This window comes from Pseudoliparis swirei, chromosome 2, assembly GCF_029220125.1.
Source record: "Pseudoliparis swirei isolate HS2019 ecotype Mariana Trench chromosome 2, NWPU_hadal_v1, whole genome shotgun sequence".
Classification (NCBI taxonomy): Eukaryota; Metazoa; Chordata; class Actinopteri; order Perciformes; family Liparidae; genus Pseudoliparis; species Pseudoliparis swirei.
Window position 1 is genome coordinate 5154252 of NC_079389.1, and position 259424 is coordinate 5413675.

Here is a 259424-nt window from a genome sequence, read left to right on the forward strand (position 1 = left end):
CTTATGTACATGTTATGTTTTCGTTCTTTATTTTTAACAGATTTGCACAAATTTGCAAAAAACAGTTTTCACTTTGTCATTATGGGTTTTTGTGTGTAGAATGTTGAGGAAAATAATGAATTTAATCCATTTTGGAATAAGGCTGTAACATAACAAAATGTGGAAAAAGTGAAGCGCTGTGAATACTTTCCGGATGCACTGTATGTATATACACACATACATACTTAAATACATAAATGAAAGCAAAAGACTCGATCCTTGATTTCTAAACTATCCAGTCATTCTATATGTGATGTGCAGACGTTTCTCACGTTGTATAAGCAGATGAACTTTGACACACATGTAGTGTGACTTTATGAACGGTGGCAAAATTAAACTTTTATAAGAACAAAGTGCATAATTTCTTCAAACAATGCATAATAATCCATCTCATATTTAACACTACAGCTTGTGGCTGCATTCTTAAAGTAAGGAACCCATCTGGAAGCCCTGAGTCGGCGTCTGAAGGGGAAGGTCACACCTCGGCATGTTTCGGTTCCCGTCTCTCTCGTGCTCCCCCCCCCCCCTTCCCCTCTCGGCACGGGGGGCCTCGTCGTGACCTTTGAACCTTGGCGGTCAATCTGGGTCATCCTATACATCCTTATTGAGTCCAACGCTGCTTATCTGTCACTTATATTGACGTTATGAGCTGGGAGTGTTAAAAAAAAAAGAACAGCCAAGTCTGATTCCTCGTGGTGAACTTCACTTTCTCTGAATAAAAAGGGCCGGCTGTAAATCCCTTGGGGGTCTAGTTAGAGTCTTGGACCTTTGTGACAGGTCGACATCCTCCTTTGCATTTTAATTGAATCAGATTCAAGAATATCGATCAATTTCTGCATCTTAACTGCTACATTTTATTTGATTTATGCTCTTTTTTTTCACCGTTTTCGAACGTTTCAATGTTTATTAACTGTTTTTTCAACCTTTTCTTTTTGCCGTATGTCTTTTTTTTGTGTGATCAAATCTTTTATTAGTTTTCGAGATATGCACATGCAAAGATGTACATATTGTACGTATACAAAGATACAAAGAAAAGAAGAAAAAAATCATAAATAAATAAAAATGAATATATATATTAATACGGGTAGAAATGCAAAAACCTGCAGACATATTAACATATATATGCACATACCTGCATACCCTAATACATACACACACATACATATTGTTAATTTACCCCCCACCCCCCTCATACATCTCCAGATATTACACAAGGGAATGTACTATATTATGTTACAATTATATATATTGTTGAATGTTGCTTAAAGCCGTGGGCCAGGAGAAGAGAGTTATGTCTGTAGCTCCATGTATTCTGAGGACTCTTCCTGTGTGTGAGGGCAGGAAGTCACATCCTCCTGTGGAAGTGGGTCATCACATGTCCTGGAGTCGCCATCGTCAAGCAGAGACGAGCTACACAGTAGGGGTTAAATTACTTCAACCCCCCCAAATATCTTTCATTGGCAAACCACTGACACCGACTCCCTCCACCAGAAGGCCTCGGTATAACCGGGGAAACGTCTGACCTGGCTCTGCTCAACTGTTAAAAAATATATACTTAAAAAATAAACTATAGCTCAGTTTTATTGTTTCTTTATTATGTCAGAAACAACACGTTGTGGTTTCACACTGGACTATTTCTTGGCCCGGTGGACTGATTCCTCAGAGTCCTGTCAGGTGTCCCGGTGAACACGGTGAACATGCACGTGGTAAAGATGCACAGCACGTGTTCGGACTTGAATTGAGCAACGTCGGAGCGGGTAAATACCTGACCCCCGCCCCCCCCCCCCCACTATCGGCAGCGGTATCTGTTTCATATTGTTTCTGATGTCACCTTCGACCTGACACGTTCTCGACGGGAGATCCTCGTCAAACATGCACATCTTTTGTTATTTATTTATTGAGAGAGAAAGAGAGAGAATCTTCTTCTTTTTTTTGCTGAGTGCTCATTATTTCAGAATATTTGGAGAGATCTTGCATGTAGAGAGGAAGTATGTGTTCACGGTGCTCTCACTTATCTAAAGTCCCAGTTCCTATGTGTGGACGTTGAACCCTCGCTGCAGTCAGCTGCCCTTTGTGTTTTTCTCTCTCTCGCATCAGCGTTTTTCCCCCCCAAGTCATTCCTGTTGAATCCTCGACCCAAAACTGTTCATTGTCAAATTCTGTTATTGAAACAGCGAATATATTTAGTCTAGAGCAGCGGCAACAAGAAGTGCATGTTATTCCTCAGAGCAGATTATGCTCAAGTAGAGTCTGAATCGATCAATATATGCATTTTGATTTTCTTTGTTTAAATCATCTCATCCAGAGAGCATCCAATATATATATATAAATATATATATACTGTATATATATATATATATATTATCTACATATATATTTATATATACATAAATAAATATATATATATTTGTATATATATATATAATATATATAAATTTATTAGAGAACTTCAACACATTTCCATATATAATTATATTTTTATACATATAAATATATATATAAATATATAAATAAATAAATATATATTTATTAGAGAACTTCAACACATTTCCATATATAAATATATATATATAAATAAATGTATTTATATATGTAAATGTGTTGTAGTTTTGGAAATGATGTCTGATGCTGGAACATGTGTTCAGATACTCAAACAGCCCTATTGTACTTCTTAGCGGTCCTGCTGATTAGCATTGCGTTGGCATTCGGTGGAACTTAAACCTCTTACAAGTGGATATGCTCGCAGATTTATTAAAATATTGAAATAACACAGATTTGAAATGAAAAAACACAAAAATGCCCCAAAAAAGTCACGTCCCTGGCCGCTGAGCACTTCCTGTCACGCAAAACAAAAAACAACCAGGCCCCTCGTTTGTCTTTTCAGCCGGCGTGCGAGCCCGGGTCATCCGGTTCAGCTTGAAAGTCAGTCAGTTTAACGCTGCCTGTCTGGAAGAAAGGGATTCTGGGAAGGAAATTAGCAATAGTGTGGTATGTGACCGCACACAGCTGCAGCCAAGCCCCGAGACTGAGGCCGAGAAACCCTCGACTTAATACACTGGACACACTCTTTATTTAGGAGACCTCATGCAATACAAGGAGTACCAATTCAGTGGAGTGCAATTATGACATGTACATAGTAAGTAAGTAATTTATTTTCCATAGATACATACATAACGTGTACATACTGACAGACATTAACAACAACAAAAATGTACGAATGGAGGACCGTCCAAAGACCGAGGTCTGGAGGCTCCTCTGAGATGGGGAGTTGGACGGCCCCGCCCCGAACCCTTGAACCCCCCACTACTACTACAGGCACACAGACAGTACACACACACATGGATCAAAACACAAAATGTCATACAAGCAACAACAACAACAACAAAAAACATGATTTCTTTACGATTGAATGCTTTTCGTCTATTGTACTACAATAACACCGGTATATGTATATATATATATACAGAGAGGAATATATTTATGTAGAGCCAGATTCAAAGCAGTATGATACAGAAATAATAAGAAGCGATTGCTTTTATACACAAATTTGTTCAAAGGTAATTTAACACAAAATCTTAACACTAGGTGTAAAACATGTAGAAAAAGTGGAAAAGTCAACATTTCTAGACCAACAGCACAACAACAACCAAACACACAATATATATATATATAATTGTTTTTGTTGCATTTTCAAATTGTGTATTGAAGTAAGTATATATTGACTGACCGCTGTTGTTTACATGAAAAAAAGACAGTTATTGCGATGTCCGATTGTTCCTGAATCAGCAGACCGAGCATTGTAAGAGCTGGTTGTTCCCAGACTGAGTTTGAGGTTTACGTTGGACCCCGGCTCCACCGCCGCTGAGTGCGTTGGCACCTCGTGGCACACCTGCATATTATATCCTGACTCAGCATGTGCTGCTGAAAAGTGGCCTTCTGTTCTCCTGCACCTCGGTTTCCAACCTAAATATATTTCTTACCCCCCAAAAAACTGTCTAGACTTCTTCACGGCCGCCGCAGCCACACGTGTTGTGCGTTTCACAGCCGTCGAGGCTCGTCGACAACGAAGGCAACAGAGGTGGAAAAGGAACGAGTGGCAGCGACATGAGTTACTGTGCTGGTCCCATCACTCCTCCTTCAGGTGGGAGCTACCGGGTGTGATAGGACCAGGAGCTTATGGTGGATCATGTTAGAAAAAACGTTTGACATTTAGCATTTATCGTAAAATTGTGTCAACGGTGAAGTAAAAAGCTACTTTCCAAATGTCGATGATTCTCAGAATGTTTATTTTTTTTTGCATGGAAAATAATATTTTTCTTACAAAAAGCGTGCAAAAAGAAGAAGAAAATCCACAAACTTCCATGAGATGCTATTGAAATATAAAATGCTGCTCGACTAGAAAGCAAAAGATGTCAACGTGTCAGAACTTTGACCCCCCACCCAACCCCCCCACAGAGAAGTGATTGAAGTACGATCACACGCATGTCTGCGGGAGAGTCGGGACCGGCTTGTGCAAAGATCAAATTGATCAAATGCCCGATCGCACCGCGTTCGCCGTAACGACAGACGGCAATCACTCAAAGTGCCGGTGTACCAACAGTCAGGATGTTCTTGTTTGTTTTTTTAAAAGAAGAAAAAGAGAGAAGAGAACACCCCCCCCCCCCCCCAAAAAAAAGGTGCCGAAAAATGACACGTGATGATGTAAAAAACCATCAGAAAAAAACCTAGTTGAAGTACAATCGCAGAGCGGGTGAACACGTCTCCAGGTATATTTCCGTCAGCTGATGTACAAATATATATGTGGAACGCTTCGGACAGACACCTGGTTTCCCTCACTTCTTTTTTATGCCACAGGTGGACTTCTGACTTTGGTAACAGAGCGGTATCGACAAGACTGCATAGGAATTTCTCTTTTCTGTCTTATGGAATACAATACTGATGATACAAATTTTTTTTTTTTAAAGCACTGCATTTCCTGAATACATACAGTCAACTGCATAATCCTGATAACTGTGTATTAAAAAAGAGACGAGACCCAGTTGTGTGTTTGGTTAAATAAAGAGCACCTCCCCCCCCCCCCCTCCTACATCTCTGGAGGAAGACATCCGCAACTAGCGCATCCTACGTGTGCAGGCTCGGCCAATCAGAGAGCAGCAAGCGCTCTGATTCTGTCCGTTAGTTAGCTGAAGCCCCTTGACTGAAACTCTGAAGCTCTGCAGATGGATCCAGGCTGCGGGGCGGAGGAGACGTGACGGGGTCCTCGTTTGACCCCACCCCGCAGATGAGGCCGAGGCTATCAACTCACCCCCCCCCCCCCCCCCGACTTAAAAAAAAGCAACGTTTGAGGACCCTCACTCTTCACTTTTACTGTGCATTATTTTTCTATGACTCCAAGCGTTCTACTGCCCTCCTTGCTGAATGCTGGGGCTACAGTCTGCATAGCTATGTTAAGTTACCTTTCCCTGGCTCACGTTAGCTTCAGCATCCTGACAGCAACAAGCAACGGTGTTAGTTAAGATAAGATGCAAAGGGGGTTTCGGGGTACGGCTTGAGAAATATGTACCTCGGACGGAGTCTCTTTAAAACAAAAAAAAGCAGGGCGGGTCGGTTTAGGCGACGGTCGGAAGTGAGAGGCCGTCTGCCGGCTCCAGCTTCTGCTCCGGCGAGCAGCAGTGGAAGAGGCGACTGCCCAGGCTCTTGAAGGCAAATCCAAAGTACATGATGTGACCCATGGCCACGAAGGACACGGAGATGATGACCAGCAGGCCGAAGGCCTCCGGGTTGGGGGCCAGAATCACCATGATGAAGTGCAGCAGGTCCAGGAGGTAGTTCATGGAGTTCTGGACCCCGTTGATCACGCCTCGCTCCGACTCGATCACGTTCTCCTGGATGAGCTGGGTCACCGTCAGGTCAAAGGACCACAGGCCTGCAGGGGGCAGAGGTCAACAGTCGGTATTTTTTTACAGCCGCATTATGAAATCGTTTCGAACGCCTCGGTAGCTGCCGCGGATGATTATCAGAGCGATAGCATCGGAATCAAAGGTCGCGAATATTGCTCCGACGTCTCGGGTGGAAGTCCGGCTCAACCTGCGGACCGAGTCCCTTTTTAGGAAGTCGGAATTTTGGGAAACGGCCTTTTTGCAATCTCATGAATGGAAATGCCGACACAGCACGGACACTATCACACTTATACGCTCTCATTTCCTTTCAAATAAAGCAGTAAGACAGACTGGCTGCTGATGAGACGTCGCACTTTGGAGCTGCTGCTCCGAAACATGATGAAATACAATAACATACCAAATCAAGGGGCCGTGTTCCACTCACCGATTCTAGCGGCGATCACTCCGGCGAACAGCAGACTGACGGACATGTAGGACGGCAGCGGCGGCAGCTCTTCGGCGGGCGAAGGCGTGGTGGCGTTGCCGCCGGCGAACAGCCCGGTGAGGTGCTCGGCCTCCGGCAGCGCCTTCTCTCCCATCAGGTGCGTGTAAATGTCCTGGAAGGGCGAGACGCTGAGGTCGAAGGGGCTCCCGGGGGCGAAGACGGACACCACGCACAGCATGAGGCACGCCAGCTGGGCGGCGCCGGAGAAGAAGCCCGTGCGGATCAGGCCGCACCGCTTGCGGACCCACGTGAAGGCGACGGTGCCGCAGATGCCCGCCACCGCCGACGCCCCCATCAGCAGGCTCAGCACCGAGCCGTTGAGGCCCTGCGTGTAGGCGTAGCCCGTGGTGATGCAGTCGAAGCCCAGCACCGTCATGTAGAGGAACGACAGCGACATGCCGGCCAGGAAGATGTTCTGGTTGTAGTACGCCACCCAGCCGGCCTTCAGGGTGCGCAGCGGCTCGCTCGCCTGGTAGCAGCAGCCGCGGCTCTTGGGCGAGTCGGCCGCCGCCGCCGCCGAGGTCTCGTTCATCAGCGGCTGGGACGAGTCCTCGGGACTCTGGCCGCTCTCCGAGTCTGAGAGAAAGGAAGCGGGAGAGACACGGAGCGGTTCAGGATCGGTCCGAACGCCACGGGCGAGGACGGCGAGCCGGCGGCTCTCCTCCGGCGGCTGACCTTTGGGCGAGCCGAGCCGTTTGAGCTCCTGCTGCGGCTGCTTGACGCCGGCTTTGGAGGCCAGCGCCGGCGTCTTCTGGTAGACCTTCCACAGCAGCGCGTACTCCACGCACATGGAGCACAGGTTCCAGCCGGAGATGAAGCCGCAGCCGATGAACGGGGAGCCGAACGCCATGATCTGACCCACCAGCATGGGGGCCAGGATGTTGGTCAGCTGGTCGATGATCCGCACCGTGGCGTTCATGTCTGGTTGAGACGAGAGGGGGGAAGGGCGTGAGTGCATATGGGTTATTTACACCCGAGTCACACGGACGGAGAACCAGAACCAGAATCACCTTTTATTTAGGAATGTGTCATGGCGGGCGGTGAGACAATAACATGAACAACAATCAACGGCAATCAACACGAGAATTACGAATATAAATATAAGATAAAGTGCACAGAGGGGCGAGTTTCAGAACTTTAACCAGTGTAAGCCAGTTTAAAGTGACACATAAGAGTTATGTGTATTTAAAGAGAAGAGTTATGTGTATTTAAGTGTATTTTAAGTGAAGGGTTACCTGTATTTAAAGAGAAGAGTTATTTGTATTTAAGTGTATTTAAGTGTATTTAAAGTAAAGACGTATGTGTATTTAAGTGTATTTTAAGTGAAGAGTTACCTGTATTTAAAGAGAAGAGTTATGTGTATTTAAAGAGAAGAGTTATGTGTATTTAAGTGTATTTTAAGTGAAGAGTTATGTGTATTTAAGTGTATTTTAAGTAGTGCTGTGAAAAATAACGCGTTAACTCAGTTAATTCAATTACAGGTTTAACTAGTTATTTTTTTAAACGCATTTAACGCATGCGCAGAATGAGCTTCCAATCTGTCTGTTGTTGGTCGTCGGGACGAAAAAAAAGTCACTTGCAAAATGAGCTTCCAATCCACCACTTCAATCTGAACTCTGTCCGCTCTCATGCAGACATCATCGGTAATGATCCTTCCGCAGGTTCACCTCCGGAAACCTTGTTACGACTTCTACTTCCTGTAGATCAGGGTCTCAACACGTCGATCGCGACCTGCCAGTCGATCGCGGCGTAGTGTCGGTAGATCGCATGACATTAAAAAGATTGGCCCGCCCCCTGACATGTTCTCTAGAGCACGTCTTTGTTCTTTTATTAAACTAAACGTCTGTTGTTGATCGTATCTCCACAGCAGCATGTCATCTCTGTCTCTACGCGTTGCGTTAACACTTATCGATCTCCGTCTGGCGCGCCACAGAGCTCCGTGCGCGCATCGGGACCGAGCAAAAAAAAAGTCACTTGTCAATCTGTCCACCTTTAGATTGTATCATGGTGGAGTTAATGGTTGACAAACAAGAGAACAATGTTCTGTTTAACCCTCCTGTTACCTTTACATTTACTAACATATTTTACCCTCGGGGTCAATTTGACCCCAGCAATTAAAACCTCCAGAAAATTATTAGAATTAATATTGCTTCCCAAGTTTAAGTGTGAGGTACTTTATGTTTGTTTGTTGAATACCTAAATAGCCCTTTAAATAAATAAAAAAGTTGATATTTCTGATATGTTTGACACAGTGAAAAACAGCCTGGGGTCAAATTGACCCCAAAGAACACCGACATTAAACATTGAATGGGGTCAAATTGACCCGAAAGGTAACAGGAGGGTTAAACATTCTGTTTAGGATGAAGATGTATTAATGTTCCATATGGAAGAAAACTGCTAAATAACTGCTGAGTTGCAGCACCATTGTATAGAAGAATGTATAAATGTATATATCCGTCTTTTGTCATAAATCTCTATGTTCTCACAAAATATACCGAGAATATCGGTAATATGTGATTAATCATGATTAATCCACAAAAACCTGTGATTAATCCGATTAAAATTTTTAATCGTTTCACAGCCCTAATTTTAAGTGAAGACTTACATGTATTTACATTTATTTAAAGAGAAGACTTATGTGTATTTAAGTGTATTTTAAGTGAAGGGTTACCTGTATTTAAAGAGAAGAGTTATTTGTATTTAAGTGTATTTAAAGTAAAGACTTATGTGTATTTAAGTGTATTTTAAATGAAGAGTTACCTGTATTTAAAGAGAAGAGTTATTTGTATTTGAGTGTATTTAAAGTAAAGACTTATGTGTATTTAAGTGTATTTAAAGTGAAGAGTTACCTGTATTTAAGTGAATAATTAAGTGGTGTGCAGTTGTCATGTGCAGAGTCAAAGGAAATGTTGACGTAATTTCAGTTCTTTCCTTCTTATTTCTTTACACTCATACGATTATCATGTGGATATAACTGAGAGGAACGTAAAATCATCAAGTTCATCAAGATCATTGAGTTCCCGAGTGTTTCCACCACGTGAGGCAAATCGATTAAATAGTTTATAACAATCTGGGGCGCATAAAAGTAAAAAAACGAGAGTGAGTCAGCACTAAGGGTGCAAAGTCCGCCACGCCGAGGAGACGTGACACAACGAGGCCGGCGTTGGGCGACCGCCATGGACACTGACCTGCCAGCGAGCTGCTGTCCCGGCCGGCCACCACCACCACCCAGTCCCTCTGGATGGAGATGGCCGTCGCCGTACTGGCCAGGTTGGCGATGTTGGCGATGGTGATCACCAGAATGTAGCAGGTGGTCTGAAAAAACAAAATAAGGGATATTGTTTTCACATTTGCATGTTATATTTAAACAATATTAATTAAAAGGATGAAGCTAAAACCAACAAAGACTTGATGTGATTGATAACTATTGCCTGTACAGATAAAGCTTGATATAACATGGATTTCCAGGACTTTAAACCAAATTTCTATTTTGTGAAATCTTGATAAATGACACCAAATTAATGACATTTTGATTAAAAGAATAAATATGTATAGAAATGTTTATTCTTTTTAATCAAACTGTGAATATAACAAATTTCCACGACTTTTCAAAAACTTTTGGGACTACATGTAACGTAATTATAACACACACACTTTAGTTGGTTTTGAATCATTCCCTCCCGCCCCGAAATACGGCTCAAGCTGTAGTCCGTGACCTTTTGGGCTTAAATAACCAGTTAAACCAGTTAAAGTGTTTTTGCCTGAGGCCTTTTTAGAGGCTTTTCACAGGCAAAAGTATCCTGAAAAATCAGAAAAAAAACATAATTTTTGCAAAACTGGAGTATAGTGTGTAATATTGTGTGGTTTAGTTAAAGCTAAATGTAGTCTGCACCAATGGTCGTATGGACTGCTTCAGGAACATGTAAACTACAGAAATCAATAACTACCTGTGGGGGGGGGGGGGGGGTCAATGAAATTAATTCTGTGAAAAAATAACAAGCGCAACAGCTAATATATAACGCTCAACATCTGACCTCCACTGAGTGATGAGGAACCCACACGTTTCTTCTAGAAATGTCTCATTTAAAAAATATTTAAAACGCTGGCCGATCGCTCGTTTTTTTTCTTCTTCTTTCTTTCTCTGAGTTCAAATCGTAGAGAAGCAAAAAAAAAAAAAGCTTCAACGGGCCAAGCCACATTTCTCCCTCCGTCATGTGGCTGTCCTTGAGGAACCTGCTGATTACACCAGAGCTAGCTCTCTCTCTCTCTCTCTCTCTCTCTCTCTCTCTCTCTCTCTCTCTCTCTCTCTCTCTCTCTCTCTCTCTCTCTCTCTCTCTCTCTCTCTCTCTCTCTCTCTCTCTCTCTCTCTCTCTCTCTCTCTCTCTCTCTCTCTCTCTCTCTCTCTCTCTCTCTCTCTCTCTCTCTCTCTCTCTCTCTCTCTCTCTCTCTCTCTCTCTCTCTCTCTCTCTCTCTCTCTCTCTCTCTGCAGCAGAATTAGGTCTGAACCCTTTGTGGGTTTTTCTCTGCCGCATAGCTCAACAAGTGCAAACAAGCCGCGTTGCAAAACAACCAAAACAAATAGAAGACTGTGTAAACTAGAGAGGAACACCTGATGGGTTACGATTACGACCCGGGGAGCTTCATCGACAAAATACGAACGTCGAGTTCACGATTTATCACGAGCGGCGTGAAAGAAGAAAACAAATGAAAGAAAATGAGCGACTAAAGTACTCTGACGGTTTATGTTAAGTCGGTCAAAGGTCTTCTGGAAGTGGTCATAAATGATAATGAAGCAGGATCCGTATCAGTGAGGAGCAACTTTCAATCTCGGGGTCAGAGTGTTGAACTCGAGGAAAGAACCGAGTCAAAACCCCAATCGGATCACGTTGAAACGGCGAGTGTGTTAGCACAGAAAGGGGGGAAGGGGGGAGTGTGCGTGCGTGTGTGTGTGTGGGGGGGGAGATCTTACCAGAATCCATCCATTGTAAAGCTCCACAAGCTGTTCTTTGAACTGGAAAATAACCATCAGTAGGATCCCACACAGGATGACGCAACTGTTCTGGACGAGCAGCGAAGTCTGGGCCACTGTGGGAACACCGCGGTGGACGTTAGGGACCGAAATACCACCGGAGACAACACAACCGATACCCGGCTCCTCTGGGCTTCGTCGGGAGGCTTTCGGGTATCTCATCTAATAATGTCTTTGCCGAATACCTGCGGATAACCATTCCACCAGGGGCGCACTTAACTGTGAACATGAGTGTAAAAACAGCCCATGTGGTACAACACCATCACTTGTGTAACAGATATACACTTTCGATGTGTGCCCCCCCCCCCCCCCCCACCTTTGAGTCTGGGGTTCTTGTCCACCCAGTCCCCGATGATGGCCCCCAGCAGCAGCACGGAGCCGGCCACCACCAGCCCGTACACGGCCGAGAGCAGCAGGCTGTTCCCGTACAGCTCCACCAGGAAAACCGCCACGGCAAAGTTCCACATTCGGTCGCCCTGGAAGAAAAAAGAAAAACACACACACACACACAACGTTTTGGGTTATTCAGGAGGACGACGGTGCCAAGAGGAAACTGAGAGGAGACGTGGCTTGAATTAACAATAAGAGCCCCCAAGACAACGCCTCTCTTCAGCTGGATTGATTATTTTTCCTGGAGGTATTCGTGAAGACAATATGTCATGTTGTATCGTAGCAATACACTCAAATTGTATTTACACTCATTATGACGGTAAACAGATGATGGGCTGTCATTCAAATAAGACAATAAAGGGTGCAACATCTTTTACGGCTATACGCTGAATAAAAACAGATTAGCACTTCAGTGGCACTTGTGTTATTACTCATGGTATTACTTATGTTATTACTTGTTATTACTTATGGTATTACTTATGTTATTACTTATGTTATTACTTGTTATTACTTATGTTATTACTTATGTTAGTACTTGTGTTATTACTTATGGTATTACTTATGTTAATAATCATGGTATTACTTGTGGTATTAATCATTGTATTACTTATGGTATTACTTGTGTTATTAATCATGGTATTACGTATGTTATTACTTATGGTTTTAATCATGGTACTACTTATGTTATTACTCATAGTATAACTAATGTTATTTCTTATGTATTACTTATGGTATTACTTGTGTTAGTATTGTGTTATTACTTATGGTATTACTTATGGTATTACTTGTGTTATTACTTATGTTAGTACTTGTGTTATTACTTATGGTATTACTTATGTTATTACTTATGTTATTACTCATGGTATTACTTATGTTATTATTGTGTTATTACTAGTGCTGTGAAAAATAACGCGTTAACGCGTTATAATTAAATTACAGGATTGATTAGTTAATTTGTGATTAACCTGATTAAAAATTGTAATCGTTTCACAGCCCTAGTTATTACTTTTGTTATTACTTATGGTATTACTTGTGTTATTATTGTGTTATTACTTATGTTATTACTCATGTTATTACTTATGTTATTATTGTGTTATTACTTATGTTATTACTTATGGTATTACTTGTGTTATTACTCATGGTATTACTTATGTTATTATTGTGTTATTACTTATGTTATTACTTATGGTATTACTTATGTTATTATTGTGTTATTACTTATGTTATTACTTATGGTATTACTTATGGTATTACTTGTGTTATTACTTATGTTATTACTCATGGTATTACTTGTGTTATTACTTATGTTAGTAGCCTACTTGTTATTACTTATGGTATTACTTATGTTATTATTGTGCTATTACTGATAGTATTTTTATAGTTTGGCTTTCTTAAAGAAATTACTTTCTTGATTCTTGTTGTTCTGAGTTTGTACTCATGTTGAATTCAGTTATAGTAAGTCACTTTGGATAAAACCGTCTGCTATATGACATGTAATGTAACGTAATGTAAAGTAACGTAACATGGTGGTTCACTCACCCATGTTGACATGGCGTGTCCCATGTAAATGAGGAATTTAGCCGAGGTGAAGAAGTCTCGGACGGACTCTGTGGAGGAAACATTCAAGGGTCAGACTCAAGGCGAGCGGACGGTGCAGCTGGGGGTGACGGTGGGGGTGGTGGTGCCTCCAGCCTTCTCCATCGATGTCATTATGTCGCGTGCAGCGTGAAAACAACCTACCACAGCACGTCTTCTTCGGTCCAGAGGTATCCATTGTTACGCTGTCCAAAAACTACCCCAGTGAATATTCCCTTTTCTATTTTATGCTCTACTTGTTGTTGTTGTATTTACGCTGTCTCCTCTTTTGTGCCCCAAAAGGGGGGTTGAGGTGTGTGTGTGTGTGTGGGGGGGAGGGTCCACCCCGGACCACCGCAGCTGCTTACTGTAGGTAACGACGGCAACAACAACACCCGCAAAAAAAAAAAAGATACGGCGTCTCTCCTCTTTTCTCCTTCCCAAACTTAGCTATCACTGTAGCTGAAGTCGGAAAGCAATGGCTGTCTGAGCCCGTACGGGAGGGAAGAAGCACCAACGGCTCGGAGCTGCTGCTCGCTGGACGCTCGGCTCTGTTCTGCTGCTCTCTGTTTACGTCCCGCCTCGAAATATACTCGGGCTGTGACGTCACGCACCATTATTTACATTGTGTCAGAGAAAAAAAAATGGTGGTCTTCCCCCACGCGAAAAAAATTAATCACACAGGCAGAATACAAGTGTCATTGTTATAGCTATTGTGGTTAGAGCCCTAATCTATGATTTCATAAATATTAGTATTTTTATATATCAATTATGTTAAAAATATTAGTATTTTTAAAAAGGTGCTATATATATATATATATATATATATATATAAATACATATATCTTATATATCTTAACTTAAGCAGAAATTAGTAATAATATACATATATATAGCACCTGTTTAAAAATAGGTTAAAAATAGCACATGTTTAAATATAATAATATATATATATATATATATCTGGCATGCCTATTTTCTTCCACCACACCATTCACATCTCTATACCTTTCGTCAATGAATACAATAAAATAAAATGAACTATGAATTAACACAATGTAAAACTACTGGTAGTCCTTCATCCAAAATTGTAACTTAAGCAGAAATTAGTAGTAATATATATAATATATATATATATACATGTATATATATGTATACAGGACTGTCTCAGAAAATTAGAATATTGTGATAAAGTTCTTTATTTTCTGTAATGCAATTAAAAAAACAAAAATGTCATGCATTCTGGATTCATTACAAATCAACTGAAATATTGCAAGCCTTTTATTCTTTTAATATTGCTGATTATGGCTTACAGCTTAAGAAAACTCTAAAATCCTATCTCATAAAATTTTAATATTTCCTCAGACCAAGTAAAAAAAAAGATTTATAACAGCTGAGTGTTTGTCAAGGCTCAGGAAACCCTTGCAGGTGTTTCGAGTTAATTAGACAATTCAAGTGATTTGTTTAATACCCTACTAGTATACTTTTTCATGATATTCTAATATTTAGAGATAGGATATTTGAGTTTTCTTAAGCTGTAAGCCATAATCAGCAATATTAAAAGAATAAAAGGCTTGCAATATTTCAGTTGATTTGTAATGAATCCAGAATGCATGACATTTTTGTTTTTTTAATTGCATTACAGAAAATAAAGAACTTCATCACAATATTCTAATTTTCTGAGACAGTCCTGTATATAGCACCTGTTTAAAAATAATAATATTTATACATAATATATATATATATGTATATATATACATATATAAATAAATAAAAAATATATAGCACCTGTTAAAAAAAAAATATATATATGTATATCGTAAACAATGCAAATAGCGCACAAAAAACACTCTAATGAATATACATAGACTAGATGAGTATGCATGGTTGGTTCAGGTCACATTGGGTCAGATGTTCACCAAACTGTGTCACTAGCTCAACTCTGGCCAAAATCAGTAGAGCTGCAGCTGAATTGTTAAAAAAGCAATAAAACAGTAAACTGAGGTAAACGTTTGAGACGTTTTCACAGATCCATCTCCACCAAATGCAATAATATCACATACCTTTACATCCTGCACTTTCTTTTTATATGGCAAATGAATCAAGTAAGAAAGCAAAGACATTGCAAAAGTTAATGATCAAATCACCTTGCCTGTGCATTTAATGCCAAACAACACACAATTAAAGTTGCCCAATTTGAACATTTTGGTAACAGATGCTGTCATTAGTGCCTTGACCTGGCGAAGCTGTTTACTAAACGGCTGTTGTAATAGAGCATGGCAGTAAACAACGTAAAAACTATGTGCCAATAACTTATTTGGATGACTTGCATTTGTCTATGTCAACAGAACAGAATCACAGCGATAAGTACAGGCTGCATGCATGAGGGATACTTGGCCCGTATCCATAAAAGTGTTTTTTTCAAACACTGACACATGGCTCATTTGCTTCTTCACTGTACAGCTGGATGCACAATTTACTTTAAATAGGCTGCCATCAGCCGAGTGGGACCCCCAGTGACCTTATGTGCTGAATTCTCACGTCAAATGGGATGTGTTTCGATCCGTTCCTTGGACAGGAGGACAGGAAACAGATAAAACCGCTAGTCCAAAGATAACAAAATCCACGGAACGACACGTCTAAAACTCATAAAGTAATGTGGTGTATGAAGTTTGTTTAAGATCTTTTAATAACAGCTGTTTTTTAAAACAAAATGTCATCACCATGAGTTTGACACTGTTAATATTAATCTGAATTATTGAAAGGACTGTCGTGTCCAGGTCCCTGCAAACTTCAGAAGAAACAGCACGTAACAGCTGAAGCATGTGCCTGATAAGAAATATTGTGTCTGCCTCTCAAAGATTAGCTACTGCGCATCACACAAACGCAACACACACACACACACACACACACACACACACACACACACACACACACACACACACACACACACACACACACACACACACACACACACACACACACACACACACACACACACACACACACACACACACACACACACACCGTGTTGTTACAATGAGAGAAGGGGACGAGGGCCCCCCTCCTGAGAGAAAGGGGGGTGCAGATGGAGCAGACGAGCAGATCCGAGGTCAGGACGACGTCACGGAACGTGGCTGCTTGGAGAGCCGGACTTGTTTTGGGAAAGGCAGAGTCGTTTTGGGGTTTTCAACATGTGTTGACCGGAGAGGACTCCCGCTGTGATTGCGATCGCATCGAACTTGTATTTTACGTATGATCAGAGAATAAATTCTCCTGTTGGAAAGGAGAGAACGAGAGAAAGTCGTTGGCTGAATAATTACTATACCAGACATCCAATTTTAAGCAACGCTAACAATTTGGTGACCCCGATGTGATTGGTTGATCTGGTTTAAGATAAAGAGTTACCAGGCATCCCATTTTGAGTGACGCTAACAACACCGAGCGGAGCGGAAGTTATTGTTGGATAAGAAATGATCTGGTTCATGACATTTTTACACTCCAGTTTTGTACGGATTAAACAAATAAACAAACAATAACGAGTTAATTTGAATGTTTTAAAGGGGCTATTTCTACTCGTTATGCTAAGCTAAGCTAACCATCTCCTGGAGCCTTTCATATTTATTAGACATCAATCTCGTCAAAATGTCATCATCAAAAGCTACTAATGCCGTGTTCCCATTGCGAGTGACAGAGCTGAGTCAGCTGCTTTGTCCACTCCCTTGTGTCACGTCCCTGGCCTCTATTGACCGTGACTTGTTGCCTGTCTGTTGCTTGGTGGTGTGATTAGTTATTACTTAACCCTTGTGTTGCCTTAGGGTCATTTTGACCCGAATCAATATTACACCCTCCCCCCGCCTCTGGGTCATTTTGACCCGATTCAATGTTTCACCCTCCTGTTACCTTTATATTTACTAACATATTTTACCCTTTGGGTTCAATTTGACGCCAGCAATTAAAACCTCCAGAAAATTATTAGAATTAATATTGTTTTCCAAGTTTAAGTGTGAGGCACTTTATGTTTGTTTGTTGACTACCGAAAGAACACCGACATTAAACATTGAATGGAGTCAAATTAATCCTAAAGCGGGGGGAGGGTGTAATATTGATTCGGGTCAAAATGACCCGAAGGCAACACAAGGGTTAATGAATCCACAATGCACAGATTGGGAGAAACAGCCAACCGGCACTTGTTGTCTTTAGTCACGATCAACATAATCACAATACTTTAGGCCCTGGTATGTGAACTCACATATGGCTGCCGGGCTACCAACACATGTCCTTCTTATTGTTTTTGCACGTATCGATTAGCACCAGTTCCCCTTCGGCACAGAGCAACGCGTAGGCCTAATCGTACCAGGGAGCATAATTGACACTTACAAAAGGGACATAAGCACATATTTTGAGCCGAGCGATGACAATAGGCACTTCTATCCCTTTGTGATCTATTCAGGGATCACAGAGGGCCTTCAGCCATTTGAAAGTCTGCACGCATTGAGCTGGTACAAACAGATTACCGCCCGCACTATTAGTGGGCCGGTGTGTCAGCCGGGCTCAGGTGCCTCTCATCAGCGGTCAGACGGCCGCTGTGTCATTTTGTGGTCATGTGACCTGCAGGTATGCCTTCCCCCCCCATGACCGGGATCCCTTTTCAGCCAACAACAAGCTATGTTTACGTCGGCTATATTTGTGCTTCCAGGACCAAAATATGAGGATGACTTGCCACCTGTGGCCTTGAGTTGCCCGACGCTCCTAAGCCAGAGCTAAAGGAGGGATCGAGGTGAAGGCCGGGTGAGAAGGAGGTGGACTGTGTACGTGAGGCTGGATCCCGATTATTCATCTATTCTTCACGCCGAGCTTCTGTTCACTCTTTGTAATGAATTGTTGCGATGGAGCTGAAAGGGAACACAGCTCGGCGATATTTAGAATAACTGAAGCTGCAGCTCTTGAGGTCTCCCGAAAAATCTCATGATACTGCTGGACACCAGTGAGATTACCAACCGTCTCAGTGACCATAGAACACCATGCAACGGTGATGATAATGATTACCATTACCCATTTTTGGAACACAACAGTGTTGTGGTCTTATTGTTTCTGTGGGTTTTTTTCGACCGCTGGCTGGGGCCTAAGACTTTGTGTTCCACCGGAGAATAAAAATCAACATCAAAGGTCACCCGTCTGGCTGCGATGACCTGGACACCGGTCCCAAAATGCCCTCGATTCCAGGGAATGAAACGGTAAACATCTGACAGGCTGCGTCAGATCAATACGACGTTGCGGCTCAGTTTCCTCCAAAATATATATTTAGTGTAATTGTACCACATGGGGATGGAAGGTTTCAGGTTTGAACCCCCGTGCATGCTTATTGAATGAGTTGCTCTCCCCTCCCCCAACCACCCGCTGCCCCTGCCAACAGGACAACATATATATATTTTACTCTTTTTAGTTCATTCCTACGCACCATTGTGATACTCAATCCACAGGGTTCATTTCCTTATTTCACATCATCGTCTGCGTAAATGTAAAACAACAACATAGGGCCGAGATTTATAGGACTGGCAAACATGACCACAACCCGTAAGTTTGATTTACTCGCTCCCTCAAAGCCAGGAGGGAGTTTGTATGTCCACCTAATGACATGCGTGGAATGCTTGCGTCTAGATATAAAGGTTAATTTTCATACACACTCATGTCCTGAGCATCTAAGCAGCAACTACAACGTAGTATAATATAAATATAAACATTATTGTGCTTTTAACCAGAAGAAAACACAGCTCTCCTATTAACTTGTATTTGTTTACTGGCCTGTCTGGCCCGCTCCAACTTGGTACACATCTAGAAATGAATTGTAAACCTGATCTAGAAGAATGTGTGACATCTGGTGAACACAGTGGGGCATCGAGCAGCAGAGACAGATTATACCCTCAGAAGTATAAAAACCAAACACAGAGTTAAAAAAATAAATAATAATACTTATAATATTGGATTTACAGTCATCAAGTGGACACAAATACTTTTTAAATGTGCTTTTGCTCAGTTGGAATATCCCCTTCAAGATGTTGAGATGCTCAAGCAACAGAGCACTCAACCTTGACCCTGGTGACAGCTCTGGAAATAGTTTATCTTTCTAAAAATAAAAAAGGGGATGATGCTCCTCTAAAAAGGGTAAGTGGTTTGTGCAAATGTTAGGTTAGAGTGTAAAGCGCTTGTTTTAATTGATGTGTAGCAAATATGCTGTGTGTTATTTAAAATGCTCTAAACTGCTACAAAATATTACAAAGTTATGGAAGTGGATTGGGGACAAATTAAGTCGGAATTTCGAAATCAGAACTCAAATATATATATTCTTTTACATGTAGCCCTAATCCTTTTCTGTTCAAAGTATCACAACATGACATATGAGAAAATAAATCTCTGTTGAAGAGTGGCACTGTGTACAATATTTTATATGTATTGCATTTAAATTGTGCATTAATTTGCTGAAGTGTTATGTCCTGTGCTCTTTTTAATATAAACTTATAGTAATCTAGTTTTTATTTTACATCTAGAATATTTATCATGAAAAAAGAAAAATACTGTATGTGTCACCCGCCCACCTCTAGGGGGCAGTGCAGTCACAACTGGACCGGCAACCGCAACCGGAAACGTTCTCAAAGCTGCTGCGCATGCGCGTACACTGAAGTCGTACAGCTTCAACCACGTTCATGTGAAATAACTTATACCAACATGTCTTCGAAACTTCGCGATAACGAGGATAGTTTTGAAGGACCGTCCGCTCTCAAGGAGGAATTGAACAAGAAGGTACATAAACACGAGCTGGTAAACGTGTAACGTTAGCATGACATACGTGAAGGCTGCCATGTTTACTCCTATCTGGGTGTATCTAAGTTATACGTAAAAAAAAACCGACTTGAGAATTTTAATGTGTTGCCATTTTATCATTTCTGTACATTAATTCGTGTTTGATAACTTCCAGATAAAGGAGCAGAAGATTGTCGTGGATGAGCTCTCCAAGCTGACGAAAAACAGGGTGAGCGGAGGTTTGCTCAGAAAAAAGCCTGGAATTTTCTTCTTTTTTAAAATGTGGTTATGCCTTCAATCTATGGATATTAACTCTCTTATTTAAACCTGTTTATATGAGTTGTTAGATGCAACTTTGAAAGAAAATTGATGAGCAATCTTTGACATTATTTTCTCTGGAGCATGCATTTTGTTGTGTGTATTAATGTACATCTTATGGATACTTTCCCCCTCCAGAAAGTCTACGTCCAGCAGAGGAACAGTAACATATTCTTCCGAGCAGACCGAGATCAGACGCTGGGTTCATGTAAAAGTAAGTCATTTAAATAGAGGAACAAGCTGCTGTGCGTCTTATCTCACTGAATACATACATGATCATAAACGGTATTTCCTTTTCTCCAGAGGAACTCGATGACATGAAAAAGGATCTGCAGGACATGTGAGACGGACCTTCATCGCAACAATGTGCGGCATTTTTTGCGCGCTGAGTTTGTCGCCCGCTCGCTGCGTGCGGAGCGAAGCGGTTCGCGAGCATTTGAAGAGAAGAGGGCCCGACTTGAGCCGGGAGGTCACAGTCGGAGGCGCAAATTCCTGCTATCGGTGTTTGTTCTCCGCCCACGTTCTCCACATGAGAGGTCTTCTCACCCCTCAGCCGGTTCAAGACGACGCCGGGAATGTTCTGCTGTGGAACGGGGAGATTTTCGGAGGTCTCCCGGTGACGCCGGAGGAAAACGACACGGCCGTCGTCTCTCGGCGCCTCTCGTCCTGCGTCGGCCCTTCGGAGATCCTGGCCGTCCTGTCCGCTTTACGGGGACCGTGGGCGTTCGTTTACTACCAAAAGGCCGGAGACCACCTCTGGTTCGGCAGAGACTTCCTCGGAAGGCGGAGTTTGCTGTGGACGTTTGACGCGGAGGTCGTCGCCTTGACCCTGACGTCCGTGGCGGCCCGTGAAGCTGGACCGGCGGCGTCTTCTTGGCAGGAAGTCCCAGCGGTCGGCGTGTACAAGATCGACCTGAAGGCCGTCGCGGAAGCCGGCCGCGTGACGTTTGAGGTTTACCCCTGGGCTCACGGGGGACGTGATCTCGTCTCCAGCTCCAGTCCGGCTGCGTTGGGGTCGGCACCCGGCGGCTGCACCGCCGTGATGAACCGGTCGGGCCTCGCACTCACCTCGCCCGTGTGCCCTCTTAACACATCCATCCCCAAGTTGTCGGATGAAGAGGAAATTCATCCGAATTCGCATCCGCGCGTGACGGATCTGGAGCAGCTGCTCGCAAGCAGAGAGAACAACGCCGAAGTGAGCCGTCTCACGGATGTTCTCAGCGAGGCGGTGAGGCGGCGTGTTCAGTCTCTGCCGTTCAAGGCGCGAGACGATTCCCCTCCGTCTGATGAACTCGCTGGTGTGGCCATACTCTTTTCGGGAGGGCTGGATTCGATGATCCTGGCCGCCTTAGCTGACCGTCACATCCCTGCTCACCAACCAATAGACCTCCTGAATGTAGCGTTTGAACTACAGGTGCCAAAGAAGCCGAAAGAGTCGGCGAGGAAACCCGGAAAGCACAAAAACAAGCCGGCGGATTGTAAGAACGCCGGAGCCGATCCCCAAACGTCCGGCCCCTTCGACGTTCCGGACAGGATCACCGGGAAAGCCGGCCTCGGGGAGCTGCGAGGCTTGAACCCTGAGCGGAGGTGGAATTTTGTTGAGATCGACGTAACGAAGGAGGAGCTGCAGGAAATGCGCCGCGAGCGCGTTTGCCATTTGGTGCATCCGCTGGATACGGTGCTCGATGACAGCATCGGCTGTGCCGTGTGGTTCGCAGCGAGAGGAGCCGGCTTCGTCGCCGCGGGGGACGGCGACCAGAGGCCCTTCACGTCGTCGGCAAAGGTGAGCGAGACATTCCTGGAACTAAAGCTTCTGAGCTCTATTAAACTTTGTTTTTAAATTACATTTTTTTTTTAAAGTGTAGAAACTCAGTTTTACAGAATCAACTGTTGATTAAATAAATAAATTGATTAGTCGACATCGACGCATCATATCTTAACTCGACAAAAACATTTCTTTGGAGTCGAGATATGTTTCCCAATCCTCAAACGACACACATCGACCTGCTCGTCCTACGCCGCCTCTCCGTGACCGCAGGTCGTCTTGACGGGGATCGGGGCGGACGAGCAGCTCGCCGGTTACTCCAGACACAGAGTCCGGTTCACAGCGTCGGGACACGAGGGGCTGATCCAGGAACTGGAGATGGAGCTGGGAAGGATCCCGTCCAGGAATTTGGGCAGAGATGACCGAGTGATCGGGGACCATGGGAAAGAGGCCAGGTACGTGTTGTAACGACTGTGTTGTGCGCATCACCAGAGCCGACCGTAGTGCAGACTATTTGAAGTATGAGACAGGCTTTTAGGACGTTAATCTAACGGAACAGGAAGTGGTGTTTGTGGCGGTGCAGCAAAAGTCAGCTTCCAGGAATCGACTTTTTCTAAATCACAATTCTAACCGCCTTCAGGTTTCCCTACCTGGACGAGGACGTGGTGAGCCACTTGAACGCTCTGCCCGTGTGGGAGAAGGCAGACCTGTCGCTGCCTCGCGGCGTCGGGGAGAAACTCCTCCTGAGGCTCACGGCGAAGCGGCTGGGCCTCGGCCAATCGGCCGTCCTGCCCAAGAGAGCCATGCAGTTTGGATCCCGCATCGCAAAGATGGAGGCCCACCGCGAAAAGGCCTCGGACAAATGCACAAGACTCCTCACCGAGTAGACGAATCATTGGTTTTAATGCAAAAAGTAAATGGAAAATGTTCATTATAAAATCCCTTGGAGTACAATTCATATTTAAAGTCTTATTTACAGTTCCAATTCTTGAATTTGTCCATTTGATTAGTTATCAGTGCATAAATATGGTGTTTTTGTCCAGTTCCTACACCATGTAAGACTCAACATCTTGAAGTTTTTCCCTGAAGTAAAGGTCACATTCGATATAGGAAGGCAAGTTTCCAACATCGAAACGCCCAGAAATCTGATGGATGTATACTGGCTCTCTGAAAGGAAAAAAAATATTATTTTTATGTATTCGTTTGAGCGAATATACACATTTAAAAAAAATACTATTTTATTTAAGTATTTTTACAGAAATACAACCTTCCAAAGTAAGAATGCATAATAATAAAACATAAAAAGTATGTAAAAATTAACCATGCATCTGGCCAAAAAGGGAACCCCAAAAATATTATTATTAAAGCAGGAAAATAATTATAAATAAGGAAACAAAAAAAATCTAAACAACCATGCAACACTTCACCAACGTAAAATATATTCAAAGAGTTCTATTCACAGGGTGTCTATAACTTAGTTTTAAACTTATATATATATATGGGTTGCATCTTGGTGAAGCATGGTGCTTTTACATCATTTCTTGTGTGTATGGAAAGTTTGAAGAAAAAAAAGAGGACCGACTGGTCGCCACAAAGTGGATTTACTAATTTGGGATAATGATGCGGATCGCTGACTCAGCAGTAATTACCTTGGAATGAGCCAGGAGACAAAGTTCCCCGGGGCATCTTTCTCATCAATGGGAGCCTCCTATGGAAACAAAAGTTGAGTATAATAAGTAAATAATAAATGAAACGATTAAACATCACAAGTCGTACTTTTTGATTTTTAAATGTACCGGTACCTTCTTTTCCTCCAGAAAGGTATCCAACAGAGGAAGACTTGTCTTTGAAAACACGTAGAAACATGGGCACTGGAAAACAAATGCAAGTTATCGTCTCCAAAGATACGCAGTGTAGATGTAAACTTCACATGTCAATGTATCACTAACACGTCATCTATTAATTGGAGTTATCGCACTGGACAGAATGATAGATTTTATATTGCTATATGAATTTGAACGACGTCTTTTTTTGTGCTCATGTATTTCACTGGTTGCCAAGTGTCTGCGAGCCTGAAACGTTAGCCAATCACTGCAGAGAAGAGATCAAATAAGACTTTAAAAAAGCGTTCACTCCCCACCACGTTGGACGTGGACGTGGAGCTCCTCGGATCGGAGCTGAGCGACCGGCGTCGTCAGAGGGAACTCACTGCTCTCCTGGACGTCGTCTCGGAGGGAAGAGGCTTCTCCTTCATGCAGAGGACGCGGAGATCGCCGTCGACTTCCAGGATCCCGTATTTCCGAGTTTCTGACAAAGACACACAGGTCACATGTTGATGGGTCTCCAGGACGTCTGTATTTCTATTGTAGGAGTTAAAATAGATGTAAGAATGGTCAAATCATTTATGCTTTTCAGGATTATTTATAAAACAATTTTTTAGGGTTATAAGTGTGATTGAAACGTATGTATATGGAAGATGTATGTGGATATATATGTATGTATATAATATACATACATATATATATACATATATATACATACATATATATACATATGTATTTTTTCATACATATACATAAATATATTTTTATTTTCTTTATTATTATTATTTTTCTTTATTTTATATTAAATTAATTTTCTGATTTATTTGATGATAATAATTTAGGATAGGAATACATAAGCATTTTTTGTTTCGACCTATACCTTTTCAGTCTTTCTGTTTTGTTTATTATATAGAATAATATTGTATTGTATTGCAATGATTGACTGAATAAAATATACAACAAAAAATAAACTTTAAACCAAATTTCCACGACCAAACATTTTGTGAAATCTGTCTACATGAAAAAGTGTGAAAATGTCGTATTTAAACTAACAAGGAGAATTCCAAAGCACATACATATATTACCTTAAATGACTCAAATGAATGAGAGACAATAGTGTGATTAAAAGAATACACATTTATATAAATAAATTATAGAATAGCGTATGCCTGCTTATATTTTGAGCGTCTTTCTTTTAAAAACACTAATTATTTCAAACTCAGCGTAAATAAACATGTGAATAGAACACTTTTTCCAGGACTTTTAGGATTACATTTTTTTCCAAAGACTTTTCCAGGTCTGGAAATAACCATTCTTTAGAATTCCAGGCATGTTTGAGACTTCAGGGTGAGACTTCCTGTACTCACCCTGCTCGCTGCACTCGTACGAGAGCACCAGGCAGCTGTCCTCGCACTTTGATTGGAGGTCAGAAAACCTCTCTTTTACTTTGCAGAGGCTAAAATCTTCCTTGAAGAGGGTGTCACTGTAATGGATGGAAAGGGACATGCGTTTGCACGTGTGACAACTCTTGAGTGGTGTTGATAGTGTCAACTCAGGGGGGGGGGACTTACCCCCCGATTACGAGGACATGGTCTTCTACGGCGAAGTGCTTTACTGCAAGTTGCAGGCAGGCGACGGCACCGAGACGCCCCTTGGAGGAATAACAAGAGTCAGAGGTATTTAAAGAAAGGGCACTTTCAAAAGGCCGAAACAAGTCGCGAACAATATGGTGAAAACGTGCGTTTACATCGTTGCTCGTCGTCCGATCGCTGAGGATCTCGACATTTGTGAAATGCGACGCCCACTCTTCGAAAGCGGCGAGGTAGACGGCGTTAGTCTGTGGAGAGAAGTGTTGGATCACAGTGGGTCGTTCATTCTGAGGCCACGTTTAGACCTGCATATTAAGGGATGGACACCAGGACATCAGCCCTGGTCCTTAACGAAAACAAGTCTGCATTGGCTTCACAGATACATTGGTATGATTACGCAAAAAAGTACTTATTATGCAGAATGGCTTCTTTTAGACTCTGCATTTTAGTCATCACATATGATTTTATTATTGGCTTAATCAAATACATTGGTATGATTATGCAACATTTTATGAAAATAGTAATAATTAGTATTATAATATGGAATAAAGTACTCATGCAGAATGGCTCCTTTTTAGACTATACATTTTTTTAATGGCTTAACAAATACATTGTTATGATTATGCAAAATGTAAACATTTTTTAAATAATAATTATTATTATTAAATGGAAAAAGTACTCATTATGGAGAATGGCTCCTTTTTAGACATTACATCCGAGTCAATACATATTATTTCAGTATTTGCTGAACAAATACATTGAAATTGTTATGAGAAATGAAATAAGAATAGTAATAATAATTATTATTAAATGGAAGAAGTACTCATTATGCAGAATGGCTCATTTTTATATCTTACATTTTGAGTCATTACATATTACTTTTTTATTTGCTTAACAAATACATTGGAATTATTACGCACAATGTAATAAAAATAGTAATAATTATTATTATTAAATGGAAGAAGTACTCATTATGCAGAATGCCTTCTTTTAGACAACATGATTTTATTATTGGTGCATTATTAGATGATAATGTACGTTGTCACGGTTCTAATTTCAACTACTTTAATACAGTATCAGGTAGTTTATTTTTTAACCATGAATCATATTTTTATAATCCTACGTATGTCTGTAAACCTAACTCAAAGTGACCGACGACACTCTGCTACTCACAACGACGTAAATGCGGTCCACGCAGTCGGATGCGGTGAGCGCGCGCACCCAGTGGGATATCAAGGCGCACCGTCCCACCGGCAGCAGCGGCTTGGCGGTCCCGGCCAGGTGAGCGAACCTGCCGCTTCCGTCGGCCGCCACGTCCCTCTGGAGCCTGGTCCCGTAGCCGGCGGCAAGAATCACCGCTTTCATCTTATCCTCGGAACCGGGAGAAATGCCGGTCTGTTACCTGGAAATTCACTTCTTTAGCAGGCAGAATAGGGGGGAAAGAAGTATTGGGAAACAGTTACAGACGGAACTAAAATCGCACTCTTCTCTCGCGATAATCAAGTCTGGCTTCGAGAGACGAGATTTGAAGCACGTCCGGTTGCAGTTTTGTTTTCAAAATAAAATATAGCTTTCTCACAGAATAATTATTTTTAAGGGTCAGTGGTAAAATATTAATATCGAAAGACAATTAGATCAGTTAGTTCGCCGGTCGGTTTTCACCGTTAGCTGGTAATTAACTTCCTTAGCAGGCAAAATGGGCACGACGTCCGGTTGAAATTTGTTTTTTCAAAATAAAATATATTCTCCGGAGATTTCACAGAATAAATAAAAAAGTCATTTAACCACAGTGGTAAAATGTTAATATCGAAAGACAATTAAATCAGTTAGCACGAGGATTGTGTGGAAGAAAACAAATGTTGGTGTGTCATCGTCAAAATGTGAGGCTATTCTGTTATTTGAAGTTAAGTTGAGTTAAATGCACGTGTACAACTTTACTCTATAAAATATGCCTTTATAACATTTAAATACACATCCATATATTGCAGGTTTTCAGTATTTTCTTCTGGCACTTACAAAAAAAGAAAAGACATCCATTAAATGTAGTGCGTACATACTGCCGACTACTCATCACTAGGGATGGGTATCGTTTGGGTTTTTTCCGATACCGGTGCTAAACCGGTACTTTTAAAACGATACCGGTGCCTAAACGGTGCCTGAACCGATATATTTTTTTTAAACGCACAATGAGGACATTAAAAACCTCTTTGGCCATATTCCCTGTAGAAGCCGTTATCATGGAGCACTGACACACAACGGATATCAGACTGTTAACATACACAATATATGTTCTCCATTATATGATGTGATATGTATTGTCATGTGCAGACTTTATAGGGTTAATCCTGTCACTGTGTTGATGGGCAAAGAGAACAACCAATCAGAGGGACTGAAGATGACACGTGACAAATAAAGTTTTGCTTCTGACAGCGAGAGTTCCACTGAAACAAAGTGACGCCCCACGGTCTTTATTCCTCCGTCATTATATTCCCGGTAACACCGGGTATACAGCCGGGACCGCTGTACATCAACATATCTGCTAGCAGACTTTCACGCTCGTAGCTCGTGCTAGCTACGAGCAGTGTTGGGCAAGTTACTGAAAATTAGTAATTAGTTATAGTTACTTCTTTTAAAAGTAATTGAATTACTTTACTAGTTACTGTATATCAAAAGTAATTAGTTACTAGGGAAAGTAACTTTTAAGTTACTTTTATGTCTGCTTTTTTAATGTCATGAACAGTACTGAACAGTCAAACACAATAAACATATGTTGTAGACCTATTTATTGCAATCAACAGGGCAACAGGCCTTCAAATCAAGCAGGAGTACAAAAGTCCCTTTTTTAGTTAACTTAATACAAAATAACTGTCTCAGTGATTTAACAGTGTTTTTTTTTTACCACATTAGGCCCAATGAAATAAAAGTGATTGGCCTACAGTATTAACACTAATTAAAAGAGAAAACAAAGGTGCCTTGAGGTGCTGCATATAATTGAGGGGGGGGTGCTAGTGAGGCGTGTACGTGCTGATCTGGAGTCAGTTTGGTAGGATTTGGGTATAAATTAATTATTTCATTTAAAATATGGATTTTTATTTAAAGATATTCATGTAATTTGCATGCAAAATAGGTCTACCCGGACCAGCGGACACAAAATTCAACCAGCGGCAAAAACCGCGGACCTGGCAACACTGGAAGTGGCTGTCAATCACAGTGTGGCACCGTGCATGCTGGTCGAGGGGGCGTGCCTGTGATTGGCGGAGTAGAGGGGAGGCGTGCCTGTGATTGGCGGAGTAGAGGGGAGGCGGGGTTAACCTGTCGGAAAACGGAAGTTACGGGTGGTTGACGGGAACCGTTGTTGTTGATGTTCGCGCTGCTGAGCCGAGAGGAGCACGCTGTCTGTGTTGGTGAATGCCCAATAAAGGGAGGATTAATAACGTCGTCCCGTCTCCGTGTCATCAGTCCATAACGTCCGAGACGTTACAATATCATTGCGCCACCAAGGTCCTGCGATGTCAGATCAGAAGCAGCTAAAGTAGCCTAGCTTGTCTTCTTGTCTGCAAGTGTTCATTTTTCACAAAAGAGAGTAACGCGAGTAACGAACTCATTTAAATTTCAGTAACTGTAACTGCGTTAGTTGATTAAAAAAATACTTCGTTACACGCTCGTTACCGCAAAAAGTAGTGGAATTACAGTAACGCGTTACTCCCAACACTGGCTACGAACTAGCTTAAACATGGTTATAATGGCTAATTTATTATTTCTTGGCCTACTTTTATGAATGCAAGACTTGCAGTCAACGTTACGGTACTAATCTAAGTTCAGGCTGCTCGTCATGATCGGTCTCCACGTGTTCAGGGGGACCGGTGACGGTCTCCCCATCGCGCCCAGCCTGACGCTGGTGTGCTCGACACGGGCTCACGTAGTCACACGGCCAGGGTTGCCAGGTCTGTGTGACAAAACCAGCCCAAAAACCAGCCCAATATCAGAACTCATAATATGCCCGTGCCAAACCATATACACTGCTTTTAAAGTCCATGTCCAGTACCGCTGCTACCCATGTTGGTGTCCTAAGCATAACTCCTTCATGGGGGGGGGGGGGGGGCGCAGGCGCCGGCGCCGGCACCGGAGCTCTGCGGCGCGCGCGAGACGGAGATCGGAGTCGTGTTAACGCGACACGTAGAGACAGAATGACATGCTGCTGTAGAGACGACCAACAACAGACGTATTGGAAGCTCATTCTGCACATGCGTTAAATGCGTTAAAAAAATTAACTAATTAATCCTGTAATTTAATCATAACGCGTTAACGCGTTATTTTTCACAGCACTAATATATATATATATATGGTTCTTTGAAATAAGTTTTTTTGAGAAATCATAGGTTAGGGCACTTATAAGCTAGATAGCTTCAGCCTCGACCTTTTCGGTCAGCCACTTTCTTCTTTTGTTGAATTCTGATTGTTGTATATTTTGCTGATCGAAATAAACTAAACTAAAATAAAATAAACTAAACTAAGGGGTTAAAAGGGCCCCATTTGTGAATCCCACAGAACCAAACCCACCCCGGGATGGGGTGTAGGAGTAATCACACGAGGTGATTCTCGCCAAACCGTCCCACCCCGTTGGGGAGGTCGGCGATTCATAACCATACTCGCCTATGAATCTCCTCCCGTGTAGGCGATTCTGAACCGAGTATCGCCCACCGCTCCTGTGAGATTCACAAATCCCTGCTGCTTTGCTGGAAATCACTTCTACTTACAGACTCTGGTTCGGGGCTCCGTGACGTCACTAGCACCAAAGTGCTTAGATGTCACGTGACAATGTTTCCATGGTGACGGACAAGGTCGCGGAGATCGAAGGCACTGCGCGGATGTGTCGGCGTGTACGTGCTGATCTGGAGTCAGTTTGGTAGGATTTGGGTATAAATAAATTATTTCATTTAAAATATGGATTTTTATTTGAAGATATTCATGTAATTTGCATGCAAAATAGGTCTACCCGAACCAGCGGACAAAAAATTCAACCCGCGGCAACACTTCAAAAGTAGCCCAATTCCGCGGGAAAACCGCGGACCTGGCAACACTACACACGGCGCAGCCTCCGCTGTCAAAGTTAAATGATAGGCTATCGTAACCTGCTGACAGGGCGGAGTCACCAGAGAAGTTCACAACAATAGTTTTTTTCAATTTTAATCGGCTCAGGCACCGGAAAGAAGCACCGAAATGTGCGTTGCGTTTCGGTCCGGGTAATACCGGTACCATATTGGCACCGGGTTTCGGTACCCAACCCTACTCATCACAGCTGAAAGTATTTACAAATAAAACGTCTATTCATTGTGTTTGAGCCGTCTTTAACATATTCATGCTGAACCATCGGGATGTACTGGAGTAAAGAGAATTGAAGCAGACAGTAAACCAGCATTTTGTATATTTATTTGCCAACTTATCACAAATGAATATTTTTCCAAGTTATCTTGATCCCACCCTCCCCTCCCTCAAAATCTGTTTTCTACACAAACAAAAAGAACAAAAAGCATTTTTTTGGACAAGAAATCTTGAAAAATCTGCAGGAGGTTCCCAAAGGAGAGAATTGCGTACAGTGCATTTATTTTCAGCAGTCATTCTACATCCTCGCCACCGCTTCCAGTCTCAGGTTCTTTGACGCCAGCTTCCACATTTTCTACAGGCTCCTGGAGGTCTGAGGGGTCAGGCTGAGACTCCTCCATCAGTTCCTCAGCCGGCTCCGGTTGAGAGGATTGTGGCTCCTCTGCTCTTGTCAACTCCTCCTAGAGATAACCAAAAATCAGCTTACAGGCCAAAATGTGTATTATTCAACCATTGATTACAAAAAACAACAACACGTTTTTATTAAACAATCTAATAAATTTGGGGCAGCATAGAGTAGTGTTTTGTTGATTATGGTGCATGTAAAAATAAAAAAAACACTATATATTTTTCCAGTTTCAACGGCAATCAATAAAATATATTTATATTATAATCGTCTGCACCCTCATTATGCATTAATGCAAATACCGTTTGTGTCTCTTTGAAGCAGTGTAAGCTTTCAGATGCTTAATAGCCACTAAACCAAACACATTTAACATTGATGGAAAGGTCTGATTGGTCTAATTAATACAACTACAAACAGGGTCTATTTGAACTTGCCTTGGAAACAGTATCAACAGTTTCCTCCTGCATCACTGGAGCGGGCTGCTCGTGCTCCATTGGTTCTTCCTCCTCTCTCACGGCAGCTGGTTGCGGCTGCTCTGGCGTCTCTGGCCCTTCCAGTGTCACAGTGGGAGCCTTATCTTCAACTGGGGCGGGAACCGGGTCCATCTGTGTGGAAACGGGAAGAAGGACACAACCACAACTCATGAATAATAACCAAAAAGGGATTGATTGACTTATTGGATTGGATTCAATCTATTGTCATTGCACAGAGTACAGGTGCTGAGGCAACGAAATGTATTCTCTGCATTTAACCCATCTTAAGTTAGTAAGGAGCAGTGAGCTGCAGTGAAGCGCCCGGGGAGCAACTAGGGGTTCAGTGCCTTGCTCATGGACACTTCGACTTGCAACTAACGGAGAGAGCGGGGATCGAACCGACGACCTTGGGGTTGCAGGTCGACCCCCTTACCCCACTGAGCTACTGCCGCATGTATGTATACAACACATTAGGTAACAAACGGCTGAACAGATGACATGGAATGACCAGCAATGTTGGAAAGACATTCATTTCTGTCAACTCTAGTTCATCATAATGGATGAATGTTCATCCATGCCTACTACCAACTATTAATACACTGTCATACTCATTGAATGTGTTGTAACTCTGTAATGATTCATCCTGGTCACATGACATCTATTCTTCTGTCCATCCTGGAGAGGGATCCTCCTCTGTTGCTCTCCTGAAGGGTTCTTCACGATGCGAGGTCAAAGGTCAGGGATGTCACATGTGTACAGATTGTAAAGCGCTCTGAGGCAAATTTGTGATTTGTGATAATAGACTATACAAAATAAACTGAATTTAATTTAATAATATCTACGTCGCTGAAGGACGTTAACAATTTATAACAGGCTTTATGAGTTGTGTTACCTCTTTCTCCACGACGGGCTCTACAGGTTTTGGTTCCGGCTTCTTGTGTGCTTCCAGGACCACCATGAGGGAGGCAGGTATGTGAGCTTGCTGTTGCACAGAAAAACAGAGAGAGAGAGAGAGAGGTACATGAAGAAATCCCAAGAGAAGTACAATTCCAGTTAACAACGTATTTGCTCACGAGGGTCAGTGTCGGAGTGGATTCTCACCTGATGAAGCGTGAAGGAGAGGACGTGCTGCAGAAGAGGCTCCCTCATCTCCGGGCAGCGCTCGAACACGCTCGCCAGCTGAGCGGGCGGCAGCTGCAGCAGCACGCTGAAGGACTGAGGCTTCGTCCTCTGGCAGCACTTCACAAACCCCTCCCACACCTTGGGATACTTCCACACCTACAGGAAGAAAACAAACCAATGTATGACCATATTGGACGAGTTAATAGCGAGGGACACTTCCGGGACTTTAATCGGGGTTCGTACGGTCATGGAAAACGTGGGAAAGTGATGGCATTTTTAAATGTTTATTTCTAGTTCCCGGTCAAATGACCGAAAGTGAGGACTTTGAACGATTATTCATCTGCGGATCCTGCTATGGTTGGGGGGAAATAATGTTTTGAATAGTCATGTTTTGACCTGGAAAAGTAATTACAAAAAAAAAAAGTAATTGAAAAGTAATTGAAAATAAAATAATAAAAAATACATTTTTTGTAAGGTAATTGAAAAAAGGTCATGTAAAAAAAAGAAGACATTATTTTCCCCCCCAAAAATGATTAATGACTGAAGAAACCATGAATACGTGTCTGGAGTTTGGTGGCGACCTGCTTGGCGATGAGGCGGGACAGGATGTTCATGACGAAGCCGCCCAGTCGAGGGTACATGGTGAGGGACTGGATGACGGTGCGCATGAGCAGTATGGGGAGGGGGCTCTGCTCCATCAGCTGCTGCATCACCACCGCCAACACCTCGGACGTGTACACGTTTTTCTCCCCAAAGCACAGGTTGGTGGCTGCAGTGGAGACACAGACAATGCAACAGAAAGTGATCAATTAACCACTAAAAATATATATAACAGACAACTTATGATGTGGTTGCACTATTATCCTGTCTGAGTGCATTACACATCTCAAAAAGCTTTAATGGCTGACCTGAGTACAGTGCAATTATTTGGTTGTTATTTTTTACAGTCACACTCTAAAACCTGGCAGTGATGGTATGAATGCATGGCAACATTAATTAAATATAAAAGTGATATACTGGGGGCAACATTGTCAAGTTTAGAGGAACAACAGATTGAAGCAACTGCTGTTCAGGGACAAGAAAAACAAACTAAACTAGAATGGGCACTCGGTAGAGCGCATACCTTCACATATCACAAGATTGGGCATTGGATTATGAACATGTTGGCATTAGTTGCATGCCAATTGGATAAAAATTGGCCGCGCTATGGTAAAAAGAAGATGTTGACCTTTTCGTGACCTTGACCGTTGACCCGATCGATCCCAAAATCTAATCAAATGGTCCCCGGATAATATTTCATCCCACCAAATTTCATGCGATTCAAGAAGATTTTGACCTTTTTATGACCTTGACCTTTGGCCCGATTGATTCCAAAATCGAATTCAATGGTCCCCGGATAATAACCAATCATCCCACCAAATTTCATGCGATTCGATTTAACTTTTTGAGTTATGCGAGGAACACGCATACAAATAAATAAATACACGGCGATCAAAACATAACCTTCCGTATTTTCAATGCGAAGGTAATAAACATAGCTTGAAGGTTTAATCAGTGAGCACAACACTGACCTTTTATGATGGACTTCATATCACACTTGGTGGAGTCTATGTTGTGTAAGGCGATCAGCAGGTCTCCAGGGGTGAGAGGGGACACGGAGGAACTTCCCTCACCTGAGGGACAACACAGTTAGAAGACATCTTTGTTCTTAGTTTCACAATGTTGTACGACGCAAACTGTGAAAGAATATGAAGGCCGTGGGTGGGTGGGGTGGGTCCGTGGGAGGGTGTTTCATTATTCATTGTTATAATAATTTGTTATTTTGTTTTGCCTTTGTTATTTTTATTTATTGATTTTTCCTGTTTTCCTCTTTACAATTGTAATCTGGTTGAAACATGTTATTGTTATTTGATTAAGTATATCATATTGTGCATTATCTTTAAAGTATATACATTATTTATTAAAAATACATTTGAACAACATGTATAAAAAACTACTTGCTCAAAGTGGTAAAAGACATGTTTTTTTGTTGCTTGAACTATATTACGACGTGAACGTCGGCACAACGTAACACAGGGTAAATTTTAGAGGGCAATTTTTGCCCCACTGACTGAACTCCAGGGGCAATTAAAAATAAATCGTAGGCACTTTTTGAAACTTGTGAAATAACATTTAACCTTTGTTTAAAAGTAATTGCTATACTTATTTAGGCTTACAGGATAGGAGCAATTTTCATAAAAAGGGCAACAATAAGACTATTAGGCAGTAGTCTATGATTATAACAGAAAACATAAATCAGACAATCATATTCAGTTTTGCCCTTTGCCCTGGTGTGTTTCTGACATTGGTAATACGTATAGAATAATAACACCACCGGCGTTTACATTGGTCCCCCGTTAACCTCGCTCTTGCTACGCAATTTGGCCACCGGGTAACGATTATTTCGGGAAAATTAGCACATTTTTACAGCACGAAGGAAGCGTTTCAACCAAAACACAGAGAGGGTAGCCTTCTGTTTGTCCCCAGTCACCCACGAGTATCAATGGAAGTCATTTGAATCAGTCGCTCGTCCCAGAGTGACAGAAAGCGGTTGCCTAAAGTCGTCTAGTTGCCACTCACTGTGCTGAGTGCCCAAGAGGCGGTTGAACACCTCCTTCACCACGATGGGGTTCAGTTTGATCAGCTTGGGGAGAGCCTGGATCACTTCGTTCTACACGGGGAAAAGAAATGACAAAAAAATGGTAAGTGACAGAATTCATTATGATTGGGACACCCAGGATGCTCTGATGTCATTTGCCGATATTTGAATGTGTTGACGTGTGCTGATGATGAAGATTAGATTCAAATTCAGTTTATTTTTTATTGCCCAATATCACACATTTGGGGCTTTACCATCTGTGGACATTACGACACCCCTGTCCCGGAACCTCACATGATGTATGCAATCAACTTTACATTAAAGCCAGATCAGGTCGCTCGACTACCGGGATGAGTTGGAGCCGCTCACCTTTTCAAGGCCATTGATGACGGGAATGAGGAAGCGAACGTCTGGAACTCGTTTGTGGTAAAGGTCTCGCACTCTCTCCACCAGCTCTGGAGATGGAGGCACTGGACGGGACAAAGGAAGACTCGTTTCACGCAGCAACACAACTTATTTACTGGACTTTCTTATCATGTGCCATTGTAAGGCCGCATTTTGTGTCGATTTAATTTTTTTACCTTTATCTGTCAATATGTGCAGACAGCGGGTAACTAAAGTCTCCGCCCCTTTAGGACAGTTTTCAACCAAGAGCAGCAGCTCAGGTGAGTTCATCCCCATTCCACGGATCTAGAACAGAGGCGACACCTCGTCAATACCATTCAAACAACTTACATGGAGCACCGCTTGATTTGGTGAGAGTTGCTCATAATCACACATATTAATGAACAGAGCGGACGGTCTCCATTACAATACCGTTCAAATGTTTGTGGTCACTTAGAAATGTCCGTAGCACTGTTTTCTTCAATGGAAATAACATTAAATTAATCATAAATACACTCTGTACATAGTTAATGTGGTGAATGACTATTCTCTGGTGTTTAATGAAGTCTCTACATAGAGGCCCATCTCCAGTGCTCTAATGGTACATTGTGTTATCGCCTTAGAAGACTAACGGAGGGGTAGAAAACCCTTTTTATGTGAGCGCAGCTGAAAACAGTTATGCTGCTGAGAGAACCTATAAAACCGGCCTTCCTTTGAGCCACAAGTTTGAAGAACAACATTAATATTTAAATTTAAAATCATTATTTCTAACCTGTCTTGACTATATTTTGTATTCATTCGATGAATAAAAGTGTGAGTTTTTATGGAAAACACAACATTGTGTGGGTGACCCCAAACTTTTGAACGGTAGTGTATACAAAAACCCTTTTTCTTCTTCTTCAAACATCCCTCAAAAGACACATGTATGACAGAGCGAGGGAACGCCAAACAGCGACTTACGGGCTGCTCTATCGCTCGAAGCACGCTGCGCTTGATGTCGGCGATGGCCTCGGTGTAGACTGACGCCAGCTCGTGGACCATGCGGTGGTTCAGCGGCAGCAGGGACAGGTAGAGGAACAGACACTGTCTCACCGTCTCTTCAGTCCATGGGGCGGCCACCTCTGTCCAAACACACACACACACGTTACAGTGGAGGACTCACACGCCCCATGGAAAAAGAAATGTAATAGTGGCGGTTTCACTGTCATTCATTTAAAACCATTTCTACTCTTTGGATGTCCTCGTGTACAAGCTTCTGGGTGGTTCCTGAGTGCATTGCTCTCACCTGTATCTTTGTCGGCCCCAAAGAGCAGAGATGGAGGGTTGGGGTGGACCAGAAGCTGCATGTAGTTCAGGGCAAACTTCTCAATGTAGTCCCTGAGATGGTCTTTCTCATACATGCGCTTGAGGAAGGCCAAGGCAGTGGTCCGCACCTGAAATATATAAAAGACACAACCACAGAAGAGACAAACGTTCGGTAAGATGAGCGCGTGAGTGACACACGAATAGGATCCAGACGACTTCTGTTCTTCCCACCTTCTCTTTTTCATGGGAGCTGAGATCCAGGAGCACATGCAGATACTGGAACTGCCTGGAGGGCCGCTTGACGATGAGCTCCTTCAGAGTCGTCATGCCCAGATACACTCGAGACTGAAACGACAGAAAGGTCACAAACGAACAGTCGAGAGGACGTGCGGCGGAATCGTCTCTCAGCGCCTCGCCGAGTCTCCTCCGCCACGTACCTCGTCCTCGCAGTAGCGCCGGATTACATCCAATGCCGACTCCGTTATCAGGGGAGCCTCCAGGACCAGCTTGGTGAACAGTCTGGAAGAGACAGGACGGGGAGACAAAATGTGGCTCAGCGATGGTCGAAAAGAACTAAAGAAAGGGCGCTGCAAACGTGTGCGTTTTGACGTTGTCGACTCACCCGTCCCTCTGCTCGGGTTTCTCCTGCAGGCCCGACAGCAGCGTGTACAGACAGTGGTCGTAGCTGTCCAGCCGCCCGGTCGGCAGGTGGCTGAGGTAAGTGTTGTACTCCTGGTAGAGCAGAGAAAAGGCCAGGTCGCTCCTCGCCCTGATGTCCTCCAGAATGAACTCCAGCACGTCTTCTTTCATCATCCCTTCGAACTGCGTCACGAGCTTGGAGAGCAGCTTCACTCGGATCTGCCAGACAGACGGACCCCGCCGTGGTTATGCTCTGAAACAGGCGCTCGTTTCGTGCAACTCGGGTCATTAAAACGATGGGAAATGAGCGATTGTCCCGCGCGGCGATCACGTACGTGGGCCATGCCGCTTTGAGCAATCGTCTTCTCCGCATGCAGAATGCGTCGGATGGCTTTGGAGGTGAGCTTTTCGATCTCGGCCTCTGAGAAAGGCTGGACCACGTCGGACAACCGGAACACTTTTTTTCTCCCGCTCGGCCCGGCCATTCTGGAAGGGAACAAAATAATAAATAAATAAATACGTCAGACTTGACCAAAAAGGCGCCCCTGCCGTCTTTGTTTTGGCACCAGAACTCACTTGGTCTGTCCCGTGGGAACGATGGGCTCGGGGAGCCTCTTGACCACTGGGGCGGGAGCCTCTGGGGGCGGAGTCTTCTCTTTTTCGTAACCGCCCAGCACAGAAATGGCTTGTCCCACCATCGCAGCTTTGCGCTTGATGAACGGGTCTTTGGCAACAGAGTCCTCGTCGTTGCCTTCGTCCTTCATCGCATCGTCTTCTCTGGCTTTGCACTGCTCAAGTCCTAAAATATCACGTTTTTAATTAGAGCCCAGAGATTAAACTGTCGGATAGCAAAAATTAAACCAAGTTTTTTTTTTTTTTTTTTACAATTTTCTTTTTATTCAACAATAAGAACACAAATACAACAAGTCATCAACAACATCGACAACCAGAATTAAAAATAAAATATAAAAAAACAAAACAAAAGGGGGTAAAAGAACAGAAAAACCTGCTGTCATGTCAATTCTGTGTCAACTGCCATAGGGTCCACTTCCTCCATTTACTGTCCATCTGTGGTCCTGTCAGCCGTCGCCTGTGTGTCAGTCTTTCCATCATATGCATTTCCCCCACTGTGTCCACCCAATGGGTCTGAGTGGGTAAGTCCTCAGGACCTCCCATTTCCTTGTAATTACCTTTTTACCTGCAACCATGAGTATCTTGAATAGATACGAATCCCCATCATGCACAATATTCTCTGAGTAAATATACAGATACATCAGCTCATGTTTCATAGGAAATTCGTATCCCAGAATCTCTTGTGTTATCCTATGGACCATTTCCCAAAACTCTGTTATTCTGTGGCAATTCCAGAATATATGTGCATGGTTAGCATCAGATGACCCACAGTTCCTCCAACATGACTTTCTTGTTTCAGAATAGTTATTTGATATTTTGGGTGTGATAAAGAACCGTATCAGATTTTTCCAAGAAAACTCTCCAGGCTCGTGAACAGGTTGTTGTCTTATGTTTTTCCCACATCTTATCCCATTCGTCTTCAGGTATTTCCATGCCAAATTCTCTTTCCCATTTTTCTTTTATATACCCTGTTGTGCTTTTGTCAGCCATCAATGCCTTATATAATGTAGTTATAGTCCTGACCCGCTTCCCTTTATATGTATCGATCATTACTTGTACTACCATGTTCATTTCTAGAGAGAGCTCCTGTCCAATCCGTTTCCCATAATAATCCCGTATCTGTAGATATTTGTAAAATTCCCGCCAATCCAGGCCATATGCCGTTTTCAAGTCTTGAAAGCTCATTATCTTCCCCTTATTCACCAGCGTGCACCATGCTGTAACGCCCTTATCCGCCCACTGTCCGAGTCCCCCACGGTGCCCAGCTGATTTAAAACTGTTATCAAAAGCCACCCATTTTTATATTTTTGCGTCCTTCTCCGCCTTATTATGTCTAAGTAATTTGAACCATAATTCCAAGGTAAATTTTGTGATCGAATCCATTTGATTTCTAACCTTCTTAAATGTTCCCCTATCTCCTATAATACCCTGTATCGGACACATTCCAAATGATTTTTCCATTTCTTTCCATTTTGCTTCGTAGTCCAGTTTGCACCAACAGTGTACGTATCTCAGCTGGGCCGCGTGGTAGTACTCTTTCAGGTTCGGCAGACTCAGGCCCCCCTTCTCCCTCTTCAGCTGGAGAGTTTTGAACCTCACTCTTGGCCTCTTCCCCCCCCATATAAATCTGGATATCATCCTGTCCCATGTTATGAATTGTGTTTGAGGTATCTCTATTGGTAATGCTTGGAACAAATATAAAAGTCTGGGTAATACATTCATTCTTGTTAATTCTATCCTTGAGCTAAAATCCAATGTTAGGGTGGTCCATCTATGTAGATCTTTTAGTAGTTCTTGGTTAATTTGATCATAATTTGCCCGATATAGTCCTGATATGTTTCTAGTCACTTCTACCCCTAAATAATTAATTTTCTTTAGATTCCAATTTAAATTGAATTTTTCTCTGATCTCCTTGGGTGGTGTATAATTGATGGTGAGTACTTGGGTTTTAGTGATATTTATCTTGTATCCTGATAGTTTTCCATATGTGTTCAAGAGATCTAGCAAATCTGGCAACGACTCACCAGGCCGTTCAAGGTATGCAATGACGTAATCTGCGAAGAGGCCAACCTTATGTTCTACCCCGCACACTGTCACTCCTTGGATTCGTCTATTTTCGCGTATGGCTTGGGCCAATGGTTCAATAAAGTATGCGAACAGGGTTGGTGACAAATAGCATCCCTGTCTGGTTGATCTCTGTAGATCGAACTTGTTAGATAGGCTCCCGTTTATTTTGATTCTAGCTGTAGGTCGTTGATATAGGGTCCGAATAATCTGTATTGATTTATCATTGAATCCGAATTTCTCTAGCACTGTGAAAAGGAAAGTCCAATTTACCCTGTCAAACGCCTTTTCGGCATCTACACTAACCAGTATCGTGTCTCTTTTCTGTTTGTTTGCCTGATCTATAATGTGCAGTGTCCTCCTAATGTTACCGTGCGTCTGTCGCCCGTTCACAAATCCCGTTTGATCCTCGTCGATCAAATCCCGTGTAAAGGCCTGCATTCGTCGAGCAATAATAGATGTATATAACTTGTAATCCAAATTTAGTAGCGATATTGGTCGATTATTTCCGCATATTTCCCTATCTTTCCCCGGTTTAGGTATGACCGTTATTATTGCTTCTGTCCATGTTGGTGGTAATTTGCCTTTTTGTAATGTCCAATTGAAAGATTTAACTAACAGCGGAGCCAGTTCGTCCTTGAATGTCTTATATCATTCGCCCGGGTAGCCGTCACTCCCCGCCGCTTTCGCATTTTTTAATCTGTTTATTGCCTCCACCACCTCCTCTATTGAAATATCCCTCGTTAGGGTATCGTTCTGTGTCTGTCCTATCTTTGGTAGGTCTAGTGTGTCTAAAAAAGACTTTATCGCCTCTCTTGGTGCAGACTCTGGCTGTGTATATAATTCCTCATAATATCTTTGGAATATTCTTTCTATCTCCTCTGGCTCTGTTATCAATTGGTTCGTAAGGGGGTCCCTAATTTTATGTATTTGACTTGTTGCGAGTTGCTTACGGGTCCGTCTCGCAAGTAATTTAGTGGCTCTCGGGCCTATCTCATAATAACTTTGCTTATAGAAGAGAATCTCCTCTGTTAGATGTTTCTCTATCTCTAATTTTACGAGCTTAATTTTCTTTTGTGTGTCCAAGTCAGCTGAATTCTGGTAATCTCTTTCCAATGCTCTCAGTGTTTCTATATTTTCCAAATACGTTTTTAATTTCTTTTTTTGCGTAGGTCGCTTCCGAAATGTATCTCCCTCTCATAACTGCCTTCAAGGCGTCCCAAACCATCGTTGGCTCCACCATCTGTCATTTTCCTTAACATATTTCTGTATTTCCAATTTGATTTTGTCCTTCCTTTGTTCATTATTCAGTAGACCCACATTCAATCTCCAATTGGTTATTCTTTTCCGGTTACTGATGCCTATGTCAAGGTACAGCGAGTTATGATCGGACACATCTGCCCCTCCTATATGACATTCATTAACCCTGTGGACATTTCCTGAATCCACAAACAAATAATCTATTCTCGAGTGTACTTTATGCACCGCCGAATAATGCGTGAAGTCCTTCTCTAGTGGATGTAGATTCCTCCATATATCGACCAATCCCATCTCCTCCAATAATGTATTTACGTATCTTGATATTTGTATTTTTGATTTTTTAAGGCTTGTTGTGTCCATGTTATAATTTAAAACTACATTCATATCCCCCCCACAAATTAAAATACCCTCTGTTTCCGCTGCGATAACATCAAATAGCAGTCTAAAGAAGTGTTTGTCAGTCTGGAGGCGCATACACATTCACCAGAGTAACCATCACATTGTCGAGCATCCCTTTCACAATAATATATCTTCCCTCCCCATCTCTTATCTCTTTTTCGTATTCGAATTGTACCTGGTTTGATATCATAATCGTCACACCTCTTCTGGGACCTCCCTTAAACGAACTACTGTACACATTTCTAAAACCGTACCTCTTTAGCTTGTCATGTTCTACTTTGTTAAGGTGAGTCTCCTGCAGATATATAATTTGGGCTCCATCCTTCTTTAGTTTAGTCATAACCCTGTCCCTTTTCTTGGGGGTATTCAAGCCATTAACATTAAGTGACACCAGTCTAACAGTCGTACCCATCTATTCCTAGATCAATAGCCCTATTAAGCGACCTGAACAGCAGTAGGTTGAATACATAAGGAACATTCAACATTGCATAACGTGAAATAAAACATAACATGAAATTATAAAATGCAATAAAACAAAACACAAACTTGTTTCCGAAGAAGGGGAAGGGGATGTCGTCTCCCCCAGGTCCCGTTGGTAGGTTGAGGGGGTATCCTCTCTCTCAGAAAGGGCCCCTCTCTAGAACCGAAAACAAACCCATTCCGTAGGGTTCCCCTCCGTCTAGTTATGTCCAACTCTCTCATTTTAGTCTCTCTCAATCGGCGTCAGTTGCGTTGGATTTATTAGAGGTCCGTTAACATGCCTGTCAGCCGACAAACTGGGTTCCATAATCCTTAGCACGTCCATTCAGGCCAGCGAGCCAGACTCATTTCCCCCGTTGAAACCCCCTCAGCTTCTCCTTGGCAGCAGCCGCTGCCGTCCTCCCAGTCTTGCTTCGGGTCGTCTGTTGCCATTCTGCCGGGTCTCGTGTCTTCTCCCTCCCTGCGGTCGCGGTGCCTTCTCCCGGGAGATCCACCCCGTAACCTCTCTTCTCCATGTCCCTCGCCACGTCCTCTGCACTGTCGTAAGTTTTGACGCCGCTTCCCCAGTGTATGCGCATCCTAGCTAGCGGGGTCTGGAAACGGATCTGTTCTTCCTTTAGAATTTTCTTAATGGGTCCGTATGCTTTTCTTTTCTGGACCACTTCAGTTGCATAGTCATGGTCGAAAAAAATCCTCTTCCCTCCTACGTGGATTTTCCTCTTCCATGCGTGACTGAGCACCATTTCCTGGGTCTCGAATTGTAGGAAGTTCACTCCCACTGATCTGGGGGGTGCGTTCGGAGGTGGCTTCTGTGCCAGGGCTCTGTGTGCTCGCTGTAGCTGGAGTGGGGTGTCGCTAGGCAATTCGAGTTCGGTGGTTAGGAAGCGCTCCAGATACTTGCTTGTCGAATTCTCCTCCGTGCCCTCCGGTATGCCAAAGATGCGAATATTATTCCTCCTCGACCTGCCCTCGTGGTCCGTCAGTTTCTCCTGCATCCTTTGGGTCCGTGTCGTAATAGTTCGCATCTCACTCTTAGCTTCCAGCTGCCGTTCCTCCAGGACAGCTCTGCGTGTTTGGGCTTCCTCCATTCCTCACGCTGCGTTTTCATGTCGGCATTAATCCCTTCGAATTTGCTTTCAGTTTCTTTCCGGAATCCGTCGAATTCTTCCTTTACCTCTCTCCTGACATCGCTTATCCCTTGTTTGACTTCTTTAACCTCCTTTTTCACCTCCTCCAGTTGTTTGCCGATGGGTGCTAGCAAGTCCGTCAGTTGTTTTAGGCTAGCTGGTTCTGCACCTGCCCCGTTCTTCTCACCTCGCTTTCCGTTTTCAGAATTTGAATCCATTTTCTTCCGTTTCTATCTTCACTCACTTGATTTTCTTTGTATATTCGGCCTCTTTACCGGTTCCCTCTTATATTATATTGAATGTATTTGTTTAAATTATAATTTGAGGGTTTATTGTCGCCGAGTTGAGAGAGCTCAAAATTACGTGACTGTTCACTCCAACATCCTACCGGAACCCAAACCAAGTTACTTTTAAACTGTAAAATTAACTTAAAATCACATAAAAAACTAGGGCTGTGAAACGATTACAATTTTTAATCGGGTTAATCACAGGTTTTTGTGGATCAATCATGATTAATCACATATTACCGATATTCTCGGTATATTTTGTGAGAACATAGAGATTTATGACAAAAGACGGATATATACATTTATACATTCTTCTATACAATGGTGCTGCAACTCAGCAGTTATTTAGCAGTTTTCTTCCATATGGAACATTAATACATCTTCATCCTAAACAGAATGTTTAACCCTCCTGTTACCTTTCGGGTCAATTTGACCCCATTCAATGTTTAATGTCGGTGTTCTTTGGGGTCAATTTGACCCCAGGCTGTTTTTCACTGTCAAACATATAAGAAATATCAACTTTTTTATTTATTCAAAGGGCTATTTAGGTAGTCAACAAACAAACATAAAGTACCTCACACTTAAACTTGGGAAGCAATATTAATTCTAATAATTTTCTGGAGGTTTTAATTGCTGGGGTCAAATTGACCCCGAGGGTAAAATATGTTAGTAAATGTAAAAGTAACAGGAGGGTTAAACAGAACATGTTTCTCTTGTTTGTCAACCATTAACTCCACCATGACACAATCTAAAGGCCTCTAGTCTTCCTCTAGCAGCTGCTGAGGCAAACTGACTGTGGGTTTTCTTCATGAACTGGGCCGTGATGAAAGGGACGGCGGGACACCGCTGCAAAGCTGAAACCTCACCGCCCGGACAGGTGGACAGATTGACAAGTGACTTTTTTTTGCTCGGTCCGATGCGCGCACGGAGCTCTGTGGCGCGAGACGGAGATCGATAAGTGTTAACGCAACGCGAAGAGACAGAAATGACATGCTGCTGTGGAGATACGATCAACAACAGACGTTTAGTTTAATAAAAGAACAAAGACGTGCTCTAGAGAACATGTCAGGGGCGGGCCAATCTCTTTAATGTCATGCGATCTACCGACACTACGCCGCGATCGACTGGCAGGTCGCGATCGACGTGTTGAGACCCTGATCTACAGGAAGTAAAAGACAAGGTTTCCGTAGGTGAACCTGCGGAAGGATCATTACCGATGAACAGACCGTCTGCATGAGAGCGGACAGAGTTCAGATTGAAGTGGTGTATTGGAAGCTCATTTTGCAAGTGACTTTTTTTTCGTCCCGACGACCAACAACAGACGGATTGGAAGCTCATTCTGCGCATGCGTTAAATGCGTTAAAAAAAAAAAAACTAGTTAAACCTGTAATTGAATTAACTGAGTTAACGCGTTATTTTTCACAGCACTATAAAAAATACATTTGAATTGTGAATAAATTAAAAGATAAAACATTTATTGTTTGTAGTTTCTGCTTTATACTCTATACTAATGAAACATCAGGAAGTCACTGAACCAGACCAAGAAATAGCCCGACACATGATCCTTTTTAAACCACACATATTTTTCACATTGAATAGACGTTTTATTCACCGACCTGGACCGATCCCCGCTGCAGTCATCTGCGTGGCCATCAACCGGGCCAGATGTTTAATTTGGGCATCAGTGCCAGCTGACTCGACCGGTGTGTATGTGGCCTGGAAGGATGCCGGCATAACATCGGGTAGATACACCATGCTGATGAGCACCTAAAACAACCAGATAGAAGCTGTCAAACTGTCACAGAGTCGGGCTTAAAAGGAGAGAAATTAAACAAAAAGAAAAGGACACGTCCGCTCACCAGGTTGGCCACGTTGTCAGGGGAGAGCAGTGGGTGCAGGAACTCCGCCGTGAGGTCGATGGACGACTGCGCTACAGGAACAGCAGCCGGTTTAGGGACCAGGAGCAGGGCGGGCTCCTCCTTGTCCTCGTCGTCCTCATTCAGGGCCGGCTCTGAGCAAACACAAACAAACATGAATAATACTCATCTTCACAATTAAGCTGCAGGTGTTTGTGTCCAACACTATAGATCAAGTCCATCGGGCTCGGTCGACTCGATTTAAATAAACGGTATAATTTAAAGTAGTAAACTACTCTTTCTTTTTTAACGGCCTTTCATTTTTGTCATCGACTCACCCATCTTGACCTTTTTCCCTTCGGTGTATTCTTCATGCCGAGGCCTTTTGCGCTGCTCCCGCGGCGCAGGAGTCGAGCGCGTGATCTCACTCTGGGCCATGCCCAGGTCCAGCAGCAGGGTGCCGATCTGACCCTGGAACTCCAGGCTGCAGGGATGCTTGAGGACCGCCACCAAGTGCAGCTTCAGATTCTTTCGCACGCTGCTGACCTGAGACTTGGCCAGAGTGGGTGGCAGGTTTGCTAAAAAAAGGTAAAGAAAAAAGAAACCCTTTCATACAAAGATGTGCAACAACAAAAGCAAAACACAAAACGGTATTTGCCTGAAAATAGGGGTCAAAGGTGTTGTGGGATTGTGAACATGACACATGAGAAGCACTGACCATGCAACGTCTCATAGGCCTGCACCACCTCGGACATGAACATGGGCCTCTGACGGGCGATGGTGGCCAGGGAGCCCAGTGTTGTGGTGAGGTTGATGCTGGTAATGGCCGGATGGACCATGAACTTCAGCAGCTTCTCCAGTGCTGCTTTACCCTCCTCACACAAGACATCTGTTGAATCCAACGGCATCAAGATATATCAGTTCTAAAAAAATGAAAGACTTTAATGGACTGGACTAAAAAGAAGAAACAAAAACGTGTTAATTCAGGATTCTAACATACTGTAGCGAATGTACGAGTGATCTCGGGGAACTTTGTCCAGGCTGATGTCGCTCTCCTGTCGCTTGGGAACGTCAGAGTCCGACGTCCGCGGGGACAGAGTGACGATTAGCGACTCCGTGAACTTGATGGCGTGAGTGCGCACGCCGTCGTTTTCAGAGTCCAGCAAGGCCAGGACATCCCCTTTCATCTGCGTGACCAGATCCCAGCATGCCTCTTGCCTCTCCGATACGGCTTTAGAGCGCACCAACCACTGGCGAGGAGGAGACGGGAGCGGAGGGTTTGAAAAGGGAACAGATATCGGTTGTAGTTACGTTATTTTATTGTGTATTTCTATGTAGAAGAAAAAACAGACTACATCACGTCTACAATATTTACTCTTTGGGCTAAAATCATGGCTGTGTAATGGAAAACAAATACTGCACTGGTTTGAATATCATATATTATGAACCTTTAGGGGCCCCTATTCCGTGAAACTCCTCAGCACACTCATTTAACTTCCTGAGAAATCGCATTAGTTATGGCTATCCCCCTATTAACACATTCCTGTCTCACATTCCCCCCCCCCTCTCCCCTCCGCTTCCTTGCCGATAAGTTACACCTCTCTCTTATCTGTCTGTTATAACCTTCAACTCATGAATAGGCCTTTGAAGATCCCATTAGCTCGTCCCCTCGCTAAGGCGACACTCTCTCTCCCCAATTGTCATAATACAATGAAGTCACCTCTCCCTCCGCCCTGACACTCACTACCTGTGCGTACCCCACCCATTGGAAGGAAGAGTATATAACTCGATCATTATTTTAAACATCTCATCCGAAAGCTTGTGAGTAGAGTTACAAATAATTCCGCCACCACACATTCAAAATCTGCGAGTGAGAATATTTCACAAATGATGTATTTACCTGCAGAGAAACTTTGTACATTTGTGTGAGTGTGAGGATGGCTTTCTTCACCACGTTCACGCTGTCATCCTTCAGCAGCATGTTCAGATTGGCGATCAGTCTGAGAAGGAGCTCATTGTCCCGTTTACTGGGGAAAAAAACATTGAAAAGAAAAACTGAGATACTGAAAACAAGAGATTTAGAGCCACGAGAAGACGACTCGTCGGTGTAGACACTCACCACGCTTCCTCTATGAAGCCAATGACGAATTTTCTCACTTCGATCGACTTGTCAGTCTGAAAGGCGATCAACTCCTACACGATGAACATGAGGATGCAAAAAACTATTATTATTAAGATTTGAGTTTAGTACCATGATTCACAATGTGCCACTTTGTACTGTGTACCCCTCTGCACACGACACACGTGTGGTCAAATTACAAAAAAGCAAGCCTAGTTTTTGGGTTGTTTTTTACTTGTGATTTTGTGTGTATTTTATTATATTTTAATGTTTTGTACTATCTGGACCTTGAGTCTGTAATAACAGTTTGATTGATTGAATACAGCTTGTGCATTTAAATAGCTAAACAACAGTTACACAGCCGCATACAGATGTACTTACATCCAAGAAATTGTCGAGAAGAGAGGGATCCTTGTTAATGATGAGCTCCTGGACCTGAAAAATATATTAGCAATTTAATCGACTTTCCACTTCATTAAGGCCGAGAAATGGTTGGGGAAAAAAAGGTAATTTGCAGAGATGTGCGACCAATTTTGCGTTAGTGTTGCAGAGCTTTAGCTATAGAAAGATCTGACTCCACACATTATCAATGGTACCCTTACAAGATAGATAGAGGATAAGGGAGGAGAAGGCGTGTTGAAATAGGCAGCCAATGGCAGGCTTATACACACAATGTGTATCCGGGGAGTCAGACTAGTTTTCATTGAGATAAAACCACATTATTATGAAGCTTAAGAAAAAAACTAATCTATATTTACTTTTGGATATCACAAAAGAGAAAGTCCCAAAACAAAAGAACAATAGAAAAACCAGCAAACAATCAAGTAAGCAACAAAACTAAATCAGAAGACAATTAACAGTCGATAAACGGACTACAAACCTGTTTGAGTACAGTTAACTTTTCATCTGTGGGTATCAGGGCGGCCTGGTTCAGCAGATCCACCACCTGGAACCGGACAAGAAAACTGAATCAACTTTTATCAACTTTATTTGTATACATGGAAAAACACAACATTACTACACGCAACATGAAAATGGATGGCTAGTTGCACCGTAACCAAAATCATAGACATTTCTACTAAAAACTATATTTATTAACCATATATAACAATCAAAAAAGTATGTAATCATCTTCAAAACCAACCTTTAACACAGTATTTCAAAGTTGGCTCTGCTGATGTGCAACACAACTACAAGGTAGGAACAACCGGGCCACATTTAAATAGAAATTAAAGGGACATTAACCGAGAACAGTGAGTTTTTGTCACACTTGTTATTGTCCAATGACCTTATATAGACCATATAAACTACATGAGGTTCACCAGCAGCTCCAAACATCACCTCCGGAGAGACTGCAGCCTGATGCATGAGCAATGTTGCCGACAACACTATTTTGAGGACACACTGAGGTAATTTCCTTTTAAAATGGAGTGTGTTGCTAATTTAACTCACTAATGCATCATCAGAACACCTTACCCTTTCACTGGTGGTCATGTCGACGACACGGGGTTGAGTTCCCTCATCCTCTGAATCCATGACGCTGCTCTGCTTCTCCCACTATGTGGACATCACGGTCTTCAAAATGCAACCTGTGTGACACACAACCGCAGTGAATAGGAAAACGTTATTTGATGCCGTTTTATAACCCGCGCCGAGATCACAATAACATTTAAACTGTGAGGCGAAGGATCGCGTGCTTCACATAATGATCAAACAAACTGGTCTTGCGCTAGTTGCGTGATATATGTGCCACATTAAATACACAGATGCATCGTAGCTACAAGCCATTAATAACAAGGCCTTATGTCGGAGTGCCACAAACCCCAAAATGTTTCGCTTAGCTGGCGCGCGAGCCCCGTGCTAACCGTATTGTTAAGCGTATTGCTGTTTTTAACAACTCGACGTTATACTTACTCTCCGATTAACAGACTCGTTACTTCTGTCGCAGCGACGGTAATTTAAACGTGACCAGTGTGACGGACTAAATAGTGTCGCAGGTTGTGTATATAGCCAGTGAGTTCAACAACTCTGCACTATTAGGGAAGCCGCCATGTTTAATTGAAAAAGCCGTGCTGCTCTTCTTCTACTCTTTCTATACTGTTGTTGAAAGCGCAGCAGAAAATACAGCGCCACCTGCCGGACAAATCGTTGCTGTTGCAGAATAACAACTTCGTGACTTTTTTAGAAAGGTTATGTTCTAATTAAATAATTATTTAAATGCTTTGGGCATTGGAAAATGGCACGTATATTATTACTATAAATAATAAGGTGAACATGTTTAATTTAGTATTGTATTAATTATTAAATGAAAAGGATTCAATTTGAGATTTTTTATATAAAATATGATTTAAAGCATGTTTTCTAAATACTTAAACTAGATATACTGTGATTTCTATGGTGTCTACTTTCTAGCAAATGGTTTTTATTACCTAAACTTAATACAGTACATGTTTCAACATAAGGTTTCGGCTGCCAGAAGATTTGGACCACTTCTATACACAATAATTTAGCATCCAATGTGAGAGGTTAGTTTTTTTATATCACAATTATCTCATTCATGATCAAATAGGTACTGTCTGTCACCGACGGAGCAATGAAGCTCACAAGGTGAATTAAAACTCCATGTCCCAGAAACCCCAGCAGCACATAAGTGATGTCACCTGATAACGAGGAGGGGAGGGCGCGCGCTAATGTTTACAACCGCTGGGCTGTCAATAATTCCATCGTAAAAAACTGGGATTTCTGTCGATATTTCTGCAGCGAACGTAACGACCGATATAAAATGGTGCAAACTAAATGACCTCTTCTCGCATTCAGGTAAAAAAACGACTTTATTTAATCAATTTACCACTTAATCAAGCTTGTTAGCGCTTAGCTCGTCAACGTTGATATTAATAAACAAGTGAACGCAGCACAGCGAGTATTTGCTAATGTTAACGTCTCAAAACTAGCAGCACTTTTAACCAACTTCCGGTCAGGCCAACCGTTGGTAACGGAACGCCCCGGCACGCGACCAACGGTTGACTTCCAGCCTGTAACGATTTAATAGCTGGTGAAACTCGTTAGCTAGGAAGCTGTTGCGCTAGCTTTCGTTTGAAGAAGCGGCTCATCCGACCCGAGAGTGGGTTCACACACGTAGTTACATTAACGTTAAATAACTACTTATACCTCTTATTTAAACACGGGGACGGAGAGATGGGCGTATATTTGTGAGGATTGAATTTGAGTCATCTGAACATATTTAACGTTAAGTGTGTTTTTTTAAATTTATAGTTATTTGACAGCTGCTCTGCTATTATACTATTAATTTAGCTTTAAATACTTTCCCACACTTTTTCAATTGGCTCTGAATGTGCTGTCACTTTTAATTAAGTGATTAATAGGTTATTTAGACTATACATTTGAAGAAAATAGCCCATCACAGTCCCCCCTTTCTAACCGTCCAGAAAACAAAGATCTTAAAAGTTACAATGATCCTTACATGTAAGAAGCTGTTTGTTATCTGTGCTTGATTATCAAAATAGTTGCAGTTAAATTATAAATTATACAGTTGTAAAGTCAATGTTTAGTTTGTTTTGGTAACGTTGGTGTACTAGTTCCACTTGGGCTCGCAGAAGCTGGACAGTTTAACTGTTTCGCCAATAATAATTAATTTAAATTGCTTATCCATTCACTTTAGCTCATTTAATTGGTTTATTCATTACTTCTAGCTCATTTCAATGGTTTATCCATCTATTTGTAACTGTTTTAACAATTCATCCATTGATCTAAGTGAATTCAACCACTTATGTGACTAATAGCTTCCTATTTGTCTCAACATCTTCATTCAAACATAAAATGCTCAGGTTAAGACTTAATGTGACTCAGATTCAGTCACAAATTCATTCATTTAAACTCTCACCGTGCAGGCACAGACATACTAATATTGCTCTACTGATTTGCTTTCATGGGGGAAAAACAACACGAACGATTTGTCAAATGCATCGGGGCAGTTTCTGAATATCTACGCTTCCTTGTGTGTCTCAGTGTCCTGATGGAGTGGGTGTTCATCATGAACCGGATGAGCTCTCAGGGCAGCTCTGCAGCCCAGCGAAGGCGGATGGCCCTGGGGGTGGCGATTCTCCTGCTGGTGGATGTCATCTGGGTGGCCTCATCTGAGCTAACCTCCGTAAGGACTTTGTCACATTCGAATCAAGTTTTTTCCACACCTGCCGCTGCATTGTGGGTCTCAGACTATCCAAGATGACACCACTGTGGATAAATGAGAGAAGGGGTGCGGATGTACTCGGTCACTAGAGTGCATTGAGATTATTCTGGAATCGGAAGTCAATAATGTGCACTTGATGTATTTTTGTTTGTGTTTTATTGTGTTGTGCACCAATGTATGATACAACTTTGCTCTTCTCTCCCCCAATAAGGGGTTAATAAAGTACTCCAATCATTTATTAGTACATATCAATATGTTATAATCGGATATATATTATATTCTCACTCCAATTTTAGAAGTAAAGTGCCAAGTACATTTTGAAAAAAGTGCAACGATTCCATCTGTAATGTAGTGCAGGGAGAGTGTCCCGTTGTATTCAGTAAATATAATCTGTTACATCCTCTGCTCTCACGGGGGAACTGTGTTTAACTTGAAAGAAAAACAGGAGTAACTGAGAGGGAAAGCTGTCCAGCTCGCAACATCTTGGTTAACCCATAAAAGCTGTTATCCTTCTAACCGCTTCCTCCCGTTGATTCCTCCCGCAGTACTTCTTCAAGCGCCAGGAGTACAACAAACCCTTCTTCAGCACATTCACCAAAACCTCCATGTTTGTCCTGTACTTGCTGGGTTTCCTGCTGTGGCGGCCCTGGAGGCAGCAGTGCACCGGCTCTCTGAAACGGCGGCACTCTGCGTTCGTAAGTAGTGATGGCGCACTCTCACCACGAGGGGGCAGTGTGTTGGGCAGTGTGTTGGATGGCCTTTCAGTTACTACATCTGCAGTTAGTCAGGAAGTTGATGGTTTTACCTGCTTCTCTCTGCAGTTTGCTGATGCCGAGGCCTACTTTGCACCCTGCACCACAGACACCTCCGCGAACAACTGTTTGGTACGTAGTTTAATCTGTTGGAGAAGTTTTCTATGTTTTTGGGAGAAGAGATTAAGTTTTTAATCAATATGAAAAACAAACAGAGTTCTGAACGGAAAACAAAGTTGTCTTTGTGTTTATTTGCTTGCAAGCGTAAAGAAAGTTCCTCAGCCACGTATCTGAGTGAGCTGGGGAAGGATCTTTAACATACATTGTGCCCCAACCGTGATTTATACATGCTAGAACGGCCCTGAGTCGTGGCCCACAGGTGACCCCAGGGGAGTGTGTATCTGCGTTCACGCCACAGAAGGAAATATAAACACAAGTCGCCCCTACGCTATAGACGATGACAGAGAAGACATGTTTCGGTCTGGTTCACACCCCAAAACCAGCAGAGAGTTGCATCACAGGAAGACAAGGAACCGAATACGGTCATGTTTCCATCCTCTGTCTCTCTCCGTCTCCACAGTCCCGTGTCTCTGTTCCTCAAATCAATTCACAGGCAAACATATATTTTTACCATTACAAATCTTAAATCTAATGCTGTCTCGTCACTCCTGTGCAGAGCGAACCGCTGTATGTTCCGGTGAAGTTCCAGGACCTACCCGCCGAGCACTCCCATTGTCTGATGGGAGACTGTGAATCTGGTGAGTGCACGTTGATGTAGTCGGTGTAAATAAATAATCATAATAACATGGAGCATATCATTGTTTCCCCACCATGAATGAACAAAGGCAAAGATGAATTTGGTCTCATTCATGAAAAGTACCAGCAGGGGGCAGTGGTGAGCTATGGACATGGATCAGATGATTGTTTAAAGCCAATATAAAAAAGATGTAAGATATTTATTGAGAGAAAGCTCATTGGGTGACCCTCTGACTCAGTTCTATCCTTTCTCTGTTCTCTCTTCTTTCACATGCCATCCTAATGAGAACACTAGTTTGAACATAAGGATTTCATTTGTCGTGGTTGTGTCTTTTGGCTCGTTCATACTTTTTAGTGATTCAGTTCAGACGAGCTTTAATTGACCTCAATTTCTTTATCCAAAGAGTCCAAAGCCGCTCAGTAAAGGTTCTGAGAAAGTCTATTGTGTTTGTATTTCAAGCGTTCACATGGCAACTGTTCTGAGAAAATGACTTGTACTTATTCCAGTCAGGCGTCGGCACCTGACGTGTCATATTTTGTATCGGGGAATAAAATAGTCTAAAAATGATATTATATGTTTGGACATTTATCAGGGTTCGTACGGTCATGGCAAACCTAGAAAAGTCAGGACATTTAAAAAAATTGTTATTTCCAGGCCTAAAAGTCCCAAAAGTTTTGGAAAAGTCATAACAATTTGTTTTATTCACATGTTCGTTCATGCTGAGTTTGGAATAATTCATATGTTTTTAAAAGAAAGACGCTCAAAATATAAACAGGCACACACACTCTCATACTCGCAGCGCAATTATATCTTTTGATTTTTATGAATCAAACTATTGTTTAAAAAGAATACACATTGAACCCTGAAGTCTCAAACATGCCTCGTGCTCGCAATCAGTTCTGTATCATGTGTGTCAGAGTTCGTAGGGTCATGGAAAACCTGGAAAAGTCATGGACTTTTTTTAAATGGTTATTTCCAGGCCTGAAAAAGTCCTTGAAAAATTAAATCCTAAAACTCCTGGAAAATGTGTTCTATTCACATGTTTATTTACCCTGAGTTTGAAATAATTCATGTGTTTTTAAAAGAAAGACGCTCATAATATAAGCAGGCATACGCTATTCTATATTTTTTTATTTATATAAATGTGTATTCTTTTACTCACACTATTGTCTCTCATTCATTTGTGTCATTTAAGGTGATGTATATGTATGCTTTGGAATTCTCCTTGTTTGTCTAAATACGACATTTTATCACTTTCATGTATACACACCGACATTTGGTTTGAAGTTCTGGACACCCATTGGTCCACATGGGTATGAAGCCTGATAAAACTGACCTGTTAAATATGAAAATTCCCAAACTAAATGATGGTTTTTTAAATACGTTTTTATAGATTTACGGAAAAAAACCTCTCTGGAGACTTGTGTGTGTGTATATATATATTTTTTTGTTGTTGTTGATATTTTTAAATAAATACCTCTCCGTTCGTGCCTCCCCAGCGGCTTCCAAAAAGCAGCGAGTGCGTTTCAGTAACATCATGGAGGTGCGTCGGCTGCCCTCGACTCAAGCCCTGGAGGCCAAACTGTCCCGCATGTCCTACCCAGCTGCCAAGGACCACGAGGCCATGCTGCGCACAGTGGGCAAGCTGACCATCACCGACGTGGCCAAGATCAGCTTCTTCTTCTGCTTCGTGGTGCGTAAAAGCTTTTTGTTTTACACGACGCGCGGGGTAACGATGTGTAATTATTGTCCCTCGCTTTGATTTTAAAAAGCTTTCAACAACCAAAAAAAATTTGATGATGCAATCCAACAGCTCAGAAATAAAAGGGCTGGGTTTGTTTTTGTGCCACTGGGTCAGAGAGGTGTTACATTCTACATGTTAAAGCTTTGTGTTATTGAATTTCAAGATGTTCCTGTTTAGTCACGCTTCTATAAATAGGTCTGCAGTATTTGTGACTAATCTGTGGAAATTATGTTAGGTTTTCTCTTTTTTTATGTTATTATTATACATATTTTAGCTTTTTGAGACATTATTTGATGGTGATATGACAGGAAACGGGTGCACTACAAAAGTTTAATCCGTTTTAACCCCGAAGCCAAGGGGTCCAAGGTCACACGGCGAGCTTGTAATTGAGGGTCTTCAATTCGTCGTCATTTTCCCACTCCATAACCGCCCGGAGACAGAGGGGTCGCCCTCTACAACGGGGGTGTCAACATCACGGCTACCCTCAAAGGATTGTAACTGAGACATATAAACGTATAAACTACTCCCCAACATAGTGTTAAATATCTCTCTTTGCATTTGATTATTGTTTATTTGAGTGTAGAAATATTGTACATAAGAAATGTTCTCTAATATTATCACATAAATCCATTTAATTTGAAACCTTCAAAATAAAAGCACAGGATATTTTTCTTACATTTCTTTAAGAAAAGGTGATGAATATGTTTTTCAAGTTGTCAGGGGCCACATAAAATGATGTGGCGGGCTGGATTTGGCCCACGGGCCTTGTGTTTGACACCTGTGCTCTACAAGATCTGTCCCCCCGATGACCCGGCCCGTTTCTCGTGCTTTCATTGGCTGTAACGCCCCGACAGGTCCAGATATATATAGATATCTTGGGTTCACACGTGGAGTTTGAGCACAGGCGTGCGAGGCTGTGTCAGGTGCGCTAGATGGTTGTTTACCACAGGGCTGTTGGACACCGGTGTAACACATATTACTGCTTCTGCTCCTCTTCCAGTGGTTCCTGGCTAACCTGTCCTATCAGGAAGCCCTGTCCAACACGCAGGTTGCCATCGTCAACATCCTGTCATCCACCTCAGGTGACTCAGGTTCTATGATACAATGGCAACGGAAAGTATTCAGACCCCTTTAAAATGTTTCACTTTGTTTCATTGCAGCCATTTGCTAAAATCAAAAAAGTTAATTTTATTTCTCATGAATGTTCACTCAGCATCTCATCTTGACAGGAAAACACAGAAATGTAGAAATGTTTGCATATTTATTAAAAAAAGAAAAACTGAAATATCAGTTCTGAAATATATATTTGAAATATTCTGTTATATTTCCCTCTCGCTTTCTCTCTCTCTCTCTCTCTCTTCAGGCCTGTTCACGCTCATCTTGGCAGCCATATTTCCCAGCAACAGCAGCGACCGTTTCACCTTGTCCAAACTGTTGGCCGTGTCTCTGAGGTAAGGGCTGAGGCAAGGTATGACTGTAGGTTTATTATTTTATGTGTTCTGTATCTGCCTCATGCGTCTCCATAGTGATTAAAAATATATATATATATTCTAAAATGCCATCGATCCACTTTGAGGCAAAGAAGTAGTTGAGACCAGATAGCTTGCCACACCAAAATCCAGATTCTGCATATGAATTGCATCTCTCTTGTTCAGCATGGGAGGCGTCGCCCTCGTGAGTTTCTCCAGCATGGACAACCCCGATGAGAACGGCGTCGCAGGTAACGGGCGGAGACGGCGAGCACCTGGCACTCAATTCACGGCGAATTCTTCCATCGGTCTCCAATTGCCTAAAATCAATCAATCAAACTTTTTATTTCAGACTCAAGGTCCAGATAGTACAAAACATTAAAATAGAATAAAATGCTTGCATAATCACAAGATACTAAGAACTACAAATAGAAAGCTGTACTGATGTCTCCAAAGCTGGTAGCGTGTACTGAACTTTATGTTTGATAACACCAGGATGATTTCATTTTCAGAGTCATCAACCCGGCAGATTATTATTATTATTATTATTATTGCAAAGTACAACATTTAAAATTTAAGAAAACATACCATTTAAAAGTAAGTATTAAAAACCATTAAAAGTAAGTAATACACACTGTCAAAACTAAGTAATAAAAAGCATTAAAGGTAAGTAATACGAGCCATAATAATTTAGCTCAATGAGTAAAGCGCTGACCAGCTTTCAACTGATTTTTTTTTTAGACTAGATACATTTGTACGTAATATTTCGATTGAGTCTTGCAGCCACAAACTACCGGCACTACTCCACCTCGGTCCGCTAATAGTTTGGAATTTATATAACTTGAAACATTCTCTCCAAATGTATTTTATTTTGAAGGTTCTTTGTGGTCGCTGGCGGGGGCGGTGCTGTACGCCGTCTACATCGTAATGATCAAGAGACGAGTGGACCGGGAGGATAAGCTCGACATCCCCATGTTCTTCGGTAAGAACGTGCTCCGTGTGCTCTCTTCAAACTGGTTTTTGTCCGCACTTCAGTCATGAACTAAGCCGGGGGGACATTTACGTACTTTTTTAGGGGGCGATTGTTGCCCCCCACTGACTGAAGTCCAGAGGTATTTTAAAAAGAATTTGAGGCCCTTTTTGAAACTTGTGAAATAACATTTAACCTTTGTTCAAAAATAATAAATATACTTATTTAGGCTTACAGTTTATGAGCAATTCTCATAAAAATGGCAATAATAAGACTATTAGGCAATAATTAGACTATTAGGCAGTAGTCTACAGATTCAAATTGTTTTCTCAGATATTTTTGAAGAAAAAACAAACAGAAAACATAAATCAGACAATCATAAATTGTATTCTTATTTATTTGTGGTTATTTATTGTTAATATATATTTTTTAACAATTATAACTGAATTTCTTTTTTTTATGTAATAAAAAAAATTCTATTTATTGTTTTTTTGTGTGTGTGTACCAAGTAGAGGCAATACAGATAGGACACAAAGAACAAAAACAAAACTCTATTAAATTATCTTCATTATGGGGGCATTTGTTGCCCCTCCCCTCGTGATCTCAGGGTCAAAATGATATTCCTTCGGGCCAGTTTTGCCCTTTGCCCTGGTGTGTTTCCCACGCTGAACTAAGCCATGTCTGCTCGGTCTGATCTGTGTGTGTGCGTCTCAGGGTTTGTGGGTCTGTTCAACCTGCTGCTGCTGTGGCCCGGCTTCCTCCTGCTGCACTACACGGGCTTCGAGGCCTTTGAGCTCCCCAGCCAGCTGGTGTGGACGTACATCCTCATCAACGGCCTCATCGGAACCGTTCTCTCCGAGTTCCTCTGGCTCTGGTGAGCACCCGGCTCGTTATTTATCCAGCTCCCAAAATTCTGGCACCAAACCGTCACGATAAGTATTTAGACGATTTTCAGTCATCCGCTTGGAGCGTGTTGTTCCAAAGGAAGAATCTAACTAGTGACCATTTACTGACCGGTACATGTGGTCGGGGCTGTGTAAATTCACATTTACACAAAGATGGATAGACCAGTAAGCTTGTTTCCTCTTTATTTTGAGGAGTTAAAAGTGATTTGTGATTTTGGTATCGTCTGTGTTAAGCGATGTTAACTGACCCCCCCCACACACACGCACACACACACACACACACACACACACACACACACACACACACAGGGGCTGTTTCCTCACGTCGTCTCTGATCGGGACGCTGGCGTTGAGCCTCACCATCCCGCTCTCTATCATGGCAGACATCTTCATGCAGAAGGTACGTTTCCCTTTGCGGGAACTTTACAGTCAGAGTTTGATATAAGAGTCGAGAAGAAAATGTTTAAACCAAATCCGAGGCGGGGTCAGGTCAGATTGCAAAGAGTCTGGTTAATGTGCTCAAGTTATTGTGAGTTCGTATCTATTCAACAGGCCCGATTCTCGTGGCTGTTTTTCGCCGGCGCGGTGCCCGTCTTCCTCTCCTTCTTCATCGCCACGCTCCTGTGCCACTACAACAACTGGGATCCGGTCCTGGTGGGGCTGAGGAGGGTGTACGTCTTCGTTTGCAGGAAGCATCGCAGTCAGAGGTATAATCGATGTTTTGGATATCCTGGTTGCGTGACATCGTTGCATGACATTAGCAACAACTAAACTCTTGCGATACACGATACGTTACTTACAGCACAACACAAGGTCACCTTGATATCAACCCCTTGGTCAAAAACTTCCCATCCACCCACCTGTTCTCATTAGCAGGCCCTCGCCTATATGCCTTTTAATGGTACTGTGCCCCCCTGTGGTCAAATATAGGAACTGCATGTCCCAATTCACCTGGTGTTTCCCTCCAAAGATAGAAGAAAGCGATAAAACTACATTTTGTCGCGACACTTTACTGTTCATCATTTTCCTATCGCACAGTTATTTAAATGTTTTTATTTTTTATTTCTTGCCCTTCAGGCAAGTCCCTGTTTCAGTTTTATAAAAAACCACTTGCAGAGATTTAATACCTGCGTTGCCTTTTTGGCAAGTTTTTCACAATCAAGGACCAGAACGTTGTGTTTTGGTCATTTCTGAAGGACAACGGATTTTTGATTTTGTTGCCCAAAAGCCGTACGAGTTGTCAATAAATCAACACTGAGGAGTGAACAAAACACGTCTTTTTAAAAGGTGATGAAATACGGTTCAATAAATACCATTTGGGGCTCAGCTGTGCGCTCCACTCATCACAACTGACTGGACATCTACATCACAGGTGGAGAATCTTTCCTTTTTAATGGGTGGAAAACTTGGTAAGAGCACATCAAAATCATTTCAATCCACACACACACACACACACACACACACACACACACACACACACACACATCTGGGATACAGGACCAAGTTAATTTGCATGTGTTCTGTAGGTGTGCGACAAAAAACAAAAAAAATCCACACTATGGTTTCCCGTCCAGTGAAGCATCTTCACGTTTAAAAAAAAAATTTACTGGTGTGTTGTTCATCCATTGTCTTGTGGTGTGTGACCAATTTCCAAGGACAATAGGCTCCGTTTGTCGCGCTCAGCCTCGCTAAGTTAACTCCGTAATCAGATGCTCACGCTTCACCGGCTGCTCTCTGCTCTCTCCGTTCGTCTGTGAATGCTCGTTCCTATTTGGGCGAGGGATGGCGACACGATTTATAATGATGCCGGTTGTCGAGGTGACGGCCGTGACGACGAGTGACGGCCCGGCTCCCTCTTCCCTTCACAGATTGCCAGAAGACGGCGAGCAGTGTGAAAGCCTGATCCCTCTGCACCCCGTCGGCCCCAAAGAAGCCAGCTTCTGTTCGTGAAGCAGCAACGCAAAGTAAAGCACCCGTGTGTTCCTTTTTATTGTGTGTTTTTAGATTGTAAACGTAGATAAATCGGGGTTCGTACCTGGGAAAAGTCATGGAATTTTAAAATGGTTATTTCCAGGCCTGGAAAAATCCTTGAAAAAAAAATGTTTTTATCCCAAAAGTTTTGGAAAAATCATGGAAATGTGTTATGTTCATTTACGCAGTTTGATTAAAAGAATAAACATGTTCACACATGTATGAACCTGATAAAACCTCCAAGGTTAAATATGAAAATTCCCAAACTAAATGATGGTTTTTTAAATTAGTTTTTGTAGATTTATGGAAAAAAACCTCTGGAGACTCGTGTGTGTATATATATATATATATATACAGCAAGGTTGTACATGGTCATTTTGCTCTAATTTATATCACAATATATATATATTGTGATATAAATTAGGGCAAAATGACCATGTACAACCTTCTGCTTTTCATATTTGTCAAGAGGCAAGAAACTACAAATGGATGCTGATGTTGCTTTGATGTCTGGTAAAAAAAACTTAAATGAATTTATTGCAGCTTGAATGACGACATGTTGGTAGATTAGCTTCCTAAACAACTGTCTCATTATTATTATTATTGAGCAGCTCCAGATCTCTGCTGTCTGCCTCCCTGCTCTCACTCGCTTGTTTCTCTCTGAACATCTGGCGGGTCTTTGTCCGACGCCCTCTGTGTTTACACATGTTGGCGAGTGAGAGGGACGGAAGGCCAGCGGGACAGGAACGTCTTCAAGTAAATATTTTAGATGTGAGATTGGCCACCCACTTCACAAACGTCTGTATCTTAGTGAGGCCGCTCGCCTGTTCACCAGCTCTCGCTCTATGTCGCTCTCTCTCTCTGTCGCTCTGTCTCTATGTCTCTCTCTCTCTGTCGCTCTGTCTCTCTCTCGCTCTCTGTCTCTATGTCTCTCTCTGTCTCTCTGTCTCTATGTCTCTCTCTGTCTCTCTGTCTATGTCTCTCTCTCTCTCTGTCTCTATGTGTCGCTCTGTCTCTCTCTGTCTCTCTGTCTCTGTCTCTCTCTGTCTCTATGTCTCTCAATGTCTCTCTCTCTGTCTCTCTATGTCTCTCTCTCTGTCTCTCTGTCTCTATGTCTCTCTATGTCTCTCTCTGTTTCTCTGTCTCTCTCTGTCTCTCTCTCTCTGTCTCTATGTCTCTCTCTCTGTCTCTATGTCTCTGTCTCTCTCTCTCTCTCTCTCTGTCGCTCTGTCTCAATGTCTCTCTCTCTCTCTCTGTCTCCTGTCTCTCTCGCTGTCTCTATGTCTCTCTCTCTGTCGCTCTGTCTCTATTATACGAAGTTTCTACAAGTTACACATTACCAGACAACAAAAAACAACAACAAATAAACAAAATACATAACAGCATAACAACCAACTGTACGAACAACCAGACGAGGACAGAAAAACACCAACAATAATAATGTCTGTGCTTTAACCTGTCGTATCGATGCTTCTTGGCTCACTCTTGTTGTTGTTGTTGTCATCTTTCTGTCCCAAGGTGCTGAACGTGAATCTCGTTGAGCAGACAATCTGGAAAGCCTTCAGAGACATTGATCTACCCCAGTGCCTTCTATTGAATCTATTTATTTTCTACAGCGTTGAGACGACGCGTACATTTCTCCAACCTCCTTTTCTTTGTTCCTCACATTCCAGTCATCAGACTGATATTCAGTTTTATTTTGTTCTCAATTATTTCTGTTTAAAAAAAAAAGGTTCTCAAGGTGCTAGACATTCTCAGTGATTACTATAATGTCATGTGACCAAATGAAACGGTACAATCGTAACACTAGCGGAGGCGAGTCAGCTGTGTGTGTGTTTCTTTAAAAACAAAAAAACAAAATCTGAAATCAGTGTTCAGAGTTCAAAATATGTTTTTTTCCCGGAGGAACTTTTTAGTTTCCGTTGTGGACGTCGTCCTGTTGGCCGACGGGCCTTTTTGAAGCCGTGCTGCTTGTTTGTAGAAACGACGAGGACAATCTGTAGAAAGCTTTTCTTCGATGCCTTTGAAGGAGAACGCCTTCTCTTCATACGTCATGCGACGCACCTCGTGCGACGAGCCGCGTTGTTGTCGGGCAGAAACGCAGCACATCGATGAGTTCATGTGACCTCCAGACTGACCTCTGTGTGTCTCGTGAGAAATTCATAACACTGTCCTGACGACAGGATTCAACACTTTAAAAAACAAAACAAAAAATCCCACTTTTTTAAAACCTTTTCTTTTTTCCGTCTTCTTTTTCTTTCTCGGACATGAAGAAGAGAGAAATCACTGAACAAGAGAGCCGCCCCCTCCCTTCAGCAGCTTTCTGAAAACAATACTCTGATAGAAACATAACCTCTGTGAGCTGATTGTACCCCCCCCCCCTCTGCAATAAGCTACAAACGGCCTCGCTGCAATAACAGGTTCCTTTTTTTTCAGAACATGCGTAAATACTTTTATCACAGTGCAGCATCAACAAGAGTATTGATGTGTTATTGTTTTAAATTCAGATGACCACTACAGATTTGTGTCTTAATATTGTGTGTAAAAGTTTGTATATGTTCTTGTATCAATGTGAATGATTTTAGGGGGGAGGGAGTTTGCATAACAGCAAGTACTTGCAACTGAGATCATAATCAAATCGATTGGACTCTCGTGTGTGTTTATGTGTGTGTATATAAAAATCTGTCTTTTTTTCCTCAGAAAAAATAACTTATTGACTGTGATTTGGGAATTCATGACCAAAAAACCCCAAAACATTTCATTAGCTGTCGCGTCGGTCGTGTCCTAATCCCACACGAAGGGGGGATGTCGATGTGATTCCACTTCCTGTGGAGTGTGTGTTGCACTCTGCATGGACTGAACACATGAAGTGGTAACTGAGTAACGGGTGGAGCACTTTAAGTGACGTATTTAAACTGGTTCGTGTTCATTGTCCTTCCTGTCGGTCCCTCGGTTCACAGTTGCAAGTATAAAAGCTTTTTAAATGATTTTCTTGAGGATTAGTTTCTCCGTGTTCTCTCTTTAGACTTCAAGGGTGTTTGTGGATTTATTTTTCTTTCTCGGGTTCTTTGTCTTAAAAATATATATATATATATTTTTCTTCCTGAGTAATTTCTCTTTTAAGTGTCATTAATGAAGATGTTGTAAGATCTAAAAAAAGAAGGCTGTTAATACTAACCTTTTCCTATATCAACCTCGGCTCTTGATTCATGCTTTTTATTTTATTTTTGCGAGTTTTTTTTTTTCATACTTACACTGCACTATTAAAAATATATCTTTTTCAATCTGCGTGGTAACTTGGTGTACTGAACACACTGAAGACACTGGTGAGGACTGAGGAGGATAACATTTTAAAAATGTATTTTATTTTTTATTTCTTTCTTTTAAATATATATTTTTATTTTATTACACAAATAAAGCATAAAGGCACTTGGAAATATAAAATAGAGATCTCAGTGGCATGGTTAGTTGTTGGGCATTATTATTAATAATAATGAAAATAACTATATATAGCACCTTTAAAAACAAAGTTTATAAAGTGCTCTACAGAGAGTCAAGGCAAAACAAATAGAATAGTAAGTATATATAAAATAATATTTAAAAAAAAGACAAACTAAATTAGGAGAACCAAATAACTGCATAAAAGGACAACATCACTTAAAAGTGATTTAAAAGAAGTTACTGATTCTACTGATACTGACTTTTTCAGCAGTAACTAAAATTAAAATAACAGTATATCACCCCCCCCCCCCCCAAATAAAACACTCCCACATTCCTAGATGTGACCAATGAGAGAAGAAAGAGGAAATCAAAAAAATAAAATAAAAAGATGTGTGGGGGGTTACAGAACGTTTCAACATTTAACTTGGACATAACATACATACATTGGTAAGAACATTAAAACAAACTTGTTAATGTGTCATAGAAGTTAAAATGTGGCACTTTAAATCATGGGATGTTTACAGGAAGTGCTTTTTGGTTCCATCGTGACATTATTTTGACACCTGTGTGTCGTGAATATATGAACACTCTATGCAGGGAAACACACACAGAATGATTATGAACACAGCTCTTGTTTTTTATTGTCACAAATTAATATTATTTTTATTCACTGTAAAAGAAATATGAAAAATGTGCTTGTGAGCGTAGCGTGAGGGCTCTGCATCCATATCAGATCAAAGAACACCAGAATACATCATCACATTTAAGAGAGATCTATATATATATATATATATATATATATTTCCCTCTCAAGGAGACCTGGTGTCCAGTGAATACGTCTTTTCCCTCGGCATCCTTCCATTTCCGAAAAACTTTCCCCATCTCTGCAAAACGCACGACCGGTTGTGAAAAGTTTAATTAGGAATTAGTTTCGCCCGTCTCGTGTTTGTCCACCACTTTATTCAAGCTTATTTCATTTTTCTTTTTTTACGTCTCACGGATGATTTCTAGCACGCGGTGGCTTAACGATGTGTTTAATCCCAAAGTCACAAAGACCGTTTTATGCAATCTGAACACTCGAGCACCTCGTTATTGAGTTATATAAAAGAAATCCTCGAGCTCTATGTAATTACACACACACACACACAACGGTGGATATTCAAACGTTATCTGAGGCTCCGGTGTCATAACATTCAACCTTGATTTAACTTTCTTTCCACTTGGCGGTGAACATCTGGCTGACGGTTTGATTGATGTTAGCGGGCAATCAGAGTGAGAGGGTTCGGTGTGTGTGTGTGTGTGTGTGTAAAAGTTGATGAAAACGCTCTTATTTCCAAAGATGGAAAACAATTATGCTTTAAACTCATGGTTGTTTTTTCAGTGATGTTCCCCCTAGAGGGCCTTCACATACCCCATAGAGGGCCTTCACGTACCCCCTGAAGGCCTTCACGTACCCCCTAGAAGGCCTTCACGTACCCCCTAGAGGGCCTTCACGTACCCCCTAGAAGGCCTTCACGTACCCCCATTTGCTTTAAGTATTAATATATCCATGTGTTCTTCTCTGCATTTAAAAGCAACAACAAAAAGAAACAGTAATTAAATGTCTTTGAAACTCAATAATGTTGTCAGCCATGTTAACACCCAACCATAATTATGTTTCTGTTTGAGTTCACATCGCAAGAAAAAACAAACCCCTCTGAACTCTGTGGAGCCTCGTCTGTCTCAGCCCGGTTCCCTGCAGTAGAGTTTATTTTTTTCCAACTTTTGACTTCGCTATGCAACAAAAGTTTTTGCTCATTTCACTTCTTCTCTATATTTAACATTATCTCCAAACTAAACTACACTAGATTGTTAATTTCAACCCATTTAAAAAGTCAGGAATGTTTTTTTTTCTTTCAGTTTTCTCGGCGCTTCACTAAGTATAACTCTGAGTAAAGCAAAGCGTGGGAGGCACGTACGTACCGGTGATAAGAAATGAAAGCAGGACCTCGGCACTCACGCTGCCTGGCCTGGTGTTTAATGTTTAACTGCCCTGCCCTTGTTGGTGGGAGGAGGCAATGTGTGTGAGGGGAGCGTTGGCGAACACACACACTCCGCTCCGAATGAGGTGAAACCAAAACGACTCCGGACTAGAACCTGAGACGACCGTCATCGGGACTCGGGAGATGTACAGGAGACTCCTCGTATTTTCCGAGTTTACACGGTCATGAAATTATCCACCTGCTGTGATTTGGAGTTTACCTTCGACGTGGATACGCTCCGGGGGAAAGAGAAGTCTTCAGTGTCGGTTTGTTATCTTGGAAAAAAACGTGTCCTTCTTGGTCCTCGCCTCTAACCCGCGGAGACTTCGCCCCGGCCTGACAAGCTAACGGAGAAAATCAATAAGTTGGAGAATCAGAGCTCAGCGCTCCGTAAACCATGAGTGAGGAAATGGAGATAGCGGAGGAGAAAGATTGGAGTGAGCTCGAACCCAACTACCCCGTCAAAATCCTCCTGACCGTCTTCTACAGCGTCGTCCTGGTGACGGGCATCGTGGGTAACTCGGTCACCATCCGAGTCACGCAGGTGCTGCAGCGCAATGGCTACCTGCAGAAAAACGTCACCGACCACATGGTTAGCTTGGCGTGCTCGGACTTGTTGGTGCTCCTCATCGGCATGCCGGTGGAGCTCTACAGCGCCATTTGGTTTCCCTTCTCGTCGGCGGGAGGCAACGCGTCCTGCAAGATCTACAACTTCCTGTTCGAGGCCTGCAGCTACGCCACCATCCTCAACGTGGCCACGCTTAGCTTCGAGCGCTACGTGGCTATCTGCCACCCGTTTCGCTTCAAAGCCTGGCGTGGGAAACGCACCTCGGCCCTCATCGCCTTCGCCTGGCTGGTGTCCGTGCTCGTGGCGTTGCCGTTGCTGCTGGCGACGGGAACGCAGGGACACATTCCCTTTCTGGCAAACACCCCCGTCCAGAATCTGACCTTCTGCACCAACCTGAGGGAGCGCTGGGTGATGTACCGGGTCAGCATCTTCGCGTCTTTCATCGTCTACATGATGGTGTTGATCTGCGTCGCCTTCATGTGCTGGGCCATGGTCCTCGTCCTTCAGAGGCCTTTAGGATTAGAGGACGGCGCCATCAACGGAACTCAAAGGGCGCCCAAGCACGAAAGTTCAAGGATCAAGACGGCCAGGAAGCAGACCATCATTTTCCTTGGTAGGTCGTTAGTTTACTTTCCCCCTTGGGTCCAATCAAACAAATGATTTTAGAGCTCTCTGTGTCCCAGTTCTTTGGAACTAAAGTGTCCATATTTGCCCGTTGGTGGTGTGTGTATCTCGGCGATGTTCATATTTTACCACAGTGACTCGGGTTGTTTGGACGTGTCGGACAGCCTCTCCATCAGCTCTGAAAACACCACATTGTGTCTGTGTGCCTGGGGTGGAAGTGAGAAAGGCTATTTTCAATGTTATGACCATTTACGTGATTGATTTTAGACACACACACACACGCATGCACACGCACACTGCTTTTGTCAAAGGATGAGAGAAGTGAAGACAAATCTTGCGTTAGCAACCGCTGCACGTTGTCTAGTCATAATGTGGTGATGCAGGACTAGTCACTACATATTTTACAGCATTATTGTAGTCGTGAAGGCAGTTAGAAAACGCTCCCACAAAGATTAGTACCAAATAGAACAAATACAACTCTACCCTGAAAGAAGTCGAGCAAGAGAAACCGCACAAAAGACCTCTCACAGCAGGTTGAGTGCCAAAACTGCCAATAGGTCGTTCAACCCAGAGAACATTTTGATCATGTCCACGATAAACAGAATGTGAGCACTGACGTGGACATCCTGAGCCCATCGGCACCACCTCGGTCCAATGGACATCCGCTCTGTGGCATGGGACATGATAAGGGATGGACTCAGGAGATGTTGACGTCTGTGTTCCACACTGATGTGCACAAGAGATAGGACAGACGCACTCCCTCAGCCCGGAGTCAACGACCACGTGCACACACTGACGGGAAGCAGGACACACAGGAATCCCTCACTTCCTCACACTGGTGAGGTAAAGCTGTTGATGGTGAACTCGTTCCTTAAATGTACAAATGCACAGTCAAAAACAGTCTCTGATTCAAAGGATTAAGAAAGGGAATACATGTCCTTGTTTCACCAACAATATACAGGAATATATGCAGGGATTTAAACTTTTAGATTCACAGTTTTCTCCACCGCACCTTTTCCTCTGCTCTCATCAACTTGTTTTTTTTATAGCAGCAGGCATCTGTTGTCTGATGTCGTGCTACCTGCTCGGTATTAACTCCACGCAGACAATGTGGTGCACTTCGCAGCTAAAAAAGCCAGGGAGGTTTTTTCTCTGTGTGGTTACCGGAGACCGGACGAGAGCAAAGGTGAAGGGAGAGTAAATATTTGATTTAGATTTGTTCGGTGGCCAGAAGCACAACGTTAAATGATTGCTAATGCTGAGCCTTGTCTGCCTGATGTCTAAATAGGCTGTCGTTAGCCAACGCTTTGTCACTTGGTTTGCTGCATCACCAAGTGACCCAAATATATATATATATAGATATATATATATCTATATATATCTTTACTGTGTATATATATCTATAAATATATATCCTGTGTATAAATATAATATATATATATATTTATATATGTCAATATATATATACTGTGTGTTTATGTATGTATATATATTATATACTGTATATAAATAAATATATATATTTATTCGATTATATATACTGTATATAAATAAATATATATATATTTATTTATTGATATATACTGTATATAAATTCACTTGTTTTGGTGCAAAGGTACCGGCTTCCCAGACAGAACATGCCAATGTTTATACTTTGGGAACACGCATTGGTTCATCTGTGCTGACATATCACTGCATTCCTGGGAGATCCATCACCCCACATCCTGTGTGTGTATTGACACACACGCATACACACACACACACACACACACACACACACACACACACACACACACACACACACACACACACTGCATGATGTCATGTTCGTGACATTGAGCTTACTTCCTCCAGATACTCAGAGCTGCTCTGCGGTTTCTGATCACGGCGTTGGAATTCATTGTGTACTTTTACAATCTCACATAATTCAGGGTTTTGATTTCCTGCCGATGGCCAATGAGTCACGCGGTTGTTTGTGACTGCTACGAGAAAAAATGACGTAAATTAATAGGTCATTATTATTATTATTTTATATATATATATGTTGAAATTCTCTAAACATCTCAACAGCAATCTGACCAAAAACAGAATCTGCTTCATGTTGTTGTCGTAAGAGACCATTCAATAATGTATTATTATTCCCCAAATAAATCCCCAAAGCTGGAGCTTATAGCGCTGTTCATTGTGTGTATTCGTGTTGGCTTCTCCAATGTCACAGTGGGCTAGGAGAGTATTCAGACCCCTTTCAAATGTTCACTCTTTATTCCATTGCAGCCATTTGCTAAAATCAAAAAAGTTCATTTAATTTCTCATTAAACAAAAAAAATCTTCGAACTTACTTTTACTGTAACGTAGAGTTTTAATACAGGACTTTTAATACTTTTTATTATTTATTAAACGTCACGTTTTCATTTATGAAGACCACATAATGAGTCTGAGAGGTATTCACAGAGCGTCTTCATCTCTTCAAGAAGTCCGCGATGCTAAAATATGACCACATGAATCATCCTTTATGGAAAATGGAAAATGAAAAAGAATGAATCATCCGTTCTTTAAAATGAAGCTGCCCCTATAGACTCATACTGTGCTGATGATATTCCTGCATTATGTAATCGGTTCACTGTGAAACGTTAACGCCGCTCAGGCTGGAGAGTTTTCATGAACTCCAGACTTTGCTGTCGCCCATTAAGCCACAAGACAGTTTAAAAAAAATGTCCCACGTTATTCTGTTTTCCTCAGCTTTAATTCTGTTAAACTAATTAAAAAACACATTACCTTCCGTTACTTCTGTGAATCTATCCATTTCATCAAACTACCCTCATCTTCATCAACCCAAAGCGACATCACAGCGGTGTCAGCTTGTAGGTTGTCTCTCATAACTGTGATGATTGAATTCTCAGACTAAAAAGTCAGATTTTCCAGTACATTCACAAGAGATGATGAAAAAAAAAAGGATAACTTTATAGGAGGGCATTAAAAGGAGCTGTATTTTTTTTTTTTTTTTAAAGACAGACGCTGGTGGTCAAAAGAGATGCGGCACAGGTCGAGATGTCCCGGTGCATATTATGAGTCAAACTCCAAAAAAAATGTCAGATCCTATACTTCCCATAATGCAAATGTGCCTGAAACAGATAGGCCTACCATGTGTTCTGTTAATGAGGCCCATCATACTTTTTAAGACTCTAGGAACCACAAGTAGCTCTGCATTCAGTGAGCGCACCGGACTGGTAACATGGATGTTGTTTTATCTTGAGTTCTATGAGCTGTTTTATGTCATGATTTGACATTCAAAATGGTGCTTGATGGCTCAAATTTAAGGCTTCACAAGGTTACATTTTTAGTCCGTTTCCCAGCAATCAAGAGTTGGATCATAAATGACAAAAATCTCGAGGCTTTTCCAACATTATGAGTGAGACGGGAGTCATTTTTCCATTAATTCAAACAGTTTTCTGTTTCCAGTCGAGTAATATTAACACCAACAGTTATGTGAAGAGCTTTGTAGCGGTCAGACCGGCCGTACTGTCAACACTGTACTGTAATATATATATATATTTGTATGTATATATAGTTATATTACACATGTAATTGCAAACAATTCGGTCTAAAAGAAAAAGACAGCACTATAGTTCAACGTTAAAGTTTAATTAAAATATTAAGTTATGAATCTTAACCCTCAGTCAAACTGATGTAACGTTATCTGTGAATAAATAAAAAACTCTTTGTGCTCGTTAGATCCTCCAGACCAAATTATATCTCATGTTTAACCGCTCCGGAGACGTCAGAGCCAGTGGAGCATTTAAAAAAGTCCTGCCGAGATCAGGCTGCTGTCGGCGGCCACACAGCGCGCTGACCGCCCGGCGCTGTGGAGTAGAGCCTCAAATCTACGGCGCAGATCTTTATTGGGCTGAATCATAACAAACCGACCACAGATTTGATTTTTAAACTACTAACTTCTCGCCTGAAAACATCCTAAAATTACATTCCGTGACTCAACAGTATAGTATTTATAAAAAGTCATCAAGTCTCCTCTGATGCATCCTTCGGAAAGTGGGAGGATCAAGTCACATCCGGGCATTTTGACCGTGCTTTGCGAGAAGCGAACTTTGAATGTGAACATGTACCCGGGCTGAGACTGATGACGTTACACAAGTCCACGAGGACACTAGTAGAGGAAAGTACGCACAAGAACGCATATTGAGAAACGCCGACCTTCTGTCTCTACTTATTAGAGCAGCCTGATTATAAAGAGTTGCAGTTTTCTAAATCCTGACTGAAACTCCTCAAATGAACTAATATGATGTCGAAAGTCACACAACTGGTGTGAGACCACTTCCTCAAGGACCTTAGAGAGGAAGGGGGGTTAGAGGTCTGAAATGAGCCAACACCTCTGGATGTGTGTTTTCTTTGTATTTGCCGGCAGCTAGCAGCCGGGTTATCTGGAGTGACAGCAGATTAACGCACAAAGACATTTTATTTCTCTTTTGAAGTTTTAGGTCCTAAAACCGTGTGGATGATGGCACGGTTCAGGAGTGTTCGTCCGAGTCTGCATCCTCGTGTAACAGCGGCAGGACGTCCCGGGGAACAGCGTAGTCGGCCATGTTGGGGAGCCCGGACACCACGCAGCAGCTCAGGGCACTGCGGGAAATGTCCATGTCACAAGCCTCCGTCCACTCAGCGGTCAGCTCGTCGTAGCTCTCCACGTTGCAGCAGGTGGTGTTGCCGTTGTAGCCCCCGACAACAAAGAGACGATCGTCCAGCACTTCGATGCCAAAGTTGCTGCGGGGCGTCGCCATGGGCGTCACTTCCTGCCAGCTGTTGTTCACGGGGTCGTACGCCTCTGCAGTGTTCAGACGGTTGTTGCCATCAAAGCCGCCAACCTTTGGGACAGCAAGTGACATATATGGTGAAAGAAAAGAAACTCACACTCAACTCCTTCTGATTCATCTGTTGACTGAACGTCACACGAGTTTCAAGTGAACTTACTGCATACACGAGACCTGCATATGCAGCGGTGCCAGGTCCGCTGCGCGGGATGCTCATGGGGGCGATCATCGTCCACTGGTCGGCCCCCGGGAGGTAGCATTCAGCCGTCTGCAGGCACTCCGTCCCATTGAAGCCCCCGCAGATGTAAAGCTGGGGAGAACAGGAGGGGTTCAGTAAAGAATCACTTCTTCTGGCTTCAACTCCTTATAAATTATACCGAGATCTTTCTACTCTAGCAGGATGATTCCCATCGCCCAACTATTGGTGTCGGTCTCTAATATCTAATACGTTGCATCATCTTCGTCAAGTTTCTTTAAATCATGATTACAAACCTGAGACAAGCTATAAACAAACTGTCTAAAAAAGAAAGGGCATTCTTGTTTATGTCAGTGCCGTCCAGATAATAAGTGTTTACATGTTTTCTTTCCACTTGACCATCCACATACAAATTAACCACAGTGTAGTGACACACACACACACTAACTCACACATGCACCTCTTTTCACTTCCATGCACAGAACATCACACATTCTCTAGAGAGCCCATAGGTCTCTGAAGACCTTCAGTCTGACACACTTCCCTCTGGCCAATTACTCAATGCACCTCAAGACATCTGCATCAGGTCCCATGGAAACAAGGTAACCAACAGGTACACATTTACTCTGTTGCCCTTAAATAACTCCCAGACACTTTCCCCCACCACCTTGTTGTGCAGCGTCGTGCTGCTGGCGTCGCTCCGGCGCTCTCGCATCGGCGCGATGAGACTCCACTGGTTGGCCTCGGGCCTGTAGCGCTCGGCGCTGCAGAGCCGCGAGTTCCCGTCGAAGCCTCCCATGGCGTAGACGCATCCGTCCAGCGCGGTGACGCTCACGTAGCAGCGGCGGTGGCACATGGGGGAGGCCTCGTGCCAGACGCGCGTCCTCAGGTCGAACCTGCGCACGCTGTTAAAATGCTCCGCCCGGTCGAAGCCGCCGACGCAGTAGAGGCTCCCGTTGAGGACGGCGGTGCCGTGGTAGGCGCGGAGACGCTCGCAATTGTTTGTTATGTTCATCCAGTGGTCGGCGCGGAAGTCGTACGCCTCGATGCCGTTGGTTGGATTGCCGCCGCTCCAGCCTCCGATGGCCAACAGGACGGCGTTCGGGAGGCGAGGGCGGAGGAGAGGGTTGCTGAGCTGAGCAACAGAGGGCCTGCTGGTCCTGATGTGACCGATGGCCTCGAGGACACCCCGGGCCATTGACAGGCACTCAGTGCTGGTGCTCACCAGCTCATTGGACAGAACCTTGAGCCGCATGTAGTTCAAACTCGTCAAGGCCAGTCGCACCTACGCAGAGAGAAAGGGACAGGAGTGTCGAATCGAATCTGGTAAACGCCATCAGCCAAATGCTGAAGGTGCAAGTCCAAACATAGTGACCGAAGGTTATCATACCTTTGGAAAGAGCACCGCCACGTGTGCTTTCCGTGTTTCGGGCGCGTGGTCGATCCAGCGAAGGACGGCCTCGAAGGCAACGCTCTCGTTCCTCACGTTGAGGTCGTCTCTTTCGAGGATGTCGATGAGCTGCTGCAGGGACAGCTGCAGGAACTCTTCGTGGCGAGCCACCTCCTCGAAGTGCTCCACCACGTAGCTGTAGGCCCTGCGCTGCAGCTCGGGGCAGAAGACGATGTCGGTGAACTCAAAGATGCCGATGCAGTTGTCCGCTCTGAGCCGCTCCCCGAGGAAGTCGCAGCAAGTCTGCACGACGCCCATCACGTTGAGATGGTCAGCCGCCAGCAGCAGCTCCCGCACGTTTTCTGCAGTCACTGAAACGGAGCCGGTGTACGCAAACTCAATGATGAGCCGCATGGCGTCGGGAGACACTCCCGGTATGACGAAGACCTTCTTGTCTGCTGGGCAACAGCGTACGAAGAGATCACTGAGGGCGAAACATAGAAGCAAAGAGTTGGAAACAGACTTCAGATCTTTGAATTTTTTATTTTATTTTATTTTAAATTTATTTAACCAGGAAATGCCTCATTGAGATTAAAAATCTCCTTTACAAGAGTGTCCTGGCAAAGACAGCAGCAGCAGCACGTCACACAAAGTTCCATACAATACAACATGAAACAGTGACAGACAATATAAAAAAAACCGAAAAACAAAATCACAGCATGAATAAAACCAAAACTAAGACTCAAGTCAACACAACCCAGCTCACACAGGAGCACATACCTCCGTCATATAAAACATCTACAGCTAGATGAATTTCCCTCCAATAAAATCGACACACGACCCCGTTTAGTATGAAAGGGGAATTATACAACACGTTCACCACCGGACATCAGAGTGTAACTTGCAGTAAGAATGTCTCAAATATTTCATGTTACATTTTGTATTTAATTTTGTTTTGTGATCTCAATTCATCTCCGTGTTGTGCAGCTTCTCCGTTGTGCGTTGAGTCGAGCATCTCAAGTTGCATTAAAGTAATCTGGTCACTTTTCTGAACACACAAAATCCTCAATGCTACTGTGTTGATCTGCAAATCTAGTTGCTATGGAACTGAGGGAGCACTGTAGCATTCAAATAATAATAATACAACAATAATCATAAATAACTGCACTCTGCAATCAATGTAGCATACAACACTTCATGGAAGTTAATAATTATTGTTGATTAGACGTTCACAAGCTTCAGATACAACTCACATGAAGTATTCGCTGCATTTACACAGGATGACCCTGTGGACGTCGAACGCCACGTTCTCCACGTTGATGACCGCGTCGCAAAACTGTCCCTCCAGACGGAGGTCGTTGAACACGGAGCGCCTGGGCGAAGGTTCGGCCTGGTCGCTCATCTCGAGTTCCTGGAGTACGAGAGTTTCTTGAAGGTCGACTGGTCTCTTGGGTCCCGAGAGGTGTTTTGAGTCCATGGAGATAATGTGAAGGAGCAAGAATTCTAGAATGGATTCATATCTCACCGACCAACTGACGTCGTCCAATTCAACCGGTAGACTGGAGAACACTTTACTCATTTAAATATTGAAGCCACAGGGGGCGCACGGGAGAACATGTTGGGACGCGCGTTGAATACAATTGCAAAACATAACACACAACACAGGATCCTGTCGACCACGTCAACACGGCCACGGTCCAAAGCGGTCGGCCTCCCATCCACACCTGTTCTCATCAGAGAAATTACCTGAAGGCCTTTTTAATGTTACCGTGTCATCCTGTGTTCAAATGTAGGAACTTCATGTCCCAGTTCACCCGGTGTTTCCCTCAAAGATAGCAGAAAACAACAGAACTACCTTTAGGCTCCAACACACCGGCCCCCGAATGTTAATGTCAGGAGGGCAAAAACAATTCAATACATACAGGTAGACCCCTAGTGGTGCTCAAGCTCCTCCCCTTTCCCCCTGGATGAGGACAGTGCCCTTTCTGCTGGAGACACATTGTTTCTTCATTAATAAGTATTTAAGAATAAAAGTTACTCTCTCTGTCATCAATTCCCGCCAAATGTGTTTTGATATCTGACGGGGAATTTATTTGAGTTCTTGTGGGAATATCGACCGACATGCTCCGCGGCGCTCACAAGCCCAACACCCAAGGATAGGAAGTTGCGTATGTGTCCGCTTCTTATAGAAGACGTTTGCTCACTGCTCTGCCCAGCGTGATAGACTTAGTTTGCACATGTGCAGATCGCACCAGTCCTTCCAGAAAGGTCTTGAGGACTCTTCCTAGTAACCAGGAACTTTGTGACGCTGGAGCATTTACAACAAGTCCAATGTCTCCATGAACGAGACTTTCTTTCCATCCTCCACCTTTACCGCTCCTTTAGCAAAGGCAAGTATTCTTTTAGCCAGAGCTTCCAGAAGAGGTTGTCCTGAACTTGTTTCCATCTTCTTTTGAAATTGAGACCTCTCAAACAGTCCAGTGTTTTTACTGTTAACCCTGGTGGCAGTAGCGGCGGGTAGTCTCTCCCACACAGCGGGCGTTCACCAACACACTCCAACAGCATCAGGCGGGATGGCTGATAATCGGAGGGAAGCATATCAGTCATTTGGTTTTTAAATTGAATGTATTATTGGATTATTTTTTACTAAACACACTAAACACTCACACGAAAACAGTCCTGTGGTCCACATGCTCTACAATTTAAAGTCAAAATAATGTTTCAATTGTAAAATGTTTATTTAACTCTAAATAAGTAGGAAATCACAAAAAAATAAGAAGTTAAAATACACTATGTTCTATCAGTTCCCAGGAGTGTATATATATATATATATATGTATATATATACATATATGTGTATATATGTATGCATATATATATATACATATACAGTATATATGTATGCAAATATATACATATATATGTATGCATTTATTATTATATACATATATATATATGCAGGCACGTGCACAGATAGAGCCCTAGTGGTGCTCAAGCACCAGCCCTTTTGCCCTGGATGAGAAAAGTGCCCTTTTTGCTGGAGACACTTTTTTTTCATTCATCAGTATTTAAGAATAAAAGTTACTCTCTCTGTCTTAAACTCCCCCCAAATGTGATTTGATATCCGACGGGGCATTTATTTGAGTTCTTGTGAGAATTTCGCCCCGACATGCTCCGCGGCGCTCACGAGCCCCCCCCCCCCCCCCCGCCGCGCCCCTCCCTCCTCCTCCTCCTCCTCCTCCTCCTCCACTTAACCCTCTTGTCGCCTTCGGGTCAATTTGACCCGATTCAATATTTAACCCTCCTGTCGCCTTCGGGTCAATTTGACCCGATTCAATGTTTAATGTCGGTGTTCTTCCGGGAGTCAACAAACAAACATAAAGTACCTCACACTTAAACTTGGAAAACAATATTAATTCTAATAATTTTCTGGAGATTTTAATAGCTGGGGTCATATTGACCTCAAGGGTAAAATATGTTAGTAAATATAAAGGTAAGAGGAGGGTTAAACATTGAATCGGGTCAAATTGACCCGAAGGCAACACAAGGGTTAAGGGCTCGATCACACCAGACGCGCCACTCAAAAACGCGTAGCCCGCAAAACCATTGATTCCCTATCATCATGGTACGGCGCGACTTTCAGACGCGCCTTTTAAACGCCACGCGGCGCTGTTTTTTTGCGTTTTTCAGGGGCGGTTAAAAGTTAAAATATTCTGAACTTTAAGCGCGAGGCGCGGAAGCGCGCCGCTCATCAATGTCACACTCGGCCAGGTTTTTGACAAGGCGTTTTTGGTGCGGCTGCGTTTTTTAGAGTCGCGTCTGGTGTGATCGAGCCCTAAGGGCTCGCGCAGGTTTCCTCGCGCCACTAAACTGGTGCACCTCCTTCTCCTCTGACCGCAGCACCAGACACACAGGTCCTGACGGTGTTTGTCCCCTGACGTTGTTTTGTGATAAATCAACCACAACATTAGCGCTGCTGAAAACATGACGTCACAACTGGTCGACGTTTCCTAAAAAAATAAACAAACAAAAACTCAGAAATCCATGATTTCAAAGCCTTGCAGCTTTACTGACGTCATGTTTGAGTGAGAGAGAGAGAGAGAATCTTTTTTGTGTTGTATGAATGCTGTTTAGACATATTTGAAAGTATGTTTATAAATGTCACGAGAATTCACAGCCAGAAAATAGGAGCTAAACTATGCTAGCTCTCGGTGTCATGCTATCCTTGTATCTCTTTGTTTTGTCTGTTCCAGTCTTACAACGATCAATCTTATAGAAAACGAACAACACAGCTCAGCTAAAATAGTTTTATTTAACAGTAAAGTAACAACACAAGTGATCCAAACTATAGTTTCTCCTCTTCATCACTTTCAAAAACACATTTTCGCTGCTTCTGAATTTCTTCTTGGCTGTTGATGACGATCAATATCGCTCATTTTGAAAATGAGGTCAGAGGGAAATACGGATCTGTATCAGACCAGCAAGGAGGGCAATACGTGGCTGGCATGACGACCCATTATCCAATCAGAACGCTTGTACTGTTGCTATATAATAATTCATCTTTATTCATAAAGAAAATGTAAGTTAGCGGTCTAATCCTGCCCAGAGGAAACGCAGGTCGAGGACAGCATCATTGGTGTTATGCTTCAACTTTGTCAGAATTTTTTTTTGGCAATGGGTGCCCTTTTTTTTAGGTTTGAGCACCTGCCCCCCAAAATGTCTGTGCACGTGCCTCTGTACACCTCACAGGCACTTTATCACTTCTATCACAACTACTTCAAAATTCATAACCACTCAGTCCTCATGAACAACAACGCCAAGCAGCAATAAACCGGCAACTGGCCTCCACAGGCGTCATTATGGAATATTACATTTGACTGGATATGACTGGGGGGGGGGGGGGTGACGACACAGTCTGCTGGCGTCGACAGTATTTCACTCCCTCCCTCATTGGCTGCTGGTTTTTTCTCTGCATCATAAATAATCTACATTTGAATATTAATCGTTATTGCAGTTTGCAGGGAGAAAAGATCTGACGCCCGCACTCAGTGGCGTTGATGTCGCTTGTGTCCGCGCTTTTCGGCCGCTGCTCCGCTTTACCTTGAAATAACTTTTAATCCTGGTTGGGCTCGCTGACTTTTCAGACTAATTAAAAGCAGAGAACATCTCTGCTAAGTTGCCCACTCATCACATCGGGGACAGAAAGTTAATTGCTTTAGCTCGTTTTTTTGTTTTTAGAATCATCGGGAGCCGGCATTTGTGAATTGAATATTAATTCTGTTTTGCTGCCTCTGACCTTTGACCTTTGACGGGCTATTTGTGATTGGATCTCTCTCGCTTGAGGCCAAATAGATGTGAAAAGACTTGAGAGAAACTAGAGAGCGGGGACGTGCCGTTGTTATCCTTTAACACTTTTTGTCAAGATGTGTGCGCTTGTTTTGAATCAATAATGTGGGTTTGACTCAATAATTTGGGTTTGACTCTATAATGTACATTTGACTCAATAATGTGGTTTCAACTCAATATTGGGGTTATGTCCTTACAATCAGACACATTTTTTAAAGTAATGATCTGAAAAGACCCTTTAAAGTACTATACATTTATGTATTTAACATTTTGTTTCGCTCCATTTGCACATAACCCTTGTATACATAGTATAACGCTGGCTGAGTCTAGTTCCAGTGTGTCTCTCACAAACACTCAAAAAAAACGATTCAAGCCCTTCTTAGAGGTGATACATTTAAATATTGTTTGATACATTTAAATAAATCAATTACAAAACGAAGATATTTATATTGAATGGGTGTAACACAAAATGTATGAATACTTTCATTTATTAGATTTATTTAGGTTAGATGGTGTGCATATCAACGCAAAATAAATGTGTTTCATTGAGGACTACCCTTTGCGCATGCGCCAGCTGAAAATCAGTTGTTTGCATGAGGTGAACACACTTTCATGGCTGTACGGTGGAGTAGTGGCTAGCACTGTCGCCTCACAGCCAAAGGGCTGTGAGTTCAATTCCCAGTCGGGGCGTTCCTTCTGTGTGGAGTTTGCATATTTTGTTAGTTAGTTAGTTTATATTTTGAGTTGGACAAACACAAATTAATTTAATTTAATGAATATCGTTATTTTAATTCAGATGTATTTGATACAAATGAGTTGGACTAACTTAATTACATTTTATTACACTGATGTGCTAAATTTGAGTTGGAGTTGCATGTAATTATTGGATGAAAAACCTGCCAACAATTTAATTGAGTTCATCCAATGAGTCATTTCTTTGAGTGCAGCCTGCTACATTGTGCTCGAGGCAGTGAACACAACACACAGACCAAAGGAGTTCTGCTATCACCGCTACAACTTCAGGTACCCAGGCAGTAAATCTCTTAAAGGGCCACAGACGCACTTCTAGTGACCTTCAAAAGCTCCACCAGACTCTCCAGCTTAGAAACAGAGCGTTTGACAGATAGCTGGTTAGCTCGGCTCTCTACATCGTGGCGTTGGCTAAACTGAGAATACACCTTGGAAACGACGCAACGGTTGTCAACTAACTCCTGAAAATCAACCGTAACAACTTGACGCCTTCCCATATTGCATCATGGAATCTCTCGGTGTGTGTTATCCTATAATGAAGGTCCATGACTTTCTTGGCCTCGTATTGTCTCACGTGCTTTCCTGCCAGCGCCGGTCCATAACTCGTGAAGCGACAGCCCCATTGCCACCCACCGACCTCCTTCGGATCGATGGGTCTTATTTATTGCGTTTCACTATCGATTACTGCCCCCCCCCCCCCAACGGCCTCTTCATGCTGCTCCCGTGGCTTCTTTTCCAACCCGTTCACTATCAACTCATCAAATGAACCTCAGGGAGGATTTGTGGAGCCTCTTTGGACAGGTCCTTGAATGCACCGCTCTGTTCCTCCTCCCTAACCAAGCGTGGTTAAGCAATACGCTCCAGAGCCTTGTGGCCCCTCGGAAGCTGACAGAGCTAAAGGCGAGCTGTCCGGTGAGGGACAGCCTGGGAGACAATCCTGTAGACGGGTGTAGACTTGATTCTTCAAAGAATGTATTTTTTGCCTACTTTCGGCAACTTGAAAAAAGTAACATTTTCATATTATCCCCATATGAAGTTGATGACACAATGCCCAAATATTATGTCCAATATTGAATGTCCATTTATTTGGTCTCCATTAATCCAATGTCCCGTGACAGTGTGTTCTCTGACGATGGTCTTTGACCCTCGTTGGGTGCTGGAGTGAGTTTATCGAAGAGCTGCACGTCGTCACAGCGAGGTTGCCGAGGATGGTGATGTGTAACCAGAGGAAGATTTACAGGCTTGTGAAACCAAAACAATCTGCCTGAAAGACGTTAAAATGCTCAGAAGAGTTGGAGGAAAGGGAGGCATCACACATCGTCAATTCATGTATTGTTAATATCGAAATATTGATAATATTTAGAAAATAACACGTAAATGTCATTGATTATTCACTTTATCCTCATTGTCCTGTTTTTTTTTTTAAAGAGCATCTTCTGCTGTTTACTGATGATGAGGTAAACCTTCACACACGTGAGCACAGACTGCAGTGATGCTCCCAGCCTCAACACCTGGAGGAGAGATTAAATGGACTTACTGGCCTGGCCTGCACTCACTGGCAGCACATAACTCACCTGGCTCATGTATATCCTCTGTTGTAAGAACAATGATTCACATTTCACGATGTATTGAAGTGTTTTTTGACACATTCATAGCATTGTTTCTTGTTGGTTAAAAATTCGGAATTATCTCCCCGTAGATAAAGTAACGACAAATTAAAAAGGCGTAAAAGTTTGTTCAGCGTCTTTTAGAAAATAACAAAACATTTAGTTTTTCTTCCCTGAGACAAGCAGCAGCCGGTCATTGCCTCTCCGACACAGTATGATTTCATGACAATTAACTAGGAAAAAAACAGAGTGAGAAATGAGCAACTGATAACAAAAAAAAGTTTAGTCACACTGCTGAGCTTATTTTCAGAAATCTAACACAGCAAAGCTGCTTTCTTCCTGTAATTCGGGGGAAGAGGGTCTTTGTCATGCTGGATGTTGCTGACGATAAAGACTGAAGGCAGCAGTGGGAGCAGGTGGTTGGAAGAGCTTTTTAATGTCCTTGGGACGCAGCGCTTCAAGGAGCTTTGCCTCAATAAAAAATAAACCACCACAAAAAAAACCACACTGGCCTGTTTGATCACATTCAGCCTAAAGCAGGGGATGAGAGCAGAGGATGTGCCCTAGACTATGAATGATGACTCACAGTAACATGCCATTGCTGCTCATGCTTCCTCACAATTACACGCACAGGTTTAGTACTCATTTTTTATCAGTGTATTAATGATTAACTTGGATTGAACCGAGCATTCTTCAATGCCTTGTAAGGCAGAATGAGATAAGATAAAATAACACAACGATAACAAGACTTTACAAGGGCTTGTTCAAAGTGACGAACCCACAGAGTGTTTAACCAGCGGAGCATTTAGCAGGGTCCTTATGTGTCCTATGTTCCCCAAACCGTTCGTCCCAAAACATTTAGGACTCACTGTGGTCATCTGCATAGAGCTTTATCAAGAGATTTATTGCAGGGAAAGCCAGAAATGAATGATAGAAAAGGTGAACAGGCATCCACAAATCTATGCCTGCACTCCTATAGGGTCCTCCTCGGACATTGAGTCAGCCATTTTTGTCTGAAGTATATTTTCATTACCGTTAGTCCCAATAGTCCAATACGGACACTTGGTTATGAGCCCATAGCGTTCAATTAGGTTCAGGCAAAAAAAGCATAAGGAAAAAAATCGGGGTTTGGGTAAAGAAAAAGTTTTTAACAACCTGGTAATGAGGAGTTCAACCCATAAATGAGCTGAATGGGGAGAGATCATTGGTCTGTGGGGAAAGAACGTTTGTCAGGAAATGATTATATCCTATGTTCATTTCAACACGCGTTTAGCACACTTACCTTGATTTACTATAATTCTCCCACGAGCAGTATATGTCATTTCAACATTTCATTTTTTGTTTGTTACAGTTAAAAAAAAAAAAATAGTTTCGCGAACTTAAGAAATGGTGACTCTGCACTAGGAAATCTTGGCACACACAACTTCGTCACGGCGTGATTGTAAGTGGCTGTAGTTTTTTTTTCTTCACGGATTGAGCACCCAGTAGGTGAGCCGTAAACAGCGAGAGACCTTCACATAAAGTCAAAGTGCAAAGTACAAGAGCGATACCATTAGCATATTAATTTACGACATTGTTGATAAGCACTCAGGTCATCCAAGACCAAGTTATTTAACCTCGCTGCTCACTTGAGGGCAACTCCAATCAGATTTGTTGTCCTTTTATCGTCTAATTATATTCTTATATTCAGCTTTAAATCTTATGAGTCGGCACCACAATGAGAGCATGTACACAACAGATGTTGTAGGCCAGCTCGTCTGACAAGACGATGACAAGATGATTTTGCAAACACATAGAGGAAGAAAGAGTAATACCACCCCCAAGAAGTTTGGGTACACGGAACATTGCCTTCAGTTGTTTGGAGGTTATGTAACTGTGACACGCTGTCACTATATATACAAAGATTCCAAATACAATGAACAAACAACCACGATAACAGTAACTTAAAGTACAATTAAGATGTAGAAACATGCGTACATAACTACATACAAACTAAATAAATATGAAATAGGAAGGTCCATCTTTAAAGGGCTTTTTAAATTAGTCATGCAAAGTGTGGAGGAATACCTATCCATTTAAATTAGTGGTGTTTTCATTTTACTGGAATAAAGAGTAACACCACCCCCAAGAAGTTTGGGTACACGGAACATTGCCGTCAGTTGTTTGGAGGCTAACTGACACGCTGTCACTATATATACAAAGATTGCTATTACAATGAACAAACAACAACGATAACAGTAACTTAAAGTACATTTAAGATGTGGAAACATGCTGTCTGAGTTAAGCCCAGCCCATCTGGCTACTCAAAAACTCATTATAATGCAGTCGATATGCCAAAATTACAATCTACAAAGAGCTTCTTTATGCTCTGTGTGGGTGTGAATCATCCGCGCTGGCTCAGTCGACGCTCTGCTGACAGTGTGTGTGGGTTGAAGGGATGTTTGTACTCGATGTCGCCGGCTTTGATGATGTTTGCCTCCAGCGCAGGTCGCTTAGTATCCACAGGATCGTCTTTCAGCTCAACTTCACCCAACGTCTCGAGAGAAACTCTAATAAGATGGCCGCCGCAATATTTATTAATTTTATCGGTCTGCACGACGTTGAGTCTCTCTTTTTATTATTATTTTCCCTCACCTCTGTGGTTTGTATTAATGTATGGCTTTAACATTTAAGTATATTTAAGTGATTAAACACGTGTTAATTATTTGGTATTTGTATGTATCAGCCCTGAAAGAGCTGAATGCATCAATTGAAAATATTGTTTGTTAAATAATTAAAATGGCTCATAAAACTTGACATTTTAATATGTAATCATTTGGTAAAGACAACAAAGCAAAAAATATTCATCACGAATAAATACATTTTAATTTTACTCTTCTTCCCTCCCCCCCCCCCCTCACATTTTATCCTTCAATTACTCTGTGTTCACATTTAATCCATCATCTCGGCCACTGCACATTTTTTTCATCGATATTTCTTTGACCAACTCATCAGAGATTGAAGTCAAAGTATAAAGCTATTTTAATTAAAGTATTTAATGATGTATTTAGTGATAATTAAGGTACAATGGTACATGTAGTGATGAATTATATGTATAAATAAACTACATATCTTGCTTTGCATTGTGAGAGGTAATAAGTCACCTTTATTTCCTTAAATCATAGGAAAGTATATCTTCTGGGCTACGGATGCAGAAATGAATACAATAAGCAAGGGAAGAAGATCCTTCTGTCACGGCGGGATTTAGGGTGGACCCAAATGCACGACTCAGGAGACAGAAAATGCTCTTAAAGATCTTTTACTTAAAGTATTTGTCAAGAACGGAACAGACTGAATAAACAAACAAACAGTGGACCGCTCAAGGGCTTGGTCTGAGAACACAAAACAATCTGGCAGAGGACAAGTGGAAGTGAGGGAGCTAAATAGTGAGGGACTAATGAGGGGATGGGCTGCAGGTGAGAAGGGCGTGAGGACCAGGTGAAGGGAATTAGGGACTAACGAGGTGATCAGAGGCAGGTGAGGGGAGTTGGACTGACGAGATGGGAAGCAGGATCTGAAATGACAGGATAGTTAGTGACAGGATGAAAACAACTAATACAAAAAGGAAGGTGGGGAGCTAAACTGTTACACCTTCCTTCACTTTCCCCTCGTCATGATTTCATCACTTGCTTTTCTTCTCCTTCGTCAACACTTTTCACTCCAGATTTGTCACGTGTTTTGAAATCAATATGCAATCAAGACGGTCTTAAATTCAGTCGTCAGGCAGGCGGCGTCTATAATAAATACTGGAGGAAATTGCTCTCCTCTTATTCAATTTGAATCCACGGAGCCGTTTCCAATCATGAAACTGAAGGGCGACCCGACGGCGTGCCGATGCCCTCTATTCGGAAAGTTTCTCCATCAGTTATGAAAGAAATGTTGTATTTACCAAAGCAACTGCTGGTATTACAGGAGCATGGCGGCCATGTTGGCTTGAGCCATCCCATTACCCCATTGTGACAGGTCTTTAGTTGAGGAGAGATTCATCTGCTTTGGAGACGTTGTTTTATGTGAATTGTTGTGTCATCGGCACTTAGAGAGGTCAATTACTCTAAATATTTTAACGTTCTGTGTCTTCTTGTTCTTTTCATGCGTTCTTGGACAGATATCTCCACATATGGACACGGCTTTTACCCGTGTGTTGCCATTGATGTGTGATTGACAGAAACTCATCTTCTGATTACTCTACGCTGTGGCTGCGTGCATTCTGTTGAGGTGCAGGGTGCTGCAATGCAATTGTTAAAGCATAAACTTATAACAAGCTTATTCCAAGTGTACATTGGATTGTGAGCAGCAGTAGGAAATGGTGAGTTTACATTGTCGGTGACGTAATAATAAAGCTCTGATATGGCTGGTAAAGAGTGTAATCAGTTTCAGTTTCAGTTTATTTTGTATAGCCCAATATCACAAATTACAATTTTGCCTCAGAGGGCTTAACTATCTGTACACATAGACATCCCTGACCTTTGATCTCAGGAAAAACTCACCCCAAAAAATAGAAGAAACCTTCAGGAGAGCAGCAGAGGAGGATCCCTCTCCAGAATGGACAGAAGCAATAGATGTCATGTGACCAGAAGGAATCATCACAGAGTTACAACACATTCAATGAGTATGACAGAGTGTATGAATAGTTGGTAGTCGGCATGGACCACGATCCAGACCTCCATGATCCCCCAGGCAGATGGAGGTAGTAACGAATTCTACTCCAAACAATGGCTCTACTTACCCTGTTCTTCTCGAGCTTGTAGTGCTCCATCGAACTAAGAAGCTCAATCACACACTCCAATCACAGCAAAGACAATTAATTGTTCCAATAATCTGGTTTAATTGCTTTATAATTAGAATACGGGTAAATCCCCCCCCCCCCCCCCCGCTTTAGCGGGGAGACAGTGGCTCTGTGTGTGTCAGAGAGCTCGGCAACACCACGGATGATGTATTCAGCAAGAGTTGAATTATAATAATGATCGTAAAGATTTATAGCATATGAGTGAACACATACACACACAGACACACACACACACACACATTTCAGCTGCATACCCTTCTCTTCGCGGGGACGTTACTGATCTGTGCTGACTCAGTGGCAATTTTCCAGCCGAGCGCTTCGACTGTGATCAACGAGCCGACGAGACCAAATTGAAAAAAATTAACATATATATCCATCTTCAAGAGAGACACGCTGCCATTCCATACATGACGCGACGCCTTGACGGAAGTAAGACCGCCTTGTTGTCGGCTAATCGGCAACGAGCTGCGGCATCACCGACGGTCCTTAAAGTCCTTAAAGTCAAACTCTGAGTTTGAAACCTCCAAAATGCATCACCCCTCAAGGGTGTATTAGAACTGGAGGAGTGAAGAGTGTGATGTCGACATCGTCTTCATGTGCGGGAAGTTAGTGTCTTTTATGAGGGTGAAGGGGAGCCCCCCCATCCCCCACACCGACCCTTTGATCACAACTCCACACCCTTAGAAATATTCACCGAATTTAATTTGCGTTCTTATGATATCTGAATCGTAGTTACGAAACTAACTTTTTTGTTGTTGTGGTTATGTTTGGTATATTTTAATATAATTGAAAAGTGCTTTTCTTGCCTCAGACGTAGAACCAAAACAATGAGCCGGAAGAGGCTAAAAAGAAGCTAACGGCCGTCTAGAGCTACACAACACAAGGTGTCCGTTCACCCTCGTCTACACGACAACAGACTCGACGTGACACGACCTCCGGCTTTTGGCTTCTCTGTGAATAGAGCTCGCCACATTCCCCTCAGCGACGTCTTGGACGACGTCAAATATTTATAAATGTGCCGATGTCTGTCTCACGCCCGATCCGATGCAGGGAGAACGGATAAACACCAGATGAGAGAACGACACAGAGGTCGTCCTGTGTTCTAGAGGTCAACGCACTGGGCTTCACTCTTTTGTGAATGAAGTGGCAAACACATAGCGTAGGTACTCAAAGTGTGTGTGTGTGTGTGTGTAAAGGGGGGTAGTAACTTATGGTCACATGTTGGAGCACCTGCAGTATGGTTATAAAAAAGGAAAAAGGGATAAAATGTTTATGTATGATTGCAATTATTGTCTTTTCTAAAAGGGAAAGAGATGCTTTCTGCTTTCTGGAAGTTTCTGATATCGGCCGACGTGACAGAAGCAGCGCAGCGTCATTTTGAGATAATCAGCCCTCCGCCTGCAGGTCCACCACCAACAGATTTGTTCACATTGACTCACTGAACACTAAATGGGTTGCAGGTAAAAACTCCCATCTGCTTGCCGAGTATAGACGAGATAAAGTATAAACTAGAGCGAGACCTTGGTTCTTCTTGCATCCTTTCCTTACGGGAATAGTTTGACGTCTTTGGAAGATTATTCAGTTACTCTGATGAGACGAGAGCGGTATTCGTCTCCTCAGAAAGAAAAGCACATATGTTCCCCTGCATTTCCATATTTCTTTGCATTAATTTCTCGCTCTTCATCCTCTCGTGTTTGGGACTCTTCTTCCTCAGGTCTCATCGTGGGGTCGTTGATGGTGTGCTGGCTTCCCAACCAGATTCGTCGCCTCATGATGGCCACCGTGCCCAAGTCCCGCTGGACCACTTCCTTCTTCCGGAGCTACGTCACCCTCCATCCCGTGGCCGACTCCTTCTTCTACCTGAGCTCCGTCCTCAACCCGTTCCTCTACAACCTCTCGTCCAGGCAGTTCCGGGAGGTGTTCGTCCAGGTGCTGCGCTGCCGCCTCACCATCGAACACATCAACAAGCGCACGGTGCGCGCCGCGGCCTCGGCGCGCTCCCTCCAGCCCTTGCTGATAAAGTCGCTGCGCCGGAGCAAGGCCAAGAAGACTCCGCCCACTTTGACCACCTTCCACAGTCAGAGTGACTCGGGAGTGGCTTCGAATACTCAGACTTCCCTCAGCCTGAGCGAAGAGCCCGACGCGACTCTCAAGACAAAGACACACGTGCCGACGGAGAGCGAAGTGTAGTGCGCGGTGCAATTTACTGCAAAAACAATGAACAGTAAAACGAAGAACATGTGGCATCGTAAACAAATAGAGAGATATTCCTTATTCTTTATATTTCTTTTACACAGTGGAGTCACAAATGGCATGAACAATTCACGCTCAGCTGATAGCAATCGTGTGATGGGACTCCAAAGTCAGAAGATTATTATACAAAAGTTTAAATATTCAGTTCAGCATGAAGACCCCCCCCCACATCGTTAAAGTAAAAAAAAAAAAAGGTACCCAGAAGAGTTTTTGACTCATTTTTGGATGTTTGTATAGCCCAATATCACAAATATACCTTAGCGTGCTTTACACTCTGGACACGTACGACATCCCTGACCTTTGAACACACATCGGATCAGGAAAAACTCCCAAGAAATAGAAAAGAAAACCTTTCACAGGGAAAAAAGAGAAGAAGCCTTCAAGAGAGCAACAGAGGAGGATCCCTCTCCAGGATGGACAGAACAATAGATGTCATGTGACCAGAATGAATCATTACAGAGTAACAACACATTCAATGAGTATGACAGAGTGTATGAATAGTTGGTAGTAGACATGGACCACGATAAACGAGGGCACTTGTGCACTCATAAGCAATGAGCGACACATTCCTGTTGACTGCAGAGAGTTGAACAAGCTGTAACAGCAGCTCAGTTGACATGCACCGGAAAAAAATACTTCACAAAACTCATTAGCATTTTAGTTCTGGAGTCAGTAAGAGCTTTAAACAAGTAATTAATGTTGGGGAGCCAGCATGAAGTCATGAGGCTCAAGAGAATACACCGGCCCGAGTCACCGAGAACACGCTTCAGTTACTACTCCACCTCCTGTGGGACGGAGCGAGCGGTTTTCTATGCATCGAATGTTCTTTAAACGTTGAAGTCTACGAGGTTGGCATGTTGACTGGCGTAAACATTTCATTAGAAGTCGTATCCTGTGTTTTGTTGTCGGAGAGTTCATCGGATCAATACCGACCAATAAGCAGGACGACACCACGTGTCCCAACAGATTATAATCACTGTTATGCAATGAGTGAGACCGGGCTAACATGTGGTTACATTGAGCTAAAGATTATAGTTATTATTTAAATGGTACTAAATAAAATGTGTGTTAAAATGACTACTTTACCAAGCTTATTGGACATTTGTCATCATGGCTACAGAAAAGAAACCGATGCTTCTTGGGAGAAAATGGGAACGGAACAGCGATCTGGTGTTAACAGGCTGGTTCGAGACCCATAGGTGAGTCAAAGGAGAATTTATTATAGTCGCTAAATTAAATTGTCTTGTATATCTGCAGTACACCTTTCAGCCACATGGAGGAGCCTAAATGCACAGATGGGCGTGGCCTATAACGTTGAACCTAGTGAAGTTTTTTTAAAAAAGATCAGAGCAATAAAATAAGAAAGGCATCTAAATGTTGTTCCGATGACAAGAGAAAATGTAAATAGTGAGATTTACTTTTATTTGGTCTTTTGTCGAAGAAAATGAAGAAGAGGAATATTTTTTTTTTCAATAACACATGCACAAATTGAAGTTGTGTGATTTACAAAACAAATATGTTGTCAACATGGCTGGTCACACAAGATGATGCGGAAATGGGCTGTAAAAAATAATTTAGGAACATTAATTCATGCAAATTGGATTTTTCTCACAATGTGAGGCCGATTAAGAGTCGGTCATGATTGGTTGTCATTTTTTAAAAAGTGGGTCCCCAGAAAAAAGAAAAAAAAAGTTGGGTAAGCACTGCAGAGCTCAAAATATTGTCTTTAAAAAAAAAATGCATTCGCTGTGTTTTTTAGGACTCCAGGACACATTCACAAAACTCCACAGGGGACCTTTGACATATTCCCTGATCGAAGGATGAGCGTAACCTTTAGGGTAACTTCCAAACTCCATCTTCAAACTCCATCAGCGGTGACGTAGATGTCCTACTCAACCTCAATGCAAACGGCTCTCGTCATTATGGAAAGAAGAATACATGTGGTGGCTACTTTAAAAAAAGGTTTCTGTATTTCAACATGCTCCTGCAGCTCTATGTGTGTGTGAGCAGACATGACAAGTGGGGGAAAGTTTCAGGATAAAACTTTTCGGATAAGTCGGTGGCTTAAAACATTATGACTCGCATGAGTGATTTTCTTCATCCAAATACCGTTTTCAATCATTAAACAGTCATTGTCATACATTGTGTTTTTCCGTGAGGCTTTTGATATCTAAAAAATAAAATCAGAAGCTCAGAAAATGAATAATGAATCTGAACTCACTTTTTTGTTTCCAATACGTCTCATTTGACCTTGGGGGAGTGTAAGTAAACAAAGGTGGATGCAAACGAGCCAGCTGCTGCGCCAGAAAGTAGCCAGAAGCCGTTCCACGGCCTGCGCAGCCGCACCGTGACCACGTGAGAGGATGAAGATGTGCGTGTTCCTCAGTTCATACACGTCGCCTCCACTCTGACGGTGTGTCAGCGCAGTGCGGAGGACAGGAGGACAAAAACAGAGAGAGAGAACACGGGCAGGGTAACGGCCGCCGCCGCCGCCGACTGCGGTCGTTTCTTCTGCCGCGGCCCGTTACACAGCGGCGTGTTGCAGCAGGCGATGCACACCGAGTTGAGCTTGCCGGTGCAGAACTGCTGGTAGCCGGACGAGGCGATGAGGCAGGCTCCCGACGAGGCGCAGGACTTGCGGTAGTGAATCCCTGAAATGGGGATAGAAATGCATTAGGCTGGTAATGAGAGGATTAGAGTGTGTGTGTGTGTGTGTGTGAGGGGGAACAAAGACAGAAACTGTGAGATGGAGGCATGTAATTGGGGTTTAAATAGCATGTATTCTATTCAAGAGGGACCCAACTTAAAGGGAAACGTCTCTGGATAATTGGGCTTTTTTTGCGGTCGCTTAGCTCGACTCCCGCGTCTCCATGAGATTTGCATAAAATGGCCGCAGTGTGGAGGATAATTAGTCAACGCATGAGGAGAAAACAGCCCTTGATGCTTGTGAGTGGGTGTGACTTCTCTTCTTACTGTGTTCATACGTATCCAGAGGAGCATTCAAGAAAATAAAAAAACTCTTTTGGAACTACGCAGCCTAAATAACTAGCTAACTGTGATTTTAAAAAACGCAGAGTCAGCACAAAAAGAGGCCGACCGAGCGCAGCCCCGTGGGCCACAGGCGTCGTGTGTCAGGGCCTGTGTCAGCACAGGTGGAACAGGTGACATTAGCAATTGCAGTTATTCCGTTTAATTAAAAATATAAGTTGGTTTGAGCTCGGATAACGTGACATCAACTACTAAGTCCGGTGACGTGTGCCAGCTACGGCACTTGGTTAAATTGAATCATAACTAATGTTTTTACTTAAAATTGTGCATTTCTCTCTCTCTTTAAAAATAAAAAAGAGGAAAGTTTGACCTGTAAACGTGGTCGAAAAATATTGTTTCAATTTTAATTACATTTTCAATGACAAACATAAAGATTCACAATTCAGAGCAAAAAATAAATGCAAATAAAAAGTGCTGCCATGTGCCTTCTTTTGCTTTAGAGTTTAAAAACATATATATATATATATATGTAACTATTTTAAATGGACAACACTAGTCAGTGACTTCACTTAATTCCCAGCATAGCTCCGCCCACTTTAAACCTGCGCAGTCTAATTAACCAAAGACACCTGCGTGGGTTTAAAAGCTCCACACGCCGTCAGTACATCCAAAGCTTTATTTATTTTATACGCTTCTTTTTGGAGGCGTTTCAAATATAAAGTAATTGGCGTCAATCTGCTACGCGTCTCCATATCTCCTCTTTCCTTGAAGGCATCGCGGCTCCTGCTAATGAATTCTAGACGCCACGAAAAGCGCGCTAAACTTCTCAAGCAGCAGTCAGACAGGAGACTTTTAATTAGTTAAAAGATGGACTTGCTACGTTAGTTCCTATTTATTATACACAATATAATGTGGATATAATAGTAAAAGAAATGCACTTACAAGCAGTTGAAGTATCAATTTACTGCTTTAGAGTTTCTCTACATGGAGACGCCCTTATTGCAGATTTTTTTCTTGGCTCATTCAGATTGTTCACCACCGTCCTGAAGTCAGTTTAAACCGTCAGGAATTGTCAATTTTATTCTATCAGTTGAAGTGTTTATTTTCATAAAAACACACACTTCAAATGATTAGGAAATACATGATTGTATATGTATTTCAATACTTGCTCTGGGTTTTTGTAGTTTTAATGATGTATTATGAGCTGCTTAGAGCTAGTGTTAAATAATAAGACTTAATATACGGTCAGCAGTCATGGCCGATCTGCTGAAACCTGTCTGCTCTCTAACAGCCGCCACATCTCTTCTTTTTTGGGGGCCCTGATGGCAGTTGAAGTGGCAAAAATAGTTAAACTAACATTTAAAGGGCAAGACATGAAAGTGTCGGCTGTGACAACTGCTAAGATGTCGCTTGAAGGGTTTCAGTTGAACAAAACATTATTTATAGAGGCTAAGAGAAAGTGAAGTGGCATTAAAAGTGCAACAACTGAAAGCACTTGAAGTGGCTTTAAAAGTGCAACAACTGAAAGCACTTGAAGTGACATTCAACATTTAAAACTGAGATCAGTTGAAGTGACATTCAAAGTGTAAAAACTGAAATATGTTAAAGTGGCCTTCAAAGTATAATAACTGAAAGCAGTTGAAGTGGCATCCACATTGTACAAACGTAAAGCAGTTGAAGTGGCATTCAAAGTGTAATAACTGAAATAAGTTGAATTGTCATTCAAAGTATAAAAACTGAAAGCAGTTGAAGTGGCATTCAACATGCAACAACTGAAAGCAGTTGAAGTGGCAGTTGAGTTAAAGTATCAGAGATAGCTAGAGCGTCTGCACTATAACAAGTGTCAACATGTGTTAGATAGCCAAGAGAGTTGTGGTGTCATCCACTTCAACATTCTTCACACACCGATGTAGAAACTTAAACTTGATGTCCAATTATTTAAAAGCTATGAGAGGTTTAACAAAAAGCTGATTGTTTGAGGTGAGAACATCCGTGACACCTGTATTCCCCGTCAGTGACTCATCCCACTTTTACGGCACCTCATTTTCCACTGACTGCCCGTGTTACCGGCTCTCGCTATATTTCCAATTACTGCTCAAGATAAAAAAAATCCAACAGGAGCCATTTACAACCACGGGATTTTCTTACATCGCCCAATGAAAGAGATTCTCGGGAAGTGTGTGACCATCCTTGAAGAGATAGACGTAAAACACGGTGTGCAACAGGTCTGACACGATGTTTCCACAGGATTACGCAACACCTTCTGGGAACTCCATATTTGCAGTGTATATAAGACATGGGAGAATGCACAGTTTAAATGAACCATGCAGCACTTTGGGTGTTCCAATAACCCTTTAATGTGTCACTCCTCTCTCCTCAAGCGGAGAGAGGAGTGACACATTACAAGGGTAATTGGAAGTGTACATTCTCATATCTAAATGTCTTTGGAATACAATCAGCCAAATGTTCCGTCCACAAACGACTTGTTCCAACAAGCTTTTCCAAGTAAACTCAGATTAATTGAAATGTTCACAGAGGATCTCTGTAATTCAGTCAACTTTATTGGGATGTGGATTATATAGCTTCTAGTGATACGTCAGTTATTCTGCTTTTCAGAGGAACCTCATCATATTCAGAGTATTCTGTGTTTCGTCTGAAAACGCCAACATGTTCACTTTAGTTGGCGTCAGGTGGGAGAACTTCTCATCCTAAAAGAAACGTAAGCATCTCCACGGCTCAGAGATTCCCCCCTGCTTAAAAGTCACGAATGACAAATGGTGCCGTTCCATTCCGGTTGCATTCTGGGATTGCTTGATTTAAGTGCTGCTTTTTTGACAACATCGATCACAGCATTTCATTAGCCCGAGGCGACGGTGGCTCTACTGTACCTCGTCTTTATGACGGGAGACGCCGCGTGGCTGACAGCTACCATAATATGTCGTGTTCAGTTGCATGCAGACGATGATAGATACGGCCAGCCTGTGCACCTCAGCATCCGATTGGTTAAGGTCTGTGAGATGAAGCCATTTGTATTCCTTTCCCTGTGTATTGACGCACTTTACATTAGATCGCATTAATCGGCTTTGAGTTATATTCAAATCTCCGATGTTTTGCTTTTCAGTGGCTACTTTTACACGAGAGACCTCCTCCAAAGAAAAGGTGTCGGTAACAATGGAAATATCACAAACACTTTGAGGACACTTTGATAACACAGTGAGAGGGAGACTTCCGGTGTTAAACCCTATGTTGAAACTTTTCCGCGGTGCTCCCTCTCTGCTCTTATACATTTTTATTTGGGTTCTTGCAGGTCTGACAACTGACATCTGATAATCTCATTAAGGGCAAAGTTAAAGAGAAAAAAAGTCAACATCTCTTACTATGCATCATCTATTACGACCAACTTTAAAACTTCCTAATATGTAATTGTGTCGTTAACGATCTAAGATTTTATTCCTTACCATGTCAAGAGAACTGCTCTAATCAGGAAACATACACACACATCTGTTGAAGTGCAATTCAACATGTACAAACTGAAAGCAGTTGAAGTGCCATTCAAAGTGTACAAACTGAAATATGTTAAAGTGGCATTCAAAGTGTACACACTGGAAGCAGTTGAAGTGGCATTCAGAGTATAACAACTTAAAGTAGTTGAAGTGGCATTCAGAGTATAATAACTGGAAGTAGTTGAAGTGGCATTCAGAGTATAACAACTGAAAGCAGTTGAAGTGGCATCCACATTGTACAAATTGAAATATGTTGAAGTGGCAATCCAAAGTATAACAAACTGGAAGCAGTTGAAGTGGCATTCAGAGTATAACAACTAAACGCAGTTGAAGTGACATTCAGAGTATAACAACTGAAAGCAGTTGAAGTGGCATCCATATTGTAACAACTGAAATATGTTGAAGTGGCAATCCAAAGTATAAACAACTGAAAGCAGTTGAAGTGGCATTACACGTGTACAAACTGAAAGCAGTTGAAGTGTCATTCAGAGTATAACAATTGAAAGCAGTTGAAGTGTCATTCAGAGTATAACAACTGAAAGCAGTTGAAGTGGCATCCACATTGAAATATGTTGAAGTGGCAATCCAAAGTGTACAAACTGAAAGCAGTTGAAGTGTCATTAAAACACCCCCTTTATTCGTCATATACCAACTAGAGCCATGGAGAATATATTCAGTGCCACATTTAGTTTATCACATACTTATATTTGTAATGATCGCACTGTGTGTATTGTTGCCTGTTGTTAATGTCGTTGTCTGTTGTTGCTCCACCCGCCATGACACGTTCCTTCTATGTGTAAATATACACAGCAATAAAAAAAGGTACCGATTCTGATTGTTGAGCAAATATCACCAAAATGAAACCAGAAAACACTATATTTCTAACGTTTGAAGAGCTTAGGGTGGGGGGGGGGGGATTTCATTTATTTTCTACGTGGGGATTCTAAGATTCAGCACTTTAATCTGTCTTCTGCTGTCGAGTTCATTTATGGGAGAAAGGGTGAGATCTCTTATCAACTTTGGAGCGCCGCGAGGAATTTGGTGTAATGAGAATCATCACGGTCGGCTGCACGGGGAAGAGTCAGCGGTCCGACGAGCCAGAGTCTGGAGAACCTTCTGATTGCCCTTCTAAATGAGATTATAACCGAATAAATCAAAAGACACCGGCTCTACTTCTGTGGTTCTGAGATGGGATAAGCATCTGGCTCCTAGTAGTTATGTAGAGTTAGTGTTTGCTATATTTGAGGGTAGAAAACACAATTGGATGTTGTGTGTGTGACAGTGACTGGATGCAAATGTGTCTCCATGTCTGCTCTGTGGCTTTATCATCCATCTAAAGTCAAACTTCACGACGCAGTGAAACTATATGGAAGTTGTTATGCGAGCCGTAAAGATGTCTTCCATATAAATTGTCAGCATGGACATTAAATTGTTCCACAAACACAAACACAAGGGATGAAAGAGGAACACTTAAAAAAAGGCATTAAATCATGTCAGGGATTGAATAACATTGAGAAAAATCTGAAAATAACTGGACCGACTTCTGGTTACATCTCACATGCTCTCAGGTTTAGGCGGACGCAGACTCTCCTGTCAGGAGGTCCCGTCGAGCTCTCAAAGTTCACAAAGGCTATTCAACCAGTAAAGGGTCAGCCAATATTAAATACATCTCGCCATTCTACACTCTTGCATCACTTGTCTTTTCAAAATAAACTTCCGTGTTTCATGCAAAGTATCTTTTCAAAATAAACTTCTGTGTTTCACAGTTTTCACTTGTTACATAGTGTCTTTTAAAAATAATCTTCTGTTTTCACAGTTTCTACTCGTTACAGTGTCTTTTCAAAATAAATGTCAGTGTTTCACAATTTCCACTCATTACGTGCATAATGTCTTTTCAAAATAAACTTCTGTATTCACAGTTTCCACTCGTTACGTGCAGTGTTTTAAAAAAAACAACTTCTGTGTTTTATGCAAAGTGTCTTTTCAAAATAAACTTCCGTATTCACAGTTTCCTCTCGTTACGTGCAAAGTGTCTTTTCAAAATAAACTTCCATGTTTTACACTTTCCACTTTTACAGACATGCAATCTCTTCGTCGGTGAAACAATAGTTCAGCTCTGAATTAATTGCACACTTTAGCAAATAAATCTATGATCCGGAGCAAACGCTGCTGAAACAACCAACCCATCCATGCACACTCGCCCTATTTAACCAAATAAATGTAAAAACACTGTGATTAACCACATTCTCATTCTCCTTTGCCTGACACAGTAAATTAACTTTTGTGAAACTAATTAAGATAAGCCATGAAATCGGGAGTGCAGCCGCCGCTCGTCTTCTCTCCGGCTGCTTCACGTGACCCTGCACGGCCAGCGTTGCACCAGCTGTTACATCATCACAACCGGGCTACTGACCGTGCATCACTTTGCCATTAGAATTTGTGAAAAACATCTTAAAGCTGGATTCTGTGACACTGTCTGACGAACCCCATCCCAGACGTATCCACAGGGTAATCTTGAGACCTCACCGCCTCTTCCTGTTAGGTTGCACGCTCAACGTCTTTTTCGTTTAAGCAATTAAACAACAAGTCTCCTTCTAGATTTCAGATACTGAACCACGGCCTCTTGCAAACAGCACAGACGGCCCGTCAAACCGAGAAATGAGACGCAGCAGTTTCAGGTGGTGAAATCAAAGCGCCACTTTGCTCATATCTATGTAGTTAACTAGAGACGCGACAGCCACTGCAGCATAATGAGATGCTGCTCGTCAACTCTCATCAGCATCACCTGCAAAACAAGCTGCTGTGTGACACGTCGGGCCAGTCGTTTGCCTTCCAGACGCTCCCGTGCAGAGCTGAGGAGTCACAACACGCGCTGGTCTCCTAATCACCGCTCCACTGAGCGGATGCTGAAATAATGAGGTGTTTTCACTGTGGAGTCAAATCGTGGGAGGGACTACAGGCTCAGCGCTGTGACAGACAGCAATGTGCAAAGATACATATTTATTGAAACAACTTTTTTGGGCGTCACAAAGATTTCAGCTTTTAACGGAGCTAACTAACCGATCATCCACCTGTTGATGTAGCTGATGAATAGCTTCCGTTCAATCGAGTGTCTCTGAAGACTAATGTGAAAGGTGTTGCTCTTACTGTCGAACCCAAAGGGAATTACAAAGTTAGCTACTACCTACCAGAGATAAACTTGACACCCAACATGAGAACATTAGCAGGATTTGCATTCATTTACAGTCACTCGTCTGGCCACCTGACACATTCAAGGCCGAGATTCACTTATTTTTGCTTTGTTTGGGTCTCGTTAGGTTGTAATAGTTTTGATTCTGAAGTCTTATGCTTTATATTAATACATATAGAAAGATATTATAATAGGAAATATTAGGGAGAATATTATTATGACTGTATTATGGATTTATTGTAGAGCTTTAGGGAAAGACACTGTTTACTGTATTGACTGTATGTGATGATAACATGTGAATGGCAAGAGTTAATGTTTATATGTATGTCTCATGGGGATGAATGTTAGTCAGTATTTCAGAAATGTCGAAGCCGGTTGAAGCCTGTGACGTTATTTTAATCCGGAAAATAACATACTGGACTTTTATTGTGAAGGGACTTTTTTAGTAGTCTGATCGGAAGTGACGTAGTGACCCGGGGTCGTGACGTTTGACCTCCTCCATTTGGATATTGGACTTTCAGCCAACGAGAAGGTGTTGCAGGACTGAATAACAAAGGACGAACCTTTGAGAGTAGTTGATTGGCTGATGACGACTAACAGCTCTTTGTGCTGGGAGGAATCTCTTTCATCTTGACCTGGTCAGACAGCAACACTCGCTTCAGCTTCAGCTCGTACCTGTGGAGCCGGGATCACTACCAACCCACGATCGTGAGCTTTGATTGTTTGCTAAACTTCTTGCCATTAAATATTGTTCAATTTAACACCGCATCCGGAGCCTGATTTCCATCATCTGCGAAGTGCACCAGTATCAGAACCAGTGGCGGTGCGTCCATAGAGGGCGCTAGGGCGCCGCCCCTCTTAAAATTTTGAGATGAAAAAAAAAAGAAGAAGAAAAAAATATAATATATCCTGTCAAAAAACATTATATACCAAATCATTTAAATAGCAAATATACCGTGTTGTCGCGCTAAATGTGTGTGGGAGACCGTCAGCCTGTCAACAACCACTTAAGTTAAATGTGACATAAATAATATATCGCCACTCATTATCACGGACAGAAGCCCCGCCCCATGTTACGGGCTCCGGCCCAACGTGTGTGCAGCAGCCAGCAAACATTTCACGGTCGTTTCGGCAAGGACGGCTTCTCATTGGCGGATGAAACGTGAATCTTGGGCCGCAAAAAATTGCGCCCTGGCCAATGACATCGTTTCTTATTTCACGTGACTGGACTATTCGGCCAATCAGAGACCGGTATCGTTCCCTCAGCCAGAGAGCTCCACGGAGCTACGGGAGCAGGTTGCTAACGGAGCTGTTAGCTGGAGGCTCAGTGAGTAATGCGCTGTTTAGTTTCCCCTGTCTGTTGTTCCAAAGTCCTGGGACTGAAACTCTGGACTACAACGGGGTGAGGGATCTAAAGAGCTTCAGACAAGTGTAAAGCACGAATCTTGCCGCAGTTATCTAGCTTACAGCATGAAGCTAACTCGCTAACAGCATGAAGCTAACCCTGTTTGCAGAGCAGAGCAGCAGAAGGAGACCGAACTGGCATCGAAAACACAACGAAGAAGTTCGGAAAAACAGACACATTCCCTCAAGAATAATGGAAACAGGCTCGTCACAGACATGATTAACTTTAACCAGAGAGTTATTGAGAAGTTTGACCACTTTAAAGAGAGGAGGGCTACTTTTCTTTACTAGTAGTGGGGCCTACTCTGTCAAACATATGGAAGCCCGTTTCCGCCACTGTGATAAAAAAATTAAGATCCTGTAAGTCATAATTATGAGATACTATCTCATAATTATGACTTCACTATCTCATAATTTCGACTTACTATCTCATAATTATGAGATACTATCTCATAATTTCGACTTACTATCATAATTATAAGATCCTGTAAGTCATAATTATGAGATAGTATCTCATAATTATGACTTACAGGATCTTAATTTTTTTATCACAGTGGCGGAAACGGGCTTCCATACGTACGTGAGCGTTCATGCGGAGGTTTTCTTATTAAAGAACTGTTGACTCTATGGTGCGGTCGGTGCCCGCCCTTTGGATTGGGAACCACATTTTCCAAAAGACAGGAGCTTATTGCTTTTGCTCCTCAGCAGTGGAGCGAGAGAGGGGAGAAACTGACCCACACTGGGGTGTGAAAATGAAGAAGACCTGTGGCAGAAGAGTGTCCCGCAGCACATCGGGGACGAAGCAGGGGAACAGTAGTCATTATTAACCCTTGTGTTGCCTTCGGGTCAATTTGACCCGATTCAATGTTTCACCCTCCTGTCGCCTTCGGGTCAATATGACCCGATTCAATGTTTAACCCTCCTGTTACCTTTATATTTACTAACATATTTTACCCTTGAGGTCAATATGACCCCAGCTATTAAAATCTCCAGAAGATTATTAGAATTAATATTGTTTTCCAAGTTTAAGTGTGAGGTACTTTATGTTTGTTTGTTGACTCCCGAAAGAACACCGACATTAAACATTGAATCGGGTCAAATTGACCCGAAGGCGACAGGAGGGTTAAATATTGAATCGGGTCAAAATTACCCGAAGGCAACACAAGGGAGAGCCGGCGTCGCTGCAGAAAAGTCTGTCTACACATTTACAACAGAGGTTCAGATGTGATTGATTGAATGGAAGTACGGTGGCCCTGAGAGCTCAAAACAAGAAAACAAGTAGACCCGCTGTAAATAGATGAAGAATCATCAACATCTTCAACTATTTGCACAAACATGCACGGCATTTAGAAAAATAAAAGCTCAGAGGACAAAGGAAACTGTCTCCTACTTTATGAATGAGCTCAAAATGTTCTGTTTTCAATATGTATGTCCAAATCTAACAGATGAATGGCGATACGAGTCCCCAATACCCAGATTTTTTTTCACATTGTTGGCCATGTGTCAAGCTTGGACATATTATCACCGTGTAAAGTATGATATAAATGTAATGTAAGAGCACACAGTTGCCTTGTTTACACATGCAGAAGCAGGCACGTGCACAGATAGACCCCTAGTGGTGCTCAAGCTCCTCCCCGTTTGCCCTGGATGAGAAAAGTGCCCTTTCTGCTGGAGACAACTTTTTTCTTCCTTCATAAGTATTTAAGAATAAAGATTACTCTCTGTCATCAATTCCCCCCAAATGTGTTTTGATATCTGACGGAGCATTTATTTGAGTTCTTGGGACAATTTCTCCTCGGCGCTCATGAGCCCCCACTGCGCCCCACCCCCCCTCCTCCTCGACATTTATTATAAAGCATTTTTCGCTCCTATGATTTTGGAAATGAAAATAAATTGTAATTGTGAATAGAAAACAAGTCATTTTGTTCAGCTCTCATGTCTTCTCACGACACAATGTGCTTCAGGTGTTGCGTAGCAACCAATTACTTGCTAACATCCAGTTCCAGTGATCAATAGATAAATCATGTTGGCGATGGGTGCCCTTTTTTTGGTTTGAGCACCCCGGCCAACAGCTGCTGCTGGAAAGGAAGTGAATGAAAGTGGTGAGTGAACCAGAGTGAGTAAAGCTCCGGGAGGTAGAAACCAAAACAAGTAGCTGAAAGACACCGAAATGTTCCAGAGAGCAGACAGGAGCTGAGACTGTGTGGGGTGATTAATTATCTGTGCGATTGTCCCTTTAACATTACATGTTGTTGTTGTTGTTGTTGTTGTGTATTTTATTCAGTCAATCATTACAATACAATATTATTCTATATAATTATAGATAGAAGCAAAAAATGCTTATATATTCCTATTCTAAATTATTATAATCACATAAATCAGAAAATTAATATAAAATAAAGAAAAAATAAGAAATAAAATAAAATGTTATCTATATATATATATATATATATATATACAGGACTGTCTCAGAAAATTAGAATATTGTGATAAAGTTCTTTATTTTCTGTAATGCAATTAAAAAAACAAAAATGTCATGCATTCTGGATTCATTACAAATCAACTGAAATATTGCAAGCCTTTTATTCTTTTAATATTGCTGATTATGGCTTACAGCTTAAGAAAACTCTAAAATCCTATCTCATAAAATTTGAATATTTCCTCAGACCAAGTAAAAAAAAGATTTATAACAGCAAAACAAAATCAAACATTTGAAAATGTGTTTCCAGGTGTTTCGAGTTAATTAGACGATTCAAGTGATTTGTTTAATACCCTACTAGTATACTTTTTCATGATATTCTAATATTTAGAAATAGGATATTTGAGTTTTCTTAAACTGTAAGCCATAATCAGCAATATTAAAGGAATAAAAGGCTTGCAATATTTCAGTTGATTTGTAATGAATCCAGAATGCATGACATTTTTGTTTTTTTAATTGCATTACAGAAAATAAAGAACTTTATCACAATATTCTAATTTTCTGAGACAGTCCTGTACATCTTCCATATACATACGTTTCAATCACACTTATGACCCTCAAAAATAAATGTCTAAATAATCCTTTTGAAAACCAAAAATTAGTTAATTCTTATTTCCATTTTACATGTAGTCATGGGATCCAATCCACATATAACATGTTGGTTGGTGCAGCTTTAAGGATATTGCAGCTAAACACGCAGGAACATTTACATATCGCCCAACCGTGCCCTACAGATTACTAAAATATCTAAATCCACAAAAAAGCATCATCACCATAACTTATTGGCCGACGTATCCACCAATGCCGACAAAGCCGCTTTAAGTTAACAGCGGCGCACGACTGCCACTGCGTGCACAGCGTGAGCTGGTAGGTTTTCTCCTCAGAAGGAAATGGAATAGTTTATATTCATGACTTCTATTTCAAAGACTGACCTGCCGCTGAGACTTTCATTCTCTAATGATCCTCACAGAGCACTGTCCTCGCTGACCTCGGATCAGTTCGATTTCTGCTCACAGCGGCGAGCCCGGCCACAGGCTTTGGAGGACACTTCAAAACAAGCAGGCAAGACCGACTCGTTCCTTTGTGCCATTTCAGATGATCCTTTTGTTGAGAAACAATCCGCTTTACTTGAAAAGAGGCCAATCTGTACAACGTGGTACTGGAGCGTGTTCTGCTCCGATGCCGCCCGAGATCGAACACATGCTGATTTGTGACAGCGGAGAGGAGGAACACGCTTCCCCCGTGTGGATGGGACTTACCGTCGTCCTTCACCAGAACCTCCTTCTGGCACATGTCCTGCACGTTCACGGTGCAGTTGACCACGAACTCCGGCGTGGAGCAGTCGTGTGTCATCTCCTCGCACTGATAGCACTGGATCTGCAGAGCCAGCCCTGCAGCGCACACACACACACACACACACACACACACACACACACACACACACACACACACACACACACACACACACACACACACACACACACACACACACACACACACACACACACACACACACACACACACACATTGGGGAGACAGCCCAAGGCAAAAACATAGTTTTTCATGCACTAGTTAATTTAACGATTTTCCTTTGAAAACATCTAAAATACGTGGGCGTTTTTCTTTGTCTATTTGCATATGTAGATGTCTCCAAAGTTAGCATTAGATAACGATTCATTGCATATTTAACAATTGAATTTCAGAAAGCATGTTCAAATGATTTTCTTAATGCAAGTAATCCTCTGTGGAAGTTTCATGATGATATCGATGAGCTTCCCGACTCACCTGTAGCATCTTTAAAATACATAGAATTTTCCAATATCTCTCTTAAAAAAAAGCAGTTTTCTTAAAATATGTTTTTTTTCTCAAACTCTGAGTCATAAATATCCACCTCAGGAGCATCTGCATACGTCACACTTTCCAGTTTAACTCCTGTTGATATTCTGAAGGTTTTTGCAGACGGGTTTGTTCACACAGTGGGTACGGAAAGTATTCAGACCCCTTTAAAATGTTCAGTCTTTGTTTCATTGCAGTCATTTTAAAGGGGTCTGAATACTTTCCGTACCCACTGTATGTCATTCACAGCCTGATTTATGTCTGTTGACATTATGTTTTCGGATTTATGAGTGATAAAATATATGTATTTAAATTTGTACAGCCTTTGACTCTAATATGTCAACTAAATTAAACAAGAAATCTGAACCTGGCTTTATCCAATGTTCTGTTCTGGAAATGTATGCAAATGAGCCTACTTTGCATATCATTGCCTACTTTGCATATTTAAAAATACCATTTCAGAGAACTTGTAACCCAAAAAACAAATATCTATGTCTATGTAGTAGTAATTAATCTACTGGGGAAGTGTTATGGTCATATATTAGTGGGGTTTCTCCCTTGATTATTTAATCTTTGTATTTGCATCATCATTTTCAGCAGGTCAGATTGGTTTGTTTTCTTGTAATCACGAAAAAAATGGTTTCATATCCAAGTGAAACTCAGTTTTTCTTCCCTCAACTATATTCTGTCTTTTGGTTCCTCGCCCTCTGACCATCTCAAATTGATGTGACAGACAAGCTCAATTATTCAGCTGCATTGGAGCTGCTGGCGGTCGTATTATTACCTTCGCATTCGAGAATGCGGAAGGTTATGTTTTGATCGCTGTGTATTTATTTGTATGTGTGTTATTCGCATAACTCAAAAAGAATTAAACCGAATCGCATAAAATTTAGTGGGATGATTGGTTATTATCCGGGGACCATTTGATTAGATTTTGGGATCGATCGGGTCAAAGGTCAAGGTCAAGGTCATGACAAGGTACCAAAAAAGTGCCTGCGGCGAAGGTACGCGCTCTACCGAGTGCCCGTTCTAGTTATTATTATTTTGGCAGCGTGTTGTTGCAACATCTCATCGGGTCCGGCTTTCATCGTCGCTATTTCAGTATTTCCGACCAAAAAAACAAATATGTTTATCGTGAGCTTTAGTGTCCTTCATAGGGCTAATGTATTCTGAATGGCGGAGCAGTTTTCCATGAAGCAGTAGGGATGCTCTCAACTCACACATGCATTGACTGAGCAATTCATTCTGACTTACATTGACAATAAAAAAGGTTTTGGCTCATCGGCTTTCATTATTCATGTTTACAAAGACAAATAATAACCACACTGATAATAGTCCACCTTTCATAATAAGGACTTCAACAACACGTGCAGAAATGAGAATGCATATTGCATTTGCAGCCGATTTAAACAACGAGTAGGCGAAGAGAAGGACAAGTGGATATATCTGGATGAAATATGTTGTCATTTGTAATTAATTTAAACTCGACTAAAAGTTCTGCCCAGACTGATACAACACTCTGGAGCAAGTGGTGATGAAGTTTAAACTGGTGTCGATGGTTTTCAACATTGCCTCTAGGCTATGGAAACATTGATGTGTTTCAAGCACGCACGAGCGCGTGCCATATAAGCGACAAACAATCTCCCATGGGCAGGGTTGGAGTGGGGCCACTTTTCAGCCCGGGAATTTCAGGCTCAAGACCAGCCCACTTTTTTTAATGGTAGTGGAAATTGGATAATGCAATGCAAATACTTGCGCGCGCCGGCATCGAGCCGAGAAGAGTTGTTGACGGGGGGGGCAAGTGACTATTTTTTTGCTCCGTCCCGATGCGCGCAGACCGGCGTCGGAGCTCTGCAGCGACCGCGATCAACCTATCGAAGTGTCAACAAATAAAATTCTCGACCGGCCCAGAAGTGAAGCGGCCCACCGGGAACTCTCCCGATTCTCCCGATTACCCACCCCGGGCCTGCCCATGGGTGTCAAATAATAAAAGTGTGGCAATCGATACTGTAACCTAAGCCCGTTCGAGGTGCCCCTCGTCACAAAGCACGAGCTGCAATCAAGCACACCTGCTCAACTTTGGAGAAGGACCGCGACGGGTCCGCGCGCGCATCTCTCCAAGCAGCGCGCGCCCTATTCTCCTATTCTCTTCCTCCCCAAAAAAGAAGAACCACAAGTGGAAATTAAACTGTCATATAAAGAGTCCCGTGCGTCCTCACCTGAGCTGTGGAGAAGCAGGAGCAGCAGCGTGAAGACGGGGAACAGCCGCATGGTCCGCTTCGTGGGGCTCGGCGCAACCACATGAGCGACCGGTGTTCGCCCGGGTCTGACGCGCGGAGACCGAGCGGCGGGGCAGCCCGACGCTTCACCTCTATCCGCCGCTGACGCGCGTGTACCACGTGACCCCCTCCCAAAAAAAAGTCAGCGATGCAAAGGTATTCCTCTTATCTGCTATATTTCTATATATTGTTAGAATTACCGCTGTGGGCATTTTACATTATGTCATGTTTATTTATTTTTACAAAGTCCTTTAAAAATCCTAATCGCTGCAACTGCAACAACCTGATTTCCCCTTTGGTGCAGAGATGATGTATTGTTGTAGTCCATTCCAGCAGGGGCGTCGTTAGGCCTATTTTAGGGGGGCTTCAGTCCCCCCCCCCCTAAAATGTACTTCAGCTCCCCCAAATAATTTGGCATTATTGGCTTTAAAAGTTAGTACAGCTCTAAGTAAATGATGCACGGAGTCCCTGTAACGATTGTTAACATATCTCCATTGAGCGAGATTCGAAATACAACAAATATATATTGACATGTCTCTATTCTTTGCATTTAAATATATTTTTATAATATTTTCTTTCCGTTGAATGGTATATTTGACACTGAACAAGTTCATCTTTATCTCACATAGAGTCCAAATGAGCATAAAATATCACTATGACCCTGAAATTCTGTCTCTAACAATGGATATCCGGATAACCCCCCCCAAATAAAATTGCTATGCAAACATAACCGGTCATAACTCTCCCCTTGGGGCTTAGCCCCCGTTTCTTTGAATCCTACAAACGCCCCTGCGTTCCAGTAAGTTAGCATCGCACTGGCAAAGGGAACAATCCCAAGCTTGTGTGATACTTACATGATTTCTTCAGCAAGATAATCTTCACAAATGACAAACACTTTTTTTAGGATATTTTTGATATGAAAGTAATCGCCAAACTCCACTATGGTCACTATGGTCATGTGAGCATGAACACAAGGAGGCTGTAAAGGCGGATGAGTCTAATTTAGCCACTTGTTAGCAACATAATAAAGCTACTGAGATATTTTATATAGTAGAACAAAACTTGAAGATATCTTGAGCTAAACTTATTTTAGGCATCTAACCGAAACCCCATTAAAAAAACTAAAACATACATTTTGGAAGTGCAACTTTCCGACTTGTTCCCGGGTTTTAGAACTCATTCCTGAGGCTCAATAAAGTCTGACAAAGACTCATAAAGATGCTAACAGGCGTTAATTGTTCTGCTCTTCCAACCCACCTAAATCTGTCTTTAAAAGGCCAAACGACTCCAGAATCGTTGCTTTATTTATAGCTCGTCGTTTCAACGAAATTAAACCGACAGTGTGCAAGATTCAGGGCTTTCACCTTCAAAAGTCTTGTCGAAAAGTACTTCAAACGGCGACTTTTCACAACAACATGTGCCTGAGGAAAAAAATAGCGCAGCCCGTGCAATGGATCACAAGTTAGAGAGTTAAAGCGAGAGGCTCTCCGGGTCGGCATGAGGCTCCGTGAAGTGAGGCACATTAAAGAAACTAATAACAACCTCTGCAACACTTGGGGGAGGAGGTACAAAAAAAGAAAAATGGTTGGATACTCTTTCACATATTCAAAAGATGGATTAGTCCCTTCAGGGCTGTACAGCGTGGACTCATATTTTATATAGGGCTGAAACTTTGCTGAGCCACCACATCAACCTGTTTCCTTCCCAAAACTCATTTATACTGCAAATAAATGTGATGAATTCCTTCTTTGGGAGAGCTTTTAAATGATCAAACGGGACACTTTTTTTTCACTCTGAGATGAGACGTCCAGGAAGACTTTTTAAAGTGAAACCTCGCTGGTGTGAAAGTAAATTAAGGACATAATGAAGCTGTCAGAATAAATGATGTTTTTCAGGATTTGAGGAGAAAAAATTTCCTGACTGACTTGTAAAAAATTCCTAATTTGAGAGTTTTACATACATGTTTTATACATTAGAATGAAATGCACTCGTCGTCAGGCCTCATCAGTGCATTTAGGAGAGTTTAACTCCCTATGGCAGCACCTGAGTGTCCTCACTTGACTGATGGCATTATGCACAGACCTTTATAACAGCAACACTAATCAAGGATGTATCACCATCCGCCTGCTGCAGAAAGCATCTTACAGTTTAAGGTAAAGCTTTTATATGTGAGATTCTAGTTTAAAAAAAAATCTCTGGATAAGGATCACAATGCGTGCCTTGTTATTAAATCAATGCCCATAAATCTATTTATGTCACCGAGAGTAAGACTTCAGTCCTTGAAGCTTTTACTCCGACAGCTCAGACTGCACAAGGTTACAGGATCCCTGATCCTGACAGTTTTCCGATCTCATTTGCAGCGAAGAACAATATATTTAAGCTTCTCTGTTGTCGTCAAGGACGAGGACGTAACGTTCACTGGGGGTGGGACACGGGGGCGTGTGTTGCTTTTCAGAATCCTCTTTTTTTATTGTTCAGGTTTGTTTTTAGCTTACTAAACATGTATGAACATTCTTCTCTGACTGCTTAGTGATCACAGTCCAGGCAAGGTCCCACCCCATGCATGACGCTCTCACAGCTCTGCACAGCTCCTTCAGCCACCGGCTGATTCCTCCCCGGTGTCTGAGGGAGTCACAAGTCCTTCCTTCCTGCTGCTGTCAGGCTGCACAACACACTGCAGTAGATCGCTGGAGATCCTGGCAAACTCTGCACTTTACTTTGTTTTCCCCCTGTATACTTAGTATTAGTATTTGTATATTAGTATTTAGATTTTAGTATTTAGTTTTGTGTTTTATATTTATTTTCATTGATGCTCTGATTTGCACCACTGCTGTGATTTTTGAAATTTCCCCACTCTGGGACGAAGAAAGGAATATCATATCATATCTATGATAAAAATGGACTCATTAAATGATACAAATTTAATTAAGTCAAAATATGTATATAAACAGGATATACAGTCGGTACGGAAAGTATTCAGACCCCCTTTAAAATGTTCACTTTTTGTTTCATTGCAGCCATTTGCTAAAATCAAAAAAGTTAATTTTATTTCTCATTAATGTCACTCAGCTCCCCATCGTGATAGAATAAACAGAAATGTTTTCACATTTATTAAAAAAGAAAAAACTGAAATATATCATGATTTTAGCAAATGGCGGCAATGAAACAAAGAGGCAGTGTTGCCAGGTACGCGGTTTTCCCGCGGAATTGGGCTACTTTTGAAGTGTTGCCGCGGGTTGAATTTTTTGTCCGCTGGTTCGGGTAGACCTATTTTGCATGCAAATTACATGAATATCTTTCAATAAAAATCCATATTTTAAATGAAATAGTTTATTTATACCCAAATCCTACCAAACTGACTCCAGATCAGCACGTACACACATGGACATGGGACACGCCCACATACACACACGCACCTAACGTGCCTAACCTTAGGACCTAGGTGAAATAACTGTTATGGGAAAACTGCTTTTAATGCTGGCAAACTAAACATATGTTGTTACTTTGTAGATATTACAATACATTTGGCAATGATAGCAATGCTGTTGGACTTTAAAAGCAGTGTATATGGTTTGGCACAGGCATATTTTGAGTTCTGATATTGGGCTGGTTTTTGGGCTGGTTTTGATTGGCCATTGGGCTGGTTTTGTCACACAGACCTGGCAACCCTGCAAAGAGGCTAACTGTCTGGTTAAGGGAACTAAACCAAGCACCTCCCGGCTCCCGCTTCATATTTAACGAACAGATGTGAGAATGGAATACATTTTCGAACTAATTATAAAGCATATTTAAAAAAATGTAGAACGATTCCTCGGATGTTATGGAAAGATTGTTGTCGTGGACGGATGATAAAAAAGAAACATGAGAAAATTGTTATTCACGCAGTGTACTTTTAACTGCACTGGTCCAGTGCACATGACATGCTGGTTTTTATTCTGGAAATTGTTTACTTTGATTTTCATTGGGTAAAAAACAACAACACTTGTTGTCACATTGCTCAGTAGCGCTTGAGAGTCCGGGAGTGGAGAAACCTTCAGAATAAAATGACACCCGTTGCTTTCTTAGAGCCTCGTGAGTTCAGTCAAATACAACTAATTAAAATGCAGAATCCTCAATGTTGTATAAGTATTGAAATAGTTTATTTTTTTCTTTCTTCTTTTACATAAAACAAAGAATAGCAGTAATATACAATTGTCAATCCAAACTGCTCAGGTGACCGTCACACGAGAACATCACTGTTATTATTGGGTTCTGAGCAAAAAAACACCAACAAAAATAACATTTAGAGGGAGAATACAATAGTGAGTAACAATATGTGCAATAAATGGTCAATTACACTCATCAGTGCTGAGTACAAATACAGGGCATTAGAGTAAATGTTATAAAAATACAATACTCTCGTGAGAGTGAGGCTCCTCCTCATGTGAGCCACTTTAAGAACACAGACACCATGCTCCATCTACCCGTATCAGTACAGAGAATCTGTTCCCCGATCCACGAACACCTCGTCTCACCTGTGCACGCCACATATTTCACTACACCTGTGTGATCCTATTGGCATGCCCTCCACTTATAATATTACCGTCGACATATACAAGTGAGTCAAGAGTTAAAGAGGTAAATACAGTTAGATGACGTGACTAGTGATATTGTGCAACGGTACAGTGCTCCGTGGTTCTACATCACGTAAAAAGTGCAAAACTGTCTAAGTGTTTCAAAAACAATATGGCTGTATAGACACTGTGACATGTCTGATATGTAGATTTAATTGCATTCATTTTATGTATATGATTAGCTCAGAGCAGTGTTTGGCAATATGCATTTTGGCAAAAATGTACGCATGAAGTGCAATGGAGCCGACAAAGGTGTGTGGGGGCTAAAACTATCAAATATGTCGGGATGCATAAAAACACCAAAAACATTACGATAAAGGACACAAAATAGAGAAAGTGGTGAGGTATTATACAGTTAAATGTACAGACAAAAACTGACGAGAGGAAAATATTGAGTTCAGGTAATATCCTCAAAGCATTACAGAACAATGAAATCTGGTGCGTTCGCTCAACCCAGTTGGCATCATTTTTTTGGGCTTTGTACGTTTCTGCAAACGGCAAGATACGTTAAACGTCAGCGTTTCTGAAACAAAAAATGTTTCGTAGAGAGATTTCATATCAGTCCTGTATCACACGATGGAACGTGGTTAGCATTGAAAAAACAAGTGGTTAAATGTACTAAAAATGAATGTTTTTGCATTCACATAATAAAGTAACAATACAAAAACATTACTTGACATTCATGAATTCAAAAGGTCAACTATTGGTTTCACGCGGTTCATGAACAGGTGTTTGTTTGACCCATCCGCCATTAATACCACCATCCCCTTACTGGACTTTGTACTACGTCAACGTATCCGTAGTTTGCAGAAACGTACAATGCCGAGATTTTTTTACGAGTTCGCTGGCTGCAACGAAATAGTTGTACATTTTATAGTTGAGGTTTAACTTATTAAATCCACAGCATCTATCAGAGACAATAAACGTTATTTTCCCTGAGCTAGCACAACAATGTCCACAATGTGCCTCGTAGGTGCTCATGTTACATGCAAGAGTCACTGCTTTGTCCTGATGTCATAACTGTGGAAACATGTACAGAATACACAATGCAGTAATATGAAGAGCTTCATGACAAGATGCGATGTGTATTTAAGACATTTGCTTAAGTATTGAAAATATGTAATGTGTAATGTGCCATAAAAACTGAGCATCAAGTTTCAGCATTTCTTGTGATGAAACTCGTCATATGATGGATATCAGATTCATACGATGCATTTCTGTGGTTGGAATAAGTGCGAGGGTGGTTGCATGCAAGTTGATATTCACATTGTGACAATAAAAAAAAAAGTTTCCAACAAGAGAGTGCACACTTTAAAGAATCACATTACTAAGGTATAGAGCTCATGAATGGCAATCAGTAGTAAGTGCTGTACATAAAATGTTTTCAAGGATGGACGTCATAATTTGTGATCTTGAGTTTATAAGGTTCCATCTGAAAATAAATCACTGGCATTTATTGGAGCTTCGATATGTATACGATCTACAGCAGAATTAAATCTTCACGTAAACATTTATTAAAACGCTCATACATTGCTGCAGAATGCAAATGCATGTAGCTAAACAATCCATGCTCAGCAGGATTTTAGTGGCGGCCTTTAATTTGATCGTTAATCTCCTAAAGTGGCCACAGCTGGTGCCACAATGGAGGTATGGTGGTAAACTGGATGTGCTTGTGCAAAAGTTAATTAAGTGATTAAATCTGCATTTAACGATTTTTAAAATTATTTTATTCTTATTTTAATATAAAATGGAATCAAATTGTGCTTTTTTAGAATCTTTTGGCTCGTTGTACAGCCACAAATGAGAAAGCTACTGAGTGGCTAGCAAGGTCAACAACTTTTGCTAAAGAGTTGGTGGAGACCAAAAGCGCAATAAAAATACTTTATATTGTAATTTGAAAAGAAGATTTGTAAAGTGGCCAGAAGCAATCAAAACATATTATGTTGTTTTTTTGTCAGCTGGATTTGAAAATAGGTCATTGCGAACATGTTCACTATTTAACTTATTGTGTTTAGGATTAGCTCTGTCCACCAGCGGCCACATTTTAAGTTTTAAAAACCAGGTTACAAAAGCAAATATATTTTGACATTTGCTGTCATGTGTTTCCATGTTTAGGTTTATGGAAGTATAAAGAGTGTGACCGCAAAGTAGCTAGCAAGGATGGTTATTTCGTAGCAATATGAACTCACAGCTGCAGGCCACACACGTTAGCTTAAACTGGGCCCTCTGGACGGACATTAGCTTGTGTGCAACTGTGTTTATGGGATGATTACAAGTAGCTATGAAAGTGCTACGGTAGCTAACAAGTCAAAACAAGTAGCTATGAAAGTGCTACGGTAGCTAACACATCAGCTAAACAAAAAAGGCCGATCAAGTTCATGATTTTTTTAATCCTCAGAGTAAAAAAAAGGTCAAATAACTGTCTGTGCTGTACATTTAGCGAGAAACTCAATATCGTCACCTTCCTAAAATTATGACATGTCATTTTTTAGAAAACCCCAAAAACTTGACCACATATTGATCCCATGATATTGTGAAATTTTCGGATATCAGTCAGTCGCGCGCAATTCCAGGATGCTATATTTTCATTGGTTGCTGGTTTAAATCTTACCCAGATACAACAGATACGGTTTTTTTTCTGATTGGCTATTGTGTAGCCCATTTCTTTTTTTGGATTGGCTGATAAGTGGCTCCTCACAGCAGAACTCCAGGGGAGCGCTTGATTCCTCCACGGTGAGGGCAGCGCGGCCAGCTCATGTTTGCGCGCTGCGGCACATTAAAACATTAAATAGCCGAGAGCTTTTTTCAGCGTGAGAAATACGATGTGTGGCGGGAGTCCGTGACTTAAGACCGAAATGCGTGAGTCTCACGCTCAATGCGTGACACTTGAGAGCCCTGAGGGTATAATCACATGATGTCTTCAACTGAGGATGCAGGCGATGGTACCAGAGAGATGATTTAGCCAACAAAATCCAATTGGTCAAAAAACTATTATTTTAGGAAGGTGACGACATGCTGCTCCGAGCCGATGCCAATGAGTTGCAAATCTCCAAAACGTCTACCGGGAAGGTTCATTACTCCACCTAAAAAGCTACTCAGTTATCTCGATAGAGCACTGTGAGTCCAGGTGGACGCCCACAATGCAACGCTCAGTTGTTGTCCAGCGCTGAGCGTTTCATCCTGACGCGGACGCCCTTTTGCAAACGGTGGCACCGAACGATTCTCCATGTGTGTTTGGGTGATAAATCCAACTGAGTAATGGACTCTTTGCTTGGCTCAGTAACTCTGAAAATGCAAGACGGAGAGCATGGTGAGATTCTGCAGCACGGTGCCAATACAAACATGTAAAATAAAACATCTGTCATATAAAGAAAAATAACACGTCATTTTATAAATTGTTAAATCAAATACTGCAATACAATCCCTCTGTGTGCCCAGAGCCTGCTCTTACAGAGCCCATTTCATTCAAAAGAAAGTCAGGAACTCTTTCGCCTGGAATTAAATGAGGATTTCAATAGTATTATGTTGATGGAAGTAAATTTAACATTTATCCGTATCGGTTTCCCCTTAACTGTGTTTTTTTAACCCGCAGGTATATCATACGTTCATTGATCTTTGGGAATCATGTGTCAGTCATGTGTTTAGTTGTCACCATTAAGCTTACTTTATGCTCAGTGGGGATGGAAATTAGTTTTACAGGAAAGTTTTTTGAAGATGTGAAGTGAAGTTGTTGCACTTCACTTCTTCATCTTTGTAGTTACATGCCACAGTGACTCGGCTTACTTTGACTCTCAAAGTGATAACTTAGAAATAGTTTCTCTATTTTTTTTGGTAATCTATCATAAAGGCACTTCTTAGGTTTTCAGCCTGAAGTTATCACTTAAATAAACCTGTTTCATCATCTCTTACAGTTGGCAAGCTGAAGTCTCGTCTGCTCTTTCTGTTGGCTCGGAGTGGTTCGGGTTTTTGATTTGATATAGGTCAACTTCTTTGGCTCCATCCCACCTGGAAAAAAGCAGAGAACGAAACTCATTTCAAAGGTTTTAACAGCAGTCAGAATCGCGTCTCTGTCCTGTCAAGAAGAGGAGAGTCAAATGTGGAGTTAGGAGAACAGAATGACAGACAGGCTGACATCTGACATCTTCAAAGAGAGCAAGATTATCATTCTAAACTCAAAGTTGCAGGAGATTTGAGTGAGGTCTAAAGCATCTTGAAAGATGACACATTTGTAATTCTGACCCGAAACTGCCTCGCCAAAACCTCCAACACAGCGCACATAAAACTTGAGTTTCGTTCGTCAAATATACTTTTAAAAGTCAAAGAAATTAACGACATTTTCTTTGCATTTCACATAAAAACGTTTAGTCAGCGTTAGCAATCTGCCTTTCAGAGTCTGATACTCTTTTCCAAAAATAATAAAGTGAATTCAACTCTTTGCTTATCATCTTTAATGTAAGTTGCTAACTAGCTTACGACACATTAACTGTTAGTTACTTTAAAGTCCAAGAAGCAACTAGGTGCATTTTGAGGGTGTGTGGGGTCAGGAGAAAAGCCTCCTTCACAGTAAATACATTGTTTAGTTTGTTTTATAGTGTAGCCCTAGATGCTACAATATGTTTTAGCACAAAAGGAACAGATTCTTTGTAAAGTTTAGGCTAACAGCTCCGTATTAGACTTATTGAAAGTTTACTCCAGCAACAAACAAGACAGACATAATTGTTAGTCCTCATCCGAGAGGCCTTTCCTCTAAAGAATTAAAAAATGTAGACACAGTTCCATGTTTTCTATCATCAGCTGGTGAGGATGCTAACATGTTGTTAGCTAACATGTAGCTTAAATCTCGGTTTGTGAGCAAAATATCACGAATGTTAGTGATTAAGTGCATATTTAAGACAGGGATCTTAATTCAAAAAACGAGCCATCTGGAAACATTTAAAAGTCAGCCGGAGACGGTTGTTAATAAACAACTTAGACGTGAATTTAATTAGCGAGCTAGCGAGAGCAACTTTCATAAAACCCTCAAGCGACAGTTGTCATTTCAGACAAAAAAGAGAAGCCTGCTTTTGTCCGTCTGAAATTAGTTATTTTTTTTTAAACCTCATACATTTGCCACATATATCGTTGTATACTGCATGCTCCTCATAATGGATACATGAATAACTAGAACGGGCACTCGGTAGAGCGCATACCTTCGCATATCACAAGATTGGGCATTGAATTATGAACATTTTGGCATTAGTTGCATGCCAATTGGATAAAAAGTGACCGTGCTATGGTAAAAATAAGATTTTGACCTTTCCATGACCTTGACCTTGACCTTTGACCCGATTGATCCCAAAATCTAATCAAATGGTCCCCGGATAATAAGCAATCATCCCATCAAATTTCATGCGATTCGGTTTAATACTTTTTGAGTTAGGCGAATAACACGCATACAAATAAATAAATAAATAAATACGCGGCGATCAAAACATAACCTTCCGCATTTTCAATGCGAAGGTAATGAATTACCCAAGCAGCACCTTCATTGGGTATGTCCCCTTTAAACAAGAGTGATAGATGTCAGGAATATGCAGTGTGTTATATAGCTTATACAGAACAATGTGTTATATAAGAAAATGCATTTAAAGATAACTTGATCTATTCGCGCAAAAGTTTCGTGGAAGAGAAAGGGAAAAAAAACCTACGAGCGCCATCTTTGTTTCTACCGCCCACGCGCTTTGCCTCTTGCAGAAACGTCTGTGGCTTTACTGTACCTGGTGGTGGTCTGGGTAGCCTGCTCTGGGTATCACACACACGGGCAGAGGTCACAATGGGTTCACATGGGGGTTGGATGGGCTGGAGGAAGGCCACAGTGGGGAAAGGCACTGACTGGATATGGATCATGGAGGAGTTGGAAAGGGAGTTTGGCACCCCTGCATGGCGGTAGTCCTTAAAGCTGGAGGGTATTCTCCACCGGGGTAATGGGGAAGGAGACATCTCCTTGCTGGAGGAACCGGGGACACTGGGTGGACTGAGGGACGGTTCTGGGGTTGATGAGGATTTGGGGAGGAAGTGCAGGATGGAGGAGAAGAAGGAACAGGATTCGGGAAGGGGGATGGTCCCAATTCCACTGTCCAATGTTCGCATCTTGCAGCCGAAGCCTGCGGCACAAGGAGAACAGTCGAAGTGGCTCAGGGTCGTGGGAGAGAGAAGGACAACAACAGGAATGAAACAACAGGGTCACCATGGTTGAAGTGGCGCGAAAGAAACAATAACGTTGATGTACACTGACATACATGTTGACTGTCTAGTGTCTCAAAGGACGGTCTGTGGTAAGTTGTTCCAGGTGGATAAATAATAAATGCGTAACAACCCAGTCAACACAAATAAACGTTGGCGTTGTATGTTTCTGCAAACGGGATATGTTGAAAGTCAATGTTTAAAAAAAATTATAAAAAAATTCACAATGTCATATATCAACCTCATATCACAATTACACATAGTTAATGTTGCAAAATAATTGGTGAGGTTTAGCCAACAAAACTACTTAAATAATAAAACAACAACCTAGTTACGATAAACAACAAGTGCCCTGAGTGAACTTTCTCACACAATGTTACGTGACGAGCGTGAAGTCAGCGTTTACTTTTGGTTTCACGGGACACGAACAGCAGTCCAGGTGAAAGATAACATGACATAATTTTCAATAATAATCACTCAATATACGACATGACTTGGTCAGATTGAATGCAAAAAACCTTGAGATTCAACACATCAATGGTTTTTAAGAAGCCTACAATGCCAACCATTTTTGACTGGGTTGTGGATCCGGTGCTAGAAAAGATAACTGATGATTTGAATCAGTTGAAAAAACGTTCACTCTCAAATGAAGGCAGCGGAACCACCAATCAACAATCATGGATATTTTCCGCGGTATCATAAGCTAGTTTCCCGCATAAACTTATCAGCAATATTATCCTGACTGATTGAGCTCTAAGCAGGAGATTCTAGTGTTGTGTTTTTGGTCATTTCAAAGCAGACATGGTCTGTTTTTTATTTCTCGGCGATGATTTTATCTTAAAAGCCAAGTTGAAAAATGGTTTATCTAATTACACATAAGTGTGAGGCTGGGTTAAGGATTTAGCTGATTACATCATACATGTAGCCCCCCGCCACACAGGATGACTTGGCCAATGCAAATCAAGCCCCCTAAACGTCTGCTGCTTTGTATTACAGATGTTGTTTAATGGGTGCGCAACTACAAGCATGCATTGATCACACTTTGAATTTGAAAGGCACGGAATGGCATATGAAATGAAACTTAAATACACTCCAAATGTGTGTATTTTGTTAGCGAAACATATCAAACATACGCACACAGTTATGTCGTATGGAATGTTTCTCAACTTTGAGATGAAAGATGCAGAATTAGCTTTGCTCAAACCTAAAAGTCTGACATTGTGCCTCCAGAATGACATGTCATAACAAAGTTGTTGCGCTAATGAGCCCTGAAGCTTTATGCATTTCAAATATGAGGAGTTTGTATAATTTACATTTGGATCAGAGAATCTTCTTTTTTTGCAAAAACAAATCTTCTGTCAAAAAGACATCCTCTAGCTGTTGTCATGCAGGCTCATGTTATACGTACCCTGTGGCAGAAACCTGCAGGCAAACTCACACTGGAGCAACGGCAACAGCTGCTCCCCCTTTATTAATTAAGACGTTACACCCCTCTTCTGGGATATTAATTCATTTTTGACCCATTTTTTTTGCCCTCATTTTGTATTTAAGCTAGCTCAAATTAATTGACTTTTTCTAAGTGAAAACATAAAAAAGTTAAAGCTTTTTTTATGTTGCCATAAGAATACTTTAAGACACGGGCCACATAATTAAGACGAGTGACCATTGCGATATCGATATGAAAGTGCGCCAAAGTTGCACGCTGCACGAATGTATAGATGTGAATTAGCTTACCTCGTGGAAGCAAATGTTTTTTTCCACCGTTCACTTCCATAAAGAGGAAGTGAACAGGAGGCGTACGTTAACTTTGTGCATATGTGACTGAGTTTAGGCTACGAAAAACGAAGAATCTTCCACGCATCAAAAATGGGCTTGAAGTGTCTGTTAGTTAAGCAGCGCCTGATGTCTTTTTTTACTAAGTTGTAAACAAGAACAAATTTCATTGAGAAGACACCAAACGGAGACACTATTGATTATTTCTCAGAAAGCTAATAAATTATTGTTTTCAACAATCCTTTCACATGTACGACAAGGTTGTCGTCTTCCTTACATGTCATGTCAAACAATAACTGCTCCGTCACATAAGCATTACTGCAGTAAAACTCTTCAGACGTATTCTTTGGCCAGTGTCGGTGCTGATTGACAGCTGAGCACGGTGACGTAATGTAACCAAACTCACAATAATTTTACTTTTAGCCCTCAAAAATCGTCACTGATGAACAAAGCCGGCTCCTCCTGGAGTATAAACTACATCTATTGTTTTATTGTTGATTTTTGTTTGACTCGCATTTGTTTCCAAGCATCAAGTTTAAAACATTTGCAGCTGCATTTTTAGTTGTTCAAAGTTCTGACTAGCGAACGATTTGTCTCGCCTGCAAACTGCTCCTCCTTCAGTGAGCAAGGGTGCAACACTAGCGAGGGGCCTGTGGGTGAGAAGGAGACGTTAGCTAGAAAGCTAATGCAGGCTGTGGTTCAGTGTCTATAATATTTAATAATAGAACTCTAAAATAAGAGTCTAATTCGATGAGAAATAACTAAAATCGTAGTATAAACTACAGACTTTGGTTTATTGTTGATTTTTGTTTGACTCGCGTTTGTTTCAAAGGATCAAGTTTAAAACTACTCTGTCCACTCTTCATGAGGCCCAACACGTTTATATGCCACGCTTGGGTGTTTTTTTAATTTCAGCTCACAGCTAAAGGCAAAGTTAATTCACTCTGCAGTGGCTTGGGTGGTGAGCATGCTTAACTGGTGCAGCACTGACGTTTTAATGAGGTAATTAACCCCTGAGCGCATGCGTTCGCCCCAATCAAAGACGCTTGATATTTGCAGTGCCTTGCCAATGGTGTCACTCTGGCCAATGAAATTCCTGCGGGGTTTGCCAGCGTCCCCTACCTGAGCGATGCGGAGAATTTTATCTGCAGCTATTCTTTAATTAATAAGTGACCCCAACGAAATAAGGACCAAATAAAGTTGTACTTCTCATCTAGTTTCAATCTCTTTCTCTCTCTCTTTTTTTTGACTATATTGCCGCTTGTTGTTAAACTAAACCTCTCCTGAAGAAGCCCACTCTGGATCCAGAGGTATTGGCTAACTACAGACCGATCTCTAACCTCCCCTTCCTCTCCAAGATCCTTGAGAAAGTGGTCGCAAATCAGTTGTGCGACTTTCTACATCATAATAGTTTATTTGAGAAATTTCAATCAGGATTTAGAAAACACCACAGCACCGAGACGGCACTGGTGAAAATTACAAATGACCTCTTAATGGCAGCAGATAAAGGACTCCTCTCTGTCCTGGTCTTGTTAGACCTTAGTGCTGCATTCGACACCATTGACCATGACATCCTGTTACAGAGACTGGAGCAGTCGATTGGCATTTCAGGCACGGCACTAATTTGGTTTAAATCCTATTTATCAGATCGATCTCAGTTTGTATTTGTAAACGATGACGCCTCGATAACCACCAACGTTAATCACGGAGTTCCACAAGGTTCTGTGCTTGGACCAATTTTATTTACCTTATACATGCTTCCTTTGGGCAATATTATCAGGAAACACTCCATAAACTTTCATTGTTATGCAGATGACACTCAACTATATTTATCGATAAAACCAGAGGAGAGCAACCAACTCTGTAAAATTCAAGCATGTCTTAAAGACATAAAACATGGATGACCTGCAACTTCTTGATGTTAAACTCAGACAAAACCGAAGTAATTTTAATCGGCCCTGAGCACCTCAGAGATCAATTATCTGGTGATGTGGATTCTGTAGACGGCATTGCCCTGGCATCCAACACCACTGTAAAGAATCTTGGCGTTATCTTTGATCGACTTGTCCTTTAACTCCCACGTAAAGCAAATCTCAAGGACTGCATTCTTTCATCTACGTAATATTTCAAAATCAGGCACATCTTGTCTCAAAAGATGCAGAAAAATTGGTTCACGCGTTCGTTACTTGAGACTGGATTACTGCAACTCCTTATTAGCAGGCTGCTCTAATAAATCTCTTAGGTCCCTCCAGTTGATCCAGAATGCTGCAGCTCGTGTTCTCACTAAAACTAAGAAAAGAGATCACATCACTCCTGCACTAGCTGCTCTGCACTGGCTCCCAGTAAAATCAAGAATCACTTTTAAAATTCTTCTCTTAACCTACAAAGCCTTGATTGGTGATGCTCCATCATATCTTAAGGAGCTTGTCGTACCATATTGCCCCACTAGAGAGCTACGCTCACTAAATGCGGACTACTTGTAGTTCCTAGAGTCTTAAAAAGTAGAATGGGAGCCAGAGCCTTTAGTTATCAAGCTCCTCTTTTATGGAACCAGCTTCCAATTTCAGTCCGGGAGGCAGACACAGTCACCTCGTTTAAGAGTAGACTTAAGACCTTCCTCTTTGACAGAGCTTATAGTTAGGGCTGAATCAGGTTTGCCCTGGTCCAGCCCTTGATATGCTGCTATAGGCTTATAGCTGCCGGGGACGTTTAGGATGCACTGAGTACCTATCTCCTCTTTTTTCTCTCCATAAGGATGAATTTTCATCTCTCAATCACACGTTACTAACTCTGCTTTCTCCCCGGAAGTCCTTTTGACTTTACGTCTCATGGGGTCATCGGACCCTATGAGACGGCATAGATCCTATCTGCCTGATGGATCGTCTGGGTCGTGGAATTCCTGCTCATGACTACGCCACTGTCCTGTTGAGACTCCGCCACTCCTCCTCCCCACCGCCATCTGCCTGATGGATCGTGGAGGTCTCCATCGTGGAATATGCCTACTATGAACTATTCATACACTCTGTCATATTCATTGAATGTATTTTAACTCTAAATCTGTCCTTCTGTACACATTACATCTATTGCATCTGTCCATCCTAGGAGAGGGATCCTCCTCTGTTGCTCTCCTCCAGGTTTCTTCCCTTTTTTTCCCCCTGAAGGGTTATTTGGGAGTTTTTCCTGGTCCGATGTGAGGTTTTGGGGCAGGGATGTCTATGTGTACAGATTGTAAAGCACTCCGAGACAAATTTGTAATTTGTGAAATTGGGCTATACAAATAAACTGAATTGAATTGAATTAAATAGCAAGTGGAAAATAACTCATGTGTGTTGGCTAGTGTCATTGAGCTGAAGTTTTTTGACATATTTGGGATACTTTGGGATGCATTTGAACTACACACAGGGGTTAGTAGAACTAATTTGAAGGAGACCCAAAGAAAATCGATCGCGATCTGAAAAAAACTGACAATTAGCTCCAAAATGTGGTTAAACCAAGCAGACCCACATGGGGAGAAAACACCAATACATGCAGTAGCAATATCATTTCAATGTCATTTTTCAAACTACTTTCACCCAAAATCTGTAACAGCAGCATTGTTTATCCCTTTGTGACACGCAATCCACCTCACCATCATCATCATATGACAACACAGCCCGATAAGAGGTCAGTGCTGGATCAGTCCAGTTGATCTTCGTACCTCACTGTTGCCCCCCCCCCAAAAAAACGCCAGGAAGAAGCTTGGATCACTGTATGGATGAATCGGTTCATCCCAATCGGATGAGCCTGTGCATGTAAATTTCCAGTGCGTGGATCTGTGAATATGAGCGATCGAGGATAAATACAATGTCCCCATTAAAAGGCAAGCTGAGTGAATCACAACCACGGTGAAATGCTTCGCCTCGATTCAAACTGCCACCCAAAACAATAAACAAATGCAGAAGTAGAAGAAATAAAGTGAACAGAAATATGGAGGACAAAGCACGCACATTTTGCATGTTTGTTTGACTGTTTGTGGCAAATTCATCATGTTTATGACTTACACATATCTCTCATATTTGGTCTTCACTTCAGTCTGCAAACTGTAAAATCGTAAGCACAGATACAACCGTAATGCTAGCAAAGTAAAATAGCTCAAAGAGCAAATGGGGGGGAATTACTCATTGCAGTGACAGTCCTATACACAACGTAGAATATAAGAATCTGACCTATTACAGCATCCTGGTTGGGACTCTTCACTGTGGATCCATTTTCACCGTCAGCTCTTAGGTTCCCAGACTGCATCTTTCGTTTAAAAAAAAAAGAAATAAAAAAGAGAAGTTACCTACATGTTCTTCAATACTTCTGCTTGTACAGTGTGACATAAGTTTGACTGAGTCAGAGTCCTAAAGCGACAAATTAAAGAATCAGATGCGTTTTTAGCTCCACCCTTATTTTCCTCTATTGACTGATAGGTGGCACTCTATATGGTCAGTTTGAACTTTAAACAATAATCACATATTGAAACTATGACATAGTGTGTCGGTTAATACTAAAATGTAATGTGTTCACTTAAATTATTAATACAAAATGTTGATGAATAAATGGACTCCAGTGGTACAATTATTTAAAAGGTCTTAAATTAAGGATTAGTAATAAAGCCTGAAATGATGAAATTGTGTGTAATAGGGTTTGAGAATTAAAAACAATAAAACAAAACAAATTCCTGGACAGTTGGTGGAATAAACCTGAAGTTATTCTAACTTGTAGTGTCTTGTAATGAAGCCTCTCCATCTGATCCCATCTAATTATTATAATTACCCTTCAAATACATTACTTTTTTCTTTCTTCTTATGGCATTTTATAGTGCAATTGCAGTAATACCATATTACTATAAAAAACTTTTACATTGGTTTTAGGGACACATCTATTAAGACATTTTCATGATTACAACTAAAACTCGTCACATACAAATAAAATAACTTCCCCTTTTCTATGAGGACATTATTTTATTTACCTTCGGGTCCCCGATGATGTCAGTATGTCCTTGTGTCTCATTCAGGGACATTCCTGGACAGGGCATTGAGATGCATGCCCGCACTGCATCATGAGACTCTCTCATCCCCACAGAGCTGAAAGAAAACAGTTTATCAACAGATCACTACACACTGAGTTTCTCTGATATTGACTCAACATGCTTGGATGATTTGGATAATTTACACTATATCTCTTAAAAATCTCTGAAGTAAATTTGTCTCAATTGATCTCTGGGCTAAGGAAATTTGGACGATGTGTCTAAGACGACTTTATAAAAATTGCTATAGTTATTAAAGCACTTAGTTAGCGATATGCTAAGAACAAGCTATGAAGCAAATCTGCTGGAACAAAAACTGAAGGTTTAATGTTGAGATGAAGATATAATGAAAGTCGAAAAGTTAGTCAAAAGTAATACTGATTTTAACAATTTCTTACCCGTCTTTTCCATCGCTTTTTCTTCTGTCTCTTTTTTTATCTAACTTTGTCTGCTTTCCTCCCAGAAGTGATGTCATCTTTTGCTCCCTCTTGTCCTCTTTAACTTTGGGTGGATCAGTCTTTTTGCTGCTCGGAGCAGGAAGCTTACTCTTACGAAAACCAAACCAATTTGATAAGGTTGAGCCCGATTTTTGCTTCACTTCACTGGTTTTCTCCTGTTCCTGAGACTTATGCAAGTTCTCCTCTATGCCGAGCATCACTTTCTCTTCGATTGCGGTTATAGAACTTTGTCTCTCTGGTTCTTCAGAAACTGGCTCTCCAAAGGCGCTTGAAAACTGTTGCTCAATCTGAAGGCGCCTAGCCTGCTCTCGTTGGTGTTTAAGAGTTTGAAGTCTTTCACTGGAGGACCCCAAATGCGAAGGTGCTGTCAGGCCCTCTTCAATTAAAAAGTTGTTCAAAAGGGATCGATTCATTGGACAATGGTAGCTACTTGAGCAACTCATACTTCCTGGAAGGGCATCATTAAGAGAGTTCAAGGAGCTACCTGAGTGTGTTTTGATCTGGGTACGGACCTTTCCAGATCTGTTGAAGCTCGGCCTGTCCATGTAGCGTGCACCAAAGCTCTGGCTACGAGCCTTAGCCCCATTCATTCCCATTACTGGCTTAAACGGAGGTCTGGTTGACACAGACACAGAACGTTTAAACAGCCAACCTTCCTCATCAAATCCCCAATCTAACATCACACCGCTGTCCGATGCAACAGGTTGAGCACAGGGCTCAGAATCTAGTGAGTTACAGCGGGTCTCAATCTTTCTGCAGACTTTATCGTGAGCTCCAGATTCATGTATCATCTGGGGATCACACGTAAAGGTCTTATAGGTGTGGACACCTTTCGCAGTGTCATCTTTGTCATGTCTTCTGAAAACTAGGAAGGTACTGGTTTCCTGTCCAGCAATTGCCTCATGAGATTTGGCATTTACAGGGAGAGACATTTCTACAGGTCTGGAGGTGGAACTCTGAGAATTATTGGCAATCCCATGGTAGTACATCTTAGAATACACCTGAGGCAATACGTCTGAAAGTTTTGGCTCACTAATGCTCTGTTTGGATCTCTGTAAGATGCTCTGGCTTGGAAATATAGAGGGCACACCATGTTCATCATGGCATGTGGTATTTCTGTCCATAGATAGCTGGACTGACTCTGGCGACTCTTGAAGTGAGACAGATGACATCTTAGATGACTGGGTATGGTAGAGCTTGGCAGGGATATCTTTCAGTAGCTTCCCATCAGCACCCGTTTGTTGATTGTCCTTTGCTGTGTTGGATTGTTGCGGCTGTAAAATAGAAGAAAGATATGTCTGTGGCTTGGCGGTGCCCGACGTTGCCTTTCCAGTAGTCGAGCTTTGAGCCTGACCTGCAGAATTATTTGCTTTGGGTGAGCCGTCGCAACTGGGCCGAAGGACAAGAGAAGTAGTTCGTCCTGGGGGTGGTGGCGGGGATGGGGACCTACTTTCTGAACAGGAAACATCACAGTGCTGGTTTTGCCGTCGTTGTTTTCGCTGAGAGCAGGGTAAGTTGTCGTAGATGCTCTCTTCTATAGACTCCTTGCTTGATTGAAGCCCAGTGACTTGCAGAGAGGATTTTGTTGGGCTCTTTGAGCATTCATTGATCTCTGGTGGCTTAAATGTCTTTGAATGTTTCACAGGGGAAGCGAGGGGAGAGCGTACACTCTTGAGAGACTTGGAATTTGTCGATACCAAGATGTTTTCATCTTTCTCAACTTTAGATAATGATCCCTTGTTTGAACAATGGGTTTTACTGAGGTTCGTAGTTTTGCTAGGAGGACTGTGCCCAGGAGGGTCTGACTGTCCTTTGGACATGTGGACCTTAATAAGTTTTTGGTGGAAGGGAGAATGTGTATGCTTAGCTTGTTCTTTCCCTCCATCCGCACTCTTGCTCCGCAGAATGAAAGCCTTTCTTGCTGAGTCACAAGGCTGAGGTTTCGGTTTCCTCTGCGGAGATTCTGAGATGGTGAAGTCCTGGCTTTCACTGCCAGCTTGACTTGCCTGGTCTCTGCAGTGAGGAACCTCCATTGAGGAGCTGCGCTGTCTGGCGACACTCACACAACTCAGAGCTCTTGTTGCAGAATGCTGAATAGAGGAGCTCATGCCATTTGTATCCGCTTCAACTCGCTTGACTGCAAGTCTGCCCTGTTGTCTTTTGACATGATCAAGTCTGGATTTACGGTCAGTAGACCTTTCCTGGTTATTGTTTCTGTCACTTAACTTCAGGCTTGAAGGCTTGTGTATTTCCTCCGAATGTGTAAGGCTAGCTGTTGGGCTTACACCAGGTTTTACTGAGGGGCCCTCCAAAAATGAGAAGTTGTCTGCGGTAGGTGAGGGAAACAGACCAGAATTCCCTATAAGTTTTACAGGGTCTTCTTGAATATTGTTGTCATCATCCCTTGTGACATCCAGTTGCAAACAAACGGGTTCTTTTGTCGGTTGGTCACTGGACTCTCGACTTTCTAATTTAATGAATTCCTTATTGGTAACGTCTGAGCCTGGGGCAGACGTCCCTGCTCCGGCCTTCAAAGATTTACATGTAGGGGCTAACTGCTTGGTTGTACTCCCTTGTTGAACGCACTTGACACCAAACGAGTATATGCCCTCGTTGGACGTCATACAATCTTTGCAATGTGCCACAGACGCAAGAGACGACGCCTCTTTGGAGCTGCACATTTGGAGACGCTTCAGGCCTTTCAGAATGTGGCCTTCCTTCCATCCCAGGTCCGCCTGCTCGATGGGTGCAGAGTGGTTGCTGGATACTGAACCCGTACTCATCCTTTTATCCCGGCTTGTGGCACACTGTGCATTACAAATCACATTGGCAATAATTGAAATGGCATTTACAGAGGGGATCACCAACATTGGCAACTTCATTATTCTTCAAATCAAAAGAAGATGAATGTAAGGTGCTTGAAACCCACCTGCTTGGAGAATCCACGTCCCTCTGCCCAAGTGTGGGAGCCACTGGAGTACTCGCTACAAGCACTGGAGAGTGACAGTTCACTGCTACTGCCGCTACCACTACTGCGTGGGCATGTTAGACTCAGCAGGCTGGGCCACCTTCCTGTAGGAATACCAGCTTTTCCATTCCTTTGGACCTCCTGGAAAATCATTAATTATGGAATGAATCAATTGAAATTAAGCAAACATCTTGCAATGAATGTCATCATTGCAGGATAACATTGACATTACTGGCAATAAGAGACATGTTAGCAGGATATACAATTTAATTTATCAGTAGTGGCACATATTGTAATTATGACTCTAAGCAGAAGAAGGATGTACAATAGGAGAATGCCCCATGGCTCTCCTGTTATCTCTGAAACAGATCCCACTTATTAAATATGCTGGATACTCAGCTGTCTCTTTCCAACCAAAGGGTAATTGAGGAATAGACTGACATGTTCCTATGTTGTAAAATACAATGTTCCTTGAACATTGAACATCTTGCAGTGTCTGCTTTTCATTCATATTTTAAACATAACTGCACAACAACTGATGGCAGTAGATTATAATACTTTTATGTTTGTCAGAGTTTACAAAATTAACCAAAATCAAGATTTACATAGTGTTCCTCTGACTGACGTTTTTTAAAATAACATCTTTAACTGGGTAGAGTCTTTTGGATGGATCTTCCAAAGCATTCTTAAAATGTTTTTTTTGCCAATGCCAGACCACTTGCCCACACTGTGCCTGTTTATAAGTGATATATGAAAGAAAAGTGCATTGTTAGCCTCTTAATTGAATAGTTTATTGTAATGCAGACAAACTTATAACTCATACAACAAATATCACAGAATATTGTCTCCAAAAATGTCTTCAGCTGATGCAAAATAGCTTTGAAAGAAATGTTGAAAGCTTTGAAAAGACTTTCACAACATATTGAAACACATACATTTGTCTAAGGTTTATTGTTTGATTGGTTTATTGATTGATACTACACTGATTTCCCCCCAAGTGCTTCCCATGTATATGCTTTAAATGAAATTAAACTAACGGAGAATCACCTCTGTTCAACTCCATACAGCTTGTATACCCTTCCAGCTCTTGTGTTTGGTTTCCCAGCTACCATAGACCGTAAGACTGTATCACAAAGTCCCACAGGTCCCATTAATCCCGATGAGCTGAGTGGGCAGTATCAGCCGATCACGAATTAGCAAAAATCAGAATCAGAATCAGAATCAGAAACAGGTTTATTGCCAAAGAATGTTTTCACAAACAAACGAGGAATTTTTTTTGGTGGAAGGTGCAACATTTGGACATGACAAACAAACAACAATCAATGCGACGGAAAGACAACAAATAATGTGAGAGTGTTTGGGTGTGTGCTTCAAGTGGTGTGTTTTAGTTGAAGTGCATGTTAAAGTGACGTGTGTGGAGGAGGGAAGAAGAAGGAGGAGGGAGGAGGAGGGAGGAAGAGGAGGAGGAGGAAGAGGAAGGAGCGGGAAGAAGGAGGAGAGAGGAAGGTGGAAGAAGAGGTGGTAGTCCTGGGGTGACAGTCAGTCAGTCCCGGGTCCATTCATGAGCCCGACCGCCGACGGAAAAAGCTTTTGTTGTGGCGGGTGGACTTAGTCATGATGGACGCAGCCTCCTCCCGAGGGAGGGACTCGAACAGGAGTGTCCAGGGTGGGAGGGTCGGCGACAATCTTTCTGGCCCGCTTCAGTGACCTGGAAGTGAACAGGACCTGGAGGGAAGGCAGATTGCAGCCGATAACCCTCTCGGCCGAGCGGATGATGCTCTGCAGCCTGCGCTTGTCTTTGGCTGTGGCTGCAGGGTGCCAGACGGTGATGGAGGAGCAGATGATGGACTCAACGATGGCCGTGTAGAACTGTACCATCATCTTCCCTGGCAGGTTGAATTTCCTCAGCTGCCTCAGGAAGAACATCCTCTGCTGGGCCTTCTTGGAGATGGAGCCGATGTTCAGCTCCCACTTGAGGTCCTGGGAGATGATGGAGCCCAGGAAGCGGTAGGACTCCACAGCGTCGACGGAGTCACACAGGATGAGAGGGCGGGTGGGGCTGCATTCCTCCTGAAATCCACAACCATCTCCACTGTCTTCAGAGCGTTGAGCTCCAGGTTGTTCTGGCTGCACCAGGTCACCAGGTGGTCAGTCTCCCACCTGTAGGCGGTCTCGTCCCCACCAGAGATGAGTCCAATGAGGGTGGTGTCATCCGCGAACTTTAGGAGCTTGACGGACTGGTGACTGGAGGTGCAGCTGTTGGTGTACAGGAGAACAGCAGAGGGAGAGAACACAGCCTTGGGGGAACCCGTGCTGGTGGTCCGGGAGCCTGAGACGTGTTTCCCCAGCCTCACGTGCTGCTTCCTGTCGGTCAGGAAGTCTGTGATCCACCTGCAGGTGGAGTCGGGCACGTGCAGCTGGGAGAGCTTGTCCTGCAGCAGGGACGGATGATCGTATTGAAGGCAGAGCTGAAGTCCACAAACAGGATCCTGGCGAGGTTCCTCGGGAGTCCAGATGCTGGAGGATGTAGTGAAGGGCCATGTTGACTGCATCGTCTGCAGACCTGTTGGCTCTGTAGGCGAACTGCAGGGGTCCAGGAGTGGGTCGGTGATGGTCTTGAGGTGTGACAGGACCAAGCGTTCAAAGGACTTCATGACCACAGAGGTCAGGGCGATGGGCCTGTAGTCATTGAGTCCTGTGATCTTGGGTTTTTGGGGACGGGATGATGGTGGAGGCCTTGAAGCAGGCTGGAACGTGGCATGTCTCCAGGAGGTGTTGAAGATGTCGGTGAACACCGGAGACAGCTGGTCAGCACAGTGCTTCAGGGTGGAGGGGAGACGGAGTCCGGGCCCGCTGCTTTATGGGGTTCTGCTTTTAAACAGCCTATTGACGGCTCTCTCCAGGATGACGAGGGGCGTCGCTGAGTTGATGGAGGGTGCTCCAGAGGTGTGAGCCCCTGATGGGCTGGGGAGGGTGGGCTGATGGTCTGTGGCTTGTTGGTGGGGCTGTGGGGATTGTCTCAGGACTGCTCCATTGTCTTTCAAAGCGGCAGTAGAACTCATTTAGCTGCCTGCCAGAAGCACATTGTTCATGGAGTGGGGTGATTTGGGCTTGTAGTTGGTGATCTGCCTGAGCCCTCTCCAGACAGAAGCAGAGTCGTTTGCTGAGAGCTGCTGTTGCAGTTTCTCAGAGTACAGTCGTTTAGCATCTCTCACCGCCTTGCTAAACCTGTATTTGGACTCTGTGTACAGGTCCTTGTCCCCACTCCTGAATGCCTGGTCCTTCTGCAGTCTTAGCTTCCTGAGCTCCGCTGTGAACCAGGGTTTGTCGTTGTTATAACTCACCCTGGAGCTGGATGGAATACAGCTGTCCTCACAGAAGCTGATGTAGGAAGTTACAGCCTCTGTGTACTCATCCAGGCTGTTGGTAGCAGTCCTGAAGACATCCCAGTCAGTACAGTCCAAGCACGCCCGTAGATCCTCCAGAGCCTCACTGGTCCACTTCTTGAACTTCCTCACCACAGGTTTGCAGAGCTTTAGTCTCTGCCTGTATGAGGGAATCAGATGAACCATGACGTGGTCAGAGTTTCCCAGTGCAGCTCGAGGACGGCGTGATAGGCCCTGCTGATTGTTGTGTAGCAGTGGTCCAGAATGCTCTTCTCTCTGGTAGGGCATTTAATTAACTGTCTATATTTAGGAGTTCGTGGCTGAGGTTTCCTTTGTTAAAATCCCAGTACAATAACTAAAGAGTCCGGAAGGTCCGCCCACACACCGTATCTGTTCGGCGAGGTCTGTTGTGCCTCGTTCACGTTCCCCTGCGGCGGCATGTAAACTCCGCCAGGATGAATGAAGCGAACTCACGTGGGGAGTAGAAGGGTTTGCAGTGAATGATAAAGATTCCAGGTCCGGCGAACAGTGCTGTAGAATCACCGTTACGTCGTTGCACCAGCCGTTGTTGAGGTAAAGCAGATTCCTCCACCCTTTTTTTTCCGGAGAGCTCCGTGACCCGGTCCGCCGGAACAGCTGGAAGCCAGCGAGCTGGAGCGCAGAGTCTGGTATCGAGCCACTAAGCCATGATTCCGTGAAGCACAGAACGGAGGATGAGGAGAAGTCTCTGTCTCTCCCACCAGCAGCTGGAGTTCGTCCAGTTTGTTGCACAGTGAGCGGACGTTGGAGAAATATGCCCGGCAGCGCTGTACGAGATCCCGTTTCCGTAGCCGCAAAGCGCCCTGAGCGTTTCCCTCTCCGCGGCGTCTCACCCGTAAAGGTGAGCACACCTTTTACAAAAATGTCCAGTAACTCCACAGAAGTTAAAAACGTTGGAAGTAAATCCGCTGGAGTTGTTCCCCTGATGTTCAAGAGCTCTTCTCTGGTGAAAGAGCTCTGGGAATCCCAGCAGAAAACAGTATTTAAAACGAACACAACAAAAAACATCGCGCACCAACACACCGAGGCGACCGTCCGCGGCGCCATCAGGAAAAAAGACTAAGTAAACAGTGGCAGGTGGAGAAAGCAACTCGTTAGCTAAAGATACAACACATTGTTCTCATATCTTTTGATGTATCAGTGTAGCATTGTCTTCGTTGTGAGTCCGATGCTAATATAATACCTCATTAAATTAAATAGGTTTAAAAAAAATGTAATAACCAAGCATGTTAGTGAGTTGAATCTTCAGCACGTAACACCCTGTTAGTTCTGTGTCTGTTGATTGTTCATTACCTTTACCTGCCACTCCTCTGCCTCCCTGATTGCTCATTCCCATCACATGCCACTCTTCTGCCTCCCTGATTGCTCATTGCCTTCACCAGCCACTCCTCTGCCTCCCTGATTGCTCATTGCCTTCACCTGCCACTCCTCTGCCTCCCTGATTGCTCATTTTCTTCACCTGTTGTTTCCCCCCTTATATATACTGCTGTTCTTTTCCTTGTCCACGGCCAGATTGTTGTTGTTTAGTCCTGTTGTTAGTTCCTGTAAGTTCACTTTGCCTTTCTACATGAGTTCCATGTTTGACCTTTTTCTCAGTAAAAGGAGCTTCTTTTTTTTTGTACCTGAACTCGTGCCCGTTTCTTCACCACACCTCGTGCCATAGCCTTTTATTTGTGATGTCTATTGTTCTAGAACTGCTCATAGAAACTGGTATGGACTTCAATCAGTTTAACATTTGCATGTCAGGCAACCAATTTCTAAAAAACGTAGTACTTACTATATGATATGGATCACATACAGTTTCCACCATATAAGCTTTAATATACTTTGTCATTTTTTTTTATGACCTCAAACTTAAATTTCCTACAAAAAAGGAATTTGAATTTCATAAGTTGTAAGGCATCAAAAAGCACTGAAAAGTACAATTTGCCCGAGATGAAAACGATGGAAATATCAATTAAAGTACATGTTTACTATGTTATGTACCATAAATATTTCCACAAAAAGTATAAGACCTTATTTAAGAAGTGCCTATTGATACAGATTGTTTTGTATAAGGTGTGTAAAAATTCAGGAATAATGCCTTCAGTGTTCAATGTTTCTCTCAAGTCAGATTTTGTCATGCTTTTTTTCCAAAACAATGTGTATTCCAGCTTTTCATTTACTTCCCACTTTTCTTGTTTTTATATGTGCTAGCAGCTCCTCTTCTTTTCCACTGACTTCTGTCCTTTGGAGGGATATTTGTAAAAAAAAAAAAGTGAGAACAATTGTGAGAACTTCAATTTGAAAAAGAACAATGTTTGATGTCTACATTTTGAGTTCTGATAAACGTTAATGTAAAAACACAGCTTAACATAATTGGAAAATAGTTTCATTCTAAGTCCTTCAAGTTTTTCTTAGCCCAGTATTTTTTCCGAGGAGCTGCCGGCATCGTTCACTGGCACGCAGTGGTGAACCGGCGCCGTTTCCAATCAGAGGGATCCAAAGGTGACCAAAAAGTCTTAATCGTTTACACAAGGCTGCCACGGCCATCTTCCTCTCAAAGTCATTAATGTCATCTGTTAGCAGTAATCAATGTGAAAGTGGAAATAATTGCATAAGGGACCCAGGGACTCAAGTGATTTGGTCTATTCATTGATATTCACCTATTTATTTTATAATCCAAACTGGCCTTTAGTTCACGAGCGCAGTGGGAGGAGGACACATTCGACCACGCTCATGCAGATTAATCTTGGAACTAATTACAGTCGGCATGTCTAGGGCTAACCGAGATGAGAGCGATCCAGTTTAACAAACCCTCAATCAGAGGGCTTAAAGTCAAGGGCGAAATTGAGGACTGCGGAGAAGTTTCTCTCCCTTCATATATATATATATATATATATATAAATATTATATTATATGATATATATTAATATTATATGATATATATTCATATTATATATATAAATATAATATATATATATATCCAAAGCTACTTCCAAATATTTGTCATATGAATAATTAGCTAAACGTAACACATTTTAAATACAGTAACTGAGGGGTAAGCAAAAATCATCAACTCTATATCGTGTTCATACCCTGAAGTTACATTTGCAATTAGCAATAATGCAAATAATTTAGTTTCCTCTGTATATTTATTATTTAGTATTGTTATTGTGTTTTATTTTTATGTTTTATTAATGCTCTCATGTGCACCAGCTGTTGTGATCCTGACATTTCTAGATTTCTAATTAATAGAGGAATATCTAATCTGATCTCATCTAATAACATCAAACGGCATCAAATTCAGAAGCTCTGAAAGTCCTGTAAATACCGATTTCACAAGTTACACGCACATTATTTAAAAGCCTTTTCTTCTTAAAAGTACATCTATTTTATGGCTAAAAAGAAAAAGCAGGTGAATGAATAAATGTATGACACGTCTGTAAATGGAAGTGCTAAAATGACTCGTTCTGTGTGGCTGTGGAGGATCCAGGACCGACAGCGCACTTTGCCCCCATTTGCATGCGGTGCTGTGTGAATTAAGCCCTTTTATTCTTTTCATATAATTATTACTCTCATTATCATGTATCATTAGCAGTACTGAGTCAGACTTTTAAAGGGGACAACCATTTAAAATAAATAAAAACAACAAGCCAGACTGAAAGTTCTGAGAAAATATCTATCAAGTTGCATTATGGGATATATTTTTAAAGGCTGACTCTCGGAACAGCACTCAGGACTCGCCGTGTTATTAACAGCTGCCCTCTCTTTTTATGTTGAGAACCTGTTTTTAAAACTGTATTTAATAGTGTACATACTACCACCTTATGGACAGTGTGCTTTTATATTTCTCTTATTATAGTGTGTTTTTATATTTCTCTTGTGTGTTTTTACCCCTGTTGACTCAGAGAGCCCTGCACAATAATTCCAATGTGTCTGGACTGTTGGTCTACGCACAAATGGCAAATAAAAAACCTTGAATGATAGATGTTGTTATGGAATCTAACTGCTTATGGCAGATATGGATATTTTTCTACCAACTAAACTGTAGCGGCAGTTTGCAAATTCTCAATTATGTGTCTCTTGCATATTCCTTAATAATGTTAAAGAGGATAATTGGTGTTCTACTCCTCCTTCCTGTCTGCAGCCTCCAGCCCATTCGTCTTACTGAAGATGTTAAGCTTTAAATGCGGTTGACAAATATTTTTAAAATAGAGTGAATGAATAAAAAAAAATAGCTGCTGGATAAATAGACCGATACCACCACGATATCGAGCATCTTTTCCTCATGTAGCTACCAGAATATTGTTGCTATCGATTTATAAGCTTTTTCTTGTTCACAGTTTAATTTTCACGAGTACCGGGTAGTTGCAGCTTGGCCCATCTGATGAACGGTAGAGCTTACGGGCAGCTAACGTTCAAATTAGGTAAGCGGAGAATAACTAAATATAATACCACCATCCTTATTCTTTCATTTGCATTACTAACCCAAGCCATGCTTACATGCCTACACAGACGCGATATAATTAGATTATGTTTCTTTCTTATTTCTTTTGTTGTCTATCTTATGCATTTCTCATTTCACGTTTGAAAATTTGTAAAATGTTAAATATTATATAGGTGGAGGCTTTTCAATAAAAAATTTGTGTCTCTTCCTGCACTGTGATATTCATTTATCTCTGTTGTAATTTTTATTTAGTTTTATTGTTTGAATTGTGCAAAATGAATAAAAAAATAAAATATCCAGAGTAAAAAAGAAATTATTCAAAGTGTTAATAGTAGTGTGGTTTAAAAACATTTTTTCTTTTTTAACATTCACGTTCCACTCAGTTTTCACTGTCATTTTCTTCTTGTTAAAAAAGTGTAGTCATGGCTTGTCCTCGGTTTTGAAGTGGTAATTAAGCCATTTTCAGGTTCACTGCCACCGAAGAAGCAGCTCATCAATTGACCATTCAGACACAAGGACAATGCACTTTAGCCTCCATGGACTTTTGAGTTAATTAAAAAACACAATCACAATCCCATCACAAATGTGTCCACGCATCCCCCAGAGCCGCCTCAAATAAGGCCACACTCACTGCTGCTCTTCAAACCACAGGAACACCATCTTCACGGCTCTCGCCTCACTCAATACAACACTCCTCGTCTTCAGGCCCCTTGTCTTTACCGCTGCTGTGAAGAAGCAGACCGGGGAGCTGGGGGCTCTGCATGGGGAGCGGTGCAGATATTGTGTAACTTGAATTAGATTGTTTTGGTTTTAAATGTGCACAAACGAAACAAGATGAAACACTCAAGAGTCAGTTTGAATGTGTTTGTGAATTGTTCTGCGTGCATTTGTAAATTGAATATATTTGTGAATTGGTCTTCGTGCATTTGTGAATCTGTGCATTTGCATCTGTGAGTCTCTGTGTGCATTTGCAGTTATTGAGACTGATCTGACCCCCATAGAAACCATCACCTGATGTAGTGGTTTTGTCCTTTGTCGAAATACAAGTGAATGTTAATATCTGCTGATGACGTAAACTGCCGTCTGCTCGCCAAGTCGTTCACCCTTTGCATCTTTGAAAAGGGACGTGACTGAAAAAACTAATATTTACAGCAGCAACATGAATCAATCGTTTGGATCAATTCAACATTTTGTGTACCATGTCATACGAGCAAATCATCACCACCGACATAAAACAATCCCTAACCTCTCTGAAATCTCTGGGGGTTCACTGACTTCATCTTTTAGTCATAACAACAAGCAAAATGCTGTTTAGCTGCACCGCAGGTGGTCCCAGCTCAAGAAAACGACGATTAAAATACCCCAAACTTTTGGAATCAAAGATTTAAACGCTCTAAAAAAACTTTAGTTTTTCACTTTGCCGTAAATCAATATAACCACTGTTAACGTCCAAGCTCGAGGCATTAGATCATTATCTCACACCGCTAGTGTAGCCTTGTGGATATCTGTAAATGTTGCATTAGTGAACGTGGCACATGAACGTTTTTTTTCTCTCATGCTGCTGCTGGCAATATTGTGTTATTAACATTTTTTGGGCGGCATTTCTTGCTATAAAACTCCTCTTTGCCCAGTGAAACTTTATAATCTCGTAGGATTTGGCATTTAGTGTCCGCGATAACGAGAAAGTTGATTTTCTCATCTGAAAATGATCCGATAACTATTTTACTGAGTGTTTAATGAGAGGAATTAGCTTGTTTAATAAGAGGAATCTCGGATTCAATATTCGGTGAGTGAGTATCACTCTGCAGGACTCTCTCTCACAAACATCAGAACAATTACAGAGCAATCAAAAAACTCGGATTACAACCACAACGTTCTTTTTTGGGGGTCGGAGCGAGTCGTCTGCGGTGTCGGTGACGGGACTCTCCAGATGTTTGGCTGATTGTCGGAGACGCATTAGCTGATAGTCTCACTAGTTGTTTCCTTGAATGTCATTTTAAGCACTGACCCACTGCTGCGAGAGCAATGACTTAGTGCTGGCCGCTGCCCTTCCTTTCTTCCTTTCCTTTCCTCCTTCCTTCCTTCCTTGCCATCACCATCGCTGTCGTATCGCACTTATCGGTACTCGGAAGTATTCATAAGGATTTATGACAATGATCAAAACACATAGAGCATTTTATAATGAGGGAAAGTGACTTCATCAGGCCATCATTACTCTTCTATATCTTTACAGAGTAGTTTGCTGCTTCTATATTGATGCGCTGACATTTGTATCGAGAACCTTTTTAATCGGGCTGTAAGGAAAATACTCGGCTCCGCTGTGATACATAAAGTTCTCATAACGTCTGCGAGTTTGACCTTTACCAGAAAAGGTTAGAGATGAAGGACAGCGCGTCCTGCTCTGCTGGGCTCCCCAGCATACTTAATAACCTGGTGTGGGAATTCCTCGACTTTCCTCGAGAACTTCTTGAGTCGGAAAAGTTGTTCCATTATTCTTCTAATTACCAATCCTGCCTGTGATATCAAAGCGGCCCACCTGAATAGAGATCGTGTTTGTCGGCGTGGAGGAAACCTGCTGACAACCCAAAGAGACCATTTTAGAAACTTTATGTAACTTCAAGAAATTTTCTTGCCGGCCTTTTTGCGTAATTATTATGATTTGAAAGGATCGCTTTTATCAGAATTTGAGTTTTGAAGGAGAGTCAATGCAAATATATGTGAAAAAATGGCCAGATACAGTCCTTTTTTTTGCATTAAAGCAATAAGTATGTCGTAGATGTCCAATTTCACTTTAAAATTAACTGTAAAATGTACCCTTGGTTAAATTAGTGACACGACACACTGCCAGTGGTCTCCTGTGTGAAAGCACTGGTCCTTCTGACCCCGCCCGCCCTGACCTGAGCTCCTGAGTGGGCGCCAGGGGCGTCGTTAGGCCTATTTTAGGGGGCTTCTCACTCAGCCAAGTAACCTCTCACGTCAACGACGGCCAGGATTACAGACAATGAGTTTAGCTCAAAGGAAATTGTAAATTTAGGTAGTTGTTAACGAGTGTTACCTGCTTACATTTAGGTTTTACTTGAGGCAAATGAACGGGAATAACAGCTAGAAACTGTCTCCAGTGAGTGCCATTCAAAATACAAGAAATAACTGTTGACGTCTCTCTATTCTTTGCAGTAATATATATTATTATATTTTTTTCCATCGAATGGTATATTTAACACTAAACTAGTTTATCTTTATCTCAGTGACAGTGTCCAAATGAGCATAAAATATCACTATGACCCTGAAATTCTGTTTCCAACAACATATAACCGGGGCGCCCAAACTTAGACGGACCTACCGCCCCCCTTGGGGCTCAGCCCCCCCTTTCTTTGAATGCTACACACGGCCCTGGCGGCAGCGCTCCACTTCCTGGCTCACTGTTACCCGGGGTAACGTGCACATTGCAGTGCATGGATTCCTGGATAAGAACAAGTCGTGCACGGCACCAGTATTTGCAGAGCTGGAGATATTTCAACACCACGGCACACCCAGACTTTTAAGTGTGTCGCTTGCTTTGTAATTGACTTCAACAGGCGCGTGTGTGTTCCTGCTGCCATGGCGACAGCGACAGATCCTCATTGCGGTCCAATAACACAACGTTTCTGTCAATTACAGCCGACACTTCTTTGAAAATGAGCGGCTAACAAGATGGACTCGACCATCCAAGTCAGGGGGGGGCAGGGGTTCTTCCAATGTCCAGAATGCAAAAATAATCATCTGTCCATCAAAAGTATCACGCCTCACTAATTATTCATAGTAGAGCCGAACAGTTCACTTTAGATTCATGCAGCAAGTTTCATATCAGGACATATCATGTCTGCACATCTCTGTTTTAGGGATCTTCAGATCAAATATATATATATATATATATATATATATTAGGGCTGTGAAACAATTACAATTTTTAATCGGGTTAATCACAGGTTTTTGTGGATTAATCATGATTAATCACATATTACCGATATTCTCGGTATATTTTGTGAGAACATAGAGATTTATGACAAAAGACGGATATATACATTTATACATTCTTCTATACAATGGTGCTGCAACTCAGCAGTTATTTAGCAGTTTTCTTCCATATGGAACATTAATACATCTTCATCCTAAACAGAATGTTTAACCATCCTGTTACCTTTCGGGTCAATTTGACCCCATTCAATGTTTAATGTCGGTGTTCTTTGGGGTCAATTTGACCCCAGGCTGTTTTTCACTGTGTCAAACATATCAGAAATATCAACTTTTTTATTTATTTAAAGGGCTATTTAGGTAGTCAACAAACAAACATAAAGTACCTCACACTTAAACTTGGGAAGCAATATTAATTCTAAGAATTTTCTGGAGGTTTTAATTGCTGGGGTCAAATTGACCCCGAGGGTAAATTATGTTAGTAAATGTAAAGGTAACAGGAGGGTTAAACAGAACATTTTTCTCTTGTTTGTCAACCATGAACTCCACCATGATACAATCTAAAGGCCTCTAGTCTTCCTCTAGCAGCTGCTGAGGCAAACTGACTGTGTGGGTTTTCTTCATGAACTGGGCCGTGATGAAAGGGACGGCGGGGACACCGCTGCAAAGCTGAAACCTCACCGGCCCGGACAGGTGGACAGATTGATAAGTGACTTTTTTGTGCTCGGCGATGCGCGCGCACGGAGCTCTGTGGCGCGCGAGACGGAGATCGATAAGTGTTAACGCAACGTAGAGACAGAAATGACATGCTGCTGTGGAGATACGATCAACAACAGACGTTTAGTTTAATAAAAGAACAAAGACGTGCTCTAGAGAACATGTCAGGCGGGCCAATCTCTTTAATGTCATGCGATCTACCAACACTACGCGCGATCGACTGACAGGTCGCGATCGACGTGTTGAGACCCTGATCTACAGGAAGTAGAAGTCGTCACAAGGTTTCCGGAGGTGAACCTGCGGAAGGATCATTACCGATGAACAGACCGTCTGCATGAGAGCGGACAGAGTTCAGATTGAAGTGGTGTATTGGAAGCTCATTTTGCAAGTGACTTTTTTTTCGTCCCGACGACCAACAACAGACGGATTGAAGCTCATTCTGCGCATGTGTTAAAAAAAAAAAAACTAGTTAAACCTGTAATTGAATTAACTGAGTTAACGCGTTATTTTTCACAGCACTAATATATATATATATATGTATATGTGAAATATATAAAAAGAAAATTATAATATATATATATACATAAATATATATATATATATATGTGTATATATGAATATATATACACATATATATATATATGTATATATATATATTTAAAGAAACATTTCCTTAAGGAGTTCTTCAAAGAACCTATATACAGTATGTGTCTCAATGAACCTTAAAAAAATGGATCTTGAAGGCACCATTTCCAAAATGGTTATTCAGTAGTTGATGGTTCTTCGTAGAACCACAAAGCCTTTAAAGAACCATTTAAGAACCAGTACTTCTCTGTGTGTACGGTGCACTTTCACACAACAACACTATTTAGGAAAGGAAGAATAAAAGGCCCGGATGAATCCAAATTATAAACCTGAACATGGTAACAATTGAATTTAAAGGTCCCCCTGTTAGACGTCTCTCTTTCTTCTTGGTCCTCTGTAAAGTTGGTAACCTCTACAAGTCGAGCGCTGCTCATGTAGAAGTCCAAACCCCTCTGGATGCTCTGGTTGGGAGCCGCTGTGTGTTCCTACCTGGGAGACGGGCGCCGTGGACATTTTGACCCGTTGTTGGAACAGAACGCTCAGGATGCGGTTCTGCTGCTCCAAGTCAAACACGCGGGTCCGCAGCTTCACACACTCCTCCTTCAAGTCCTAGACCCCCCCCGGAGAGAGAAGAACAATGGATGACGGGGATATTTCAGAGCACTTGCACATGTATTAGATGCCAAGTCCACAGGACCAGGACTCAAAGGCTTCTTCATGCACGATGGACACGGCGGTTCTGTAGAACCGGGTCAACTCTATGGAACAACAACCATATGGAGCGCAGGCACTTTGCTGGTGAATATAACATAAAAGGAATTTCTCATGGCGGGTGGTGCGGCGGTAGTCGATATTAACAACAAACAATCAACACAGACGAGAATTAAGAAGATAAATATTTGAAAATATACAATAAAGGCAAAATACTATATATAATTTGCCTCTGTTGATTCGAGCTGTTTGGTATTTTCACGAGGTTATTTAACTGTTGGATTAGTTTCCTGTTTAATATTCTAAAGCCGTCCGATCCATCACTCAAGTCTGACTCGTGTCTGGTGCCCGCGAACATTTTATGCTGCACAACAGTAAAACTTATTTTATAGTCTTTGCACCAAAAAGAAAGAAGAAAAAAGAAAAAAGGATTTCAAATGTGTACTGTTGAAGATCACGCGCTGTGTGTGTGTGTGTGTGTGTGTGTGTGCGTGTGTCTGTGTGCGTGTGTGCGGGTGTCTGTGTGTGTGTGTGTATGTGTTTCTGTGTGTGTGCCTGTGTCTGTGAGTGTGTGTCTGTGAGTGTGTGTGTCTGTGTGTGTGTGTCTGTGAGTGGGTATGTGTGTGTATGTGTTTCTGTGTGTGTGCCTGTGTGTGTGTCTGTGTGTGTGTGTGTGTGTGTCTGTGTGTGTGTGTCTGTCTGTGAGTGGGTATGTGTGTATGTGTTTCTGTGTGTGTGTGCCTGTGTCTGTGTGTGTGTGTCTGTGAGTGTGTGTGTCTGTGTGTGTGTGTGTATGTGTTTCTGTGTGTGTGTCTGTGTGTGTGTCTGTGTGTGTCTGTGTATGTGTGTCTGAGTTTGTCTGTCTGTGTGTGTCTGTGTGACTGTCTGTGTGTGTGTCTGTGTGTGTGTGTGTGTCTGCGTGTGTGTGTGTGTCTGTGTGTGTGCGTGTGTGCGTGCGTACGTGTGTGTGTGTCTGCTTGTGTGTGTGTGTCTGTGTAAGTGTGTGACACGTGTCGCTAATCTTTCCTCCGTGAGGTCACTCCTCATCGTCGTGGCGGTTTATCTCCGGTGGATTCTAACGGCCGACCGGATTAACGACACGTCGCCGGCGCCGAGACAAGAGACAAACCTTCTGCGTGAGGAGGGCCTGGACCACCTGGTTCGCCACCTGGAGGAGAGTCAAAACAAAAAAAGAGACAGTTAGAGTACGTTAGAAGACTCATCGAGAGCCTGCTCTGTATTTACATTTTAATTTAGAGTAGATTACAGAACTTTCTGTGGAGCTTCAAAATGGTGAAAAACTAAATGAAAATGCCCCCCCCCCCCACACACACACACACACATACACACTCTAGAGGCGTGTAAGATGCTGTGAAGACAGATTGACAGCGTGTTGCATCACAAAGTCCGATTGAGAGAAGTCACGCAGCAGCTGCTGCAGTCAGTCTGCGTCACTTTATTCTCAGCACATAAATAAACCAGAAATAGAGTTTAAAAAATAAATAAAAAACTTGAACAAATGTGTTTTAGAGAATGTTTCTTCCTCTTTTTTAACCTGCAAAATGCCAACCTTTTATATTCCTAATATAAAAAAAAAAAAGTAAAATCTTTGTTTTCGTTTTATATTGTTGATGTAAAACGGTCTCATCTGAAACGTCTTTTCTTCTGTTTATAATATCTGAAGCGCTAGGAGATACGATACCTTGACACTGGAATAAAAACAATATTTCCACTTTTGAATTCTGCAAAATAATTTCCCCTCTGCTTCTTCCATCTATCTATCTATCCCCCCCCCCCCCCCATTAATGTGCATAATATCACTGAAAAGCAGGAGAAAAGAAGTTCATCAATCTCCATGGTTACACTGGACCCCTCCCCTCCCCACCCCCCACACACACTCACCTCGTCCAGACAGCGTTCGTACTGTTTCCTCTGATTGTCGTTCTCCATCGACAGAGCAGAGTTTTCAGCCTGCGCACGAAAAAACACACAAGACAGAGCGGCTGCATGAAGGAAATACAATTCAGGAATAGCCACGCGTGGTTTTTATATTCTCAGCTGAGAATAAAAACAAGCCACTTTATTATTATTATTTTTAACTCACTTTTTTGTGTTTTGTTTTTTCAACAACATAACAATATGTGTTTTCATACATTTACTTTCTTCGTCAATTTTTCAGTTGTATATCTTGGTTCACGTGATATTCAGGTACACAGTGTTTACAACACACAAAGAACAACAGACAACAAATGGTGCTCACTCCAAAAAACAAAAAAAAGGGGAAATAAGGATGATAATAATGAATAAATTGCATTAAAAAACACAAAAGCACATTCTGGGAACTCAGGAGGTGAGTTTCCACTCAAATGATTAATCCAGTAAATCTGGAGGCGAGGGCGGAGATGGCTGGTTGTCACTTGAGTTCACGTGGGCAGCTCTCCTCCCGACAGGTTCACAACACAAGCATCACGGAAATGGAAACGATGATGACGGATGAGAGCAGGGCTCCAAGAAAAGAAGGAAGTGGCCACCTCACAGCTCAGCAGGGGCTTTGGACTTTGTTTAAAAGGCGTACAGCTGGTCTGTTATGAGTTTGAACTTTATGTGTTTGAGCCTTACGTGTTGTGTGATCTCACACCTGGTATTGATGAAGCGGTATGTCTATACAGGACTGTCTCAGAAAATTAGAATATTGTGATGAAGTTCTTTATTTTCTGTAATGCAATTAAAAAAACAAAAATGTCATGCATTCTGGATTCATTACAAATCAACTGAAATATTGCAAGCCTTTTATTCTTTTAATATTGCTGATTATGGCTTACAGCTTAAGAAAACTCTAAAATCCTATCTCATAAAATTTTAATATTTCCTCAGACCAAGTTAAAAAAAAGATTTATAACAGTTGAATGTTTGTCAAGGCTCAGGAAACCCTTGCAGGTGTTTCGAGTTAATTAGACAATTCAAGTGATTTGTTTAATACCCTACTAGTATACTTTTTCATGATATTCTAATATTTAGAGATAGGATATTTGAGTTTTCTTAAGCTGTAAGCCATAATCAGCAATAAATCAGAATAAAAGGCTTGCAATATTTCAGTTGATTTGTAATGAATCCAGAATGCATGACATTTTTGTTTTTTTAATTGCATTACAGAAAATAAAGAACTTCATCACAATATTCTAATTTTCTGAGACAGTCCTGTATATAATGAGCATGATTTTTTTTTGCGATCACATATTTTATTGGGTTTCAAGATATGCTCATGCAAAAGAAAAAAAAGAAAAATAAACATGCAAAAAATAAAATAAAGACAAAATACATAGAAATACAGGTAGATATGCAAAAACAAGCACACACATTAACATATACATGCACATACCTGCATACCCTAATACACACACACACATAAATACTGTTAATGAGCGTGATTGATAAACATTAGATTGCAAGAAAACAACTTTTTTTTCCCTTTCTTTGTTTTTCAAGACATATTGTATTTCAAATCTTAATTTATAAAAATAAAAATGTTTGCCTGTGCATAAAGTACACAAATAATATTCCAGACTATAAACATAAATCACTTGGAGAGGTATAAACGCTCGGCAGTGCTCTTGCTCCCTCGTGTTCTTGCACAGTTATGATGGTTGATGTGCAGCCAGCGGCGCATCCATCAGTGTTTTAGGCTGAAGTCAAAAATCCACTGAATATTATTTTTCGCTTGAGGGGCTGAGAGGAGTCAGCGACTTCACCTCCGTGAAAAAGCACGACAAGCTCGGTTTGTTTGTGATCATTTACCTCTTCACTCGTTTTTTTTGTGGTTCTTGGAGCATTTTTTTCATGCTATATTATACAGAAAGTACCCAAGTGTGCCATAATGTCTGGAAAGTAGTTTCCCAACTAAATAGAAAACCTTGTAACGCTTCTCCAGTTGGGCATGAAAGTTTAATTACAAAATAAAGTCAGCCGGCATGAAGACGCAACGGCATGGAAACCACAAAAATACACCCCAGAATGATCCATCGACACAGTAGACATGAACATAAAAATAAATTAAAAAACACATCACTAATGACAGAGTGGCTACGCAGGCTTCATGGTATGAGACCAGAGTATTAAATATGACTGAAATATCACTGAAACTGGAAGAAAATCTGCAAGCATCCACCACAATACTGACGTTCACACAGTTCCTGTGACGTCATCAGGGTCGCGGGATGCGACTTGAATGTCTTTGCAGTCGGTGCACACATGACGTGGTTTTGCTTATGCCGCTTGTAATCATCCAATATGAAGATGAAGATGTGCCGATGTGTTTGGTCAGTTTAATGTAAGCCTGAGCTCTCTCTCACTTTAATTGAAGGCTTTGAGCAGAGCCATTACAAGTGTTATCTCGACACGCCCTTTATTGTTTTTTCTTCTTCCAGAACTTCAGACTATCCTCACGAATGCCATACATGTGCATGTGTCGGTGGCACTGTACATGTTATATTTATATTTTTAAGGTCATTGTAACCCACTGATTGGCTCATGGACGCAAATAATTTAATTGGCCAATCCAGGACCAGAGTCCTGATAAATATCTGGGTCAAGGAAGGTCACTTCCTGTTTTGATTGTCGTACCGGACAGCATGTGTTATATATCCCTTGCAGACAGCGGTTTTTGAGGTGGTCAGACACAGATGACCACCACTTGATATCAGATGGCGAGCTACCCACAAGTGTGATCAAGATGGATGACCGCCCACTTTAACCAAGTTTATTTTTCTTTATAAAGATATGTGTGTGTTACTTGATTTATGTTGAAATATCAGTAAAAACCCTTAAAACTGAACTATTTGATTTGGTGTTTTTTCCCGCAAGAATTGAGCTCCGTAGCCGAACCTGGTGACCAGTCCATAAACTTTGGTTGAAATTATTAAAATAGAGCCAGAGGTTACATCATACAGGGTTTTTGTGCATCGCATTCTCACTCCCAACTTGTCAAATACCGAGGCTCGGTCAGTGACCCGAAGCTTCACACATTTATTTTCCACATAAATTGAATAAAAGAGTGCCGTGGTTACAGCAAAGACTCCAGTATGTGGTAGAAGCGTAATTATGAAATTATATCGGAAAACAAATGTATGTTCCTTTCTCCCACGGTCTATATTGAGGGGTAACACACACGGTCTATATTGAGGGGTAACACACACGGTCTATATTGAGGGGTAACACACACGGTCTATATTGAGGGGTAACACACACGGTCTATATTGAGGGGTAACACACATGGTCTATATTGAGGGATAACACACATGGTCTGTATTGAGGGATAACACACATGGTCTGTATTGAGGGATAACACACATGGTCTGTATTGAGGGATAACACACACGGTCTATATTGAGGGATAACACACATTGTCTGTATTGAGGGATAACACACACGGTCTATATTGAGGGGTAACACACAGTCTATATTGAGGGGTAACACACACGGTCTATATTGAGGGATAACACACACGGTCTATATTGAGGGATAACACACACGGTCTATATTGAGGGGTAACACACACGATCTATATTGAGGAGTAACACACATGGTCTATATTGAGGGGTAACACACATGGTCTATATTGAGGGGTAACACACATGGTCTGTATTGAGGGATAACACACACGATCTATATTGAGGGGTAACACACATGGTCTATATTGAGGGGTAACACACACGGTCTATATTGAGGGATAACACACATGGTCTGTATTGAGGGATAACACACACGGTCTATATTGAGGGATAACACACATGGTCTATATTGAGGGATAACACACATGGTCTGTATTGAGGGATAACACACACGGTCTATATTGAGGGGTAACACACATTGTCTATATTGAGGGGTAACACACACGGTCTATATTGAGGGGTAACACACATGGTCTATATTGAGGGGTAACACACACGGTCTATATTGAGGGATAACACACACGGTCTATATTGAGGGGTAACACACACGATCTATATTGAGGGGTAACACACACGATCTATATTGAGGGATAACACACACGGTCTATATTGAGGGATAACACACATTGTCTATATTGAGGGGTAACACACACGGTCTATATTGAGGGGTAACACACACGGTCTATATTGAGGGATAACACACACGGTCTATATTGAGGGATAGCACACATTGTCTATATTGAGGGGTAACACACATTGTCTATATTGAGGGGTAACACACATTGTCTATATTGAGGGGTAACACACATTGTCTATATTGAGGGGTAACACACACGGTCTGTATTGAGGGATAACACACACGGTCTATATTGAGGGATAACACACACGATCTATATTGAGGGATAACACCGGAACAGGCAACCGTGAAATGAGCTGCGCGGGCAAGTGACGCCGGGTCCAGTCATGGCGCTTGTTTTTCCACTGTCAGGCTCAGATGACGACACAATGGAAAGGACGCGACAGAGAATTAAAAAATGTCTCCTTATCTCTCGCTCATCTGTCTTGGGAGTGAAACCTGAATATCCCAATTAAATAAGCCAAGGGCGGCCATTTGTATTCAAAGATCTTAACCATCTCTATATTCTGCCGTGACACACGGAACATATTTTAGATGACACCAAACAAAGCTTTCTGTACTTGGCCAAGATTTTGAGAATCTCTCCTTGAGCGAGACTCTTTCCGTAATGTAGTCAGGCACTATATATTATATATATGTATTATAGACGTTAACTACCCTGTCAGCCTTTTAATTACCCTCCAGTATTCCCTCTAAATTGTTCACTCTTTGTTTCATTGCAGCCATTTGCTAAAATCAAAAAAGTTCATTTTATTTCTCATTAATGTCACTCAGCTCCCCATCTTGACAGAAAAAAACCAGACATGTGGAATTTATTAGAAAAGAAAAACTAAAATATCACATCGTCATAAGTATTCAGTTTTTCCTTTTTAATAAAAATATAAATCCAAAGCTATAAGGTTTTGATTCAGGCCAGTACTATTTTACTGAGAGGGCCAAAACATTTGAATTGAGGGCTGGATAAGAGAAGTCTTAATTAGTTAATCAAACGCCACGCCACTTCTTAAACCACCCCTCCCACCCTGTCGTCCTTTCTTTTTCTTCAACAGGAAGGAAGTGTAATGTTGTCGTGATCAGACGGACCATAATGTCCAGTCCTTGAAAACAGCCTTGTGTGCATGTCCTTGAGCTGCCAAATTATTCCAAATGAAATATATCAGATACTCTCAATATATCGATCAATGTGACATTTCAGGGATGGGGAGAAGGAGGCGTGGGGGACATGGGGGAAACAGTAAGGGGGGGGGGGGGGGAGAAGTGGACCGTGCGATCCACTTTACCTGCAGGGCTCGGAGTCGCTCTAGCAGGGGATTGCCGTCCCTTGAGTTGTCGTCCGACCCGCCGCCGGCCTCGGGCGAGGCGGGCGTCCACGTGGCCGAGGCCGTGGGACCCTCCAGACTGTGCTGCTGCTTCCACATCTCCTCCAGCAGTTTGTCCTGGAACACAACGACGCCTTGGCTTTTCAGTGCCAACACCAGGAAATGTACACGGCTTTAAACACGTTATTAAACTGCAGTCGATCGCTGCAGATCTTGGCACTCAGCACTTTATTTTCCTGGACACTTTAACCTGCTGAAAAGTCACTTTGGTCACTGCCTTGTGTATATATTTAAGTTTCCTCTGTATATTTAGTATTAGTATTTAGTATTGTTATTGTGTTTTATTTTTTATTAATGCTCTAATGTGCACCCGCTGCTGTAATCCTGAAATTTCCCCACTGTGGGACTAATAAAGGAATATTTTATCTAATCTAATCTAATTATAAACGTGACTTTAAACATGAAGCCATCATCTGAGGAAGATCAATCATGAGCTTCAACTAAAATCCTTCATATGAAGGATTTCTAAAGTGTTTTATCTGCAATCTGGATGATGAAAAGTGGAGAAAGAAACCCCAATTCCTCTGATATTTCACATTTCTGTAATAGTGGACAAAGAAAGCTCCAACTCTGGGTTCAATTCATCATATTAGATTGGATTAGATAAGATTAGATTAGATTAGATATTCTTGTATTAGTCCCACAGTGGGGACATTGTAGGATCACAGCAGTGGCATCAATAAAAGATAAGAATAAAAAACAATAACAATACTAAATACAAAAATACTAAATATACAGAGGAAACAAAAACAGCAACATGAACACCACAGTTTTTACCTTGTATGTTTTCATGAGTTCCAGCGGGTCCACTTTGGGCCCTTCCAGCGAGTCCTGGTTCTGGAGCAGCGACCGCACCGTCTCCTCCATGCTGTGTTCAAGAACAACACGGGCTAAGTGTTTCACAGTGCTAGAGAATCTATGTCGGGTGGTTCACGTTTTACAAATGGCTTAACCAATAATTCGTCTCATGCCGCATATTCACATACGGATTAGATGTGTTTGAGCGTTTTTAAGATGATCACAGAAGATGTATATTAATATTGTAGTGGAATTATTTGTCGAAATAAATCAAATAAAACTATAAATCAAATTGCCACTGACGCACCGTGTTTTTTGTTGTTGAGTTGACGCAGCCAAAAGAAAGTAATGTCCATTTCCGTATGTCATTATTCTTATAATTTATTTACCAAACAAACAAAAAGAACAAACAAAATGTTGACGCTGCCTCTCGTGTGCTGGTAAAAAACCAAAGGCCACCCCGGTGCATGCTGGTCCTGAAGCTACCCTCACCTACACATAACCACAGGTGCCCAGTGTTGCCCAATCAGTGAACCAATCCTACAACTAAATATATTTAAACAACAATCACAATGAACTAAACTAAAACTATCATAAGAAAAATCTCTTCTAATATATCAAAATATAACCTAAATAAGCAATGACTAATCACTTTTACTTTACAATCAAACTAAATACAAATGTCAAAATAAATAGCTCCAACTAATATTTAAATATATATAAATATTTTGAATGTGGGGATACATCTTTGTTTACATTCGGGTCTCTTCAGGTCATAACTCATGTCACGTCTGCAGCTCGGTCACGAAGCTGCTAATTGGATGAAAAGGTTAATGCCAATTAATGGAAGATGTCACGTTCAGGGGCCGTTTCTCTTTTGAAGAACACATCTGCAACGACCGCATAGGTCACGCTGCGATTAAATGATTAAATTCATGTGATGCTGCGTTGTACTATTTATATACTCTCACAGGCGTGATGAACAAGAGAGAATAGAATTCAGCCGCTTGGTGTTTTAATTAATTCCCTGAAAACCAACACGTTTCTGCACGCTGCCTTCAGGAGCATCGCGTAAAACACGGTGAAGAAGAACTGATCTATTGGTGCGCAGCAGAAGATGTGTTAACTCGTACTCTCTCGTCAGAGGGTGCTGTAGATTTGACCTTTGCTTGATACACTCACCATGTGACATTTTGCTGTGTCACATGCTCCATTGAATAAACCCATTGGCATTCCCGTCCCGAGTCACGGGTACTAACGGGAAACAAACGAAAAGAAGCCGGCGGGTGAAGAGGTCACAAGTCCGTCAGACTGAATCCGATGCACGATGCCGCCCTGCGTGACCCCCCCAATGCCCTCTGACACCCCCCCTCCCCAATGCCCTCTGTAACCCCCCCCAATGCCCTCTGACACCCCCCCATCCCCAAAGCCCTCTGTAACCCTCCCCAATGCCCCCTGAGACCCCCCAATGCCCTCTGACACCCCCATCCCCAAAGCCCTCTGTAACCCTCCCCAATGCCCCTGAGACCCCCATGCCCTCTGACACCCCCATCCCCAAAGCCCTCTGTATCCCCCCAATGCCCTCTGTAACCCCCCCAATGCCCTTTTTGACCCCCCTAATGCCCTCTGTAACCCCCCAATGCCCTCTGAAGGGACAAAGGTCAAATCTACAGCATCTACGAGTACAAGTGAACACATCTTCCTGTATATGTGTGAATAAATAAACTAAATCTGATAACATGACACACATCTTCTCTCTTTTACAGCATCTGAGTCTCAACATCACTGAATTAAACTTTTCATTTTCACACCGAGCGGCTCGTCACGCTCACAAATCCATCTCACAGTCGTGTTATTCTCAGCTATATTTCATTCGATGGCTCTTCTTTTCTTCCCTGTACTCTGGAGTTATCCCCCCCCCCCCCCATGCTGCTCTCCCACCAACTCTCACTCTCACTGGTCATTTCGGAACAAGGCTAACCACACGGGGTCCTCGTCTTCCTCGGTTCAGACTTCATTTGGTGGTTGTGAGTGGCCGCTGAAGGTAAAGGAGGTCGCCTGGTCTCGCCGTGGACCAGGTGGGGAATAATGTGCAGCCGAGTGCTCTCAGAAAGGAAGAAAAACAAACTCCCGTTCCGCCTGACAACTCTAACCTGACGAAACATGAGATCCATGGATCTAGAAATACTTATAACAATGAACTTTTTTCTCTTTCCTTATATCTAATGTTCACAAACACCCGCGCCGTCAGAAGGAGGAGGAGGAAGAGGAAGAAGAAGGAGGAGGAGGAGGAGGTGGAAAAAGAAGTAGGAGGAGGAGGAGGAGGAAGAGGAAGAAGTAGGAGGAAGAGGAGGAGGAAGAGGAAGAAGGAAGAAGAAGGAGGTGGAAAAAGAAGTAGGAGGAGGAGGAGGAAGAGGAAGAGGAAGAAGTAGGAGGAAGAGGAAGAAGAAGGAAGAAGAAGAAGGAGAAAGAGAAAGAGAAGAAGGAGGAGGAGGAAGAGGAAGAAGTAGGAGGAGGAGGAAGAGAAGGAAGAAGAAGAAGAAGAAGAAGAAGAAGAAACTGACTGGTTTAAACTAGATATTTTGTAATGTGAAGCTAATCTTGAAGTTTTGTGAACAAAAAATGTAATTAAATACTCAGATCAACCAACCAATCAACCGGTGATGTACATGTCACACACACACAATTAGTGTGTAAAATAAAATGGTAAAGATAAAGAAGGGAATCTTCATTTCTTTGTCGTCGTGCTGAATCGTCTCTTCAAGGAGAGAAAAACAAACCCAACTTTCACTCAACATTTGTCCGTCTTTCTCCTCCATGGCTCATGAAGCCCGAGGCCTCCTCTCACGCCTCACCTTGGACCGCGAGGCTCGCCGTTGTCTGGACGTACAACTCGGTTAATAATATTAATATTGATCTTAATATAAGTAAGCAATAAGTGGGGACACGGTGGTGGTCGCCTCCCACTGCAGCAGCTCGACTTCACTTCAAGTTTTAATGTCGGCCGGTGCAATAAAACGAGCGTTTTATTCCTCCAGAGCTCCTCCTCGGGGAGCGCTCCTCTCCCGGTAATGAAGGAGACGCCGTTCATCACGTTTATCTGTTGTTCCCGTTGACGGACGTGCGGCCGCAGCTTGTTTGTTGACCGTTCGTCATTGAGTTGTGGCCCGTGCGGCTTTTTAATCCACCGAGATAGAAGCTCCCGGAAACTTTACGACGCATCGCTGCTCACAGAAAAAAATACAACGCACGTCCCCCTGGAGTCGCTGTGAGTGGATTGAAGGCCGTAAACATCTCAATGTTCATTTAATAAGCATCGGACTGTAGAAACATCTCATTTGGACGTTTTATAATCTTGAAATTGCGTCCGACACATTATTATAACATAAAAAACATTATATTTAGAAGAAGAAAAGATGATCTGGATATACATCCATCGGCTCTTGTCACCGCTCATCTTTTCTTTGTTAACTCTTTACTGACAGTAAATTAAATCATTAAATCGGTACCTGAAGTATCTCTGGGTATCGATCTGAAACTTAATGGATAGTTTTCAGTTCAGTTCTGGAAGTTTTTTCATAAATTAGCAAATTTCTTCGATTATTTTGCAATTACCCAAAAATAATGTTACTGAAATCATTGTTTTTAACGCAACTATTGACAACTATTGTAATAATAATAATAATAATAATATATCCTTTAAAAATATATATATTTTAGTACCTGGAGAAGTGCTGCTGCAGTGACACCATCTGCTGAGACGTAGCCCTCCTCTCTCTTCTCTCCACGCCCCAGATGTGGTTTGTCCTCCAGCTGGGGGGGTTGTTGTTATTATTATTATTATTATTATTATTATTATTATTATGATGACTCAACGTTGGTGGCGTCACTGCAGGGAGAGAAGTAAACACGGGGACTCGTTGTTAATCTGCATCTCAGAGTCACAGGTACAGACACCTGTTCACAGGTTTCAACAGGGCCTTGAGCTAAACCAGATATCTGTATAGACAAATAAATAAGTTATAATTGTTAAAGAAATGTAATAACAATAAATAACCCCAAAGAAATAACAATATGATTGAATATGATTGTTTGTTTTCTGTTAAAAATAATAATAAGAAAACACTTTGAATCTGTAGACTACTGCCTAATAGTTTTATTATTGCCTAATAGTCTTATTATTGTCATTATCTTATGATAATTGCTCATATCCTGTAATCTTAAATAAGTATATTTATTATTTTGAACAAATATTAAATGTTATTTCACAAGTTTATAAAAAAGTGCCCCCAATATATTTTTACGGTGCCCCTGGATTTCAGTCAGTGGGGAAAAAAATCTCCCCCTAAAATATCCGTAAATGTCCTCCCTGTATATGATCTATGTTATACAAGAGGAAATCAAGCAGTCGGCAAAAAGTAAAGCAGAAGTCCAGATATTGTTACCTTCTCATTGAAAATGCAGAAGGTTTTGTTTTGATCGCCGTGTATTTATTTATTTATTTATTTGTATGCGTGTTATTCGCAGAACTCAAAAAGTATTGAACCGAATCGCATGAAATTTGGTGGGATGATTGGTTATTATCCGGGGACCAGTTGATTAGATTTTGGGATCGATCGGGTCAAAGGTCAAGGTCAAAGGCCATGAACAGGTCAAAATCTTCTTGAATCGCATGAAATTTGGTGGGATGATTGGTTATTATCCGGGGACCATTTGATTAGATTTTGGGATCAATCGGGTCAAAGGTCAAGGTCATGGAAAGGTCAAACATTTTTTTTTACCATAGCACGATACATTTGTGTCCAATTGGCATGTAACTAATGCCAAAATGTTCATAATTCAATGCCCAATCTTGTGATATGCGAAGGTATGCGCTCTACCGAGTGCCCGTTCTAGTTAATAATGTAATTACCGTGACACCTTGTGGCTCTGTGGCTGTGCTCACCTGTCTGGATACTACTCTGAATATTCATCACCTGTCGGCCCTGATGACCCCGGTCACTATCACGGGGAGTTCTCAAAGCATCTGAGTCTCTTTACTTGTTGAATCCTAAAACTTCATAAATATTACATTTGTCCTATTCCCCTTATTTATAAATTCCCTCATTTCTAATAACCTTACACTTTGAATGTGACTCAACACTGCCATCTAGTGGTGGGAGCAGATTACTACAAGGACCACTGCACTGTCAACATACATCACCTGTCGTGCTGCTCTGGGGACCCAACAGAGCTGAGTATTCTTCTCCTTGTCTCATGGAGTATTTATCTAAAGCCTTTATGTTTGTTTTATGAATCAGAAATTGCACGTTGCTCCTGTTTTGTCATGAATATAGTTTTTCCTGGACACGAATCAACATTTAACATCATTTTGCATCGCAATAGTAGGAACAATCTCGGGGGGGGGGGGGGGGGGATTACTAATTATAATGATTTATATTCTCAGTTTCAGGCGCAGTGTGTTTGTTTACTGGGACTCTTAATGGAACATAGTAATAACAGTTAGAAGTTGCACCTCTATTAGTTTATTTCTATCTCGATTAACAACTTTCCAAAAAGAATACACATAAATAACAATCAAGCAATAAATTAAAGGAAAAAACAAAAGTATTGACCAAGCACTTGTCGGCTGAAGCTTTAGCTTAATATCCCCTTTAACATACCCAAAACAACCTTTTCATGCATCAGAATAATCAGAACTTTAGTGCTTGTTACAACCACTTTTAAATGATTATAAATCCAGTAATAAATATATTCTTGATTATTTCCTATTACCCTAAATTATAAATTCCCTCATTTCAAATAATCTTTGAATAGGGAATATCATATCAAGTTAATAAATATTGTTATTTTTGTGCTGGTGTCATGTGTGGTCACGGTTGTCGCAGCAAGAGAGGACCCAAACGCCGACATTACTGCACAAACTATTTAATTACAAAAATCACAGACCAGACCAGACAGGAACGACAAAAACGCGGACCAAACAGTACGAAGCCACACTGGGAATGAGACGAACAGGGTTTACATACACAGGCAGGTGGAGGTGATTGGACAACGGGGAACGAGACACAGGTGGACACAATGAGGGCGGGGCCAGCAATCACACAGAAGGAAACAATCAGGGCCAGGGCAGACAATCACAGAGAGACAGACGACACAAGGACTTCAAAACAAGACACAAAACTAGACACAAACTCCAGATCATGACAGTACCCCCCCCTCAAGGGACGAATTCCAGACGTACAAGCGTTCCACAAGGGTGGGTGGAGGGAGCCGGAGGAGGGTCCAAGGCTGCAGAAGCAGTCCGGGGCGGGCCGCAGGACGATAAACAGCCGAGGGCGCTCTGGAGGGCGGGCCGAGGACAAGGAAGGAGCTGGGGAGTTCGGGCTCAGGAGAAGTCCCAGGGGTCTGGGGATGGGTCTGGGACCAGGACCAGGCGAATAGACATGGGGAACCGGGCTGGACCGACGACGGGAACGACGGATGGAACACGGGAACTGTGACTGACCGGGACGGAGGCGGATGTGGAGAACCGGGCGGAGGCGGAGGCGAACACCGGGACTGGAACATCGGGGACAGGAGCAGCGACGGAACACCGGGACCGAACCGAACATCGGGGCTGGAACCGCCACGGAACACCGGGACTAGAACCAGAACATCGGGGCTGGAGGCGGAACTCCGGGACGAACCGAACATCAGGACTGGAACCGTGACGGAACACCGGGACCGAACCGGAATATCGTGGACTGGAACCGTGACGGAACACCGACTGGAACATCGTGGACTGGAACCGTGATGGAACTCAGGGACTGGAACTCGGGACAGGAGTCGCGACGGAACACCGGGACCGAACATCGGGACAGGAGCCAGTGACGGAACACCGGGACCGGAACATCGTGGACTGGAACCGTGACGGAACACCGGACTGGAACCGTGACGGAACATCGTGGACTGGAACCGGAACAGACTGGACCCGTGACGAACACCGGGACTGGAACGGAACATGGACTGGAACCGTGACGAACATGGTCTAGAGCCGGAACATCGCGGACTGGAACCGTGATGGAACTCGGGACTCGTCTAGAGGAACATTGGGACTGGAACCGTGACGGAACACCGGGACTGGACAGGAACCGCCAACACTGACTGCAGGGCCCGGAGGGACTCCCACATCTCAAGAAGAACCTGAGAATTAGCTGGCCAGGCAGGAACCGTGCAGCGGAAACTGAAGGCTGGGTCCATTATTGGTGGCTTCGTTCTGTCATGTGTGGTCACGGTTGTCGCAGCAAGAGAGGACCCAAACGCCGACATTACTGCACAAACTATTTAATTACAAAAATCACAGACCAGACCAGACAGGAACGACAAAAACGCAGACCAAACAGTACGAAGCCACACTGGGAATGAGACGAACAGGGTTTACATACACAGGCAGGTGGAGGTGATTGGACAACGGGGAACGAGACACAGGTGGACACAATGAGGGCGGGACCAGCAATCACACAGAAGGAAACAATCAGGGCCAGGGCAGACAATCACAGGGAGACAGACGACACAAGGACTTCAAAACAAGACACAAAACTAGACACAAACTCCAGATCATGACAGCTGGTGTGTAATACACTGATGGATTTACGATGCTCTCCTCTGTAGCAATATAATTTGATTAGTTTATATATATACATTAATACATCTATGTATGTATATATATATATATATATCTTTCTTTGTCTTTGTATAATATTACAAGGGCTTTGGAGAGATTTACATTTGTATTCATGTAACGCTGAAACCATAACTTTTTAAGTGTGTGTTGTTCCACAGTTGGCCACTAGATAGAGTTCTTCATCCATTCTCCTCACTAGTCTTTCATTATCTGAACGTACCACCTCCTCCTATGTGTGTCTGTTCTCCTTCCAGACACAAGGGGACAGGAGGAGACAGATTACACCTCAATAACATGTTTTCTTCATCATCAGTCATGGGACGATCTTTTCACAAATATCATCTATTTTGGAAAAGAGAAGTATACTTCATTCCTCAGGCCCGTGTGAGAAATATATAGAAAATGATCCACTGTTTCCAATTTGTCAAACAAATACCAAGTCAGAATGAACAAATAGAAAAATGTCTACTGACAAACGTGTTTCCCTCAAAGATGTATTAGTTTGTGTCTCATATTAAATATATCTCCCAAAAACAGCCTAAATACACCCAAAATACGGCCTAAAAACCGCATAAAAACAGGCTAAAAACAGCCTAAAACAGCATAAAAACAGCATAAATACAGCTACTGTTTTTGGATGACCTGTATTTTTGTTTTTCTCTTCTGCCTGATGGATATCCATCTTCTCCTCTCATTCAGGGGAAAGACAGACAATCAGACGTCTCCTCAGAACGTTGCTGTTTTGCATTTTCCTAATTTTTTGCTGTGATATTGTGCATATAGACGTTTTAATTTCAACCCACGAGGTTTGGTTTATCTGTTTATCAGCAGGATTGCACAAAAAAACAGCCGGCGCCGATTGTTACGCAACTTGGTGGAATGGTGCATTGTGGGTCAAGGATGAAACCGTGGCATGAGGAGAGGATTGACCCCGGTGGAGTTCAGCACGCCCCTTCTAGTCAGCTCGTGTTTTCCTCTCATGAGTAGTCGGGCCCCGACCTCTCTCGGGCTCAGCGTTATACCTTTTTAAGAGAGGTTCTTCTATATTTAGACATTACAAATTATTTGCAAGTCCTAAATAGGGGGGAGAACATCCAATCAGCTAAAGGTTGGACTAGAAGAGCACTTGGAAAATACCTGTGATTCAGAGCCGCTCCAGAAATGAATGGGTTCCTTCGTGGCCCATGCGACCCCCTTGGCGGAGGATATAATAATCCGACTAAACAGCAATATAATATCAGCTTAAAAAATAGAAAAGAATACATTTAGCTTGTAGCTTCATAGCTATTTTGCATTGCTGTATTGTAGGTTTTCATCACAATGGCTGGCAGCAAAGAGGAATAAACACAAGGCTGGAGCGTGTTTCCTTCTACCTTTCAGAGAGGAAAGCACTCCAGTGTAAATAGTGTAATTACACGTCTTCCTTTTGGGAGGCTGGGAGGGTAAATTGGTGCAATCAAGGCTGCAGCACCGCCTCCGGCATCGACGTAGGAATGAATTGGGACAGGACCTTCACTAAAATTTCACCCCCTGGGTATCTAATGAATACATACTTCTCCTCCAAATCACATCCGGCTGATACACCGGCCAGCCAGCGTGGTGAGTTTACAACTCGAGGAAATGAGCAGGAAATGCAGCTTTCACAAGGAACTGTAGGTTTACACTCTGAAACATGGAGCTCAGGATGTTCACGCAGACCTCTGATACATCACCGCCGAGAGAATGAACAACTCTTTCATTAAGTTACGAGTTTTATACCTCACGTTCACAGCCTCACAGGAGTCTATGTACTTTCCTATGCCCAGGTTTTGGATAGATTCCCTTATTTTCTCATTGTAAAAAATGACCGTTAATTGTAGCACTTGGTAAAAAAAAAAGGTTAGTTTTTCACTCTGGTCCCCAGTGTATTTATGTCTGGAATTTAAAAGCGAGACTTTTAATCTACCACCATGCTTGCAGCTCTGGGAGGCTTATTTATGTATGATGTATACTGCAGCTGCATGTGCGCCTATGCTGTATTTAGCCTTTTTTAAATGCTGTTTTTATGCTGTATTTAGGCTGTTTTTATTGTGTTTTTTAGGCTGTATTTATGCTGTATTTAGGCTGTTTTTATTGTGTTTTTTAGGCTGTATTTAGGCTGTTTTATGCTGTTTTTAGGCCGTATTTAGGATAGCATAAAAACAGCATAAAACACCCTAAACACAGCATAAAAACAGCCTAAATACAGCATAAAACACCCTAAACACAGCATAAAAACAGACTAAATACAGCATAAAACACCCTAAACACAGTATAAAAACAGCCTAAATACAGCATAAAACACCCTAAACACAGCATTAAAACAGCCTAAATACAGCATAAAACAGCCTAAACACAGCATAAAAACAGCCTAAATACAGCATAAAACACCCTAAACACAGCATAAAAACAGACTAAATACAGCATAAAACACCCTAAACACAGCATAAAAACAGCCTAAATACAGCATAAAACACCCTAAACACCGCATAAAAACAGCCTAAATACAGCATGAAACAGCCTAAAAACAACCTCAACACAGCCTAAGAACAGCCTGAACACAGCATAAAAACAACCACAATACAGCATAAAAACAGCCTAAACAGTAAACACTGAATAAAAACAGCCTAAATACCGCCGTGCTCGCAGCTCTGTGAGGCTTATTTATGTATGATGTATACTGCTTGCAGCTAGATGTGCGTCTTTGCATTCGATGCTAAAATAGTTTTTAAAAACGTGTAAAAAGGTGTTAATTTACATAATATTTGCCTTAACCCCCAAATTAAACCTCCAGGAGACCTCATGCCTATCTGTAACTTCAAACTGAACATACATATGTATCAAATGTCAGATATTTCAGTAAACAACTAAAAGTCAGCCTTCCCTTGGCACCAGTGGGGAAGTCAGGGGATCACCAATGTCAGTGAGACAGGGAACTATTGACGTTGATATATTTCACTGAATACGTGTGTATATCATCAGGGCATCACACACATTATCCACATTTGACATTATTTTAATAGATTAATTTTCAGAGACTAAAAGAAAAGAAAAAACATCAAATAATATGAACTAAATAATAATATGTCAGCTGAAATTACTAATATCATAGGCGAGTGATAGACTTGACCAAGTCGCAGTTCTTTGTGTGTACTCCTATCGCTTGTATCCGATCGAGAAATACAGAAATGTTCTAAAAAACAGACCAATATTATGGAAATATTATGCATCCCGCGCTCCTTTCATTCCAAAAATAGTCCTTGGAGGACTTATTTTAAGCACAAGGCTATTTTTGTATGCGTCCTTGATGTTGGAAAGGTTGTAACTCACCATAGTGCTGTTACCATTCTGTCGTTCCCAGTCTCTTACGGGACCGTCAAGTCCGATCTTTAATGAAGAGCTATTTATTACAAATGTATTTCTTTAATCTGATTTTTTAAATATCTTAAGTGCATTTATTCAGCTATTTCTCATGTCTACCCTGCCATTAGACTTAAACCGGTAAAGTCTAATATTGGAAGTTTGGGATTTCATTGATGAGTAGATGGTGTTTCATGCTGGCTTTCAATTTTTTTTAATGCCACGAAATAGGAACATTTGATATTTTTACACAATTGTTACACAATGTTTAAACAATCCTTTGAATCTAAACTTGCGCTAGTCAAAAAAATTGTTCTACTCATCATTAATACAAGAACCGCATCATGTGAAAGTAGTTAAAACACACACCTAATTATCATCCAACCTGCAGCTCTAATTTAGCTCGCTGCTTTGGTTTTATAGTCCACAGATATGAATCTGGTAAAACTAGAGACTAGCTAGTGAATATAGTGTAGACAGTATTGTTCCAGGAGTCGGAGAACTACAAATAAAGTGAATATAAACTGTGGGAGGAAGCCGCAGAACCCGGATGGAACCCGGGCTGACACGCTGATATGCTGAGAACATGCTAACGCCACACGCGACAGAGCTAGCGACAGAGCTAGCGATAGAGCTAGCCACTACGCCATTGTGCAGCGCTGCCTTTTACACATCAAGCAGAAACGGAAGGGAACATTTAGAGAGGAATAGTGTTCCTGGCCACCAGAAAAATGGAAGCACTAAAGCAATCGACTTTTAACCTTTTAGAAACCGTAGACTCGTAGAATCAGTCATCCATTTTGGAGAAGTTTAAACCTTTCAACTGCATCATCCTGACCAACTTTTTTTATTCTTTTTCCTCGTGCCATCTTCATTTACTCTTAACCAGTAACATATATACTGATATTTATACATCTGAACAAAAAATAAAAAAACATTTTGTTAAAAAATTATTCAAATAGCCCTAGTGGTTGAAGATATACAGACTTTTTAGTTTGGGTATGCAATTTTCGAGCAGAGGCCTAAAAATAGCTCGGTGCTTAAAAAGTTAAAGTTGCTCAATATGAAACTTGGAGCGTATCTATTGTCTCCGCATGGCTCTCAACCTGGCGGCTCGCAGCTAACGGCGTTACTAGCGTTGGCCATCGGTGCTAACATCGTCTACATGAGGAGCAACTGGAGGGTGGGAGCGTCGCCGCTGTTGGTCGGGATCATCCGTAAACGGCGTCTGAATATCGAACAGAGCATATCTCTCGGGAGAAGAACAAATATTGATGTTTATTTTTGTAAAAATTCTCGACCTACACCAGCAAGTCCAAACGTTTGTCTGTAGCGCACCGTGAGCTAACGGAGGTTGATATTCGGGGCCCAGACCGTAAATCTGCACACTTCAACCCCAAAGCAACGGGTAAAGTGTATTTTTATTTCTCCATTTGTTTTGCCATCACAAATGCATACATTTTAAACATGTAGAAAACACTACATCAAACTGTCAATATAAATGCTGCAAAATCTTTATACTCAAGACATCGATAAAAGTGCCGAGTGTACATAATCATCCAGTCCACGTACATCCATTAAGTATTTACTTCTTTGCACTTTTTGCATGGTTAACAATTGAAATGTTGGCCTTGTTTTGTGTGTATGTATGTGTAGAGCAATGAAATATCTGGTATGTCTTTACATTACCATTTAAGCTGCTTCTGATGTTAATTTGAAAACTATTGATTACTGCTGGTCTAATGGCTTTTTAAATAGCTCATTAACCACTACTTACCCATGTTTTCCTGACCACTGTGTGGCTCCAGCAACGGCCCTCACTGTCCAAGCCTTTTTCTTTAACCTCGAGGCTACCGCTGACCCCTTATATACCACTGCACAATGCCGTCATCCAGCCACCCAATCGAATGCATTAGACTTTCTGCTTCAATGCACCAAACATGGAATAGATGCGGCAACAGACAATGGTTATCCCCTCGCCCTGAGCTACTGTGCATCACACTCCTGTGTAAAGGAATTTTGTACTCCATCAAGGTCAGGTCAGCCCTGTTGCTGACGATAATACTTCTCGGATGTCCCCTTGAATAAGGCGATCGACTCCTCGGCGGCATCATATGTTGAGGAGGTAATTAGGGTCCTCGTGAAGACTTCGTCGTAGAGGAACCTATTGTTTTTCAAGGAATTATTACTATTATTCACGTTCTTATTCTCAACCAAGTGAAATAGAATTTTCAGTTTTCGTATTTGTTTATAAAGAAATGTCTCTCTAGCGCCTCCTAGAGTGTTCGTACGCACGTTTTTTTTCTCCGCCCAATGACCGTTTGACTTGAATTTTGTCACACATGTCTGCTTGGACCTGCTCTACAAAATTGCCAATATCACCCCTAAGCTCCGCCTACTTAGATTTTCTGCCATTTTGAATTTTGTAAAAAACACATTCTTTTTAATTTAGTTTATAGCTCTCACAGGGAGGCAGGATTACGAGATTTGTGTTGAGCGACATCGCCACGAGGGGGCCTGATAACCTGTTGGTGAAGCGGTGACCACTGGAAGTAAACGCTTCCACTGCTGTCGTGTGGCGCTACGCCCCCACAAACGAACACACTGTAAATCAATCCCCATCAAAAAAGACTCACAGAGGATTTGTGAGATGAAATGAACACCACTTCTCGACAACGTCATTCTCAAGTGGAACTGACGTGACTCGAGAGGGAATATTTTGGTCCCACGGAATAAACAAATCTGGACCACATTTAGATTTAAGTTGGCCGTGGAATACAATTAGACATATAATTGCATCATCTTTAAGAAGGCAAACATGCTCAGATTACCTGTATCTGACGGTTTAGGATGGATCTGACACTTGGGCCGGAGCTTTCACTCACTTCAGCAAAATCTTTTAACACGTGACTAGATTTAAGTCTTAAGTCAGCAACGTAAAGCTGCCAGGATGCTTCTTCAGAAGTGCTCGTACAATCCTTTAAGAACTTCCCGAAACTCCATCCCTCAAACCTTTCTGATATTGAATTAAAGTGGGCTGTGTCCGACCATCGAAGTGTAAAGCAAGGAACCAATAGTCTGTCTGGGAGTTTGTGGATACCTCCTTCACACAGTGACGGGCGTAATTAGGCCTCATGGTGGCGCTTCGACTAGAAACGCTTCGACCGTCGAGTAGGGATGGGTATCGTTTTTTCTTCTTCTTCCGATACCGGTTCTAAACCGGTACTTTTAAAACGATACCGGTTCCTAAACGGTGCCAGAACCGATACTTAAAAAAAAAGAAGCACAAAACGACGATTAACAATGACGACATTAAAAACCTCTTCGGCCATATTCCCTGTAAAAGCCGTTCTCAAGGAGCACCGACAACAAACGGATATCAGACTGTCGCGCTCGTAGCTCGTAGCTAGCGCGAGCTAGGAGCTAGCTTAAACATGGTTATAATGGCTAATTTATTGGCCTACTTTTATGAATGCAAAACTTGCAATCGGCATTCAATACTAATCTGAGTTCAGGTTGCTCTTGTTGTCATCGGTCTCCACGTTTTCAGGGTCCATGTGCTCGGCACGGGCTCACGCAGACACACACGGCGCATGCCTCCGCTTTCAAAGTTAAATATGATAGTCTATCGTAACCTGCTGACAGGGCGGAGTCACCAGAGAAGTTCAAAATATATATATTTTTTTCTATTTCAATCGGCTCAGGCACCGAAAGGAAGCACCGAAATGTGCGTTGCGTTTCGATCCGGTCGGCATATTGGCACCGGGTTTTGGTACCCAACCCTACCGTCATGTCTAAGAAACAAAACTATGTATTTTCCAGAATTTTTGGGATTCAAGAGGAATCTGTCCATATATGCCACGCTCATTTGCGTCCAGATGGATTGTCCCACATTATAAATTGTGTTAAAAATCGTTGTTTTTGCTACTCCCACTGATTTCTGGACCAACCTTTAAAAAAAAAGGCTTTTTTTGGGGGGTGGATTTCCGATATTTCAAATTCTTTTGACTGTGACTAGTTCACAAAGTTATCTCACATCCTGTGGGCTTTGTGCTACTGCAACCACATTCAGTGGACATGTGTCCATATGATGTCTGAGTGGCCAACAAGTGGCGCTGTCATGGAACTATAAAGCAAGGAGGACCCTCTGTCTGACCCCTTAACCATGTTGTAGTTGGAGTCCTCATCACTGACGTTATTGACTTCTTTGAGGACGTTGGATTAAATAAATATGACCTGGCCTGAACTGGGCCAGACTGAGGAGGACGTGACTGGGTCTTTATAGGAGCGGCTCAGATGAGATCCAGCTGGATCTAATTGCTTTATCTTGTGTGTGTGAAGGAACACATTCTCCTCGTGTCCATTTCCCTTCCCAGCAGAACGAAGTCAAATGCTTTCAGAAGACAAAAGGACTTTAACGAATGTTTTATTCAGCTCTTCTCAGCATGTCCTATATCCTAACCTACTTTCCTCAGTACTTTGGGGGGAACACGGTCACTTGTTGCTATCTCCTAGGTCAGATACATTATACATGCAGCTATTTGGCATAGTGCATGTACACAATATGGCATCAGCTCACCAAACATTATGTTTGAAGACAGGAAATCTCCCCCCCCCACACACACACAATGTCTGTGGCCATCGTGATGTTGTAACATGTTGTAGCGTGAGTGCGTGTCGAAGAGCGCGGCATCCTCACCCCTGGCAGCGGCTGCACGTATCCACGGAGACGGATGTCAGCGGAGGCGGCGGATTGAGCGGTCATCACACACATTCAAAGACCAGCCGCAGGAGAGCCGGGACTCCACAATCTGGGTCAGTGCCGCCGGAGTCATCCTCGCGACGAAGAACGGTATATAGCCACAGAGGAGGGAGGGAGGGGGTGGTGGGGGGTGGCGGTGCATGCAGGGTGTCACGGGCCCACATGGATCCTGGCATCCAGCCACGGTCGCATCCTTCCGTCCGCAGTTGTTTTAGATCCGGATGCGACGATGATGATGATGATGATGATGATGATGAATCCCACTGAGACTCAGACGAAGAGAAAATCCACCAGGCTCTCACGTCCACGCACGACGGGGGCTTTCTGCTCCAAGAAAGAAGGGAAGAAAAAACAACTAGTCTGCACGAAGCATCACCGAGTCTGTGACAGACCCTGTATTCTTCCTCCTCCTCCTCTTCTCTGTGCCTCTGCCTAATTCGCTGCTTTATCGCTCTATTTCTGTCTTTCTCTGATGCTCACACATATTTCCACTTCACTGCCCTCCCTCTCTTAATTCTCACGGGCCAGGGGAGGGAGAGGGTGGGACATGTGTTAGGGGGGGTTTGGGGAGAGAAAGGGGGCTTTGTTTACACCCGGCGAGGAAATTTGGCTCCCCTGTCGGGGAAAAACCTTTTTCCTTTTTCCCTTTTTCCCCTTTCTTTTCTTTTCCTCTCTTCTTCGCCTTTTTCCCCTCTTCCCCCCCTCTTTTTCCTCCCCTTTTCCTTCTTTGTGTTTTTTTGAATGGTATTACCTTTGGAGTCCAACAGGAAATATTTGTACTTGGCCCATTAACAAAGAAAGGCTTCGTATGAGGGAAAAAAGGAAAATAAGCCTTATGGAAAAGAAAAGCTGACAAGGAACCCCCGTTAAGCACTGGAAAAGAAAATTAAAAAATTTCCGGGGGAATGATGAGCTAGGAGACAGGTGTGATACAGGGGAAAAAAATTTGGGTTTGGTTTTGGGGAAAACAACCTAAAAACAAAAATCTCTCCCCAACCTTGCAACAGTACTTGGCCAAACCCCCATTTCCCAAATTTTTTGTAAAACGTATTTAAAAATTTTCTTTGTAAATTTTAAGATTTTAACTTCTAGCCCCGGACCCTAACCTTCCTTTCCGGTTTTTTCCTCCTTTTACATCCGTAGTTAAGGCCTTACTTAATTTTTTAAAAATGGGCTGGGGTTTTGGGGGGAAAAGGTTTAAACGGTATTTATAACGTGAAACTTTTGGGGGACTCTCCTTATTAAGGTACAACCCTTATACTCGGCACTTAACCACCCACAAACTGAACCAGTTTCTTTGGGGGAAATTTAAACTTTTTAAAAGCCAAACCTTTTCCTATGTGAAACCCCCAAAAAGTGCGCCTTACCTAACTTAAAAGAGATGCGAACCGAAATTGAAACGTCTATATATTCCAAAAACATACCCCTCTCTTTAAGGGGAAAATGCTAAACCCTTAAACAATAAAAAAAACCTTGGGGTTTTGGAAAGGGGATTTCACCTCAAACCCCGGGGGGTCACTATGGGGTTTTGGGAGGAGAAACTGTATTTATCTTTTCAACCTTTCCACTGTCCATTACTAATAATCCTAACACAAACCCCCAACACAAAACCTTCCCAAAAACGAAAGAAGGACCCCCGAAACAAGCAAAATCCAGGACCGAATGGGCACAACCCCCGGAAAGGCAGAGGGAACTTCACACACACACACATGCACACTCTGCAGACTGACCCTTGACCTCCCAATTGTCTCTCAGATATAACCCTACTGCTTTATATTTAATATATTATATTTACCTAAATATAATACTTTGAGGTCGTGAGGGGAATCCCCTCCAAAACTTTCAGAAGAGAAAATTGTCACCGTGCCAATAACCCTTGTACGATCCTTAAAACCAGTCTTTTAGTAAATTTTCATACTTTCAATCAACTTAAAGATCTGGATTCTTTTCAGATTCAAAGAGGGGCCTCTGAATATGAATACCCTACAGTTTTGGACCGATAGCTCTGAGTTAAGGGCCCCAAAAACAGGTCCAAAGGGTCAAATTGGGTAAACATGTCAGAGCTTAGCTTTCTTTTCCAGGTTGTAGCCACTCCCAAATGGGGTAGAATACAATTGAAATTGTTCATATAGTACAAACATGTAAGGAGTTGTTAACCTTTGAAGGAAGGAATTTTGTTTTTTCCGGGTTTTTAAACCCCTCCCAAGCAGGGATGCTAAGTGCTATATGTTGCCAGCCTACATGGTTGGGCCCCATTTGGGAGTGGCTACAACCTGCAAAAGAAAGCTAAGCTCTGACATGTTTAGAAGAAAAAAAAGCTAAAATCAGCCCAAGGTCACAACAGGGTCTCAGATTTGTTAAACCACACACCCTCTTCAAGTCCTGGATTTCAGACAGCCAATTAACTCTTGTGGGTGTTTCGGAGGAAATTTCACCCCATCACCTCATTGTAGGCTCTGTCCTGAGTGTCTGTGTTCAATTTGGGATTTCCAGGACAAATATTTAGGAGATTATTGCCATTTTTGCACTTGTCAAAAAATATGCAAATTTAAGAGAATAAGGCCCAATTTGACCCTTTGGACCTGTTTTTGGGGCCCTTAACTCAGAGCTATCGGTCCAAAACTGTAGGGTATTCATATTCAGAGGCCCTTCTTTGAATCTGAAAAGAATCCAGATCTTTAAGTTGATTGAAAGTTGAAAAATTAACTAAAAGACTGGTTTTAAGGATCGTATAAGGGTTATTGGCACGGTGACAATTTTCTCTTGTGAATGTTTTGAGGATTCCTCACGACCTCAAAGTCTTATATTTAGGTAAATATAATATATTAAATATAAAGCAGTAGGGTTATATCTGAGAGACAATTGGGAGGTCAAGGTCAGTCTGCAGAGTATGCTGTGTGTGCATCTGTATGTGGGTGTGTGTGTGTGTGTGTGATTCTGCCTGTGTTTATATGTATGTGATGTCTGTGTGTGTGTCTGAGTGTGTGTCTGTTGTGGTGTGGTGTCTGTGTGTGTGTGCTGTCATTGTGTGTGTGTGTGTGTGGTGTGTTGTCTGTCTGTGTGAGTGTCTGTCTGTGTGGTCGTGTGTAGAGTGTGTGCGTGAGATGTGTCTGCTTATAGTGTGTCTGCCTGGTGTGTGTGTACGATGTAGTGTCTTTGTGTTTCTGTCAGTGTGTGTGTGTGTGTGTGTGAAACGATGTATTAGTTTGCATGCATATCAGTGGAAGTTGAAGGGTAAATCATGTTTTATTAACAATTCCCAAATTATTTCCCAGATTTTTCCGGTACCTGCTCTTTTGTTTGATGAGAAGTAAACACACCTGTAAATAACGCCATGAAGGGTTTATTGTTTTGAGTTGTTTGACTGTTTAGCATTTTCCTTATTGATTTTGATGTATGCTTTTTATTGTATTGTTTGAATAAATATAGACGTTTTATACTACTTCCGCTTAACAGACAAATCGGACTTTTATTTTTTAAACTTTAAAGACCCCCCAATTCCCCCCTTTGGGAAAAACCCCAATAAACGGCCGGGGTCTGGGTGGGGGTTTTAACATTTCATCCTGGAATTTGAAAGCAAATCCCCCGGGGGGTTTTAAAGGGAATTAAAATCAAAAATCAAGGGGGGGGGGGGGGGGGGGGGGGGGGGGGGGGGGGGGGGGGGTTGTTTTTTTTTTTTTTTTTTTTTTTTTTTTTTTTTTTTAAAATGAGATTTAGCGTCTGGGAGAAAATCAGTATGTCATCCAGATACACAAACACTGAAATATTCAAGAATTCCAAAACCTCATTCACAAAGCTTGAAAAACAGCGTGCATTGCACAGTCAAAAGGCATTACCAAGTACTCATAGTGACCATTCTGAGTGTTGAATCAGTCTTCCACTCATCCCTTGTTTTATTCTAACCAAGTGATATGCATTTCTTAAATCCAACTTGGTGAATATCTTGGCCGTTGAAGCAGTTCAAAAGCAGATGACATGAGTGGCAGAGGATAGCGGTTCTTCACCGTAATGTCATTTAGTGGACTGTAGTCTATGCAAGGTCTCAGAGACCCGTCTTTCTTTCCCACAAAGAATCCGCTCCGGCTGGACGATGAAGGACGGATAATCCCTGATTTGAGTGAAGGAGATGTATTCATCCATTGCTGTTCTCTCAGGTCTCGAAATCGAGTAAAGTTTCCCCTTGGGAATGGGGCTCCGAGAGATCAATGGGACAGTCAAAATCTCGGTGAGGAGGTAGCGACAAGGCTTTAGACTTGTTAAACCTTCTTTTCAATCTAGGTAACAGGAAGGTACCTTGTGTTGATCAGGATAGTCAGGGTGATCTATAATGATCCTACTAGAGTCTGTTGGTGCATTAACAGGTTGCAAATTTACACCTGCCCTTACAATCCTCTCCCCATTCCTTAACTTTCCTGAAGGCCAGTCTATGTGAGGATTGTGGATCTTCACCAAGAAACCCCAAAATAATCGGGTGCTGAGTCGAAAAATATGAAATTGCATGCTCTCGGTATGGTCCTTATTTATAGTAATCCGTATGGGCTCAGTGCAATGGGTAACTGTGAACAACAAGCGGCCGTCGGCACTGGCACTAACAGGATGAGATAGCGGGACAGTTTTATTTTAGCTGTTTGACTAGGCCCCAGTCTATAAGGCTTTCGTCAGCCCCTGAGTCTATTAACACACCCTGGTCAAGGTCTGATTGTTAATACAAATGTCTACCTGAGTAACAGGTCGAGGAGGAAGTCTGCGAAACTTGCTCACCAGCGCCTCCTTTTGACTGGTGAGCACGATCTTTTCCGGCATGAAGAGTTGATGACCCGCTGGCCAGTAGAAACAGCAACCCTCCGGACGCGCTGCCTCCTCCAGAAAGCCTGGTTCTTCCAAGCTGCATGGGTTCCGAGTCATTCGAAGTGTAGTCCTCTGATGGTCCGGTAACATGAGCTGAAATCCTCCGCTGGGCGCGACCCTCGGGAATTCTGGAAGCTGGGAATAACATCTCGGTTGGTCGCGCTCCCCTCTTTCGAAGCGGTTATCGATCCGGATGGCACAGCGATGAGGATTCCAGATCCCGGGTGTCTCCAGTGGAGCCAGCTGTCCTTTATCGGTTCGAAGTCCTGTCATGAAGGCGTCACGAAGGCGGAACATTCCATCCGCTGTTGCTGTACGAAACTCGATGGCATAATCAACCACCTGCGGTTGAGCTGCGATTTGAAACAGTCTTCTGCTGGCCTCCGTAGCAGGCGATGAGTGGTCAAAATGCCTCATAGTCTCTATGAAATGCCAATGAGTAACATAGTTCGGTGTCTCTAGACCATTCTGCAGTAGCCCAGGCTGCAGCTCTTCCCGTTAAATGAGACACAATGCCACTTTACCATGCTCAGATAAAAAGCTGCTGGGTTGTGTTGAAAATGCAGATCACACTGTACCAGAAAGGCTCTGCATGAAGAGTCTCCGCAAATCTCTCCGGAAGAGCCAGCCGTAAGGGAGGAAACAGCCTGACTTGTCAGCTGGAGTATTGACAGGCAAATTCTCAGCTGTGGATGACGTCACGAGGAGCAGTCTGTTGATGAGTGAAAAATTATTCATTTGGGCAACCAGTTGTTGCATCTGTGTAGATAATTCTTCCTGAGCCCGCCTGGCGTCCTCTCAGCTCTTGTATTTCGCGACTTTGTCCAGTTTTTCCTCGTGATGAAAATCACGCCCTGTACCGACAGAGCGCGTGAAACGTTCTTGGGTCGGCTGGGTCCATAATGTGTCAGTTCGTTTGTTACGATCTCAGACACTTAGGTAGGACCCAATTACGACCGGGAGGCAGAGATAAAGTATTTGTAAGTACTTTATTTTCGGTTCTGCAGTGAACAAATGAAAGCGCTCACGTAGTGAGGATCAAAACTTTCAAGAGCACAACATAACCCGACCTGATCATGGCAAAGACCAGACGAACTGACAAGGAACACTGGGAGACAGGGAATTTAAGCACATGGTAACAAGACACAGGTGGGACCAATCAGGGGCGGGCTTTCAAATTGGGGTTTTAGGCATTTTGGAGATTAGGTTTTTTATTTTAAAAAATGAAAAAACAATAAGGAAGCCCTTTTGGGCCTGGGGACTCAGAGCTATCGGTCCAAATAGGGTATTCATATTCAGAGGCCCTTCTTTGAATCTGAAAAGCAATCTTTAAGTTGATTGAAAGTCTGAAAATTAACTAAAAGACTGGTTTTAAGGATCGATAAGGGTTATTGGCACGGTGACAATTTTCTTGTGAATTTTGAGGATTCCCTCACGACCTCAAAGTCTTATATTTAGGTAAATATAATATATTAATATAAACGTAGGTTATATCTGAGAGACAATTGGGAGGTCAAGGTCAGTCTGCAGAGTATGTGTGTGTGCATCTGTATTTGTGCTGTGTGCGTGTGTGATTCTGCCTGTGTTTATATGTATGTGAATGTCGTATGTGTGTGTTGGTGTGTGTTGTGTGTGGTGTGTGTCACTGTGTGTGTTTTGTCATGTGCTGTCTGTCTGTGTGCCAGTCTGTCTGTGTTGTCTAAGAGCGTCGTATGAAATGTGTGTCTCATGTGAAACGTGTGTCTGCCTGTGTGTGTGTGTACGATGAGTGTCTATGTGTTTCTGTCAGTGTGTGATGTGTGTGTGTGGAAAAGCGATGTATTAGTTTGCATGCATATCAGTGGAAGTTGAAGGGTAAATCATGTTTTATTAACAATTCCCAAAGATTATTTCCCAGATTTTCCGTACCTGCTCTTTTGTTTGATGAGAAGTAAACACCTGTAAATAACGCATGAAGGTTTATTGTTTTGAGTTGTTTGACTGTTTAGCATTTTCCTTATTGATTTTGATGTTGTTTTATATTGTATGTTTGAATAAATATAGACGTTTTATACTACTTCCGCTTAACAGACAAATCGGACTTTTATTTTGAAAGGTTAACAAGGAAGCGCACTTTTTTAGGTTAAAATGCGAACTTTATGATAGATTACGGACAGATGCGCATTTTATAACAAGTTTAATAGTTATTTGACCCGTATGGGACTAACTCTGTTAAGGTGGTGATGAGGTGGTGATAGTGCAGTTTTAATTAATGTATTGTCACCTAAAAAAAGAAAATAAAGGAGAGTCACCAGCAGTAAGTCTTCACGCCAATTCATATGATCCGACAACGCTTATTGCTGTCAGAATACGCAGGCGAAACAACATATATAACAAAATAATAAATAAGACTAGAGGACGCTTTTTACAATTCATAACAGCATTGTAGAAAAGAGAGATAACAAACGGCAAAGATACGTTCATCAGAGACGTATTTGTAATTATAATACGTCAAATACAAACGTAATCTGGAGAGAAATACGTTTCATTCAAACGTAATTTGGAGAGAAATACGTTTGAGTCAAACGTAACTGCAAATTGCATTTTAGGTCTGGGGGAACGTAATTTTTGTGATACAGGGTTGCAAGGAGACAGGATACCTCTGGGCTTATGCTGTGACCTAGATTCGGCCTTGATGCACCCAAGCTTGGCAGGCTGAGAGTGTGTGTTTGTGTCATCCATATAGAGTAAAGGCATTTGTACGTGTGTCTAGATGCAAAAGAAAGGAAGAGAGAAAGGATGTGTGTGTGTGTGTGTGTGTGTGTGATAGGGAGGGGGAAGAGTTGAGTCCATGCATGAAATGGCTGCGTTGCTTGTGCGACTAAGAGCCTCAGCTGACACACAAAGAGGTGAGTGTTCACGCAGTAAGGGAGCTTATTCAGCGCACACGTTGACAGAAACGGCCTCAAAGGGAATCTTTATGTAACTTAAAATGCGGAAAAATGAAAACAAGCACACAGCATTATAGAGCATTGTAAATTCAGACATGTGATGCCAATCACATAGAAATCTAACTGGAGGATTTTAGCCATTTATGCCACTCTCTGCATGTAGATGAAACTCAGTTATTGGCTCCTGAACATACATATTAAACATCAGGACGTTTTTTTAAACGTATAGTCTGACCTTGCCTTTGGGCCACATCCATATAGCTCATGTTAACGTTATAGTGACTCAAAGCCATATACCTCCTCGCTCTATTCAGTGCATTATACTGGCCGTATGCAAGAAATGAGAGGAATCATCTCGCCAGTTAATTCCCTGACCCGTCCTCTGGCCAAAGGGCCTCAACGTTATTAAATTGTTAATCATGTGCATCATGAGCTCAGTGTGTAGACTTCACAAGATGATTGACTAAAATATATATAAATCTCTATAAAAAAATAAATAAATATATATAAAAATGAATTGATAAAATATATATCTATAAAAAACGATATATATATACAAAAAGAAAATGATATAATATATATAAAATATACATATAGATATTTTAAATTATTTATATATATATAAAATGATATATAAATGTCAAAATATTTATATATATATATATATGTGTGTGTGTATATACAGGACTGTCTCAGAAAATTAGAATATTGTGATGAAGTTCTTTATTTTCTGTAATGCAATTAAAAAAACAAAAATGTCATGCATTCTGGATTCATTACAAATCAACTGATTGCAAGCCTTTTATTCTGATTTATTGTGGCTTACAGCTTAAGAAAACTCAAATATCCTATCTCTAAATATTAGAATATCATGAAAAAGTATACTAGTAGGGTATTAAACAAATCACTTGAATTGTCTAATTAACTCGAAACACCTGCAAGGGTTTCCTGAGCCTTGACAAACACTCAGCTGTTATAAATCTTTTTTTTTACTTGGTCTGAGGAAATATTAAAATTTTATGAGATAGGATTTTAGAGTTTTCTTAAGCTAGCCATAATCAGCAATATTAAAAGGCTTGCAATATTTCAGTTGATTTGTAATGAATCCAGAATGCATGACATTTTTGTTTTTTTAATTGCATTACAGAAAATAAAGAACTTTATCACAATAGTCTAATTTTCTGAGACAGTCCTGTATATGCATTTAAAATGTGGGGGCTCAAGATGGTACCTTTACACAACATGACGCCAAAGCGCTGGATGTTTCTGGAAGAATTCAGTCCGTGATTTGTGATTAAAAATAGCCGCTTTACACACAGATGGTGATGCTTCCACAGGGTCATGCATGCAGGGCTGATGGTGGAAAAATGAAGGGAAACAACTTGTCACACACACACACACAGAAATGCTAAACCCAAATCCCTCTTCGTGCAGGTGTCGAAATAGGTTCAGTTTTAGAGGTTGTGGGAATATCTGACACCGCCCACATGAATATAACATGATAAAAAAGGTTTAATCAATACATGATTTTATTATTGTTATATTCAGAACACGGTTGCTCATCAAAACAGTGTGAAATCTCATTAAATGCAGCCATTGGATTGTATGTCAATGTCAGGTGATATAAATCTATGAGCAAATAAAGTGTTTTGTTAATCATACAACATATGTGCATAATTCAGATTGTCACTTAAAAATCAGATGGCTGAAGACAGAGGAGTTAGTTATTTATCAAACTCTAGTGACCTACAACTGATCCAATCAGCTCGCAACAGTTCATTAGAAATGAGAAACACACTTTCTTTCGCGTATACTAATTAAATACTAAAAAAGTAGTTGTAAATATACCACTGTTGGTGAAACGGTGATCCGTGGTGAAGTGCTTTTTGCAATTAAAATAAATCTGTCATTTAAAAAAAAAAAAAACTAAATGCCGAAAAAATATATTTTTTAAAGAAACGATTAAAAATGCGTGGTAATAAATACCAAAAGTGGACACCAGATATAAAGGGCTCCTGTTCAAATGTTTCTTGTCACGCTTGAGCCTGCCTTAAATCATTATGGATAAGATGTTTATGCCCTCTGGAGCTTATTTTCCTCCGCATTCAGAGGTGGTCAACTTGTAACGCTAATTAAAGCGACCACAAACAAAGATGAGGTTCTTCTGCCGAGGCTTCATCCTCACATGCGGATCGCGGCCCGCTCCTTCCAGAACTCGGCGATCCTTCGAGACAGCGCGAACTCTGCCAGGCCCCTGCACTCTCGGGGGGTGAACCCCACCAGCGCGGTGCCCTTCACGCCGACCCCCTCCCTCCCCGCCAGCTCCGCGACCCTCGCCGTGATGAGGGACGCCGGAACGTGACAGTACGGCTGGCCGGCGACGCTGAAACGCGGCCACGGTTCGCCGGCGGTCGTTTTGGGACCCGCCGGGCTCCACCTCACGCTCTCCACGTTGCAGGCGATTTCCACGGCGCCGTCGTGCGGCAAGGCCAGCACCTGAACCCCGGGCAGCCCCCCCGGGGTCGACTCCCTGAGGGCCGCGGCGATGCTGCGTCCCACCGCCATGTCCCGGGTGTCGATGGTGACGTTGCAGTTGGTGACGTACGGACTGGCCCCGACACCTGCAGCACATCGGCCAATCACCACACAGGGTTCATACACATGTCGACCAATGGGTTTCCAGGACTCTTCCAGGACTTTAAACCAAATTTCCTTGAACAAACATTTGGTGAAATCTCGGTGTATAAATGACACAAATGAATGAGAGACGATAGTTTGATGAAAAGAATAAATATTGATATAAATGTTTATTCTTTTAATCAAACTGTGGAAATGAACATACAAATATAACAACATTTCTATGACCTTTCCAAAACTTTAAGTATTTCATTTTTTTCCATGACTTTTCCAGGCCTGGAAATAACCATATTTTAAATTCCATGACTTTTCCATGACTTTAAACCAAATTTCCATGACCAAATATTTGGTGAAATCTCGGTGTATAAATGACACAAATAATTGAGAGACAATAGTTTGATTAAAAGAATAAATATTGATATAAATGTAAATGAACATACGAATATAACACATTTCCAGGACTTTTCCAGGCCTGGAAATAACAATTTTTTTAAATTTCACAACTTTTCCAGGTTTTTCATGACCGTACGAACCCTAGAGGACAAACCCAACCCGTCGTCGTCATCTACTCCGCTTCAGGAAGCGCGTCAGCTTTTTGCTATTACAGAAAACAACTGCAGAGGAGTGAGCGGTTGTAGAAGGAAGAAGGGATGAGGAGCTTCTCTAGAGAAGGAGTTTCAACCGCACCTCAAAATACACAAAATGTGTTGTTGCTTAATTGTGTTACAGTCGTTGTGAGAGCTATTTCTATTGGGTTTGGTTACTTTGGACCTCCCACCACTAGGTGGCGCACGGCCGACTTAATTTGATGTTTAGACACATGGAGGCCATTTGTCGGAAGCAAACCGGGATTCATTAAATAACAATAATAATGATTGCTTTTTATTTTGTATTTGTATCTTACCATTCTATTGGATTTGCCTGATTCTATGTAGTTTTTTTTTTTTCGATCAGCAAAATATACAACCACCAGTAACAAAAAAAAAAGAAGAAAGATACAAGTGGCTGACCGAAAGGGTTCAGGCTGAAGCTATCTAGCTTATAAGTGCCCGAACCTATGATCGCTTAAAAATACTTGTTCCAAAGAACCTTATATATATATTAGGGCTGTGAAATGATTAAAATTTTTAATCGGGTTAATCACAGGTTTTTGTGGATTAATCATGATTAATCACATATTACCGATATTCTCGGTATATTTTGTGAGAACATAGAGATTTATGACAAAAGACGGATATATACATTTATACATTCTTCTATACAATGGTGCTGCAACTCAGCAGTTATTTAGCAGTTTTATTCCATATGGAACATTAATACATCTTCATCCTAAACAGAATGTTTAACCCTCCTGTTACCTTTCGGGTCAATTTGACCCCATTCAATGTTTAATGTCGGTGTTCTTTGGGGTCAATTTGACCCCAGGCTGTTTTTCACTGTGTCAAACATATAAGAAATATCAACTTTTTTATTTATTTAAAGGGCTATTTAGGTAGTCAACAAAAAAACATAAAGTACCTCACACTTAAACTTGGGAAGCAATATTAATTCTAATAATTTTCTGGAGGTTTTAATTGCTGGGGTCAAATTGACCCCAAGGGTAAAATATGTTAGTAAATGTAAAGGTAACAGGAGGGTTAAACAGAACATTTTTCTCTTATTTGTCAACCATTAACTCCACCATGATACAATCTAAAGGCCTCTAGTCTTCCTCTAGCAGCTGCTGAGGCAAACTGACTGTGTGGGTTTTCTTCATGAACTGGGCCGTGATGAAAGGGACGGCGGGGACACCGCTGCAAAGCTGAAACCTCACGGCCCGGGCACGGACAGGTGGACAGATTGACAAGTGACTTTTTTTTTGCTCGGTCCCGATGCGCGCGCACGGAGCTCTGTGGCGCGCGAGATGGAGATCGATAAGTGTTAACGCAACGCGAAGAGACAGAGATGACATGCTGCTGTGGAGATACGATCAACAACAGACGTTTAGTTTAATAAAAGAACAAAGACGTGCTCTAGAGAACATGTCAGGGGGCGGGCCAATCTTTTTAATGTCATGCGATCTACCGACACTACGCTGCGATCGACTGGCAGGTCGCGATCGACGTGTTGAGACCCTGATCTACAGGAAGTAAAAGTCGTAACAAGGTTTCCGGAGGTGAACCTGCGGAAGGATCATTACCGATGAACAGACCGTCTGCATGAGAGCGGACAGAGTTCAGATTGAAGTGGTGGATTGGAAGCTCATTTTGCAAGTGACTTTTTTTTCGTCCCGACGACCAACAACAGACGGATTGGAAGCTCATTCTGCGCATGCGTTAAATGCGTAAAAAAAAAAAAACTAGTTAAACCTGTAATTGAATTAACGCGTTATTTTTCACAGCACTAAATCAAAACAAACAAACAAACCAGAAATTCACTTTGTAAACTCTGTTTTTAAAAGGCGCTCTAAATAAAGTTATTCTTATAATTATAGTCGGCGGTGAAATTGGGATATTCTGTCACTCGTGATTGAAAAACGATGCAAAACACTAGCAGCGCTGTCTCTGAGGGGCCGATACACAGTTTGTCTTCAGGTGAACGAAAAACTGCTGATCAGACGCCTTTTGATGTGGCACCAGAAACATCCTGTAAGAATAAGCTAACGGGACGGAGGTCACAGCAGCAGCAGCAGCTGTTAAAGGTAAAGTCGTTCAACGCATCACATGCCATGTTGGACGTTGGCGGTGTGCTTGCTCGCCGTCGTCATTCCTCATGTGCTTAATGGCCTTGAAGGGATGGCTCTCTAGTGGGCGAGTGTGACTACTCCATAAAGAATTGGAGGATCATCCTGAAGTTCAGCTGAAGCTAATGTGGAGCGCAACATATCCCTCGACCGCAGCTCAGCAAGGAAACCGTCCGCAGAGACAAAAAAGAGAGACTTTTGGAATATAAACTGTAATTTTGGACTTCCTGGAACTTTATTTTTCTCGAACATGGTCCACATGGTTTTGGACTACGAGAGTTTGAATGCCGACTTTCTGGACCGTGACGAAACAGTTCAAAAAACATGTTGGCATCATAAGCTAATAGGATAGCACTAAGATATACTATATGAGTGTATGTCTGAATGAGTTTTCCTGGAAATGTTTATGTATTTAGGCATAGTTGTTCATTTTCTTCTTAGTTTTCCTTTTTTTTTTTTTTGTGGTAACTTTGTTAGAATGAAACATTTATTATTTATGTGGATTTTTTCCACAGTGTCATCAACACGGAGTTGAGAACAGATTATTTTACCCTGTTGACATTGGCTGTGATCAGGTCTGGACCACACCTCAAGGTGGCCTGATATCAGTCCAGGATCTCAGAGAGGTGTGGAGAGCGCGATGATTTATCAAATAAATTCCCATGTATTTAAAAAAATTCAAAGTCGGCTGCATTCCCTTCATAATCCTGGCAAAGAGACATGCTAACCTCCCTCACCGGCTCAGGCGTTCATCTACATCACGCGTAATCGGCGCCGACCCCCGGCTCGGGCTCACCTGTGAGGCCGAATGGATTCCGAGGCGGCGGCCCCACGTCGGGCCTGATCGTCCGCAAATCCGGCGTCTCCTTGAACCAGCCCATCTCCTTCCTCCTCTGTGCCAGCCCCCGCTGACGGGGGGAGTCCGCCCAGCCGAATAGGAAGGCGCTGGTGCCGGGGACCCGCTCCGTGAGTCCCCGAGCCACGGCTGAGCCCCGCCAGCAAGAAAACACCAGACGTGTTAGTCGTCACAAGGTAAAAAATGGTTCAGAAAGTGTGATTCAGACAGAAGGAAATCTGTGGACTGCTCATTATGCGCATGCATGAATTTACTTGTGAATGAGTTTTCCATTTATCATTCTGAAATCACACCACACAGATTAGCATACGTCAGGCATGCTGGCACAGGTGCTTGTTCTACGTGTTATGACCAGCCAGACACATGGTTGCTATGTCAGCTGGCAAACTGTGAAACTCATCAACACGGCACAGGAAGCTAAAGATGTCACCTCATCAGCCTCTAGACACATCGCTCTAGTCAAAGCACGTTCGCACAGTCGACCTCGCTGTTCGAGGGGTTGAGTCGTGAGATTGGTCTCATTCCCACGAGCCGAGGTATTAAAATAACTCTGAATTCAGCTGTTAGTGCATTAAAAAAAGAAGCTTTGAGGACCCGATGATGTCAGTAAGAGCTATTCAAGTGTTCAGGCTGGGAGGCCGATGTAGCTCAAAATGATGCGCTGGCTTACAGATATCTCTTTTCCAATGCAAGTCCATGGGGGAAGAAACTATTTTTGGACCCAAACGCATCCGGTGACAATCTGGCGAGCCACCAAGGCTATAAACAATTAGAGCAGATGACATTATGCAGGAAATGAAAGGCATAAAGTCAGAGGACATTTTCCTCAGACATTTAAAATGACAAACACAAACAATATGTTCAAAACGTGAAGGATGTGAGATCGGGAGGATATAGATTGCCTCTTACCGGCTCTCAACATGGTGACGGCGGGCCGGCAGATAATTGCTATAGGGTGCTAACATTTCAAACTAGTGTTTATATTTTTTTGTACTTTTTTTTTTGGGATGTATATGTATGTATATATATATATGTATATGTATATGTATATGTATATATATATATAATTTTGCCCTGTTTAATTTAATTATTATTATTTAATTTATTTATTGTGTTAATATATCTAAACGAATAAAATAAACTAAGTACAAAAAACTAAAAAAAACTATTTTAAAAAAGTGCCCACAGAGTTAATAGGGTTTACTTGCACTAAATATGCACAAAAAAGCCCGCTTTGTTGTCTAGGTCAACAAAGCCAGGAGGAGCTCGGATGACAACAGACACACACACAGTTAGAACATGTCCACGAGGTTGTGGCTTACACAAGAGGGAGGCGTCCATACGAACAACCTCATTTGAGGCAACACAATGACTGTGGGCCGAAAGCTAAAGAACGGAGACACTACAGCACAACAACTGTAAGCTCGACTGGCAGGGGCTAAGCACCTAAGTGCACTCTCACACATGCACGCACAAATGACATCTCACCCCGAGCCTCTTGGGCACAGTCCTCCACTCCCACCTCCTCCCCCAGGGGGTAGATGGGTATGAGGTCCACGGCGCCCATGCACGGGTGGACCCCTTTGTGGGCGGCCATGTCGATCAGCGCGCAGGCTTTCTCACACGCGGACAGAACGGCCTCCCCTGGGATAAGAAAACAGATGACATAACAAATGCATCAACCACACCGTCAGCGCTAAGGAAGTAAGCAAGGAAGTAAGCAAGCAAGTAAGTAGGCAAGTAAGCAAGCAAGCAAGTAAGCAAGCAGTGGGCAGGCAAGTGGGTGAGCAAGCAAGGCAAGGCAGGTGGGCAGCAGGAGCAAGTGAGCAAGAGCAGGTGAGCAAGCAAGGCAAGCAGGTGAGTGGTGGCAAGTGAAGGCAAGCAGCAAGAGCAGCAAGGAAGCAGGCAGGCAGGTGGGCAAGCAGTAGGCAAGTGAGCAAGCAAGCAAGAGCAAGTGAGCAAGGCAAGGCAAGCAAGGCAAGAAGCAAGGCAAGCAAGGCAAGGCAGGTGAGCAAGGCAAGCAAGGCAAGGCAAGCAAGGGCAAGGCAGGCAAGGCAAGGCAAGGCAAGCAAGTAAGTAAGCAAGCAAGTAAGTAAGCAAGTAAGCAAGTAAGCAAGTAAGCAGGCAAGTAAGCAAGTAAGCAAATAAGCAAGTAAGCAAGCAAGTAAGCAAGTAAGTAGGCAAGTAAGCAAGTAAGTAAGTAAGTAAGCAAGTAAGCAAGCAAGTAAGCAAAGTTTATTTATTTTTAGTGTCACAAAGTGCAGTACAGTGTTCAATTAAATCAATTACGTTTAACGTTTCCATGTCACAGTAAAAGATGGAAAAAACACACAATAAACAGAGAAGATCAAAAGCCATAGACTATTTAAATTAACCAAAGACCAGTGTCAACAGGAATGTTTTGAGATGGATATTCTGAATTCCGAACCTGAAGACAAACAGAAGATTTGGTGAAACGAAGCTGTAACACATAACTGCAAACCTCGACAACCTCGACCGCATTGTCAGAAGTTCGGGAGAAACATTCAATAAGATACACTTTGTGATCCTTGCCAGAGAAATGTTCATCCCCATTTTAATTTTGTGTTTAAATCCCCGACAAAGCTTATTAAAGGATTCCCCCGTCGTCGTCTCAGAGGATTGGAGAGCAGGGGACGGAGACTAAATCCCTGAAGCTGCCTCCATCCTCCATCCTTCCCTCTGGAGCAGCAGGATGACCGGGTAGAAGAGGATACTCACCGATAGAGTCGACACTGGCCACAATGGTGATGACTGACCGGTTGTAGTCCTGGTCATTAAAGATGTTGAGCACCGCGGTCCCCTCTCGTGTCACACCTGGGCGGAAAGAAGAAAAACCCAAGGTAAAAATGATGTTTTGAGGCGAGTCTTCTCCGGTCACTACGTAGCTCTTAGAATCCACGGGGTTGTGACAAAGCTCGTGAATAATTGGTTGAGTTATTATTTATCCACAAGACCAAATTAATGTTATTAGTCATAATGATCCCGACTCATACGAGCGGTAACACATTCAAAGTGCACTTGCCTTCCTTGTCTTATAAGGCCGCCTATGACAAATCCTGAGCGCCTAAGGCAAAAAAAAGTCTGCGATGGAAAAACCCCAAAAAACAAACAAACTGTGTTCATCACGTGCATGTCAGCGAATATGTTCTCAACAGTATGTTTCAAGTAGGCTACAGCCGAACCCTCGTTCTGTTTTGATCAATAGTAATCGAGTTGATAAGCGTGTCTTCTTGTCTGGTCAATACGCAACTGTGAGGTGCGCGAATGGACAGAGCGACGGCCAAACATTTTTTTGGGAGCACCGAAGACCCATTTTGACCCAGGAAAAACCCTGAGTAAGCAAGTAAGTAAGTAAGTAAGCAAGTAAGTAAGCAAATAACCAAGTAAGTAAGCAAGTAAGTAAGCAAATAACCAAGTAAGTAAGCAAGTAAGCAAGTAAGTAAGCAAGCAAGTTAGTAAAAAAAAAAAGAAGGTAAAAATGATGTTTTGAGGCGAGTCTTCTCCGGTCACTACGTAGCTCTTATAATTCACGGGGTTGTAACAAAGCTTGTGAAAAATGTGTTGAGTTATTATTTATCCACAAGACCAAATTAATGTTCTTAGTCAAAATGATCCCGACTCATACGAGCGGTAAAACATTCAAAGTGCCCTTGCCTTCCTCGTCGTATAAGGCCGCCTTGGCCACGGTCTCCACCAGGTCCTTCCTGCGAGCCTCGGAGACATTGAGGAGACACGCCACCAGCCTCCTGCCAACGGAGCCGGACGCCATGTTTCTACCTGAAGCTGCCGAGAACAAAAAAAACAATATTCCACTCCTCCCAGAATGCATCGGGAGTTTCGGGACAGAAACAAAAAGCCAAGATAATAAGTTTAATTCATAAGCAACACATGAAGAAGGTTTGCGTCTGTGGCCGTGGGTAACTCGTGATATTGTTATAATTAGTTGCGTAGCTTGAAGGCACACGTCCAAGTTCATGTGTTTCCACCCATTTTGTTGTTGTTGATGCTCCTTTTGAATGTAATCGTATTTTAAGTGTTATTATTTTGGCAAGTGTGTGAGTTATTTGAAAAATACTTCTGAAAAACTGCTGAACAAACTTGCAGTAGACCACTAAAAAACATACAACTTTATCACTTGGACACTTTAATCGGTTGACACTTTTATTACTACCCTGTATATATATTTGTATTCCTCTGTATTTTTAATACTTTGACAGTATTTTATTTGTATTACTGCTTTGTTATTTGTTATTACTACTTTGCTTTGGGACTAATAAAGGAATATCTTAATTTATCTTATCTTGAATGTCAACTGTTCAGTCAAAATAAAAAAATTAAATTAAATACATGTAATGTACAGACGGCGTGTGGTTCTGACCTTTACTAAGGGAACAATAAAGTAACAATATTCTTATTTTTTTCCTGTGACAAAATTGTCAAGTCTGCAAAGTTTATCATGATGACAAGAGCAGCTCCACAAAAAATAACTGACGTAGTTTATAAGTCGTGCAGTGCAGCCAGTGGGTATTATCACCCCCTCCATGTCAGTGCTGACTGTCTGTACTGTTACAGAACGTGTGCAAAGTCCATGTGGCTGTAAGCCAACTCACAACAGTGACCTGCAACATTTAAAAAAACATGCACGTGCGCCTAAACATGGGTCCATAAAGAATTGGCATACTTGCGTTACATTCAATTATCTTCCGGCATTGAGCGCATTGGTTTTGCGTAAAAACAGCAACAGAGCGCTTCAGTTTAGGGACTCCCAATCCGCTCACACACACACAGGTAGAGCTCAGCACGTGTAGCCAAAGAGGAGAGAATACGTGCAAGATGGTTCCCTCCTGACTGGAAACTGTTGCTTTTTCTTCTTCTGTTGGACGCGAAATGTTGCGTTGAGCCAATAACGTGGTTTGCACAATTGTGGAAATAATTAATCTTTTGATTGCTGAGTTGTTTTTGTTGTTTTTTAACAGTTTTTGTGAATTATTATTCTCTACGTAAGCAATTTGCATATTATGAGGCCTTTAAACCCAAACCAGACAGTGCTGAACACTAGGTTAATCAGAATCAGAATCAGAATCAGAAACAGGTTTATTGCCAAAGAATGTTTTCACAAACAAACGAGGAATTTTTTTTGGTGGAAGGTGCAACATTTGGACATGACAAACAAACAACAATCAATGCGACGGAAAGACAACAAATAATGTGAGAGTGTTTGGGTGTGTGCTTCAAGTGGTGTGTTTTAGTTGAAGTGCATGTTAAAGTGACGTGTGTGGAGGAGGGAAGAAGAAGGAGGAGGGAGGAGGGGGAGGAAGAGGGAGGAGGAGGAAGAGGAAGGAGCGGGAAGAAGGAGGAGAGAGGAAGGTGGAAGAAGAGGTGGTAGTCCTGGGGGTGACAGTCAGTCAGTCCCGGGTCCATTCATGAGCCCGACCGCCGGGAAAAAGCTTTGTTGTGGCGGGTGGACTTAGTCATGATGGACGCAGCCTCCTCCCGAGGGAGGGACTCGAACAGGAGTGTCCAGGGTGGGAGGGGTCGGCGACAATCTTTCTGGCCCGCTTCAGTGACCTGGAAGTGAACAGGACCTGGAGGGAAGGCAGATTGCAGCCGATAACCCTCTCGGCCGAGCGGATGATGCTCTGCAGCCTGCGCTTGTCTTTGGCTGTGGCTGCAGGGTGCCAGGCGGTGATGGAGGAGCAGATGATGGACACAACGATGGCCGTGTAGAACTGTACCATCATCTTCCTGGCAGGTTGAATTTCCTCAGCTGCCTCAGGAAGAACATCCTCTGCTGGGCCTTCTTGGAGATGGAGCCGATGTTCAGCTCCCACTTGAGGTCCTGGGAGATGATGGAGCCCAGGAAGCGGTAGGACTCCACAGCCGACGGGGAGTCACACAGGATGAGAGGGCGGGTGGGGCTGCATTCCTCCTGAAATCCACAACCATCTCCACTGTCTTCAGGCGTTGAGCTCCAGGTTGTTCTGGCTGCACCAGGTCACCAGGTGGTCAGTCTCCCACCTGTAGGCGGTCTCGTCTCCGCCAGAGATGAGTCCAATGTGAGTGGAGTCATCCGCGAACTTTAGGAGCTTGACGGTCTGGTGACTGGAGGTGCAGCTGTTGGTGTACAGGAGAACAGCAGAGGGAGAGAACACAGCCTTGGGGAACCCGTGCTGGTGGTCCGGGAGCCTGAGACGTGTTTCCCCAGCCTCACGTGCTGCTTCCTGTCGGTCAGGAAGTCTGTGATCCACCTGCAGGTGGAGTCGGGCACGTGCAGCTGGGAGAGCTTGTCCTGCAGCAGGGACGGGATGATCGTATTGAAGGCAGAGCTGAAGTCCACAAACAGGATCCTGGCGTAGGTTCCTCGGGAGTCCAGATGCTGGAGGATGTAGTGAAGGGCCATGTTGACTGCATCGTCTGCAGACCTGTTGGCTCTGTAGGCGAACTGCAGGGGGTCCATGAGTGGGTCGGTGATGGTCTTGAGGTGTGACAGGACCAAGCGTTCAAAGGACTTCATGACCACAGAGGTCAGGGCGATGGGCCTGTAGTCATTGAGTCCTGTGATCTTGGGTTTTTGGGACGGGATGATGGTGGAGGCCTTGAAGCAGGCTGGAACGTGGCATGTCTCCAGGGAGGTGTTGAAGATGTCGGTGAACACCGGAGACAGCTGGTCAGCACAGTGCTTCAGGGTGGAGGGGGAGACGGAGTCCGGGCCCGCTGCTATGGGGGTTCTGCTTTTAAACAGCCTGTTGACGGCTCTCTCCAGGATGACGAGGCGCGTCGCTGAGTTGATGGAGGGTGCTCCAGAGGTGTGAGCCCCTGATGGGCTGGGGGAGGGTGGGCTGATGGTCTGTGGCTTGTTGGTGGGGCTGTGGGGGATTGTCTCAGGACTGCTCCATTGTCTTTCAAAGCGGCAGTAGAACTCATTTAGCTCGTCTGCCAGAAGCACATTGTTCATGGAGTGGGGTGATTTGGGCTTGTAGTTGGTGATCTGCCTGAGCCCTCTCCAGACAGAAGCAGAGTCGTTTGCTGAGAGCTGCTGTTGCAGTTTCTCAGAGTACAGTCGTTTAGCATCTCTCACCGCCTTGCTAAACCTGTATTTGGACTCTGTGTACAGGTCCTTGTCCCCACTCCTGAATGCCTGGTCCTTCTGCAGTCTTAGCTTCCTGAGCTCCGCTGTGAACCAGGGTTTGTCGTTGTTATAACTCACCCTGGAGCTGGATGGAATACAGCTGTCCTCACAGAAGCTGATGTAGGAAGTTACAGCCTCTGTGTACTCATCCAGGCTGTTGGTAGCAGTCCTGAAGACATCCCAGTCAGTACAGTCCAAGCACGCCCGTAGATCCTCCAGAGCTTCACTGGTCCACTTCTTGAACTTCCTCACCACAGGTTTGCAGAGCTTTAGTCTCTGCCTGTATGAGGGAATCAGATGAACCATGACGTGGTCAGAGTTTCCCAGTGCAGCTCGAGGGACGGCGTGATAGGCCCTGCTGATTGTTGTGTAGCAGTGGTCCAGAATGCTCTTCTCTCTGGTAGGGCATTTAATTAACTTTCTATATTTAGGGAGTTCGTGGCTGAGGTTTCCTTTGTTAAAATCCCGAGTACAATAACTAAAGAGTCCGGAAGGTCCGCTCCACACACCGTATCTGTTCGGCGAGGTCTGTTGTGCCTCGTTCACGTTCCCCTGCGGCATGTAAACTCCCGCCAGGATGAATGAAGCGAACTCACGTGGGGAGTAGAAGGGTTTGCAGTGAATGATAAAAGATTCCAGGTCCGGCGAACAGTGCTGTAGAATCACCGTTACGTCGTTGCACCAGCCGTTGTTGAGGTAAAAGCAGATTCCTCCACCCTTTTTTTTACCGGAGAGCTCCGTGACCCGGTCCGCTCGGAACAGCTGGAAGCCAGCGAGCTGGAGCGCAGAGTCTGGTATCGAGCCACTAAGCCATGATTCCGTGAAGCACAGAACGGAGGATGAGGAGAAGTCTCTGTCTCTCCCCACCAGCAGCTGGAGTTCGTCCAGTTTGTTGCACAGTGAGCGGACGTTGGAGAGAAATATGCCCGGCAGCGCTGTACGAGATCCCCCGTTCCGTAGCCGTACAAGCGCTCCCCGAGCGTTTCCCTCTCCGCCGGCGTCTCACCGCGTGGGCGAAGGTGAGCACACCTTTTACAAAAATGTCCAGTAACTCCACAGAAGTTAAAAACGTTGGAAGTAAATCCGCTGGAGTTGTTCCCCTGATGTTCAAGAGCTCTTCTCTGGTGAAAGAGCTCTGGGAATCCCAGCAGAAAACAGTATTTAAAACGAACACAACAAAAAACATCGCGCACCAACACACCGAGGCGACATAATAATGTATGTTTTTGTTAGGTTTCTTACAGTAAGAGTGTATGTTTTTTGTTATGTTGTTTTTTGTTATTTTTCTTTCTGTGTATGTTTTTTCTTATGTTTATTACTGTTTCAGAGTGTTTTTTGTTATTTTTCTTAATGTTTAAGAGTATATTTTTTGTTATGTTGTGTTTTTTGTTCTTTTTCTTACTGTTTCAGTGTATGTTTTTTGTTATGTTTATTCCTGTTTAAAAGTGTATGTTGTTTGTTATGTTTCTTACTGTTATGTCATCTTCCTTCTGTACATTGGTATTATTATTTTTATAGATTGTTTTTACCATGTAAAGTGCCTCAAGTTTTTTTTTCAAGGGCTATACAAATAACATATTAGAATTATATATATAAATATATATATATCTCTCTCTTATTACTAATGTAATAGTATTTAATAAGAAAAGGAAAAGGACATTGGCTGCTGACCATCTTGGACAATGACCAATGTCTTAACGGACAGAGGAGCATTTTCAGTGGCAGACTCCTGTCACTGTCATGCTCATCGGACAGGCCGAGGAAGTCCTTTGTCCCCAGGGCAATACAACTTTACAACGCCACGCAGAAGGGGAGGGGGAGGGAGATGGACATCTCTGCATGAGTCTACCTCAGTCTCCCCTCCTCTTCTCAGCTCTTTATTTATTTTTCCATCCCACTGTCCATCTTTTTACTCTTTTTACTGGCTATACTAGCCCATTGCACAGACTGTACTATTTATATCACTTTGCACACTGTAATATCTGTATAATATCTGTATACACCCTACTCCCTGTGAACATGTTCTCCCTATGTGTATTGTTTTTCTACTGTGATTTGTGTTTGTATGTTTGTGAGTTAAGTTAAGTGTATAAGCTACTGGATGACCTAAATTTCCCTCGGGATTAATAAAGTATCCATCTATCTATCTATCTAATATATATATATATATATATCTATTATTACTCATGTAATAGTTTCATGTATTTGTTTTATCTGTAAAATGCCTGCAATACTTTCGTATTTTTCTAATATCTTTTCAAGAATGTCGTTTCTGGATCTATTTTCTTTCATGTCTTTATCCTTCATGGTGCGCTTCACTGACGAACACGGAAGTACAAAGGATTTCATCTTGCGAGACCTGACGTCTTTTTGGAGGAGGAAAGAAATACGTGCGCCAAAGTGCTAATGGCTCGTGCCAAACGACGTGCAGCGCTTCGCAAAAGACAGAGCAGCAACACACCTCCACCTGACAAATAAAGATTAGCGCCTGAAGTGCGTTGAAGCCTCGAGTCGAGCTTTTTGTGCTTAGTTAATTATAATATCTGGATGGTATATTATAATCAATACGTTGTTGGAATTTATTTTAAAAAAGGCGGGCTTCCGTCAGCGCCCCGGGAAAAAAACACATAACCTCTTTGTCAACCCTCGCTGCTCCCGCAAAGCACTTCCGGTGCTGACCGGATGTTGCCAATGTAGCATTTGATCGCCTGTGCAGTCAGTGAATTGAGGCCAGTCAAATGTGTCTGGAAAAGATGTCGTTGGAAACCTTGGCTGGGAAGTAGTTGCGTCCATACTGCGTATATTCCCTGTTGATACCGAGAGAAGCCCCGGCCTCGGGTAAGCTTTATCTCTGCTACGCTTAGCACTAGCATCATAGCTAACGTAGCCTAGCACTAACAAGCTAGCCCTGTCGACTGATGCTAACGCCAGATTAAAGTCTTGTTATAATCAACTAACGATGAACAGGTGGTCGTTACATACTAATTAACAAATGGGTTTGCACATGCAGCGTTAGCGTCACTTATATGTGCAACTGTGATCGTAAAGTTAACTGTAAATTAGCTGTAACGTATTTTACTTTACGTTTTAAATACATACCCGGAACTCTTCCCGTGAAAGCAGCAGTTTTTATTATAAATGAAACATCCATGCCATATAAAATAAACATGCAACGTTAAATGGCAACAATAGTGTTTAACGATATATAGATATATAAAAGCTATGTGTATATTTATGTATGTATGTAGCTTATATATATATATACTATATATAAATGTATATATATAAATGTATATATATATATAGAAAGATAATTGTGGTTAGTGGTACAGAATTTTAAAACTTTTAAAGTATGATTTACAACAGTCAATTCTGACAGATTTGTACAAAGATGTTGCGTATATATCTATGCACAATGTTCGATCTACCTTGTGGATATAACATACATTATATTATCCCTTTATATTTTAAAGTTGAACCATTGCTAAACAGTTTTAGAGAGTGTGTTGTTATTATGTGTGTAGGTGTTTTATACATATTTATATTTGTATCGTTGACATTTTTTTACGTTTGCCTTGTCAAGCTTTGTTTTAGCATTATGTCTAGAAATGTATGAGAGCAATGTATATTCCTTGTAATTGTTCATATAATTGCCCGATAATGATTATTTTGGTAAATATTGGCTTTAAAAAAGTGTAAGTCTTTCATGCGTTTCTCCATCAAGAATTTTCTTGACTGGAATTCAATAGATATCTCTCAGGTTGCTCCCGCAGGTGTTCATCTTCTGAAGAGTGCAGTGCATATTATTTTTCTTGATTTGAATAGTACGACCTTTTTGCCTGTGATCATAATATATTTGATTTAACATGTTAAAGTTACTGTTGAGCACTTTTAACTGATTATGAACCTGTCTCAGGAGAAGATTGGCTATTTCTATATATCCTTATCGTCAACGTCATTGGAGCCACCAGGTTGGATCGAGTCTTACAATCTCAACATGTAACATCAGTAGTTGAAATTAATTTATTAAGCCACCTAGTTTGAATTGGACCATTCTGCACAGCGAAAAGTAATATCTTTGTTATTGCTTAGAGAATGGATGTCATGTTATGTTGTGTGTTCGAGACGTTCATCCTGACCACCTATTTTCTTTTGTATGTTTTTCTTGCAGTGTTCTCGCTGTGTCTTACCAACTTGTGAGCCATGATGGAGCGAAGAAGAGCCTTATCTATTCCATTTAATGTTGACAAGGATAACCGGGTATGTGGATCCCATGTTTTCACGACATGCGTGTCTAACGTGGAAGCTTCTGGCGAGACACCGAAGTGACGCTTTCTTCGTGGCCGCTTTCGTGTCGTGATGTTCTTGCGTTTGATCGCAAGCTCGTTGTGGAAGAAAGTTTCAATTAAATTGCTTGTTTTGTGTGACCAGCAGACTAAAAACAAAAAATGATCATTTACCGTTACCCAAGACCAATAATATGCAAATTGGGAAGCTTCTAAAAAAAAAGAAGAAGAAAAACCTACAAAGATTAATAATGCATAATGCAGCACAGACTTCTTTATTAAAGCAGCACATTTGCTTCGTCGTGTCCGTCTCGGACATGTTTAAAAAATAAATGTCATGCAAATGAGATGTTTCTCGGCCTTCGGCCTGCGGTCAGCGTCTCCTCCCCTCATCCCTCTGTGCTTGCGCTGGTGGAGACGCACCTCAGTCACGGTTCCTCCTAAACGGCGACGTTTTGAGGCAGCGGTGTCCGTCTCTAAACCCGTGTGTGACGCGGCCTGCGGTGGCTTCAGCGCTGCCCTTTTGCCCCGAGCCCTCCGTGGGTTACGTTCTGACGTCGTCTCCATGACCCAGGGAGAACTCAACCCCCCCAAAAAAGCGACCGCTCTCGGCTGAGATGCACGGCGTAGCGCTGCAACGCCCGTCTTTTTGTTTCATGGAACTCATTCGTTTTCAAGGATCCGGTTATTTGAAGAAATTGTTCTTTTTGTGCTTTAATTAATTGATTTATTGGAATTATTCTCCAAACGGTTCAGTTATTTATAAAGTAACAACAAAGCGTACCTACCCAACAAACAAATTACAGATTAGACAAATATTTGGGTCCAGCTGGAGGCTCTTGCTGTATTTGACTCACACGCTTTTGCTTGTCAATGCATGGTAACTAACTACCCTGTGAATTTTAGATGGAAAACCCGCTCCAAATCTCCGTGCCGTGTCTTTCATCACAGTGTGGAAAGTTAGAAAGACAGGTACAGCGATACCTTTGTTCTCCGTGTGCCCACATGAACAAATGCCCCCCGGTGGTAATTTGGTTACTGTGGATTATTCCTGAGAATCTCCTTCCCTCCCGCAGGTTTCCTGGACTGCATTTGCAGATTGCAAACGCAGACATCGTAGTTCACAGCATGTCAATGGATCCACGCTGGTTGATCTCAACCATGCAACCTTGGAAATGGCCAGGTGAGCAGTCGTTGTTTTTACAGAATAATACACCTCGTCAAGTTAAAACCAACAAATTGTGTTGTCTCTACTAAACGTTTCAAGCTGTTACATTTCAAAGCTCACCTATTTAGTCTAAAACAAGCTTCCCATTGCAACTAAATCATCATAACTCTGGGTTAGCATCATCTGCGTTCAGCTGCTACACAACGTTAACGCCACCCAGACAGTAACTCGGTGGACGACCGTCAGACCAGAACCCCGGACTCCACTAGACCTCTCGACTCATCAGGATCGATAAAGTGCACAGGTTCTCAAGACAATGACTGTGTTTTAGACCATATAAAACATTTAGTGTCTTGCTCAAGGGCAGGGGAGGACATTTACATATTTTTTTAGGGGGCAAATTTTCCCCCCACTTACTGGAATCCAGAAGCATTTAAAAAGAAATTGGGGGCACTTTTTGAAACTTGTGAAATAACATTTAACCTTTGTTCAAAATAATAAATATTCTTACAGTATATGAGCAATTGTCATAAAATGGCAATAATAAGACTTTTAGGCAGTATTCTACAGATTCAAAGTGTTTTCTTAGATTTTTTTGATCAAAAAACATAAATCAGACTTGTATTAAATTTTATTCTTATTTCTTTGTGGTTATTTCTTATTGCATTTTTTAACACACAACGCTATTAAATTATCAGAATTATTAGAGGAAATTATGGAGGCATTTGTTGCTCCTCTCCTCGTGGTATCAGGGGCAACATTATATTTCTTTGGGGCAGTTTTGCCCTGGTGTGTTTCTGACGCTGGCTCAAGGACACCTGGGCACTCTCTGTGGAGAATCAGTCGGGAACGTTCAGTTTACCAGTCGACGGCGCTCATGCTTCAATCTCCACCCGTTAACGAGAGCCGGACACAGAAGTAGAGATGGCTCCTCTGATGTTTGGACATGGGAGCGTTCACTCAGGGAAACGCAATCTGTAGCGCCAGCTCGTTGATCACAAAGACGATGGAGAGGACAGCTCTCTCCTTCCTGGGTTAATGGATTCCAACCTGCAAGCCTCACTGCTAGATGCCACTAAATCTCCTCGTGTTTTTGCCGCTACATTTAAAAAAGTTAACCATCGACTATTTATAAATATCAGATTTAATTTGTCTTTTGTTATTTTGCTTATTTTCATTATTTAATTTTCCTCTTTTAGAAAAAGATTTTCTTATTTCATAGGCCGTCTATTGGGGGGAGGGAGAGACAGAAGGGAGAGAGAGAGAGAGGGAGAGACGGAAGGAGAGAGGGGGAGAGGGAGAGAGAGAGAGAGAACTGCAATTTCGTAAACCTTCACAAGATGGGGCTCTCACCCTGAACACACTAATAATATAGTCGTATTGAAATGATTTACAGCAGTGTTATTTTTTCTTCATAAAAAAAACCGTACACCTTGCTCATGAGCAGCGTGACTTGAGGCCGAGCTTATCACCACTGCACACACGGCCTATCTCCACCCCGCCCTCTGGATCTCCTGGTAAACCTGAGGTCTGAGCCGCGATGGGAGAGACGCTCCACGTTTAGAGAACCGTGAACACTTTGCTCCGGGAAGGTGGTCGAATAACCGCTCCCGTGCTTTCACCCCGTAGGCGGAAGCCCTGCCTGGTCCTCACCGACGTGCTGGAGACGGAGCTGGGGAAGGCGTACATCGAACGGATGAAACGGAGTCGCGCTTCTGAGAACGGGTCCTCGAGTCCACGGAGGGAGAGCGCTCGACCCAGAGAGGAACCCACGAACTGCAGAGACACCAGGTCCAGACAGAAGGAGGCCAGGAAGGAGGAGGTCAAGAGCGTAACCCCGAAATGCAACCAGAAGACGACCTCGTCGCCCGCTCACCGGTAGGAAGTTCCCGCTGAGGCGATGGTTTAAATAGTGTAGATAGTAGTTTAGATAGTATAACAAATTGAAATAATACTTCACGGAAATCTTCCACAGTTTGTATATGTGTTCCTGCATGAGCTTTTTGTGTCTTGGGATATTTAGTGACAAAGTAAATTTTTTGTATGCGAGGTTTTGCACTACTTTGTGTAAAATAATGTGAATTCTTTCCCTGACAGCATAATCTGAACGAACGTGTTTCCTCCTTTTCACTCTTTCTTCAGGTCGAGACTCAGGAGAAGTTCTCAAAATGTTGCCGCTGAAGTAGACATAGAGGAAAGCAAAGACATTGAAGAGGTGATAATAGGAAAGGACAACGGAGACAACTTCAAAGTCGCTGAAGTTGTAGGTGTGTAAACATGAAGGCCTCCAGACCATTCACGACTCTTGTCTTTCACTGGGTTGTTCTCATGTCTCTTTCATGTTCCTGCTTTTCTTTGTCTCATATGTCCCTTTTTTAAGGGTTCTTCCCACGGGAAAGATCTATTGATAGTCCTGGATCCAGAATAAATAAACAAGATGTTAAACGTCATATTATTTTTAGTTATTCAGTCATCGTTATTGCAGTCGAGTTGTCAGTGCTGCCCGTGTTTATACATCTGAGTCTGATAGGTTGATCGGTATGTCTCATACAGATTATGGGTTGTCGGTGAGCTGGGAGCCGGCCACGGATACAGGAAGTTGCGATGAGTTCCCCCCCGCCGGCATCAAGGACCGCTTGAGTGACCCGGAGGGAGAAGAAGAAGAACATCGCAGTCTGGTGAGAACTGTGTGCCGAGAACTCGCTGTGCAGCCAAGGATTCCTCTTCGTTCACACATGACCACAAAGGACTTATAATACAGACGTGCACATCGTGATATTGGATGGATTTGCCTGTCTTCATATCTTCATCACGCCTGTGAATCCATTTTAGTACTTGGCAACATGTCCATGACTCTCAACACGACACGACTCTGAAATGAACGGCCTGTGTGAGATCTGAGAGCCCTCACTTCTTTCTTGATATCAAGTAATTTGAGTTGTCCGATTGAACCGACCGCCTGGTCTTCAATGTGCTGCCTTCTCTGTTGTCTCCCCCAGAAGAGGAAGCTGAAGGACTCGGGGTACCAGAGCAATGGGGCCGGCAGCCCCAAGCGCCGCCGCGAGAGCGTGCTCCGCCTCACGGGAGAAGACGGAAAAGATGGAGGACGGGCACCGACGCAGAAACGTCCGGTAGAAGTCGAACAAGACCCGGACCGTACCATCGTACAGTTCATGGTGGGAGAGGACGAGCAAACGGACTCTGACGGAACCCCCGGGAGAAGTCCGTCGTCTAACCCGGACAACACGACTATCACCAGCCCGTCTGAACCCAGTGAGTCCATCAACACTTTGTACCTGCTTTAGTTTGAGAGGAACTGGCTCCTGGAACAACGTGCATCATCACATTTGTGTGTGTGTGTTTTTTTCTAGTTGTGCTCTCCAGTGATGATGAAGAGGGTGGTGACCCAGCATCCTTTGCACTTGTCCCTGTGGAAGAGCCAGTAATACAGACGCGCTCCCTGCAGGAAGCCGTGGCCAAACCGCGGGAAGCTTCTCATATAGACGACATCCAGGTGGGCAGAATAACCTCCTGGATTGTGGTCATTACGACTTCGTCCCATGTCGGACTCAATAACACCAGAGCAGAATCTCTAAACATCAGGGTTCGCGCGGTCATGGAAAACCTGGAAAAGTCATGGAATTTGTAAATAGTTATTTCCAGGCCTGGAAAAGTCGTGGTAAAAAAAAGTAAACTCCAAAAGTTTTGGAAAAGTCATGGAAATTTGTTATATTCATTTGATCATTTTAGACTGAGTTTTAAATGATTAATATGCTTTTAAAAGAATGACTTCATCCTCACAAATTTTCCACGCTGCCAGTGAACGCACCGTAACTGAAAAGACATGAATGTTTATTCTTTTAACCCTTGTGTTGCCTTCGGGTCATTTTGACCCGAATCAATATTACACCCTCCCCCCGCCTTAGGATTAATTTGACCCCATTCAATGTTTAATGTCGGTGTTCTTTCGGTAGTCAACAAACAAACATAAAGTGCCTCACACTTAAACTTGGAAAACAATATTAATTCTAATAATTTTCTGGAGGTTTTAATTGCTGGCGTCAAATTGAACCCAAAGGGTAAAATATGTTAGTAAATATAAAGGTAACAGGAGGGTGAAACATTGAATCGGGTCAAAATGACCCAAAGGCGGGGGGGAGGGTTAAATATTTAATCGGGTCAAAATGACCCGAAGGCAACACAAGGGTTAATCACACTCTTGTCCCTCATTCATTTGAGTCATTTAAGGTGATTTACTGTATGCTTTAGAATTCTCATTGTCGGTTTAAATACGAAATCTTCTCACTTCATGTTTACGCCAAGATTTCACCAAATGTTTGCTCATGGAAATTTGGTTAAAAGTCCCTGAAATCCATCAACATGTGTTTGAACCCTGAAACATGATTGGGGCATCCATACAGTTCTTGAATACGATACCATTGTCTTTGCAGGACGGTTCCCCCTTGTTGTTTTAATATTCAGCAGCAGAGAGAAACTGCAATCACAGAAACTTGAGCGAACAACGTCCTAACGTCCCTTCTCTAACAAACTTTACTTCTTAGAAGTTTATTTAAACTATAGTTTCGTATAAACATGTTTCACCCCCATTCTATCTCTGGCTAGCAAGACAGTATTGAGAGGGATGCCAACAAGTTGCAGTATTTCAACTACAGTGTCATTCTTGTTCCGGCCACTAGGCCGTGCCAAAGGAAGGATGTTTAAAAACCTACACATGGTAGCTTAAACATTGTAATTGGACGAATATTCAATTGAAAAAGTACAAAATTGGTTTGACCTTCATTGCGTGACCTTACAGCTCGAGGTCACTGTCGCTTTAAGGGCTAGTGTGCCGTTATTGTGAGTCACTGTTTGCAGCATGTTCTTTAAAATGAGTGTGTGTGTCGCAGGTGTTGCGTGTGGTTGTGGATCTTCCTGGTCCAATGGAGATGTCTTCCATCCCCAGTATCGACTACTCCTTCTCCACGCTGCACTGCGGCCGTCACCGCGGGAGAGCCAATGGAGACATCATGGTGAACTGTCCACACGACGTCACCTCGGTATTCACTTCACATGTCGGGGCCGGGCGGTGTTAAACCGTGTTTATGCTTCTTTCGCAGATCGCAGACCAACAAATCATCATCCCACTGACAGGTAATGTTGTGCATAGTTATTTAGATGTTGGCATCAAGTAGTCTAAAGTAAGTGTGTGTAGAAGAGCCTTTGGTCCCACCATCCACTCACAGCTTAGTAGTCTATTCAGTGGTCTATTGTGTGTGTGTCAGTGTCTGTGGGTGTGTGTGTGTGTGTGTGTGTGTGTGTGTGTGTGTGTGTGTGTGTGTGTGTGTGTGTGTTTGTTACTGGATTAGACCCTCAAGGCCCTAGTGCACTTTCACTTTCTGAGCCTTTGAAATCTCTCCTAAGGTGGTAATTTCTTGAGATTTGACGTTGACTTTGTGGCGTGTACAACACAAGAGGTCGCTTGATATTTAAAAACTAATGTATGTACCTTTAGTCTCGTGCAGAGGAACAGTACCACTGTTCCTCTGCACGTATATATGCAAAATATATATATATATATTTTGTGCAAACCGAGCATCATTTTTGCATAGATTTATTTTGTAGCAAGCACACGTTTTGTTTCTGTGAAATGAATCGGGATCACATCATTTTGAATTAATAACGGACGATTACTTTGAACCTTTTGGGATTATTCACGAGAACTTCCAGGAGCAATGTAGCGATTAGAGCATAGAAACATTATTTAATATTATTTAAAATTGTAGGATTCCTGCTCACCGATGAGGAAAGATTGAAAGCGTCTGCAGTGGCGTGATTGGAACATCGTGAGAAGCTTCAACCTGGATAGAAGATGGGAGGGACTTGGTTTTGAAGTCGATGCAGAGTATTTAAGTGGAGGGGGAAATGTGAGGTGTGTGTGTCTGTGTGTGTGTGTGTGTGTGAGGCATTTTTAAGACTTAACAGCATTAATGATTTCCCGCCGATAACGGGAGCCGCTAAACATCGAGCTCGCCCTTCTCCCCAGACGCTGACGAAGAGGTGGAGGTGGTCTTGGTCTTGGATCGTAAAGACCTGAGGAGGTACAGTGTGTGGGAGCAGCAGGAGCTGGAGGACCGGGATCTTCACTTTGAGGACGACGAGGATCCTTACCCTGTTGCCATCCTTCTGTTTTGTGTGTCAGAAAGTGCCGCAGCTGCTGTGCAGCGAGAAATGCTGAAGCTGAGTATCAAACAGGGAGGAAATGCGAGTTCTGGTGAGCCCCCCCACCACACACACACATTTAGGCTGCACTCTGTATTGTTTGATTGCATATTCATGATGTTTTTGTTTCTTTGACCAGACAAGGGGAGCCCCTTCATTCTGCTGACGCTGAGACATCCCGTGGAGGGAATGGAGGGGGCTTTGTTACGCTCCCTCCTGGACATCGACTGTCTCAACAGTCTCAGCCGGGAGAAGTTCTTCCTCGATGGCGACAGAGTTAGTTGTTTGGAGGACTTTCACTCGCCGATTCTTTCTCTGGACGACAGCGTGGAGCTGATCAGAAGAACGGGACTGGACTCTCATTTGTTGTCTCTGCTCGGCCTGGAGACCGGCGACTCTAATGCCGACTCGGACCGGGATGGTTCGCATTGCGATACGGACGATAACGCCACACCTGGCATCCAGCCGGAGGTCGAGTCGCAGAAGGAGAGCGAGCCGGAGCCGGAGCGAGACGCCGGGACGCGACTCAAACCAGAGGAGGGTCAGAAAGAGAAGGAGCTCCAGCATCAGCCTCAGGTGAGCCGTTCCCGAGTCTTTAAAACAAAGCAGTATCGAACTCATGCATATTATAACTGATCATGACCAGTTCATTAAAAATATATATATTTAGATATTCAGCGTTAGTACGGAAAACCTGGAAAAGTCGTGGAATTTTGTAAAAAATAAAGTTAAAAATTAAAAAATGTAAAACTAAACAATTACAAATTTAAAATTGTACAAATAAATTATGACAAACATTAAATCCATAAAGTTTTGGAAAAAGTACTGCACATTTGTTATATTCACATGTTCATTTAGGCAATTTGATTAAAAGAATAAACATTTATATCAATATTTATTCTTTTAATCAATCTATTGTCTCTCATTCGTTTGTGTCATTTATACACCAAGATTTCACCAAATGTTTGGTCATGGAAATTTGGTTCAAAGTCCTGAAAAACCATCAACATGTGTATGAACCCTGTATATTCTAAGAATATAAGAAATTAAAAAATAAAGAAACTACAAATGAAAGAATTTTTTTTCGAATAAAAAAAATGTAATCCACAAAGTTTTGGAAAATGTCCTGGAAATTTGTTATATTCACATGTTTATTGAGGCAATTTGATTAAAAGAATAACAATTTCTATCAATATTTGTTCTTTTAATCAATCTATTGTCTCTTTCATTAGTGTCATTTATACACCAAGATTTCACCAAATATTTGTTCATGGAGATTTGGTTTAAAGTCCTGGAAACCCATCAACATGTGTATCAACCCTGTATATTCTAAGAACGAAAAGCAAAGGGATGAAAGTCTAAGAAAGTGCATTATACCTGTTGGTCATCTCCTGTGAATCATATTGCAACTCCTCCAGACTGATCTTCTGTCCCCTCGTGGGGGGGCCGTGACCCCCTGTTGTGTGTGTGTTAAACAATCACACAGAGTACACACTGATCCGATGATGTGACTTTCCTCCCCGCAGGTAGAAAAGGTGGAGCCCGCTCCCGTCTACACGCTGTGCCATCGTAGGAGCAAAGGCTCCTACTCCGTGTCCCTGTGTAAACCTCACACCAGCATGACGAAGTTTAAACACCACGGTCTGGCTCGCAGGCAAGTAACCGCCATCGTCGTCGAGCACGCAGCTTCTCATGCAGCCGGGCGTTGGAATAAATACAGTTTCCTCTCAGGATCCTGACGCATCAACTCACCGGATTTGCCGAGATTATAACACTGATCTGTAACCAGGCCAAATTTAACACAGTCATGTAGTGCAATTAAATATAACATCCCTGGAATCGACAAATATTTAATAATAGTTTCATTCAGGGTTGGAAATGTAAAAACAAATTGGGGGCAATTTTTCCCCCACCGACTAAATCCAGGAGCACTTAAAAATAAATTGGGGACACTTTTTGAAACTTGTAAAAATAACATTTAACCTTTGTTTCAAAATAATAAATATACTTTTTTATTCTTACAGGATATGCGCAATTCTCCCCAAAATGGCAATAATAAGACTATTATGCAGTAATCTATGATAAAAAAAAGGGTTTTCTTAGATTATTTGAACAAAAAACAAACATAAAACATAAATCAGACAATCATATTCAATTGATTTATTATTTCTTTGTGGTTATTTATTGTTATCGTGTGTGTGTGAGTTTTTTAATTTATTTAAAGAAACAAAATGCATAGATGAGGGCAGATGTATTGTACGAGCGTATGCATGTATGGGGAATTGAATTGGTTTTCAGGCAAGGGAAAATAAAAAATAAACAATTAAGATGAATTAACAAATCATTGAGATGAGTGGTGTCATGTTTGTAAAACATGTGAATGATGACCAGATGTCGTGCTGTTCTGTTGTAAATGATACTGCCACTCTAAAGCAGCTCATTCTTCCTCCGTCCACCTCAGGTTGATCCAGTTCCCCCCGCCTCCCTTGAAAGGAGGAATCACCGTGACGATGGAGGACCTGCGTTGCCTCGACACCGGGCACTTCCTAAACGACGTCATCATTGACTTTTACCTCAAGTAAGCGACGCAATAGCGTATTTCTTTTTTTCTTTTTCTTGGATCGTCGTGAAAGAGATCCGCTCTTGACCCCCGCCGGTGTCCATATGTGTTTTTGCGAACCAGGTACCTGCACCTGAACGCCTCCGCCGCCGTGGCCGAGCGCACGCACATCTTCAGCAGCTTCTTCTACAAGCAGCTGACGCGCAGGGACAACGCCAGCGAAGGCGGAGCCAGTGACTCGCGCGTAGCGCCGCCAGAAAGGTTCATTATTCCCGTTGATACGTTTTTTTTGCATATGATGAATCTGCACTGGGAAGCTGCAAAGCATTTCCTATCTCTGAGTTTCATTTATTAGCTGAATGGAAACTGAATCAATAACTTACGAATAATAATAATTGATTTGCATATCAGAGTACATACTTGTGTTTACATTACTTGTACTGGCGTGATGCAACTCACTTATGTCATCAGGATCTTAATAATAATAATAATACATTTCATTTCTATACCGATTAAAGACGCTTTACAACACATAGTTAAAATATCCTAAAAGCTATGCAATAAAAATAAATAAAAATCTTTGAAGATATACTGTGAAAATAATAGTAAAAACAACACAAGCATCTCGATGAATAAATACAGAAAGATGCTCTATGATGTCATAAGGCAGGGCGTCAAACTCATCTTCACCGTGGGCCAAATCATCATCATGGCCGCCTCTTAAAGGGCCGGTGTAACTGAAGCGCTGTATCAACTACTCCCGGACATACTGTTGGATAACTCTCTTTGCATTTGATTATTGTTTATTCCAGAGAAGCAATATTTTACACATGAACATTTCTCTAATATTACACAAATCCATTAAATTTGAAACCTTCAAAATAAAAGCGCAGGATATAAAGGTGACCATATGGCTTTCAAGCCGTCAGGGGCCAAATAAAATGGCGTGGTGGGCCGCATTCGGCCCGCGGGCCTTTTGTTTGACACCTGTGTCATAAGGTATCGGCTCAGGAAAGCCTTCAACTTTATATTTTGGACTCCATAAAACTCTAAAGTTTGTTGTATTGAGAGGTCCAGTCCCAGTAAATGGAGCCAGTATGGGACCTCCCAGCAGACCCTCAGGGCTCATAGTGTTCAAACATGCTAAACCATGTTTATTTTGTGTGTGCCCCCCCCAGCGGTCAGAGGCAGAGGCGACACCACCGGGTAAAGACATGGACGCGCCATGTTGACATCTTTAAAAAGGACTTCCTGTTTGTCCCTGTCAATCAAGAGTGAGTTACATACGTCATCGCACAGCGGGTTATGTTTTGTATTTATGTTTTTTGTCCGTCACGATCACGCCGCTCCGTCGTCTGTGTTTAGGGCTCATTGGTATTTAGTCGTCATCTGCTTTCCTGGATTGGACGAGCCGACGTCCGAGACCTGGAGCGGTCCGGACGGCAAGCTGCTGGACCCAGAGGCGGCTTGGGGGTCTGAAAGCCCGAAAGACGCCACAGAGACACCGCCGCCGCCAGTCCACGGCGACTGCGTGAACATGGAGACCGGTGGGTGTGACCCGCTGTCGCGGCCAACGAGGTTGAACGACGCCTCGTCCTGTGCTCCTGTTGTTCACGTTGTGGTTCCTATGTTCAAGTTGGGTTCTTGTGTTTTTAGAAAAGCCTCAAGAAGACCCGACTAAAGAGCCGATGCCTGGTCCAGTGGTACGTGGAACTCTGTTCTGTGCCCCCGAGGAGTAACACGGATTCTTTAGATTTTCCTCCAAGTCTCCTCGGTCTGAATGTGTTTGTTTCTCTTTGTTTGTAGAACTGCACGGAGCAGACCTTCCAGAAGAGGACCGTGAGCAAGAGGTGAGCGCGCGGTGACGCAGAGCGACGTTATTCCGCTGCCCGACACACGGCGACGCCAGCGGGGTGTCGTATTGCACGAGTCCCCCCCCCCCCCCCCACAGTTACTGTTTGCTCAATTCCTAAACACTCAATGTTCCATGCAGACTATATTGAATGATTTGGTTTGGGCCAAAATGTAAAGCACTTTGGTTTGTTTTGAAAAGGATTGCGACGGTTATGTTCAGATCTATGTAGAGTCTGGACTGTGTCTTGGAGGATTATATATCTATAAATATATATATATATATAATATAATATACACACATATATATATATGTGTGTATATATATATATATATATACATATACAGTTACTAAACGTTCTGCTCTGGGTTGTTTACACACTGCCCCCCGTTGACATCACTTGATGTCCCTCTCTCTGTTGCAGGCCGTGTATTCTCATCATGGACTCCCTCAAACTTTCTCTCCACGAGCGAGTCTTCAAACTCTTACGGGAGTAAGTACGAGACCTTGGATCTGTCCGTTGCGTCACACGTGTGTGTGTGTGTGTGTGTGTGTACATGGATGGAGGATAACGTGCGTTTGTCCCTCAGGTACTTGCAGTCGGAGTGGGAGGTGCGTCGCGGTTCATCGAGGGACTTTGGTCTCGATCAGATGCAAAGCTCCCACTGCAAAGTTCCCCTACAGGACAACAGCAGCGACTGCGGCCTCTACCTGCTGCAATACGTCGAGAGCTTTTTGAAGGTAAAGGACTTGCCAGCGTCTGGTTTTTTTCTGACACATTTAAAATGTAATATTGGATCAGCGACACCTCTTTTTTTTTTTTACGTCCTCACGTTCCGATTAAAGCTCAGTGGGGCATAAACATGTTTTGAAGGCTTCTACACTGACGTATGAATTCTTGCTTGTGCTCCCAGGACCCCGTGGTGCACTTTGACCTCCCTCTACACCTACAACGATGGTTTCCGCGGCAGCAGGTGCGGAGGAAACGAGACCAGGTCCGAGATCTGGTACTTAACCTCAACCGAGATCAAAACCGCGGCACGGACGGATAAGACGGACGAAGCGGCTCTGCCGATTAGCGCGTCCCGTATTCCCGTAGCCGGCGGGACATTTCAGAGTGAACTAAAAGGATTTCCTCGACATTAGATGCTGTTATTGTACCGTACATTCACCTCTCGCTATCTTCGTCCCACGAAGGCATCAGTTGACGTAAGACAAACAAGTAGAGACCGTCGATACCCGCGTCCATGACTTTTTACTGATTGTTTTTATGTCGCGAGAGCTTTTTTCTTTTCTTTTATAAAAGCAATTATTTTTTATTTATTTTGTACGTATGTAGAAACCATCACGTGAACATCTAACGGCAGCAAAGCCGTGACGGTGCAGCACGTCTCACTTTCTTTGCTGGCATTCGAAGTCGTGTGTGACTTCCTGTTTGGTCTGTTCTCTAATCCACCCGGGACTGGTGCTTCGCGTAGGCTCCACCTTCACTGGAGGAACACAGGTGTGCAGAGTGTGATGGACCCCCGACGCTGCCCGGCCACTATTTGCCGAGAAATTGCGTCCGCCGTGTGGTTGTCGTGTACGTGCCGCCATCAGCTGACGCTGAAGGCTATGGACACCATCCACTCCACTGTGTCTGCTAATATAACTGCTGAATCATCGGCCTGGAGCATTCATGGCTATCACTGGTGACTTTAACCCACACCACATTGGAAAAAGCTCTGCCAACCTTCCATCCAATACATAGCACCTTGTAACAAGAACAATAAAACTCTGGACTTGCTGTGTGCTATTACTAAGGGCGCATACATACTGCCCCTTCCCCCTCGGCAGGTCTGATCTGACCTGGTCCGGCTGACACCCAAATTATATTTCCTCTGGTGAGAAGAGCTGCAGTGACCACCAGGACTGTGAGGAGGTGGTCTCTACTGATAGCTGACGCTCTGGGACTGCTTGAGTCAGCAACGGACTGCCAGATGTGCTAAACCCTTGTGGACACTTGCACGGGGAGGACATCAACAGTATGACCCGACTGCATCACGAATTAACATCAAGTTCACCAAATTGGGGTTTAAGACGACACACCACCATCCCATCACGGACTGTGCGCTTGCTACTTCCCCAACAACAAGCCCTGGATCATGGGGACCTGAGGCACTTCTTAGCATGAAGAACTAGCTGCTTTCAGGTCTAGGGAACAGGGATGAGCTGAGAAAGCCCAAGCGCAACCCTAAAGTGTGAGAGCTCAGGGAGGCAGGACTCCTACAGGAGGAAGCTGGAGGCAAACTCCAGCTGAGACAACCTACAAGGGAGGTGTGGTCTGGCATGGAAGCAGATAACTGGCTTCAAGGTGGAGGGAGACAGCCAGAGGCTCCTATGGAGAGAGATATGAGCTGAACTGTTTTTCAATAGGTTCAGTTCACAGCCCTCTCACTGTCTCCCTCACACATCACACCTCCCAAAACACCTCCTCCCCTCTGTCCCCCTGCTGGGCTGCACATCCACCCGGGCCCTCAATAACAATGGGCTCTCCACCCTCCCCTCTCTCTGACGGACTGACCAGGTGAGAAGACAGCTGGGCTTCACCAGCGCGAGCTGAAGGTCCTGATGGCATCAGCCCCAGGGTCCCTGAAGACCTGCGCCACCCAGCAGCTGTCTGGTGTCCTGCCAGCGCCTCTTCAACCTGTACTGAGGCTGGGGGAAGTCGGTGCTGTGGAAGGCGATCGTGCCTGAATCCCTGTCCCAAAGAAGTCAGCACCATCGCGACTACCGACCGGTCCCTCACCTCCCATGTGATGAAGGTGCTGGAGAGGCTGGTCTTGGCCCACCTCCGGCCGCCAGGTGAAATCATCGTTGGACCCTCTGCAATTTGGCCATCATCCACCTGCTGCAACTGAGCTCAGTCGCACCTGGATGGAACCGGTGTCTCGCTGGGGTGGCCTTGTCGCCGGTCCACCATCTCCTGGATCACCTTGAGCTACCTCACGGGCAGAGTTTGTTTTCCGAAATGGGCAGGTGCTGTCTGGAATGAACTCAGTGAATGGATTCCAAACTGTTCTGTCCTTCCTCTTCACCCACATACACCAGTGACTTCCAGTACATGCATACTCACAGTGATTCTGCAGTGGTGTGGAGGCGAGTACCTGGGCGTCTCCATGGGCAGCCGACTGAACTGGAAGGCCAACATCAGCACGCCTGTTTTGGAGTCCTCTTTTCCCTTCGATCCTTCAGCATTGTGGCAGCAAGAATGCTGGGTTATTCAAACCAGTGGGTTTGTGGCCAAGCCGGTGACACCAGTTCCGCGCTTAACAAACAATGGTTGGGAAGGCTGGCTCCATTTGAGTCGGCTGCAAGCTGGAGTCTCCTGGAACAGGATGAACGTGGAGAGTACCTAGAAGCGCTCAGCTGCCACATACAGGAGAGAAACATTCACCGGCAGCTATGAGGCTCTACAATGATTCACCTCTTGCCCAGATCATTTGTGCATTTTTTTTTTTTGTTCTTGTGTGTTGCTGCTCCTCATCGACAAACCTTGAGGATTTATATATTTATATCTATCTATCTATCTAGTTCTAACATATAATTGCTACCAGGGTTTGTTCTAATCAGATATTAGTCTTCGAGGCCGATTAGCAAACAACAATGTACCATTAGAACACTGGAGGGTAGTTGAGGAAATGGGCTTCTATAAACTCTGGAGATATTTCATTAAAACCAGGCGTTTCCACCTAGGTGTTTCCTCATTAACAATCTGTGTATTTTTGATTCATGTTATCTTTATTGAACAAACATTAAACTTTTCAATGAAAAAATAAAGTTCTAAGGATGTACCCCCAAACTTTTTGAGCAGTAGTGTGTGTGTGATTTTTTCACTTAAATCGTTTTATTTGTTTAGACATATTAACATAAAACAAATACAAACATGTCAGACATAAACATACAAATATAAATACACCCATATATACATACATACACATGTACATACATATACATATGTATAGTGGCGTACATGTGTATATGTAACACAACATTGGCTACCACCACTACCACTACTATATGACAGTCTCACATGTCACAGATGGACAATGACATCACGGTGGAGCCTCCCACCCCCGCTGGGCTGGAGCAGGTGTTGGAGCTCAGCATCCTCCTGACCGGAGAGACGTACAGCGACGACCTCAACGACCCCTCCAGCCTCCAGCACCGAACTCTCAGCAGACAGTTTGCCGAAAAGGTTCGTCTGAAAGTGCTGAAAGTAGAGTGTTATGAGGGACTATACCACTTTATCTAGTGCCTTGGGACGAGAGAAACTTTTGCATGGGCACTCTGCCTTTGAAAGGGTTTTTACAGGTACTTGGAAAACTCAGTGCATTAGTTGAGGTGATTTGCACTTTCTTTTTTCATGTCCACAAAAGAAGACCTTTTTTCCTTTATCGCTGACCTGGTTTTCTCGTTACACATAAAATCTGCATATCTTCACACACACACACTGCGGACACACAAACTCAAGTGCCTTGAAGAAATGACATGTGTGAGTGGAGCAGAGGATGAGGTATTACATCGAATGTTAAGAAGGGGGATTGGAGGACGAGCCAGGAGCCCAACCTTTTTTTTTTGGGGCCTCTTTCTCTGATTAAATGAACCCGGTCAGTGAGTCTGCAGAACAGCATCCAGATAGTTGTTCTTTGTGCATAGAAGCAATGTCCTGTAAACCGATAACAAAGTTGACCACAGTGCACAAGTCCGCCTCCATAGGATAATGATCTGAGCCAAAGAACAAAAGAGTTTTTCTATTTATTTATTATTTATTTTATTTTATTTATTTTATTTATTTTATTTATTGTATTTATTGTATTTATTTCATTTATTTTATTTTATTCATTTTATTCATTTCATTCATTTTATTTATTTTATTTTGCACAATTCAAAGAATAAAATAAAAAATCGCAACAGAGATAAATTAATGTCACAGTGCAGGAAGAGGCAAAAAGCCAAGTGGGTGTATTTTGAAGCCTCCACCTATATAATATTTAAAATTTGACAAAATTACAAACATAACATGAAAAATGCATTAGATTTATTTCAAAGTTCCAAAGTTCAAAGTTATCTTTATTGTCAATTTTCCAATGTTGAACAATCCGAAAATCGAAATGACGTTTGTCTCTTTAGTATGTGTGTATGTGTGTATGTGTGTATGTGTGTACGTGTGTATGTGTGTACGTGTGTATGTCTGTATGTATGTGTGTGTGTACGTGTGTATGTGTAAGCGTTTACGTTCATGTGTATAAAGGTTCAGTGTATGTGTGTGTGTATGGCTTTATGTGTGTATGTCTGGATGTGTGTATGTGTGTACTTGTGTATGTCTGTATGTCTGTGTGTATGTGTGTGTGTGTACATACGTGTGTATGTCTGTATGTGTGTGTGTATGTGTGTGTCTGTATGTGTGTACGTGTGTATGTCTGTATGTGTGTATGTGTGTAGGTGTGTATGTGTGTGTCTGTATGTGTGTCTCTGTATGTGTGTATATGTATGTCTGTATGTGTGTACGTGTGTATGTGTGTATGTGTGTATGTATGTCTGTATGTGTGTACATGTGTGTCTGTATGTGTGTATGTGTGTATGTCTGTATGTGTGTAGGTGTATGTGTGTATGTGTGTGTCTGTATGTGTGTATGTACGTGTGTATGTGTGTGTCTGTACGTGTGTATGTGTGTATGTCTGTATGTGTGTACGTACGTGTGTATGTCTGTATGTGTGTGTCTGTATGTGTGTACGTGTGTATGTCTGTATGTGTGTATGTGTGTGTATGTATGTGTGTATGTGTGTACGTGTGTATATGTGTGTGTGTATGTGTGTATGTGTGTGTATGTGTGTGTATGGCTTTATGTGTGTATGTCTGGATGTGTACGGTATGTCTTAATGTAGGTGTATAAAAGGCGTGTACGTGTGTATGTGTATATGTGTGTGTGTATGTCTGTATGTGTGTGTATGGCTTTATGTGTGTATGTCTGGATGTGTGTATGTGTGTACGTGTGTATGTCTGTACGTGTGTAGGTGTGTATGTGTGTATGTGTGTATGTGTACGTGTATGCCCGTATGTGTGCACGTGTGTAGGTGTATGTGTAATGCAGGTATGTCTGCACGTGTAGGTGGCGTACGTGTAGGTAAAAATGTACATGTGTAGGTGTATGTGTAACATGTGTATGTGTGCGTGTGTAGGTGTATGTGTACGTAGGTGTGTACGTGTGTATGTCTGTACGTGTGTAGGTGTGTATGTGTGCATGTGTGTACGTGTGTATGTGTATATGTGTGTGTGTATGTCTGTATGTGTGTGTGTATGTGTGTGTATGGCTTTATGTGTGTATGGCTGTATGTGTGTATGTGTGTATGTGTGTATGTGTGTACGTGTGTATGTCTGTACGTGTGTAGGTGTGTATGTGTGTATGTGTGTGTGTATGTGTACGCAGGTATATATATATATGTCTATATGTGTATATGTATATAGCTATATATATACGTACGTGTATGTGTATATGTATGTCTATATGTGTCATGTGTATATCTATATATATATATATATATATATATATATATATATATATACGTGTATATATATATATGTATATATATGTATATGTATATATATGTGTATATATAAACTTTATATATATATATATAGATAATAATATAAATATATATATCTATCTAAATATGTAAGTATATATATGTCATATGTGTACAATAATATATATATATATAATATGTATATCTATATATATATATATGTGTGTAGCTTTATATGTGTACTGTGTATGTGTGCGTATGTGCACGTGTATATATGTGTGTAGTATATGTGTACGTGTGTAGGTATGTACGCGGTGTACGTGTGTACATACGGTATATGTGTGTACATGTGTATAGTGTATATGTGTACGCAGGTATGTCTTATCGCATGTGTATGTGTGTACGTGTGTAGGTGTGTACGTGTGTACGTGTGTACATGTGTAGGTGTGTATGTGTGTACATGTGTATGTGTGTATGTGTGTATGTGTAGGTGTGTATGTCTGTATGTGTGTATGTGTGTACGTGTGTATGTCTGTACGTGTGTAGGTGTGTATGTGTGTATATATATGTATATGTGTATATGTGTATATATATATCCAGTATGTGTGTATGTGTGTATATAGCTATATGGCTTATATATGGCTGTATATGTTAATAGGTGTATATGTGTATGTGCACGTATGTCTGTATATAATATGTAGGTGTGGCGTAATGTGCAGTGTAGGTGTGTACGTGTATGTGTACATGTGTGTGGCATGTGTATGTGAAAAGGGTATGTGAAAAATGGTAGGTGTATGCAATGTGCATGTATATATATGTGTGTATGTGTGTACGTAGGTGTGTGTACATGTGTGCAGTGTATGTGTGTATGTACGTGTAGGTGGCGTGCGATGTGTACGCGTGTAGGTGTGTATGTGTGTAGGTGTGTGCGTGTATACGTGTATGTGTGTATGTATAGTGTGTATGTGTGTGTACGATAATATACGTGTATATGTATATGTATATATATGCTATACATGCATGTATGTGTACGGTGTATGTGTGTATGTATATATATACGTATGTACACCTACATATATATATAAATAATAATACGTGTATATATATATATATATATATATGTATATCTTATGCACACATAGCTGGAGATGAAGATACGCGCGACCCTGTGGTGTATATATAGCTATGCATGTACGGTGTATATGTATGTATGTGTATACGTGTATATATCGTGTGTAATATACATGTGTAGGTGTGTACCTGTGTTGTCTACGTATAGAGTGCGGACATGTGTGTCGTATATGGTATATCTGGTGTGTGTGTGTATGTGGCGATGTGTGGCGTGTGGTGCACGTAAGGCATGTATATGTAAGTATATCTATGTACATGTATATATATATATATGTATACAAATTAGAATGTATATATATATATACATTATATGTATATGTGTATAAATTATGTGTATATATGTATATATATATGTGTATATATATATATGTGTAAGTGTATATACGTGTGTATACATATGTATATATACTATATACGTGTACAGACATAAACATACAGTATACACACCTACTAACACATGAATACTATACATAAAAGAACATACAGGCCACTGTATGTGTGTCTTTACGTGTGCATGTGTGCATATCTTCGTATGTATATATATACGTGTGTATATGTATATGTCCTGTGTATGTGTGTGTATATATGTATATCATGTGTATGTGTGTATATATGTGTATATATGTGTATATGTGTGTACCTGTATATGTGTGTGTATAGTATGTATATATATATGTATATATATGTGTGTGTGTGTATACGTGTATGTGTGTGGCATATGTGTGTGTATGTCTGTATGTGTGTGTGTGTGTGTATGTATAATATATCTGTATATTATGTGTGTATGTGTGTGTGTGTGTATATGTGAAGCTACACAGGGAAGAATTGGATCTCCTTCTCAACGGGTCCGCCTGCACGTGCTCAGCCGTCTGCCAGGAACCCAAAGAACGAGGCCAGAGTGGACTCAGTCGTCCACTGAGGGCTGATTCCTGATTGGCTGTCTCCAGTCCCAGTGGTAAATCACTGCGACCGCTTTACGATTCCTTTTAGGAGGTTTGAGGTAAAAGAAATAACGCTAACGAGGGAGAGATTCATGATACTTTAGTTCTTGTGGATGGGATGAATGTTGGTGTGTCCGGGCCGTTTAGGGGTTAATGATTGGGAAACATCCTCAACCAAGGGTCAGAGAAATGAAAAGGAAACCTCCGGAACAATAACAATCAAAGCTGGGCAACATGGCTGAAATCAATCAAGTCACAAAATTAATAGGAATTGAGATTGAAATGTCGTTATAACACATTTTATTTTTGTTTCAAAACAATTATCTTGGGGAAAAAGTCAATGTGGGCAACATAATTGTGTGTGTGGCCACTTTATTAGGTACCCGCTTCCAAAAATTCTACTTTACAGAGGTATTCATTGCGCTATATGTTTATTATTGAGATATAAATGATGCTTTTTTACAACAGTGAAATGCAGTCCAACTAAGGTCTCAGTTATCAAGTGTTTTGGCTCTTTAGTGGACGTGTCCATATGAGTCCATTCACCAATGAATAATATCCTTTTGTTCTCTCAAAACTATAATATATTTTTTTCTGTGATTTAAATGAAGATCAAATCATATCATGTGTTCTCTAATATTTCCTATTATAATATCTTTCTATATGTATTAATTTAAAGCATAAGACTTAAGAATCAAAAAAACTATTACAACCTAACAAATGATACAAGTGAACCTAATTTAGGCCGGGAAGTATTAATATAGTATGTGGGCTGCCTGTGCCCTTCTCTGGGTCTTCAGGCTGGATGGCGTGGTGGTGGACTACTCCGTCACGGTGCTGGTGGACGGAGCGCGGGTCAGCACCGACCAGCTGGAGCACCTCACCCTGCAGTCCAACCGGGTGGAGACCTCGTACCGCGAAGCCATGGAGCTCACGGAGGTGGAGCACAGCGCCAGGGAGGTCACGGAGGTCATCACCGAGGAGCTGGAGGGCGGTAAGACACACACACACACACAGAGACAGACACACACACACACACGCACACAGACACACACACACACACACACACAGAGAGAGACACACACACATACAGAGACACACACAGACAGACACACACACACACAGACACAGACACCCCCCCCCCCCCGCGCCATCATTAAAGCTGTTTTGCCGTGTCAGCAGTGGCTGGCGACGCGTTGGCAGTGCGCGTGACGCCGGGCCGACGTCCAGCACGTCATCCTGAGTGGAGACGTGAGGCCCGGCCCGATCTGCTGCACACGGTGCTCCACTTCAAGGCAAGGCAAGGCAAGTTTATTTATATAGCACATTTCATACATGAATGCAATTCAAAGTGCTTTACAAAAAATAGATCAAGAATAAGAAATAAAAATAAAAAAAAAAAAGGAATACAAAGTGCATCAAAGTAACAATTTAAAAAGGCATAAAAGCATAAAAGAAGATTAATAAAAGAAAAAATAAAGATAAAAATCTAAGTGCAAAGAATCATTCCTTCTGTCGTTGTCTTATTATTTCAGGATTAATACAAGATTCAATTTAAGGCAATGGAGAACATAAACGTTTTTAGCCTGTTTTTGAAAGTAGTAAGAGTTGGTGCAGATCTAAGCTCTTCCGGAAGTTTGTTCCAACTGTGTGTGGCATAATAACTGAATGCTGCTTCACCATGTTTTGTTTTAACCCTGGGAACAGTTAGCAGACCGGCCCCAGATGACCTAAGAGGCCTAGAGGGTTCATAAGGTGGAAGCAAGTCAGAGATATATTTTGGACCTACACCATTTAGAGATTTATAAACGAGCAGCAGTATTTTGAAGTCGATTCTCTGATGTACTGGTAGCCAATGCAGAGACCTGAGAATGGGTGTAATGTGTTCAACTTTCTTAGTCTTTGTTAGGACTCTGGCAGCGGCATTCTGAATAAGTTGTAGCTGTCAAGTGCTTTTGGGAGACCTGAAAAGACTATTACAATAGTCTAACCTACTGGAGATGAAGGCGTGAATTAGTTTTTCTAAATCTTGTTTGGACATAAATCCTCTAATTCTTGCTATATTTTTTAGATGGTAATAGGCTGATTTTGTTATTGATTTGATGTGGGTATTAAAATTCAGATCCGAATCAATTATAACACCTAAATTTTTTACTTGATTTTTCGACTTTAAAGAAAGGGAGTCCAGATGAGCACAAACTTTCAGCCTTTCTTCTTTAGCACCAAACACAATTATCTCGGTTTTATTTTCATTTAGTTGAAGGAAATTTTGGCACATCCAATCATTGATTTGGTCTGTGCACTGACGCAGTAAGTCTATGGAAGCATAGTCACTTGGTGAGAGAGCTATGTATAGTTGAGTGTCGTCCGCATAATTATGGTAAGCGATTTTGTTATTTTGCATAATTCTGCCTAAGGGGAGCATGTAGAGGTTGAATAGAAGAGGCCCAAGGATTGAACCTTGTGGAACTCCACACGCCATGTTAGTCCGCTCAGATACATAGTTGCCAATGGAGACAAAATAGTCCCTGTCTTGTAGGTAGGACTTGAACCAGTCTAGGACCGTACCAGAGAGTCCAACCCAGTTTTTTAGTCTGTCTAGAAGTATTGAATGGTCGACAGTATCAAATGCAGCGCTAAGATCCAATAACACTAGGATAGAAATTTTGCCAGAATCAGTGTTTATGCGAATATCATTTAGAACCTTAGTGAGAGCAGTTTCAGTGCTGTGATGGGGTCGAAATCCGATTGGTATTTGTCTAAGATACCATTTGAGGTTAAAAAGTTGCTAAGTTGCTGATAGACGACCTTTTCTATTATTTTACTTATAAAGGGTAGATTTGATATAGGTCTGTAGTTGCTAAGTACAGTAGCGTCTAGGTTACATTTCTTTAGTAGAGGCTTAATAACTGCTGTTTTCAAAGCCTTTGGAAAATGCCAGATTGGAGAGAGCTGTTAACTATTTGCAGTAAGTCTGTTGCTAAGCAGGTAAAAACCTTTTTAAAAAAGCTTGTGGGCAAAGGATCAAGACAACAGGTAGATAGCTTAAGAAGTTGCACAGTTTCCTCCAGAGTTTTGTAGTCAATTGCGTTAAACTGTGTCATGTTTATTAAACTACTTTTGTGTGACTGTGGTGGTGATATCATTTTTTTGTTTAACATAGAAATATTTATGGCTTGTCTGATGTTTAGAATTTTATCCCTAAAAAAGAAAGCGAACTCATTGCATTTATCAGTGGATAGGAGTTCAGGGGCTATTGGTGCCGGGGGTTTAGTCAGCCTATCAACAGTGGCAAATAAAGTGCGTGCATTATTAGTGTTTTTGTTAATGATGTCAGAGAAAAAGGATTGTCTAGCACTTCTCAGTTCTAGATTGTAAAGATTAAGTCTCTCTTTTAAGATGTCATGGTGAATCTGGAGTTTAGTTTTTCGCCATTTTCGCTCAGCTTTCCGGCACTCTTTTTTCTGTATTTTTACAGATGCAGCATTTCTCCACGGTGCTTTTGCTTACCAGAAATTAATTTAACCTTAGCAGGTGCAATGGTATCTATAACATTCACAATCTTAGCATTGAAATTATCTAGAAAACCATTAACAGAGGTTGAGGTGAAAGCTGGTGACAGAGAGATAGTTTCCATGAACAGTGCGCAAGTATTCTCATTGATATATCGTTTTTTAACAATTTCCGATCTACTATGAATGTCAGGAATAATGGACATTTCAAAGAAGATACAAAGATGATCGGACAAAGCAACATCAATAGCAGTAAGAAATGATGACTTACAACCCTTTGTGAACACCGTCCAGGGCTTTAACAGCCTCATCTGGTTCTGATTTGCTCTTTTCCGTCAAAGAGGACAGAGACATTTTTTGTACCCAAAGTCTCAGCTCCAGAAAGTGGGGCATTTTTAAATGAACGAGAGAAAAAACACAAGCGCCAGTTTCAGGCGCGGTGCATTTATCCCGCGTGACACTTTAAAATCCTTGTCATTAAGTGGTCTTCGCAAAAAGAGCCAAAAAGGATCTTTGAAATCTGAGCACCTCCGATTATTCTTTTTGTGGCTTTGCTGTAGAACTTTTTTATATTTTGGCGTATAATAAGTGATGCAGCAGAACTAAAACACTCATAGAGCTCACGTGGGGCGTCTGTTAGAGAGTTAAACAGGCAGTAAGTAGGTCAGCTATGGCGGGCGAACTTCTCCCGACATGTGAAGGGATGTGATAATGTCTCTACCATCTCCTCGTGTTTTTGGAGAGAACGCTTTAGTTTCCTGTGTTAGCGAGCTCCCCTGGAGCCGAATGCCATCTGACGCTTCCATCTAATTATGTGTTTTGGGCAAATCACGGCCGAGTAGATTCATATTGGCCACATGTGTGGCAGCGGAATTTAAAAGCAGAGCCTGGCTTTGTTTTTCTGCTTTGGTGGCCTTTCAGTAATAGCCTTGGCTCCACAGCGGCGGATACTCGCTCCAGATTTTAATATAAACTTTTTTTGATATTTACCCCTCAAGGTAACGCTGTTAAAATGAAGGCCATCAGTTTTTTTTGCTGTTTTTGCCTTGTTTTCATATTTGTTCCACCTACTCCTTCCCTCTGGTTCCACAGTGTCTGAATTTCCTGAGTCCGTCCACGCTGCAGACGGAGACACGGTGAGTACACAACGGCTGTACCGTTCAAAAGTCTGGGGTCACCCAGACAAGTTGGTGCTTTCCATGAAAACTCACACTTTTATTTGTCAAATGAATTGCAAAATGAATAGAAAATATAGTCAATACATTGACAAGGTTAGAAATAATAATTTTAATTTGAAATATTAATTTCTAGTTCAAAGGAAGGCCAGTTTTATAGCTTCTTTCACCAGCATAACTGTTTTCAGCTGCGCTCACATATAAAGGATTGTCAAGGGTTTTCTACCCCTCCGTTAGTCTTCTAAGGCGATAACACAATGTACCATGAGAACACTGGAGATAGAGACTTCATTAAACACCAGAGAATAGTCATTTACCACATTAACTATTGTAGAGTATTTATGATTCATTTTATGTTATTTTCATTGAAAAAAACTGTGTTTTACTTTGAGAAATAAGGACATTTCTAAGTGACCCCAAACTTTTCAATGGTAGTGTATATCTCCATATCCCATCAACAACAACAACAAGCCCCCCACAAAGGTGACGAATCGCTTTTCTGTTTAAAGAAGCTCGGCAGCTGAAGTGTGACCTTGAGATGACCTGTAACTTACCTTGTGTGATATCCAGGCCCGAACCGGAGCAGGTAGAGGATGATCTCAAGCAAAGTTGAAGTGAGGCTTTCAGGATTAGTTTGGCTCTGGCTATATTAAACCACAGCAAAGAAGAGAGACAAAATAATGTCATCCTAAGTGCGTCTTGTGTTTGTGCTGCCTTGTGGTGGAATCAGAGTTTGGGTTCACTAAATCACTTTGCAGCTCGCTGAGTGATTAATTTGACCCGTTAATACGGGTTGGGAGAGTTTGGCGAACGTCTCGTCAGGAAGTGATTCACAGCCGCCGTGCCACCGGAGCACTTTGCTGGCCTGGTTTGGATGTTTGGAACGTTTGAGATTCAGCATTCTGGGACTACAGATGAAAAATAGCCTCTTGGCTAACTCTGGCACATTTACTGCAATGTTTTTATCAATGTGCACTGTCCCTTATTAAATAAACCATAAAAAAAAAAAAAAAAAGCATGCTAGTTTTTCCCAAGTTTTCTTTGAGTTGATGTTAGAATAAAGGAGCCTGCAACCTTTCACATTTCAGCCAATACGTGAACACGTTTTCTGTTGTAGGTGAGGGCAACACGTGGACCCAGAAGCAGCACAAGGGAATCAGATTCTGGTTTAGTTTTCAAACAAAGGTTTCTTTAATCGAGCCGAGCAGAATCACAGTCTGGCAACGGGAGGAAACAACAACGATCTTACAGCTTCGTGCAGGAAGACACAGACTAAATACACAACGAGACACAGGTGGAAACAATGAGGGCGGGGCTAGATATTCACACAGGTGGAAACAATGAGGGCGGGGCCTGATATTCACACAAGAGGAAACAATCAGGAACAAGACAGACGATCACGGGGAAGGAAGTGCAGGGAAACAGAGGAAACGAGAGGCAGGGCCTTCAAAATAAGAGAGGAAAAAACTCCAGATCATGACACTTCCAGTGCAGGTAGAAGTCCGGCGATTGCCTTTAAAACACTTTGTGGAAACAATTGTGAAACTGTTGAGACATTATTGGACAGCATGAAATAAACCAGAGTTGACCAAATGTAAACTAGCACTGAAGTAATGACATTGTGCCTCTTATTAAGAAGAAACTCAATATCACTCGTGTCAGCACTTATGAAGCTGGACAACATGCCAAACTCAGGGCTTCAAAACGGTGATCCACAAACCAGCTGGTGAAGTCACGTTGACTATGTCCACTTCTTATATAATATATATGTCACCTTGACGTAGTGATGTAGAAGCGTTGCTCACTAGTGGGCACCAGAGCGCCATCTAGTGGACTGCAGAGGTAATATCAAGTTTTATAAACTAAAATAAAAAAGTGTTGGTAATTTACAAAGCTCCCTATCATATTCCATCCCGTAGTTAAGTCGACACAAGCGGTGTTATGTCCAACCAGTGGCGGCTGGTGAAATTGGGGGGGGGGGGCGCAGTTGGGCGACACGGTTTAAATAGCACTCAACAATGAGAAGAAAAGAGGTTTTGAGTAGGATATTGTAAAAAACAAAGCTTTATTTCAAGAACACAGCGTGCTCAACACTGTCCAATAACAACTATCAACACACTGTGACTTTGGGCATGAGAGGTTCAGAGCAGCTTTAAGGAACATTGGGTTGGGTTTCAGAGGTTTACAGAATGAAAGAGGTTCACCCTCACATGAAAGAGGTTCAGAGCAGATGTAACTGATGTGGAACGGGCATGGAAGAAGTCGGCTCAGATGGTGGATTTTCCCAGCACTTATTTATTCTGCAGAAGACAACAGAACACACACATTTGCCTTCCGATTTGTCTCTGCACTTCCACTTCCCTCAGCAATATAAAACCATTGTCCATGGAAGACAGGACCACATTAAATCTAAATAATAACAATTCTCATCAAAAACCATGACATGTAACATACAAGGGGAAAACAGAGACCCCTAATGGACAAAATAAATAACTACATGAGCTAGAGTCATTTCAGCAGAAACAGCGAAAATTCTAACTTTGAACAAAAGGGAAACACATACCTGCAGAAGACAACAGAACACACACATTTGCCTTCTGATCTGTCTCTGCACTTCCACTTCCTATACACGCAAAACAACACAATTTACACAAGGAAAATATACGTCGGGGCGACTGGATGTAGCTAAACAAACGGCGCCAAAGTGGCTCAATGAGACCGCCACCAAACGTATATTTTGACGGTCTAAATGACACGACAGCTGGACGCCGTGATCGTATTAGCGACCATTACTGTATGTAATATAAACGGTTACTTTTTATTAAAGAATATAGCCAAAATAGTGCGACATCGTTTTTCACTCAACTCACCCTCGGCAATATAAAACCATTGTGAGGGAAAGACGGACTCAGGAGCAGGAAGTGCAACAGATGGAAAGCAATTTCCGCAGGAAACAGATTTTTTAAAATAACGCTAAATAAAAATAGCTCATTAAAATAAAATTCACAAACACTCAACAATATCGTTGAACAACAAACAAAAATAAAATACATTAGATTGAAAACAAGAAATGACAGTGCATTTCTAACTGTTTGACAGAGTAGACCCACTATATGTAAAGAAAAGTAGCCTCCTCTCTTTAAAGTGGTCAAACTTCTCAATAACTCTCTGGTTAAAGTCAATCATGTCTGTAACCAGCCTGTTTCCATTATTCTGGAGGGAATGTGTCTGTTTTTCAGAACTTCTTCGTTGTGTTTTCGATGCCAGTTCGGTCTCCTTCTGCTGCTCTGCTCTGCAAACAGGGTTAGCTTCATGCTGTTAGCTCGTTAGCTTCATGCTGTAAGCTAGATAACTGCGGCAAGATTCGTCCTTTACACTTGTCTGCAGCTCTTTAGATCCCTCCCCCCGTTGTAGTCCAGAGAGTTTCAGTCCCAGGACTTTGGAACAACAGACAGGGGAAACTAAACAGCGCATTACTCACTGAGCCTCCAGCTAACAGCTCCGTTAGCAACCTGCTCCCGTAGCTCCGTGGAGCTCTCTGGCTGAGGGAACGATACCGGTCTCTGATTGGCCGAATAGTCCAGTCACGTGAAATAAGAAACGATGTCATTGGCCAGGGCGCACATGTTTGTGCCCCAAGATTCACGTTTCATCCGCCAATGAGAAGCCGTCCTTGCCGAAATGACCGTGAAATGTTTGCTCGCTGCCGCGCACACACGTTGGGCCGGCGCCCCGAAAATGGGGAGGGGCTTCTCTCCGTGATAATGAGTGGCGATATATTATTTATGTCACATTTAACTTAAGTGGTTGTTGACAGGCTGACGGTCTCCCACACACATTTAGCGCGTCAACACGGTATATTTGCTATTTAAATGATTTGGTATATAATGTTTTTTGACAGGATTTTGTTCTTCTTTTTTTTCTTCTTCTTTTTCCCCCCATCTCAACATTTTAAGAGGGGCGGCGCCCTAGCGCCCTCTATGGACGCACCGCCACTGTGTCCAACCGACAGAGCAGCAGCGTGAGCTCTAAATGGCCTCACCTGTTAACACAAAACATCCGGCCAATCAAACCTCGTTTGAGAAAATAAATCCTGCTTGTGGTGCAGATTGATGCCGTCGACGAGCCACCGGAGGTCGCGACCCTGGAAGAGGACCCGGAGGTCGCGACCCTGGAAGAGGACCCGGAGGTCGTCGACGAAGACTCCGCCCTCTCCGAGTCCTCCGAAACCAACACGGTGGCGAACGCAGAGAAGGACGTCGTTGTCCTGGAGGAGAGCGCGTCTGTCTCCTGCGTCTGGCCTGACCACTGGGGCTCCTCAAGCTGGCAGTGAGTTAGTCCTGTACACACACCGAAACATAACGGTTCTTAAATGGTTCTTTAAAAGGCTTTGTGGTTCTACGAAGAACCATCACCTACTGAAGAACCACTTGTTCGTTTGAGGCACCATGATTATTTGAAGACCTCTTTAAGGAAATGGTGCCTTTAAAGAACCCCGGTTTCAAAGGTTCTTTGAGGAACCAGAAATGGTACCTTAAAGAACAATGTTTTGAAGGTTCTTTGAGACACATTAAAAGGTTATTTGAACAAATGTTTGAGGGAATGGTTCTTTAAAGAACCCTGGTTTAAAAAGTTCTCTGAGGAACAAGAAATGGTACCTTAAAGAACCATGTTTTGAATGTTCTTGAGACACCTTTAGAGGCTCTTTGAAGAACTATTTAAGGAAATGGTTCTTTAAAGAGCCTTGGTTTGAAAGGTTCTTTGTGGAACCATAAATGGTGCCTTAAAGAACCATGTTTTAAAGGTTCTTTGAGACACCTTTATAGGTTGTTAAAAAAAATATTTGAGGAAATGGTTCTTAAAAGAAACCTGGTTTGAAAGGTTCTTTGTGGAACCAGACATGTTTCTTCTATGGCATCACTCAGAAGAACCATTTTCGGTTCCAGATGGCACCTTAATTTTTCCGTGTAGCTCTTTTTTCAATTAACATTTATCTTTTTTGTGACAGTCTTGCACTTCCTACCGATTCTTACAAAAATGATGGATGAGTTTCTTTTCATCTCAATTGTCATTGTGTCAATCTTAAACTGAATGTGTTTGTTTTGTGGTTTGATGGATGGATCTGCGTTGGTTGAGTTTCTCCGTGTCTTTTTTCTTCTTCTAGGCATTGAAGAGGAGGGTCTGTTGCCGTTGCCGGGTGACATCCTGCAGACCCGCACAGAAACCCCTCTACCGGAGGAGCTCCCAGCTGAGCTGCCCTCCCCTGAGCTGCCAGAGGGCGTCCCACTGCCTCGACCACCAGTGGAGGCCGAGGCCTCTGGTTCGGCAACAGATGGCTCGGAGGACCTGCTCCACCCGTCTCCACCGACAGAGCACGTCGCAGAAGATGCGCCGACAACAGAAGACGTAGCCACAAAGGCAGATGAAACGGAGGATGTTGAGGTTGTGGCAGAAGAACCAACTGTTGCAGCTCTAGAAGAGGAGCATCTGGATGAGCCATTCACAGATATCCCAGAGGAGCTTGAGATCTCTGATATCGTAGCTGAGATCACAGAAGTACCCGTCCTGGTCCCAAGTCCTGACGGCGTAGATGTAGCGAGCGAAGCACCAGAGCCGGAGGCAGCAGAAATTTATCTTCTTTCTGTTGGCGAAGACCCGGTGCAAGGCACAGAAGACGGCCTGCTTGTCCTGGTCCCAACTACCGATGGCGTAGATGTAGCAAGCGAAACACCGGCGTGGGAGGCAGCAGAAAAAAAAATTCCTGTTGGTGAAGACCCGGCGCAGGCCGCAGAAGAGTCCAACCTCGCAACTCTTCCAGAGGCAGGTGAGGAAGTAAATCCCGAAACCCCCGTGGACGACGCAGACATCGATATGGGGTCGCCGCGTCCGGACGAACCTGCATTTGAAGAGGGTGGCATGGAGGACGCGACAGAGTGCGAGGGACAGGAAGTGAAAGAAGAGACTGCAGCCGAAGCTCCTCCCGCAGAGGAAGACGGCCCAGCAGCTCCAGAGATCTCCACAGAGGATCTTGAAGAGGAGATCTTACTGGTCAACGAAGATGAAGTAGAGCGACCGGTCACGGATTCTTTGAGCCCTGCCGAACCGACCACCCTCCTGTCTCCAGAGAGGGAGTCGCCTTTCACCCGTGTCTCTGACGTCGACCCTCCATCTGAAGGGCAGCCTGACATCGGCATCCCTTCACTGGCGGAGGTAAAGACAAATTGGGAAAAATGGCAAATTATCACTTAATAGACAATTACATTTCTTAAAATAGAAGCCTCATGTCTTGCTTTTCCTTTAAATGTAAGAATGTTTGGTTCAGGAATCATCTAAGCTAGGGATACTGCAGCTTATGTGCATATTTGGTTCCAGGACCAAGTAAAACAGCTCGCCAGTTAAAAAGTAGAACGTCTCAACTCAAAAGTGTTAAAAACATGTTTTTTCTATCCACCAGATCCAGACCACTAACCAGGGCTTGGACGATGCCGCCATCGGAGAGCGAGACTATGACGTGATCCACTACGGTTATGATTTGATTAACCGCACAGAGGAGGGCAGCACCGGCTTCCCGTACGGTGTGGCCCACGGCACGGCCCAAGTCAGCATGGCCATGCCCGTGAACCCTGGGCGAGTGCTGATGGTGTTCTTCAGCCTGCGGGTCACCAACATGGTCTTTTCCGATGATCTCTTCAACAAGAGCTCCCCGGTATACAAAGCTTTGGAGCAACGCTTCATTGAGCTGGTAAACATCTCACATTTCACTTTCCTTCTGCTTATCAGTATCCTCACATCAAACTCTATCTATATTGATCCATCTTCTCCCAGCTCGTGCCCTACCTGCAGTCCAACCTGAGTAACTCTGAGAACCTGGAGATCCTGAACTTCAGGAACGGGAGCATCGTGGTCAACAGCCGGATGAAATTTAGCAAACCTGTGCCGCAGAGCGTCACCACCACGGTCTATCTGATGCTGGAGGACTTCTGGAACACAGCCTACCAGACCATGAACCTGGCCATCGATAAGTACTCCCTGGATGTCGAGTCAGGTAGTTCTCAGCGGCACATATGAGTGCTTCGTGATAACGGCAACTTTTTGAGGCATATGCCAGATTTCTCAAAGGAAATGCGTTTATTCGTTTTATTGCAGAGAGTTAGATTAGAGAATATGATAACCACATATGAAGCAGGAGGTTAAGCTGTTAGCCTGGCTCTGTCAAAACGTAACACCATCCACTGACCAGCACCGTAAAGGCTCTAGAGGAGTCCTTCCAGAAGACTTGGTCTGGACCTTCAGGCGGATCGCAGGAGAGTTTCAAGAGTTGCCAAATAAATGTTGCTGAATTTCTTTTAAATTCTTGTATTCAACATGTATATCTGCAGTCCGCTTTGATCCACATGAGGGAGCCTGAAAGTGTATAATGTTCTGATATAAGTAGCGTAGTTGGACATTTAATCTAATATGAAAGGCTGGCGTACATTCTGTTTGTTTTACTGATGAGAGGAAAGAAACGAGAGTCTGTTAAATCCACCGAAATACATGGATTTGGTCTCGTTTCTAAGAATTGTAACCCCACTTTAAACCCACAAATGGTTTTTTTAAACACGAAATGTCTAACTTGTGAATCACTGCGCTCCAGAGGTGGTGGGAGATGGATTGCGTTACCTTTTGGACAGAGACAGGCGCACTGTGTCATTTGTTTTTATTATTTGGGGTTATTTTGTTGTATTCCCATGTCTGCACTGTGAATATGGTAAATAAAGTGCTGCAGACAGTTTGCCTAGCTAGGCATACACATTGAAAATGAGGCGTGTGGCTCCATCAGAATGTAAACAATCTGACAGATAGCACCGTTCACTAATTAACATTTTGTATCAAATTTTTCGGGATTTGTACAGAACCCGAAATGTAAATACTGCATTTTGCCTAGCGTTAGCACTACAAAACCAAGCTAGCTATTTCCCTCTGTCTTTAAGCGAAGCTAAGCTAACCATCTATCGTACAGACGAGTGGTATTCTACCGTCAATAACGATATGTGTACCTGCATTTTGTGCCAGTCCTTTCGATGTTACTTTTTTCAGGTTTTAAAGTGCATTTTGGTAACTCTAAATCTTTTTGAGATAATATAGGTGGGGGACATGTACTCTTTGCCCTCTGGGCACCTGCTTTCTTTAAAGGTCAACGCTCCCCCGAATTCTTTAATTTCCAGGTGACAAGGCCGACCCCTGTAAGTTCCAGGCGTGCATTTGTTCAAAAACACATTTATTATTATTTTATTATTTTAATACCTCCTCACACATACAACATTTTTTGCACCTTATTTGTCATTAAATACTAATGAACTTTCTTCACACATGTATATTATAAAACAGAAAATCATGCCAACATTCTGAGACCTTTGGCCAATTGCTATGGTCATTTAATAGGTGGCACTAAAAGCACCGTTCAATGTAAGCGCAATTTAGGGGGATTTATAGTTTGGGAGATTTATTGAAAGTTATTGCGCCCAAGCACGGCCGGTGACTGTATGTGGGATGTCGTTTAAATTGTATGATTATGAACAGATGGACACCACATCATGAAGCGTGCAGGCCGCTCCACATGCTGCTGGATTGTTGTTTACTTCATGCCGTCCAACAGTGTTGCATCACTCTGGCGGCGGGAGAAAACGACAAAATTGAAGATGTATTTTATTCCAAAATAAGGCAATCGTGATTCATCAGCACATACAGAACATTGTAATAACTATGTCACAACAACATGCAAACATCAGACAATAGAATAATTTTTACATTCTCTAATCATTCAACACAGAATTTAAAAAAAGAGCAACGATGGCTGTGTTATTCTTCTGCTGTTCTTTGAATGCTTAAACCTTCTTCTTTTTTAAATGTTTGTGTTCAGTTTTCTTGTTTTTGTTTTGCCGTGGCCTCAGGTGTCGCGTCGGGGAGAACTGGTGGTACAGAGGGGAGCACTGCGAGGAGTACGTCTCCGAGCCGCTGGTGGTCGGCATAGCGATCACCTCCGTAGCTGGCTTCCTATTGGTGGCCTCCGTGGTCATCTTCTTCCTCGCCAGGACGTTGCGGGATCAGTACGACAAGGACGAGTCAGAGGACCCCATACGGTGAGGACTCGCTTTACCGTGGGGCCAAACTTCTCAAATTAGATCTATTCCGTTGTAAATGTGTCGCTCCGTTGTTTTTAGTTGTATGTTTATTTGTCGGTGACAGTCACAAAGGTGAAATAAAAAAGGAGCAGTAAACAAATATATGTGCTGACAGAAAAAATTTCCCTTCTTTTAAACTTCTTAAAAGAGAGAGAAACTACTTAATCCATCTTCTTTCATGTTGGGTGGACAAGCTTAGTTTAAATATTTAATATAGATATACAGTATTTTATTATGTCAGGGCTAAATATAAAATATGGAAAAATAAAAGAACAAGAGAAGCATAATATTTATTTATTTATATATATATAAATATATATTTATATATATATATATATATATATATATATAATTAGATATATATAGCCTGCAGAAGCTGTTAAGTCCATTGAAAATAAATAACTGAATGTAATATAGAACAGCAACGTTTACGTTGATGGGTTTGAGGTTTTCTCTCCTCCCTGTAATCCTGAGACTCAAGGAGTCTGCTCTCTGTCCTGAGCCGACAGAATACATTGAGACTGTATCTTCAGTTTAACGGCCAAACCATCCACCACATCGTCTCTTCACTTTGTGTGTCTGTTCATCATCTATCTGTGTGTGTGTGTGTGTCTCTCTGTTCACCATCTATCTGTGTGTATATGTGTGTGTCTCTCTCTGTTCACCATCTATCTGTGTGTGTGTGTGTTTTAGTCTCTGTTCATCATCTATCTGTGTATGTGTGTGTGTGTGTGTGTGTCTCTCTCTGTTCACCATCTATCTGTGTGTGTGTGTGTTTGTTCACCCTCTTTTGTGTGTGTTTTAGTCTCTGTTCATCATCTATCTGTGTGTGTGTATGTGTGTGTGTGTGTGTCTCTCTGTTCATCATCTATCTGTGTGTGTGTGTGTTTTAGTCTCTGTTCATCATCTATCTGTGTATGTGTGTGTGTGTGTGTGTCTCTCTCTGTTCACCATCTATCTGTGTGTGTGTGTTTGTGTTGTGTGTCTCTGTTCACCATCTATCTGTGTGTGTGTGTTTGTTCACCCTCTTGTGTGTGTGTTTTAGTCTCTGTTCATCATCTATCTGTGTGTGTGTGTTTGTTCACCCTCTTGTGTGTGTGTTTTAGTCTCTGTTCATCATCTATCTGTGTATGTGTGTGTCTCTCTCTGTTCACCATCTATCTGTGTGTGTGTGTGCGTGTTTGTGTGTGTGTCTCTGTTCACCATCTATGTGTGTGTGTGCGTGTTTGTGTGTGTCTCTGTTCACCATCTATCTGTGTGTGTGTGTGTGTGTGTGTGTGTGTCTCTGTTCACCATCTATCTTTGCGTGTGTGTGTTTTGGTCTCTGTTCATCATCTATCTGTGTGTGTGTGTGTGTGTGTGTGTCATGGGTCCTAGAGCAGCATGTGGAAAAACACTGTATCCTGCTGATGTATTTAAAAAAAAACTTAAACATCTCTGACAATCGGCTCCCTGACAGTTTGACACCAGTAATGACGGTTAATCCAGAACAACGGTTAATCCATCATGGCGGTTAATCCATCATGGTGGTTAATCCATCATGGTGGTTAACCCACCATGGCGGTTAACCCACGCTCATGTCTGATTGGCTGCAGCTCAGTTTACTTTCTGTTGGTGACGCGTTGCTCTGTGTATCCTTCTGCCTCCACAATGTGACACGTGTGTGTGTGTGTGTGTGTGTGTATGTGTGTGTGTGTGTGTGTGTGCGCGCGTTGCTTTGCAGCCGAGCGGAGAGCCTCCCGTCTCCGGAGAGGGCGACCAAGTACAACCCCATGTATGAGAGCGAGGCCACCACCGGCTACAGCCACTACGACCGCCGCTACCCCGAGGCGCCGGCGCACGGCAGCTCCAGCGCCGAGGCCTCCACGGAGTTCAGCAGCGAGGAGATACGGCACATCTACCAGAGCAGTGAACTGACCAAGGAGGTGTGTGTGTGTGTGTGTGTGTGTGTGTCTGCTATCCACCAGTTGCTTCAGAAGGTGTATCAGGGCCTTTACTCTTTTTCTTTTACCTCATTATCTTTATTAAACAGTGAAATGTTATGATATTTGCACTCAAATTTATATATTTTTAATAAGAAACGTCTACTAAAAGCACATTAACTCCAGCCAGGCTGTGTCATCGGGTAGATTCACAGCTACAATAAGTGACCACAGAGAAAGTTAGTGGCGACTGAAGGTTGTCTCCCCTTCTATACTTTCACTGGCCTGGCTTGTGTCTTGGTTTTTTTCCCAACTTTTTCCCCTCACACATTGAAACACCAAGCTGGTGTTTATTTTCATACTTTCACAAGGCTCTTTTGGAAAAGCTCAGTTAGTTTTTTTGGAGGAGAGAAAACACTGAAAGGCTGAAATTGGAGGATAACAAAAGTTTTTTTAACCGACCGAATGTGGACATACTGAGGGGCCTTTTGGAAAAATATCTTCACAAATCCACACAGCTGTACCGAAGTGCAGCTAGATGGTTGATCTGCCTTCATCAAGGCTGTCCTGAAGGTATTTCGCTTTCACTTCCACACCTCCAAATTTGAGCAATTGGAAAAATCTCTGGCTATTACGCCTCCAGGAAAAGTCATTGTAGTTTTTTTTTCTTGGTGTAAAATGTCACGTTTTTTGATTTCGGCCACATCCTGTTTTAGTTTACTGTTTATCTGCCTGCGGTGTAATGTTCCTAATCCCACTGATACCATGTGTTCCTGCAGGAAATCCAAGACAGGATACGCATCATTGAGCTCTACGCGAAGGACCGACAGTTTGCAGACTTTGTGCGGCATCATCAGGCGTGAGTGCCTCTCTTGTTTTCCCTTCTTCGGAATACAGCGATGAGATAAACACGTGGACCGAGCAGACCAGTGGGGGGGTGGTGGGGGTGGGGGGTTTGAGGAAAAAGGGGAAGTGAGTTTGAGATACAGGAGTCTGGCAAGATTGTACTTTAAAAAAAGAAAGAAAGAAGGATTAGTTTGTTAGTTGACAGCTGCAGGAGGCGAGGAGAAGAGTTCACGTGGAAACAGATTCATCATTCTGAGAATCTTCACCAATCAGGCGCAGAGCTGATACAATGAGACAGGAACCATTATGAGACACAGACATTCCTTCGTGTTTGCCAACCGTCTGGCAGTAGCAACCTGTCTGTGTGTGTAAAAGTGGTGTTTTTGTAAAGTTTTTTTTGGGTCCTTTCTGGCCAGAGTGGCTACTGCTTGCCAGACGGACCGTGAGAAGTTGCGGGTACTCGCATGTGCCGTTTAATGATGTAACAAATCGACCTGGAAAACAAAATGAAATCCAATATGTTTGTGTGTGCTGCAGAGTCGTGGATACCCGCAGAGAGAGCTCCTCCACACACACATGAAGCTCACCTGTGTTTCAGGTACAAGTCTTCTTAATGTATTTGTCAGAAATACCAGCTACAGTAGGTTGTGATGAAATACTGTGAAGTACTCAATGTAGGGATATCCAATGAATATGTAAACACAGATTTAGTATGATTAGTAAATGATGGGCTGGACCTCTCCATAAGGAAGTGTAATCAATACATTAGCAATGGTACGACAATAAATACTACTATGAATAAATGTCAGGAAAGAAGATAAATATGTGTGTATATATATATATATACATATGTATATGTATATGTATATATATATATATATATATATATAGTTGCATATGCACCAAAGAACAAAGGTGATGTAGCTCCTGCAGTTTTAGACACGTAGCGATAAAATCTATATAAATCATCTACTAAGGACTAGTACTAACTACAATTTTTTAAAGTAAATGAGCATATTTCCCAGTGATTCTTTAAAATATGTGATAACTACTGGGCTCACAGCATATTGCAGCCTTGTGACTCAATAGCATAAGGTGTTTCCAAGAGCTGGAAGACACATTTTATTAGCTGAATCACAATTCATACATTTTTGACACTTAACAATAAGACCTTATGTTGGCAGAAACATGTAAGTAGAAGACTGTTTAGGTGTTTCTAATCCATGAAACATTGTGCTCCCTCCACACTGACACAGAAACAAGACTGTGTTAGTAAAGTGAATCTGGACCCGTGAAGACGGACTGGACTGAACCTCAGCACGGAGCTCATTATCCCATCTCGCCCGACGACCCCTCTCCGTGTCTCCGGGTGACCCTCACATGTTGACCGCTCTTCCTCCTTCCTTTGTGCCTTCTCTTGAACGGGTGAGCTGGCTGTGGCATCTGCTGGACGTCTCCCTTTTGGGGCAACTGGACTGAATCCTATTACTTGAAACGTTCATCACAATCCCGTCAGTAGTACTTTTTGTCTAGTGGAATAATCGGTTTTGTTTTCATCATGTCATATTTGTCCATAATTCAAGAGAGGAACTTTAAAAACTTTGAATATCGTGTAACTGTTAGGATGTTTGCTATTTAAGACGTTAATCGCAACTTTTTTTTTTTACTCTTCAAAGGTTCAAATTTACTCGTTATGTTTTCTGAGAGAGGCGCTGAGCAAGCTGTTATTTTTTTAATCAATGGTGCTTTGTAATTTAAAATGTATTGGTCTATAATGATTAATTGTTACAATTCAAAAGCAACAGCAATGGATCAACCCTGTGTACAAGACTGTGCTTGAAAGGGGGGTAAAATCAGTCTACGGGGAAAATACCCGTCTTCACTTTCTGGCTGAGACTTCATTGAGAAGATTGATTGGAGTCTCATATGCCAGGTAAGGTACAGTCAGCAGCTTCTAGCTTAGCACAAACACATGGAAATGGGGAGAAACGGGTCCCCTGACTCCGCCCTGGAGTAACAAGTACACATGTTTTAAAGTAAACAAACAAGATTTAACGAGTTAATACGCTTAGGAGGTGCTGGTAAATATATTTTGTTATGTTTGGACAAAACTGTTTCCCTCTGTTTCCATTCTTTGTGCTAAGCTAAGCTAAACAGCGGCTTGCTGCAGCCCAATACATAAACATGCTAGCTGTCTCCAGTCTTTGCGCTAAGCTAAGCTAAACAGCTGCTTGCTGTAGCCCAATACATAAACATGCTAGCTGTTTCCCCCTGTTTCCATTCTTTGTGCTAAGCTAAGCTAAACAGCTGCGTCCTTTAGCTCAATGGCTAAACAGACTAGCTGTTTCCATTCTTTGTGCTAAGCTAAACTAAATAGCTGCTTGTATTAGCCCAATATCTAAAGAGGCTAGCTGTTTCCCCCTGTTTCCATTCTTTGTGCTAAGCTAAGCTAAACAGCTGCTTCCTTTAGTTTAATATCTAAACAGGCTAGCTGTTTCCAGTCCAGCTGTTCCCATGTTTCCATGCTTTGTGATAAGCCAAGCTAAACAACGGCTTGCTTTGGCCCAATATCTAAACAGTCTAGCTGTTCCCCTGTTTCCAGGCTAGCTGTTCCCCTGTTTCCATGCGTTTTGCTAAGCTAAGCTAAACGGCTGCTTGCTTTTGCCCAATATCTAAAATCTTCAACTATTCCCTTAAGATGGCCAAATGTAGTGCAAGTGTATGTATTATTACTTCTGTTCATCAATGTAAAAGCAGCCTTTCACAATGTGAACATTAATCCAATAATCTTCTTACTGGCACGTGATTTTCCGCCTTTTTTTTTTAACGGCTCCATCAATCAAAAGCTTTGGCGTGTATGTTTTGTAAAGGTACAGCGTGGTAGACTCGAGAAAGTGAAGACATGGCGACGAGAGAAAAGTCAGAGGGAGCACAAACCCGATGCCGAATGAAGTGAAAAATCTTGTTTCACTATTAAAAGAAAACAAGCGGCCGAAGGGATTTATTCAAATATGTGCAATCCACCTGAAAGAACAGGAACATCAAGCTGATAAACAACATGCTCTCTTTTGGAAAGATGAACTCGAGCTGCGTGTCCAGCTGAGAAAAAAAAAGCTTCAAGGCTACAGCGGCTACTTGTTTGGCCGCCACACTGCTCGACTGACGAACTCCAGAGTTTCCTCTGGTCCTCTCACATGCTCCTCCCTAATAATAATAATAATAATATCCCTGGGCTTGTTCATCTTGACACCCCCCCCCCTCCCCCTGCGGCCAGAATCAGACACAGAGATCGTGTCCCAGCTTCTTGTTTACATTACACGCTTTCTTACTCTTATTTCTGAGGTCTATACTACACAAGCGACAAACACCTGGCGAAGCAGACTCTTGTGACAGTGTCATGCCTTTTTGCAATCTGCATATTTTGTTGCATTTTGTTGTTGTTGTTTGCATACAGTTTTTTTTGTCAACATCCTCAATCTGCCGCCTGGAGTAACGGCCAATCAAATCCCATACAGCTGTCATGTAAATATCATAAAGGATATTATTAACTGGTGTAGGATGTAAATCATGCATGTCTCACATGTTTTAATATATGAATAGATTATTTTTGATTCAGATATTTCTTCCACCATTCTAACAGTGTTGTCATACCATGCTGCAGTGTAAATGACGAATAACAAAATGGAACATTTATGAAAATAAAATGTTTTATACAAAATGCAGAGGTGTGACGCAACTCCAGTACTTGAGTATTTCCATTTCATACTACTTTGTACTTCTATTCATTTTATTTACACAGTCTGTATAATAAGATGTTTCGAATAGGAAGTGTCGAACAGTAGCTCCGCCTCCACTAGCTCGCGAGGACACATGGCCGCCTACATGAGCATAGATATAATGTTCCACTGGCCAAATCTCCAACTTTAAAAACTTTTGATATGTTAAAGATGTTTTGTTTATTTTCATTTTTGTACAACGTTTATTTGCTTTCTTTCCGAGAAGTAGTTGAGAAGATGTCACTTGATATCACATCAGCGTCTAGTTAGCTTAGCTTACTTAGTTCAAAAGATAGGAAAGTCCGTCCACCAGTAACTCCAAAGAAAGGGGTCATCATATCGATGTAGAGGCTTAATGCTCAGCTCAGATATTTAACGTACAGATGCAAGAGTTGTGTTAATCCTGTCACATCATATAGGAAGTGACCAGAGGCGGTTGGTGATTTTTTTTGGGGGGGGGAGGGGGTCAGTTGGGCGACGCGGTTTAAATAGCACTCAACAATGAGAAGAAAAGAGGTTTTGAGTAGAATATAGTAGAACACAAAGCTTTATTTCAAGAACACAGCGTGCTCAACACTGTCCAATAACAACTATCAACACACTGTGACTTTGGGCATGAGAGGTTCAGAGCAGCTTTAAGGAACATTGGGTTGGGTTTCAGAGGTTTACAGAATGAAAGAGGTTCACCCTCACATGAAAGAGGTTCAGAGCAGATGAAACTGATATGGAACGGGCATGGAAGAAGTCGGCTCAGATGGTGGATTTTCCCAGCACTTATTTATTCTGCAGAAGACAACAGAACACACACATTTGCCTTCCGATCTGTCTCTGCACTTCCACTTCCCTCAGCAATAAAAAAACCATTGTCCATGGAAGACAGGACCACATTAAATCTAAATAATAACTATTCTCATCAAAAACCATGACATGTAACATACAAGGGGAAAACAGAGACCCCTAATGGACAAAATAAATAACTACATGAGCTCGAGTCATTTCAGCAGAAACAGAGAACATTCTAACTTTGAACAAAAGGGAAACACATACCTGCAGAAGACAACAGAACACACACATTTGCCTTCTGATCTGTCTCTGCACTTCCACTTCCTATACACGCAAAACAACACAATGTACACAAGGAAAATATACGTTGGGGCGACCGGATGTAGCTAAACAAACGGTGCCAAAGTGGCTCAATGAGACCGCCACCAAACGTACATTTTGACGGTCTAAATGACACGACAGCTGGACGCCGTGATCGTATTAGCGACCATTACTGTATGTAACATAAACGGTTAATTTTTATTAAAGAATATAGCCAAAATAGTGCGACATCGTTTTTCACTCAACTCACCCTCAGCAATATAAAACCATTGTGAGCAGGGTTGCCAGGTCTGTGTGACAAAACCAGCCCAATGGCCAATCAAAACCAGCCCAAAAACCAGCCCAATATCAGAACTCAAAATATGCCCGTGCCAAACCATATACACTGCTTTTAAAGTCCAACAGCATTGCTATCATTGCCAAATGTATTGTAATATCTACAAAGTAACAACATATGTTTAGTATGCCAGCATTAAAAGCAGTTTTCCCAAAACAGTTATTTCACCTAGGTCTTAAAATGGCCTTGTGTAATTAGATACAGTATATTATCATAAATAAAATGTGTGTACGTGCTGATCTGGAGTCAGTTTGGTAGGATTTGGGTATGAATAAATTATTTCATTTAAAATATTCATATAATTTGCATGCAAAATAGGTCTACCCGAACCAACGGACAAAAAATTCAACCCGCGCAACACTTCAAAAGTGGCCCGATTCTGCAGGAAAACCGCGGACCTGGCAACACTGCTCTATGGGCTGAGGGAACATACGGGTCTCTGATCTGCCGAATAATCCAATCACGTGACCAGTGGCCATGGCGCACATTTTTGTGACCCAAGATTCACGTTTCATCCGCCAATGAGAAGCCGTCCTTGCCGAAACGACTGAAATGTTTTCTCGCTGCCGTACACACACATTGGGCCGGTGTCCCGAAGAAGGGGAGGGGCTTCTCTCCGTGATAATGGCGATATATAATATTTTTTCACATTAACTTAAGTGGTTGTTGACAGGCTGACAGTCTCCCACACACAGTTAGCGCGTCAACACGGTATATTTACTATTTAAATGATTTGGCATATAATGTTTTTTGACAGGATTTTTTTTCTTTATTTTTTTTCTTTTTCATCTCAACATTTTAAGAGGGGCGGCGCCCTAGCGCCCTCTATGGACGCACCGCCACTGACGCAAATATGCATTCTGCCCAAAATGTCAAACTCTAACAATAAACGCATCAAAACCTTGTCTTTGAGTCGCGGATGTTTATCTCTTTCCACTTTGCTCTTGTGTCAGGTGTTTGAGCTGCTCCTGGATAATCTGAAGAGCAGATTAACCTCGTCGGGGATGGATTATCGGCTCATCTGTGGCCATTACGGTCTCTAAAAGAGTGTAATGCCAGTAATCGGCCTGCGCTGCACTCCGGTACACACATGTCAGGGTGTGGCCGTGTCGCTTTGCGCCGACGCACAAGTCAAAAGGACGTTGTGTAAACACGGCTTTCGCGTGGTAAGACGATGCAGCTCATTCTGTCACACTGCATTGCATTCCAGCTGTTTGACATGAGCATTGTTCCAGAGGTTTGGCTCATATCTGCCGCGGTGGGGTGAGGTCAGCGGGTGTGTTTATTGGACAGCGGCGGTGTAATTTAATCACATTTAACATTTAGAAAATCAAAATCGCTGTGGTGACGGAGCAGCAGGGTGTGCCTGCTTTAAGTGGCTCAGATGTCTGTGTTACTGTGCGCTGCATGGCACTGGGTGAAAAATGGAAAACGCCGAGTGCGGGAGGAAATCATTACTGCATGCAGACAGACTGGAGGATAATTTGGGTCGAGGAGTGACGAATGGATGAAGAGGTCCAGTGTTGGGGGAGTGTTCCCGACCAGGTGGGCCGATGTTTGCCAAAAGAGGCTCAAAAGCCTTCTGCTCGAATAATAAACTGCGAAATTATGATGGTGTTCCTCGTGTGGGACCACTTTGTGGAAAAACCCTTGTGTTCACTTGACATTTGCGTTACTCCCTTGTTGTTTGGATTCCCAAAGACCTCGTTTCTGTTAGTAATTATAATATCAACGGAATTCATCTTTTTTTAAATATATTTTTTAAATTATTTTCTTTTAATCTGATCCTGTGGTGGTTCTGGGGCAAGAGGGCTGTAATGCCCCTATTGCAAGAAGCACCACTAAAATGTTCACTCTCTCGCCATTCAAAATAGAAATCACGATGATTTTAGTCAAAATCCTCCCCCCCCTTCCCCTTCCAAAAAGATGATCAACCCGACTGTGTTGAACATAGTGATCCGGTGATACCACAAGGGGGCCACAAACCTGTTTGCCTGCACTCAGATGACCATAAATAGATATTGTATTCGATGAAAGCTGGAATAATCTCAACTCAAGAATTTTACATTTTTTTATTTGACCCTTAGTCGTGTTTCCATGACTCAAAAGCATACGTGTGTGTGTGTCCATGTGTAGTTGGAGAGGCTCCAAGTGAGATTGTAGCAGGACACTGAATAAGATACCTGATTGCACAGCGTTCTACATTTGTAACACTCCATCAGCAAGTCATTACGCCGATAAGCCTGCGGAGGTGCTTTTTGATTCCACAATGAGTCTGCTGCTCATTCTCTGGTATCTCAGACTCTTGTTAAGGGTCTTCTAAAACACCATGACCGATTTAAAAAAAAATACTCGTACGTCTCTTTGTGATGACACTTCCTCCTGCAACCTCTTTCTTGTACTCACACCAGTCCTTCATCGTCATTTCCCTTTAAATGTAAATCACATGTGTTTTCTAAGCCTGAAGCGGACCTAATAATGTTTCCCGGATGTTTGTTTTTTTCTCATGTGGGTGTTTTTTTTTACTGGAAATGAATGCTAATGTTGCGCTTATCATGCTGGATGTGTGAATTGGCACTTTTTGTGCAACATTATGTTTATTGTTTGTTTAACACAACAGCCCGAGAAACAACAGATATGTATCGTGATATCTCAAGGGACACCTGGAGGGAATTTCTTCATGTTTTGCACAAATGTCGGCATCAAGGATGAACTTCATGACAATTTGGTGCGTAAAAGGTCACTTTTATGAACAGTAGTAATAATACATCCACCTGCACTACATTTAGCCATCTCAAGGGAAACGTTGAACATTTTGAAAAAAAGCGCTTCTTTGCGAAGATTTTAGATATTGGGCGAAAGCAAGCAGCGGTCTAGCTTAGCTTAGCACAAAGAATGGAAACAGGTGGAGACAGCTAGCCTGTTTAGCTATTGAGCTAAAGGAAGCAGCTGTTTAGCTTAGCTTAGCACAAAGAATGGAAACAGGTGGAAACAGCTAGCCTGTTTAGATATTAAGTTAAAGGAAGCAGCTGTTTAGCTTAGCTTAGCACAAAGAATGGAAACAGGGGGAAGCAGCTAGCCTGTTTATATATTGGGCTACAGTATCCTTTTTATTAGTATTTCATTATTAGAAGTAGGAAAAGGGAAAGTTGAGCAATAGTTTATTCAGCATTTTTATTCAAAATCCCTTTTTTAAACTCTTTTTAAGAGTCTAATTATTGGAAGATTTATCAATACTATGAACCAGCTTCAGCCAACTTCCAGCCGAGTAGAGCATTTGGACTTCCTGTTGTGCGCCGTATGATTCATGGTAGTAATTATCAAAGCAACTCCAAGGCAGATGCTGTCGATTCCCCTGGAGATCCATTTAGCATAATGAGGTGTTGACTTTAGCTCGCCCTAGCATCACCCCGTATTACAGCCTGCTTCTACCTTTCATCCCCAGATCTCACTGGGAGCTTTATTTCTGTGTTTTGGCAATTAAAATGATGTATCGCAGTTCCTAATGGTTAATTATTGTTTTCTCTTGCTTTAGAAGGGGGGTTTGCTGCCAATGGCTTCTTTCTCTGTCACTCTGAGGGCCCGGTGGTTTGTGAAGTAACCCTCCGAGGCTGATTTATACCACACAGATGTTCCAGGATGAGCACTTATCTTGTTGGGAAGTCTTGTGACACTTCAGGTCTTGTCATGAAAGTAGTTTTTCAACTCCCTTTTCCCCATTTAGGAGAATATCTTCCTGCCAAAATGTATATAATATAATATTAAACCATATCATCAGGTTTCTGGAGCTATTTTTCATTTATGTATTGCTTTCATCAATGCATTTAACTTATTCATTGTTATCTTTCATACTTGCCCTCTGTATACAGTGGGTTCAGAAAGTATTCAGACCCCTTTAAAATGTTCACTCTATATGTTTCATTGCAGCCATTTGCTAAAATAAAATAAAATCATTTTATTTCTCATTAATGTTCACTCAGCACCCCATCTTGACAGAAAAAAACAGAAATGTAGAAATCTTTGCAAATTTATTAAAAAAGAAAAACTGAAATATCAGTTTATTCAAAAACAGCTGGATTCCAATGAAGGAGTAGAGCCATCTCAAGGAGGATCAGAAGAAGTGGACCGCATGTGAGTTAAATATGAGTGTCGCAGAAAAGGGTCTGAATGCATGTGATATTTCAGTTTTTTTCTGTCAAGATGGGGTGCTGTGTGAGCATTACATAATGAGAAATAAATTGAACATTTTTGATTTTAGCAAATTGCTGCAATGAAACAAAGAGTGAGACATTTTAAAGGGGTCTGAATACTTTCCGTACCCACTGTAGATTTGCATTCTTCTCTCTTTCGGGATGAATACAGTTAAACACTTGCTTGCTAACTATTATCCACAATTGCAATGTAGTGTACATGCAACGCCGTCTCAACTTTTGTATATAGTTTCAGTTTTAATTTATTTGTACAAAGTAGTTGAGATGCATAACAAACTCCACATCTACATCTGAATAAGTCCCTGGTTGGAAATTACTGCTATATCAAGCAGCAAAACTCACATTTATTTCACTGCAGCCATTAATTTTAGTATGTTTTTCATTTAAATTGATTGATTTCATACCATATATAAGTCACATTTCAGATAAAAACCAGCGCTTCTCACAGAGTGAAGCTCCAAGCCGATTCCTACTCTCGGCCCTCTTTCATCAGGCTGCGTTCAGAGCGTCTTCTTGGCAGCAGCACCAGCCCGTCGGAGGTTTGGCAGCGCGCACCGCTCTGCGTTGGTGATTGTTGTTGCGTTGAACAAACACTCGGCTCACACTATAATAGGTCGAGACAGTTTGTGTGAGAAAAAAAAAAAGTCCTTTTGATGCGAGGGAGATGTTTGTTCCCCGCTGACATAGAAACGCTGAAATGAATATTAGTTTTCTTCTCCTTTCCAATCCTGTTCCGTTGCTTTTTCATTTAATGGATCGTTCACATCATTCATAACTGCACTGGGACTAATAAATAAAGAGTGTGAGATACATGATCTCAGACCTTCTGGAACAAACAGGTCACATGATGCACTTCTTCTGACCCATCAGCATCTCAGTTTATAGAGAGGGACAGGTAGAGGAAGAGGAAGAAGAAGATGGAGGAAGAGGTAGGAGGAGGAAGAAGGAGGAAGAGGGAGGAGGAGGAGGAAGGAGGAGGAGGAGGAGGAAGAAGAAGAAGAGAAGGAGGAAGAAGAGGGATGAGGAGGAAGAGGAAGAGGGAAGAGGAGGAGGAAGAAGGAGGAAGAGGGCAGAGGAAGAGGCAGGACTGGAGGAAGAGGAAGATAAGGAGGAGGGAAGAGGAGGGAGGAGGAGGAAGAAGAGAAGGAGGAGGAAGGAGAATAAGAAGAGGAGGAGGAGGAGGAAGAAGAAGAAGAGGAAGAAGAACAAGAGGAGGAGGAGAAGCAGAAGAAGTGTTTATGAGGTTGTGGATGTGCAGGTCTGCTGAGGTCATCTGGAGCTCTTTTGTTGCTCTGGTTGCTCATAAATGTCATAAAAGTCAAGTCCTTATTTTCCTTTGTTGTTCTTTCTGTGTGGAATAACATCTCTGGATCATTCCTGAATGTACTGTGAGACCTCTGGGTGTCTGAAGTGAGAAGTGATCAAAGGCTGCCGGCCCCACGTAGACCTGAATGTGGACCTGAATGTAGACCTGAATGTGGACCTGCATGTAGACCTGAATGTGGACCTGAATGTAGACCTGAATGTAGACCTGAATGTAGACCTGAATGTAGACCTGAATGTGGACCTGAATGTGGACCTGAATGTAGACCTGAATGTAGACCTGAATGTAGACCTGAGTGTAGACCTGAATGTGGACCTGAATGTAGACCTGAATGTAGACCTGAATGTGGACCTGAATGTAGACCTGAATGTGGACCTGAATGTAGACCTGAATGTAGACCTGAATGTGGACCTGAATGTGGACCTGAATGTGGACCTGAATGTAGACCTGAATGTGGACCTGCATGTAGACCTGAATGTGGACCTGAATGTAGACCTGAATGTAGACCTGAGTGTAGACCTGAATGTAGACCTGAATGTAGACCTGAATGTGGACCTGAATGTAGACCTGAATGTGGACCTGAATGTGGACCTGAATGTAGACCTGAATGTGGACCTGAATGTAGACCTGAATGTGGACCTGAATGTAGACCTGAATGTAGACCTGAATGTGGACCTGAATGTAGACCTGAATGTAGACCTGAATGTGGACCTGAATGTAGACCTGATGTGGACCTGAATGTGGATCTGAATGTGGACCTGAATGTGGACCTGATGTGGACCTGATGTGGACCTGATGTAGACTTGAATGTGGACCTGAATGTGGACCTGATGTGGACCTGAATGTGGACCTGAATGTGGACCTGATGTGGACCTTGGCAGCTGGAGTGAAACCACCACGGAGCCGGAGTCATAACTTCCAGCCGTGCGTCGCGTCTGTTCCACCAACTTCTGTCACTCACCGTACTTTTAATGAAATGAAGTGCGTCCCTTCAACGAGACTCTATTTAAGAAGTCCCCAATTCAGCCCTCCCAAATAAAGTTAACAAAAATAAACCTGCTGGTGATGAAGTCCAGCTCATCACAGGTGTGTCCAGTGAGTAACACTCGGCAGGTGTGGAGACCCGAAAGCCTCCTGAGGACGTCGGCCCGCGTGGAGAGAGCAGCTGAGATGATCTGACTCAAGTCTGTCAACAAGAGACAGTAGCAGAAAACCATCATCATCATCATCATCATCATCATCATCATCATCATCATGGTTAAGCCCCCTTTTTGAAACTCTTGGCATCAATTGTTTTTTTTACTCAACTTTTGTTATTTCGGGTGAAATATCAAAGCTTTTTTTTTTGAGGAGACGTTTTATTTATTTATTTTTCTAAATATTTGAATCGCTCGGAAGACGTTGTGTTTGTGTCGCCTCATTTTGGGGATTCTGGCTGTTCATTTGGTTCTATCCGAGCAGGCTGGTTGGATTGGGAGGAGGTCAAATGGGCAATTTGTATTGTGTGTTGCAGGATTGAGACCTACAACTCAGAAATAAGTTTATAAAATAATAAATAAGTGTGATTCTAATGGTTTCCATTGGAGAAATACAATACCTTTCTGGAGATTCCAGAAAGATATATCATCACAACTCTAAATTTAAAGTATTCAATCAGTCACGGGCTTCTGGTAATTAACATGTAACTTAATCCTGAACCATGCTAATTAATAATTAGAGATGTATTTTAAAACTCACGCTTCATCAAATGGTCCCCGGATAATAACCAATCATCCCACCAAATTTCATGCGATTCGGTTTAATACTTTTTGAGTTATACGAGTAACACGCATACAAATAAATAAATAAATAAATACACGGCGATCAAAACATAACCTTCCGCATTTTCAATGCGAAGGTAATGAGTGTGTGGTATAATCCCATGTACTGATGAGTGTGTGCATGGTATAATCACATGTACTAATGAGTCTGTGGTATAATCCCATGTACTAATGAGTTTGTGGTATAATCACATGTACTAACGAGTGTGTGGTATAATCCCATGTACTAATGAGTTTGTGGTATAATCACATGTACTAATGAGTGTGTGGTATAATCCCATGTGCTAATGAGTGTGTGGTATAATCCCATGTACTAATGAGTGTGTGGTATAATCCCATGTACTAATGAGTGCATGGTATAATCACATGTACTAATGAGTTTGTGGTATAATCACATGTACTAATGAGTGTGTGGTATAATCCCATGTGCTAATGAGTGTGTGGTATAATCCCATGTATTTATGAGTGTGTGGTATAATCCCATGTACTAATGAGTGCATGGTATAATCACATGTACTAATGAGTGTGTGGTATAATCACATGTACAAATGAGTGTGGTATAATCCCATGTACTAATGAGTGCATGGTATAATCACATGTACTAATGAGTGTGTGGTATAATCACATGTATTTATGAGTGTGTGGTATAATCCCATGTACTAATGAGTGTGTGGTATAATCCCATGTACTAATGAGTGTGTGGTGCACAACATGCGTTTGGTTTCAGGTGTGTGAAGCATCCTCAGGGCTGCAGTCGATCAGAGGCTCTCTGAGCCCCTCAGACTGCTGAGCTCTGCGATGCTGATGTTTGTTTCTGGCACACGGAACCCAGATGTTCTGAACCAGTGTGTGTAAAGAGGGTGTGGCTTACACACCACCCTGTCCACTGAATGTAAACAACCCAGTTTACAATGTATGCTGTAGCTCGTATGTGCAACACAATACATACAGTACATGTGTATGTGTGTGTGTGTGTGTGTGTGTGTGTGTGTGTGTGAGTGTGTGTGTGTGTAATGACCTCTGTGTGTCGGTCACCCTTTGTTGATTGTTGTGGATCTTTCTCCATTGTTTCGTTGGTTTGCGTGCATAATGCACCAGCGAGAGGTGTGTGTGTGCATGTATGTGTGTGTGTGTGCGTGTATGAGTGTGTGTGCATGTGTGTGCAAATGTATGTGTGTGTGTGTGCATATGCATGCTTGTGTGTATGTCTGTGTGTGCATGTGTGTGCAAATGTATGCATATGTGTGTGTGTGTGCATATGCATGCTTGTGTGTGTGCACATGTGTGCAAATGAATGTGTACATGTGTGTGTGCATATGCATGCTTGTGTGTGTGCATGTGTGTGCATATGTGTGCATGCTTTTGTGTGTGCATGTGTGTGCAAATGCATGCTTGTGTGTGTGTGCATATACATGCTTGTGTGCATGTGCTTGTGTGTGTGTGTGCATGTGTGTGCATATTTGTGCAAATGCATGCGCAATGTGTGTGTGCATATGCATGCTTGTGTGTGTGTGTTGTGGCATCACAAGGGGCCAGGTAGTGGAGGGACGTTACCGTCCCACTCCAGTACAGCGGCCACCTGACAAAATGGCCGCTCGGGTGGAAACTACAGCTCCCAGACTGCCTCACCACGCACCCAGCTGCAGGTGCTTAGGACAACTAATTGAGGCAGGGCTGGGAAGCTTAAGAGGAGACAGAGGGGAGAGCGGAAGGAGGGAAGGAGCTGGACAAGCCAGGAGAAGGGCCTCCAGAACGAACCCAAGAGCACGAGAACAACCCAGAGGAGGGCTTTGTTAAATGGACTTTGCTGGAAGATAAGTTTTGTTTAAAGAACCTTTTTCTCCCCCCCCCCCCCCCCGGGATGTTTTTTGTTGAACTTTGGACTTTTTCTTATTTTTGATGGAATAAATAAACCTTCCCGTTCATTTTAAACATTGCACTTTTGCCAGTCCTTACTTCTCCCTTGCACTGCCCCACCCTAGACGGCACTAGGGACAGCCCGTGACGTGACAGATGGTGGAGAATGCGGGCACTGGGGCCTAAGTGCGGATGATTGGGAGTGAAGATCTTGATGACTTGGCCCAGTTTTTTTCAGAACTTCAAATACCAGGCCACCCATCCCAAATGGAGTCACTCGTGCAGATGCTGGTAGAGAGCCAGAGGGCCCAGCAAGAAATCAATGCAGCCTTGTTGCAACAAGTAAGGCCTAATGAACTCAAAGAGCAGGAGCTCCAACAGGTACGAAGGGTGAAACCCAAAGTAGCAGACTTCATCCCTAAACTAGGAGTTTCTGATGATGTGGAAGCGTACCTTCATGCCTTTGAAATTACTGCTGTTCGAGAGGAGTGGCCGAGGAGGCAGTGGGTTGGACTCCTGGCTCCTTTCCTCTCAGGTGAGGCACTTAAAGCCTTTCAGGATGTGGAGGCCCTTATTGCCCAAGACTATGACCAATTAAAAGAGATTCTGAGTCGGCAGGGCCTTACAAAATTTAGCATGGCCCAACATTTCCATAACTGGTCTTTCCAAAGGGGAAATACGACCCGGTCACAAATGCATGAATTGATAAGAGTGACAAAAAGGTGGCTGGAACCAGACCGATGCAGCCCGGCCGACATCATAGAGACCCTGGTTATGGACCGGTATTTACGGGCTCTGCCTTATGAAGCAAAAAGTGTAATTGGTCACCAGAATGTAAGAACAGCTACTGAGTTAATAGAAGCTGTTGAGCAGTACCAGGCAGCTGCAGAAATGCTCCGCCCACCCTGTAAAGAGCCTTGGTTTTTTGTGCCCGCCCTGCCAAGGGCGCGTCGCCAAAGAGGTTCTACGCCAGTCAACACACACTCCAGCCCACCCGATAGAGAGGATAGGCAACCTAGGCAGCCACGAGCATTTCCGACCAAAGAGCTCCGCCAGTGTTATCGCTGTGGCGACTTAGGCCACATCTCATGGTAGTGTCAAAAGCTAGATGAGCCCATGCCTACAGCTGGTTCTGCCAGTGGCCCCCATGTTCACTTTGCTGCCCTCCTGGGGGAAAGTGGAGACCGGCGACCCACTTGCCCCGTAATGGTGAATCAACGGGATGTAGAAGCCTTGCTCGATTCAGGAAGTTCCAGGACCCTGATACAGGAGGCCGTCCTGGAAGCGTCTTCCCCTGCTCAAGGCGACCCTGTCCCGGTGGTGTGTGTCCACGGAGACACCCACGAGTACCCCACCACCGTGGTGAAACTAACTACAACTAATAAGGGCACGTTTCAAGTCGAGGTGGGAGTAATCAGGAATCTTCCTGTCCCGGTCCTGATTGGGCGTGACTGCCCGGCCTTCCCGCTGCTGTGGAGGGAAGCCCTGAAGATACTCGGTCGGGAGCCCCGGAAACGTAAGGCAAACCATGGTGAAACAAATAAAACCTGGGTTAATGTTGCCACTCCCTGTTCTTTCCCACCAGTTTCAGTACAAGCCTTGGTCGAGGCATCTAGTGGCTCAGAATCGGACGGCTTCGAGCCACAACCGGGGCCAAGTGAAGAGGATTCTGAGGGGCCCCCTGAAAGGTCACCCCTTAAAGGTCAGTATGGAACAGCGCAGTGGCAGGACCCCACACTGGGAAATGCCCTAGCAAATGTCCAGGTGCTAGTGGGAACCCGGGAGGATCCTTCCTACCCTCATTCTTCGGTGAAAAATGGCCTCTTGTATCAGGTTACCAAAAGTAAGGAGCAAATTGTGGAACAACTACTTGTGCCCAAACCTCACCGCCCCACCGTTCTGCAGTTAGCCCACACCCACTTGTTAGGCACCCACTTGGGGGTAGAAAAGACCAAAGAGAGGGTGTTGCAGAGGTTCTTTTGGCCAGGAGTCCACAAAGAGGTAGAGTACTACTGCCGCAGGTGCCCAGATTGTCAGATAACCGCACCAAAACCCACTTATAAAAACCCCCTTATTCCATTGCCGATCATAGAAACCCCCTTTGAAAGGGTCGGCATGGATATTGTGGGGCCACTGCCCAAGAGTGCCCGTGGACACCAGTACATCTTGGTCATAGTAGACTACGCCACCCGGTATCCAGAAGCCGTCCCCCTGAGAAAGGCAAATGCTAAGCAAATAGCAAAATAACTTTTTCTCTTCAGCAGCCATGTAGGGATACCCAAGGAAATTCTAAGGGACCAAGGAACCCCCTTTATGTCCAGAGTCACCAGGGAACTGTGTGCACTCTTGCAGGTGAGAACCTCAGTCTACCACCCCCAGACAGATGGGCTAGTGGAGCGTTTTAACAAAACCCTCAAAGCCATGCTGAGGAAGGCAATCGACAAAGACGGAAGAAACTGGGACCAGCTGTTACCCTACCTTCTGTTCGCGGTAAGGGAAGTTCCTCAGGCTTCCACCGGTTTCTCACCCTTTGACCTGTTGTATTCTCACAAACCCAGGGGCCTGCTAGACATAGCCAAAGAGACTTGGGAGGAGCAGCCCTGTCCCCATCGTACGATGATTGAGCACGTGGGGATGATGAGACACAGGATGGCAGCTGTTTTTCCCATTGTAAAGGAGCACATGGAGAAGGCCCAGAGGGAGCAGAGGGCAACGTACAACCGAGCAGCTCAACCAAGAGAATTCAGCCCAGGAGACCTAGTCCTGGTGCCCACTGTGGAATGTAAGTTCTTGGCTACTTGGCAGGGGCCGTATGAGGTAATTGAAGAGGTTGGGGAAGTCAATTATAAAGTGCGGCAACCCGGGAAGAGGAAAGTGGAGCCAATATATCATGTTAACCTCTTAAAGAAATGGCATGTTAGGGAGGCGCTGTTCAATTGTCTTCCACCCAGAGTGCCAGAAGAACCTGCCCGGGACCAAGTGCAGTTTGGCCCAGACCTGTCCCCTCACCAGCTGCAGCAGGCAAAGGAGCTTGTGGAGGGTAACCAGGATGTATTTTCATCCCTCCCAGGCTGCACCCACCTGGTGGAACATGAAATACACACCCCACCAGGAAAAACGGTCAACCAAAAGCCATATCGGGTGCCCGAGGCCCGTAAAAAGCTTATTGACGAGGAGGTAAGGAAGATGTTGAAGTTGAATGTCATTGAGGAATCCAAGAGTGCCTGGTCAAGCCCCATTGTTCTGGCTCAAGCCGGACAACTCTGTGCGGTTTTGTAATGATTTCAGAAAAGTTTCTGAATTTGATGCCTATCCCATGCCTCGTGTTGACGAGCTGATTGAAAGCCTGGGCTATGCACGATTCCTAACAACACTGGATCTCACAAAGGGTTATTGGCAGGTTCCCTTATCAGCGGAATCAAAAGAGAAGACGGCCTTTGCCACCCCGGGAGGCCTTTGGCAGTATCGGATGATGCCCTTTGGACTGTTTGGAGCGCCTGCCACGTTCCAGCGCTTGATGAATCGGGTACTCGAGCCCCATCAAGAGTATGCTTCGGCCTATTTGGATGACGTTGTCATTCAGAGCCCAGACTGGGAATGTCACCTACCGAGGGTGCAGATGGTTTTGGAGTCCCTCCGACAGGCAGGCTTGATGGAGAACCCCAAGAAATGTAAGCTGGCCTTCGGGGAGACAAACTACTTGGGATACACTATCGGGCGGGGCCTTGTCAAACCCCAGGAGGCAAAACTCTGTGCCATACAAGACTGGCCAAAACCATTGACCAAGAAGCAGGTGAGATCCTTTTTAGGCCTTGCTAACTATTACCGGCGGTTCATCCCTGACTATTCTACGATAGCGGCCCCTCTCACCGAACTGACGACCAAGAAACGCTCCCGGATGGTGACATGGTCCCCGGATGCAGAAGAAGCGTTTGACAATCTGAAGAGGGCCTTGTGTTCAAAACCGGTCCTTACTGCCCCTGACTTCAGCAAGGAGTTTGTGGTCCAGGCAGATGCCTCGGAGGTGGGTCTGGGGGCTGTGCTAGCCCAGATCAAGGAAGGTGAGGAACACCCCATTCTTTATTTGAGTCGGAAGTTGCTTCCCAGAGAGAAGAACTATGCCACCGTGGAAAAAGAGTGCATCGCCTTAAAATGGGCTCTGGAAACCCTCAAGTACTACCTGCTGGGAAGGAGATTCACTCTGGTGACAGATCATTCACCGTTACAATGGATGGCAAACACAAAGAGACAAACAGCAGGGTAACTAGGTGGTTTTAAGCCTCCAGCCTTTTAACTTCTCTGTTGTTCACAGGCCAGGACGGCGCCATGGAAACGCGGATGCCCTGTCCCGCCGTGATGCCTTCTGGTCTTTCACCCTGCCGAGGACGTCAGGCCCGGGGAGAGGGATATGTGGCATCACAAGGGGCCAGGTAGTGGAGGGACGTTACCGTCCCACTCCAGTACAGCGGCCACCTGACAAAATGGCCGCTCGGGTGGAAGCTCCCAGACTGCCTCACCACGCACCCAGCTGCAGGTGCTTAGGACAACTAATTGAGGCAGGGCTGGGAAGCTTAAGAGGAGACAGAGGGCAGAGCGGAAGGAGGGAAGGAGCTGGACAAGCCAGGAGTAGAAGGGCCTCCAGAACGAACCCAAGAGCACGAGAACAACCCAGAGGAGGACTTTGTTAAATGGACTTTGCTGGAAGATAAGTTTTGTTTAAAGAACCCCCCCCCGGGACGCTTTTTGTTGAACTTTGGACTTTTTCTTACTTTTGTTGGAATAAATAAACCTTCCCGTTCATTTTAAACATTGCACTTTTGCCAGTTTTTACTTCTCCCTTGCACTGCCCCACCCTAGACGGCACTAGGGACAGCCCGTGACGTGACAGTGTGCACATGTATGCATGCTTGTGTGTGTGCATGTCTGGTGTTTGTGCAGAGGACCAGGTGGATTAAGGAATGTTATCTAACATTAAAGAGGTGTGTGTGGGGGAGTCGGCCAGTCGGGGGCAGTTTTTCCTAATTGTCCACTGTGCGCCGGCCGCTCACCTGCTCACAATTAGTCTGGACGTCTTTGCTTCTCTCTCTCTTTCCTTTTGCGCCCTCCGCTATAATTTGGGCAGACATATGTCGAGGACTGGAATCCAACGGCTCAGAAATACTTTCATGTGGATGGATTTAGTTGTATGGTCTTGCTGTCAAACATGCAGCAATTTATACTGTATACTTTATAATTTATTTATGCTTTATACTTTATAATTGATTTATACTTTATACTCTATAGACGTTCAAAAATAAATAAATCCATTTTGGAGAATCTATCCCTGTGATGTTTCAGTTTGAGCTCCTTCATCCACCATGAAGCTTCAAAGGGTTGTGGAGCTTCTTCTTCTACTTCCTCCTCCTTCTTCTACTTCCTCCCTTATTTTTTCTCCTACTTTCTTCTTCTACTTATATTTATACTTCCTTCTTCCTCCTCCTCCTCAATATCCATGTTTCCATATCAACATGTACAAGTTGTCGGTTACAATAAATATTCAATTTTTAGATTATGCCAAATTATTTTCTTCACATTTTGGTTTTGGCCAGTCAGAGAATTTTAGATTATTATTAAATCTGTACATTTCACCTGTTTGTGGACTGATTGTTTCCTACTCTCGGTGTCTCTTTGCATTAATCGCCATGACTACGATGTGGAACCCGAGAAAAATTATCTTTAAACAAGTTTTGCTGCTGGATAAAAATGGCTGGCTTGGTGTTTTTTGGTGTTAACTTTCAATTCTTGTCAGATATCTTATTTCACACTCGGCGTTCCCTCTCTTCCTGTGAGACTCTCCAACGTCTGATTCCGCTTCAGACTTCAGCCTCATAGTCTTTACGTATCCGGCTCCAAGTGAAAGAGCAGAAACTAAGGAAAGAATATTTTGGGTCATTTTGTGTTTCAGACTCTTCTGGTTTAAATTGCTTGTTTTTGCAGCTTTGCACGGAGAAAAACACGAGAAATAATAAATAATACTAATTAATAAATAAATACCAGTGATTCACGATGATTTTGACAACATTTACCTCTCATTTTTTTCAGAAAAACCAAGCTTTTGCAGTGATTTGTTAGTTTTGGATTAAACAGGATTTTTTATTATTATTTAGTCTTCTGGCTGAAGGGTTGAGGGGTTATTGGAATGAGTACAGCACCAGAACCAGAACCAGCATCTGTACACTTCAGCCCAAATGTCTGGTAAACGTTGCAGCAGGTACTTTACCTGAGGCCGGCTGTCTAAAATCCTCTTTTCAGTGACTGGAAACTATTTTAATGGGAAACACAGGGATGGATAATAAAAAAAATACCCCCCGCCCAAAAAAAGAAAAAGAGCCCAGAGTTAGATCTTCTCTCTTCTCCAGGCCCAATGAAGTGTTGGCCCGCGTCTGTCGGGAATCTTTTGGCCATTTTTTCGGGAAACCAGCAGCCGAGAGGATATTTAATAAGAAATTATTAAAAACCGAGAAAAAAGAGGACACTTGTGTTTGTTTTTTCCGAGCGACGGGCCGGTCCGAGTGACCCGTTTTGTTAATGAAGCGAAGTATGACGTCATCATCGTTCCTGGTAAATCACTGGATAATATGCTCATTTTTTTCAAATTAAACCCAATCAGGCATTAGCATGGTCGGTACAGAGCTGGCCCCGACCGCTGCCATGGAGTCGGGTTATCTGCAGTTCACCCGTCCTGCTTCCATTTACCGGCAAAGCCTTTCAGGTGTGTGTGTGTGTGTGTGTGTGTATTTCACTCTTCTCCTCTTTGCTGGAAGCGAATTGTGCAAGTTTAGGTGAAGTTAGGATTTCTTTCCAGGAATCTCTGATCCTGACGGTTATTTTTTACAATGGAGCTTTGTCTCTGCATGTGATTTTATTTACGCCGCTGTGTGGTCGATATGCATCGGTTTTGTTTTCACTCACGTTGCCATCATAATAAAAGGCCTTTTCACTTTTGAATGAAGTCTTTTAAAGACGTTCATTCTCTTCTTTCAGGGCAGCTCACTGTGCATCAGGAGCCTTGTGTGACATCACTAAAGATCTAAGTCGTATTTTCTTATAGTAAATGTGAATTGAATAACATGATTCATGCAGTTTTCTGTGCAGCAGCTGACTCTTTGAAACTTGGAGCGCACCAACAAGACATATTTTCAACGCCCACTGCAAATACATGAATTACCATGAAATCACAACACGACTTAATGTTGACTTGCTTTGAAGGCGGCAACATGTTCACGGTGATGGATTGCATCTCTGGAAATTTGAAAGTATATCCGCAAAGTGGGAAGTTCTGGAAAATCAATTAATAAAACCGTAAAACAGAAGTTATTCAGCGAAAACATACAGAACCACCGACATGTCGTTCGTCTCTGTGGACCGTGTAATTATAATCGTCGCCCTGATCTCTGGGCTTACACGGCATGAGGAGGGATAACTCTGATGTGGCGTCTTCGCAGGATGGTAAACGTTGTCACATGGTCGGGAAGCGACTTGCCCTCCCTGTAAAACAGCCCGTACCCCCCCGTCCATGTGCACTGTGTTAGAGGATTTGTTGCTGCAGAGTGGTGCGAAGAAATTCATCATTAAACGTTTAATATTTTCCAAATGCATCCAATCACCGTCTCTGGGCCTTTTGTGTGGAAGCCAACTCTTCCGCAGTTTGTATCATTCATAATCCCCCCCCCCCCCCCCCCCTTGCCAAGCATTTAATTCACTCTCCATGTTAGTCCGTATTGATGAGAATGGAGTGGGTGGGTGGGTGTGTGGGGGGGGGGGGGGGGTTACGAGGGGAGAATCTAATTGCTGTAAACAACCACAGACCACTGGCTCCTGAGTCTCTCTGCTGGTGCAACAGGTTTCGAGCGTCATTCTCATCCCCAGCTGTGCTTTGGATTGACCTCACATGCTGCTCCTCAGTACGCTGCACAGCGTTTTAAATTGAGACAATATGCAACAAGATGCTGCCATATGCTGTAATAAGCAGTAAGATGCAACCATATGCTGTAATAAGCAGTAATATGCAGCCATATGCTGTAATAAGCATTAATATGCAGCCATATGCTGTAATAAGCATTAATATGCAGCCATATGCTGTAATAAGCAGTAATATGCAGCCATAAGCAGTAATAAGCAGTAATGTCCAGCCGTGTCTGTGCAGCCTCATCGTGTCCAGGCCTCAGTGACTGAACACATGTCACTGATCTTCGTGGTGTCATCATTCTTCTTGTTGGCAGTAGGAGACAGAAACTAAGTGAATTTACTTAAGCGCTGTCCCTAAGCACAGTCTTGACATATACTCTTTATTCAGAGACACATATTAAACTTTTAACTTCATTACAATTGTTTTATAAATGATGTTACAAATTCAGATTAATTTTACAAAGTATGGTTCACAAAATATGTTAGAAAGTTGTCACAACAGTAAGACTTTACTCGCAATATCCAGCCAGATACAAATTGAATTTAAGTAAAAGAAAAAAACTAATTAAAAACACTTTTACTGCCTACGATATTACAATGGTGAACATATTGAATGCATCAAAAAAGATTATCTAATTATATAATTCTGAGATGGGCCATTCTTTATAAGCACTTTACTGTCTGCACTAAGCGACATCTTCTTCTTCTTTGGTTCCCTCAATCTATCACTTTATGAATAACATGTTTGTGACCAGCTATGAAACAGATAGAGATGAAACCCGACAAAAATACGTATTTTGAGAGTCATGCGTCTCCCGTGAGGTCGAACAAGGACCGCTGTGTATCCGTAGAGTGCCTCTTACTTCATCACCTGTCACATTCACTCTGGTTCAACATCCAGGTACATGTTCTTTCATTGGACGAGCCCTTTCCTTCCTGACGCAGATACACGAGAGACAGAGAAAAAAAAATGGAAAAGAAGTCGCAATTTATTTCTGTAGAAAGTTCACATTTTTCCAGCCGTGACATCATTGACTGTAAAGTGTGTCGTTTGTGTTCTGCTCGGTGTGAAATGATGCGGTGTGGATGTGAGTGATCGTTTTCCACAGTCCAGTGGAGGGCATCCCATTTGTTTTTCACCTTCTCAGCTTAACTCGTGTCCAGAGCCCGTCTCAGTTCGATCCCCGTGGTTTATTTGTTTTAATCACCACGAGGAACAAAAGATGGAGCCCGCGACCAAAAGGAGGCTTTAGCACAATCATGACGCCGAGCCAGGAAAACCAACTCCCTTCAATCGGAGGCCCTTCTTCTTCTTCTTCTTCTTCTTCTTCTTCTTCTTCTTCTTTTCTGTCTGTCGCAGAAACCTCTTTCTAATAATTCACTTTCCCCACAGTCAAGTGGTGGGGGCCTCGGCACGAGTCGATATGTCAATGTGATCGAAAAAGAAGAACAAAAAACATTACGGCACCGAGAAGACATTTAGCATGCATTCTAGCGCCGCTCTGTCATGCTGCTTTTTTTCCTGGCTGACACAACAGATCCCGCGGGCCGCCGCGCCAACGTCATCTCGCAGTGTTTGTTTAATTCCGTGACGGCCAAAGTGCAGCGTTAACTTTTCACGATGGCACAAACGAAAAAGTGCAGGTGAGAAAAACACATCCAAACAATTGATCTGTTGGCTCCTGAACGCCTCCTCCTGTGTTCGCTCCGCTCTGTGCCCACTGACCCATTCTGGAGCGCAACGTTCCACCAAGAGAACATCATCTCGCGGACGTGTCCTCGACACTTAAAAACTGAATTTGATGCTGGAGCGGTGATCAGTGCGTGAAAATGACTCTAATAGGATCTGCATCTGCTCGACCGAGTGATTTTAGTCACTAACTTATTGCGTAAAGTATTCATACCTCTTGTGAAGGAAGCTTCCCTGTTTGAGGGGTCTGTGTTTAGGATTTGGATGCTGATCCTGAGTCGTGGAATAATTGAGAATGGAAAATACACTTATTCACTTTCTTGCTGTAAATGTGATACCTTATGTCTGTCTCTGTTTGAGATACATTTTGAATATAGAGTCAACAACTAGTTGGTTTAGTTTAGCATAAAGACTTGAAAGAGGGGGCGGGGCCACCTAGCACCCCTGAAGCTAGGTTCAATTATAGATTAGAACAAATTATGAATCCCAAGTGGGGAAACTCATTTGTCACCAACAAGTCATATGGACAAAAAAATAGACACTAAAGACAAGAAACACACAAAACAAGAAAATGCATCGTAAAACGTGAGCAACAGGATGATGCTAGAGCTAAAAAAAACCTAAAGATGTTCAGTAAAAAACTGAACCTAGCACCCCTGAAGCTTTTAACACTTTACATCTTTTTTTGCTTAAATCTCTTTGAAAAACAAAGGGTAAAACTTTTACGCAGTCCTATACACAAACGTAAAAACCGGGAGAGAGCCGAGCTAACTTTAAAGCGTCCGTTCTTCATGCTAAGCTAAGCTAACTAGCTAAGCTAACTGTCGAACTTAAACCGTAAACCATTTGGCTGTTTTCTTGACAAAATCTACGAACATAACTCTGACCTACCATCATGCACCAGGGTGTATGTCACTGACGTCCCATCATGCACCAGGGCGTACGTCACTGCCTATTCACCCTTCAGCAGACGTGGAGCAACACTCGCCGTCATGTTTACTGGCGCCCGGCAGAGTCTCCCTCAGTCGCTCCTTCTCGCTCTGTTTTTGGTTCCTAGAAAATTGCGCAACTGTTCAACCTCCTTGCAGTGCGGGAGCAGAAAGGAACGCAGTTTAAAAGCGAGCACACCGACCAACATCTGCATGTTTTTTTTGTCTCGGAGAAACCAAACCAGATCCCTCCTAATGCCTGGTGGATCAGTGGAGCGTTCTCTCTGCTGTCAGCTCTAAGCTGCATGTCTGATCCTCCCGTGTAATGTGGGTATTCATCTTAAATGGAGGATCCATCCCGTCAAGTGCACTCGCGTCCATAAAGTACGCACCACTGCACCGCCACAGAGAGAAGGCTCACAATGAGAACCACATTGGGCTTTTTGGTCGCCCCCCTTCTGTTTTCTGAGCCGATGAATCACATTTGTCTCTTTTCCCTCCGTTTCCTCTCGTTCTCTTAAATCCTCCTGCTTCATAATTTAGCAACACTGCCGTCCCTCTGGGCTTTCCACAGAAAGATTTGCTGATTGCCACATGGCAGTTGGCAATAACACCGACCCCCGTCTATCAGAAGTCACCATATTGTGTGTCTGGCGAGTGTTGTGTAAATATATTGCCTGATACACTGTATAGGTTTGAAAAATGTTGAGCAGATGCAGAAAGAACCGCACGTGTGGTTTATTATGCAACGTTTTAACAGTGTGTCGTTGTTGAGCAACAACCGCACAACGACTGTTACAGTAATCAGCAGTGAAGTCGTCCTCGGGGTGGATCCAGGTGCCTCCAGGCCTCAATGTCATTATCTGCAATGTGAGAGTGTGATCATGCATATAGATAATATAATACACATCAAAAGACACTGTGTGTGTGTGTGTGTGTGTAAATGAAGTTGAGCCTCTGAGAAACTGGGTGAATATTTGGAAGACTATTTCCATACATAATACTTTCCACTTTTCTGCAGAATGCCGAGCTCCTTTTTCTCTGGCAGGAAAAGCAGACTCGCTGCACTACCACACATCCCAACAGGCACGTCATAAATTACCGAAAAAACAGAGCAGGGTCAGAAGTCCGACGCATTCTTTCAGTAAATACGTCTCTGTAGACGTTATAACGTAGAAACGTGGTGATGACAGAGGAGCGTGAAGGCAGAGAGGGTATGAATATTTGTGTGTGTGTGTGCAACATTTTCACCCTCAAACTGCTCGCTATGGAAGTCTGTAACTTAATAAGCCGCTCTGTTCATGGCATCAGCAGAATGGGAACAAGTTGGTGGAAAAAAAAGAGGGAAGAAAAATCTAAATTATTGTCTTTTTCCATACTCAAAATCACAACCAGTCGCGGTGAGGAGACGTGCGCACACTGAGAGACCTGCTGCTCTTTCCCATCGGCTGCACCGGCTGGAGGATCCAGGAGGATCTGAACATGTTAACATGTCAGTTTCAGATTTTGGTGAGAGGTTTTTCCACCTGAGTGAAGTTGGTCCTTTCAGAGAGATTCAGTGGCTTTAATCCTGTGGATGAGAAAGCCAAACGCCTCGTTAGCCAAACGCCTCGTTAGCCAAACGCCTCTTGTTAGCCCAACGCCTCTTGTTAGCCCAACGCCTCTTGTTAGCCAAACGCCTCGTGTTAGCCCAACGCCTCTTGTTAGCCCAACGCCTCTTGTTAGCCAAACGCCTCTTGTTAGCCCAACGCCTCTTGTTAGCCCAACGCCTCTTGTTAGCCAAACGCCTCTTGTTAGCCCAACGCCTCTTGTTAGCCCAACGCCTTGTTAGCCCAACGCCTTGTTAGCCAACGCCTGTTAGCCTAACGCCTTGTTAGCCCAACGCCTTGTTAGCCAAACGCCTGTTAGCCAAACGCCTCTTGTTAGCCAAACGCCTCGTTAGCCCAACGCCTCTTGTTAGCCCAACGCCTCTTGTTAGCCAAACGCCTCTTGTTAGCCCAACGCCTCTTGTTAGCCCAACGCCTCTTGTTAGCCCAACGCCTCTTGTTAGCCAAACGCCTCTTGTTAGCCAAACGCCTCGTGTTAGCCAAACGCCTCTTCAAGATTCAAGATTCAAGATGTTTTATTTGTCACATACACACACAGGGTGTGCAGTGAAATGAAAGTGGCAATGCTCAGCAGGAATGTGCACACTATTTACAATAAAAACAACACAATATTTACAGTAAGTGTGTGTGTGTGTGTGTGTGTGTGTGTGTGTGTGTGTGTGTGCGCCTAAGAGGGGCAGTTGTGTGGGTCTATGTGGGGGTCCTGGTGAGGTCGGAGTTCACAGTCCTGATGGCCTGAGGAAAGAAACTCCGTCTCAGTCTCTCTGTTCTTGCAGCGTGACTACGGGCGCCTGCCTGACCGCAGCAGCTGAAACAGTCTGTTGTTGGGGTGGTGAGGATCCTTCATGATCCTGCCGGCCCTGGTTCTGCACCTCCTGGTGTACAAGTCCTGCAGGGTGGGAGTGTAGTTCCAATAGTGCGCCCAGTGACTACTCTCTGCAGAGCCTTCCTGTCCTGAGCGGAGCAGTTGCCAAACCAGGCTGTGATGCTTCCTGTCAGGACGCCTCACAGCTCCAGAGTAGAAGGACTGAAGGATCCTCTGGGAAACTTTAAATTTCCTCAGCTGCCTGAGGTGGTAGAGGCGCTGCCTTGCCTTTCTCACCAGAGTGTCTGTGTTTGTTGACCATGTCAGATCCTCGGTGATGTGGACTCCCAGGTATTTATTCACCCTCTCCACAGTAGTCCTGCTAATCCCCAGTGGTGAGTACGTCCTCTGTTGTTGTGCCCTCCTAAAGTCCACAATCAGCTCCTTAGTTTTGGTGACATTCATGATGAGGCTGTTGTCCTGGCACCAGAGTGACAGATCAGCAACTTCCTCCAGGTAGGCCTTCGCCGTTGTCGGAGATCAGGCCCACCACCACTGTGTCATCCGCAAACTTGATGATGGTGTTGAGCTGAACCTGGCCACACAGTCATGTGTGTACAGGGGCAGGGGGCTGAGGACGCAACCGTGGGGATCCTGTGTTCAGGGTGAGGGATTTGTCTGCCCACCCTCCCCACCTGTGACCTGCCGGTCAGGAAGTCCAGGATCCATGCACACACGGGGGTGTTCAGTCTCACCTCAATCAGCTTCCCGGCCAGTCTGGAGGGACTATGGTGTTGAAAGCTGAACTATAATCAATGAACAGCAGTCTCACATAGCCCCCTCTGGCTGTCCAGATGAGAGAGTGTGGTGTGCAGTACCTGGGAGACAGCATCATCCGTGGATCTGTTTGGGCGATAAGCAAACTGCAGCGGTCCATGGAGGAAGGGAGGAAGGCGCAGATGTAGTCCTTATCAGCCTCTCAGCATTTCATGACCACCGAGGTGAGGGCCACTAGTCATTCATACATGCTGGAGAAGCATTCTTGGGCACAGGGACAATAGTGGATCTCTTGAAGCAGCGGGGACCACGGACTCAGCCAGGAGAGGTTGAATATTGTGGTGAACACTGGAGCTAGCTGGTTAGCACAGGTCTTCAGTACCGCCCAGATATGCCATCTGACCTGCAGCTTTCCTGGTGTTCACCCTCAACAGAGCCCTCCTCACACTGTGCTCGGTCACAGAGAGTGTGTGTTCATCCCCAGCGGTAGAACTCACCTCGGCTACGCTAGCGCTGTTGTTGCTAGCCTCACACCGTGCATAAAATGAGTGGAGGTCGTCCGCTAGGATGCGCGGCACTCACCATTGCTGGGTCTGCTCTGGTAGTTTGTGATAGTCCGTAGCCCCTGCCATAGGCGCCTGGTGTCGCGCTGCTCCATCTGTGATTCCACTCTGTCTCGCATTTCCTTGGCTTCCTTCACCGCCTCCTCAGTCCATAGACCGCTGCCTTGTACTGCCCCATGTTGCCGGATACAAGACCGGAGTTATAGGCAGCAGCACGGGCGCTCAAGTCATCGATGGATCTATCAACCCACGGCTTTTGGTTAGGAAAGACCCTAACTTTACCGTGGGGACGATGTGTAATATGAGGCTCATTGCTACTAGCGCAAACCCTGGAACTGGATTGACCATGTCCCAGTCGCCATTTACACGCAGAGCGCCCTGGTCAGACCACCGCTTTACGCCCCTCGTCACTACCGCCGCCGCGTGATCTTTGGTATCCCGAAGCAGAAAAATGGCGGCATGGTCAGATTTTCCGAACGGAGGAGAGAGACAGCCTTGTAGCCTCTCTTGTATGGCGTATAGCAGTGGTCCAACGTTCTTTCCTCTCATGACTTTTTAGGTTAGCCTTATTAAAGTCTCAGCCACCACCACAGCCGCCGTCGACACTTAGAACGGATGACCGACATACACATCATGAGGTCCGATAGTTAGCAATGTGTCCGCTTGTGGTGGAATCCCCCGGGAAGGTAGAATGGACGGCCAGATGTTCCAGGTTCGCGAGCAGGAACGAGAAAGAGTCTTAATGTTCTTGGGGTCGACTCACATGTTGTTCGTGTTTGAAGCAAACTCCACCCTTAGATTTACCAGACTCTTCCGAAACAGAGAAGGACTCGCTGGGCATATGACTCGATCCGCACCAGCGGGTCAGCCATGTTTCCCCAGACAAAAGATATTACAGTCCCTCATGTCCCGTTGGAATCTGATCTCTACATCATCCATCTTATTTTCCAGAGACTGGACGTTAGCAAGAAGGATGCTGGGCAGAGGTGGGCTTGAACTCTCAGTCTGTTCCGAATTCCGCTCCGTTTCCCTCGATGTTTGCGCGTCTCCCGTAGCGCTCCACTGTTGTTGATGTGTTCTCTGCTGGCCACGCTGGATCGATGGAAAAAGTGGACAAAAACCCTTGCGCAAAAGTTTATGTCCAAAAGTGTGCTGTGGTCGTATGCTGTTAGTGCCGATGTGTTTGTGGCAAAGAAAACATTAAAAATAAACACAAAAACTAAAAGAGCGCACAATCTCCGCGGAGCTACCTCGACGGCGTCTGGACACAGCCGCGCCATCTTGTTAGCCCAACGCCTCTTGTTAGCCAAACGCCTCGTGTTAGCCCAACGCCTCTTGTTAGCCCAACGCCTCTTGTTAGCCCAACGCCTCTTGTTAGCCAAACGCCTCTTGTTAGCCAAACGCCTCTTGTTAGCCCAACGCCTCGTGTTAGCCAAACGCCTCGTGTTAGCCCAACGCCTCTTGTTAGCCCAACACCTCTTGTTAGCCAAACGCCTCTTGTTAGCCCAACGCCTCTTGTTAGCCCAACGCCTCTTGTTAGCCAAACGCCTTGTTAGCCCAACGCTCTTGTCAGCCACACGCCTCTTGTTAGCCCAACGCCTGTTGTTAGCCCAACGCCTCTTGTTAGCCCAACGCCTCGTGTTAGCCCAACGCCTCTTGTTAGCCCAACGCCTCTTGTTAGCCCAACGCCTCGTGTTAGCCAAACGCCTCTTGTTAGCCCAACGCCTCTTGTTAGCCCAACGCCTCGTGTTAGCCAAACGCCTCTTGTTAGCCCAACGCCTCTTGTTAGCCCAACGTGTTATTAGCCAACGCTTGTTAGCCCAACGCCTTGTTAGCCCAACGCCGTGTTAGCTAAACGCTCTTGTTAGCCCAACGCCTCGTGTTAGCCCAACGCCTGTTAGCCCAACGCCTTGTTAGCCCAACGCCTCTTGTTAGCCCAACGCCTTGTTAGCCTAACGCTTGTTAGCCCAACGTGTTAGCCCAACGCCTCTTGTTAGCCCAACGCCTCGTGTTAGCCCAACGCCTCGTGTTAGCCAAACGCCTCTTGTTAGCCCAACGCCTCTTGTTAGCCCAACGCCTCGTGTTAGCCCAACGCCTCTTGTTAGCCCAACGCCTCGTGTTAGCCCAACGCCTCGTGTTAGCCAAACGCCTCTTGTTAGCCCAACGCCTCGTGTTAGCCCAACGCCTCGTGTTAGCCAAACGCCTCTTGTTAGCCCAACGCCTCTTGTTAGCCCAACGCCTCGTGTTTCACAGCATCAACCGAGGTGAACGGATGCATGAATGTGTGATTGTGTTGTTTCTGTTCCCTGACTCAGCGGGAGAGGAAAACAATAAAGGAAAAGGAAACTCAGCGAGCCTGACCCATGACCCTCTATCCCACGCATCCTCCACACAAGAGAGAAAGAGGGATGCCGCACTTATTAAAGACAAATGTTGCACACTTGGACACTCGGGACATGTGGGTTTAAGAACGTTTTTTTCTTTCTGAAAGCACAGAAATACATCGAGATCAGCAACACAACTGCTGCAGGCTGTTTTAGTCTATTACTAATAAAACTAGCATCACGTTTTCCCTTTGCTTTCTTCCCGAAGGACCCCTGAGCTGACCCTTAAGCGCCTGCATGAGATTTACTCCTCGTAATAACGCACAATTCAAGCCTCCATCACAGGTACACACGGGGGGGGGGGGGGGTGGGGGC

General features: G+C 42.8%; 12 protein-coding genes and 1 long non-coding RNA gene across 14 annotated transcripts; 6 read left to right on the forward strand and 7 right to left on the reverse strand.

The window, feature by feature from the left end:
* Positions 1–3090: 3090 nt before the first annotated feature.
* slc40a1 (solute carrier family 40 member 1) lies at positions 3091–13951 on the reverse strand. The gene is made up of 8 exons (XM_056434922.1): positions 13583–13951; positions 13382–13449; positions 11769–11928; positions 11393–11508; positions 9612–9738; positions 7099–7344; positions 6364–6999; positions 3091–5965 (listed from the first exon to the last, which is right to left on the reverse strand). The coding sequence occupies exons 1-8, from the start codon at positions 13614–13616 to the stop codon at positions 5649–5651; spliced, it is 1704 nt and encodes a 567-aa protein (XP_056290897.1). The 5' UTR covers positions 13617–13951; the 3' UTR covers positions 3091–5648.
* A 6140-nt stretch (positions 13952–20091) lies between these two features.
* LOC130208076 (ASNSD1 upstream open reading frame protein-like) lies at positions 20092–20928 on the forward strand. The gene is made up of 4 exons (XM_056436991.1): positions 20092–20218; positions 20394–20447; positions 20675–20750; positions 20840–20928. The coding sequence occupies exons 1-4, from the start codon at positions 20144–20146 to the stop codon at positions 20878–20880; spliced, it is 246 nt and encodes an 81-aa protein (XP_056292966.1). The 5' UTR covers positions 20092–20143; the 3' UTR covers positions 20881–20928.
* asnsd1 (asparagine synthetase domain containing 1) lies at positions 20901–23259 on the forward strand. Its single transcript, XM_056436964.1, has 3 exons — positions 20901–22319; positions 22575–22756; positions 22942–23259. Exons 1-3 carry the CDS (start codon positions 20901–20903, stop codon positions 23186–23188), a joined length of 1848 nt encoding a protein of 615 aa, XP_056292939.1. The 3' UTR covers positions 23189–23259.
* On the reverse strand, positions 23186–27188 carry zgc:136439 (uncharacterized protein LOC678627 homolog). The gene is made up of 8 exons (XM_056436978.1): positions 26887–27188; positions 25872–25961; positions 25696–25775; positions 25492–25607; positions 24511–24608; positions 24104–24172; positions 23951–24009; positions 23186–23468 (listed from the first exon to the last, which is right to left on the reverse strand). Exons 1-8 carry the CDS (start codon positions 27076–27078, stop codon positions 23348–23350), a joined length of 825 nt encoding a protein of 274 aa, XP_056292953.1. The 5' UTR covers positions 27079–27188; the 3' UTR covers positions 23186–23347.
* Positions 27189–31126: 3938 nt separating this feature from the next.
* sympk (symplekin) lies at positions 31127–50264 on the reverse strand. The gene is made up of 27 exons (XM_056434987.1): positions 50142–50264; positions 49704–49816; positions 49108–49173; positions 48609–48662; positions 48228–48301; positions 48009–48135; positions 47109–47358; positions 46827–46997; positions 46447–46686; positions 46112–46263; positions 45869–46019; positions 38579–38801; positions 38338–38488; positions 37986–38221; positions 37801–37882; positions 37595–37708; positions 37344–37491; positions 37019–37179; positions 36256–36364; positions 36044–36144; positions 35656–35746; positions 34608–34709; positions 33618–33805; positions 33016–33192; positions 32807–32896; positions 31876–32046; positions 31127–31496 (listed from the first exon to the last, which is right to left on the reverse strand). Exons 2-27 carry the CDS (start codon positions 49761–49763, stop codon positions 31329–31331), a joined length of 3657 nt encoding a protein of 1218 aa, XP_056290962.1. The 5' UTR covers positions 49764–49816; positions 50142–50264; the 3' UTR covers positions 31127–31328.
* A 654-nt stretch (positions 50265–50918) lies between these two features.
* LOC130206822 (solute carrier family 35 member F5-like) lies at positions 50919–64286 on the forward strand. Its single transcript, XM_056434998.1, has 15 exons — positions 50919–51044; positions 52254–52395; positions 52980–53129; positions 53256–53318; positions 53863–53944; positions 55443–55636; positions 56688–56769; positions 57051–57138; positions 57343–57407; positions 58034–58138; positions 58841–59000; positions 59341–59431; positions 59584–59738; positions 60900–60995; positions 62521–64286. Exons 2-14 carry the CDS (start codon positions 52261–52263, stop codon positions 60979–60981), a joined length of 1452 nt encoding a protein of 483 aa, XP_056290973.1. The 5' UTR covers positions 50919–51044; positions 52254–52260; the 3' UTR covers positions 60982–60995; positions 62521–64286.
* Positions 64287–66526: 2240 nt separating this feature from the next.
* Positions 66527–89922, forward strand: gpr39 (G protein-coupled receptor 39). Its single transcript, XM_056435032.1, has 2 exons — positions 66527–67645; positions 88307–89922. The coding sequence occupies exons 1-2, from the start codon at positions 66862–66864 to the stop codon at positions 88780–88782; spliced, it is 1260 nt and encodes a 419-aa protein (XP_056291007.1). The 5' UTR covers positions 66527–66861; the 3' UTR covers positions 88783–89922.
* On the reverse strand, positions 72149–76833 carry LOC130206849 (kelch-like protein 10). Its single transcript, XM_056435059.1, has 5 exons — positions 75319–76833; positions 74066–74549; positions 73343–73960; positions 72640–72789; positions 72149–72533 (listed from the first exon to the last, which is right to left on the reverse strand). Exons 1-5 carry the CDS (start codon positions 75642–75644, stop codon positions 72180–72182), a joined length of 1932 nt encoding a protein of 643 aa, XP_056291034.1. The 5' UTR covers positions 75645–76833; the 3' UTR covers positions 72149–72179.
* A 599-nt stretch (positions 89923–90521) lies between the features above and the next one.
* On the reverse strand, positions 90522–106545 carry LOC130206843 (ly6/PLAUR domain-containing protein 1-like). The gene is made up of 3 exons (XM_056435046.1): positions 106465–106545; positions 103669–103800; positions 90522–91496 (listed from the first exon to the last, which is right to left on the reverse strand). The coding sequence occupies exons 1-3, from the start codon at positions 106514–106516 to the stop codon at positions 91264–91266; spliced, it is 417 nt and encodes a 138-aa protein (XP_056291021.1). The 5' UTR covers positions 106517–106545; the 3' UTR covers positions 90522–91263.
* Positions 106546–110639: 4094 nt separating this feature from the next.
* Positions 110640–149756, reverse strand: LOC130201783 (nck-associated protein 5-like). The gene is made up of 12 exons (XM_056426901.1): positions 149667–149756; positions 148791–148946; positions 143329–143397; positions 142556–142594; positions 141205–141324; positions 127570–127749; positions 124581–127447; positions 124126–124240; positions 123338–123413; positions 116894–117280; positions 115047–115142; positions 110640–114422 (listed from the first exon to the last, which is right to left on the reverse strand). Coding segments are annotated over exons 1-12 (4197 nt in total). The 3' UTR covers positions 110640–114420.
* Positions 149757–174778: 25022 nt separating this feature from the next.
* Positions 174779–184535, reverse strand: ftcdnl1 (formiminotransferase cyclodeaminase N-terminal like 1). Of its 2 annotated transcripts, none has more exons than XM_056435019.1 (6): positions 184198–184535; positions 183162–183290; positions 182226–182321; positions 180975–181130; positions 179427–179615; positions 174779–175892 (listed from the first exon to the last, which is right to left on the reverse strand). In XM_056435019.1, exons 1-6 carry the CDS (start codon positions 184520–184522, stop codon positions 175453–175455), a joined length of 1335 nt encoding a protein of 444 aa, XP_056290994.1. In that variant the 5' UTR covers positions 184523–184535; the 3' UTR covers positions 174779–175452. The 2 variants fall into 2 exon arrangements, with proteins under 2 accessions (XP_056290994.1, XP_056290987.1); XM_056435012.1 differs by having other exon boundaries at positions 184189–184534.
* A 4770-nt stretch (positions 184536–189305) lies between these two features.
* senp7 (SUMO specific peptidase 7) lies at positions 189306–204030 on the forward strand. The gene is made up of 23 exons (XM_056437864.1): positions 189306–189474; positions 190808–190896; positions 191829–191894; positions 191999–192105; positions 193720–193968; positions 194233–194357; positions 194644–194768; positions 195090–195363; positions 195462–195604; positions 196998–197120; positions 197208–197241; positions 198134–198361; positions 198449–198885; positions 199836–199963; positions 200771–200887; positions 200993–201130; positions 202048–202143; positions 202235–202416; positions 202526–202572; positions 202676–202719; positions 203146–203214; positions 203312–203462; positions 203636–204030. The coding sequence occupies exons 2-23, from the start codon at positions 190840–190842 to the stop codon at positions 203771–203773; spliced, it is 3078 nt and encodes a 1025-aa protein (XP_056293839.1). The 5' UTR covers positions 189306–189474; positions 190808–190839; the 3' UTR covers positions 203774–204030.
* A 23879-nt stretch (positions 204031–227909) lies between these two features.
* LOC130206321 (uncharacterized) lies at positions 227910–231625 on the forward strand. The gene is made up of 3 exons (XR_008834085.1): positions 227910–227991; positions 228516–228576; positions 229235–231625. It is a non-coding gene; the product is annotated as an uncharacterized LOC130206321 (long non-coding RNA).
* The last annotated feature ends 27799 nt before the right edge of the window (positions 231626–259424 follow it).

Excerpts from the sequence above, each read along its gene's own strand:
- slc40a1 (XM_056434922.1), bottom strand. The coding sequence starts at position 13,616 with ATGGATACCTCTGGACCGAAGAAGACGTGCTGTG. Across the intron at positions 9,739-11,392 it reads TTTACAATGGATGGATTCTG|ACCACCTGCTACATTCTGGT; the intron begins GTAAGATCTCCC and ends TTGTTTTTTCAG. Across the intron at positions 7,345-9,611 it reads GGACAGCAGCTCGCTGGCAG|ACATGAACGCCACGGTGCGG; the intron begins GTCAGTGTCCAT and ends CGTCTCAACCAG.
- LOC130208076 (XM_056436991.1), top strand. The coding sequence starts at position 20,144 with ATGTCTTCGAAACTTCGCGATAACGAGGATAGTTTTGAAGGACCGTCC. Across the intron at positions 20,219-20,393 it reads AGGAGGAATTGAACAAGAAG|ATAAAGGAGCAGAAGATTGT; the intron begins GTACATAAACAC and ends GATAACTTCCAG. Across the intron at positions 20,751-20,839 it reads GACGCTGGGTTCATGTAAAA|AGGAACTCGATGACATGAAA; the intron begins GTAAGTCATTTA and ends CCTTTTCTCCAG.
- asnsd1 (XM_056436964.1), top strand. The coding sequence starts at position 20,901 with ATGTGCGGCATTTTTTGCGCGCTGAGTTTGTCGCCCGCTCGCTGCGTG. Across the intron at positions 22,320-22,574 it reads CCTTCACGTCGTCGGCAAAG|GTCGTCTTGACGGGGATCGG; the intron begins GTGAGCGAGACA and ends CCGTGACCGCAG. Across the intron at positions 22,757-22,941 it reads GACCATGGGAAAGAGGCCAG|GTTTCCCTACCTGGACGAGG; the intron begins GTACGTGTTGTA and ends AACCGCCTTCAG.
- zgc:136439 (XM_056436978.1), bottom strand. The coding sequence starts at position 27,078 with ATGAAAGCGGTGATTCTTGCCGCCGGCTACGGGACCAGGCTCCAGAGG. Across the intron at positions 25,776-25,871 it reads ATCGGACGACGAGCAACGAT|GGGCGTCTCGGTGCCGTCGC; the intron begins GTAAACGCACGT and ends TATTCCTCCAAG. Across the intron at positions 24,609-25,491 it reads GTACGAGTGCAGCGAGCAGG|AAACTCGGAAATACGGGATC; the intron begins GTGAGTACAGGA and ends TGTCTTTGTCAG.
- sympk (XM_056434987.1), bottom strand. The coding sequence starts at position 49,763 with ATGGATTCAGAGGATGAGGGAACTCAACCCCGTGTCGTCGACATGACC. Across the intron at positions 48,136-48,227 it reads GGCTTCATAGAGGAAGCGTG|TAAACGGGACAATGAGCTCC; the intron begins GTGAGTGTCTAC and ends TTTTTTCCCCAG. Across the intron at positions 37,709-37,800 it reads GGCGCTACTGCGAGGACGAG|TCTCGAGTGTATCTGGGCAT; the intron begins GTACGTGGCGGA and ends CTGTCGTTTCAG.
- LOC130206822 (XM_056434998.1), top strand. The coding sequence starts at position 52,261 with ATGGAGTGGGTGTTCATCATGAACCGGATGAGCTCTCAGGGCAGCTCT. Across the intron at positions 59,001-59,340 it reads TCCGAGTTCCTCTGGCTCTG|GGGCTGTTTCCTCACGTCGT; the intron begins GTGAGCACCCGG and ends ACACACACACAG. Across the intron at positions 59,432-59,583 it reads CAGACATCTTCATGCAGAAG|GCCCGATTCTCGTGGCTGTT; the intron begins GTACGTTTCCCT and ends TCTATTCAACAG.
- gpr39 (XM_056435032.1), top strand. The coding sequence starts at position 66,862 with ATGAGTGAGGAAATGGAGATAGCGGAGGAGAAAGATTGGAGTGAGCTC. Across the intron at positions 67,646-88,306 it reads GCAGACCATCATTTTCCTTG|GTCTCATCGTGGGGTCGTTG; the intron begins GTAGGTCGTTAG and ends CTTCTTCCTCAG.
- LOC130206849 (XM_056435059.1), bottom strand. The coding sequence starts at position 75,644 with ATGAGTAAAGTGTTCTCCAGTCTACCGGTTGAATTGGACGACGTCAGT. Across the intron at positions 73,961-74,065 it reads TGGCGGTGCTCTTTCCAAAG|GTGCGACTGGCCTTGACGAG; the intron begins GTATGATAACCT and ends CTCTCTGCGTAG. Across the intron at positions 72,790-73,342 it reads GCACGACGCTGCACAACAAG|CTTTACATCTGCGGGGGCTT; the intron begins GTGGTGGGGGAA and ends TGTTCTCCCCAG.
- LOC130206843 (XM_056435046.1), bottom strand. The coding sequence starts at position 106,516 with ATGCGGCTGTTCCCCGTCTTCACGCTGCTGCTCCTGCTTCTCCACAGC. Across the intron at positions 103,801-106,464 it reads CCTGCTTCTCCACAGCTCAG|GGCTGGCTCTGCAGATCCAG; the intron begins GTGAGGACGCAC and ends TGTGCGCTGCAG. Across the intron at positions 91,497-103,668 it reads GGTTCTGGTGAAGGACGACG|GGATTCACTACCGCAAGTCC; the intron begins GTAAGTCCCATC and ends TCCCCATTTCAG.
- LOC130201783 (XM_056426901.1), bottom strand. The coding sequence starts at position 149,756 with ATGGAGGAGACGGTGCGGTCGCTGCTCCAGAACCAGGACTCGCTGGAA. Across the intron at positions 143,398-148,790 it reads AGCGACTCCGAGCCCTGCAG|GCTGAAAACTCTGCTCTGTC; the intron begins GTAAAGTGGATC and ends TTTCGTGCGCAG. Across the intron at positions 124,241-124,580 it reads AAAAGCGATGGAAAAGACGG|CTCTGTGGGGATGAGAGAGT; the intron begins GTAAGAAATTGT and ends GTTTTCTTTCAG.
- ftcdnl1 (XM_056435012.1), bottom strand. The coding sequence starts at position 184,522 with ATGCAAATTGCTTACGTAGAGAATAATAATTCACAAAAACTGTTAAAA. Across the intron at positions 181,131-182,225 it reads GGCCAGTGTCGACTCTATCG|GGGAGGCCGTTCTGTCCGCG; the intron begins GTGAGTATCCTC and ends TTCTTATCCCAG. Across the intron at positions 179,616-180,974 it reads CTGTGCCCAAGAGGCTCGGG|CCGTGGCTCGGGGACTCACG; the intron begins GTGAGATGTCAT and ends GGCGGGGCTCAG.
- senp7 (XM_056437864.1), top strand. The coding sequence starts at position 190,840 with ATGATGGAGCGAAGAAGAGCCTTATCTATTCCATTTAATGTTGACAAG. Across the intron at positions 194,769-195,089 it reads AAGAAGAACATCGCAGTCTG|AAGAGGAAGCTGAAGGACTC; the intron begins GTGAGAACTGTG and ends TGTCTCCCCCAG. Across the intron at positions 201,131-202,047 it reads CGCGTAGCGCCGCCAGAAAG|CGGTCAGAGGCAGAGGCGAC; the intron begins GTTCATTATTCC and ends TGCCCCCCCCAG.